The 215556-nt window shown below is 43.8% G+C and overlaps 1 protein-coding gene and 1 long non-coding RNA gene across 7 annotated transcripts; one reads left to right on the top strand and one right to left on the bottom strand.

Moving 5' to 3' along the window:
• Positions 1-11195: 11195 nt before the first annotated feature.
• On the bottom strand, positions 11196-141375 carry MAMDC2 (MAM domain containing 2). 6 transcript variants are annotated; one of them, XM_059724782.1, is made up of 17 exons: positions 141111-141375; positions 140483-140531; positions 136547-136621; positions 116961-117074; positions 73042-73168; positions 68757-69022; positions 63864-63948; positions 62398-62535; positions 54544-54800; positions 49976-50069; positions 43656-43802; positions 40790-41055; positions 30895-30988; positions 29188-29340; positions 15985-16244; positions 12530-12614; positions 11196-12196 (listed from the first exon to the last, which is right to left on the bottom strand). In XM_059724782.1, the coding sequence occupies exons 5-17, from the start codon at positions 73049-73051 to the stop codon at positions 12132-12134; spliced, it is 1920 nt and encodes a 639-aa protein (XP_059580765.1). In that variant the 5' UTR covers positions 73052-73168; positions 116961-117074; positions 136547-136621; positions 140483-140531; positions 141111-141375; the 3' UTR covers positions 11196-12131. The 6 variants fall into 6 exon arrangements, with proteins under 6 accessions (XP_059580765.1, XP_059580764.1, XP_019333613.1 ...); XM_059724781.1 differs by lacking the exons at positions 140483-140531; positions 141111-141375 and adding an exon at positions 140607-141035; XM_019478068.2 differs by lacking the exon at positions 141111-141375 and having other exon boundaries at positions 140483-140578.
• On the top strand, positions 37278-54548 carry LOC109280787 (uncharacterized). Its single transcript, XR_002087203.2, has 3 exons — positions 37278-37366; positions 41446-41657; positions 52178-54548. It is a non-coding gene; the product is annotated as an uncharacterized LOC109280787 (long non-coding RNA).
• Positions 141376-215556: the final 74181 nt, after the last annotated feature.

Raw genomic sequence — 215556 nt, 5'->3', positions numbered from 1 at the left:
ACTGTCTTGCTTGATTAATGTTGTTGCAGGATTAGGATATGCTACATGAGAAGGAAGTTCTTCTCAATGTGTTTTGAGTTTACCCTGTCACGTTTTAGTATGTTGTCATTTCATTTGTTCTCTTAAATGCAGAACATTTGAACTTCTTTAAAGAGTATCCTTAAAAGATTGCATCCTATTAGGTTCATTTTCTCCTTCATGTGTCTCCCATATAAGTTATAGAATCACAGAAAATTAAGGTTGGAAGGGATCTCAGATAATAAGTGCCACAGATATTATCAATAGATTTTGTTATTTATATGGATGTACCACCCAGATTAGGATCCAGGCCCCATTGAACTAAATGTTACACAGACACAGAGGCTAGCTGGATTTAGGAATTGATAGTCTAATTTACAACAAAAAGCATCAAGTGAGACTAGCAAACACCATGAAGGAAGCTGAGGATAAAGGTAGCAAACAGCCCCAAATCATAGGCTGATTACACCAAAATGTGTTTATTTAGACCTAGACTCCATAAATATACCTAGAAAAAGTTATGGATAATAGCTATAGCATGTCAGTATTACCAGAAGACACTGACAAAACTCAGACTGAAACACTGCATTCTGAGACCGGATAACAGATAATTTAATTAAAAGACTTATATCAGGCACTGGCCAGAATAGAAGAATTTGCAGTAGGGAAGGTCATCACACATTTTAAGTAGCAACAGCAGGAACACAGAAGATAGGCTTAGATGATTGTGTCAGACTAAGACATGCTTAATATTGTTTACTGAACTGATTTCAGACTGAAGATGGTCCTGTCCTTTCCACTAGATGGCAGCAGAATGTAACACTTCTTCCACAGGGAAATGATTTTACCACTGAGAAATTATTTCAAAGGTCTATGGGATATACAGTCATTAATGTAAACATATGCATCCTCTAAATATTTGCACTCCTTGGGGTAGGACAGAATATTGTCAGTGCTTGGACCAGACAAAGCCTTTCAAGTAAAGATGCTGGTTTCTGCAACCCCTAAAGTATCATTTTAAATCTCTGACTTGTCTTTACTTTGTAACAAAACAAAAAGAAAAGTACATTTTCTAGTTAGTTTTGTTGCAAAGGGAGCCTGTAGCATGGAAGCGAATACATAGGTGTCAGGGGTAGCACTTGCTTGGAACGCTATCCTCCTGCCCCCCGAGCCTTACACAGACTCCCTTGGAAGCCAGCCCAAGCATAGCTTCTAGAGTGGGAGCCCCTGACTCCTCAGACCCAGAGACCTGGCCCTTTGGTCCCTGACCTCTCTGATCATCTATGGCCTCCTTTTGGATGAGCTTCTGGAAAATTACTTTACCTCTTTGATGAGACAGAGCATGCCCAAGTCATATGCAACAAAGCAAACAGCTCTTCTTCCGAATACAAAACAACATTTTTTGGTCAATCTCAATATAAAAGGCAGCATTCTGGAGCCACAAAGCCTAAGTCATCGTTCCAGGCAGTCTCTGAGAGGAAAAATAGCCCTGAATGTTCTCGCTCCCCCAAAAATCTCAGGCACCCCTGTTTTTCAAGATGTTTTATGCTTTCATGTTCCCCCTTGGCACCAGAAGCAGCAGCGAGTCTTCTACAGGTGCTGAAGCTGAAATCTATCTGGTGCTACTCTGGGCCTTCATGAACAAATCAGCCCACTGATCTCTTGATGTCCCATTCCCTACTAATAGAGCTCTGCCTGCAGGTTTCCAGAAATATTACAGCACAACCATAGTCTGTCACAATGAGAGCTTCTGGGATTAGTGCTCCAACTCATTGCTCATTCAGCATCTCTTTGCTTTTTGTTAAGGGATCCTAGAAGAACAAATTCATGGTGGTGGAGTTTTCCAATCTAACATTCAGGGCTATTTTTCCTCTCAGAGACTGCCTGGAACGATGACTTAGGCTTTGTGGCTCCAGAATGTCACTAGCACATTCACAACTTCCTTTTGTTACGCTTGCGCTGACACCGCCACTGAGCTGCTAGTGTGGCTTCCAGCCAAAGGAAATAAGACAGCTACACTAAGCAGCCAGTTTAATATTAGGCTGCTAGTATATAGGGACAGAGAAAACAATCGTCTTTCTCCAAGTCTTGGAAGAGGCAGTTGCTGGAGTAGGGTAGAGAGGAAGAATAAGCTGAACTGAGAGAAGAGGAACCACTGTTGTGGATGAGAGATGAAAAAGAAATACGATACCCCAGAAAAGAGCAGGCATGAGAGAAGAATGAAGGATGAGGTAAAGATCTGAAAGCTAATATGGCAGAAATATGGAACATTCTAAAGATGGGGAAAGCAAGAGAGAAAGAGCAATGGCAATGGAGGTGTACATGGAAGAGAATGAGAATGGGAGAGAGAAAATTTCAAAGAAAGTTAAGAACAAAAAGGAGAGAATAGAAAAAGAGATAGGAAAAAGGAGAAAGGAAGGAAAGAAAAATGGAGCATGGAGATGGGTGTGGAGAAAGATAAGTATAAATGGGAGTGGTAAATGTTTCTACATTCAGTGAATGGAGATGTCTCTCTACCACTTTAATTATACTTCCCAGCATGAGGCCAACTTATGAAATCATATGAAATTACAATGTAAAAGTTGCTGTAAAGGAAGTTCTACAATTTAAAAAATGGTAAATATACCTCTAGGTTAAATGGTTACATTAATTACACACAAAAATGGAGATAATAGTAGGGTTTGTGTGAAGGAGCAAGGGGCAGATTTTTGTTTTTGCTTGGTAGGAATGTGAGGAGTAGGAGCTTCTGGTTTGTAGTAGGTGGTAACATAAGAGCAATTCATGCCTATTTCAGCGTTGCTCTTAAATTGTATAGCCTTTAAATTTACAAAAAGAGCACTTGCAGTTCTGGTGAGCCCATTCTTTTATGTGTATTCAAAATCAGACAGATAAAATTATTCACTAATAAAGCATCAAAACTACGTCTCTGGAAGATGTGTGTTCTGGGTGGTGTTCCAGGCTGTGACAAGTACTAAACTTTTGGGTGCTAATCATGAGATATTTGCATGGAATTACATGAAAGTAAAATTGGATTTACATGTTGTTGAATCAGCCCATAAAATTTATTTTGGTCTAAAATAACATAGGGGTCAGGATTTGATTTCACTTACATTGGTGTAAACCAGGAAATCTTTATTTATTCAGGAGTTGCACTGATGTAACTGAGAGTGGAATTTGGCACCATTTTAAGTAATAAAATTGAGCAATGAAGAGTTAATAAAAATACTGTATAGATAGCAAAATAAAGCTGATTTATTATACAGAAGGGAGACAATGAAAAAGGTTCTTTCAGAACAACTTTGGTTTTACTACAATACGAAGTTGTTTCTAGAGCAAACAATCCACTGAAAATCTGGGATCCTGTATTTGCTGCTGAAGGTTCTATTTTCATAGTTACAATGGCATTGTCCACAGAGCTGGGGACATACAGGGGTTTCTTTTTATACATTTGTCCCTCTAACTTCTGAAGAGATTTTTAGGTGGATGATTAACCTAACATAGTACAAGCATTGTCCCCAAATCTTTGTGGTCTCTTTAAGTTGCTCTAAAGATGTAAAGTGTACATAATGTTTAGGAATTATCCCCAACTCCTACTATAGATGGGATGGGTTTATACATATTGGGCATGTGTACACGTGCATTAATGCGCTTTTGCTACTGCACATTAAGTTTAGTACCTCTAATGTGAGGTACTACATAAAGGCATATTAGGCTACCCTAATGCACAGTAGTGAAAGTGAACAATTTTTTTAGTGACCCTTAATGCACAGTAGCCTACTGTACTGCACATTAGTGTATTGGCACATTTTTATGTGCCGCCTTAATGCTACTGCATATTAAAGTGCACGTGTAGATGCACCCACTGTAAAGCTGATGGAGCAGCTTTATTCCACTTCCTACCCTATCACAGGATAGATACTTGTCAGTGGATGAAGTCCTATGCAGTTTTCCTGCCTATTGCCACTAAAGAGTTAAAGAAAGCTCAAAGACTCTAGGCTTGTGTAAATACGGAACTATTCGATTCAGATTCGGCCAATTCAGAGGCCAGTGATTTGATTCAGAGATTCAGATGGCTGTTCCAAATTGATTTGGCCAAATCAGCTTCGGAAAATTCAGTGCCGATTCAGAGAGATTCGGAGATTCAGCCATAGAGTATAATGGGGAATCAATGAAATACCTATAACTTTATCATTTTTGTGGCTGATTTGGATGAAACTTGCAGGTATGGTAGCCCCTTCTGGGGGCACAAAGCTTGCCATGTTTCAAGGAGATAGGTGCGGGGGTTTCTGTGAAACTGTACCTCAAAGTATTGAAAGCAAAACTCGTGTCACATGTGCGTGTTAAGCCACAGCGGGGTGAAAACTGCAGGCATGCTAGCCCCTGCTGAGACCATGAAGCCTGCCAAGTTTCAAGGAGAGAGGTACAGGGGTTTCTGGGAACCTGCACCTCAAGCTGCTGACAAGCAAAACTCATGACATGGGTGACACTCTGTGTGTGTGTGTGTGTGTGTTAAGGCACCAGGAAGGTGAAAACTGCAGGGATGGTGGTCCCTGATGAGGCCACAAAGCCTGCCAGCTGTCAAGGAGATAGGTGTAGGGGCTTCTGGGTTCTGAGGCCCTGCACCTCAGGCTGCTGACAGGCAAAACTCGTGACATGGGTGCTTGTGTGACTGTCTGTGTTAGGGCACAAGGGGGCAAAAACTGTATGCCTGCTAGGCCTGCTGCAGCCATGAAGCCTGCCAGCTGTCAGGGAGATATTGGCAGTGGCTGGCGTGGAGGAGACTGGCTGGTGCTGGTGCTGGGACTGCTGGAACGGGAAAGTGGATCCCCCTCTTTCACATCCCCTCATCTCTGCCCTTCTGCCTCCCTGACTCTGTTGACCAGCACCTATGTCCAGTGATTGAGGGTTTTGGTGCTGCCAGTGCACTTGCTCCCATTCACACTTGGGTCGCACATGCCCACCAGCATGTGGACTGTACTGGACTGCAAAGGATCCAGCCATCTCCTGATGCCCTCCTTCAGCTGCCTCACCAGTGCCTGCATGGCTGATGACAGTGGCTTGCCCCAGCCAAGAAACTGAATTGATCCCCTGAAACTTCTCCATTTGGTTCTCCAGTTCCCTTACTATGGGGATCACCTGGCTGAGGAAGGCATCGCCAGCACTAAGGGTCTCGGTGGCCTTGAGGAAGGGCTTGAGGACCACCAAGATCTGGGAGATGGGACCCCACTCAGCTCTGTCAAGGGGGCTGCTGATTCCGATCTCCCCAAGCAAGGCCATCTCATGGATGGCCTTCTGTTGTTCCACCAACCTTTCCAGCACCAGGTATGTGGAGTTCCACCGAGTCTCCACATCCTGCATGATTTCGTGCTGCAGGATGCTCAGCTCTGCCTGTTTCTTCCACAGCATCTTGCCACTTTTGGTGCTGCAGTGGAAATAGCCCACCAACTTCCTGCATTTTGAAATGAGGTGGCTCATAGTGGTAGTGGTGGCGGTGCCATCACCAGCAGCCCTGTTTCCCTCCAAGGCATCCCTGACTATGAGATGCAGCCTGTGTGCCACATAGTGGATGCCAACAAAGTTGGTGATATGGGCCACCTTGACCATTATCGGTGACTATGAACCTGCAGGTGAGCTCACCCTGCCCAATGAGCCATCCCTGTACCATGCAGACTCATCCAGCACCTCAGCTTGGAGGAGAGCCCACCGATGGCCTGACTGATTGCACCAGTGCCCTGTGAGGGAGAGGTAGGCATGATCACCACCCCAGCTGCTCCAGACGTCCGAGGTGAAGTACAAGGCTACCTGCAGCCCTGCCTTGCACAGCTCCTCCCTCAAGTACTCCCTGCATGCCTCATACAGGGAGGGCACCACCGTCCTTTAAAGGTGGTGCGTGTGGGCACTTGGTAAGATGGGGCCACAAATGCCATAAGCCACCTGAACCCTGGCCGCTCTACTAAGGAGAAGGGCTGGCCATCCAGAGCAAGCAACTCCCCAGTGCTCTGGGTGATCTCCCTTACAATGGGAATGCACCCCCCTTTGTCTGTAGCTTTCTCCCACTGCTCCAGGGTGGCCTGCCTCTGCTTTGGGGGAACAGGGACTTTGGAGCAAGCAGGGGACTTCCCTTTGGGCTCACTCCCACTGTTGCCAGGCTGTGCAGGAAGAAGAGCAAGGGGGTGCTTTCTACTGAGATGCAGCAGCGTCGCCATGGTGGTAAAGTGTTTTGTCTCCTTGCCCCAGCTGATCTGCCTTTGGCAGTGCTGGCAGATAGCAAACCTGGGATCATCTGCCACCTCAAAATGATCCCACACTACACTGCTCCTCTGCATCTGGGTTGAGGGTAGGGATCCTTCCTTATCCCTCTCCTCAGCAGGTTGAGGCACAACAGCAGGAGGACCTGACTCAGCTAAGCCACTTGCCTGAGCCACTCAACCTCTTCCGAGGTGCTGCTTTCTGGAGGAGGAGACCTGGCTCTAGGGGAATTTTGAGGGGCGTGAAGCAAACTCAGATTCCTCCTCAGTCCCCAAAATTACTTTAGCTAGGGCACTTAGGTCCCTTGGTTCCAGTTCCAGCTCCTCCTCTGGCAGTGGAAGGCTCACGCTGGGAGATGAAATTGAGGTGGAGGAGACCGTCATTCTGCTGCTGGTGCTTATTTCTGGAGTTAGGGGAGGAGATGCAGGTGCAGGGACATCAGGTACTGCTCCCACCTCCTTGCTTCCACTGTCAGCAGAAGCCCCATAGCTGCTATGCAAGAGGTTGCATCTATGTTGGGGGGTGGGGGGGAGTGGAACTTGCAGCTCTAGCTCTCCCCCTACCCCCTCTAGCCCCTCTCCCTCCCCTGCCAGAAGACCTGGCACCTGCCTTTCCAGCACACTTCATATTAATCTTTCCTGTACTAAGAAATGTGTGCGTCTGACTTCTGTGTTGTGTTTTGTTTACTCTGTGTTGTGTGTAGTGGGCTCTACTATGATGATTATGATTTATTATTAATAACTATATATATGGTGTCTTCTTCTGTAATGTGCTATGAATCTGAATGTGTGACTTCTGTGTTGTGTTTCTTTACTGTACTGTTCTCTGAATTGAATCACGAACTGAAGCTTCGCACAGCCCTAAAAGACTGCTCTAACTTACATGGTGGGCCCTAGAGACATTCAGAATACAGGAGGCACAGGAGCAATTGAATGTTACCTTTCCGCTTTCTCCCCCTTCTAATTCAGATATAGAGAAGCAGATAATTGGAGGTGAAAGAAGTGAGGTTTCTTTCAGCAATCAAAACAGCTCCTCACTCTCTAGAGATAAATTCTGCTCTTTGTTGTTCTCACGGGATCCTAACATCAATGAGGTTTCCCAAAGCATAACAAGGGGTAGAATTTAGGCTGTATATCTGAGGCTGTTGATGCTTCTGATCTCAGTTACATCAGCATATTTCTGAGTAACTCAATGGAACTGAAAGATGATAATCAGACTTGCATCATAATAGAGAACAAAATCTGTTTCTTGTATATCTTTTTATGTGATTTTTGCAGAAATTTTGTATTCTGTTTATTGCATAAAATAGGAACATACAAAGTTCACTCCAAATTATCCATAGCAACAGAGACTGATGCTTTTAACCACCTCATTTTGAATGTGTTTTCCTGCTGCCTAATTTGAATTGTGTGCTGTAAATCGTGAGGGAGGTTGAGAGATGAGTCAGTCGTTTGGCTGACACACGTCGCTTTCTGTTTCTGAACAACTGAAAAACTGCATCAGCCCTTACCACATGTCATAATTTCCATTTGTTTTCATTTTCAGTGTGTAATAGAAACAATGATGTTAGTGTTGGGCATTTCTTGGGGATTGGCAACCTACTTGAATTAACAGTCCTCACCTCAGCTAGCCCTGAAGGCATCGGTTCCTTGGCCTTTAATTCCCAGAAAATGCCCATGATTCAGTCAGCATCAGCTCATTAACAAACCAAAATTTTGTCGTGTGTGTGTGTGTGTGTATTATATACACACATGCATACATACATACATATATACATACACACACACACACACATATATATGTACATTCACACATATATGTATATGTGTGTATGTATACACAATTATGTATGTGTGTGCGTATGTATATAATTTGTATATGTGTAACTATAATATATATGGACACACAAAGGATATATATTATATATAAATTATATATATGGATATACAAATTATATACATACATATACACACATACATATGTGTACACACACACACACATTATATATATATATATATACACACACACATATACATACACACACACACACACACACACACACACATACACACACACACACACATTATATATATATATATATATATATATATACACACACACACACACACACACACACATATACACACACACACACATATACAGGAGACCATCGCCATTCACGGGGGATACATTCTCGTATCCCTTACGAATGGCAAAATCCGTGAATAAAGTATGGCATTCATGAATCCAGTGCCCCCAGCAGCTGGGGCAGGAGGCATGGCTGCGCTGGCGACGGCAGGAGCACAGTGGTCCTGAGGAGCTCCTTTAAGTGTATTTAAAATGCGGGTTCGGCATTCACGAATATTTGAAACTGCGAAGGCCAAACCTGCAAATAGCGAGGGTTTCCTGTATAGAAATGCCCATACATATAAATAATTTGTACTTCCAGTATTTAAGAAAAGAACCGGCATTCTAGAGACATATGTCCAAGTAATGATCCATGCAACATGAGAAGGTAGGGAGGAGCTCTCTGCACTGGACTGTACTCCAGGTATAAATTAGAGTAGCCTGAAATTTGATCTAATATGCTGATGGACCCAAGTGGCCATTAAAAGCAGCTGGCATCTTTTGGTGTACACAAAAGTATTTCCTAAGCTACTCCCTTTTCTCAGGTCACATACCCTGTGCTGACAGCGAATGGCAGTTGGCACAGGAATTATTATGTTGGCTACATACAGAACACTCCAAATCTGTAGTTCAGAGGAAGCTATGGCATTCATTGACCTAATCAATAGGGCTGTGCGAAATTTCACCGGCCGTTTCATTCCAACACTGTTTCGACCAATTTCAAGATCAAAACAGTAAAATCAGAACAAAACAAAGGCCCTCAAAATAGCCTCGAAACAAAAATGAGGCTGGTCAAAACGTTTTGAAAGTCGAAACATTTCGACCGTAGGCTGGGGATAGGAAGTCAGTCCAGCTGGGCTAACTTCCCACCCCAGCACAAGATCCAGCAGGGGGCAGTGAGGCAGCCCAGCTGGGCTGCTTTCCCAACCCCTGTGCTACATCACACGATGTAGTGCAGGGGACCAGGAAGCAGCCCAGGTGGGCTGCCCCCGGCACAATGTAAAATGGGGGACAGGGAAGTAGCCCAGCTGGGCTGCCCCCAGCACAATGTAGCATGGGGGGGTGGGAAAGCAGCCCAGCTGGGCTGCCTCCTGCCCCTGGCACGCTGGGAATGCCCCTGGCAAGTTTCCCCAGCAAAACTTGAAACAGGGTCAAAACAGCCTTTCTGTTTTGACGGAGCAGAATGGAACAGCTGTTTCAACTCAAAATGAAATTCAAGACAAAACACTGTTCCGTCGAACCGTTGAAACTCAAGGCAAAATGGAACAGCGTCATTTCACACAGCCCTACTAACCAAGGCCTTCAACTCCATGAACTGGAAGCTGCTGGCTAGGTTTTGTTGTCCACTGAAGTTCATCAGTGTCCTCAGGCTACTCCATGATGGGATGACTGCCACAGTCCTTTGCTATGGATCAGTGATGGACCCATTTACCATCTATACTGGTGTCAAGCAGGTCTGCATTATCTCCCCAACCCTTTTTTCCATCTACCTTCCTGTGATCTTGATTCTTATCCATGACCACTTTCCTCCCAGAATTGGGGTTGAGTATCAAATGGATAATCAGCTTTTCAACCCGCCGGCACCTTCACAGTAAAACGAAACTTACCAAGGCTGACATCACTGACCTTCAGTACACTGACAACTGTGTTATCCTTGTGCATGCTGAAACTGATCTGCAGTCCACCCCTGACCTTTTCTCAGGTGCCTATCACAGCCTGGAACTCTCCTGTAACATTGGGAAGACCAAAGTGCTCCATCAGTCTACCCCAGCACAAGCTACCCCCCCACTCCCTACAAATTATCATTGGTGGAGAACCCCTGGAAAACATCAAGCATTTTCCTTGACAGTCTCCGCTCCCAGTCAGTCAGTCTTGATTTAGAAATAGAACATAGGATTCGCTGTGCCAGCATATCCTTCAAAAAGCTGCTTCACTGTGTCTTTGATGACCAAGATCTGCAGATGGAAACTAAGATCCTGGTTTACAATGCAGTGGTTATCCCCCTACACTGCTCAATGAGTGTGAGATGTAGGTGACATATCAAAGCCATCTTAAGTGCCTGGAATGGTTCCATCAGTGTTGCCTTAGGAAGCTCCTTTGCATTAGATGGGAAGTCCATTGCACCAATGCCAGCATCCTCTCTGCAGCTAGCATAACCAGCATTGAGGCAAAGATCATGAAACATCAACTCCACTGGGCTGGCCACTGTGTGCACATGGCTGACACTCATCTCCCAAAGCAAATTTTATTCTCTCAACTTAGTCATGGTAAGAGGACTCACAGAGGACAGAGGAAGCACTACAAAGACACCCTGAAAGCATACCTTAAGAAGGGCAGCATAAACCATACAAACTGGGAAGTGATGGCTGGTAACAGATCTCAGTGGCACTGCACTGTTCATTAAGCTACAGCCTACTTTAAAGAGAACTCAGGAAGGCGAGAAATGGCAGAGGAGGAAGGAATGTGCACAAATGTCCTGGCCAACACTTGTGCCCCTCCCCCTCCCATCCAAGGCACCACTTGTCATATCTGAGGAAAAACTTGCAGAGCATGGATCGGACTCCTCAGCCACCTTAAAACTCACCAGAAATCACCCCCTGGCAGACATTATCCTCATATTGAGAGATAGCCAATGATGAAATGAATGATGACTAACAGCAGAATAAACAGGCTGCAGGGATGTTTTGTGCTGCTGGTATGCCAAATGTACTGAAGGATCAAGCCCTTTAATTATCTGAAAATTCAAGGCTTGACTGTATTATTATAGCAATTATTAGAGAAAAGTGGAGCAATAAAATAAATTATTTAAAATTACTTTTATTAGATAGCTGGGTAATTTTATAACAGCAATCTTGAATACAAAAACACACATATCACGTCCTATGAGTTAACATGTTGTGTGAACTCAATTTCTTATTAACATAAATGAAAATTAGTTGTGGTTGGGTACAGCATATAAAAAGTATATTCTATGTGAATGTATAAACCAATTTATTTAAATAACTATGTTTACATTTTTTTAAAAGTGTGCTGTCTCCAAGACATGCAAGCCAACAGCATTGCATTTTAATAAAGCATTAACTTACACTGAATTGCACTGGAACATTAATGGAAGTCTATTTGTTATACACATGGATGACAAATAGATTAATTTCTGTAATTGCTCTGGCAAGAAATAACAAAAAAGCATTCATATGGAACATTTAAAGTATTACCAGTATGAGATTATCTTCTGAGAGATTTGTAATAATGAATAATTGCATTCAATCTGCAGTGTATTACTAACATCTAATACTATTTACTTCATTATTTCAAAATATGTATAAGCCTCAAAATAAAAAACAGCAGAACCCACTTTCTACCCAACCCAAAACATTCACTGAATGCAGATTTAAGATAGCACATCAGATTTTAATTCTCTTTACGTATATGCCAAAAAGATTTACAAAAAAGCTCTAAAGTATTTTTGAATGATCTGTGCAAAATGGAAAGCCCTTATGTAATAATTGATGTCACATGCAAAACACAACATAATACAATAGAAATATTTGAAAAGCCCTGAGTCAATAATTCTGTTGCAAATGCAAAGAGCAGAAGTGCTCCGAGTCTGCTGTACATATCAGTGACATATTCAAAACAGTACAGTATTTATCATTCTTTTAAAAAAACCCACAGAGTTGTGCAGTTCCTCACATATAAAACTTATGTAGTTCTTCAACTGTATCAGAAAAATGTATTCAGTATTCAATTTCATTGAGGTCTTCAGAATACCCTGATGAATGCAGAATCATGTCTTCCATTTCTAAAGCAGACAAGAGGGAAGAATATTTTAAGTATTTTCATATTTGGTCATCATTTTATATACTTTAATTAGTGCTGGGTTTTAAATAAAAAACTATGCCTAGAGCTATGTGTTTCCAAAGAGTGCCAGGGAAATTTGACTTACTGTCAAGACTTTGTTTTTACATCTAATCCAAAAAATGTCTCAACCAGCAGCCCAGCATCTCTTAACACCGTATTACTCTAAGATTAATTCAGTGATGACTCAGAGGGAGAAGTATCAATTATCACTAAACCTACTATCTGTGCAACTTAGATATTTCCCAATTGAATAAGCAAGTCCATTTTTTTTTACCTATACAGGGTCCTGCTTGGAAGACAATGTCATCTATAGCAATGTCACTTCTTATGGAGACTCCCCTAATTGCTTCAAATACGATCTGTAAAAACACAACACACAGTTTTCATAAGTATCATCTCTTGGAAGACATTCTTTTTTTCTAAATAGAAAACATTGCTGTAATGTAAGATGCAATGCATCATCTAAGGCTGCTCTAGGAAAATAATTTAATGTAATCGGTCACTAGGATATTTTAGAAAAATTTCATTCCAGTTGGTCAGAGAATTGAGGCATGTGACATTCTTAGCAAAAGCATGAGTTCTCAGAAATCTGCCACAAATGCTATATCCTACAGACCGCCAATATATATATATATAAGAGTTTATCTGGTTTTGACTCAAACGACACCATTCTAGAGTTCCTTCATAGAAGTCTTTTGGCTAAGGAATTTGGAATAAGTGACTCTAAAGATTAATTACCAGTAGCTGTATTCTAGATGACCAGTGGTCCAATAGAGAAAGTAGGCAATTATAATGTTATATTAAAACTATTAGAATGTACATTCTTAACTGCAGGACTGTAGCAGGCTACATGCTTCAGGTCTGCAGCCAGTAGGAAAATGACTGCCTGGCTTGCCTGGAAGATTGGGTCAGCTGTTAAGGATAGTTGACTGACCTGAATGAAGTTAACAGGCTCCCAGGAAAAGGACACAAGAGAACAGAGGAAGAGAGAGGGAAGACTGCATGGCTGGCAGCTGCACCACCAAGCCAGGGTCTGGGAAAAGACCAGAAGGGTTGAGATAACTGTGTATTGTGGAGCCAGAGGCTGTAGCATTGAGCCAGGGAACTCGCTTCAGAGAGAGAGAGAGAGAGAGAGAAGACTGTGGTGCTGAGAAAGCAGCACAGAGCCAGAGTTGCCCTCTCAGGATCTGGGAAAAGATCCTAGACTGTGAGTTAACCCTTCATTGGTGATGCCACTGCTATTTGCTGAGTTATGTTATTCCCTGTGGGTCAAGTTGGCCTGAGGGAAATAAAGACTGTATGATGTAAACTGATATCCCACTACAATGACATATCATGAGTGAGTTCATAATTAACTGAAGATAAAGTTAATTGATCTATAGTGACATAGACAGAGGAGTGTAAAGCCAGTTATAGAGAAGGAATACAAGCAAAAATATATAGAAGTATTAAGAAAAGGGCAGATAGACTTGCTTCCCTTTTAAAATGTGTATATTTATATCTGTACAATTAAAGTACTGGGTCAGTAGGTGTGTAAAACATTTTTTGTAAATCAACCTACACTTATATTTCGTTACCATTCATACTAAATGTTATGTTTATACAAAGGCATTCATAAATAAATAACTCGAGCCACAAGTGTGGGAAAGTGTTCTGCCAGACTGGCAAGCACAGAATATATTATAAACATAGAGTAAAACTATACATTCGTTGCCATTAGCAGTAACTTTAGATTCACACATACAGACTGAATACATTCACATATCTCACAGTAAATAATTCCCATTATCACTCAGGTGTTCCATTGACTTCAACCATGTCCTTTCCTATGCATTTCTAACCATTATAATATTTAGAGGTTCCTAACTATCGGATCTGGTTTGAAACTTTCCCAGTATTTAGTAGTGCTCAGATTTGGGGTTTGATTGCAGTATATTTCTAAGTAACAGGAACCATACTGTGAAATTATTTACACACTTCAGTGCCTCATTGCCACATAGTGCACGCACAAGCAACCAGCTAGACTTCCATAATGAATTAAACAAAACTGCACAGGAAATCACAGCAACTATGTCCTCAGATGGGAAAAGTCAACCTGCAAAACTAATCTGGAAGAGCTAGCTCTATGAAGAATTAACACAGTTAGGCCCTTGCCACATATTACATATCTAATGCAATAAATTTAGACTGGCCACACATGCAAAGTAATTATTATGCCATAAAAATGTCCATCCAGCTATAAAAAGCCAACCAGCTACAAAGTTAGTGCTTGAAAATGTGCAACAACTTCATAGCTGGTTTCTTTCCAGCTTCAATTTAAACACGTGGCATGGCCCCTAGGGTCCAGAGGAGTCCAGTGGAGTTACCCCATCTGTGGAAAAGATCCCATCGTGCAGGACTGGCCCCCTAACTGGCAGTTATTTCCTCAGGTTAGAACAAGACAACAGAGACACTATTACAAACTAAACTAAGGTATGAATTCAAAGTATAGCAGCTATTCCACACTAATACCTATGTGGACATTTATTCCACACTGACTGCCCTATTTTGTAGGGCCCATTTTTCATTTCTTAGAATGGACTACACTAACCTACAAAAAGGCACTCTTATGAAAAATGTACGTCCACTGGGGAGCTTGCAGGCATCAGTTATTCAGCGCTATTCCTCTGTGTAGACAAGCCCTTAGCCTTTGTGCCAAACTCGAAGAACCACAGCCTTGGAAAGACCTAAGAACTCTATCATAGTTTTAGAATTATATCAACTCCTTGCAAAACTGTTTTATAGCTAGAGAAAAGATGACATTTATAAAATATGAAAGAAATGAGATCTAGCAGATATAACCAGAACCATAGACAGAAAGGGTACAACAATACCACTGAAATAACTCTAATATAGAAAGACAAATGACCTCATCAATTATACAGGCAAAATAATTTTTATACTTGCTACCTATTTACTGCTCTATCTAATTCTCCCCATTGTAAATTCTCTAATCTTTCATCTTGTTCAGATGTAACGTCATATTCAACATTAGTCAAAAATCCTGAACAAGAAGTGTCTCTACCATTTCTCCAGTCATGGGCAAAATTGAACACAATGTCTAACAGCAATGTGAGGGGGCAGGCAGAAGTAACTTTTGAACATTTTAAGTGTAACAGGCTTGAAATATTTTTTAAAGGTTTAGTTTCTGCCATGGGACATGTGTTCAGCCCCTGTGGTGCCCGCTGGCTAGAACACTTCAAAATTCTTAAGCCTGGGAGAATTACAGGAAGCTTCACCGACCTGGCATCCCAAGTGCCAGAGTAGCCAGGACATAGGAGTGGGACCCAAATGCTAGGCAGTCTGACAGGCTGCCAGTCATACCTGTGAGTGCCCTGTTTTTCTGCAGACATAAAAAGAGGTGAAATACTTCAAAACAGAACCTTATTTCAAAAGGGGTAATATTTTGGAGCAGCTTCAGCTGCTTTTGGAACATTTCAAAGGTCACATGCTTTTATGAAGCTGACCCTTTGAAGCATTTCAAAGGTGTTTGACATGTTTAAATGCTACTTCTGTTTGCACCTGGAATGTTATTTCCTTCCTGCTTAGGTCCCATTCAAGTTCCATCAGATCCCCATATAAAAAGTTTGGGGATTTTTAATATATAGTTAAATAGAAGCCATTCTCCAAGCTAAAAATGAATTCCAGAAAAAATGTAGTTTAGTTTTCATGGTTCAGTTCTTTGCTTACTTGATGGTATGTATCACAGCCATATTCTATCAGGCCCCTTAGCCAGGTGATGCTCTGTTCACCTCTTCTTCTCCATAGCAGAGTCTCTTCACTATCACCTTCCTTTTTCATATAAACATTTAATATTCCAGTCCCAGCTCCAAACATATTATAGAAAAATGTTAAGCACTGTTTTCCAGAAATCCCTCTTAATGATCTTGAAGTCAAACGTGCTTTCTGTCCATAAATCATGTTGGATGCCTCAATATACATGTAGTAGCCTGGAAAGGAAAAAGACAAAAAGGACCAAATATTAGTAAAATAAAATGGTTCTTGCATTCAGTCTGCCCTCTAATAAGAATCTCATGCATGAAACATGTTTTAATTAATGTGTGTCCAAACTCATAATACAGTTACAAAGGGATAGCTCTTGCTGATATATAGTGGAACACCATAATGTGAATAATAATAAATTAATGAATCACAAAAAACCTGTTTTTGTGTAATTCATTCAAACCAAATGGAAAATGTATATGTATATTCAAATAATCTATCTTGGATGCTGATAATGGTATATCACAGGACAGCAATAAAAGCCTGAAGTTAGTCAATACATCTCAGAGACAGGTTGCATATTTTTAAATTATACACTGGTTTAAATATTTCTCTGTTCAGGGGAGTTGTACTGATAGAAATGAGTAGAGATTTTTTTTCCTTTTTAGTATACTTTACCATAAGGAATACCAATTTACATCAAAGACACAACCTCTAATAATTCAATAAAGCCATGAATTTAACATGCTAAAATATGGACCAAATTATTCCCTCAGATATATCAACAGGGCTTCAACTGATTTCAGGTGTTAAGTGAGGCAGTGTCACTAAGCTGAAGGTTTACTGGGTTTAGATTATGAATTTGTATGGAATGGTTTGGATAGGGATGATCCCGTCTCAGGGAGTGGGGGTTGGACTAATTGACCTCTGGAAGTCCCTCCCCGCTCTACTTCTCCATGATGCTATGATTCTGGAGCTGAGTGGTAGTTTCATGGATATACAAAAGGGCAAAACTAAGGGCTATGATTAGAACTGATGCTTTTAATACATCAAATGAATAAAAATAAGTCTTTGCCACAAAAGATATCAATCACGATTCAGCTTCCACGAATAAGACAAGATACAAGTCAAGAGAAGTGGTTGATCAGAACGCATGAAAGATTTATGCTCTGAATTGTGAGGAAAATGGTTATTAATTGGTAGAAGACAAATGATTCAAATTACTTTTCCTCTGAGGGTCATCACTCAGCTATTTCAAGCTGGAGCACTGATATATCAGTAGACTGGGAAACATCCCAATGTCCCATCTGTTATGCATGGCAACTGTTTGTATCTGGAGGCATGCACTCCATCAGTAACAAGTAACTTCAAATTTTGCAGCAACTGTTCCTATGCTCCCACTGTGCCCTCCTTGTCATGTTGGCAAGCAAGAGCTGCCCTTGCACCACTATAAGTAACAGAGTTTACATCACTCTTGGGAGAGACAGAGAATTCTTAAGGATCAGTGAGACAGAAGAAGAGTGAGGAATGGCAGGAACAGCTGGTCCATGCTAGGGATGCCTTTGATGATGTCCAGCACCCTATTATCTAAAATCATTCTGAAGAATTCCTCTGTGGCTAAAATTATTTCTTTGGTGAGGAGAAAGAACAGGAGGGAAATGGAGGGTGGGAGGAATGAGGTATATCTACAGCCACTGATCTTCAAACAAGGGTTCATTCCCTGTAATCTGTTAGAGGAAAGCCCCTAGGCTATTTATACAGAACTAAATGCATGCAGTAGCTGCAAAGATTTTAAACTGCCACTATGCTTAAAAGTTATTTTTGAAGTAAAAATCCAAACTGGTCATTACAGTAATGCAGTATAATAAAACAGAAGTCCTTGGTTTTAGTTTGAGAGCCGAATCAAGTTATAAATTAGTTGGAATGACTCAATTCAATCTAAGTTTCATTTACGTATAAATTCGGTAGCACATTTTCATGCACTGTATCTGTGAGATAAATTAATATAATTTCAGAAAATATTTTCTTGTCACAGTATCAAGACTAAGAGGCCCAAAATATTCCTCCTCTCAGTTGCTTTGAAAGTCAGAGCACCAGTCTCTTAGCTGCCTAAATGGTTACAATTACACAAAGTGGCACTAGATCCGAATTAAATGTCTGCTTCAAAGTTTGAGAGCACCCTAAAAACAGCACACACATTCCCTAAGGCAGAACATTTCTCCAATTGCTCCTTCAACAAGCAAAGGTGTTCCAGTTTTGAGAATATGGATTATATAGGCTATTTGAAAAAGTAAAACTTTAGATGATACCATGATGATGCCATGCTTTGAAAAGAAAAACAAACAGCAACAAATCTGTGCCTGACTTTCATTATGAAATACAACCTGGTTGTGAACCAAAACAATCCTGGAAATTTTAATTAGATGCAGTGTTGTCTTACTATGTGCAGAAAGGGAATAACATACCCCATAATAAAATCGACATATTCTGCAAACAGTGGCATTTAGAAAAAAGAGTCAGTCAGTTGGATTTTTTTAAAAACTCGCTAAAAAAAATATTCCTGCGTCCTAACTGGGTACTTGCAAATCCAACTGATGCCAAAGAAATGGGTGTTAGAGATGGCAAAGACCTATTTGTATTAAGTCATCTAGTGCATCCCTTGCCAGTGAGAGACTGTTCCTTGTATTGCATTTTCTGCTTCTTTTCACAAGGTTTAATGGCCAAGCAACACAGTTTCCATCATTTGCCTTTTCGAGGCCATTCCACATCTAAAAGATATCATCATTAGGAAATTTTTCCTGATATTCAGCCTAAAATTTCCCTTTGCTTAATTTAACAATAACAACTATATCTGGTCAAAATGTGTTCAATTTTATAATTGATTTGGCTATAGTTCTCATTTCCCATGTCATGGCAGGAATTCTTTAGAACATGAGAGCTTACTTATCCCTAAAGTTCATTAATATGTCTACCAGCAATCAACAGTCTATAATTGACTGCAGCAGAATATAATTGCTTTAAATAGTGAAAATTACATGTGAGGATGAAACATTTCTAAGTGCACTCTTAGTTCTGTACTCAGAGCTTTGACTATGTAGAATCCATTTACAGAAAGCTAAAGCACTGTAAAGTCAAGAATATTTCCCTCTTTTATTCACTTCTCATTCATTTCCTGCATTAACAAAATCCTTCCCAGAATGTAATTACTGGAGGAGCTGTATCAGGGAATAGAAAAGTATTGTTCTGCCAAGCATCTGCCCGTTTGTGTACATTAACAATTTAGACAAGCTGTGGTTAGGAAGAAGGCAAAGGCCTTTGGCATTTTGTTAAGAAGCAACAAAACTGTTTTTCAGGTTCCTTCCAACTCAGCTGAGTAAGACCTGCATACAAAAATGAAACAATCATGTCTAAAATGTTAGCGTGGTTTATATTCAGCTACAGCCAAATAATGTCTAATAAGCCATTTTGGAATGTTTAATAATACAAATTGTGTTATAATTAGGTTAAAGTAAACATCTGTTCACCATACTTATTCAAACCGTTATAACTAAGCTCAGCTTATTATAAGAAGCTATACTATGAGAGGTGAACTTTTTCCTTGTATAACAGGACCAATACAAAGCACTATATGGCTAGGTACAGTCATTCAAAAAACCTGAGGCAGAATCAATCTAAGCTGTGCGGTTTTCTGTAAGAGGCATAGTTTAGATCAGCAGCGAACACAACGCACATCTGACCTTTGGTGGGAGGTGGAGGAGGAAATCTTAGACTGTGTTCCATAATTTTTAAACCATTCTATGTGTGCCTCACTTCTGTTCTGTTATGGGTATAGGCCAGTTTTGTGTACCTAACTTCTATTCTGTTATAGGTATAGCCTGGTTTCTGATCACTCATACCAATAAAAGTGTAATGTCTGTACCTGGCCTGTACATTCTTTTAAGTTCACTTCAGCATTTTAAGAATGCAAGTGATATATAGGTCATAGGCTTTCTGGTATGGGCATATTTTATTAATGATGCTGAAATCGGTGTCTTTATTACTAAATTTCTTTCACTGATGTATCTGAACCTAGTAGGTGACCTATAATATTCAAGCAGCCAAGTTATAGAGCAAGCACATGGGAAGTTCTATTAATTAGGTTGCTTCCTTTGTGAATTGATGTCAGAAATGATCCAAAGTAGAATTGTCATCTTCTTTGGTATGAGCAAGCTTTAGCTTAGGCAGAAGGTAAACTGCTTCCTAATTTAGGTCTTTACATAAACATGAGAAAAACCCTTGTCAGTCTAATTTCCCTGATGACTTTAAACAGCAAAAGGATATCATACGTCCACTGTCTCCTATATAGAGTTACATCCTGCATAATTAACTGCCTAGCTAAATGTGAGAACTGTACTACCTACAGCTTTCTTTTCTTAAATATATAGCCATTCCATGTATTCTGTTAACATCTAAATGGCATCCTTCATCTCATATGCTGGTAATTTCTCTTTTATGCTCCAAATCTTTTGCATTGGAGGGGACAGAGATGTAGTATTTTGCATCTCATTTAACAAAGCAATATGCTTAATGTGGGTGAAGATACAATAAGATTTAGGTTGATACATTTGTCTCTTGTTTTAATCTTCTGAGATTAATCCTTCAGATTTTGGGAATATTATGAAGGAAGGAACAAAATGCCACATACAATGAAAACAGAATGGGCATGTCATGGATGAAGTGTTCTTCCAAAAACAATTGGGAGTTAAGGATAATTCCCTTGTATTTCTCAGACCCAAGCATCTATATCTCTTTTTGTTGCACTGGGGATGCATCTACATGTGCCCCTGACTGCACAGTACCCACAGGTCGTTTCCAACCCTACGTCACTGTTGCAACGAGCTACGTCACCTACATAGCTCATCGCTATGGTGACATAGCATGTCATGTAGATGAGCCTTGGGTATGTCTACACATGCATTTGATGTGGGAGCAGTTTACTCGTGAGTAAACTACTTGTGAGTAAACACTCCTGGGCAGGTGTCTACACGTGCAGGGAAGCAGGAGCAGATTTGCTGATAATGGCAGCAAACTTTTCTGCTTCCTGGGGCCCTGAAATGGGCCCCTTCTGCCACCAGGGGGAATGGTGATGGCCCAGGGGCTGGCAGGAAGCACTGGGCCAGGAGACAGCTGTCTTCTGCCTGTGGTTGGGCCACTGCACCATGCCCCAAGGGGCTGCCTGCTGCCATGGTGGAGACAATGTCCCCCTGCCTCAGCAGCAGGGAGCTCCTGGCCCCAGCTCCTTGACTGCAGGGCAGGGGACCTGGAAAGAGCTGCAAGGGAAGGGAAGATCCCAGAGGTGACGCACTGCTAGCTGCCTCACTCGACGATTGGGGCAAGGGGCTGGGACCTACATCACCACTGCAGCTCTTTCCAAGCCCAGTGACTTGATCCCCCAATTGGGGCATGGGGCTGGGACCTGTGATCACTGTGTTAGCAGTCTGTTCCCTGCTCAGCTTTGAGATCACCATTCCCTGTATCGCCACTCCCCTGCCTGTTCCTCACCCAGCATCCCGATCATTGAGCTGGGCAGGGAACAAGCTCCCCAGCAGCAGGGAGCTCCCAGTACTAGGTCCGTGACCATGAAGATAACTATCTCCCAGCCCCCTCCACCCCCCCGCCTCAGATTGCAATGGTGAAATGGAGGCTGGAAGATAAGGAACTTCCAGGCCCTGCTCCCTGATCATGATTTCAGAGTGGGGAGCTTGGAGCTCCCTGCTGCCAGAGGAAGGGAACATACTCCCCTCCTGGGCTTCTGTGGTGGAGCCCACCCTGGCAGCAGGCAGCTCCCGGAGACAGGGAGCAATCTTGCACCCACTGCTGGCTGGCTGACCTGCAACAGATTTACTCCTGATCAGGTATCTACACTAGCACTACTGTGCAGTAAGTAATCACAAGTAAATTTGCTACTTGCATTTGCAGGAAGCAAAGTTACTCACAATTATGAGGTTTACTGTGTAGTAAGCATGTGCATGTGTAGATGCACACACTTACTGTGTAGTAAATTACACTACTGCACAGTAAAGCATCTCATGTAGACCACCCACTGACCCCAGTCTCCTCTATCTGCTCTGTATTAAGGAGTCCATGAAAGTGGACTCAGTGTCCTCCCATTATTCTGCCTCTTTCTTCTCAGTGGAAAACTCACAGAGGCAACAACTGGTCTTTGCATGGGATAAATCCTATGGAGCTATGTCTTCAGGACCTGTAAGGCTACAGCTGAACAGCATATAGACAGAAAATGAACTTTTGTGATTCTCCCTGTCCACAAGTTAGGACCAAGACTTGACATTTAGGGTCAAACTACCCCTTTCCCTGCATGCATCTATCATTAAAATCTGTGTGATATTAGTATGCACATACAAGTTGTGAATTTGGCCTTTTGGTTTTATAGCTTGCAGTCACACAGTAGACCAGATTGTCACCTGGTAGTAAAGCAACTTAGCTCCACTGAGGTAACAACCATAGCAGTTTAGTAAAGTTATGCTCTTTTAAGCAGCCTTAAAATCCTTCCTTCTCCATTTATCTAAGGCCTGCTGGCAAAAGAAAAATAAGTTTAACAGTGTCAGGAAAAATGAAAATAAATACCTATTTTTTATGTTTTGAAAATGCCATTTTCTCTCTAGTAATTGCATTTCTAGATATGTGAGCATGCATTATGGTAACGAGACACTGTGCATGTATGTGTAATTTAACATACCAAAAAGTCCAGTTCTTTTTCCCTATAGAAAATGTCAAGCAGAGTGAGGGAGAGTATGCATTTCCACATATTGCTCTACTAAAATGTCCTAACAGCTTTTCTGAAGAACCACTTTTGAAAGTAGACAGGTCATTCAGACTCCCTTCCTATTCAGACACAGACCTGTCTCTATTATGAATGCTGGCCAACAAAGCTGTGAAATGTTTTGTCACTTGTGATTTGAACACGTCTGTCTTCTATGGCAACCAACTCTTTCACACAGTCCAAAGTCCAAATTATTAAAAGAAATATAATAGGAAACAGAGTCTTTCATTGGATTTTTTCAGTCTCATGAGTGATGTGATAAAGGAAACTGGCAGTAACCTTTATATTATAAAGTCTTATTTTGAGAAATGTAATAATTCAAATATAGTTATTCATTTGAAAATTAATCTTTTTATTCTGTGAAGTCTTCAGTCACACAGGGCTTCAAGCTGAGCAGAAAAGAGACAAATCAAAATGATAACCCCTCTATGTGCAGGCACAGCTACCATTAATGGAATTTATGGAAGCACAGCTAGAATGATAAACACACAGGTTTCAAACGTGAACAGAAAGACTATGTTTATCCCATGATTGTTAGCAGTGTCACAACCCAAAGTTATGGTTTTTGTTTGTGTGTGCTTCGGCACCGCTAAATTATTTTCCCGCCGGTTGTAGCTTTCTTTGCACGATAGAGTTCTCTGCTGCGGGAGAGAACTCTGGTGCAGCGGTGGATTTTCCGCCAAATTACAGCTTCTTTTCAGGGTGCATTTCTTTGCTGCATACTAGTGATGCACGTTGCAAAGGAGTTCCCGCCATTTGTATTTGGATTCGCGCCACATTATTGGCCAGTTCCAAATGTAGGCACACGTGGCGGCTAGCTATTGGCTTGCTAGCTGTACAAAAGGCTTGGGTAGCTTCCGCCCAAGTCGGAGGGAGGGAGAGAGAGATTCTGTGTGAAGATCTCCAAGCGCTGTGGACTCTCGCTGACCCAACGCGCCTCCCCTAAGCAGGCAATAGAGGCTTAATAACCGAACCTACGGAGCTTTCGCTTCTAGCCTCTCCCCGTCGCCGATCGCAATCCCAGACGTATCCCTTTCCTGTAAACTTAATCTTCGAACCCACGGAACCTAAACAACTCCGGGGAACCAAGAAACCGAACCGGACCCGCGGAGCCTAAACAACTCCGTGGGAGCAATCGAATTTGTCGTGGTCCTCTAGCGAGGATCTAAGCGGAGCTGAGCCTGGAAACCTGTCCAGCCTACACCACTACCATCTTTGGGTGTAAGTAAACAATCTTTTCAATCAACCACTACATGTTTGTGACTAATTCTAGCTCGCCGCCGGTTCTCTCCGACCCCGCGTGTCCGGGCAGCTGGCCACAGCCCGCATGCGCAAAAGACGGGCCACGGATCGCCCCTCCCAACTCGCGCGTGGCGGCGAGATCAGGGCCCGGCCCACACATGGCAACGAGGATGGGATCAGGAGAGAATACGCTAGAGCTAGAGTTGGTTCAGAACTGCCCTTGGCGCGATAACCAACGCCAAGTGAAAAGCTTCGAGGATCTGGAGGTGCATATCGCTTACCACCAGGCAGGCGGAACGGGTGAAAGATTTGTAAGCGGACGTCTGTCGCTAAAGGGAGAAGAGGGAATCTCCGAAGACGGAGCCCCAAGAGAGAGGGAAGTGTACTTGCTCCCTGCGGCGTTCGGGTGTATAATGAGAGATGAGCGGGACCTGTTTAGGCCCCTCGATACTGTGTCCCTCGCCGAACCCAACCCGGCAGGCGAAACTAACCCGACTTTCACCCGGGAGTGTGCCCGATGCCTACGATATGCTTGGGAGAGTGAGGGACCACAGCCGATCGGCCGGTTCTCCCCGTGTATGGTAATGTCTAGATTACGGGGTCGCGAGCTTCCATCCGAGCTCCGCAAAGATCTGGAGATGGAGGAACGCCCCGCGGATGAAAGAGTGGCCTTGCAGTACGAAGGGGGGAGAATGTGGTACAACTTTTCGTACTGTGATGGATTTAATGCAAAAAAACTTAAGTTTGAAAACCCAGCTGCAGGTGGCGATCTGATCGGTCAAAGAAGCAGCTGAGAAAAAGGAGCCTGAAACGCCAGTCCAAGATGGCGCCGAGCAAGAGGGAGACCGCGTGGAAGAACCGGAAAAGAAGGGTGGAGCTTCTAACGAACCCGTGAGAGTTCGGTCAGCGACTCCGCCCATAGACACAGCGTCGTCGCCGGCAACCCCGCCTAGCGATGCAGCGACGTCTCTGCCGACCTCGCCTTCCTGCCGATGAAAGAGAGAGTCAAGCGGAGGAGTGCATCCGCCCCTCCTGCCTGAAGCAACGACAGCAGCAGTAACCCCCGCGGCAGCAGTTCAGCCTATAACAGCAACGACTCCTGAAGGAGCAGCTTGTTCTACAACAACTAACCGAGTTGCTACTACCTATTATGCTCGCACCAGAGCTGAGTTGCAGGATTTGTGTAGAGCATCAAAAATTCAACCTGAAGAGACTCTAGCTGTATGGTTAGGACGTTTAGTCATAGAACTTGGATCCGACCTGCTGAACCAAGAAGAAGCAAGCTTCTTAGTGAGACAAGCTTCGTGGAGTAGAGGACATGTCACTGACATCGACATGATAACATGTAATACTCACTGGCCTATTCCACTGCCAGCGCTTGTTGCAGGACTGATTAGTCAAAAGGCCCACATGTGGCATGCAGGATGGCCAGAACGTACCGGCGCAGAGCATCTTATGCTGGCAATGATTGGTGTCTCGTATTGTGCTTGGAACCCGAGAGCATGTGCACTGGGACTGACATCACTCCAGCGAATAAGACCATGGCCTCACCGTCACTTGTGAGATCCTGGAACCGTTCCACTAACCTCTCACAACCTAGACAGTTGCCTCAAGATTTACAGACAAAAAAAATCGTCGTCCTTCAAATTCTGCTCAGTCCAATGGTAAATCAACCCGTGAGTAATCTTCTTTGTTAGTTGCCACGACTGTGTATCCTGATGGAGCCAAGATTGTCTTTTGATCGGGACTGTCAACACCCAACCAGGCCTCAAGGCACCAGACGATGTGGATCCGATCTCCCACCACTGCCACCGAGAACCCTAGAGGAGCGATACATGTTTGGATTTCTCCTACAGTGTTCTGGACTTAACAAGCGGCAGCTTCGGATTTTAGGGATCGCAGGCCAATGGCAGTTAGCTTATGAGTTAGGTTTCCGTTATTTGGAAGAACCAGATGATGAATCTTTGACGATTTCATCTAATTGAGCCATGAAAATTGTTTAAAAAGTTTGTTAAATAAGGTCATTAATCTGTTTTGAGAGTTTTCTGTTTACAGATCCGAAATTCAGAGTGCGTGGCAAAGAGGAGCCCTAAGGGGGACGACATCACCGAGAAAAGTGAGGGCCTGACGTATGACCTCGCCACGACGCCCACTGAAGCCCTGATTGTACAATTTTGTTATGAATCAGATTATGCGTTTATGTTGATTATTATTTCTTGATTGTTATGTAACTTAATCCCAGGACAGCGAATTTTATGTTAGTTTGTTTATTTGTTTGTTTGCTTATTTACTCGTTTGATGACTACGACAAAATTCTAGATTGCTAAAAAGTACGGCATAATTTAGCTATGCTCTCAGCAAGAGGGGATGTCACAACCCAAAGTTGTGGTTTTTGTTTGTGTGTGCTTCGGCACCGCTAAATTATTTTCCCGTTGGTTGTAGCTTTCTTTGCACGATAGAGTTCTCTGCTGCGGGAGAGAACTCTGGTGCAGCAGGGGATTTCCCGCCAAATTACAGCTTCTTTGCAGGGTGCATTTCTTTGCTGCATACTAGTGATGCACGTTGCAAAGGAGTTCCTGCCATTTGTATTTGGATTCGCGCCACATTATTGGCCAGTTCCAAATGTAGGCACACGTGGCGGCTAGCGATTGGCTTGCTGGCCGTATAAAAGGCTTGGGTAGCTTCCGCCCAAGTCGGAGGGAGGGAGAGAGAGACTCTGTGTGAAGATCTCCAAGTGCTGCGGACCCTCGCGGACCCAACACGCCTCCCTCCCCTAAGCAGGCAATAGAGGCTTAATAACCGAACCTATGGAGCTTTCGCTTCTGGCCTCTCCCCGTCGCCGATCGCAATCCCAGACGTATCCCTTTCCTGTAAACTTAATCTTCGAACCCACGGAACCTAAACAACTCCGGGGAACCAAGAAACCAAACGAGACCCGCGGAGCCTAAACAACTCCGTGGGAGCAATCGAATTTGTCGTGGTCCTCTAGCGAGGATCTAAGCGGAGCTGAGCCTGGAAACCTGTCCAGCCTACACCACTACCATCCTTGGGTGTAAGTAAACAATCTTTTCAATCAACCACTACGCGTTTGTGACTAATTCTAGCTCGCCGCCAGTTCTCTCCGACCCCGCGTGCCCGGGCAGCTGGCCACAGCCCGCGTGCGCAAAAGACGGGCCGCGGATCGCCCCCCCCGACTCGCGCGTGGTGGCGGGATCGGGGCCCAGCCCGCACAAGCAGCTCTATTGACTCATCTAAAAAGGAAAAATGACTGCTGTCCTAGACTTGGCTTTGTGTGCAAGAATGGGCAAAGGTGCTATTTAGCCCCTTAGCATTCAGAATAAAGGAGCAACCTAACAAGTGATGGCCCAGATCCCCAGACTGAAGAAAAGGTTGATACTGCTTTACACTGTAATAAATACCCAACCAAATGGCAGATCACATAAATTCATCTCTGGCATATCAGTGTTTTCTGTTCTCAATATACTATGAAAGGATTTCATTTTAATGTACTTAATGTTTTGAAATGTGATTAAACAGTAATTACCACATTTAACCAAATTCAATATAATCATGAATTTAAGGCAAACCTCCAATAATTAGATTCCATACATGGAGAATTATAAATTTGTTAGAATTTTCCATTATTAATTCTAATTATGGAAGGTTTGTCTTAAATCCATCCACCCCTGCACTGCTATGGCACGGGAAACAGCAGCAGAGGGGCAAGCAGCCTGACCCCTTCCTCCCCCACCCCTTGCCTCCCTGGTGCCTCCATCCCACTCTCAATGCTTACCACCCTCCCCTCCCCTGATGTCTGTCCCCTCAGGCATTTGCCCCACTTGTGCATTTGCCCCCACTTGCCACATGCCACCCACCCACTTACCCTATACAGCTGCTCTGGCAGCAACTCTGGATAAGGGCATGGAGCACAAAGTGGTTTCAGCCCCATCCAGGCAGCAGGAACAGTTCCAGGCTGGCCCAGGCCCTGGGCCCAAGTCAGGGCCAAAACTGGACTAGCAGCAGCTCCTCCACCGTTGCACAGTTTCCCCCACACTCCCCCCAGGCTGCACACAGTATCCTCCACACTCCCCCCCGCCATGCTCCTCCCATCTCATGCTCCCTTTCCCCACTGTGCAAGCTAGCTCGAGCCACCAGCAACAGCTGTAGCCCTGGGTCTGGGTTGGGACCAGGGCCAGAGCCGCAGCAGCAATAAGACATTTCCTTTATGGGAAACAATGGATTTGTTTGCAAGCAACTGTAATTATCCAGATGTACTCACTAATCTCCTTTTGTGTAAATTTTGTTTACCAGTTCAGAACCATGTCCAGGCAGATGATGCAAACATTAAACATCACATTCTAAAGCCTAGTTTATCTATAGGGTTAGGGACAGAAGTTACACATAAACCGATTTAAGTGACCAGAAACCGGTTCAAATCTGTAAGACAACAGAAGTTCAGTGCACTTAAACTGCTTTCAAAATAGCTGAAACTATAAGATAAACCAGGTTGGATGTAGTATCAGACTTAACTGATTTAGGTCAAACCAGTTTATGGAACTTCTGTCCCAGGCACCAGTGCCTTACAAGACTGTGCAGGGTTTTTGCTTGCTCATTTTCTCAGGTATCTATATTATTCAACAGTAATTCTGAATAAGCATAAGCAGGCTGCCTCACCTGCAAGCTTCTTCAGGCAGGCTTTGCTCTCCGAGAAGCTCCTCAGCTAGTTCACACAATAAAACAGGGTCTTTAAACAAACAAAACAAGCAAGGAAAACCCTGTTGTCCTGTAACAGACCCTGAGAAGGGACTCCTGTGGCTCTGCCCCCAGCACAGCAGTCTGGCCCCTCTGTACAGCTAGCTATTTAGGCCACAGCTTGCCTTTGACTCACAAGTATTCCTTCACGGTTTGCTCCCCTGCTGCTTTTTTCTCTAGGGTTTTTAAGCTCCCAGTGAGCCACACCTTTAACACCAGTCTCCCCACAGCTGCAGCTGCTCAATAGGGCTGGTTGCCACCCTGTTACAGTCAGTAAAACATTTTTCTTTGCTGTAAGACATCACAAAACTGTTGCTCTCTGCTCAAAAATTCAACGTGAAGTTTAATTCACTCACCTACCCCAGTAGTGTGGTCTCCTTTGGGTCCAGTGTAAGAAGTGGGAGTTTGACCCCTCCTCCTATGCCAACTGCTTCGGTTTCTCCTCTCCTGGGTGAATGCACATTCACCTTTTTCAAAAGTACATTCTCCAGGATAAGCTGGCAGTGTCTCTGCAATGAAAGAACAGAGTTACAAATCCATGTTCTTAGCTATGTGGATAGATAATTTACATACTTTATTTTGCTTATCCATCAATTTGATATATATCTATCTTGATATATTGTAGTTACATATGGTGTACACAATGTATACCAGATGGTTCCAGGTGTAAACAACAGATATAAACCCCACTCCTTTATAACGCTGGATCCTAGCGAGGATCTGAATTTCATATTTGGGGAGCTTTATTATTTAAAATATTCTCATTTAAAAGTAATATATGAATGTCCTTTTCGATAACCTAGCTGTTCAGCTAATAGGCAGTCTGCTTGCTGTAGACTTTATCCTGCATAGACCTCTGCTAGTATATGTCTATCTACCAGCATGGTGTCCCAAGCAGACATAATAGGTCATGATGTACACAGGGATCTGCATTAGCAGATCCTGCCTTCGGATCAGGGTCACTGCAGTTTGAAGTCAACTGGGAAAGATTAGGCCTGCCAAGACCTCTATTCAGGGTTCTGTCTTTTCTTTGCGTCAACTGGTAATATCACATACAGCCATAGTCAGAGCTCACACCCCTAAAATACTTTGAAACAACATTAATTGATACTGAAGGAACAGAGCGTGCAGAAGGATGTAGAGCATGCCAAAGGAACCCAGAACTGAGAATCTATCAGGTAAGTAAAAAAAGAAACGCCTTTCAAGCATTCTATATCAGTGATTTGTTCCTGAATATTTCACCTTGTACTATCCCACTAGATTCTCCACACTCTTTGGCCCTTAATATTGTCCACCTTTGTGCTGGAAACAGCTATGAGTCCCAATGCATGAGCTAAATGATCAACTGCTGTCACAGGTTTCCAAAAGGAAACTTTTACAAGATCTAATCCCAGCAGTCATGGATGGTGTCCAAGGATCAATAAATGGATGAATTGTGGAATTTTACTCAGGAGACATAATACCAGAGGTTGGCATGAGACCCCCAAGAATGGACAGTCCCCAATTGACATACAATATAAAAATATGTATATCTACAGAATAACATGTAGCTTGAATTTTAGCATTATCCTCCTCCAAGCTCCTTTTCCCCCCTTTTACTCACCTTGCAATAGAGAGAAGTAGAAGTAGGGCATGCCCTGCTTCTAGCCTATCTAAACTAATAACCACATTCTCCTCATTCCCAGTCAAAATAGCTTAGGAATAAGGAGAAATCATGCCAAATACCAGTAAAAAGCTTGATGCTGATTTTTATTGCAAAAGACATTTTAAGAATGTCTACTCAAGTTTTAGCTTTGGAATAAACTTCCACTGGAATCAAAAGAGTTAATCAGGATTCACTCCAGAGTCTTTGAGAATAAAATTTGTCCCTCGCTACAAAGCAGCAAAACCAGAAGTTTTGGGTTAGAAAACGTGAGAGTACTGCAGCTAGTTATGAAATGAAAAGTATCAGTTAGATTAAGCCAATGGCCATACAAGGAGGACTTTTGTATCACAGGATGAGATTGGACAGTAGCTGGAGCAGAACAAAATGTATTAGGAATGTCAAATGCACATCGTCTTACCAGCAGCTTGGCAGCTTCCCAGGCTCACTGATATATCATCCAGAGCCACATGCCCACAGTCCCAAAAGCTTTTGCACCAGCTCACAAACACAACCTATAGTATATGAAGACCACAACTCAGAATTGTTTTTTCAATAAAAGCTAGCACCATATGTAGTCCACAATTACAGTCTTTTCTTTGCACATTAGCAATTTAAAAATTTTAAGTATAAAAGAAGTTTTTATAATTTTGTCAAAGCTTCAGTGTCATTTAAAACTTCATATTCAATCATAGTAAATTACTATATTTTATTTTATAGCAAATAATTTATCTCTACATACAGTTACCATTTTATTAGGGTACACAATTTTACTAGCATAAGAGAAAGAAAATTATCAAGGGTTTGACTCTATATAATCCTTTTGCAATACAAAATAAACTGGCTCAAAAAAGAAGCATAATATGTCTCAACCTTGCTACCTCTCTCAGAATTTAGCCCTAACTGTACAATAGTGAAAACAAGCATGAGAGAATAATTCCCTGAAATGACCCAGGCATACTCTACCTTGGGGACTACAGAGATGAAATTGCTGAATACAGATTACATGAAGTCATAATACTGAATAATAGCACAAGGCTGGAGAAGCTAATCATAAGCCATATAGTGTCCATCTGGGTGCTGAGAAATGTAAAAACAGGGTCCAAAACATCTCATTTAGCCAAGAATGAATTCTGTCATAGGAGATAAGGTTTTCAACTATGAAATCTGCAACCAATACACAGGACACAGAATGTAGAAAAATCACTTAAACCGTGAGGGAGAGTTTACTGCCCTTGGTCCAAGGTTGGCGCAGTTTGAATTAACTGAAAAGGAGTAAGGTTTATTAACTAAAACTTGTTACTGGGAAGCGGTACAGTGAATAATATAAATTGTGTGTCCAACCTTAACAAAAGGAATTTGCTGCCATCATTTTTGGGAAGCTTTCCAAAGCTATTTCTTTCTGACAAGATATAAGGTACTGGCTGGAGCCAGGATAAATTTTGCTCATGGCTGACTCACACTCCAGTGCAGGCTGCAAATCCTTCATCTACATATTTGAGGTTCAATGGTGATTTATAACTTTTGGCTCTTAGTGAAATGTTGTTATTGTATAAAAACCATGTAGAATTTTTAAATAATTTTTCATTGTCTTTAACAGGATCCGTCACGCCTCCTTAAACAGGGTTATGCCATATTGCTTCACTATGTATTACTTATTTAATGAGAATGAATTATGAATAAATGGATAACTACATTTAAACCTTTAGAGACTATATGAATTATGCTACTTGCACTGGGCAATTTTCACTGTTCAAAAGTATTGTACATTGAAACCACCAGTCCCAATACTACAGACTATTTATTTTGTAAACTGTTACAAACATACTTGAGGAATGTAGATAACATCCCTGTATGGTTTCCAGTAGGCCTGTGTGAATAGGGAAGTATTTGATTCTTATTTGCCTGATTCAGAGGACAGTGATTCAATTCAGAAATTTGGATCACTGTCCCGAATCAATTTGGCTAAATCGGCTTGGGAAGATTTGGCAACATTCGGTGATTCAGCCATAGAGGAATCACTGAAATACCTATAACTTTGTCACGTTTTGGCAAATTTGGATGAAAACAACAGGGACGGTAGGCCCTTCTGAGCGCATGAGGCCTGCCAGGTTTCAAGGAGATAAGTACAGGGGTTTCTGAAAAACTGTACATCAAGGTGCTGACAAGCAAAACTCATGACATGTGTGACTGTGTGTGTGTTAAGGCACAGTGGGATGAAAACAGCAGGGATGGTAGCCTGTAACAAGGGGCCTTCCTGGTGCTCAAGCAGAAACAGCTCACAAAAGGGACAAAAAAGCTGCAAACAGAGGCTTATATGCTGTTTCTACGTCCCTCCCCAATGCTTAACCACTCTTTCTGTGAAAAAGTTATTTGTAATATTGACTCTAAGCTTCCCTTGATGCAATTCGAGGCTATTGTTCCTTACCTTAATATTGAGAATATTGTTACAGTCACAAAAATAGTCTATCCTTTCTGTACACTGGGCAGAAATGACAGCATTTGATATTGGCATTTTTTGACATTTGCATTCATTCATTCATTCATTTACTTACATTTACGTTAATTTAGAGTTAAAATATTTCCCAGGTTAATTTTTCCATAAGACATCCCTGCTGAGCTATCACACGTATTGAGTGAGGAATAGGGAAAAAAGAACAAGTTTGTGTTCAGCTTAGGCTTGCTTTATTTAACATGACAAATGAACAATATATTAATTGCTTCATACTAGATAAACAAACTTTCATGGGTTTGCATTATGTCCTGGAGGTGAAATTGGAAAACATTACTAGATGCAACCAGTCATTGCCAGAATTACTGAAGCTAAAAAAGTGCTTTCTTGCTTTGCCTCTTTTTTTTTTTCCAGCAATGGGAAATGCCCAGGGCATTTGTCTAGCATCTGTTTCCAAACTTTTGCATCAATATCTGGAAGCTTATTTGATTGATGTCCCAGTGTTTAACCAATTTCCTTGATCTACAGCATCAAAAAAGATCAATGTTAGATTCTTGTAATTCATCCTCCATGCTGTCAGTAACTGGTACAATAGAAGGCACCATATTCATATTAAACAGAAATTGCAAGAACTCAAGCAGTTTGTAATGCTGAACCCAAAGTAGCTAGCACAATAGTCGTGTTTTTCACTCTGTCATTATGCAGAATTAGATTTTAACTCAGAAGTTATATTGGATTAGGGAGAATTTGCTCCCGATCCTTTCCTCTATCTTTTCTGCATATATACCAGGAAAACTGAGGATGGATTTTTTGTGTATTGCAGTCTATCTTCTGGAGCAGCAAATGGTACCCTGCTCTGGGTCCCTCTACCAAGGAGGATAAGAGGAAAGATTTGATTAGAAATTTGCAAAATAAGGTGCAAGAGGACCTGGAGAAAGGAACCCCACATGAAGAGAAGCAAATCCCTAAAAAATGGGGAGAAGGTATGCCCAGACCTTAATTCAAGCCAAAGATCTGTTTTTTCTTTCCTGTTTACCCCAGAAGGGAAAGGTTTGTTTCAGTTTGATAACTAGACCCCCAGCCAGAAGGAAAAGGGAGGAACTAGCTGAATCTGATGAAAGGAAGGTAAGCTGTTTTCATGCAGCTAGTTTAGTTCATAACTTTTTCATAAAATAAAATTCTAGGCCTGATTCTTCACTTAGTTACTGGTTTATGCTAGCTTCATTACCATAAAATAAATACATGTCATTAGTAGAGCAAGTGGAGAATTACACTGGCTACCTCTGTGCTCAGCTAGACAAAAAAAAAAAAAAAATTAAACACAAAATTCTTTTAAATGTAGTGAAATTCAACTGATGCAAAAGACTGCTTAATTCCAGCTTAAATCAGGCTTGCTCTGACTGCTTAAATCAATAGAAACTGACTTCACTAAATTAACTGAAATATACTAAGCAAACTTCAATAAAATAAGTGACTCAAACCAAAATAAGAATGCCCATGCAGTCTCTGCATCATTTAACTATATTGATTTAAAATAGGAGTAGTAGGCAACCGTCATTCCTTTTGGATCATGGTGTATGCATGAGAGATCACCCAGACCTTCAACACATATGCCTAGGCAGGAGTATAAAGGAGTGGAGGCTGCCAAGACCTTCTGTTCCTCCTTTAGAATATAAAGACAGAATCCAAAAGCCCGACTGAGTCCAGGTGTTCGGTGCCTAAGGCCTGCAGGTCTGCACACCTCTGGGAATCATATACCACATGGCAGACAAGGTTTCTACCACTGAACCACAACAGCAAGTCAGCTGCAGATATATAGGTCAAGAGCAGAATTCTGCTCTGATTTAAAATAACCGCATATGTTAAACTGCTCGAGACATAGGTTAAACTGTACGATTTTCTCACATTACAGAATATTCAGCTAAATTGACTGTGCAAGTAGTGGAAGTTGTAGTGAGCAAAATAAAAGGATCTGAAAAGCTTCTGCATATTGAATTAGATAGGGCTAGTATCAGTTAATGATGTTGGAGAAGTATTTCTGAAATGTCCTCCTGTCCAAGGGCAAATAGATTGCAGAAATGAGGAATGAAAAGGAAACCGGAAACTCAGAGAACAAGCCAAAGCCAAGCCACAGGCTGTTACTGCCACATCTATATTCAGTGGATTGCACTGTCTAGCAGAGAATGCTGTCTGTACAGAAAAGTAAATAGGCCAGTGATACGTTTAACAGTCCCCCAGAGCCCTGCTAGATTTCTAGTGCCCTAATATTACAAGTCTATTCCCTCTTTAATGAAACTGTTTGGGTTTCTGATTTTTTTGGCAACGAGGAGAAGTTTTGCTATTGTAGATAAGAGTCTTTTCAGATGTCTGCCCACATCACTTACATGGTAATATCACAAGCCCTGGTCATACACAAACAAAGCATCTTGGAAAACTAAATGCAGAAACGAAAACAAAGCAAACAAGGAAAAGTCAGTTTAACAGGGAAGAACAACAAGAAAGGCACCATTAGGGTATAATATTCAATGCAACACATCTCACCTAGCTCCTATGACAACTGTATAGAATTTATGCTCTGTTTTCCAAGTTTTCTTAAATGATGATTTTCTTAACTGTTCTTTGCAACACAGTCTTTTCGTATTCATATACCAAAATGTCACAGACAATTGGGCATTACATTTTGAGATTTTCCTTGATATTTGAAAATTTAAGAAGAAATTATCAGAATGGTGATTTCAACAGCTATTCTTTTTGGGTTCTTTTCCTTTGTTTTGGGGAGTTCTTGTGTATAACAGAAAATAAACTGCATACCCTCAAGTTCCTATGACAGAGCCACTATCCTTCTAGCTCAGGGACACCATGAGCTTGGAACCTTATGACATGTGCCTTTACTAGACATAGGGTTGCTAGTTAGATGTTATTTCTTTTATTATGTGAAACTGCCTGGAGAGACATCCTTTATAGGATAGTGAATAGACCTTGGCTCCCAAGAGCCGCTCTAATTAAAGCACCCCCTTTCCCTGCCACCATCCTGGAGCATGTATAAGGACACCCCATGTGAGCATTGGCTTTCTGCTCTGTGTACACTGACTCAGTAGCTTTCCGGGCTATGTTCTAAGTATCAGTTTTAGTCTTCAAAATGTCTGTGGAACTGGCCCAAAGTACCTAAAAGGGCATTTCTTTCTCTCCATCTTAAAGCTCTCTGCTGAAGCGATGTTCCTATTCCACTAATGGAAATTAGAAAGACCAAAAAATTCAATGCCTTCACAAAGAAGTACAAGTCTCATTTCTTTGATTTCTCCCTCATAACGGCAATTAAAAGAGCTATGAAGGACAGAGAAGGGTATAGAACAAAAAGAGGCGAGGACAAGAAAGGAGAGAAACGGACAACAAAGAATAGAGTAGTAGGGTAAAGAGAGACAAGAACAAAATGAAAACTCAGAAAAAAAAAAAAAACCCAAAATTGCCTCAACTACCTTGAAAGTCACTTAGTTTTTGATTATTTGGTTTTACCTTTCGGGGAGATGCACAGACATTACAGAGAGGAGTATTGTTATGAAAACTTTCATAAATGAATAGATTACATTAAATAACAGCTTTTGGAAGCTATGCAGACATTTAGAATGATGAATCAGTCCTTGCAATAATATTTTATTGGGCAGAATTGACATGAGAAAGCCAATGTGGATTCAAAACCTTCAATTTAATTTAGGGATCTGGAGTTTAAGCTATGTGTGTATAAATAAAAGCTATTTTTCCATGGTAATACATACACACAGATGTTCCCTCTATTATACATGTAAATTTGAGATTTGTTGTGCATATGAGCTTGTGTTCCAAATAAATTATTCAATAATTAATAATAAGTAATTAAACGTGTTCCAAAAATCAATACAATCACATATTAGTGTTTATGCTACCATTAAAACTTGTGTTCAGCAAAACTGTAACAGATGAAGGGTCACATTTATAATAATAAATGCCAGGAAATACCCATTTAGCCTGATGTTAGTCCTTCAACATTAGAGTACAAACAGTGTTTTCTGGGTACAGGTCCCTATGTGCATATAACACCTTGAAGGTTGACTGAGCTAATGATAGAATAGGAAGTCATGACTTTGAATCTCCTGCCTTCTCCAACTCCAACCATTAACATTATATAACATATGTTTGGCATTTTATTTGCAGTACATATTTGAGAATTTATGACTTGCTTGGCTGAATCATGTCCACCTAACTTTTTCACATACTATTTTCAAAGTGCCTCATTAATGCCTGCTGGCCAGCTTCAAGTTTCCTGCTCACAGAACAGAAGCCAACAGTTTGCTCCAGACCCTCGTTAGCTCATTCAAAAAAGAACCTGTAAAAAATTATATAAGCCACAATTCTCAGAAGTCGGATCCTTTTATTGGTCTGGTATAAAATGTGTCGCTTTCAACAGGTAAGTACCATTTTGATCACAAAATCTCAAAATGTACCTTTAGAAATCTTGGGAGCAATGTTTGAAGTATACCTCCTTTTTATAATGAGGGGAAAGACAGGTAAATGTGTAAAGAAACATTTTGGAACTATCATTTTCTGGCTTAAGTAGCCATTTTCTGCCCTTCGGGACACACTGACCCGACAAAAACTACTCCAATTTTGCCACATCGTAAGCCAAAAAGAAAAAATGTACCTTGTAGAAAAACTTAGATTCTAACAGCTAACTTGCCAGGTGATTACATCAGTACTGGACCTGGCCCAGCCATACACTTACTGGGATTTTCTCAGAAAATACAGCACTGAGCAACTGCAAGGTTTAATGGGTCCAGCTGCTGCAAACTATAACCAGGGACATTCTTTCTCTCTGCTCTCTATGAACCCCCAGATCTGTTGGGCCCAGGCAATGTACAAAAGGAAGATGCTGGATTCAAAAAGAGAGGACAAGAGCCAGATCTACCCATAAGAGGGGAGAATTATGGAATCATAGAAGAGATGGGATAAGTAACCCTGGGTGTTGTGGAAACCGTAATGGAAGGCTTGCAGAGAAACTGTGTCTGGAGCCTAAGAACAGGCTAAAGCTAGCTTGGAAAAGAGAATGGGACTTCAAGTCAGAGATTAGGTTGGACTGGGCTTGACTAGGATGTGGAACAGCAAAGGGAAACAATGGAGAAGTCTGTGTCCACTAAAGGCTCTCCACAGTCTGAAGTGGGATCAAAGATAGATAAGCCTCACACAATGCCCTGCCGTCTGCAAATAGCTGTGAACCTTAGAGGCAAAATTTCTATTGCTGCAAACAGATGTTGTTCTTGCACCAGAAATTTTTTTATGGCAACACAAAACATGAGTGAACTAATATCCTTGCCCCTTGCTGTGCTCCAAATGCCTAAACGTTTGAGTGTGATTAATAGTTTGCATCCTAACTGCCACTACTTGCCATTGCCAGAGACCAGATCCTGGGCTAGGTGTGAAAACTTTCGTTTCACCCTGTATAGAAGTTCTTATGTTTTATGTAAACTTCTGGGTGCTAATTTTTTCAACCATAATTATGTACATATTTTTGTACGTACATATTTCTGTATGCACGTACGCTGCTGCCAAGGCACTGCAAATACCATTTGCAGCATACTACTTGGCTAATCAACAATTTGTATTTCTTTAATGTATACAATATATAGCCATAGAGAAAACAGTAAAGCAGTCAATCTCTTACATAATTAAGGTGAAGACATTCCATTTTTGTGGTAAGTTTATTATGGCAGCCATAGTTAAGATTGCAACTGAAGTTATAAACCCAACTTCACCTTTTGGCCATAAAAAAAAAAATATTTACATAAGTAAACTAAATGTAGGTTAGGCAGAACTTTTCCATGAAATTTGAAGTTAATTTGATATGAGGCACCCGAATTATGACAATCTGCAAGTAGGTGTTCCCCAGGGGTCATGACGTAGCTTTGTTACTTTGTGGTGGAAAAAAAGCAAGAGAAAAAACATTTAATTTTATTAGATGATCCTTGCTAAGACCTATGCCCAGCATCAAAGTCTAGTTTCTAAAGTTATTAACTTCTGAATAGTTTAATACTCAGTGCTGCTCTGGAACACATCTGCTGTAATGAGCTGAGTATAGAGCATCAAAGAACTCCTGGAGACCTAAGGTTTCATTTAAAAGTAAATATGCCTCTAGCCTTTTCCCTTGCAAAGAAAGATTCAGAATGTGAACCAATTACTAGAGACACATTTCAATGGAAAAGAAGTCCTTTTCCACCAAAAGATCTTCCACAAGGAGCAAGCAGACAGATTTATCTGCAAAAGCAACTTAACTTTAAAAAAAAAATGGGAGCAGCTATAATCTTGTTTTTCTGAGTAAATTATCATAACCTAAACTGACCAGGAATATAATTTCAGCAGTTGTCCTGGGAAGTTTTTTACAAGAGAGATTAATCTATCACTCAGTTGCTAGACCTAAACATCGTTTTAATTGTTTTACTGCATTACACATTTTCTTTGTTGCATCCCACTGCATTCAAAGTGCCATGAATCATAGAGCACACATAATCTCATTAGAATTCATTATGTAATTACAGCAGATCTTTGGTAGTACTGACTACTCAACAGCTGAGAGTGAGTCTTCAAATATAACTCCATCCCTTCTTTTTCACGTTAGTACATCTTTAAAAAGCTTCAGAGAGTGCTTGTTTTCAGTTCCAAGAAGAACAATTTTATACAGAAAGTTTAAGGAAACTGTTTTGTGCATTTTTAATTTTATGATGAAGGAAAAAAAACAGCTTTTCCTAATTCAAGAATGTTCAAGAGCACGCATTGTTGTTTGTACATACATTTAGATATTGCTGTGCATTAAAATGTGACAAGAGTGCATTTTTGTTGGGGTTTCATATATGCCAGTACTGTTATGTTTGCTATCAACTGCTAAAAATCTGAAGCAGAGAGTCTTTGGTCTTTTTCATACCTATGACATGACCATCAGCTACCTGTAAATGTATGACCTCAAAATGTGTCCTGGAACCATTGCATCGTGTGATGGTGCTCCACGATAGGAACTGGGATGCAATCAATGGCTTTTACGCTGGTTTTGTTACATAATGAATTTGGGGAGGGGGGAGTTGGAGAAAGGGAGTATTAGGAGCCTAATAACTTACTAGAGGAGGGATATGACGGGTAATGAATAGGCCTGTGTTAACTCCCCTGGTTTTGGTGAAAACTATAAAATCAGATTAGATTCCACAAAAAGTTTCATCCATATCTCTGAACTGGGCTGACTTCTGGTTCTGGCTGAAATCTGGTGGTCTTGACCAGGAAACTAGACAATTTGGCAATTTCTTAAAAAGTTAAGCTTTTGGATTGGTTAAAACTTAAAATTTAGGATGAAAACTGCAAACCCCAAGCAAACTTAAAAAACAGATGAACATGGAACCTGGGAGAAGCCAGTCCACCAGACTGGGTGCAGCTCTAATTGTAATCCACAAACTATGATCCATAGGCATAAAGTGAACACCAAGATTCCTCAGATTGTAAAATCCTTAGGGTGGGACTATTTTTAATTACAGGCATGCACTGTGTTTAGTCTGATGGGATCCTGATCCTTACCTGACTCCTTCAGGCACTACCTCATTTTAAATAATAAATGAAAATAGACTCAAACTGCTAAGGAAGACCCCTGTCTTCCAAAGACTCTGATGACCATCTGCATGCAAAATGATTGCCCTCATCTCCCTCACTGACTCCAATGGTCATTGAGAGCTGCCGTTACTGTGCAGGTTTGGGTCAAGGTTGCATCATAACTTCAAGTCCTCCCAAGAGGGAAAGGAATAAAATATCTTTATCTACAGCTCTGAACAAACACATATGCAATAAATGTTGGCATTACCTTGCAAGGCATGGGCTTTTGGAAGGGGATTTCAGCTTGAGTCCAGACTCCCCTTGGGGATTCCAAGACAGACCAGATTTTTTCTTGAACTACATGATTCTCCTCAAAGATATAAACAGCCAGAGTACCACTCATTTTGAAAAATCCATATAAGGAATAATAAAAACGCAGACAATACTGCAAGTTTCCTGGCAGAGAGGGGCCATACAGACGTCCAATGTACCCAGGCTGAGATGTAAATTTTGTGTTCGCCAGCAAGTAATAACCTGCAAAACAGTGCAATTATTGAGTATTTCAAATACACAATTTATAATGCCCATTCACTCATTAAAGGAGCTTTAGTCATTTCAGTTTTCAATGGCAGGTTTGTAGATTATATAAAAATTAGGGTGACCACCATAAATCCCAGTTTAGCCAGGACAGGCCTGGATTTTGGAGGCTGGTCCCAGTCAGCTGGTGAGAATTAAAATGAGCATCTCAGAAGCACAGGGGCACAAAGTGCAGTCCTGTGGGGAGGCAGAGTGGCACAGAGCCAATTATTACATTTTTAGGATTTCCCATTCTCTCATGGGGTTTCCCTATATAAAAACCTTGTTTGTAAGACTCTGCTTAAAAGAAAATAAGAAAAATTATAAAGCAGCTCTCTTCCATTACAGATTGAAGACTACATGGTCAGGTTCCAGCCTTTACTGGATGTTGCCATTTTTCAAATACATATTGAACAACTTTCTGTTATAGTACCTTGCTGACTGCATTGGCAACCTGACACAATTTCACAGCTCCAGCAGCCTGACCCAAAGGAATGATGCTAAGATACATGCCACATTACTCACTGCCATGTCCTCACTGACTAGTATGTACAGACAAGGTAAGGTTCTCTGGCATATATGGCTGAATGATGATGAATGCTACATGGAAGAATATATGTGAGCAGCATTACAACAGTGTTACAGATATTCCCAGTATTACAGTTGCAGACTGTTTATAAAGTCTAAGGCTTGCCCTTAAAAATACAAGACATCCTGAGGTGCTCCCTTGGCTGAGGTAATACCACTGTCACATGCATTTTATCACTAATGTGCCCAGAAAGAATGGATATGCACATGGCGAATGCCCCTCCTTATGAAAAGCAATACAAAAAAACCTGCTGATTATTAGAAATTCCTAAAGGAACTTCATCACAGGCTCTAAAACTATATGCTCAATCAGTATAAATCAGCGTTTTTCCACTGGTGTCTAAAGCCAAAATTCTTTACACCAGCTAATGATCTGGCCCTGTGTTTCCATATAAGGGTCCAGAACAACCTAGTCCTTTGTGAGGATGCACAACTGTGGAAGGCCACAGTGAACATTCCCCATTATGTGTCGAGGCCAGGTACAATCATTGTTCCAACACCCACTGGGATGGTACCATGTGACCAGGAGTTCCCAGAAGGGCAGCATATCTCTGCCTTGCCCACAGGTGGAGGGAGAAAAAATTATTTGGGGGTCTGAGCTTACCCCCCCCACCCCAAGCAGGTAAGTCTGTGGAGGAAGGAGCAGGGGGAGGGGAAAGAGCCATGGGGGAGAAGGGGGAAGATCAAGGCCCTAGCAGTGAGGGAGGGAGCAAGGCATAGGCAGAAGCAGGGGCTGGAGTGAGTGGGGCCCCAGCCAGGCCGGGTGGTGGGACAAGCAGAGGTCCAAGGGCCACATGCCCCCTGATCTGTGTCCGGGGTGAAGGCTGCTGTTGCTGCTGCTGCACACTGGCCCAAGCTGCCCCGCTGCCCTGAGCCATGCAATGCCATGTGCATCTCACTGCCAGCCAGGCAGGAAGTGAGGGACAGTTGCTTCAGGGACCAAAGCGCAGCAGCAGCCGCCTCTGCCTTGCACATAGATTGTGGGGGCAGTGGGCACATGCCCCACAGGCCTCTGCTTGTCCCATCACCCAGCCCGGCCAGGGCCCCACTCACCCCAGCCCCTGCCCCTGCCTGTGCCCTGCTCCCTCCCTCACCACTGGGGTCTCAATCTGCCACCCACCATGAGAGTGAGAAAGGGAGTGGGGATGGGGGTGGGGCTGGGCCAGGTCCTGCACATCCAGGGGAGAGCACGAGACAGAGCTGTGAGTGGCTCATCTAGGAGGCACCTGGCAAAGGGAGGGGGAGTGGCTCCCACCACTGCACGCACCCTGGGAGATCTGCATGTGGGGTGCGGTGGGGCAGGCTGCCGCTGGGAGCTAGAGCCAGGGCAGTGCCAGGCTCTTCCTGGCAGAGGGGTTGGGATGCGCTGTGCTCAGGGTGGAAGACAGTGGCACTGGGAGGGAGGGATGGGAGGCTTTGCTACAGCAAATTTTGGGGTGGCTGCTGCCCCCCCGTAGCCCCTTCCCAGTACGGCTGCTGCCACCTGCCCCGAGCTCAGCCCAGCCTAGCCTAGCCCCCTCCCTCCTGCCAGGAAGAGCCTGGCACAGCCCCGCAGCAACAGCCCGCCCTTGCCCCATGTAGATCCACCCCCCCCCCATACCTCCCAGGGTGAACAAACCAGCAGGAACTGCACCCCCCAGATGAGCCATTAACAGCTCTGTCCCACACCCCACCCTGGCTGTGCAGTGCCTGCCCCTGCCCAGCCCCACTGTCTCCCTCACCACTACATGCGCTCCCCTCCCCACCCCTGCTGCAGCCACTGGAATCCCATAGTTGGACTGCCTTGTGGCCCTACTGCTGCCCTGCATTTTGAAGGGCTAAGCCCCACTAGCCCCCCGCTTCCACCGCCTATGGCCTTGTCCCCAAAGCAGGTCTGTGAACCAGTTATATATAACCTGGCTCAGACTGAAGTGTAAATTTATCTTCTTATCTAGTTTGACTCTTTCTAATTGAAAGGACTTTTCATTTACCAAATCCTGTAGTGTGATCTCCTGTCCTATACACGTTAGGCTTTACTTTCACTCTGCTCCAACCAGGGCCATCCTTGCGATCCTGATAAAAATTGCACAGATCTTCCTCAAAATTGCAGCTTGCCTCTGCAGGATTGAAAGAAAGCCCTGAAAAAAGATAACCATGTGTTCTGTTAGGCAAAATACAGTGCAACTACTTAAGTATTTGAAGAACGAGAATTACAGAGTGTACTTGGTTTTATCTTTGTTTGTCCATGATGACCAATAGCACATTTGACAGAAAAAGACATACACAAGGACATTGTACACATATAGCATAAAGTGAGGCTGCCAGAATTATCATTCCTATTTGACAAATGGATCTTATTTTCTTATATTTTTGCCAGAGGGGGACTGAAAAGGTCTCTTTCATAGTCTCCATCAAAATAAATAAACTACAGATGTAAAAGTAAAAGAAAAGAAAAGAAAAGAAAAGAAAATTCCTCTTTTGGAATATAATGCATTAAGACATTTAGACATTTGTTTTTGTCCTCCTTCTTCATCTAAAAAGTATCCATACAAAAAGTGTGCACGGAATATATTTTCTTTTTAATTTCCAAGGGGATAGCCTTCTAAGATTTATTTTATGTATAAATAACATTCTTTTCCTTAAAGTCTTTATTTACCTCTGTGTGTGTGTGTATGTATGTACACACACAAACACACACACACACACACACAGATTGTTTAGCATTTTTTATGTGCACTGATCTCTGAAGCTTTGCAACGATCCATGTCAATATTGAACATTTCACTGCACATAGACAAACAACACTGTGATATAATTTATTACAGAACTAAACTAATCTCTTCAGCCACACTAATAGCTTTTTGATTATCTCCTTTGTAGCACTCATATGCCAGTTTATTTTGGTCTAAAGATAGCCCCATATGGTAAATAGTTTCTAAGTGACATGTTTCTATTTCTGGAAGAAGTTCACCAGCCATTTGAACAAGTTATTAGGAAAACTGTTTGAGATGTGGCAAGAGGCACACTGGGAACAAACAAAAAACATTCCCTGTGCTGCATATATGCAGCGTAGGCTCAACATTTGAAAGCTGGATATCCAGATATCAAAAAATAAACCGCAGAAAAAAAGCAGGGCAGGGCACAGTCCAGGACGGTGCCCTGTGAGGCAACCGGAGGTTTTGGTCCTCCAAAGAGATGCTCTGGTAGCTGGCCAGACCATCTCTATGCCTGCCCCTTGCCCCGATGCTGCCACATGCTACCTGCCTGTGCAGGGCAAGGAACAGTATAGGCTGCAGTAACCTGGACCCAGGCTCTGTTCCAGGTAAATAAGGGATGGGGGAGGCTGCGAGGGTATGGGGGACCATCGGGGAGGGCAGCTTGGGATGAGTGGGTCCTCTGACTGCCCCCTGCAGGGCACACATGTCCCCCCACATGGCTCCAGCCCCGCCCTCCTGCACAGCCCATGGATCACTGGCAGTAGCAGTGACCATCGGAGTGCTCAGGGCCTCTAAGCACAGCTCCCCCTGCCTGGCAGGGGGCAGTGCAGCTCAGCCCTGGCTGCCTGGCACCTGGTGCTGCCTGTGCCATATCACACTGGCCCGGCCCAGCTTGGTGCCATGTGCCTTTGGGCAGCTCTGGGCCGCTTGGGCTGTCACCTGCGGCCCCATGCCATCTGCGGGGACTGCCTGTTGCTCCAGGCCAAGTCCTGTGTGCACAGGCCCCATGCATTGGGCCGGTTCCGTGCACGCAGGTTCCATGCATGCAGTCCCTGTGAACTGGGCTGGGCCCTGGGTGACAGCCCAAGTGGCCCCAGTGCTGCCTGAAGCCACATGGTCCCATGCTGCGCGGTGCTGAGCCAGGCCGGTCCCGAGACAAGTGGCACAGGTGGCGCCAGCTTTGAGGCAATCAAGGCCATGCTGTGCTGCTGGGGACTCTGGCCACAGTGGGCCCTGAGCACCCTATGGTCACTGCTACTGCAGGGGTGAGCTGTGGCAGGGCTAGAGCCCTGCAGTGGGGCTGGGGCTTCATGGGGAGGGCATGTGGGCCATGCGGGGGGGCATGTGGCCTGTGGGGAGGAGCTGTAGCCCTGTAGGGTGGGCTGTGGCACTGTGGGGAGACGCTGTGGGCCCTGTTGGGGGGGCAGTCCATGTACTGTGCGGTGGGGGCTGTACCCTGTGGGAGGGCAGGGGACCCCCCCCCCGAGCAGCCCCCCCACACAGTCCCCCCACAATCCATCCACAACATCCACATCCCCAAGCCACCCCCACAAACTCCTCACCAACATACCCAGCCACAAATATCAAATCCCCGTGCAAGCCCCATGACCCCACAACTTCACACCCAAACCCTACACCTACCCACAAAGTCCCCCACCCCCCATCCAAATTGCTTTAAACTTGTAAATATTTCAGTAAAACATTGCCCAACTGATCTTCTCTATATATAGTGGCATTTCATTTTAATAGCGGACGAATACTATTTTGGGTATTTTAATGAGAGAATTTGGGTTTCTTACAAGGGTGCTTGCAATTCTTAAACAAGGAACACCAGGATTTCTGCTGGTGAGACAAGTGGCAAGACCTGTGCAGAGGAGCCTGTCCAGAGCCAGCACTGGGGACCCAGATAGAGGGCAAATGAGGTGGCTGACCTATTGGCCATTTAGGGCCAAGAGGACATGCTTTGACAGTTCAAAGCAGGCCACCACAAAGAGCACATCTTCTGGGCAATAGCTGCCCAGATGGCAGAGCGGGGGCACCCCATCCAGGTCTGGCAGGGGCACAGCCATTGGGCCGCAGGTCCAAGGGGGCGGATGCTTTCGCAGGTGGCAGCAGCCCCCACTGCCAGACTGCTGCAGTGGGTAGAGGGGGCAGGGCCACTCCAGGTTAGGGCTGCTTCAGCAGTCCAGCTGGCACAAGGTGTAGTATCCTCAGATACCAAGTGGCTGAGCCTCAGAAGCCCCTGAGAATAAAGTAGCCCTGAGCTGCTCGCCAGGGCAGGTTTTTATATTGCTGGGGACAGCAGAGGGCAAGTTTTTATACTGCTGGAGACAGCACAGGTGCTAGCCCCAGGCTCTAGCTCTCCCTGGCTACAGATCCAGGAGGAGCTGGGCAGAGTTATTTTGCCCCAAGTGGCACAATTTGCCCCATACCAAAGTGGGCACATGCGCTGAGACATAAATCCCTGGCTCTAATTTGTGCCGCTCCTATTTGAGCTGCTTCAAGCACACGTGCCTATACAGCTTGAAAAGTCGACTTTCCATAGCTAAGTAGAACTTTATGACATTATTAATTTCTGCAGAATCTAAAGGGCCTTGTCACAGGTTCACTTGCAACAAGTGAAAACTACTGGAATAAAGTAACCTATTAAAGTTAGCACATGTTAGGAGATAACCCTTGATTGAAAGGGAACAACTTAGGAATGCTATGAAGTCTCAGCACATGGTAAACAGATTGAATGCAAGTCTGTTTGCCTTTTAACTGTATTTAGTAAGCATTAAGCTCAGCATACGATACCACCTTAAGTTTAGGCTTAAAAATGCTCCTGGCTTTTGAGGCTGCAAAGATTAACTTTCTGAAGTGAACTAAATGTAAACTAGTACCTGCTGTTTTGAAACAGCTAGCTTCTATGCCTCTACTCCTGTTTTTCATTTTCCCAAGCTACTGAAGAGTAAAAGCAAGCCTGTCCCATCAGGTTCACACTGCTGTAATCAGCAGTGAAAGAAACTAGATTTATATCAGTTCCTTTCCGTTGGTCTTTGATTGTAAGTGGAAGAGGAAATATTTGGGAGGAGAATCTAAAATGAAGGTTGTGGATCAGAGTAGTGAGGCTCCCTCATGCACAAAACTGACAGAGGTTTGAGGAACTGATAGAGTAAAGGCCCCAAAACATTTTTATAGCAGCCGGAGGGATGAGAGCAGATGAATGTATTGGAGACCCTATCTCTTGCAGCAGCCATAAGGCTATGGGTAGGAAGGAAGAGCAGAAAGTGAATGTTTCTCCTCTCCTTCAGCAGGCCAATGGAGTTGTGGTGGCTTTCAATTTATTAGATGTACAATCAACTATGAAAGACAAAGATAGCAAATGGAGTCTCTGCTATCCCCTCTGCCATTCTTTTGAATCAACCTCTGGCTAGCCAATTTAGTTAGATAATGGCTGGCTGGTATAATTTTTAAGCCTTGAGTTAATACCTGTCCAGTTTTGTACCAAGATATGGAAAATGTTGGTAAATGTAATGGCTTTCAGTTTACAAAGGATTTCACTTGGAGTCTTCTGAACAGCCAGAGACATAACATTACTTGAGGCTGGACATTGGCTAAATGAACTAACCTCTGCAGCATGTGCTTCAACACAACATCACAAAAAATATTGTGTGAAATGAACTTAGCAGAAAATCTTAGTAAGCCTGTAAGTAGGTCCCTTATTCTGTTGCCTATCGCAAGCCAGTTAGCTCTGCTAATAGTCCTACCAGACAAACTTCAGTTTCTACTAATGCAAACGAAACAAACCAAAACCCTCCCTCCTCCCCAGACATTAGGAAATGAGCCACTTTCTGTTCTGGATTTTCCTTGCATAGCAACTTGGCATCTCCTCCTAACAAGCTGTTCCCTCACAGCCTGCCACCTTCTGCTCTTTCCTCTGGGTTTTAAACTCCCAGCAGGACACTTCTTCATTAGCAGAATGTCCCACAGCTGAACCTGCTTAACAGGACTGGCTGCCCCTTCTTAAGAGGTCAGACCACCACAGGGCCAAAATCAGGCCGAGTGTAAGTGTGTGCAATTCCACTGACATCCTTCAGTTCCATTTATTTTCAGAATGCTGAATGTTGGCCCCGATATCTAGAGTAAACTGTTTATTCTGTTTAAGTGCTATTGACTGTATATAGCCCCAAATACATACACATTCAGAAAGTTAAAATAGAAAAGGGAAATTTATCAGCATACACTAATAAACAGCTCAGAATTTTATAACAGACTGCAAATATAACTAAGAATCCAGAAAGCACAGGCTGTTAAACAAAACCAAGTAATTCCAGGAGAGAAGATCATGAAACAAAAACTGCAGTTAATAGATTTAAACCTGTGGATTAACAATGCATCTGAAGTCTGATTAATATCTTCCATAAAGTCCATCTTTGAACTGTGCAGATAAAAAAAGGGCGGGGGGGAGGGAAGGGAGAAAGGAAATTACTTCTTCATTACTGAGAAATGTATTTTTCTATTTTGAGAGACTTCAAAACTATGACCAAAATAGAACGAATGGGATTAATGGGGGGATCATTAGTCTATTTTGTTAGAGTATTACTTGGCAGTGAAAAGTAGCATTCGAAGGAGACAATAGCTAGCTAGTCTAGAGATAAAGGCTGTACTCACACGGGACTAACTCCTGGCCCTCACTTCTTCAACAGCAAGTATCATTTGCATCCAGCTGGCCACTACTGCCATGAAATCTAATCAGATCCTGAGGGACATTCTCTGGGGCACTTATGCTATCACCCAGGGAAGACAGGAGTATGGCCACATGGCAGCAACAAGTAAAGCAGAATAGAAATAGAAGTTGAGTCCAGGACATGTGGAAAGCTAGGTCATGTACCCTATATTGACCATGATGGGAAGGATATACCCTATCATTCTCCCTCCTACCACTAGGGTTTCTCATTCATTTAATTTTAGGGGCCTGATCCTTCCCTAGACTCCTACACAGGCAGGCTATACCAACTTCAGCCTATGTGAGGGAATGTGTTAAAACCTGCCCATGTCAGGAGTGAGATAATGGTAGCATTCCAACCAGATTTCAATCCCAAGGTCCTTCTTTGAGAGAAAGGGTAGCTAATTGCCCAAATGAATGACACTCTAGTACATACGTGGTAAAAACTTTAATTTAGCTGCTGTGAGCATTTAGATTAATAGATTTTAAGGTCAGAAGTAATGATAAAGTGATCTGACCTCCTGAATTACTCAGGTCACTGATTCTCATCATGCTATTATTTCTACACAAAGCCCATAACTTATGTTTGAGCTTCAGATCATTTCTAAAGATACCCTCTCTGGTTTTACTGGTTCCAAGTGGTGTTGAATCCACCAAAGGCATATATAAATTGTTCCAATTCTTAGTTACCCCCACTTTGAATCTGAGTATTATTTACTTCATAATATTGTTTCATTTCCTAACAGGAGCAGGAACCCAACAGCCCTATTGGGTAGCATCTGCATGTCACAATAGTCTATACCATGCACTGAAATCTGCACATTAAAGAAAGAGGGAGGGAGATAAAGTAAGGAAAGGAAGTACAGAAAAAAAAAAAGACTCATACCTGTCTGATTGCTGCAATAAACTGGGGAGAAAGAAAGGTCATCAAGAGCAACATAGCCCCCCTTAGGACTATTGAAGGCAACTTCGAAAATAACCTGGAACAAGAAACAGCAACTAATGAACTATATTACATATCAATACAATGCTAAACAAATGAATCAGATGGAATTCTGATAAGATGACCTAGAAAAACTGCAGAGCATCTTTAAAAGGACAGCACAGCTCAGGTGAGATCTATCCCAGAAATGGTGGCGCAACAGAGGTTCTGGAATGAGAACTTCTCCCAGGTCATGGAAGCAGCAACAGAGCTGCTGCACCGATGTGGCTAGTTTCAGGGCTGCAACAAACTCGATGACTGCTAATCCCACCCATGCAAAAGAGGGTTTGGCTAATGGATGTGCATAGTCATGGATCACTCTAATCTGCTCCCAGACCATATCCATCCCAGAGCAGAAGTCACTGCCATGGAAAAGAACAGAATCCTATGGCACACTGAGTAAGTGAATTCTCAGCACTGACTCCCTAGAACCAGCTCCCCTCATCTACCACTTCATAATGGCTGTCCTTTCTAGTGAGTATAGCAAGATATTGGGGTGTTTTACACTGCTTTTCTATTCTTACTCTTTTGTACTTTGCAGTCAGCTTAAAGTTAAAGAAACAAATATCATCCCTAAAAATCTTTCTTAATTTATACTTTCCTAACAAATCTCATCTTCCTTCCCATATTAAGCTTCAGCAGGATTCCACGAAAATAGGCAATGGTAGAATTTGCCCTGAAGTGTCTAACTGATTGTCTACTTATCTTGGGTCGTTATTTTCAATCTGTGGTCCGCAGACCCCTGGGGGTCTCCAGACTGTGTCTAAGTTTTCTGTGAAAGGTGATTATGATCAATCAAAAGTATGTGAATACCCACACTTACAATTTAAAGGCGTCTGCACCTCCATTCAAAAAATTTTAGGGGTCCACAAATGAAAAAAAGATTGAAAACCACTGTCTTGGGGCATTGCTGCTGAATGAATGCTTCCTATGCACAATCAATACTCAGTACAAAACTCCTCTTAGACTTAATGGAATCTTTAGCTCTTGTCCCTTTTCAGGATTGTCGCAGAGCACTTAGGTGCACTGCTCCTAAGTAGGAAAAAACTGCTAGGGAAAGAGCCCTAGCAGTGAGTGATGAGCCCAGCTGCTGGTTGCCAGGGAAACCAGAGGAGGTCAGCTGACCAGAAGCAGCAGGGCCTGGCTCCCTTATAAAGCCCAGGGGCTGAGGCCAGGCTAGCAGTTCCCTGCCAGCGGCCAAGGGGGAAGGAGCTCCCTCAGGGAAGAGAGGGGAAGCCTGACTGAAGGAGCAGCATCTGACATGGCTGAGGGATGGAGTATTCCCTGGTAGGCTGGAATGTTGTTATAGCCGGGCGGCTTCCATTTAAGTTACAGCTGAGGGACTTGTGTTTTGTTTGCTGTTTGTTACCGTTGGTTTGGGTGAGGCTAGTAGGGGTTAGAGGAGGCCTCATAGGGGACCCACAGCAGCGTGAGGACCCCAGCGCCAGTGAGGGTGCAGCAGTTGGGGTGTACTGACCCTAGCCCCAGGAGAGGGGGAGCAGCACTTTGAGAAGCCCCAGGAGAGGGGGGGCACACTTTAAGAAGCCCCAGGAGAGGGGGCAGAGCAAGACAGGGTCGCGCAGGGCCCAGAGAGGACAAGAGGGCCACATTACAACAAGGCTGTGACCGAACAACGTCAATTCGATCTGCGAGGCTTGGGGTGTGGTAAAGGGGTGGTTGGAGCCACGCATAGCCCATAAGGCTAGGGTGCCCCTGAAGCACCCATTGCAGAGCGGGTCCCACACGGGGTCCGGGACTCCACAGGGTCAGATATTACACCAAACCGTGTCCAAGAGGAGGTAAGGCAGCCTCCCAGATATTTATTCTCCATCAAAGATGTGGCAGACGAGAAGTGAGGGTGCCCTTTGGGCCAACTTGGCATGGGAAGGGGGCCTTGGAGAGATCACGGCCATCCCGCAGAACCCCACGCCGTGACAAGGATAAAGACTTTTCTTGGAGTAGGGTTATTTAGTCTGTGTTTGTCTGGTGGATCTGACTGATAGATCTGCTTTGTTATGAGCACTACAGGATGTGGAAAGGATATACAGCATGTAAAAAGGAACAGTTTTATTTTGAATTCAATACATTTGAATGTCTGTGTCACAGGGAGGAACAGAAGGGAGGACCCCAAAAGGCCAAGGTGAAACCCTGGGGTCATGAACCCTCAGAGGGAAATGAAAGAAAAAGGGAAATACTTGCCTGCAGCGGGACCCGCAGCGGACCTGGCGCCTGAGAAGGGACCCACGCGGCTCGTGTAGCTGTGCCTTTCTACAGTTGCGGCTGGCAGATGACATCAGCTGCATCACTGGCCGGCGGAAATAAAGCGGGCCACCGTCAAGGAGGAGGGAGACAGATCGACACCGGTGAGAGCGCCGGCAGGAGAGGTTTTCCCAGAGCTCCTGCGGCAGCAAAAGGAGCCAGAAGCTGCTTTCCCCAGCAGGGAAGAACGCTGCAGAGCACGCAGTGGGACAGACTCCGCTGGCTGCAGCAAAGGGAGCCGGAGGAGGCTCCTCAAGACCGGGAACCCAGACAAGAGATCAGAAGGGAGCAGGAAGATCCCAACACCAATAGCCACAGCAGAAGAGTGGGAGATACCAGCACATCTCAAGACGCCAGACCAGGTAGGACTGTTGAGGGCCCTGGGAGAGCCGGCGAGGCGCACCGGGGGGAGCCAGGAGACAAGAGCAGTGAGAGGGGCTTTGAAGCATGGCCCTCTGGGGCATCGAGCCATCCCAGTGGGTAGTGTGGGGAAAAACACCCACAGGAGGGTCACCATGGGTCCAGCGAAACCAAAGGCTGGGTGACGAGGGAGGAGGAGAGGGGAGTAGCCTGCAGGCTACCACGGCCGCAGATGGAGCCAAGCATAGACCACTAATATATGAAGGCAGGCATTGGTGATAGGGCCCGGGGAGCTGGGGAAAAGAGTCGGCTGGGCCCCTTAGAGTGTTTCAGCGATATATTTTTTTTTTTTTTTATATTTTATGTTTCCCACTGTTGGAGGGGTTGAAGGACAAGGCTCATGGACCCTGATTGTTGTCTAAGTCTCAAGGCAGTTGGTAGCCTTAGGGAAAGGAAGTTGGTCTCGGGGCATGGATAGGATATTGCGGGCTGGTAACACATGGGCTGAGAGGACCATCCTGGCAAATGTAGTCAGGGGCTCAACGGTCGGGGATCTGGCCAGGAGGACATCTGTGTCCCGTCAAGGCTGGGTGTAAGGGCGAGGTAGAGGGGAGGTGGAGCCTCGCAGAAGACCGCCAGACAGACTTCCCGCCATCAAGAGACTCCCCGGTGGTCAGACCCTCCACTGAAGCAAGATTCAAAGTTGTGGCAGGCGAGATTGGGGAAGACTACATAGGAGGTAAATATCTACTTGACGGAACACCAAGGACAGACGGACGAACACCACCGAACATCCGGGCCAGAGCAGCACGTGACTGGATGTTCAAGGCCAGACAGGCACAGTCTACAAACTCATTATGCATAGTGAAGCAATAAGTGTTTTATGCTAGGGTATCCCTATCTTTGGCAAGTGGAATTAAACCCACATTCAGCCTTGACAGCTGTACCAGTTACATTCTGCTTATACCAAAACCTCTAAGAAGCTTCAGTCCTGTTCATCAGGGAAAGAAAAAACCTCTAATCAATATTTTCTCTGAATATGCTAGCAATCATATTAATGCTAAGAAATAATAATAACTATTATTATTCATAGATTGTAAGGGGCTGGAAGGGACCTTGCAAGATCATCGGGTCCAGCCCCCCTGCACTAAGCAGGAAATAAATTATAATAAATTTTTGCTTTATCTTAGGGTCTTAGAGTTGTGTTAATAATGGGGAGGCGGCTAGAGGAGTAGAAAGCAAGCTCTGGTTGCAGAAGGCTAAAAAGAGAGAAGGAAAAATGCACCCCAGGCAGTAAACTCAGGGTACAGAAACTACCATAACTTTTAAAATTACATTAATTTTGCATTGTGTGAGCAGAATCTATTTGATTATGTGACGCATAACCCTGAGGCAAAGAATCAGAGGATCCCAGAAATATGCAACTGGAAGGGAGCCGAAGTGATTAAACCCCCTACACTGTGTAGGTTCAAGTACACCTAGACCAGCCTTAGCAAATGCTTGACTAAGCTGTTGTTAAAAAATTTCTGATGAAGGAGATTCCACCGCCTTCCTAGGTAGCCCGTTTTTGGTTCATATCCTTATAATTATAGCCTCCCCATCCTTATAGTTAGAATGTTTTTAATAATATCTAACTAAATCTGTGCTGCTATTTAAGTAGATTTATTTTTCTCCTTCCCCCAGCAGATATGCTAAACAACTGGTCACCAACCTCTTTTAACAACCTTATGGTTAACAGCCAGAAGTAAAGCTGTTCTCATGTCCCTCCATATTAGACTTATTATTACCATATTAAGCTATTATGCAAACAGTAGAAGACAGAGCTATTTCACACAGGTATTTGATTGTCTTACCTCTACTGGGTATGGTGAGTCAAAGTCAGCCTCTGCTAAACTCCACTCTTCATTCACTGTACCGTCTGTTTTCCAAATCTCTTCATAAAAGCCACTTGTATCTCGGATATAGAGGGTAAAAACAATGCCACTCTCCTGCTTCAGTTGGTAATAAAAGGATAAACAGCCAGACATGGGAATGCTTGTCCTAGGTGAGATTAGCTGAGCCACTTCCTGAAAATGCTTGACATAAACAGAATCCACATACATGTAGTGGCCTAAAAAACAGGAAACAGATTTGAATATGCATAGCAACAACATTTAAAATAGGTGGGCTGGGTAGTGGTTTTTCTTTATAAAATGCCTGTTGAGAACTACCATGGTAGGCTCCTTAGTGATGCCAATTGAAACTGGCATCACTAAGGCTAATAACAGGTGCCTCATCTGACAAGTTACAAGTGTCACCTCCCTTCCCATCTCACTTATTCCTGCCTACATTGATCTCCTAGGACAGTTTGGCATGGGCCTGTAGGTTTGTAGAAACAGGGCATCAGAAGTAAATAAGCCAATCGCAATCCCTTTTGCCTTTTTAACTCAAAAAATTTTAGTTTATTTTAGACTGAAGAAACTCATCTTTTCCCAAAATGTTTGTGGATGCTGATAAATGAAAAGATGCATATCATAGATGATTAACATGTTCCAATCATTTTAGATATTGCATTTCTGCTCACCCAACACTAAGAGCTAGATTCTTTGGTGGTGGAAAGTAGCATACATGACATCAGTGGAGTTACAATGATTTACATCAGCTGAGGATCTAAACCTATATATGCATATGTATTTATATGAAGTGTGTAGAAGTCTTTTTGTGTGTGTATGGGCATGGATATGCACACACGTGTATTTACACTCCCTGTCTTAGAAATGCATAGGGCTGCTGCTGCAATACTTTGACAAAAACTACTAGCATTGGTCAAAGATGAGGCTCATCACGAAAAATGTTAGGCAGCAAGTAGAGAATGTACTAGGCAATAGAATGAAATGGTGAAAATGCAGCCTATTTCAGAGCTAGCATTGTAAAGGCTTTGTTTTGGTTTGTATATACCTGTTGCCAGAGAGGCTCCTTACCACTGTAGCCCATTAGTTATTTGATATTTTTTTCAAACCTGGAAGCATTAGATGTTGGGTTTTTTTTAACATGACCTAGGAACAGTGCTCACTTGGCAGTTGCTGCTTCTTGTCCAAGTCTGGAAAAGTCCTGTTTCCCCACTGCCATATTAAGCCAATTTTCAATCCAACTGTCCAATGGTCAAGGGTATTTTTTTGTGCTTCTTTGTCCTTATGCAGTATTACCAGTTGTCACAACTTAATGTCAATTGTTTGCAGTAAGCTTATTCACCAATGATGGAAGATTTTCACCAAAACTCTCCCCCTTGAAAGAGACTGTCCTAGGAATCAGTTTTTTAAGGCCATCTTGGTCAATATGGGCTTGGCCCTGGAAGGAAGCAGGCTGACTGCCAAAGAAGAATCCCTCACAGTTGCTGGAATTTGTTCAATGCATACAAATCTAGTGAAGTTGTAGACTGCCTATTAAACTCAAGTCAAATTTGTTAGTAATGGTTACTTGCCTTGGAGCAAAGCAGGGTTGGACTGACACTCTGAACTCAACTCACACAATTGTGAAAGAAAGAAGGCAGGCACAGCGGTATGAGTTAAGGAAGGAGTGTCAGCCATCACTTTTGATTTCCTGGTTTCTTGTTTTGTCACAAGCTTCACATTATTAAAGACTGCAAATTGCAATTACAAATCTCTTGTGTTGCTTTCCTTTCAATGTCATCCTTTGAATGTCCTACAAACATTTATTTGAAAGATGGCAAACCTTTTAGTTCTTTGTTGCTAACTCTTTGCTATTATTATATAAAGAGGTTCTTCTTCTTGCAACAATATGATAGGGAAAAGGAGCCTACTGCACAAGGGCTGAGTACAGGGAGAGTTCTAAAGATTCCCCTAAACTTTGCTTTCTAAACCTCCAGGAACAAAACTTGTTCAATGAAAGGGACTAATGCATACAACTTCAAACTCCAGTTCAATGTCACATTAAGAAGCTGTGTTTCATCCCTTACACTTTCTTTCACTCAGTTCTTCTTTCCAGTATCAACAGTAAGCAAACACTTAGCATATGGATAAGTCAGCACTAGTAGTACGAGAAGACTTTTCAAGTTTATCACGTGCTGTTGTTGACTGTATCTTTTAAAATCTAGACAATGATTTAAAAGTTATTTTTCCATTTTAAACTTCTAAATTTCTGTATAGAGTTGAGGTTTTTTAAGCTACTACAAGAAATAATAACTACAGCATAGTGGTTTTAGCTTGAAGTTTAAGGAAAATTATCTATCTGGATACCCTATATATTTTCATCTCTTCTTTCACATCTGAAACAAACAACACCTCCAAACAATGACAATCACAACAGAGGTGCCCAGATAAGATTTGTAGTGTGAAACTCTCATAGATCTCATATGTGAATCACAATCACTGTTACAGATGCAGATCTAATACTGCTTTTGTTTTACTATCAAAAGCAATAAATCACATGAAAATCATTAAAGTTGGCTGAAACAGCAAAGCTGACATGCAAATAGCACTATGCCTGAACTTGACACCTACTGTATCTCTAGAGCAATGCATAGGTTTGACTAGGTGTGCACTTCTAACCATTCAAGCTATACAGGTACTTTTTATCTCTGGAATATATGGCAAGTGTTCTCAAAAGACTTTTCTAATTTTACGCTCTTCATTCTTGAATGTTCAATTCAAAACACTTCTTGGCTGATTTTCAGAAATGCTTAGCACTCACAAATGTTACAGGGTTCCATTATAAATCCATCCAGAAACTGAAACAGGTGCATCTGCAGCAATCTAATCTACTCCACTGCTATTGCATATAAAAAGAAATGCTAGAATAGACATCCTGGCCTTATTCTTTCTCAGGGAGTATTTACTTAGTGAGGGAAATGTAATATTGGGTCTTGGTGAAGAAGAATGTCTTACATTTGAAAGCTTGTCTAACTGAATCCCAACTAAATCGTTGGCCCAATAAAAGATATTGCCCTAACAAATCCTTGCCATAAATAAGACATTCACTCACTATCTGAACATGAGGCTAAATTCACAGGGGAAAAGCACATCAAGGCAGTTCATTAGAAATGTCCATTCAACCAGGTATAATTTCTAATACCTGCTATGTAGAGCATTTGGTAACACATACAGGTTTAAGAAAAAATAAAGCTTTTAATCTCTCTCAAGTTCCTTGTATGTTTGAAAAGGAAAACTAGGTGGCTCATATTTACAAAGCCGTACTCCATGTACAGTATTTTCATAGCTAGAAGCAGTTCTGACATCTACATTTTCATTTTGCAAATGTTGTAGTAATTTGCTGCTCTTGCAGCAAACCATGAATTCTTGTGTCTGTTCCAAAGAACAGGGCAAGGAGAATAACACAAACTGGAAAACATGAGTGTCACGGCGGGGTCCTCGCGGAGGGCTGTGATCTCCTTGAGGCCCTTTCACCACGCTGCTTCAGCCCGAGGGCACCCTCCATTCTCGCCCGCCACGTCTTGATGGAATATGTAATAGGGAGGCTGCCTTGTGTTTCCTCGGGCACGTAAGCTCCTGGACCCCTCGTGGGTCTCCCCGTACAATGGACGCTACCCAAGCACCCCAGCCTTATAGGCTATGCGTGGCTCCTACCTCCCCTGATACCACACCCCAAGCCTCGCAGATGTAATAGACGTTGTTGGGTCTGTCTCTCTCGTGCCCAGCCTCCCGCTGGGCCTCCCCTGATGGTACGGTCCCGCTCAGGGACTCCCTAGCGGGCCCCAGCCCTTCCCTGGCCAACCGCACGGATACCCTCTCTGACCCCGGCTCACCACGCTGCTACTCCCTGTCTTCTCGGGGCAACCGCAGTGCCCTGCCTTGGTCTGAGGGGTGTTACCGCACTAGCCTGCGGCCGGGCTCGCTATGCCCGTCTCGGGCTCCTCGATATGGCCCCGCTCTCTAGGGCTGCTCAGTATGGTGCTCCCCCTCTCTGGGGCTCGCCATGCCCACACTGGGCTACTCAATAACGTACAATGGCGCTCCCCCTCTTTGGGGCTTGCCGTGCCCACTCTGGGCTACTCAATAATACTGCCCCTTTCCTGGGGCCGGGGTCTATGTTCCCCCACACGCAATCCGGGGTCTAGGTCCCCGTCCACAACCTACGGGTTGCGCCCGCGACCCACTGGCCGCGCTCCTCGCCGCCAGTTGCTCACGCACTGGCGTGCAAGCTGCGCCTTCCCGGGCGCTATGAAAATAATGTGGCCTCTTGGCGCTAGGGCACCCCACACTCTCTGGGGTCCCTATAATTGAGGCCTCCTCCAACCCCTACAGCCTCGCCCAAGCCTCCGGGTGTAATAACAAAGTCAAACAAACTCACAAGCCCCTAGGCTGTAATACAAATACAAGCTCAGGCCGTCTGGCTATAACTCAAACCCGAAGCCCTATGGCCATAACAACATTGCTCCATATGACCATGGTACTTGCTGCTAGGCTCCTTTCCACATCCTCACTCCCAGAGCTCCTGCCTCCCAGGCTGCTGGCAGAGAACTGCCAGCCTGGCTTCGGCCCTGGGCTTTATAAGGGCCAGGCCCTGTCCCCTACAGGCAGCTGGCTCCCCTTAGTTGCTCCGGCAACCCACAGCTGTGCTCAATTAGCTCTGCCAGGGCTCTCTCCCTGGCAGTTTCTCCTCTCTAGGAGCAGGCACTAAGGTGCCCTGCGACAATGAGACTAAAGAAACACACAGTGGGCACATCTACATGTACAATTAATTCGACTGAATAAACTCCAGCACATTTCACACTTGAGTTTATTGCTCCTGGGCTCCACATTCATACGTGTGCCCAGGACAGCAGCATGTTAAGCCAGGTTGGAGCAGCTCCACCTAGCACAGAGCCCAGCAGGTCAGCCTGCCACCCTGGGGCTGCTCCAACCCGGCTCAACATGCTGTCAAGGGGCTGGCTGGGGCAGAAGGGTGCTTCAGTGTGAAGTTAGCTGGCAGGCAGCCCCCTGCACTGTAACACCATTGTGCCCCTGCCAGCCCCCATCAGCACCTACACACACATTGCAGCAGAGTAAATAACACCACCGCAGGATAGGACTTGTGTTGACATAGTTAACATCTTATGTTGACACAACTAGTAGGGACTAGAAAAAGCAGCTATGGCCATATCCACATGAGCATGGACATTTGGTTCTCCAGGAACAACTAGCAGCAGGACACCTAGTGCTGCTGCTAGTTGTCCCCAGGGAATGCCTGTGCCACATGCTCTCTGACACACAGCAGGTTACCCTGAGTGGGGTAGGAGAGGCTGGGGCTACAGCAATGGCTGGCTCAGCTCTGGTTTTGACCAGCATGCACTGCCCCCGTGTACATGATATGCTTTTTTTTTTTTTACCCATGAATATGCAGGGGTAAAAAAAAAAAACCACACTGCTCCCATGCAGCACAGAGAACAACTGAATGTGTGGTATGTGGCACCACAGATGTGTCCGCTGCACAACATACTGCATGGTTGCGCTTGTCTAGATGCAGCCTATGAAAGTAACATTTCAGGTCTGCTCCTATCAAAGCCTGTTTGTGCTTAACTTTATGTGCTGTGAACAGACTGCTCCCAGGCATAAAATTGAGCACGTGACGTGTCTTTACAGGATCAGGACCTAATCTGTGGAAGACACAACTGCTTAGTCTCCTTTAGTGCAATTATTACAGTTACACTCACAGATACCAGGTTTTGCATATAGAAACTACCTAATCAATGAATGAGAGAAAATGGAGAAGTCAAGAATTTATGTGAAAGCAGAAAATAGATAAAAACTATAAGAATTAAAAGTGTGAGAAATAGAAAACACCTAGTAAATTATCTAATGAATACTCCACCTGCCAATGCAGAATTGTTCCTTGTAGAATATTCTTCAGCACCTTGTCCACCCTGTTTTAGATTTTTTAAGCCCCAAGGCTTATACCTCCCCATGTGAGCAATTTAGAACAGTAAAGTGTTGGAATGAATAAGAAATAAAAGACTTGTGGCATGGGGGTTACCCTTCATCATATGCAATATTAAGAAGTGACAGAGGAGAAGAAAAGAAAACAGGTCTGGGAAAGAGAGAATGTGTTTCATGTGAGGTTCTGAAAGTGCCTAGGGAAAGGATGGGATAAGTGGTCTTCACACACTCTTTTTAGCCCCTCGGTCCTGGCTAAGAAGCAGCGTTGCCAGATAAGAAAAATGGTGGCACTGTCTGAAATGTCAATATTATTGTTTTTAATGAAACATACTGTACACACCAACAAATGGAAGTGTACAAATGTATTTTTTTCTTTCTTACTATATGACCCTGCTGCCATAAATGTCAAATATTGTGATCCTTTCACTTACTTCACATCTCAGTCAAGTTCCACTCTAGAATTGACAACCTCTGCTGCTACATACTCGCCTTTAAAAACAGTCATGGGTATGAACTGCCTCCAAGCAAGTCAGCAAGCATGAGAGACAACACAAAGCTAATTTAAGGTCATCTAAAGATAGAAATTGATCAAATATGAACATTTTATTTCAAATGCAATCATTCTTTGATGTTCTTGAATTCTCAGGCATTTTGATCCGTTTCATAGTTATCTACTGTACACTACGCTAGAGTCAAATTTATCAGATCAGTTCAGTAATTACAGTGGAACTGGCAACATTGCTCAGAAGTAAGTAACCTCAGAGAGAGAATGGTGCAGAAGGGAGTTACAAGGGACCAAGAACCTGCCTTTCTTTTATAGCCCAGTCATTCTTTCACAGCAATATAAATAGAGCAATATGATTCATCAAATGCTTATTTTTAATTAACATAAGAATAAAGTCTTAATATATCTTTTGACTGGATGATCTGGTTAAGTCTCATAGTTGCTACTGCATAACAGCTAAAAGTTATATGTCATTAGGATGATAGACCATTATTATATTCCCATATTACACATCCCTGAACAAGACACACACTTTGTTTTGGGAAGGCAGACAGGAGAAAAAAATGTGTTTAGAATCTTATCTGCTACAGCAAGGGCTCACCATGGCTGAACACTCGCCATATGGTACAGGAACCGAGTTCACTCATCAGCATCACCCACCCTTTTCCTGCAGCTCCATAGCTAGAACTGGCAGCAGCTTTTCTTTGCTCAGCCAAATGTGGCAACAGCAATGAGAGGGTTAAACCTCTACATGCGGAGCTGAAAGGTGAGTGACCTGATGAGTGGACTCCATCCCTGCTCTATCTGGCTGGGAGCTAGTTACAGCCCCCATCGGCCATTTCAGCATCTTTGAGCATCTTTATACATGCTCCAGGGGTGGGGGGGTGAGGTATTTAATTAGAGCGGCTCTTAGGAGCCACTCCAATTAAAGCACCTACAGTATCTTTTGTATTCAGCATCCTGTGCTTCACAAAGGTGGTGGGGGCATTCAACAAGCTTTAGTTAAAGCACCCCTACTGCCATTGTGAAGTGCAGGGATGCTGAATACATGAGATGCCGAGGCTGCTGGAGCGTGCTAATTAGCATGCTCCAGCAGACTCAATTAATTAAGTCAATTAAGTGCGTCTGCTCCAATGCACTGTAACTACAGTGCGCCGGAGCAGACATCCCACATGTCTACAGGCTCCCAGCCTCCATTCCACCCTAAAAATCAGTTTCCACACCTAAAATGCACACCCCTATTTTGGATTGGGTAATTTTCATTGAAAGGGTGCATGATGTACATGAGTAAAGATGGTATTGTTCTTTTAGATAATCTATTTGCTACTTACCAAATTCACTGTTAAGCGTATGGTCTCTAGGAAGGATAGATTGTGAATTCCGAATATTTCCTCCACCCACAAACCAGTTCACATTGGGGTTCCAGTGGTTCCTGAAGCCACACAGATGATTTTCTTCAAAGTCACAGTCTGCAATGCAGACAGCACCATAAGGGTCTAGTAAAATCTTAGTTCACATATGGTCATTACAGAAGCTGCAAGAAAGGCCATGGCTAAGAGTTCACCTTATTGGCTCAGTAGAGTCAATATACCAGAACCTCCAATCTAAAAATAAAAGTTACAGAGCTATCCATGCTGGTAACAAACAAAAGCAAGCACAGAATTTCACACTTCTAGAGTCACCAGTCTTTAATGTCTGCTATAAACTTATCGTTTCACATAGTGTTCAGTTGTACTAGTCTTTGTGCCATGTGTTAATAGATCTTACTGAATGCTGGAGCACATCACTAATTAGAAAAATTCAGAAGCCAAAATAATGACTCAACATAGTACAATATGAACCTGGTCTATCAAACCAGTACTGTCCCTGGTGATTTTCTGTGGGAGCCTGAGACAGGACTCTACACAATGGACTGTGTTGCAGTGAACTGCAATGAGGAGGCAGCTAAGAACCAGTGTCAGAAAACCAAGGCCTGGAGCTGGATAGCTGAGCTTTGCAGCTGGAATTGTTTTAACAGGCTTGGGCAACTGACATTTTACAATGGAAATAACTCAGACTGCTGTGTTCTGATTGCAAGGCCAAACATCTGTAATGATTACTGTTTAATTCCTTTGTGCTTAAAGACAGAAGATTAAAGTACACACAATTATTCAACTGTGCAAGTCTTGTGATGTCAGTTATAGAAATATAATAAAATCCTAGACTAAAAGATATTATTTCACATTAAGTATTAGTTATAGGCTCTGGAATGCAAAATATTGATCGTCCACTATCAGATTCACCTAAAGTCTTGATTACCACAATTCATTAACCTTGATAGAGATTTTTAGGACAAGCCATGGGCAATGAAGGGATTTAATCCCCTTTTTATATGTTAATACCAATCCAAATTTAACTGTGGAGCCAATGGGATACCTCCAGAAAGAAAAATGAATAGAGAGAGAGTAAAACAAGGGGCTTTATGTCTACTATTTACAGCAGTCTAACTTTGGGAGAGTACTGCAGTAGGTCCTGTTATAGGAACAAGTAGTCCAGAAATAAAAAGCATAAATAGAAATGAGGTTCTCTTCCTTATATAGCACACATACATAGTATAAAACACACAGCTGTTCATATAAAAATTCACATAAGCTCAGCTGGAAAATTATGAAATTTTCCCCTGAATGTAATAGACTATTTTCTCTTTAATAAAAGTTTTTTATTTCCCACACACAGACATGTACCAGTAGGTCTAATTTTTAATACAGAAATATTTGTTTTCATTAGTGTACATCACAGGGAGACAAGTACTACTTACCAATACAGTATCCAGGAGTTATTTTAATTTCAAAAATTGCTATACTGGCAAACTTATCTTGTCCCAATATACCTTCCAGTACAATCTGCACAATATAAATAAAAAACACATTTTGGGTGCTAATATTTCTGTTACTTACTTAAACATCTAAACTGTAAAATGGATACAGAGTAGCCAAAGGAATATAGGGGGTCTCATTTTGTGTATAAATCACCAGAGTTGTAGCTTTAAATTTTGGCACCCAGGGCAGCATGGGGGTAGTGCTCACCTCCTCAGGAAGACTGCTGCTGTCTCAGAACAAGCTCCTCCAACATGGGCTGTGGTAGTGGTGAAGACCCCCTGGGCACCGCCATTCTGGTGTTGCCTTCAAATTTGTACCCAGGGCTGGTTTCCTGGTCACCCCACTCCCTCCAATTACACTACTGATAAGCACCAGTATTTTGCTTTTTGGCAGTTTGGCAGAGAATCCAAGAACTAAATGGACATAGAGACTAAATTATTTTTCCCCTCCAACCCAGTGCTAAAACATATCTTCAGGAAGTGAGGAGCGGCCTGTTGTATTTTCCCTCCATTCTCTACCTGTTTGGTGGATAAAGGATTTCAGACCCCTCTGTTGTTGATTTGACACTTTGAAACAAATCCTTTTTCTCACAGCTTCAAACCATGTGCACAGGCATCCTACTCCCACTCCCAGCTGAGCACTCAAGCATAAGATGCAACTGTAATGCAGCAGCCAGTGATCCTAAGATGTGGATCTGAAAAAAGCCTTTTTGAGCAGGATGGGAACAAGTGTATGCTGGCAAAAAGAGCATTGTGGGTTGTGCATGCTATACCTGCTGTATCAGTGTTGCAAGTGCCCATAGGAACCATAGATTCATAGATGTTAGGGTCGGAAGGGACCTCAATAGATCATCAAGTCCGACCCCCTGCATAAGCAGGAAAGAGTGCTGGGTCTAGATGACCCCAGCTAGATACTCGTCTAACCTCCTCTTGAAGACCCCCAGGGTAGGGGAGAGCACCACCTCCCTTGGGAGCCCGTACCAGACCTTGGCCACTCGAACTGTGAAGAAGTTCTTCCTTATGTCCAGTCTAAATCTGCTCTCTACTAGCTTGTGACCATTGTTTCTTGTAACCCCCGGGGGCGCCTTGGTGAATAAATCCTCACCAATTCCCTTCTGTGCCCCCGTGATGAACTTATAGGCAGCTACAAGGTCGCCTCTCAACCTTCTCTTGCGGAGGCTGAAAAGGTCCAGTTTCTCTAGTCTCTCCTCGTAGGGCTTGGTCTGCAGGCCCTTGACCATACGAGTTGCCCTTCGCTGTACCCTCTCCAGGTTATCCGCATCCTTCTTGAAGTGTGGCGCCCAGAATTGCACGCAGTACTCCAACTGCGGTCTGACCAACGCCCTATAGAGGGGAAGTATCACCTCCCTGGACCTATTTGTCATGCATCTGCTGATGCACGATAAAGTGCCATTGGCTTTTCTGATGGCTTCGTCACACTGCCGGCTCATGTTCACCTTGGAGTCCACTAGGACTCCAAGATCCCTTTCCACCTCTGTGCCACCCAGCAGGTCATTCCCTAGGCTGTAGGTGTGCTGGACATTTTTCCTCCCTAGGTGCAGCACTTTGCATTTCTCCTTGTTGAACTGCATCCTGTTGTTTTCTGCCCACTTGTCCAGCCTATCCAGGTCTGCTTGCAGCTGTTCCCTGCCCTCCGGTGTGTCCACTTCTCCCCATAGCTTTGTGTCATCTGCAAACTTGGACAGAGTACATTTCACTCCCACGTCCAAGTCGCTGATGAAGACATTAAAGAGTATCGGTCCAAGGACCGAACCCTGCGGGACCCCACTGCCCACACCCTTCCAGGTCGAGACCGACCCATCTACCACGACTCTTTGGGTGCGACCCTCTAGCCAATTCGCCCCCACCGGACTGTGCAGTCATCCACATCACAGCCTCTTAACTTGTTCACCAGTATGGGGTGGGATACCGTATGGGTATCCATGTTTTTCACATTCCTCCCAAAGGCACTAGGACAAATTAATCCCTTATGTAACTTTGGTGACTTTAACAGCATTACACCAGAGATTAATTTAGCCTACCTTTTTATACAGGCACAAAATCTGCTCCCAGTGGTGACATGTAGGGGGTGCACAGGGGTGCATATGCACCCCCTGAGAGCACTGGTGAACCCCTGACAGGCCATGCTCCCTGCTTAGACGATGGGCGGGGGGGGAGGGGGCAGGTGGGACCACTGGTGCCCACCCTGCGAGCACCAGCCAGGGAATGGGAGCACCAGATGAAGTGCCGCAGCCACTTTTAGGTCAGCGCAATCGGCCATGAGGGGACACCCCGCCCCCCAGTCACTGACTGATCACTGCGGCAGGGGGCATGTGTGCCCCCTAACTAATGTGGCACCAGTTGCCCATGTCTGCTCCCATTTAAATCATTGGAAAAGGTTCTCAATTACTCTCATAGGGCACATCTATATGTGCACTTTAATGCACATTAGCCTATTTTAATGTGCAGTAAAGCATCACAAATAGTGCTCATTAGCTAATGCACATTAAAATAGGCTAATGCACATTTTTCTGTTAGAGAGCACCAATACATGAGCGCTAAGGCTGCTCCAATGTGCTGGAATTCCAGTGTGTCGGAGCAGACTCTATTAATTGAGTCTGCTGGAGCACGGTAATTGCCATGCTACAGCAGCATCCTGCATCTCATGTATCAGTTTCCCACAATTAAAAATGGTGGCAGGGCTGCTTGAACTAAAATTCATTGAACGAGCTGTAGTTTAAGCGCCCCTGCTGCCATTTTTAAGTGAAGGGATGCTGAAACAGGAGATGTGGCAGCAGTTTAATTAGAGCAGCTCTCGGAGCCAACCTAATTAAAGTGCCACCCCCCAACCCTCACCCTCAGAGCACATGTAAAAGTGCCCTCACAAAAGAGGTACTATATTTAGTGCACATTACATAAAGCACATTAACGAATGTGTAGACGCGCCCATAGGGGGTGGATTAGAAATAGCATTATGCAGGTACCATAGCAGCACACCGGCAAGGCACCTCCTACTCCTCTCAGCTCCTACATGTGTGGTGTGTGTTTGCCTGTATGCATGCAGCTTGGAGACTTTGAGGGAAATGGCCATCATTATCCTTCTATCCAGTGTGTTGCAGTATCCTTGAGTCATAAGACAAAGATAACACCCTAAGTAAACATGTATAGTAGTGACTGGCGCCATTCAAGACAATGATTCAGATATTCCTAAATTTTCTAAGCCCATTTCTCAGAATAGAACCAGAATCTAGCAATGGTTCTAACAGAGTCATTCAGTGAGGGGGTATGGTCACAGGTACCTGCTGAAAAAAGGGTCTGAGTTAAAGGCAGCTAGTTAGCAAATGCAGGAGGTAGTAATATGTTGGAAGCAATATTACCATGAGACCAAAAGGTAGAAAAACTAACTACCACAGACTGTATAAAAAAGAGCCTGGGTATAAAATACTACTCTGTCATCTTCCCTATTCTCAAAGGAGTAGAGGGGGAGAAGCACTCAGTGCAAAAACAGTGGGCACGATTCCAAAAGGAGAGGCTGTGTGTCCTGGTGGGCAGTGAAACCAATAAAAAACTTAATGTATCTGTAAAATAAGTTCTGTTGGGGTAAGTAGTTACAGATTTGGGAACACAGCCTATTCATCTGGCTTAGGTAATACTTGACTGAAACAGGGGCGACATTAATAATTTCATCTTAGGAAAAGATTTAATAGATTGATTTGGGCTGGTGACAATGGGATTCAGTTTTAAAATCCCTAGAAATTTTGGAACAAGCAGTTAACATTCCAGCTGGGATGGATTAATCCTTTCATCCTTAGGTAACTTAAATAGAGTAGCATGCATTCTATTGGGATCTTCTGAATGCTCTCTAAAAAAGCAGATGTTGTTTGCACCAAAGCACATTTTGTGGTAATGCAGAGACTGACTTATGTGTGAGCTATTTTGTGCCCAGATCCATATGTGCAATTAACATGATATCAAGCACAAATCTGATATTAGCATGTATCTTTGGCATCCCCTAGTTTGATTTTTGAGATTAGCTGAAGTACTGTTCCCAACAGTTTTTATGTGTTAGCAACTGTGCATTACCCTGCAATCCTTGGGTGCACCTAAATCTCATTTAAGTCAGTAAGGGTGCATCTACATGTGTGCTTTACTGCGGAGCTGTGGAGCTGACTAATTAGTTGTGGAGTAAAGTGTCACTGTCTACACATGTGCTAGGGCTCAGTAAATCAATTAACTCTACTGTAAAATAGTACTGTTCAAGACAAGTACTATCCTACAGCAGAGTAGTTATGTGTGCCAAAATGTATATGTACACAGAGACTAGGGCTGGCTGGGGCACAAGGGTGCTGTAGTGTGGGGGCTGCCTGCTGGCTAATCCTACACTATAGCACCCTCATGCCTCAGCCAGCCCCTCTGCAGCATGTTGGCCCAGGTCGGAATAGCCTCAGGCTGGCAAGCTGACCTCCCCCCAGGCCACCTGCCAGCTCAATGTGCTGTGGTCTCAGGCACACATGTAAACACTGCACCCAGGAGAAATAAACTCCAGTGTGAATGGCACCAGAGTTTATTGCCATGTGCTAACTGCACATGTAGATGCACCCTGAATGTTTTACATGTTGCAGAGGAAAGGGTTAAATCAGTCTGGGTTTCACTGGAAAAGCTTTCCTTGCAAATTCAGTTTTCTTTGTTCTCACTGCGGTTGGATTTTCCTAGTTAAAGCAACAATGAAAGCCAAAAATAATGCCCAGCAAGACAGAGTGTTTAAAAACAAACAGTAGTACATCACAGCATGTGCACAATAAATTCAGGACTATCTTCTAAAATTGTGCTTACTTTGTATTTCTTTGTACGGTTTGTTAAATCTAAACTGGCTATAAGCCAGCTATCTGAAGGTTCCTTGGCTGACCACAGCAAACGATCAAAGCTTTCTCCTTCTTGCCTGACATAAAGATTCAGCCTGGTAGGATCAGATAAAGACTCTAAACTTGTTGCAATCTGATAGATGAGTCTGATGCAGCTCCACTCTTCAGTCTGCAGTTCAGGACTGAGGAGTACTGCTCTCTCTCCTTGGGAGGAAGTATCCACAGAAATGTAATGACCTATGGACACAGAAAAAAATATACAAGATGACAAATGTCAGATACTTTAATGTTTGCATCCCTCATTAAAAACATTAATTTAGGGAAGAAATTCTGTATAGCACTTAGATCAGGATCGTGAAAGCCAACACATCTACATTATGTTTCCAGCTTTTCTGGCTTCCTTTTAGAATGTTTTCTTAAAATAAAAATGCATTTAAATGGCATGTTTTATAAAATATATGTACTTCTAGTTTGGCAAGAGAAAACTTATAAGAAATTATTTAATTTTCAAGAATGTTCTTGAAAACACTTACAAATATTTATGAATGCCCTGATTCAGCAAAGTGTCAAAGCATGTACTTAAATGTGTGAGTAGTCCCAATGGGACTATGTTCTGACTAAACTTAACCACCTATGAGGTGTTTTTAGAATTGGCTCTAAAACACTAAACTTTTTATAAAACAAACAAACAAAACATAACCAGGACAAAGATACACAGGTCTCCATGTGAAGACTTGAATGTTTCAAAACCATACAACAAAAGGAAAAGAGGATGAATCACATGCAGAAGAGGGAGAGACAGAGAGAAAGAAAATATACCACTATCCTACAGGTATTACTATAGCAAATCCCAGTCTGAAACCAAAAGTAGGAGCACAGAAGAATCAAGGATGGGAAAGGGAGAGAGACAGTAGTGAGTGAAACAGAAAAAAAGATTAAGTACACTTCAAGGAAAAGGCAAAGCTCTACACCCCATTTCTAACATATTACCTACACAGAATGAGTAGATATTATAAGACCTAGGACCCATTCCTGTGGCCAGCATGATCCTATTTTCCATTCTAGCAAATCACCTACATATCTTGTAAAATTTTGAAAAACTACTATTGAAGCACATAAGGGATAAATCCTGGTCACAGCAAGTAATACAAGGACTGGAAGCAAAGGGTGTGCCTTGCGCCATGGCTGGGAGGTACCAAAAGTCGTCTCAGTAATATAGGAAGTGGATCTTTAGCACAGCATCTCCTACCCTGTTACTCCCCACTAACAGGTGTTTAGTTAATGGTTTCACATGGAGTTCAGTGCTCAGTTGGTTCTACAAGGTATATAAAGATATGTTTAACTTTAAACACACAAGCAGATGCACTGAAGTTAAGCACATATTTTACTCACTGATCTGGGGCTTCGGTGACACCAGCCCCTCTCCTAATTGCTGACTGAGCAATACCAGGGAAATAACGCTGGGACCCTTAGATACCCAACTAAAGGGTTTAGTCCCCTTGTATACTTTTCATAGTCTTCTCACATTCATAATGTTTGTCCTCTGAGCAGTGATTAACCTTCTCTCTGGTTAGTTTGGTGCCACCCTGCCCTGCCTTCTGTATAACAAAATACAGAGCCAGAGTCATTATCCCTGTTCTTGTACTGCAGTGGGGATGGTACCTGATCTTTGCTGGAGATCTAAAAGCTGTTTCCCAAACTTTTTGTTGCTTGCTTGCCTCCGCATTGCTCCTCCAACACGTTCTTTTGCTCAGTTGTATGTATTCTGCTCATATTTCCGAAACAGAATCTATTAGAGCCTCTTTCCCTTTTTGGGAATGGAATCATTTTTATATCTTGCCATGACACCTCCTTTTAAGAAAGAACCCTACTGTATATGATTTTCTTCTCTAGGTCTCAGAGCATATCCCATATTAAATATTAATTATGACAAGTGTCTTGCTACTTAGAAATATATACAAGAAAAGCAGATTAAGGCCTGGTATTTAAAAATGCATGTCCAGTGTGCCAGCTGAATATGTGGGTGTGCATAAAATATACAGTACAATATGCAAGTCAGGTGGTTTGTGAGGTTTGGCATTCACAATATGTGTGTGACACATTCAATTCCTGTGTGTTCAGGTTCCAAATGTTAGTAAAACATTTGGAACCTGAACACACAGGAATTGAATGATACACATTCAATATATGTGATGTATATTCAATATACACATAGATAAACATTATGAGATGTATATCTACGTGGTCTTTAAAAGGAAGAGTCACTATTGTATTTCTATTTATAATTACCAATATAACCCTAAAAATATTGTCTTCCTAACTCTATTAGGTTTCTCCTTAATCTAAATCATCCCTTTAGAGATATTTTAGCTCCTAACATAAGTAATTAATTAGATCCATTTCTGTGTGTTAAATCTGAGTTATTTTAATCAGACTTTTTGATTCATATAAAATTAGTAGGGATGCAGCAACAGAGATTTTTTGGGCTGATACCGATGGCCAATTTTTAACAAGCCATATCAGCTGGTACCAATCTGATTGCTGATATGCAGCTGGGCAGCTTAGAGAGCAGCTTCCAGTTGGTAAGTCTGTTGTGGGGGAAGGAAGGAGTGGGGGAGAGAAGGGCATGGGGAGGCAGATCAAGGCCCCCACAGTGAAGGAGGGAGTGGGGCTAGGGTAGGGGCAGGCACTGCACAGGTGGGACAGGGTGCAGGATGGAGTCACAAGTGGCTCATCTGGGGTACCACCACCACCCACCCTGAGCACAACCCTGGCTCAGCCCCCCCAAATGGGAAGAGCCCAGTACCATCCCCAGCTCCAGCCCGCAGCGGCAGGCCACCCTTGCCCTGTGTGCAGATCTGTGGGCACATGCCCCTCATGCCCTCCCAGGGTGCATGCAGCAGCAGGAGCTACCACTCCTCCCCACACCCCTCCAGATGAGCTGCTCGTGGTTCTATCCTGCACCCCAACCTGGCTATGCAGTGCCTGCCCTGACCCAGCCCCACTCCCTCCCTCATCATGGGGGCCTCAATCTGACCCCCTGCACCCACATGCCCCTTTCCTCACAATAGACTTACCAGCCAGACCTGGCTTCTCTCTACACTGCTGGGCTCTGCTCCTGGCTACCTGGGTGCTGTGCTACAGCTGCATGCATGCACATGGCATTTATTGGCCACATTATCAGCCACATCAGCCAAAAAAAGCCAATTGCCGATACTACCAATTTTCCTTATATCGGTGCTGATCCGATATGGGACCAGTGTATCGATGCACCTCTAAAAATTAGTCACCAGTAAATGAAATTACAGGGAAAAAATAGTGCAGAGAAGTATTATTGCATTTTCACCTGGTTTGAAAATGACAAGAACATTTAATTCTATGTATCATGGCTTGCCTGGACAAAAAGCTGCTCTTACACAAGCAAAAAGAACTCTTTGATCTCAGATATCTATCAATGTAGCTCTACATATTTTAACTGAGTGGCTCCTAACGTAAACATATGAAATGGACACCAGCCAAACTCCATGTTTAGAAAACATGTGGTGTTTGAAAAATGCTAAACAGAGTCAAATGTAACATTTCTAGGGTTTGTTTTCTTTTTATCAATATCCATCTCAGACAGAGAATCTGGTTTTCAAGATGGTCCTACTTTTTCCACTTTTAAGACATGGATACAAAGCATATAATTCAGAGCCCATGCATAGCAATTGCAGTTTAGTTGCAGTTTAGTTTCAGTCCTATTTTTGTTTAAAATATATCTTTTAAAAAAAACATAGAAATACAACCCCCTTACAGTTACAAACCATAATGTTCATCATTTTTTGTTTTTTCAAAAATAGATTAGTATAAAAACAGAGAAAATTATATTTAAATAGAGACCTCAAATTACCAACTGCATGGCTCAAATGTTTTTCTAACATGAAGAATGAATCATAAGTAGACTAAAGCTCTTCTCCCAAAAAAGATTTTGTTTTTAATATCCTTTCTTATCTCCACTCTGGATGATTATGTCACCATTTTGATTCCACACCCTGAATATATTATTCATACATTCTCAATTGACCTAGTCTCCACTAAAATGAAAAAATATAATCTGATCAAAGCAAAAGTATAAAATCTATATCTTGAGTCAGGCCTTGCTGAGATTAATCTGACCAGTGTATTTTGTACACTAAAGCTTGCCGTGAGGCTACAAGGCTCAGCAAAAAATAGAGTGCTCTTGCCAGTATCAGCAAACGATTTCAGCAAAGCCTTACCTTCCAGCATCTAAGTGGTTCCACTGAATTAAATGGGGCCGCTGATGGGCTCTGAGTGAAGTGCTTTTTCAAAAAAAACAAGTTTTGCTGATTGGGGATCAGTGATCAGTATTTTGCAGGATCAAGTCTAGAAAAACACAATGTTAAATCTCTTACAAATGAATGCAAAACATTTAGCCAAAGGCACTGAGTTGTGACTGGTCCCAGAGCAATTATGAGGGGGAAGTTAAAGGGTTTTAACCAAGAAAGGTTTCCCAGAGCAGAGATGTGCAATGTTCCACACACACATGCATGAGTGGTGCCTCCTCCACCCAGCAAGAAAGAACAATTTTGCCTCCAGAAATTCAATACTGTTTGGGAATTCTTTAAGAGTAAAAAACATGTGATGTTTAATACCCTGCTGAGTGCTTCCTACGCTCATTCACACACACACGCACACACACACGAAGTATCGTAGCCTGAGCTGGGTAGATCTCTTATTAAGGGCTTAGGGACGAGATTCATGTGAATGGTGAATGGCAAATCTCAGTTTATTTTCCAGCATATTATGTATAAAAATATTCCTCATGTTTCCCTGCCCTTTAACAACACGGAGCATTTCATTTACTACTGATCAATCACACAGAATTATCAAAAAGAGCTACACTATAATGTACCAATTGGCACAGACAGAAGTGACAGTTTTAAAGTGATCTGGCCACTGAAAGCACTCTACAGCCTTGACTTAGCACACATGCATGGCTGCAGAGTGCTTTAAAAATGGCCAATCACATAATACCTGTAATACCTGGTTAGAACAGGTATTAAATTAAATTAAGGTGCTCAAAAGCAGAGCACCTTAGGGAACTTGTGTTCCCTCCAGGATTGGGATGCTGCTGGCTGCTTAATGGCAAGAGATGGGGGGAGCGAGGGGGAATGCAGCCCCCTCATGCCCCCTCCTAGCTGAGGTATTGGGGGAAGCTGGGTCAGGCCCCCAAGCTTGAGGGGGCTCCATTCCCGGCCCCTCCGCCGCAGCCCTGGCCATTCAGCTGCTGGGAGCAGCAGAAATGCCAGCTACTGAATGGCCAGAGCTGAGGGGGAGGGGCAGGGAATAGAGCCCCTTGCCTCAGGGGCTTGACCTGGCTCCCTCCAGTGCCCCAGCTGGGGTAGCTGGGGTGGGGGGACACAAGGCAAGGGGACCCCATTCCCTGACCATTCACCCTCAGCTCTGGCCATTCAACAGCTGGCAACTCCATGCAGGCTGCTCTCAGCTGCTGAATGGCCAAGGCTGAGAAAGAGGGGAAGGAATGGAGCCCCCTCACCTCAGGGGCCCAACACAGTTCCCCCAAATACCTCTGCTGGGGTAGCGGGCCCCATTTCCCACCCCCCACAGCTCTGGCCATTCAGCAGCTGGGAACTCCCTTGCTGACAGACCTAGAGCTGGAGGGGGTGGGGGAAGGCAGTTTGGCAGCCTCCTGCTGGCCTGGGCTGGTGTAGGCCATCTCCAGCACACCCTGCACAACCCAACTGCTGAACTTCTGTTGGTTTCACTCTAACACATGGCACTTTATGTAAAGCACCATGAGTTAAAGCAGGGCCCTAACATACATCTGTGCTGTATATGCCCCAAACAGCTGCATAACCTAGCACACATCAGAGAGCAGTGATTCAGACAGTAGCAATTTCTCCCCTCTTCATTCCTTACTCTGTGTAGTGAGTAAAGTACTGCACCCTTTTCATAAAGCTGCTTATTTCTCACTCTGGCCCTGGCTAGTTACTTTCTCTTGTGGCTGGACTACACTTTAAGCATGGAAATATGCTCATCTTCATCCTCTATGCATTCAACCAAGAAGGGTGGCAATCCATTTTTGAGGTTTTAAAACCCAATCCTGCAAACCCAACTGACCTAAATGGGACAACTAACATGACTACAAACACAAGATGAGACCATTGAGTTCTCCCAAGTGTGTAGGTCTCTAATCGTGCTACTCTACCAACCAGTTTCTTAAAGGAAGTCATTAGATTTAAACTGATTGGGCCATATCTCTGCCAGTTATTCACAAAAATGTTATGCTTGTAGATCACATTATTTTATTTTTATTTAGTCCATTTTATAGTGTTACAAAGCCAATCTATTAAAATCCAAAGGGAATCAATCTACTAGCAAGCAGTGATTATATCAGCACTCTTCTGACGCAGCTAATCATATTTGTTCCTCAAAGCAATAAGTAAATAATGCTGACTGCTCATCCTATAAGTAAAGGATGAAAGGCAGGATGACATATAGCAAGACTAATAAAGCAAACAAAATACCATTATTAAAAATTTATGGAAAGAGGAAGAACAAAATTACCAGCTAATTTCTCCTGATGTATTTAGTCTGCAAACATTTGGAACTGTAACCACAGACATGCCTCACCCTTCATAGGGTTTGTTTGGTGCAGCTGTTGCCTCAATCCAACAGCTGTACAGTTGAAGAAGCAAAAGGAAAAATACTTATATCAGCAAGTTCCAGAAGAAACATTAGTAAGAAAATATGAAGCGGAAAAAAATTGGGAATGAAAATTAGATTAGACACTGATTTATATCCCTAAATCCACAGATCCACAAGAAATGTTTTGAATTGGCAAAGAAAGGTTGTTAGTCATGTTAGACTGAAGTCTGTCAGGTAGATATGCACCTGACATAAATCACATGATTTTTACCTTCTACATAAAAATTCAGAAAAACATCAATGTTTCTATGATCTCCTGATACCACCTTTGGAATCTCAGTATTTAGTTTTAATGTCTTTATGCAATTTATTGTGCCATTCTATTGCTATGAGTAATAGAATACACCATTTTTCTCTGACACAGAACATATACTAAGCCTTACCCTCTCTGCAGCAACAGATTGTTGTTGGCGAGCAGATACTATTGCCAAAGCCATGTAGATATCATTTTGCCCAATGCAGCTTATGCTGGAAAGACAATATTTTGATCTGGATTAAATTTAGGTTAAAGATCAGGTTTAATCTGACAATGATAAAAGCTTGTCAGATGTTCTCATAAGAGTTTAGCTGAAGACAGTGGAAGTCTCAGGATACTATATCCGAGGGTGTAAATTCAAGACCGGACATTTGGTTTAGCCTTTTCTCAACAGAACACTGCTGAGCAAAAACTTTTGTGGAAACTGGCTGTTTTCCTCAAAAACTTTCAAACTTTTATCAAAACCCTGAGACCTCAAAAAAATAAAATCACTTGTCTGAAGATTAATTTGCTGTTCACTTTTTCAATGAAAGTTGAAATCTTCTAAATTATAAAAAATCCTGATTTTTCTAACCAGCTTCAGCTATTTTTAGATACTTTGCACTTGTTATTTTGAAAAAAGTGTATCAGCAGTCCTGCATGTACCTGTAGACTCCACTAGTTAAAACAACATATCCAAAAAGAACAAGAATATTAGTGCCCACACTATCAGGATGTAACTTGCTCTTCACATTGTACAAATCCATGAAGGAAAGAGACAGGAAAAGAATCACTAAGCATACCCAGAGGCAAACTTCAGTAAACTTTTTCACGTGGACACCAACTTGCATGCCAAGATTGAAGAATCAAATTTAAATCATGACTATAGTAAACCTCAAGGGCATATCTAAGGGACCGGGAAATCACACTGCCCACCAAAGGAGATCTTTTCCCTAGGGATCAAAATATCTGTTCTAAAATACTTTAATATTACTGGCTTAGGATAAGAGAGGAACTTTTGTGGTTGGCCCTCAACACAAGTTTCTCCTGTAGACAGAAATATGAGCTAAAGTATGACAGATAAAATTGAGGACTGGCCTGCACGGCCATGCTGAGGCATTAGGAGAAATTGCCAACTCACCCCTGCTGCAGGAAGACTGCATACTCCACAGGGATTCTAAACCTCCCCTGTATAAATGAGTGGTGAAAAGGTGGAAATGGATGAGAAACAAACAATGCTTTGACCCCCCTACCCCAAACTAGGCCATGGAGCAGAAATGGATGTAAGGGGAGCCATCATTAGCTTCTGCTCAGGGGTTGTTGTTCCCTGGAAGGGGAAAACAAGGAAAGAGTCTTTTACTCTACAGTTAGCAATTCCTTCCCTGGGCTGACACTAGCTTCTACCAGTCTCTACAGAGTTGTGTCTAAAGGCAAACTCTTGCCCTAAATTATGCAAGTAAAGGCTAAGTTCCATACAGTCTAAACATGAAAAAGTAAGATGACTACAGCAAAATGATTTGCAGTGTTTCTTATTCCTGTTAAATTGCAGCTAATAGTATTTGAGTTTATGTTGTTATATTTGTACCGTAAGAAGTAGTGTATTTACTCAAATCCAAGACAAGTTTTTTTCCCCCTCCAATCAGCATGGGGGAAAAGGCATGTCTTAGATTCAAGTACAGGCTTGGGGCAGGCAGTGGCTTAGCTCTGGCTTTGGCCCCAGAGCTCAGGACTGAAGCTAGAGTTTGGTGAGGGAGGGACAACACAGCTAGACGAAGTGAAGAGGAAACCAAGAGGTGTGGGGCAGAACTTGCAGCCTGCCCCCACCTCTTGCCCACTGTTCCTATGCCTGACCTCAACCTCCTGCTCCCCTCCCTGCAGCTGCTCCCTCCCCCTTACCTTCTGCTCAACTCCAGCACCTCTGGCCACAACCCAGGCAGGAACTGCCACCACTTCTCCCTGGCCAGGCTGGGCTAAGACCAAGCTGGGGCTGTGCTGCTGCTGACTGCCCAGTAGGAGCAGAGCTGCAGCAAAAAGTAAGGAGTGGGCAGGGAGTTGGGGAGGGACAGGAACAAGGTGGTCAAGGGGTAAGAATGCAGGCTACGGGGAGGCAAGGGGTGAGAGAGGCAGGGGGCAGGCAAAGGGGAGCAGGCACAGGTATGAAGGGGCACACGGCAGGGGGCATATGGCAGAAGGCAGGGAGTAGGGGTGGTAGGTAAGGAGGGGATAGGCACAGGCATGGAGGGACAAGGGGCAGAGGCTCAAGGGGCAGGAGTCTGGCCCCTCACCTTCCCCCCCCCTTCCCCGCCCCCATCACTGATTTCCCTGCCACAGAAGTGGAGGGGACAAACTTAAGAAGACCTTCCACTAATTAGATTCTATACACCAAAAATGATAACAAATTTATAATTTTCTATGTTTAGAGTCTAATTATTGGAGGGAGCCATCTTAAATTCAAAGTTATCTCGAATTAGGGTAAATATCGTACTTGACATGCAATACGGCCAAATTAGCTTTGTGGAAGGAACCTCAACCTTTTTTTGTCTTTCTTGTATCTTTGCTGTCTATCCTCAAAAGTGACATTTTGGGTGTGGCTTTGTGAAGATCCTTGTTTATTGACTTCACTGACTAAAAGCCAGTGCCCAGTATTTGGACAGAAGCTTATAGTTAGGGACCTATCTAAATTGCAGTTTTGTGGATTTTGCAACAACTGCAAAAAACATCATTGTCCATGATCACTGCAATTGCCAGGAAATCTAGCATTGGCTGACATTTCCTGCAAAATCAACCCCAAAACCCCCCAAAATGGTTGTGAGGTAGACTGAGTGAAGGCACCCTCTGCCAGTCAGAGGCAAGGGGTGGGGCTACTGCATGCCGTGAGTGGCCTGTGAAAACCCCGTTGTCTCACTGAAACTTAGGTGGGTCCCTACTTATAGTGTCTACCTCTCAGTCTGACATGCAAGTAGGTCATCCAAGTTCCTTCCCACACTGCTAAATCGTGGTCCCCTCTACAATGCAGTGGAACAGAGAGTGATAGTTTAAAGCCGCTCTCTGAGGTGATGTCTCTCTATTGCTACTAACAAAAAAATGAATTTACTTTTTGTGTATAGTCACAAGGCATTCTTGAAAGCACTGCTATCAGCATAGATCCTAAGTTACTGCACTTCTGATTCTCTTCAAAAGTGCCCCATGGAGGCCTGAGGCCTACAGCTGTCTCTTTTTCTCAGGGTCGAATTCCACAATTTTCTCTCCCCAGATTAGGGCACTAGGCTGCAGACTCATGTAATTCTCTGGGAAGCCTCAGCATAGCATTTAAAAGTCGTGTTTTCTCAGGGACAATGATGCAACCATTCAATGACCAGCCAGTTTTCATCAGGTAAACAAGGCTCATCTACACATGCAGTTAATTCAACTGAATAAACTCTGGCACAGTTCACACTAGGGTTTATTGCTCCCAGGTGCCTCATTTACACATGCACCTGGACCCATAACAAGTTGAGCTGGTTCAGAGCAGTCCCAGCTGGCAGGGGGGGCAAGGGGGTCAACCTGTCAGCCAGGGGCTGCTCCAGCCTAGCTGGCAGGCAGTTCCTGCTCTGAAGTGCCCTCCTGCCCCAGCCAGCCCTGTCAGTATCTACATGTGTGTTGCAGTGCAGTAAATAATGCAGCCACAGGATATTACTTGTGTTTATAAGTACTAAACTATGGCAGTGTTAATTAGTTCACTGCGGCCTAATAGGGCCACATGTGTAAATGCTGAGACTTTACTGCAGAGCTAATTAGGCAACTCCTCAGTAAATGTCTTGTGTAGGTATGCCCACAGTGTCTGTTTCAAATGGAGCATTTCAGTGAAAATACATCTTTCAACAATAAACAGCTTCCATGTATGCCTTGCATAGCTGCTAGTTATGCATCTTCCATATGAAGATCCTGACATATCTAAAGTAATTCAGATTCTCCTCCATAACCTCTTTTGTTAGTTGCAGGCTCAAGCCTGTCAGTTCTCTCTCCCCATACCAAAGGTATTGTTGTATACAGTTTCAAATACTTTGTTTGCTAAGGCCTTTGAATCAGCTCTGATCAGTCCATGGGGCTTCTCATTACAGAGGAATTCAAGGCTAGGGACAGAAGTTACACATAAACCAATTTAAGTGATCAGAGACTAGTTTAAACCTGTAACAGAACAGACGTTCAGTACACATAAACCAGTTCAGAAATGGCTGAAACTGGTTTAAGATAAACCTGTAGTATCAGACTTAACTGATTTAGGTCAAACCGGTTTATGAAACTTCTGTCCCAGCCCCCTTCCTGGTTCAAGTTAAATGCTTTACAGCCCTGAGCTGAGCTGTGCTGTCTCCCCCAGAGAGCAGGATTGGCTCCACAGGCAACTCATTGTGGGGCATGGGGGGGCACATGCCCCCCTGAGATTAGCCACCACTCCCCCCCCTCCCACCACCGGCGTCTGTGGGCAGTCCCCATTCACTGCTCACCACCCACCCTCCCCTTGCTGCCACCACTGGCATCTGTGGGAGGTCCCCATTCACCCCACACACACTCCCTTCCGCCAAGACTGCCACTGGCATCTGCAGGCAGTCCTTGGTCACCACTTGCTGCCGACACTGCCACCTACAAATGGTGCCCCCCCAATCTCAGGAGGCACCAGTAATTCATGATTGCCCCTGTCCCTCTGCTCCCGAGCCAGAGCATTGAGGGCTGGCTGACAAGGTGGTGGGGTTGGGAAACCCAGCTGGGGACTACAGTCAGGTCTGCTGGAGCGGGAGACAGCTCCTGCCAGACTTTTCCGGGCTGGAGCAGAGGGGGCAGGGGCATGGGCAGGCAGGCTCAGGTGAAGGGGACAGAGGGGGGTTTAAAACCCCTCTCCCACTGGCACGGGACCCCAGTCTGGTAGGGAGCTGGCTGGCCTTCATATCTCTGACAAAGACTGAAGCAAGCAGTTGATAAGGGGAAAGGGAGGGCTGTAATTCCCCTCAACTCTCCCAGTCCATGGGGGAGGGGGAAGAGGCTGGGGAACCAGGGCTGGAGGGACTGGTCCCCTACCACCTGTGAGCAAAGGACCAAGCCCTCCTGGACCAGACTGAGGTGGGAGGTGTTGGCAAAGCCTGGCACAATCATCACATGTATATGCTGGAGATGGAGCTAAGGGAACAGGAGAGGGACCCAGAATGCTTGGGCTGGTGTGAGCAAACAAAGCAAAGAACTATATTTGCATTATAAAGCAGAACCTGTAAAAGGTGGGAGACTGGAATACTGAAGCAGAGACAAAAGATACTGAATGCATGAGAGTCCTGCCAAAGGTACTATAGGTGACAAGCCTCCTAATGTCAAAGTTCTTTGGGTAAATGTGATATCTTTTATTAGACCAACTAAATAGTTGGAAAAATTATTCTTTTCAGGTACAAACACCCTTCTTCAGAGTGTTTGTGCAACCAACAACTACTATTGTCAAGGGGGTGAAGGCTGTAAAAGTGCACCTGTAAAAACCCAGGTAGAGATGAGGCCATGGGCAACTGGTGCCTCCTGATCCTGGAGGGACACCAGCAACTGATCACTGACCGGGGGGAAGGGGTGTCCACTTCCGGCGACAAACCAGAAGTGACGCTGGCACTTCTCTCGGTGCCCCCACATTCTCGGGGGGGGGCACTGGCTGTCGCCCCTCACTCCCCAGCCGGAAAGGGCCAGTATCGGGGGGGGACATGCCCCCCCTGTGCCCCATCTATGCATCAACTGTGGGTGAGGCCCATGGGATCTCCCAACACCTAAGACCACCTGCTGATTCCCCAAGGACTTTCTGAATAACTGGCTGTAGGAGACACTCTGCCCTCAGGAATATATAAGTCTTATGCAAGGTTTTCTCTTGTCTTTTTGGTTTATTACATTCCATTTTAAGTTAGACTAAGTTGTATGTAGTCTCACTATGTTTTACTGGGCTGTATCTTAGCTTAGGCAAAGATTTTCAGGTGTTCTTTGCTGTGTGCTTGAGGTTGCAAATTGCTGTGTTCAATATATGCTCACTTCAGAGAAAGGACTATTCTTGGTTCAAGCTTTTATGAATTTAATGCCACTACCTTTTCCCCCACCTATCCCCTTCTCAGCCTGGCAGAGGCTGCTCTCCCCCCCCCCCGCCTCCACTCCCACCCCCGCCAAGTGGGGAGCAGCAAGGGGGTGGGGGGCAAACCCAGGCTGGGGTCCTGTGTGGGCCAGAGGGGATTTAAACCTCCACCCTTCAGTGTGCTAGCCTCAGGCTGGGGCCTGGCCATGCCTCCTCTGTTCAAGCAGGGAAGGGGGAAAAGCCTTGGAGATTCAGTCCCTTCCCTTTGGCAATTGGTGGCAAGCTGGGAGGCATGCTTTATCACACACACACCCCCCCGCCCCCGGCTTCTGGCCTGGGCCATTGCAGGCATGTGGCTCCATTTCCAGAATCAAAGGTGAATGTCTGTTCACTTGCTTCTCAGTTTAATCTCTGCAGCTTAAACTAACCTGCAAAGATTGAATCAATTCAGCCTCAGGCTTTTTGACTGTCTGTACTTAGCCCAAAAGACTCAATACCTACATCAATACATCAATATTGAGGATTTGCATTAATCTTTAGATTGCCTATTGGAGGCATTCTTTAACCATTTGGGCAAGAATAAAACTACATCAAGCCAATAAAGATACATAATACTTTCTTAAATGAATATAATAATCTTGGAATAGTCCAAGATTCAATAGCATCTGTCACAGCTACTGCCAGTTGGGGCAGTGCCTTTTTGCCTTGATCCATCAGACTAACTGTAACAATCTGGCACAGGGTCAGCAGTTGCTGCTGTTTTCTGCTTCTGATTAGAACATTTGCCTCACTGCAACAGTCTCTTTGGGATGTTTAACCGTAGAGTTTTTGGCAACACTTGTGCCCTTTCCTTGCTCTCCCTCTGGAAATCCTAAGATTCTTACGTCATCTGTGCTTTATGCTTTAGACCAGCATTCATGATTGTTCCATGAGCAACCATGTGGGTTTGCTTTGCTTTGTTTTTTTCTTATAACAACCACAGATACTTTTATATCCTTCTCACATTTTCCTCTTTTTTTTTCCCAAATGCTTCACCAGTTTCACTGACTTGGTGTTCAAAGCTTTCAAACTGCCCTTTCAAGTTACTCATATGTATATACTGTTTGTTAAACTTTGCTATCCACTGAAGTAAAACCCTGCAAATGTCTGTGCATTTTCCCCATTTATCATATTTTCTCATTTCAGAATAAGATTCACACCTTGTTTTCAAAAGGCAGAATGAATTAAAAGAAAGAAAATCTTTTCTCTTAGTAAGTAGCCATGTAGCAGCACCTAGGGACCCTGCTCACTGTTCTGCTCACTGTGGATAGTGTGCAACTTTTATTTTTGTCTGGTAAGCAGCAGAAATTGCTCTTACTGTATTTCTTGCATATAATGTGCACTCCAATTTCTAGCAACCTTTTTTTTGGGGGGGGGGAAAAGGGTGCATGTTGTAAGAGAGACAATCTGATATTTCTTCCAATAGATCTTCCAGGAAGTGTGACCTCTTTGATTTTTACTAACTTGTACATTTGAACAGAAGGTGGGTGCGATCTGGGATTGTAAATTCTGTGGTACAAATTTCTGAACTGGAAGGAAGTCAATGCTTAAAGGATGATTTGATTGATTTCTTGGGATCTTAGAAATGGTTCTCTCTTGAATGCTTACATAATTTTTAAAGATAACAAAAAGCAGCCATGTACTCACTTTTTCATAGTGTTTTTCTCTTTGAATTCCAGCTCTATTCCTTTAGTGACTCATGCTTGTGACAAGACTCAACCTTCTGTGAGGTGTCCTAAGAGTTCCTACAAGGCAAGTGTTTGTTCTGGCACCTTATAGAATGGGATGACCTTAGCTTCAGAAAAAAAGTTATACTTCGTTTAAAGTGTTCTGTTTTCTAATGTACTAATTCCTTTGTTGATTGTTTCCTGAGGGTGTCTTTATGCAAATATACCCTGGCTAAGTACAGACAGTCAAAAAGCCCTAGGCAGAATTGATTTAATCTAGGCAGCTTCCTCTAAACTGCATAGCTTGAACTGATAACCAACTGAACTAACATTCAGTTTTCATTCAGGAAAGGCAGGGGGCATTCTGCACTGACCCAGGCTAGTAGGCTACAGCATGTCTCCCAGCCTGATGGCCATTGCCAGCCCAGCCAAGTATCCCCAACACTCTGCTGTCTCCCCACAGGGGGTTAAGGAGCCCCCTATCTGCATGCTAGCCCACCTTGGGGGAGCCTCCCCCTCCAGAGGTTTCCCCCAGCCTGGGTTCCTGGTGTGGAGGAGCAGGAGAATCTCTCTCCAATCCCTGAGGCTGCCTGAGACTTGCAGGGGCCCAGGCAAGCAGCTCTGGGGTTTGGGAGGGGAATAATTCCCCTCAGCTCCCTAGAGCTGCCCCAGTTGGGGGACCCTGGGCTGGAGTAGGAGGAAGCCCCACAAGTTGGGGACTTCCCAGTGCCCCCATGCTGGGCTGCATGGGCAGGCAATGGCTGGAAGGGCTTCTTCTCCCTCCCTCCTGTGGCAGCCCCTGAAGCAATCAGCAGCTGGGAAGGGGAGGAGGCAGGGGGGAGGGCTGCCAAAGGTTGAAAAGCCCCCACCACAGGGGCTTTTCCTCTCCCCATGTGCTATGTAGACCCTACCTAGGGAGTTCTGGGGGTCTGTTCCCCTGCCCCCCCTCCCATTCTTATGGGCTGACAGATGCAGGCAGGAAGTAGGATAAGGAGCAGAGGGGTGAGGCAGTCCCTGCTCAACTTGAGCAGACAGCATAGCCCAGGGGCAGGCAATTATTTCAGGCAGAGGGCCACTCACTGAGTTTTGGCAAGCCATCAAGGGCTGCATGACAGGCAGCCAGGGTCACATAAATATGAATTTTCTAAATTTTTTAGGGGCCCCGCGGGCCAGATAGAATGGCCTGGTGGGCTGTATCTGGCCCACAGGCCGCATTTTGCCCACCCCTAGCATATCCCAAGGCTGCAAAGCATCCTGGGATGCTGGGGGATTATGAGGTAACTTGAACCAGAAAGGAATCTAAACTTGGCCAAGGAAAGTCTACAAAACTGAGTATCAGACAGCAGTCCTGCCCAGGAAAAATGCAGGCCACAAAAGCTGCTATCTGGAGCCATGAATTTTGAATTCTCTCAACTGCTGGCTACTGCCCTGCCAAAGGGAACAATATTTTACTATGTAGGGGCCTATATTAATACTGAGAAGAGAAAGTTTGAGTGAGAATCCCATGACTTCTCAGTTGAAGCACATGACTCAGAAATGAATTCCATATTCCAAATTTGCAAAAGACCAGCATTCCTACAGTCAAGTTTTGGGACACACTGTAACATCCAGTACTTGTCCTCTGGATATTTTTAATAGATTGTATTCTAACTGATTTTATCAGAGAATTTAAAGCATGTTACACTCAGAAAAAGATTCTAGGACTGACTGTACAACATATCTATGCTCTATGCATCTTCCAAGTCACATGTGTTTTTCTGACCTATTTTGTTATATGAGAGTATTGTTGTTTCTGATCAACCAAACAGTATTTTTTTAACACTCATATACAACCATTCCCTTCAAGTTCAACTGTCTGGGGAATGATAGTTGTCCAGAAAAGTTTTCCTGGACTGCATGAATAAACCCTGTAAGGTAAATTGTCACTTAGGCCTACGTCCAACAATGTACTTACAGCATGTACTTAAATTAAGTATGTGAGCAGTGCCATTAGTTTTATGTGCTTAAAGTAAGGCACAACATGAGGCAAGTAGACCTGCATGTAAAACTAAACCTCAACATTGTGATTTTAGGAACAAAAGACTTTTCACGCTGACCAAGTTAAAGTCTAATCTTTCACCAATTTCTTGTCAAAAAATGCAGACAGAGTTACAGGCCTCTGTAAAAAAAAAAAAAAGTGTTGTCACTCCCTGGGAATAACCAAGTACTTTATGATAGGTGTATTCTTCTTGTTATCTTTGTATTTTTACATTGCTTTTTAGTTGGGATTTTTTAAGACCGTTGAGATAATGCTTGCAGAATAACTCTGCTCTCAAATGACACAAAATATGTATAGACCTGCTGACTAACTAACCTGATATTTTTGTACTCATGGATTTTCCACATTGAAACTACTAGAGATTCTTCATTTGTACATGAGTGGGGAAGAGGGGAGAGGGTCAAAATCTCCTTGGTCTTAGTGTTGGTAACAACTTGAAAGTGACATAATCCTTCTTATATCACCGATTTGGCCAGAACCTAAATACATCTATTGCTGCTGATTTGATAGTGCTTTGCTATTTTTGTGGGTAATATCAAAACAAATAATTATTATTGTTAACAATGTTTGACATGATTTAATTAACCTAATACTTAAATTAGATTGAAAGTAACCTGTTTGTTGTGTTTTAATTTAATGCATTAACATAAATGTTATGTTTTTCCCAAGTTACATATTTTAAGTAATACAATATATAAAGTTGAGAATTAGCATCTGTTGTATGTTTTCTTGCCAGGTTCCACACCTGAAGTCACAGAAATAAAGAATATTTAACTCTGTAACCTACCTTGTGATAATGGTCCCTGGCCCTGCCTCTATGGTACTCCCTTAACTGGAACACTCTTAGAGGGAAAGGTGCCATACATATTTCTCACTTATTTCAACAGACAACATGCATTCCAGTATCACTGAGAGACTAAAGACAGCTCCCCATAGTAAGTCTATATTCCTTAAATGTGTATAAGAACTTTCCTGGGTTGCAGCCACTGGATCCAACCCTTACCCAGGAAACCCACCCAAGGTAAATGACAGTAAAGTAATGATTCATATTTTCCCCAGCTATACTACCTCCTCCAACTTTTTTATTAAATTAGCACTATTCTATATCTCTGACATTCCTGATAGGCATATCCCATAGCAAATGGGCTATGCAGAGCCCTTGTCCTCTGCTACAATCTTTTGTAGGATGCAGCTTATAGCTTGCATAGACTAACATAATACTGTATCTTCTCTCCTATAAGGAGCCCCCAAAAGGAAATGGATGGTGCTGACTGTTCTCACCAGAATGGAATGACTGAATTTCTGTCTGGCTTTTACACAGACTGTGAATGGTTCCATACTGTGCTCCCACTTGGCAGGCAAACAGAATCTGGCCTCTGGTGTTTATTCAGGAGGACTTAACCATCCTACATTTGAATGCATGTGTTTAGAACATGGCCAATGCTTTATGTCAAGCCACGCTGCATGCTTAGTGTAGTTCAAATAAGCAGAAAAATATCTGAGGAAGTAAATATAAAAAGAATGACCCTTCCAGCTTCAACTCATGGACCTATTCCTTAAGGATACGTATATAAAACAGAAGGGTGTTAGATATCATGGTCCCCCCTGCCCAGAAATCAGTATATTTAATACTGAAATTTTCTTTTAAGAGAACTGGTCCCAATCCCCTTCCAATTCTCCCCAAAAATAAAATATGCCTCAAACACTTTGCAATTATGCTTTAGCTCAGTAGTAGATAACGTCCATCGGAAACCAAGCACCAGGATTCTGGTCTCAATCCCAGTCCTGTCAGTGATTTACAATTCTTTTCCAAGTAGCTGAGTAATGACTTCTGCTCGAGTACACTTAAGCAAAAAAATATTAAAACTGGGCAAAAAAAGCCAGACCCTGCAGGATTCCATGATTTGAGGCTTTTTGCAAACAGCAACACTGTTTCTGTCTTTCTCTTTCTTTTTTCCTTCCTTCCTTCGATCTTTAACCATTTTTTTAAGGTAACTCCCTTTTTTCTGAAAAGACAGTACTGAAATTTAGAAGGTGCAAATCATTAGGGGCGTGCGAAGCAGGCCATATTCGATTTGGATTCGGCCCAAATCAGGGACGGTGATTAGATTCGTTGATTCGAATCACTGTCCCCGATTCGATTCGGCCAAATCTGAATCCGAAGATTCAATGCTGATTCGAAGAATCAGCAATTCAGACATAGACACAGCTTTAAATGTTTTTTCTTCATACCTCAAGGTACCAGCACCCCTCGTGAACACTGCGATGCTGGGGTGCATGAAGCGTCTCACAGAACTGTGGTGGGGCCCTCCATGTGCTCGGCGGTGAACACAGAAGTGGACTAGAAGTACTTCCGGTCCACTTCTGGGTCTGCCAAGGAGAACGCAGGGGGGCCCCCACACGCCCTCCAGGCTCGGCAATTGGCCATGAAGGGACCCTGGGTGCCCCTCCCCAGACCCAGGAGGCACCAGTCACCAAGTTGGGGGGGTTGGGGGGGCCCCCACATGCTCCTCGGTGGACCCAGAAGTGGACCGGAAGTGCTTCCGGTTCACTTCTTGGTCTGCTGCAAAGCACATTGGGGATCCCCCTGCACTTCTGTGGGATGCTCCATGTGCCCCAGCATTGCAGTGTTCATGAGCCACCTGCTACCTGGAGATATGTAGAAAAAACATTTAAAACTTGTCTATGATCAAATTGCCAAATCTTTCTGAATCAATTCAGAGGGTTCTGATTTGATTCAGAGAGATTAAAGGGGCCTCTGATTCCATTCTGATTTGGAGATTCAGCCACTGAATCAGGCTGAATCTCCACCGAATCAAATAAGGGACCAAAGCTTCTCACAGCCCTACAAATCATTTCTTGGGCTGAGAGCTTCTGTCTATGATGCCTTTCTAGAAATTCACACACTTTCCATGATTCCTCCAGACATCTTTTCAGACTTCTTTAGGGATTCCAGACAAGTTTACAACTCTGAACAACAAGTTTACAACCCTGTAGTCTACAACTGGGAAGTAACCTTAAAACTTGGAAGCTCCATAGTGTTTGTAGGAGGCTAGGACCATTTAGAGAGGCTCAGTGACAATAGGCTTTTCTCTGATAGCTGCTGTTTCTCTGCTGTCCACAAAAGAGCTAGGCAAATTGTCCTTTGAGACTAAATAAAACTTAGTGAATTAGCTAATATCTGGATCCAGAAAATATTGCTAAGTGCATGAAAAAGCTTCACTACCTTTATCTATCCTGGTCACTCCTAACATGTCCTCAATGTCAAGTGCCATTTGTTTTCCCTCTGAGCAGCTTTTGCACATTTCATTTGTCCAGTGGCTTCCTACTGCAGATTCCTGGGCTATAACATTGTCCCCAAAGCTACCTTTGAGTTGTAATTTGGCAATAAAGTTGCAGATTTTTTATGACCAAATCTTGTCTAAGCTGATAAATACAGTTGCTGTCTTGCCAGTTCATGACACTATTTCCATCACTGACTTGCATGTTACTTGCTAAAGTACATCAATATCTTCTTGTATCTTTTGCCTTCTAAAGCAATGAGTGATATGAGAGCTACTGAAGTTTCCATTAGTTTTTTTAATATATATAATTATTAACCCTCCCCCCCCACAAAACTGAAGCAAGTTCAATCAAACTTAATTCTGAATGGGACTGACTACACAGAGTTTTAATGAACTTTAAGTAATACATTTTGTGGAAATTCAAATTAGTTCTTTCAAATTACCTTTCCTGTGTCCCCCAGGTACACAGGCTTTTACCATCACGGGCATGTGTAGACAAAATGGGGGCCCTAAATTGAAGCAGTGGGTTTTAAAAAACATGATCAGACCCCCGTGTCATGCACCCCCCCCCCCCCGCTGACTTACCTGCTTCTCCGGCAGGGAGGGGAGGGCAAGCTGCTGGCGGGTGAAGCAGTCCCTAGGCTACGGGGGAGGGGAGCTGGTCCTTCCCTCCATGGCAGCTGCGCCCCCTCACCACCCCACCCAGGCGGCACCCACCCACAGGCACCTGGCTCGGGCAGTCCCGGGGGGCATTGCAGTCATAAAGGAAAGCACCAGGCCCCTGCACAGCTCAGGTAGGCAGGCAGGCAGGCTCCAGGGAGGAGAGAAAAAAAAAAAGATCAGGCTTGACACTTTTCTTGGGTGGAGATCCTTTCCTGGGCTGCTGTCAGGCTGCCTGCAGGGCTCCATGGAGAGCCGTGGAGCTGCACGAAGCCCAGTGCTTCATTCCACAGCTATAGGGGCAGCAAACTAAAACTCCTCGAAGGAGTTTTAGTATGCTGCACCCCAAGTCATTTAAGGCACATTACACCGCCAAATTTCCTCTAGTGGCTGGAATTAATGCACAATACGCTGCCAAGGTGTGCAAATACCAACACCATTAAAGCAATGCAAAAGCACACTTTAAAGTGCGGTGCACACACACCTCTCATTTTGTCTACGTACGGCCCATGAGGAGAGCTGGTGGGGAGGAGCTAGTATACCAAAAATCCTTCACTGTCTAATGTTCAGTAAAGTCCTTTTGCTCTACATGCCAAGCTCTGTGTGGTCTTTCAATAAAAACAATTATTATGCTTTATTTGTGGGATTGCTCCTTAGTGTAAAAGTTATATTTGTCTATGACATCAGTGGTTTAATGAGTACTTCCAAGAGTTGTTCAGGATAAAATCAGTAGTGAAAAAGCTAAATTTAAAAGTCATATCAAGTTAGTAAATGTGCTGTAACTTACCACATACTGTATACATATTTGCAATTTCCACATGCACAATAGATTTTGTACTTGAAAAGCTTTGGCCTTTAAATGCACAAAATGGATGCATTAACCTTATGAGGGTACATGGGATATACCAGAATGTTGGCTTCAGGTTCTAATGTTCAAATACATTAGTCTCTGCACTTGACAACTCTGGCTAGAGTTTTGGCAAGTCTGACAGGTCACTGACAGTGACTCATTGATTAGTTTCTGGTGTCAAGAAAGAGATTTTGCGGGTCTAAACTGTGCTGGCAACTCATCCCAGCAGGGAAAGAAAGCTTGTTTACAAGCATCCCATCAGCCTTAGGAGACAGGAAATTTCTGCTGTGTTAAGAGGTACTTGCTTTTTATTCAAAGAAATGTCCAGGAGCATTTGCCTGGGGAATATTATCAGACATGTTAGAAATTATGAAAGTAATGAGCTGATTAGCAAACATCAATCTGTTTGCATTACTTTCATAACCTATACTGAGGATGCAGCTCTCACACATACATAGCTTCCCATGTAGGCCACCCATGAACAGTGCTGCAGAGCTACCCTGCAACTTCACCACAGTCTGTCGGATCCTACAATCTGAGATAATGTGAGCAACTCCTCCACACATTGGCTGGGAATTCAAGGCATAAGATCTACATGACAAACCTTTCATTGCCTTGCCCCCACCCCAAATTGCCCATAGTAGTCCCCTCTGCAGTGGCCTATTTGGAGCAGATACCACTTCTGCAGTACACAGCGAGTACAGAATTCCCTCTCTTTATTTCCTACTTCTACCTCTTCCAGAACTCTATGGGCTCCTATACATATCTAGGGAGCCTGCTCCAACATGCTGGAAATCCAGTGCATTGGAGCAGACAACTGCTGGAGCACAGAAATTAACACGCTCCAGCAGACTCTAATGTCACATTTATCCGCATCCCCATGCTGAAAAATAGCAGCGGGGTGCTTTGAACTAAAGCTCATTGAACAAACTTTAGTTCAAAGAGCCCCACTGCCATTTTTTCAGTATGGGGATGCTAAAACATGTGTTGATCAGGTGCTTTTAATTAGTGTGGCTCACCCCCCCTCATGCCTCCCAGAGCACGTGTAAAAATGCCCAAAGCGGTGAAGAAATCAGACCACAGATAAGATTCTTGATACATTTCAATTCTAATAGCCAAAATAATATATTTATAACTATTAACTTTAAAAAAAATGGTTTTCAGTGGGGGCATCTACATGTGCTCTTTGCTGCAGTTGACTAATTAGCTCCATAGTAAAGCATCACCACATGCGGTGCTATTAAGCTGGAGTAAACTAATCAACTCTGCTGTAGGATAGTACTGCCCAACACGAGTACTATCCTATGGCAGAGTTATTTAATCCACCACAACGCATGTGTAGACAGTGACTGGGCCTGGCTGGGGCACAAGGGTGCTACAGTACAGTGGCTGCCTGCTGGCTACCCCTGCACTGAAGCACCCTCATGCTCCAGCCAGCCCCTCTACAGCATGTTGAACCTTGATGGTATAGGACAAAGGGTGATGTGATTTCCCCACTTTACCGGCTCAGCCAGATCTGTCCCCTGCAATCACTGGGGAAAGGCCTGACTGAGTTGGGAAAGTGTGGCCTGTCACAACTGTGGTGAAGCGGATCTGGCTGAGTAGGGAAGGACTTTTCTCTCTCCAGCCAGACTTGGGGCACTGGTCTCATGAGCAGGGAAAGAGGGGATTTCCCCACCCATCCAGATCCAATTGTCTGTGACTGAAGCAACAAGTCTGGCTGAGCAGGAAACCCCAATTTCCACACTTATGAAGTCACCTCCAGCAGTGGACTGAGGAGGGGATGCAGTTGCAGAGCTGCACTCCCCTTTCAGATTGGGCTGCACTGCAGGAGCCTCTGGGGACTTTTAAAACATTTCTTTAAAAAACACCTTTCTTCCCCATTGGTGTGCCAAGGGCAATTCAATCAGAAGTAAGGATTCATCCCTTAGAGTCTTTATCTGCTTTGTTTTCACTGTGATAATTGTAGGTCCACATACACTTCTTATGAAAATAGGTCTGTATTTACTTCTTTGTGTCCCATTATTATTTGGATGTCAGTAATATATCAGGCACAGTGTTTATTTAATTCAGCGTCACAGACAACGGTTGGAGGATAAGGGCCTAAAAACAAGAAAGACTTTATATACATAAGTCCAGTGCTTATTTAATAAGCAACATATATATTTGCTTATTCCTACATGATGGAGTGCTGGATGAAAACTTTAAAGAGAGGTGACACTTGCCCTTGTATGAGGCTGTGATTGAAGGTTCTGAGTGTGTCTATGATAATTTCCATAGAAAATAGCCATTACAGCTACTAGCACAGAGCTCCTTAGACATGCACACACATGCACACACCAGCAAGGTGTGACAGAATTTGACATTGGCTATATTTAGGTGGCTGTCTTACTAACAAGATATATCTAGTGGAACCTGCATGCCCTGTGATGTGTGTTTTTTGGTATTCAGCTTTTTGTTACTTGGCATGGAGAGAGCATATCATATTGGTTGGAGTATGACTAAATCAGGTATCTGTCATTTCTGGATAGGAGAGAATTCCTTCACTGCAGGATTTGAGGCAGAGAGCCACATTACTACTAACTGGTCTTTTGTTATTATAGGCTATGTGGGGATTCATGATGGCCTTCTTTATCATGTACACGCCTATACTAATACTTGATGATACACATTTCTTCTGTTACACTACCCTTCTGCACAGCACAGCTGATTACATTGGTTGTGATGGGAGAGAGTTACACTGGATCTCCAGGGATCCAACTTCTTTGAATAAAACCTGTTTTAAGTGCTAAGCATTGGAAAGTGGCAGGGGGTGTAGTGTTAGTGCTGGCAGCCCCTCTAAATTGGACCCCAGGACAGGTGCCCCACACACCCCAACATAATTACACAAAGAAAGAAATTAAGCAACAAAGAAATTAAGGTTGGATATTAGAAAGATCTTTCTTTTTTCAAGGTGGTCAAGCATTGAAACAGGGTAGTCAGAGAGGCTGTGGAATCTCTATCCTTGGGCACCATCCCCAGCAATGCTGAGGGTGGGGGAAAGACAGGCTGGGTCCATGGGGCAGGGAGTGGGGTTCAGGGGTCTCCAGGAACAGATGGAGGTGGGACAGTCAGTCTGTGTTGGTGGGGTGGGGGATTCAGTAGGCTTCCTCTCACCCTCTCCCCCGCACTTTAAAGCCAGCACCTGTGACTGCGGGTAGGGAGGGGGGGTGCCTGGTGATCAATGGGGTGCTGGAGGGTGGCCTTGCCCCCACACCACTCCTCTTCATGGTTGGAGGAGTAAAAACTGCATATACTTGAGTCTGTAGAGAGGGTGGCAGTGGCACCCTAGGGTTGACAGGCATAATCACCGCGTGCCCCTGGAGGCTGGGGGGGCACAGTGACCAACCGCAGGCAGCAGCAGCAGTGTCAGCAGCAGAGGCATGGCGGTGGCAAGCGGGGAGCTCCCACAGGTGACCACAGTGGTGTTGGCAGTGGAGGGAAAGGGTGTGATGAGCACCAACCAGCAGTTGGTGACCACCTGCAGACACCACTGGCAGTGGCGGCCAGCAGTGGTCAGGGATTACCCGCAGACGCCGCCAGCGGTGTTGGCAGCAAGGGGGGTGGCAAGCAGCAACAGCCCACAGGTACCGCTGGCAGTGCTTTTTGCAAGGGGTGCACCGCCAAGATCAGGGCATGCATGTGCACCCGTGTGCACCCCCTATGCATCTGGACAGAGGGAAGGATTTGGTCTATTACTCAGTGGAAGCACTGGAATACAGCCAAGTCATAGAGTCTCTCTCCCTGGTGAGGGGCTTGGGGGAGTAGAGCAATGCCTGCTGGGATGCTGGAGGACAGCAGGGGAACATCTACTAGCAGAGAAACTGTGCAAGCATTTGTTAACCCTGTGTAAACCAAACCGATTTAGATTTTAAACCTTGTTCCACAAGATTTAACTTTCTATCACACATGCCATTTTTAGACCAGATTAGGCCTTGTGAACTCACGTATATACAGTGTATAATTCCTTGGATTTCACTGATGGATTCTACAATTGCAGAGCACCCTTCCAATTATATTAAAACTACCTTGAGATACACCAAATTGTGCGCATTTTGACAGCATCTATTTAAATACTGTATTTTTTTTCCTAAGGAAACCAAACTATTGGAGAATTTCATTATTACTTGAGGTCGAGTTTTTGAAGAATACGTTTATTTCTACAAATGCCCTTTCATAGAGATTTCAACAGAGCTGGAAGCTAGACTACAATGGCTGTCTACCAAGGCTGGATTTTTAATAAAAATTAACTCTGAGGGAGAAGTATTCTTTTTACTCCAGGGTACTTGAAAGCTTTCTTTCTAGTTTGCATATGATTATATTCTGTGTTACTATAAGCCTTGCCAGCCAGTTACAATGACCAGCAGTGGCACCTGGAAACCCAAGTGACAGACCATGCAAACAGACAATAATCTTAATAATGAAGAATGTAAACAAACAAAAAGCAATTTCCACTGCAACCAAATAGCATCTATCATTCCTGTTAGAAGATGCTTCTGAGACAGCTAAGAAAGCAAGCTATGTGCATATAAGTAGGATGGTGCACCTACTGCTTTACAGGCAAGCTTTGTTGTTAGTTCAGCATGTGCTTGCAATATAAGAAGATATAACATTAAGGCTTCCCAACAATCCTCTTGGCCATCATGGCCCAAATCTAGAAAATATTCTTAGGCAGAAAACAATTGTTCCAGAACACAACAAGCCACTATGTCTTTAGAGAAAGAAATGTATCTACGGACACAAATGCAAGTACCATCATGCAGAAAAAGGAAATCAGCCTCAGTAGGAGCAGAGGGCACTGACAGACACTGCTGTAACTCAAGGTGCTTCACAGGAAGTGCTATGAGTCACAGAGATTCCCCTGACTCAACAGGGGGGATTGCTGTTGGGTCTGAGGGGTTGATTTCCAGTTTGTGACAGCTGCATGTCTCTCTCTCCTAGTCCCCTCACCCCACCCTCTCAGCTCTAATTCTGACTTCAAGATAGGAGGAGGGAGACGGGAGGAGAGGGAGCTTGGGCGGGGGTTTGCCCAGCCTGTGCTGGAAAGTGGGATGGGTGGATTGGGGCAACAGGCAAGCAACAGACCCACCCCACCCTCCAGAGCAGGATGGGCAAACCCCAGACTGAGCACCCTCCCCCCTCATTCTGAAGACAGCAGTGGGGGTGGAGCTTGGCTGCATTAGCCCAGCTCTGCTCCTGGCAGGGACTGACATAAATTAATAAAGGTGCTCTGCTTTGGAGCACCTTCACTTGAATTCTCATGTAATGAGGGTTCAGGTTGTTGTACAATTGGGCACTTTTAAAATGCTCTGCAGCCATGTGCTTCTGTCACAGCATGGCTGTAGAGCGCTTCAGGGGGCTGATTGCACAAGAAAACATCACTTCTGTCAGTGCCCAAAGCTGCCAAAAGTGTAAGTCAGCTGGATCCCAGTATAAAGACTCAAGTCTTTCAAGACTTGAAGGAAAAGCTTCCCAGCAAAAACAAATCAGAGACAGGATCTGTTACTTTGTTGGTCTGAGAAGAAAATGAGATCTCCTGATAGACTCACAGAAACTTGCTAAAAGAGCTGCAGAAAAGGAGGGATAGGAAAGTGAGTGGTAAAGACACACCAGATTGAAGAGTTTGTAACCTCTCCTCTGGTGATGGCTGTTAATTGATTTGTGTTAATTGATTTTTTCAGTTGCTGTTGATGAAAAATGTAGTGATAGAAGTTATAACATAAAGAGGCTCCCTAACAGGAGACTGAGGGAATTGGAAATTGGGAGATGTTCCTTTAGCAATAAAGCAGCTAGCTAGTCAGTTAATGAGAGAGAGACCCAGGGTTAACAGAGGTTGCATACTGCTCCATAATTAAAGTTTGTACTTCTTCTCATTCTTGTGTGCCTGTATTTATTGAACCTTGAACACTACACCTGATTCCAGCTAGTCAGGATTTCATGCAACTAGCAGGGGCATTTAGGCATTGCTCATGCTTAGATACCCACAGTCCCAAGGCAAGCCATTATCTTTTTGTAGTAAACTTAGAATGAGATACTGAAAAAAAAACAGTGCCTTTTTTCTTGGCCTACAGAAGTGCTACCATAAAACAACCTACACAAAAGCTTGGAAAACTCCACCTATGCAGTTCCTGAGTAAACCATAAGTTACAAACAACTAAATTTTGAACTCCTGAATCAGTTCATAACCACAAAGCTACTTTGGATGCATAGCTTAAAACATTAGAGTCATGGCTTGCAAAGAGGGTTAGATAATAAAAACAGATAGAGCCAAACCCACATTATAACAGATTTCCCAGGGTCTTTGGAAAATTAGTCCTCTACTAATGCAAGAAAAGAATTTTACAGCAGATTTTGGGCTTGTACAGCTCCACAACTGCAAAGCTTATTTCTGGCCTATCAGCACTTTGTTTTTAGTAAGAAAAAACATTGACCCTGGCACTTGACTTCTAGCTGCCCCCTCTCTTATGGAGATGCAAGCTACGCATCCTGCTAACCTCATTGCCATATATGAGAACTTTACAGTGAAAAGTTCCCTCTTCTCTTTCAACAAATTGCTGTTACTGCTGTAGTAACTCTTTAGCTTGACACTTAGTTTAAAATAAGCACTAAAATGGCTATATTTAGAGAACAGTCTGGTATTGATATAAATCCTCTCTGTTTCCACTTCAATGTACTAATGTACTCTTCACCAGGAAAGAAATCTCTATAAAAGGCTTAGAACTAAAAACATCAGAACAAAGAGTTCAAATAATAGGATCCTAATGTATCCACATAGAAAAGGTAAAAAGTACATGTATTTAAAGTAACCCTGCTCATTCTTAAACTTCAGGTAACCTTAAACAAAACAACCTAAGTTGGCACACATGAATCTGTGGGCTTATACAACGGATGCTCTTACTAGTCATCCTAAATCCACACACAAACTGCTGATTTTCTTTAAAGAACGATTACTTCATTTTATGAAGCATTCATATGGGGTACAGTTATATGCACGTTTCCAAGACAACATTTGGATGATCACTTCCAAACTCTTATTAATATTAGTAATAACTGATTGAGCCATGCTAACATTATAATTGTGGATGTATTTCAAACGTGCATTGGCAGATGCACCCACCCTAATAGCCTACATACACTCAATATGAAAACACAAAACTTCAGTTGTCCCACTCAGGGAAAATACTGCAGACTATCCTTGCATATACTTCTCAGTGAATATATTTGAATCTGGTTGTAAATAAGCCTTATAAATAAGCCAACAGTCAGACTGAATTGAAGGCACTCAATCCTGTCTGATCTCAGAAGATAAACAGTCCCAGACCCAGTTAGTACTTGGATGGGAGATTGCCTGGGAATCCTGGGTGCCATAGGCAACCCATGAATTTATGTGCATTTTGATATGCTGGCATATAAATACACCTGCAACATTTGTGTACACAAGTCTTCCTTGTGTGAAGCCTGAATTTCTGTGCATCCATTTTCATTAGTATGTAAGTCCAGCATCACCTTGGAGAATCTAGGACTATAAAAGAAAATCTCAACTCCCCTTCCCCCAACACTTATTTTTAGACATTTAAGCATCTTGCTTGTAAAAAGATCCTTAAAATATGGTATGTTACCAATATAAATCACTAGGGTCAAAAACAGTTTATTCCTAAAGATCACAAGAGAACACAGTCCCCTCATAAACACCCTGAGCTGGCTTCCGGAGGGCAGGAAAACCACAACCATGGATCCATTAATTTTCTGAAACCCACCTGGTTCAGACCGATAGGAGTTGGTGCTGCCCAGACTACTAATGATGAGACTGGAGATGCTGCAAGCTCTTACAAGATCACTGCCTGTAGTGAGCTAGCTTTTGTACTGAATAGACAGCATAATGTCAGGCCACAAGGCTCAATATAATGAGATTTAGTGGTAATCTAATTCATTACAAAAGAGATCCCAGGTCTGATAACTCCCTCTGTAGTTTTGATCAAATGTTTTAGACCAACATTGTCCATCGCCCACAGTTCCCATAAGCAAATTTCACTGATATCAGGGGTTACAGTACTAGTGTAGTTGTGATGATCCAGAGAATATGTGAGAAGCAAGACTTTTTTTTTTTTTTTTTTTTTTGGTAATATCTTTTTTTGGACCACTTGTACAACCGGGACAGATATTAGACCAGCTTTCAGATACAAAGTACCCTTCCTCATGTCTCTGGGATGAAAGGGCAGTTTTGAATCTACCAGAGAAGGACTTTGTTATTCATGTCTTGCTAAATTAGTAGCTATACAACTTGGTAACTCCCCCTATCACACTGTAGACCGTATGCATTTCAAGACAGAGAATATATCTCTTTATATATTCCATACCACAGCTACCACATAAAGGGTTGCTATGAGTAAACAGCAGTAATAAACAAGAATAATAATTGCTTGTCAGTTTAGGGTTTGATGGCCTTAGTGAATTAAGAACAGATGCATCACAGGCAGCAGCAAGGCTACATCTATTCCATCAATGTGCCTCCGACTTATTTTGAAGAGCTGGGAGGGTAATTCAGAGCCCATACCCATTAATTCTTCAGCCTCCCTGCTGACTCTGCTAAACAAAGATGCCGATTACTGTCAAGTATAATTGTGAATTGTGTCATGTGGCCCAAGATGAACGCATCTCACTATGGCTAAACAGCTCTTAGACAGTGTTCTCGGTCAAAGAGACTAATTTGTGAAATAACTACCAAGGATGATTAAAAAGAACAGAAATATTTGTAGAAGCTTTCCTATCATAACTATAGTATGTAAAACACCACACGCACACACACACACAATCCTCGAATGGTATAATACTGGAACCTGTGAAGGCTGTAAGTCAGAATCCTTTGTGAAGTCCATCATGAAGAATCACAACACAGACTTACCTATTTACTCTATTCTAAAACAAGGTGTCCCTCCCACTACCATTTAACATGGCCATAACTTAAGCTATAACTAAAGGTGTCTTTACACGTGCTCCCTCAGTCGAGGGAGGGCGCTTTAATTAGAGCTGTTCTCAGGAGACACTCTAATTAAAGCACCTGCAGCATCTCATATATTTAGTGTCTCATGCTTCAAAATGGTGGCGGGGCACTTTAACTAAAGCTCATTAGATGCATTAAATGAGCGTTAGTTAAAGCACCCCTGCCACCATTTTGAAGTGCAGGGCTGCTGAATACAAAAGACACCAAGGCTGCTGGAGTGTGCTAAATAGCACATGGCAGCAGACCTGATTAATCGGATCTGTTCAAATGCACTGTAATTAAAGTGCATTGGAGCAGGCTTCCCGCAAGTCTACAGGCACCCTAAAAAGTCTCCACTTTACAGTTCCTCATATTTCAGTCTCCTGGGATGCCTCCAGTATATCAACTCTCCAATTCTCAGAGCCCTTCTACATGTGCAAGTAAAAGCAAGATGGGATCTAATGCTACACATGCATGGCAGGAGGTGTGATTGTGTGGATCACGCATTAGATCCCACTGGGCCTTATTGCCAGTGCAGAGGAAGCCCAATCCCAGGCTCCCACAAAATGAGCAAGTTCTCACAGCTCGGAGCCCCCTCAGTTGATGAGGCTCCCAGGTACAGGGGCACACCATACACTTCTGTGGCTGAAGTTCCATCAGCTGACATGGGCTCCCAGCCACAGGCTGCCCCAGGGGTCCCTCTGGCAGGGAGACCACAACTAACTCTCCCAGCCACAGGGGCACTTCCTGCAAAGCACCCCTGCAACTTGAAGCCCACATCAGCTGTGGTCTTCCAGCTGTGGGGTAGGGTAGGAGGCCTGTCAGCTGATGGGACTCCCAACTGCACAGGCTGGGAGCCAGCTTCAGCTGGGAGTTCCTATGCTCAGGGATGCACATGGGCCTCACCAGCTAGGAACTCTGATTTGCTGATAGGGCTTCCAGCCACAGGGGCCCCTGGCCACATGTTCAATTAATATCATGATAAGAAGAAGCTACAAAATTATTACACATATTTTGCAGAATAACTTGATAGCTTATTCCTCTTTTTATCACACCATTAATTTATCAAATGTGTGGCCAGGTGACCACTTAATGCAAGGGCCAGAAAAATATGGCCCACAGGCTGAATCCGGCACACCAGGACATTTTATCCAGCCTGTGGATGCCGACCAACAAACTGTACTCCACCCAGCCCTTCCACCCATCAGGCTGGGAGCAAGGTGTCCACCCATACACCCCTCCACCCCACCCAACAAACCCTATTGCGCTTCGCTCCCACCCTTGTGCACGAAAAGGGCCAGCCCAGCCAGCATGCAGCTTCTGAGTGGAGCTGCTGCTGCCACTGCTGCAGCCGCCAGGGGACCTGCTCAGATTCCCTGGCATCCCACTCACTCCAGGTACCAGGTAGGGAAGTGGCAGGAGTAGGGGGCAGGGTGGAGCTGCAGCTGGGTGGAGCACGGAGCATCAGACTGGGACTGGCGGCAGCATGTTGGTATATGCCAAGGGGCAGGAACATGAAGCTCAGGTGGGCAGGGTGTGGGTGTGAGGAAAGGTGAGGGGTGTGGGGAGTGCCCCCCCGCCCCGCATGGCACGCAGCTCCCGTCGGTAGCAGCAGCAGGTAGGGACGCTTGGGGTGCTCATGCCCAGTGCAGTCACTGTGCCACTGGTGAGCAGCTCCATCCAGTGCACATGACGGCAAGAAGCGCAGCCCTGCTAGCCCACCTCTATTGCATGGGAATCAGTGTGGTGCACGTGCAGCCTCTGCATTCATGCGGCACTAGGGGAAGCCCTGCACACTGGAGCTGGCTGCCTTCACTGACCCTTTTTGTGCAGGTCCCAGGACTCTACTGATGTGGAGGGAAGCCCTGGCCCTTGCTTCAAGATAATATTTTTCTTTCACATTTTGTTAGTAATAAATACAGCAGTGAAAAAAATTAATAATGTCTATTAAGTGAGAATGTTAATTCTAACAATGTTTAGCTAAGTTTCTCTCTAATTCTCTCTAGAATTGTTATCACAATGAAAATAAACTGAAAAAAAGCAAAGTAGATCACTTTTTTCATTTTCCTTTTGTCCATTCAGATTTGACACACAGAGCCCAAAACAGTTAATACTGTGCTTAAAAATACATAAATATTCCCAATGTTTTTTATAATTCTCCCACTGTTGTCTTATGTGACCTTGAGGAAACTAAGAGGTCCTAATTTCCTGGAACCTGTGAGACAGTGGGAACATCATAACCCGACAAGAAAACCCCAAGTGTGGCCAAAACCTAGTTGAGATGGTGCCTTATAAAATAACTGAAATAAACTGGTGCCACACACAATATCTACAAACACCCAAATAAGAAGTGTGATCCAGTGGAATGCAGTAGGAGTCAGCAAAAAGCCAACCTAGTATTTACATACCTAGGAAAGTCAATGTTACTCACTGCCAAAAAGTACCCCACAAACTGAATCATCCCCTTTCTGTGCAAAAACACATGGAAGGAGAAAACAGGCTAAACTCCAAAAGTTGTAGCTCTCAGAGGCTCAAACATTCTCTGCTCTGAGGTCAGTATTACTGTGGCCTCTTATCCAAATGTATCCATCAGATTTGCCACATCCATTTCCTTGAATCCTGAGCTATCTCTGTTGACTCCCTGCCTTTCCTTACCCTAGACATAACTCTCTTTCTACTTAGTGAAACACAGAAGCAGTGTCCCCTGATTCCATTGATTCTTTGGCACGCTACTCCACTGTGAAGGATGCAGCTACAGACTGTAAGTTAAAGCTAAAAGCACAATTAATTTCCATGGAAAAATCCACAGGTGCAAGAGAGGAAAATATACTATAAACAGTTTTTCTCCAGCTCATACCCTCCAACAAACAGCCGCTAAATTCTATGGAGTCCTAATTATTCAAGTTTTTTTGCAGGAAGGACATCAGTGGCTTTATAGAACATGAGCAAATTCCAGAGGCCTAATCCACTGTTTAATTATTTGTATAACGTTGGAGTCTAGAAACCTTTCTGAAAGAATCACAGCTCTTCAATATGCTGGACACTTGCAGATAAATAAATGGGAAGACAAACCCTGCCCCAAGATGGCCTTAAGGCAAGGGGTTAGATAGGATGCATTAGGGAGACAATCCAAATTCAGCACAGTTTAATTTCAACATGGCTACATGCCCACATTTTTCCTGCCCTCTGCACTAGGCAGGAGAGAGGAACACTAGACACACGTGCGCTATTTAGATGCCCAAAAGAATGTGGTTTTTTTTTTGTGACATAATTGGTTTAGAGTTAGCAAGCCAACCTATTGACTGGTCAAATATTGTCAATTGAACAGTCAGTTGACTGCATATTTTTGACTGGTCAAAGATTATAACAATTTTAGAAAAAAACTACATTCTTTTGTCGTTTTCTTGACAGAAATATGATTTTTTAAATTTGTTTTTGATGCATTTCTTAATGGAAATGTGTGCCTTTTCTCTGTATTATTTGGACCTATTGCCAATTTTTTTTACAATTTCTGACTGATATTTAACCAGTCCAAACTTTATCTGACCAGTCAAATACCCAACCCTGAATTGGTACAGAGGACCCCTTTATTCTTAGAGGGATCTAGTGATGCTTCTTTCTGCTCAAATTAGCTGGTACAACTGGGGATGTAAGTCAGAATTTAGATCCTACTTTCACTTGACCTGGTAACCTAGCCACATCACAATGAGGATGCAGACTGAAACATCCAAATGCTGTAAGTCTTCCAATATCTTTTCACATTTCCCATTGGGTGCCCAGAAGGACATAAAAGTTTACCTACAATTCACCATAAAGTATATCCACAGAAGTTCCATCAAAACTCATAGATTAACACAGCACCACTAATGACATGACTATATGGCCTCTGTCCCAACCTCAGGACTGCTTGAGAAAATAAGACTCAGCTACTCACTTCTTTCAGATATACCAGAGACCAGCAGTTAAGTAGAGTAGATGACTCAGGAGCAGCACCAAGCATCCCTGAATATATGATCCCCTAAGAGTCATGAGGGTGGCTATATAAACACCTAACTCAAGCAGAGCATTTCAATGAGGCTGTTCAGCCAAGCAAAGCTAACCTGGGTTCTCAGACCCAAGTTCCCATCTTCTGGACTCACTCTGCAATGAAGACATACTCACAGACTGTGAGTAATTGAATAGATGTTTGCCATCGACCAGTGGCCCCCTAAAAAGATTTTTCTAGGTATGCTCATCACTGGTGTTTAATTCTTAGATGGCATGCTCCATGCTAGAAGACTATGTGGTTCAGTGAATGGAAACAAGACTGCATTAGAACTGGCTGTACTCCAAGTTTTACCACTGACTCACTTTCGACACTGGGCAAATTGCTGAAACTGTCTGCATCTCAGCAATTTATTTGTGAAATGGAGATTAATAGCAATTATAAAGCTTTGTAAAGCACTTTGAGATCAATAGACAAAGAGTGTTTAGATGGTTATGGCCGACTTTGCTCCTTGTGCAAATTTATTATAATTCAGTCTTTAAACTTGTTTATCACAAATGATTTATTTACGCAGTATTCCTGACTCATTCAGTGACCAGATTAAGGCAGCTATGTGAAAGAGGCAACTAGGTAATAAATTCTACCTATTTACTCTCTCTCAACCTTAACTATTTTAATACTGGCAGTCCAGCTTCAAAAAGAAACAAGATAGTTGTCTGCTAAAAACCACCTTGTATCCATCCTGTGGTCAAAATGTATACTAAATGAAGCAGGTGCTCCATGCACAAAGTTCTATGTAATAACGTAATTGCAATGCCAAAAAAAGTGAAAGTTCAAGAAAATTGTTACAAAACAGTAAAAAGTTACTGAGAATGAAAAGACTTAAGTAACCGGAATAAAGCATTGGCCTAGTTACAATGTTGCAATCTGTACAACCCATTTTTTGTAAATTTGCACTCTTCAAACATACAACATGTAGTCGCTGGCTCAGCAGCTCTAAAGGAACTCAAAAAGGCATGATATAGTCCATCAAAAATGTTAATGGTTCAGTAATTGAAAACTGTAAAGTCCATGTTCTCTTAAAGACTTTTGATTCCCATCTGAAACATCAGGTCATCCCCATGATTCATAAGTACTTTAACAGTATAACTTGAAAGGCTTCCAATTCTTGATAAAGTGTTAGTAAAATGTTATTTACACTTTATCCAAAAAGACATCTATTTAAAACAGTGTTCAAAGTGGACCAAAACAATTCCATTATCTACTAAAGTAATCCATCTCTTTAGTCTCGAGCTAGGTTCGCCAAAAGAAACAAGCTGAGAACATGTCTACACTAGAAGAACTATGGTCAAAAAACAGTACTCATTGTTTTAGGATAGGTTTATACTACAGTCACTGCAGTTCCTGTAGACAGCTAGCTTTAAAATGGCTAGCTGTAGTTCAACTAGCCCTGTCACCACAGTAGTGAGGTCTACCACTCAACTTATTGCCAAATATTCACTCTGTTTCTTGGGTGGGCTTTGCTGAACTCCGTGCTGACATTGCTTTATTGCAGGCAGTACCACTGTTAGCCAATTTGAGTATGTCTACACAAGCTGCAGTCATAACCAAAACCTCTGGCTTGTCCTGTTTAAAAACTACTCTATAGTGCTGTGGCATTTTGCCTGTGAGTTTATTATACAATTTCTAATTAACACATTTTGCTGTCATATGACAATGACAAAAGTACAGATAAGAAGTTGCCTTGCTCTAATATTGAACAAGACATTTTACCAGCATAAGAAAAACTGATTTATCATGAGCTACTCGCTCTCCTTCTTTGTTTTACTGTAACACTTTGGCTTCTGGTAATTTTCTCTAACACCTTCCTGTCTCATTTCCTCATAAAGATTTAAAGAAGATTTCCAATATCTTGACATTGCAGTATTAATTACACTATAATTGTTCCAGTCAATTGAGTGCACCAAATCAATTTATAGAAACAAATTAACCCATTTTAGTTGCTTTCTGTATAAATAAAGTCAAGCATTTTGGCATATATTGTTCCTCTAGATTTATTAACCAAGAACTTTAATGCAGCTTTCACTCTTATCTTGTTGATTCCCTAAGTACTGAGTTGGTGACAGCTGTAAATGAAAACATGATCCTACAAACTTTATTATGTTGTGGAGAAAGAATGCTTTGAAACTTGTCTGAGATATAGTGATGCACTGCTAGCAAATTGGGATTTGTTTGTACTTCCAGAACAGATGGAAAACTAGCTATATCGGAGGTGTCACGCACTGACAGATGTTGATGCAGAGAGCCTCTTGTGAAGGCTAGCTGTACTTAGCTTTATTTCTGGGAACTGTACCTGAAGCTGAGCTAAGAGTAAGTTTAATAATTGTATTTCATTATCCAACTGAGAAAAGTCATATTGCATAGATGCATAGAACAAGAAGAAATAGCTAAGCAAGCACTGCATTTCCTGATTTCAAGGCCAGGTCAAAGGGAGAGGCTGGACACAGGCTGAGCAACCTCAAACTGCTTTTCTGAGGGGAGCATGCTTTCAGAGACTAAATGAGAGAATAACAAGAAAAATGAGATGCATTGTTACCAGCAGAAAAAGCTAGACCTGAGCTGAGCAAACAGCTGAGGTGTTAAAGCAAAGTGAGAAGGAAAGGAACAGCAGAGCAACTTTGCCCAGGTTGTCACTCAAAGGATAAGATGATGAATATGGGCCCAGCTGCTATCACCCCACAAACAACGCCTACTTTAGGAGAAGGGGTGGAATAAGGAAGGTATTGTTACAAGTTACAAGTTATGAGCTACACAACTCATCTAAGGACAAACCTCAATTTGAATGTGTTTTCTGATAGTGCTTGGTGATCTGTGGTGCCTAGGGAAGCCTCGCATCATTTCTGGGCTTTCCAGATATAGTACGGAAATCCAAAGGCAGTTTTTTCAATGAGAAGCAAACGAGTTTTTTTCCAGCCAAAATGGGATATACTATGTAGCAACTTAACTTGCAGCTAGCTTACAAGTCCTACAAACTTAGTGGTTTTCCTCTTGAATCAAACTTACAACTTCTGAGTTGCAAGGCAGGGGGCCGGGGGAGGGGTTGTTGTTTGTTTGTTTTTTACAGAGACAGTTGAAAAGTATAGGAAAGTATCCCAGAAATGTACACAGAAAACTAAGATTAGTACTATGTCAATGTATCTTCTGTCAGGTCTGTAACCAACCATGAGGCAGCTCATATCTGACCTAAACAATCTTTGTTAATGTTAGAATCAGTGTCTGGGACACCTACTGGTGACACACAAGGCAAATGAAGATATTGTGGGGACCAGGGCAGGAGGTCCCAAATCAAGCAGGTTAGCTTAATTTACAGTGCAGCTGTGACTATGGGTTACCAGATGATATACAGGTCATGTGTAGAGAAAAGATATTCCTCATCTGGTAGTTGTTATGCTCTACCTCATCTGCAGCTTTGTGCTTGTTCTTTTAGTTCTCAAAATTATTATTCTTATCTCAATAAGATTATTTTGAAAAACCTTTTCAATATTTTACTTTTTATATGCCAAATAACAAACATAATTTCTCCTCATCTTTGAGACTGAACTTCAATCCATTTTGAAGAGACCTGCCATATATGTGGATTTGTGAATCATTTGATTTTAAAAACTATCGTCTGATTTTCAGGCATTTGGAACTTATATTGGAAATTAAGTCTTGGACTGAGTTACCTCAAGTTTGAGGTAAACTTGAGGGGATTAAATGCAGGAAAAATTGAGATTTCTTAATTCATATTGTACTTAATCACCATTCTAGCTGATGTCTCTTACTTTTCAAAGTGACTTTTTGCAAAACCTCAAAAAAAACCCCATACAAAGTACTATTCTAAAATTCACAGAAAAAGAACAAAAAAGACCCTGGCCTTAATATCCACAAATTTTTCCTTGGGGGTGAAAAATGCAAAGATGTAAACTCTATATATCTATAAGGGTAAACATCTTCACAATAAAAGTTATACACTAAAAGCTGACATTGCAAGTGCCATACGCTCCTGGCTGAAGCCATCACTAGTCCCATGGTTCCTGTGGTTCTACTCCACTCATTTCATTATGGAAAGGCAGAGACTGAAAGTCCATTCCAGGATGTTATACAATGGGTAAAGAAGACACAGAAAACAGCTTACATCAGTTGTTAAAATTGCTGCCAAATACCAACAAGTCCACAACATGAACATTTAAACCACCAACCACATGCCTTTCAGAATACACTGTTGCTAGTAGAAACAATCAGTAGTGTCACTAGGGCTACGTACAGGTAGTCAGAAAGCCTGAGGCTTAATCAATTCAGTCTTCGCAGGTTAGTCTAAACTGCGTAGATTGAACCAATAAGCAAGTGAACAGACATTCACTTTTGATTCCAGAAATGTAGCTGCATACCTGTAGTGAGAAGCCAAGAGGTGTCAGCTGGAACAGACACCTTGGGTCAAGGCTAGCCCGCCCACTCTGCAAGGGGGGTTAGGGGCATTTGCAGGGGAGATGCAAAACATCCTGGGGTGCTGGGGGTGAGTTAACTTGACTCTGGAGGGGAACCGGGACAGAAGTTCAATAAACCAATTTAACCTAAATCAGTTAACTCTGATGCTGCATCCATCCATATTTATCTTAAACTGTTTTCAGCCATTTTGAAAGCAGCTTATGTACACTGAACTTCTGTTATATTACAGATTTGAACCATTTTCTGATCATTTATACCTATTTGCCTAGGGACAGACATTCAAAAAGCCTGAGCCTGAATTGATTCAATTTTTGCAGGTTAGTCTAACCTGGCTAGGCTAAATTGGTTTGTAACCACACAGACATCCCCTCCGGACTGAAGAAATGCAGGTACATGCCTGCAGTGGCTCAGGCTAGAAACTGGGGGGCATTAGAGCAGCCCTCCCTTCCCTTCTACAGTGCTGAGCTAAGAGGTGTGTGGCCAGGCCCTGGCAGGACATTCTGATTAGGGAGGGGTTCCCCGCCCCCCACCAGGAGGAAACTAGCATGGAGTTGATAACAGAACATTGAGTTACACAGCAGGGAGTAGCACAGGGAGTTGTTAGCATTTATTAGCCCATCAAACAAAACAAAGCCTCTCTCATTAGTTCAAGCTCTTCTTAGACAACTTTTTCCAAGAAAGGAATGGAGGAACATTACCAGCTACCTGTTGATTAGCTCCAAAAAGACCTAAGCCGACACTGTCCTGTCTGCCTTTGGCCTGTCTCCCACAGCACGAACCGTATCCAGCACGTGGTATGCTAGTTAATGCTGAGAGGTGTCTGCATAAGGCAGAGGGGAGGGGGGAATCCCTGCTTGAGCAGGGAGCAGGAGGGGAGCAGGAGAAAGCCAGGCAGATGCCGCTGTACCTGCAGTCTCTGCCAGAGCTGCAGCCAGGGAGCAGAGGGGCGGGGCCAGCCCTGCTGGGCTAGAGCAGACAGCAAAGCCCCACCCAGGGTTGCAAAGCATCTGGGATTCTGGGGGACTCTGGTTTAAGTTAAACAGGAAGGGGTCTGGGACAGACATTGCATAAACCGGTTTGACGGAAATCAGTTATGCCTGATATTACATTCAACCAGGTTTATCTCAAACTGGTTTCAGCCACTTTCAAACTGGTTTATGTGCACTGAATGTCTGTTCTATTACAGGTTTAAACCAGTTTCTGATCACTTAAACTGGTTTATGCAATGTCTGTCCCTAGCTCTGATGTGTAATTTCTGCCCCTAGCCCAGGGGTGAGTGCAAGAACAGCAACTATGCCCCTGCCAGCCAGGCCACTGCTGCTGCCCATACCACCCTTTTGGTCAGTTGAGAACAGCTTACTGGAGCTGAAAGGAATTTGCTGCATTTGGGCCACTGGCTCATATTTAGGTTAAATCTAAGAGTGTGTTTGGCTACACAAATTGATGACTTTTTGTTTTTTGATCAGGATCCTTGGTGGGGAAAAAAGCGCCATTTTTAAAAGCCACATTATGACTGGCTGTTGTGCAGGATGGAATGGCAAGGAAGGGAAAAGAGGTCAGAAATACTTCCACACTGCAGCACTTGTGCAGTGCAGTTACCACTTCATCTACAATTGCAGCTCTCATATGCTCCTGACTGCAGGTGATGTTTCCTATGTGTATCCTAGGTAGATACATGGCCCTGTCCCTGCCACTGTAGCCAAAATTGTTGCCTGGTAATGGACAGGAGCATAAACAGCATATTCTTATGGTTTAGAGCAATTCTGTACCAAACCTATTCAGGACCATTGAAGCTTGGCCAAAGTGGGATGTATGAATGACCAAGCGGACTAAGAAAACAGCTTTATCACAAAAACCATTACATTTCTGAAACATAGGTGTTTTCTTAAAGAAGTGTCTTTTCCTGCAAAAATGCTGAAGTTATTTGTAAAACCCTAGTACATTAATTCTAAAATTTAAATATAGCTAGCTGAGACCCTCACTTTTTATACAAGACATATAATGTAATTAGGAGGTTATGAATCTAAAAAGTAACGTTACAAAAGCTCCATCATATTAACAGAACCTTGACATGGAATTACAGCCTTGAATAAACCCAACCTTTAGGGGTCTCTAAAGTCCATATTCACAAGGTAGCTGTGTGGGCCGGGAGCGATCCGGGGCCCTTTTTCTGCGCCGCGGGCTGTGGCCAGCAGCCCGGATACGCTGGGTCGGAGAAAGCAGGCGACACACTAGAATTAGGCACAGATGCTTAGTGGTTGATTCAAGATTGTTTACTTACACCATAGATGGTCACGGTGTAGGCTGGAAAGTTCCCCAGGTAAAGCTCCGCTTAAATCCCCATTTGAGGACTTGGACAAAACTCTCACTCTCACGGAGTTGTCGAGGCTCCGTGGATCCTTGTTTGCGCGCAGGGAAGAGGGATACGTCGAGGATTGTGCTCGGCAACGGGGAGAGGCTAGAGGCTGATCAGACCCCTGTTGCCTTCTTGATATTCACGCTGGGTCCATGTGACAGAGGGCCTCCTCGGGCCAATCTCCATGGCCCGCCCCCTGTCTCTGGGCAACCGCCCGCCTATCTCGCCCGCCACGCCTTTGATGATAACTAGTTCAATTAAGTTGTTAATTAAGCGGGAGGCTGCCCTTCGTACTGCCCCGATGCCAAGGGGCGCTCTGCGGCTCCGACCTCCCCTAATACCGCAGCCCAAGCCTCGCAGATGGCATCATGGTGTTCTACCTCACTGGCCCCACACTGGGCCCCAGAATCTTCCATGCAAGACCCCACTATGATCTTCGCTACACAGGCAGCCACTCTGCCGTCAACTGGGCTACCTCACCCCCCCGAAGCTATCTTCCCCTCTCAGGTGTGGTTCCCCCGGAACCTTCGGCCTCTTGCCCTGGCCCACCTCAAGGCCAGTCGGGACCCCAGGCCCCCGGCTCTTGGGCGTCCCTCGCGGTGGGCCCCCGGCCCTTTTGACCCTCTCTGGTCCTGGGCCCAGCATGTGCCAGTTGAGGGTACTCTCCCCTTCGGGCTGGGTCTTTCTAGCCACTCACTCTATCTCCGGGCCTCACCGTGCCGCTACTCCCTTCCTCCTAGGAGCCACCGCAGCACCTCGCCCACATCATTGCCACTCTCGGGGTCCGCACTCTCTGGGCCCCTCACAACACTGGCCCTCTCGGCCCTCATAACACTGGCCCTCTCAGCCCCCATAACACTCAGGGGTCACCCACCCAGTGGTGGTGGGAGCTAGGGGTTAAGGCGCCCCGACTCGCCTTTCACCGGGGTGATAACTGGCCTGGCATTTCCTGGGGGCTCCCGCGCCACTGAGAGCCCCACCAGACCACCCACTCCTGGCAGGGTGCAGTTTCAGGTCATGCCCAGGACCAGGAGCCTCCTGCCATCCCCTTACAGCTCCCCCTTACCTCCAGGTTGATCACAGCAGCCCTACGGCCAGGTGATGTTGCTGCCTGACCTCCTGCAGCCAAACTGCCTGGTTTATATAAGCCTCAAAATGGCTGCCGCAATCAGGCACCTGGAGGCTGCCAGCTCCAGGCCCTTAAAGTGGCAGGAGCACCCTGTGCTCCGCCACAGTCCAACAGGCTCCACAGCGCTTAGAGATCTTCACGAGACGTGAAGTCTCCTCCTCCTGATGTTCGTGGAGTCCTCCAACTTGGGCAGAAACCACTCAAGCCTCTTATACGGCTAGCAAGCCAATCACTAGCCGCCACGTGGGAATAATTTAGAACTGACCAATAGTGGGGCAGAAATTTAAATACAAATGGCAGGAACTCCTTGCAACGTGCATTTCTGTGCTGCAAAGAAGAAATGCACCCTGCAAAGAGATCTTCAAACGGTGGGAAAATAATTCAGTGGTGCCAAAGCACACACACAAACAAAAATCACACCTTTGGGTTGTGACAGTAGCTAGACATAAATTTAGACTTGAACTTGACAAAAGATGCTGGTAATGGCAGATATTATTACAATAATGAATTCTGACTACTTGACTGAATTTAAGTATCACTTATGATGATACATTCAGGCTTGCCTTTTGGTTTTTTCATGAAGCAAGAAGTTACTACCAGGGAGATTGCTCTCTCTTGCAAAATCCTGAAACAGAGTTTATATATAAATTCCTTGTTCAGAGGCCACAGTCCATGCATGGATATTTTATTAGCATGATAGTTAGTATATCCTTTTTAACTAAGTAAATTTCTAAAGTTATAGAAGGTCACCAGTATATAACAGAATCATCATATTTAATGCTTACATAGCTCTTTATATCTTCAAAACACTGTACAGACATTAACTCATCCGTTGCTCATCAGATTTCAAATTAATGATTACATAACACAACCTCTTTCCTGTGCCACAAATTCATAATGTTTTATAGTGTACCTAGTAATGTGCAAATCCTTTTTATACAATACCTCGAGCACAAACTGGATTTCCTCATTAGTTATATAACTTTGTATTGAAAACTGAACTGGAACACCAGGAAACCTTCTGCTGGCAGTATGTCACTTTTATCCAGCTTAGACTCAGTCTGACAGGAGCAACACAGTACCAGGCCTTGCGTCTATCTCTCTTAGCACCAGGCAGGCACGTTTTGAAGGAGATTTGTAACATTCTAAGTCCATCTTAATTCTTATGTTATTTTCTATGCAGCAGTTTTTAGTAGAAAGCACCAGTAGCAGTCATATTTTGGAATGTAAACATTTAGTACAGTAGTAAATGAATGGTCCAGAACTGCTGTCAGACAGAATCTTACTATTTGCAATTTCAGGACCCAGTCCTGTATTCTGATCCATGCAAACAGAACATTAGGTTCACAGGGCTACCGGCAATTAAAGACACAATGGGATCTAATCCATGATCCCAACAATTGTGTCTCTGACCTGCCATGCTTAACATACAGGGCAGATGGGATGATTGTGGGACTAGGGCCCAGATCCCAATTGCACCCTATTGCTGTTGCAGGGGGATCCCGTACCCCCAAGTAGCAAGCGAGTGCCTGATGTGCCCAGCTCAGAGTGCCAGTCCGTTACTTATTAAGTGCTCCCAGCCTTAGGGGTGCACTAAGGCTGGGAGCACTGATCAGCCTGGCCACACATTCAATTTACATATGGCCAGGCCAGGCTGCACCATGTGAACCAGTCACAAAGTTATTACACAAAATGTGTGCAACAGCCATGGATTATTCTCTGTATATTGTATCATCAATTGCATGAATATGTGGCCAGGTTACTACTTAAGTAGTAAGACATTACTAAGTGTAACGTCTGCCAAGGACCCAGGGAGCCCTACTCAAGTCAAAGAGTATTCATAAGACACAAGATGACCTCCAGCAGATCCAATCCCAAGATGGATCCCAGTCTTGCATTTTTCTTTCAAACATAACATGTTGGTTTTAACGCTGAGTATTTCAGTTATTTGATTTGTCCAGTAAGACTTTTGTTAAAATGAGGACTGCAATAGCAGTCAAGCAAACGTGTCAAAAAATCAGATCATTCTTTAAAAAATGTATTTAAAGGATAAAAATGCATGGTACTCATACTCAATACTAGTTCCAACTTATGGTTCTCATCTATCTGAACAAAATTTCCCCATCTATTAAATCTATATAAAACCACTGTTTTAACTGGTAATGCACAGGTATAAAAAAAAGAAAGTAAAATTTAGCTTGTTTCCAATCTGTGCATGGCTATCAAGTAGGTATTGGCTTCCTTGGCAATTAGGCAAAAAACTTTCAAGTATGGAGTTGAAATTTCTCATCAGGGCTTAACTACATACATCTCAACAGTTAAACATGGTGCCACATTATTGAGAGTTTTATAGGGTGAAAGTTATGAACGATTTTAAACTACAAGTCAAATAGTCCCTAGAAGAGATTTTACTATTCGTATTCAAAATAGAAAATCCTACTTTGAAAAAATTAAAGATTCTAAAGCAACCTGAACTGGAACAAATCAACATTGAACTTCCACCCCCATCCTTAGCTTCCTCTATTGTGCCAATAAATTACAACATATGAACACACTGATCAGAGACACCTCCATGGGCCTCCAAGTATCAGTTAGCAATAAAACTATTTTTCTCTATTTCTGAGTAAAACAGTAATCTAAGGCAAACTGGGTTTGCACACCTGAAATCCAATGTTGAGTAAATCATTCTGAACTAGCTTCTTTCTGTTCCATGCTAAATACATTTTCTAAGAAACTAATACCTTGTATGCCAAATGTCAGCCTAAACTGATGCGATTTAGTTATAAAATGCAGGGGGAAAGGTTTACAATGGAAATACTGACAGAACCATACCTATTAAAAGTTCTAGTGTCCCAACCATGCTTCCAGAGTGAACTTTGCAAGTTATTCATCCTTAAAAACATGATTTATAATGACAAAAGCTTAGTTATAGCTTGGCTAGCAATGCTACTGTGTTCATTCAGATAGAGGAAAGAGCCAGAAAATTGTGTTTTTTGGCATTCTAAGTTGGATTCTATTTTTTGAATCTCCATAACATGGAATTACTGTACATCCCTTACTGTTGTCTCTGTAGAGTGCTGCTCTCAAGTTGTCACTGCCACTCTCAGCTGAAGCAGCACCACTTTGTTGGTTTCTTGTCCATCAAGAGGAGGAAGTGCCACTTTCAAAAGAGCCAGCATGATGAGGTATGATGTTAACAGACAAAGTAGGGAAGACAGAGGCAGAGCCTCTTACTAAGTTGCCATGGTGTTTCCACAAACAAATTAAATCCACTTAGCTGCATCACTTTTAAATATTTAGGCAGAGACAGGGAATAGAAAAATCTTCTGGCAGTGAGAATACTGCAACAGCCAGACAAGGGGAGGGATTTATCTACATCCATTTTTACTCACCATCTCGTCATTATTCTTGAACCTCATTTTGAAGTTTAAATATTTCCCAAATACATAGCATAAGTCTCCCTCCTATTACGTGAATCTATATTTTATGCATATGGTATTGTACCTAGTGAAACAGCCCAATACGCAGATTTTTAATGCTCAGTGGGCATCTCTACACAAGACTCTTAATTTTGCATAATTTACTGCAAAGTAAGCATATGCACCTTCACATGCACATGCTTATTTCCCAGTAAACCTCCCTAATCACAAGTAAATTTGGTACCTGCAAATGCAACTAGCAAATTTACTTGGGATAAGTAATGGTGCCATAGCGCTTGTGTAGGCGCCTGACCGGAAGCAAAATCTGCTCCCTGCCCCATGACAAAGCCCAGGCTGGGATATAAGGATCTCCCAGCCCGAACCTTGTGACCACAGAGCTCAGGCTGAGAGATAATGGTCTCCCAGAGGCGGCCCTGCAGTTGCGGAGCTAGCACCGGGAGCTCCCTGCTGGTAAGAGCTGGGAAGCTTGATCCCCAGCCCCTACCTGGTGTGCCCAGGTGGGGACAATGTCCTCCTGCCCCAGAAGCAGGGAGCTTCCAAACCCTGCTCCCCAACTGCAGAGTGGCGGCTTGGAGTGGGGGTTGGGAACAAACTACCCAGCCCCTACTCCGCGATCAAAATTGCAATCACAGAGCAGGGGCGGGAGCTCCCTGCATGGGAACAGTTACCTGACCAGACTGGAGCTGGCTGGGACCTGCCCCTGACCGGGACAGGTCCCAGCCAGCCCCAGGCTATGTGGGGAAGCACATGCAGCCTGGAGGTGGCTGGGGACTGTCCTGTTTCAGGCAGTCCCCAGCCAGCTCTGGGTTGCAGATGACTTCCCCACACAGCCTGTGGCTGGCTGGAAACTATCCCGGTCAGGGGCAGGTCCCAGCCCCATGCCGCAACGGGGTGATAGAGACATTGGGCTTGGAATGAGCTGCTGGGGTGGGGTAGGTCCCAGCCCCCTGCTGCAATCTGCCAGTGGGGCAGCTAGCCATGAGCTAGCTGCTAGCTGCCCCACCAGCATATTGGGACAGGGGACTGGGACCTGCCCTTCCCTTCCTCTGCAGCTCTTTCCAAGCCCCATGCCCCTGATCACAGAGCCAGTGCCAGGGCATGGGGGCATTGTCCCCACCCCAGCAGAAGGCAGCCCCCTGGGGCCAAGAGACAGCTGTCTCCTGGCCCGTCTGGAGCTCCTGGAGCAGCAGGGACCCACTGCAGGGCTGCAGAAAACTGGGTGCAAATCTGCTCCCTAATCTCTGCATGTGTCGATGCCTGCCCAAAAGGATTTACACCAGATTAGTTTACACCAATGTAAACTTAGTCTGGAGTAAATGCATATGTAGACACGCCCAGTTTTACTCACTTTGTATGTATTCTATAAAGGGTATCAAATTGCACAGTCTGTACTCTGGTAACACTGCCTGTATAATCAGCAGGAATTTGGACTAAGAAATGGACCATTAAGAATTACTCTTACATGGGAGCAATTATGTATTGACTAGATGTATTTTGGTTTTGACTGCTAATCAATTAGTCCACTATCAGCTCAGTAACAAGAATGGAGAGTTTTTCCTTTTAACCTGTTGGTACCACAAAATGGACCAAAAGGGATATGTAAAAACCAACAACACTTTGCATCCAGAAAAGACCTTGCACAACCACATTGTGAGGTGTGCCTCGTAATGATATTGTGTACAGAATTTTTCCATACCTGATATAAAACACAAAATCTGTTTAACTCAAACCGCAATGTTATACCAAAGTTTCATGCTTTGTGTTGGTAGGTAGAGAAAGAGAGCAAGCATGTGCACAATTATATTGTGAGGTTACTTAAAATAAAATTTGATTAAAACAAGCTTTTCCCAATAAAAAGTAAAGCTAATAGAAATGCCCATGAATTCTGTAAGAGTTCTGAGAAAACAGGTGTCTTAAAACACATGAGTACCCCCTGCAGTGTCTGCAAATCAATATTACAGGACTGAGCACCTCAAAATGCAACTGGAAATGGACGTGAACTGACTTGACTGGGGTCCACTTAGAATTTAATGAGAATAAAATCTGAAAAAAAAGTTTATTGGCTATTTAAGTTTCTTGCATTCTTGTACTTCCATAATTCCTTGTTACCTAGATACAGAAAGATGTTTGTTGATATTACTTGTTTTAAGTAGAGCATATCCCTTTAAATTCAAAAAAAAAAAAATCCTTACCTTCTTCATTTAAAGTCCATGGCAAAAATGTTTCATCTGATTCATAACCACAACTGCTGTCTTCAAAGGCACAAGACCCAGCAAAGAGCAAGGCAGCTCCAGTAAATGGCAAAACTGCAGGGACAAAGAGAGCTCAGTTCACACACACAGTATCGCTCTGCACTCAGAATGAAAAGACTAGTGAAGAATATAACACCAAGTCTGTGACTTGGACTGTCAGGCAGTGCAGTGTCAGGCTCATGCATTCATCAAAGCACAGGCAAGAGACACAGCGAGGAGGAGAAAAAACTTGTTGCATTCCACGCTCTTGTTTTTTTGCCTTGATGCCATAGTTCAAATTATAGCCCTGAGAGAAAGATGCTGCCTCAGACTTGCCAAAATCAGACTGCCTTCCCAGAATCTTGCTTCCCTTTGGAGCTCCCACAGCAAACAGCCCACAGAGACAAGGCAGGGAGCAGCAGCAACAAGGAGCAAGTTTGCTGGTCACCCCCCTGCCACTTCCTTTACCTATATCCAAGCCCCCTTACCTTGCAAAATGAGGATGCAGAGCAGGATCATCGTTGCCCTTCAGTCAGGGAAATAAAGCAGCTCTTTAGGGTAGAACTAATACAAGGGCAGAGAGGCTGAGGGGAAGTGTCCAGGCTTGGACAAACAAAGCTTCCAAGGCAGCTGACAAATGTGTGCAAAGATGTTTGCACCAAACCTCCTTGTGTGCTCAGGACAAGACACCAGAGTGGAAGCAGCAGCAGAGATGGGTTGAGCTTGCATAGACTGAGGGAAGCCTGCCAGCTAGACAGCTGGTCCCTGGCTCAAGTGGAAATAGGGAGGAGCTGCTCTACTCCTCTGTGCTCCTCTGCCTGCACTCCACACTATGGGAAAACCCACACAGCTTGCAACAGGCACCTTCCACTTAACCACTCACTGCTGAATAGTAAAGGAGAGAGTAAGAGCAAGGGTTTAAGTAACTCATGCATTATGAGGCTGAAGTTGGTTCCTTAATGCTTGTTCTTTATTCCCAGTTCCTTTTTCCAAGATAATCATTACACAATTAAAGGGTGTTAGTAATGAATTAGACAAGCTAAAGAGTTACTATGTCATTAAAAATGTATATTTGCTCATAAAAATGAAAAGTAATATCATGTATCAAGTACAGAGCCCTGAAAAAAGACCTTAGATTAGGCTGGGATTATGAGGCAAAATCCTTCTCACATCACCACAGAACATATGTCTGCACTACTGGGGGACTCACCCAAAAAAGTCTGGGTAGGCTCCTTCCTGACCCAAAACTCGTTTTATGAGTGCCAACCTGACAACTTGCAAGCCCCTGGGCCTAAATAAAGATCTAGGTTTGGGCCAGGATTATGGGTGGAAATCTGTTTTGGGTCATCCCAAAACACACATCTCTGGCATTGGAGATTCTCCCAAAGAAGCCTGGGCAGAGTCCTGCCTGACTCCAAGTTCAGTTTCTGCATGCGAAGCTGCCAACTCACAGGCCCCTGGGTCTTTGCACTTCACGCTTAGCCCTGAATAAGGATTTGGATTTGGGCTGGGATTACAGATGGAAATCTTTTTTGGATCACATACATCCCCATCATTGGGGATCTCTCCAAAAGAAGTCTGGGCAGAGTCCTGCCCAACCCAGTTTGGTTTCTGAATGCCAATCCACCAACTCACTGGCCCCCAGGGCTTTGCACTACATTTTTAGTCCTGAATAAAGAGTTGGATTTGGGCTGGGTTTATGAAGATAAATCCTCTTTGGATCACTCCAAAACACACATCCCTGGTATTGGAGATCTCTATTGAAGAAGTCTGGGCAGAGCCCTGCCCAGCCCAAAGTATGGTTTCTGAGTGCCAGTCTGCCAACTCACAGGCCCCTGGGCCTGTGTGTTCTGCACAGAAATAATGAGGCTGAAGTTGGTTCCTTATTTCCAGAAATCCTGACTCTTCAGCTTGTGTAATTCATTACTAACATACTTTAACTATGTAAGGATTAGCTTTGAAAAATGAACCAGGAATAAGGAACTGGGAATAAGGAACCAACTTCAGCCTCAGACAAAGACAAAACCCCACAGCTGAATTTTGGGATTCTCTGAGTCCTCCAGTAACTTTTGCCTGAAATAGCTAATGAACCAGAACATGCCATTTAGACTTTGGTTTGCTTTGTTTTGTTTTGTTTCCCCTTAACATTCACTATCTACATTTGTAACCTGAGAGAAAGCAATGCCAGAGCAACAAAGTTTGGTGTCTGGGGCAAAGCCCACAGCAGCAGCCCGCTCTCGCCCTGCACACAGATCTGGGGGGGCACACGACCCTCCATGCTTGAATGGGAGTGCAGAAGTGGCACAAATTTGGTGTGTCGGAGAGGGAAAAATCTGTGATATGAGAGAAAACTACAGAGGATATGGAGAGAATATGTAAAAGGCACTAGCAAAATAAATTTATCCCAAGCTTAAGTGATGACACTAGTCATGTAAAAAATTAGATTGGGGGAAAAGGTACCTGTCTAGCTTCATGTGGTGTGCATTTTTTAATGTGGGTACATTTCTAAATCTGATCCAGTAGGCACAATAATATGCCCACCCAAAGTGTTCAAAAATCATGAGTCAGGTTCCAGAAATCATGAGATGTGATTTTTTTAAAGCCAGCAATTAAAAAAAAAAAATCCACACTGCTTCCTCACAACAACTTTGGAGGTCTTCTTATTTATCTTCTGATATTTTACCTTGGAGAGTTCAGATTTTTATGTTTTTCTCTACCACCATCATGAAAACTATTGTTTTTTTAAGTGAAAGCTGAGGTTTTGAATTAATTATGTGCCTCCAAGACCTGGGGCTTTAATAAAATAACTGCATATAGCAAGTTTTATGATAAAAATGCAAGCATTGGCAACACTGTAAATTCTGCTTTAAAAGATGAACCTAGACAAATGCCTTTTTAAATGCCCTTAATGTATCTGTTACCACTTTAAGTATCACCATACAGGTGTCTTTAAATAATACTATCTAGTGCTATGAGCTACCTCTTAAAATAATGAGAAAGGCTGGGAATATTTTGCCCTTGCCACATTGCTAGCTGAGGCCACACCGAGAGACTCTGGCTGTGTCTACACATGCATGCTATTAATGCTACTTATGCTCTTTAAGCATACTGCACAGTAAAATAATGTGCAGTAAAGTTTCCCCAGAAGCATGTCTACATGTGCACCTGTCAGGAGCAAATTTGCTCTGATTAGCAGATTGGGGTGGGGGCTGGGAAACTGTCCCCTGCCCTGAGAAGCTGCCTGTCTTCCAGCCCTGCACCTCTGCCTATCAGGGAATGGAGTTAGGAGGTAGGCAGCTGCCCAGGGCACAGGACTGTTTCCCAGCCCCTGCTGGCATTGGGCTGAGAGGCAGCTGTCTGGGGGAGAGAACAATTCCCTCTCCCCCTGCTGCCTGGGCTGACCAGGAGCAATTTGCTCCCAGTCAGTTGTCTACATGTGCGCTACTGTACAGTTGCTACTGCATGGTAGATCAATTACCTGTATCTACAGGTACCAACCAACCATACAGTAAACTAATTTACTGTGCAGTAAATGCAGTACACATGTTGATAATACTTTAATGTGCAATAGATTAGTCTACTTTGCAGTAAAGCCTCTCAAGTAGGCTCAATCTCTGTGACATTTTTCCTATCATATTGAAATCTACACGATCTACTTTTCTACCATTCAACTTTGTTCCACTGCACTAGAGAGTTCTGGAGAATAAAGTCTTTTAAGTTTGTATTCAATTTGCAAATCATACACTACTATGTATGTACAGGGTTATGTTCCTCAGGATCATTTTGACAATAGCAAAAGCTAGTAGCATGAAAAGGGATATGACATTTTTTACTGCCATGGATAAAAACATGGATGAAGACCTCCTTTTCTATATCACCATATTAACAGATGGTTTGTATCTATATCTATATATACAATCATACACCTAAACAACTTGTTTTCAGCATGGGTCATACTGCTATAAGAGTGCTATACCAATACCTTCCTTGGAATTTTTTCCAGAAAATTTAAAATAAGGGAACCCCACTGTCAAATAAGTGCACAACTAAGTTTCTCAAACTCTGGCTCAGGATTTCTACTCGTGCTCATTGTTGCCGGTGTAGCACTGTCAGGTTACAGGTTGGAGATCTACATAAGGCAAAGATCAGAGCTGGCCTAAGGGAAAGTGGTGCTCTGGGCAAACTTTTATTTTGGCGCTCCCTCCCCAAGTCAGAAGCACTGCTGGAGGCAAAGGCAAGTGGGCAGGGGTGGGTGCTGGGTGCAGTCCAATGGGGAGACAGAGTGGCTTCATGGTCCAGGCAGGCAGGTGGGCAGGCAGGCACTGCTGCTGGTGGCAATCAGCTGGGGTAGGGCAGGGCAAGGTGGAGTGGGGTGGGACAGGGTGAAAGCAGGCTGCTCACGTGTGTGTGCATGAATGTTCATGTGACACCCCCTGACTACAGCACCTTGGACAGTTGCCCACATCGCCCACTCCTAAGGCTGAGTCTGGCAAAGATTTCCCTACATAGTTCATCATTGTAAGGAATCTTTGTATCTGTTTCTTGGAATAAACATGTTGGCAAGGCCCTAAATATTACTGAGGTCTACTTGGTCATCTTGCTGTGTTAAAAAGAACATACCAAGGGAAAAAAAGTTATTTCACAGAGTTTATATTTTGGGTTCTCTATAATGTCCACTGTATCAGAGCTTTATTCTTCCCCACATAAAGTCACGTAGTCATTCTAGACTGAATAACTTTCTTTGCTTGGCAAATTCTCAATAGCTTAATTCAAGGGTTAATTGTGGAACTTCTAGTAGTTAGTTTGAGTGCTTTCTCCCAGATCCAAATCACACTCTGGTCTCTTATGAGAGAACCAGTTGGTCCAGCAAAATTGCAATACTGGCTTTTTAACCTTACCTCAGTCACAAACTCTTTTCTGTTTTCATTTTCCCCCTGTTGTTTAAAAACATATAACATTCATATGTTTCATTTTTCATGAAGTACTGTGCTCCTCAAATCTTCATATTAAAGTTTCAAAGCACCTCTTCCCTGCCTAAATTAAGTGAAAAGTATTAAAAACCTCAAGTGCCTCTGCCTTCCTCTCTGGTGATAAGCATTGCTTGTAAATCAGAGAACAAAGCACTGTTTGGACCTTCTCCAGTTGTCCTCCATATTTCCCAAGTTTCAACTCTGATGAAACTTTCAACTGCTTCATTTTACCACTCCAGGAATTTTCTTGGTTCATTTTTTTCTCCTGGCATCATATGTTGTTGGGCACCATATCACTTGGAGGAAAGGATTGTAACATCCACTGTCTGAGTTCTAATGGATGAGCCAATATATAACACATATACTCATTCCAATGGGCTCATGCCAGAATCTCTCAAGAGTACAACTCCCCCACAGAGCCCAATCCAGGTCTGAGTGAACCCTTTTATTGATTTACCAGGTGCTGAATTGATCCATATGTCTTTTAGGGTGAAAGCTGCTCCTCCTGGTTAAAGCACTCCAGACACCCAAGTATTATTTTTGGCTCCAACGTTTATTTTGTTTATAACTCTGGCCAAATCTCTTACCCTCCCTATGCTCTAGATTCTCCATCTGAAAAAAACAGGAGACAGTAATTCTTCCCAATTCACAGAGGTAGGATGAGTGTTTATTCATTAAAGTTTGCAAGTGTCTTGAAATCCTCAGACAAAAGTGCTACAGAAGGGCAAAAAATTCCTTATGCTTATATGCTTCATGCTTTGGTCTTTCATGATCCAGATCCCTTTATTTGAAAGTGGAGGCAACATAAATGTGGGACTGAACCCAGCAAATCTTGCATCTGAGCTACCAACTCGTTCTCCCCAAGTGTATTGGCATGGGAAAGATACAGAATCTGGATCCAATTTTTGTAGCAGGGCCATTTCTCTGTAGTTTGGAGGGCCAAGACCCCATATGCAAAAATAAACAAAGAAGTAGTGACCAAGGAAGAGAGGAAATAGCTAAATAAGATTCAGCTTTGACTGGCCAGTTATTGAAGTTAGGGAAAGACATATCAGTCTTATTCAGAAGCAATTTGCTTTATCTACAGGAGCATATTAAACCAATTTGTTTGCTTAGATTATTCCAGGAAAATGCAAATCTGAAAATGAACTATCAAATAGAAAGTGCTCCTGTCTTGCCTAAAGTCCCATGAACATTAGTTTTTGCAGTTATTTAATTCTGTAGTCTATCTCCCAGATGTGTGGAAAGTCAGATTACATTGGAGCTGACCAAAGCAGATTCTGGTTTTTGGTTGAAAAGAAACTTCTCTCTTTCATTAAATTGCATTATAATGTGGTGATAAATTCAAAACAACTGTTCTGAGTAATAGAAGGAAACTCCAGAATTAAGCTACAGTCTCAGAAGTAAATGGTTTAGTTTGTCTGAAACGTTATTAACTCTTTTTCTCCAACAGTTTCTTTCACAAACAATTAATATTAAAAGGATCCTTGCAGTCTAAATCAAGGGCATTCTTTACTGTAGCCCAAGTCATGTACATTCTGAATACTGCTGAAAACGTAATTTACTTAGACTGTTACTTTTGACTATGGCATCCCTTTTTGCACCCTTCTGCTGATGCCTTTCAGTCTATTACATTAAACATAAGTTAATTAAATTCATTTTCAGAGCCTATCCCTACTCTACTTATCTACCACTATCAGGATGTCAGCACCACCCCTGTCAATTCATGACTCCAGAGAGCTTCACCCAATAGTTAAATTTTCAAAGCAGTTCCTTGGTGCTTTTTCTCCATGTTGTCCTTCACACTTGGGAGCAGATCCCATTAATATCCACAAAGCTATTTCATTGCCTGCCTTCAAATTCCACCTTAAATTCTCTTCTGCTGTGATACCATACAAACTTGACAACTGTTAGACTGCTGGTGTCCTGAGGCAACTACCAAACATGCTGACCAATTATAGCCTCATTGTGTCCTTGCCTTTCCCTGTCTCTCTCTCTCTAATCATTTGTTGGCTCTTTTCTTACATTTAGATTGTAAACTCTTCGGGGCAGGGACTGCCTGTTTGTTTGGTCTTCCCACAGTGTATAACATAATGGGGTCCCAGTCTCTGACTAGTGTTCCTAGAAGCTACAATAATATAGATATAAATAACAGCAGCAAAGAAATCAGGATTAAAATGATTTTATAATACAAGTGCTAGAATCTTATATCACCAGCCTGCCTTCTCTCAGGGGCCAGAAACAGAAATAACATATAATCTAGTATAAGTAATTGGAAACTGGTTCAAATCTGTAACACAGCAGGGCTAGGGACAAACATTCAAAAAGTCTGAGCCTGAATTGGTTCAATCTTTGCAGGTTAGTCTAACCTGGCTAGGTTTAACCATTTGCAACTGTACAGACATTCTCTCTGGACTGAGGAAATTCAGGCACATGCCTGCAGTGGCTCAGGTTAGAAGTTAAGGGGCACTACAGCAGCCTCCCTTCCCTCCCACAGTGCTGAGTTAAGGGGGGGCATGGCTAGGACCCAGCAAGATGCTCTGATTAGGGAGAGGGGTAACCCCACACCCTGCCTGCACCATCCCAAGCTATTCCCCACTCACTGCTCAAGAGACGGGAGTGTTGCCAGACTCCAGACCCCAGCTAGTATTCTGAGGCAAAGGGGAGGAGCGGGGTATGCATTTGTTGATGATACTGAGCTTTTCAATCTCTCTTTCCCTGCTTCTTCATACTGTCTGCAAACCTGACAGGTGAGGGAGCTAGCAGGGGGCTGATAAACACTGTGTTAATCAGCCTATCAACAAAACAAAAGCCTCTTTCATTTGTTCAAGCTCTTCTTAAATAGCTTTTTCCAAGGAAGGAAGAGGGACATTACCAGCTGACTTGTTGATTAGCTCCAAAAAGCCCTAAGCAGACACTGTTCTGTCTGCCTGTCCCAGTGAAATTGGAGAGACACATAAACAGATACCTCTCAGCATTAGCTAGCATACTACATGACTAGGGTCCGTGGGGCTGGGGTTTGTGCTGTGGGAGATGGGAGCCAGGGAGGTGGGGGATCTCTGCTTGAGCAGCTGCTGTCCTTGCCAGAGCTCTGGATAGGGAGCAGAGGGGCAGAACCAGCCCTGCTCTCTGGAGCAGCTCAGCCCAGGGCTGCAAAACATCTGGGATGCTGGGGGGACTCTAGTTTAACTTAGGAAGGGGTCTGGAACAGACATTGTATAAACTGGTTTGACCCAAATAAGTGTAAGTCTGATACTACATTCAACCAAGATTCAAGTTAACTCAGTCCCCCAACATCCCAGGATGCTTTGTGCCTCCCCTGTAAGACCCTCCTTGCAGCATGGGTGGCTAGCCTTTGCTCAAGCTATCTGCTTCAGCAGAGCAGGGAGGCATGCTCCAGCACCCCTAGGCTTCTGACCTGGGCCATTGCAGGCATGTGGCTGTATTTCTGGAATCAAAAGTGAATGTCTGTTCATCTGCTTATCAGGTCAATCTATATAGTTTAGACTTACCTGTGAAGATTGAATCAATTCATCCTTGGGCTTTTTGACTGTCTGTACTTAGTCAGGATGACTAAGCATATTATGCTAGTCAGATCTGACTTGTGACTTATTAAAGTTAATTTAGAACTTAGATTTAAATAATTTAGTATAATACAGCCTCTAGCAAAGGATTCTTTAATGCTAAACAGACTGAATTATCCTAGCTAAGCACACTTCTTTTTTAAGGCTTCCTAATGCTTGAAAACCAGATGCAGGGCTCTGAAGACTTTGGCTACAGTAGCATAACTAAGGGTAGGCGATTAGGGCACTAATTCCAGCAGTTGACCTAAAGGGGGCCCCCAGCCACCTATCATTCCCTTGAGCACAGAGGCATGATTAGTATGGTTTGCCCTGTGGTGCATCCCCTTTCTCTGTATTCCCTGAATTGCTGCTGTCCCAGCTCTTCCTGCCCTCTCTCATCTTTACTGCAGCCACTGTTTCTCTTGCTGCCAAATTCACCCCCTTATGCAATTGATGGTTACAAGAATCAGCAGCACATCCCTCTCCTCCCTGCATTCCTCTGCTTCTGAACTATAGCTGATCCAGGTATCCCTGCCCTTTCTCTCCACATTCTTTTGGAGCTGGTGCAGCTGCTGCAGTGGGGAGCATGAGACAACAGCCCTTGGCATGGAGCAGGAGGTACAGCAGCAAGCAGCTTGGGTGTTGCAGAGAAATAGTTTCAGGGAGAGAAATACAGAGTAGAGAAGGGGGACACTGGCGCAGAGCACAAACCTTACTAGTTACCCTCTGAAAAGAGATAGTCAATCAGATGTGGATCCATAGCAAGACATCTGGCTGGCTAACATTTATCTTACTAATCCTTGTAATAAATGAATTTGTTCTCCTTGTTCTGAAGAACAAAAAATACAGTAAGGGCAATCAGTTCATTAGGCATATAATTTATCTCCTAAGGCTGAGATTTCCCCAGCTGTCTTAGGGATCTAGATGCTCACCTACCGTTAATTAATTTTAATACTATGGGAACCGCTCATCCCATTCTCTTAGGCAGTTTTGAAAAATCTTGTCCTTTTAGTATATTTTTATGACATGCATATGCTAACAATCAAATGTAGTATATAATAAGCACTGGACTTGAAGAACTGAAAATGTAACTATATAACTAAGAGAAACAGAAAGGAATAGTTGAGGTGGGCAAGCAGGACACCAGGATTCTTAAATGAAGCGCAAGAATGGCAGCCACTGCTATTGCCATCCCAGCCGCTGGTCAGGGTTCAAAACTTTCTAGGAACACCTCTGGAAAGGAATGCATCAAAAAAGCAAAGCAAATGGGTTATAAGGTACAGAATGCATCTTATTCCACAATTTTTGTTTAGGGGGCTGCTTGTTTACTACTTGCTATGTTGTTCATTGTTTGAGGGGAGGTCGGTGGCTGAAAGGGCTTTGAAAAGAAATCATGTTTCCAACTGCCTCTTCTCACTGGTTGGCGGAGGACACCTTTATTCACTCTCTGTCACTATCCCTTTTTTTTTGTCCCACCCCTCACCGCTGATTGGCAGAGGGCGCCTTCACTCAGTCTATGTCACTACCATTTTTTTTTGGTTGATTTCATGGGAAATCACAGACTTCTTGGTGACTGAGGTAATTGCGGGCAACACTGTTTTTCATGGTTTTCATGAAATCCACAAAACCACAATTTAAGTAAGTTCCTAAACAGAAGTGATCTGTTCCCTAGCTGAGTTGAACTTTGGATGTATGGATTTGTTCTGCATTGCACACAACAGCTAGTTACTTATACAATGTGTTCAGTGATGCTTTCCCCTTAATCTTGCTATCAAGTAGCAAAATTATGTGCTTAATACTACTTTTGGAACCCAGAGTCACTTTCAGTAGAGCTGCAACTGGTATACATCAGTATAGAATCCAGCCCACAGTATTTTATCCTTTCTGGATCATTAGAACTAAAAAAATAACTGTCTCTTCTGATCTGACTCATACTTTGATGTCCAACCTAATAATGACTCCTGATAGTTTTGAAATAAAACTTCATTTTAAAATTTCAATTGTAAAATGTTCAGCAAGGTATGGCTTCAAGATGAAGGAAACAAAGGGAGTGTGGAGGGACTCGAGTCTATTTTTACTAGATACACCTTACTTATCAGACTGCAGGCACCTCTACACAAGATGCCTTAAAGCACAGTGGACTGTTCTACTGTGCATTAGCACATCATGGCAAAAACCGTGCTAATGCACTAATGCATAGTAGAATTAGTTTACTGCATATTAAGTGTCACAAAAAAAAGTTTGCTTTTTCTACTGAGCATTTGTGCAGCTACTGCCCCTTTATCTAGTACCTCATATTAGAGGTACTAAACTTAATGCACAGTAGCAAAGGCACATTAATGAATGTGTAGATGGGTCCTATGCATCTACACCAAACTCCTCACAGTTTAGGGCTTTATTCATCAATGCTTCTAATAATAGTGGGACTATATGTAAAGTCCTTAATCAGGCTTGCATTTTAATTGAAGTCAATGGAAGTTCCAAATGAGGAGTGACTTTAGGAACTGTATCTAGATGTTGCCTTAGTTCTTGTATCTTTCACAGAAGCTGTACATTCTGTTTGATTTTACAGTATTTTCCAGCAGATTTTTCATGGAACATGTCAAAATGTAGTAATTAGTTTGACTGACCACAAAGCCTGACTGGGGCTAAATTCCAAAGCACTTATGAAGAAGACAGGTGCAGAGTGGGCTGATAATACTCCTTGCCTAGAGGAAATAGTGTGGTCTAGAACACATGATCCTCTCAATCAGTGCTCATCCAACATGACATCTCTGTTAAGACTAAATACCTGGTGTACTGACTGGCTTTAAAAAGAAAATTATACTTTGTGGTTTAGTCAGGGAGCCAAAACCTGTTTAGAAATTGCACGAAAGTTACCAAATTAGGTTTTAGTGTTAATTTCCTCCTCTCCAAATTCATTGCATAATAATTCCATCTCTACATTAGCAGTCAAGGAGTTCAAACTTATCAGTCATATGCTTAGATTTGCAATTCTGAGCCCAATTTAAGGGCCAGATCCTTTAGGGCAATGCCTAAGTAACTAGGGTCTGTGCAACGAGCTGAGGGGAGAGGTAGCCTTCCTTGTCAAGTCATGGACTAGCAAAGGAGCCTCTTTGCAGCAGTTTCAGGACTTTGGAGGTTGTCCCTGCCAGTCCTGCACTTCTTTTCTTTGGGGAATAGTTGCCGATACATCAGTACCTTGCTGTACCTACCTTGTTGCTTCACTTATTCTCAAGCCCCACTGCACATGCAGGCACAGACTCCTCCTGAATGCTAGGGACAGACATTACACATAAACTGGTTTAAGTGATCAGAAACTGGTTTAAACCTGTAACAGAACAGATGTTCAGTGCACATAAACCAGTTTGAGAATGGCTGAAACCAGTTTGAGATAAACCTGTTTGGATGTAGCATGAGACTTAACTGATTTGGCTCAAACCAGTTTATGCAATGTCTGTCCCATACCCCTTGCTGGTTTAAGAAAAATCAGACTCCCCCCAGCATCCTAACACACTCTCTGGGCCAGGTGGGGCTCTCTGTTCCACAGCAGGGCTGGCCCCTCCCCTCTGCTCCCTGGCTGCAGCTCTGGCAGGGACTACAGGCTGCTCCCCCGCCTCCCCCTCACCACTCCCTGCTAAGCAGGAATTCCCCCCTCCCCTCTGCCTTGCAGAGAGGTGTCTTCACATTAGATAGCAGACCACATGCTGACTACAGTCCATGCTGAATCAACAGGTAGCTGGTAATGTCCCATTGTTGTTTTCTTAATGGGGTGATGAGCACTGAGTTAGGAGGTGATAAACATTGTTATCAATTCCCTCCTCAGCTAATCAGGGCATCTTGCTGGAGCCTGGCCACACCCCCCACAGCTCAGTACTTTGCAAGGGAAGGGAGGGCTGCTCTAGTGCCACCCAGCTTCTAGCCTGAGCAACTGCAGACATGTACCTGCATTTCTGGGGTATCTGTCTGGTTACATAACTGATTTAGCCTAGCCAGGTTAGATTAACCTGCAAAGATTGAATCAATTCAAGCTCAGATTTTTTGAATGCCTGTCCCTAGCCAAAGAGAGTGTGACACCATGTGCATACTTCTGAACTCCTATCCCTCACACCTTGCATAGAGAAACTGCAGCAGTTCTTCCAGGGCCTGTGGGTGAAACTTGGGTAAGGGTCCCCATCTCCCATTTGGAAACAGGAAAGAGAGTGATCCGAGTTTTGGGGGCCCCTGAGCTTGGGGCCGAGGACACTGTATTGCCATTTTCCCCCTCACGTAGACCCTGGGTCCTGTCATCTCAGGGGTCCTTTATGTACAAAAGAAGGTTTAGCCTTAAAGAATGGTATTAAATTCTCAAGTCCTTTATAACTGGGAGCTGACAAGCTACCTGACAAGCTGGGAGTTGACAAGGCCTCTAGCCAAAGCTCAGGTAGCTCATGATCTAGCCGTTTGCTAACTGTCTGGTTTTTTTAAAAAAAAAAACATAGAATCAGACATTATGGATGTTATAAAACATTAATTAGTAGTAAAACTAGATCAGGAACATTTTTATTTCCCTGGAGTCAGTCTGTCTCTCCCTCTAGCTTTTTCACTGGAAAAAAAAAAGTTTCTTATTTAATCCGCCAATATTAGTGCCAGTAGGTCTATGACAAACAAAGCAGCAATCAGATCATTGAGTTTCATTTCAATTCCTCTTCTGGGTGTCCTTGATTGTTTCCTCTACTCTGGTTAATGAAGTGACATGATCATGAAATGCAGCAATAGCCTGCTCCTTCCAGGCAGCAAGCAGTTGGCACCCCTTTTATTAAAGATTAAACACGGTCTGGAAAACTAATTAACTAAAGAAGGAGGCTGATGTTTGTAACGTAAGTGAGGAAATCTGGAACCTTTCTGTATGTCAGTCACTGAGAGGGAGCCAGCATTGTTGGCTTGTGATTTTTTTTTTCTTTGCCTGACTTTGCCATGCATAAGAGTCTCCCTTATGGTCTTTTTCACATTATAATCATAGACTACTTTGTGTATAACTTTTTTTTTTTAACTTAGAATATGGTTGCTTAGTTATGCTACAAACAACATATTTATCCAGGCTTACTGGAATCTTCTTAGATACTCACAATGTACAGAATAGATTTACCCCACTTTCACCATAGACGTTGCGATACTGTGTGACTAAATCCAATGCCAAGTTATCTCGTCATACTGAACCTTTCTTCTGTGTAGTTGACAGGATCATGTAATGGAAATAACAAGGGTTGCCATAGTGAAAAAAAACCCATCATGTACAAACAAATAGCCAGTGGTCAGTTTTTTCTTTAGATGATATTGCCTTGGAGACTTTGAAAGAAAACAAAGGAGAAAGGCAAAGAAGACTGGAGATGTGGTAAAGACAGAAGCAAAGAGAAAAAGAAAAATGGGGAAATAGGCAATTAAAAAAAAAGAGGGAGAGAAGGAGAAAGAGTTGGAGCAAGTTATAAGGAAAATAGAACTGAGATGAAACAAAAAGTGAAAACTGACAATTAAGAATGTAAGTTTAGAAAGCCAGGGTGAGATCCCCACTATAACCCCTAGTGCTAGGGACAGATATTACACATAAACCAGTTCAAGTGATCAGAAACAGGTTAAAGCTATAACAGAACAGATGCTTAATGCACATAAACCAGTTTGAAAATGGCTGAAACCAGTTTGAGATAAACCTGGTTGAATTTAGTATCAGACTTAACTGATTTGGCTCAAACCAGTTTATGCAATATCTGTCCCATACCCCTTGCTGATTTAAGATAAACCAGACTCCCCCAGCATCCTGGCATGCTCTGTGGGCTGGGCGGGGCTCTCTACTCCATAGCAGGGCTGGATCCTCCCCTCTGCTCCCTGGCTACAGGTCCTGCAGGGACTGCCAGCTGCTCACCCCCCTCCCAGGAATTCCCCCCTCCCCCCTGCCTTGTGGAGAAGCATTTGTATATTAGCTAGCAGACCACATGCTGGCTAAATCAGTCCATGCTGAATCAACACGCAAAATCAACAGATAACAGCTGGTAATGTCCCTCTGTTGTTTTCTTAATGGGGTGATAAACACTGAGTTAGAGGTGATAAACACTGTTATCAATTCCCTGCTGGACTAATCAGAGCATCCTGCTGGGGCCTGGCCATACCCTCCCTCTCCCACTCAGCTCAGTACTATGCAAGGGAAGGGAGCGCTGCTCTAGTGCCCCCCAGGCTTCTAGCCTGAGCCTGCATTTCTGGGATGTCTGTCCGGTTACAAAAGGGATTTAGCCTAGCCAGTTTGGACTAACCTGCAAAGATTGAATCGTTTATGCTCAGGCTTTTTAAATGTCTGCCCATAGCCTAGGGGAGAATGGGGGAAGCAGAAGCAGTAAAGTTTACATTGTTGCATGAAGTGGCCCTCAAAGCCCCATAACTGACTAAGAAGCCCGCTCTGATGTTGGCACTCCTGAGATAGCATTATATCTCCCCCTTGCAAATGCTTTTACAGGGGCTTGTTAGGGCCAGGACTGTAACCAAGAAAGTCCTATTGGGGCAAGGCTGTAGCCCATAAGGTAGTCTTGGGAAGTGCTATAATATTGAGAGGCCTCTAGGTCTAAGCTGTAAAATGTCTTTCTAGGGCCATGGCATACATACTACCTTTAGGTTCTGAATTCTGTGCTGCAGAATCTCATCACCCAGACCCTAGTCCATTTCTTATTCAGTTCTTTGTTCCTCCCTTTCTCCACTCTTTCTCTCCCAGCTTTCTCATTTTTCCTCTTGAAATTAATCTTCTTTCCCAAGAAGCAGAAAATGAGCACTATAAGAATAAGGGATTTTACAAAATAGAAGGAATACTTTACAGCAATAGCAGTTCTGTAAATTCGAGAGTATAGACCCCTAAAATAAGAAGTGTTGGCTATGGCTAACATAACAAATCTGCAGTTGAGAACATTGGCTCTGTTACACTCTTAATAATCAGTGTTTACATATGCCTTTGAGACCAGTACTGCTCTAAGCTATCTTTACTACTGAGCAGCTTCGCAAAAAAGTAACTGAGTAATGACACCTAAAATCTTAACATTGCTGAAATACATACAGCACTTTCACCCAAAGACAGAAACATAGCCCCATCCAAACTGAAACTCTACAAATACATTGCAAAAAAAAAAAAACAAAAATCCAACTCAAGCTATAAAGAAAATTAATAGAGAAGCAGATGATTGCTAACATCTCTATTCTTTCAAACACTAGGCAATTTAATTATCACATAGAATCAGAGCTTCGTTTTCACTACTCTTCCAAACTATGGAAGTTCCAGTAGCTATCTCCTAACCTAATACTGATGCATACAGCAGATGTGCAGAACTTTGAATACATGTATGCCAATAGAAGTTGTATAAACTAGTGTTGCCACAGGGTTATTATAGCCTGTTCATGTTACATGCAAGTATTTCAATAAGCTTTGTAAGATAAAGAAAGCCTCTTTAATGTAACACCTACTTTAATTACAGGCCTTGACTTGTTGACTGCCTAACATACCAAATAAATCCTGCACAACAGACCTGCAGTGTTGCTATGTATCCAATTCGCTCTTAACATTCCATTTATTTAATTGGAGTAACTCATTATGTTGTTGGCCTGACACTGCAAATATTTGTTTTCATCAATGAATATGCAGCCTGCATATATGTAAAAGTGTGAAGGGCCATCGGGGAAAGGTTATTTCAGGATTTAAATAAGGACAATGTAGCAGAAAGAACTGGAATGCACATGGTGACACTGTAGGAATATTCATGTTCAATTTTTTTGGATTCCTTAGTAAGGAAAAATACATTGTGTCAATAGTCATAGAAGCCTGTATATTTTGTTTAAACATTTTTAGGGCCTATTCCATTACCTTTATCTCAGTTTTACTCCACAGTAACACTTTTGACTTCACTGCAGCTATTATTATTTGCACTGAGTATATGTAAGGAGAAAGACTGCCCAAGTAGAAATCCTACATATCCAGGGGAAAGAGAACTTTAAAAAAAAAAAAAAAAAAAAAAATCAGATGAAAGACTTATGTGACTCCAAATTTAGAGGTAGAGGTATATTTCTACCTGCTGTTATCTTTGATTGTCAGGTTGAAATTTGGCTAGTAATAACCAGTACACTTTTCAAAAAATACTGTCTGGATAAAAGTTAGTGATGGCAGAAAGTTATTCGGGCAACTGAAAATGTTTATTCACCTAGACTTGCTCAAAGTCAATTGTAGCACATGAGAAACTGCAATAAGATTCTTCTATCTGTTTTCTCTGATGGCATGACTGATGCACACTGATCACCTCTTCACAGAAAGAAGCTGCAGAAGTCTGTGTTACTATTACATAAGCCAACAGCTAGAGTAGACAACTTCTTTTAACTATTTTTATTTAGAGAAAAAAAACAAACAGATTTCTTATGGTTGTGGTTTGCACTGTCAGCTAGTTTAACCCATGCCTGAAATTAGGGGCACTCTATGTTGAGTAAGTCAACAGCAAAAGTACCTAACATGTAAGCAGTGGTCATTGGAGCAGATATAAAATTCCTCTTTTTCCTTGTGAGGTAAATAAAACAAAAAAACAACCCTACAGTTGTACAAGGAAACCACAAAGAGGAAACCAGTGACTTATGATGACTGCAGATGACAAAGTATGAAAGAGGAAATGATTAATTACTAATGATACTGGATGTAGAAACTGCCACATCAAAAAATTCATTACTACATGAGTTTTTCTTGTAGGACTGACTCATGCAATTAGTTTGGAAGTCACAGACATTCCATTTGATATGTGTTTTTCTCCAATTATATTTTGAACAAGAGCTTACTGTGCCTATTAAAAGACATACCTTGAAGCCTAAAACATCCCAAATTCTTTACCAGTCCCACTGAGTTTACATACATGGTTCTGTTGCTGCTATGAGCATTGATGGGCAGCTGGAGAGTCCAGACTCCTTAACTGCTTACTTGCCCCACACATAGCAGAAAAACTCCCTTGGTAATTGGTGATAGAGATGCCTTCACCAGCTTTCTTGGTTGCTTCCCACCATAGCTAACCAGCATCACCCTCATCTTCTCCCAAGCAATCTGGCATTCCTCTGTGAACCCAATGCATCCTGATACTGGGGCTGTTGTTAGATCCAGTGAAACGGAGATATGGAGCTGAGCATCAGTCTATTGAAAGCACGGCAATGACCACTTCCTAAATCTCCCTCGGAATAACTTAATCTGCATTAATGTGAAACTGGCTCAGGTGGGCAGTAGTCAACTGCAGGAATACAGCGGTGGAAAAAAATCTCTTCCATAAAAACACCACTCAGTTCACCTAGAGTGCAATTCGAAGGAATGAAATGTGAGAAATTCCAGCTAAATGTCTGACTTCATCATTTCTAAAAACAAAATAGTTCAAGCCTGGTTTCAACAGATTCAAAGGTGCCATTTTAAAACTAAAGAGGAAGTAGAGAGGGTGCCCATCCTCATCAGTATCCAGAATGGTATAATACAAACCACATTATACAAGAAACCTACAGACCAACATACATACCTTCACAGAACCAGAAATCACCCTAAACACACCAAGAAAGCTGTAATATAGAGCCAAGCCCTCAGATACCACTGAATTTGCACTGAAGAGAACACCTGTGATTGTCACCTCACAAAGCTCAAAAAGGCTTGCACTCAACCAGGACACTCCTCCAAAGAAGAGAGATTGCGTGTTTGAAAGAGCCACCTGGATACCACATGAAGAATTGCTACAGTACAGAAGAAAACCCCCCACAAATTGCACACCACTGGTTAGGACATATCACTCCTCCCTTGAACCTATATGGAAAATCCTCAAACAATTGAAACCCATAGTAGAAGACGACCCAATTCTTAAAGAGATCTTCCTAGAACCACCCATCCTAGCCTCCAAACGAGCACCAAACCTCGCTAACCTCATCACCAGAAGCAAACTTCCTAGTGCCCAAAACACACCATGCCATGACAAGAAATGTAAAACCTGCCAACATATCTCTACCACCCCCACAATTACTACACCCCACAAGAGAGCCATCAGCATCCCTGGATCTTACAGCTGCACCTCCAGAAATGTAATAATCTCATCCATTGCACCACATGCCCTAATGGAATATACATAGGAGAAACCAAACAACAACTGCGCACCAGAATGAACGCACACTGGAAATCTATCAAAGACAGAAATACCCAATTACCTGTGGGGGCACATTTCTCACAAGAAAACTACTCTCTCCAATCTCTCAGTCCTGATCCTCAAAGGGAACTTACTTTTCACAGAGGAGCCTACGAATTTCACTTCATCAACCTACTGGATACAAAAAATCGTGGACTATACATAGACATTGGATTTATGACACATTATAATCTGCCTAACATCTGACTCCCCAGGTACCTCTCCTCTATTTACTAGCTACATTCATTCCCCTCCCCCTCTTCCCCCCAGCCTGTATCTCACCCACTGACTCCTCAATTTACATCTTCACTGACTGCCTGTCCTGCATGCAGACCAGCCTCTGGCTTCTTTGCTATTCATTCCATCCAGGAAGAGCACTCACCAACTGCAGACTTCCTCAGCCTGACAAAGGTATTTATACGCGAAAGCTTGCTAAGAAGAATTTTTCCACCTATTTGAGTTGGTCTAATAAAAGATATCAGATTTACCCAAAAAAACCTTGTCTGCCATCTCCTCAGAGCTCACTTAGCATATGCAAAACTCCTTTCTACCATGTCAGAGAAGGGATTTGAATCAAAAGGGAGCCACTACCTTCTCCCCACTCCTGTGACTCATGCCCTTTATTTCTAAAGGTATTTCTAAATTGTCTCTATCATGCCAAGACTACCACCATGAACTAGGCCCTGTTTGCATGCTCCTGCTCTGCACATACCAACTCCTTAAAACAAGGCTGTGTAGCCCTCTTAGAATGACCCTGAGTCCCCACTCAAGACTGTTCTTTGGTTTTTTGTTTCAGAGTTGTTTAAAAATGACTACATTACCTCATTTCCTCTGACCGCCACAGATCATCTAAGCACCAAAGAAGTTCAACGAGCCTGTCCCAATGAAACCAAGTCCTGCAAAGGAGTGAATGGAAGGAAAGCTTTATTAAAGATTTTGAGAATAGACTACTGCAAGTAAATGGAGAATAATGCAATTGTATCCAGCACTGCAGATGGCATGAATTCTGCACTTTTCAAACATAATACTTCTGTTTCCTGTGGCATGTTTCAATGTAAAAAAAAATCAAATGCTTGTGAGTCATAGATTGTTTCTACTAGTTATCGCAATTACCCTGTATATTGCCAGGGAATTAGGTCTTTAGCTTAAAACTAGCTAAATCTGGAAGAAAGTTTATTCTTTCTTTCATATCTATCATCAATCTCTAAAGTTACATGATGCAATCTAGAAACATGAGGGGGAACAGAAAGGGAGGAAAAAGTTTGCATTTTCAGTGATACAGCAAAAAAGCAACAGAATACCAAAACAGGAAACTAGGGATTTTAACATCTGATTTTTTTTTAATCGACATAAATACTTCCACATTTAGCACGAAATTACACAAGATTGAAAAGGATAAATATTTTTTTTTAATATGATGGTGCTGCTACATTTTGCACTCAGAAAGATTTAAAAAAACAAGAGAGAGAGAGAAAGGGAGATCAAAGAGGTGATAATTTGAAGTAGTTCAGAAGAAGCAGGTTTATTTCAGAAGAAGGTTTCTTTCCTCAATTAAAGTAACTAATTAAGTCTTTTTATAGCTATACTTAAAGATCCTTACAAATGGGCTGTGGTAATTTACATGCCAACAAGCATAAATTGTGGTAGATTATAAAACAGAGAACCAACTAATTGTTTCATAAACTTCTAGTCCTAGAAGCTGACTTTGCACAGCCCTGTTGTAGTCAGTGGGAAGTCAATGTGCAGAAGTCCTCCTATGCAGGTCAAAAAGTAATCCATCAAATGCCCTATGTTTTTCTAGGAAACCTTTTTCTGGGAAACTTTAAAGTTTTCAGTTAATCTTCTTAACACAGACAAAGGGTTAAGCATAAATACTTATAAAAACGTCTGCTTGGGCTACCTCCTAAATGTTATTATGTGAACTGGTAGTCACTATGTCCATGCTGTGTCTACACAGCAAACTTGTAGCAAACTATTTAGCAAACTTGCTAAATTTGGAGCTGCTCAGCCATGTCCACACAGAGGGGGAGCTATTGGAACCATCCCTCAGCCGTGCTAATTCACCTACCCAAACAGCTGCCCTGATGTGGCTATATTACAGTCAGTTCAGGAGGCAGCCCATATGGAACAACTCAGATTGCTTGAGGACCGTGCTGCCCAGCATAGTGAATTTACCATGTTGATTTAAATGGACTTGGAGGTTAGTATTTTTAAGGTGAGAGAAAAAACAAGGACTGGTTTTGAATTATGAAAAGAAAAAGTCCATCAGACATAAACCTGATCCTTCTGGTCTTGGTGGAAAGTCCTCTCTGAAGTAGAAAGGGGAGTTTATTGGAGCACTTGCTAAGAAGCACAGGTGTTGAAGGCAGAGCAGAGGACCAGTGGAGTCACCAGGGATATGCAGAGACAGTCAAAAAGCCCAGGGCAGAATCAATTCAATCTATGCTGCTTCCTCTAAACTGCATAGATTGAACTGATAACCACCTGAACCAATGTTCATTTTTCAATTGGGAAAGGCAGCAGGAGACCTGCACCGACCCAGGCCAGAAAGCAGGGAGCACTAGAGCATGTCTCCCAGTCTTCCCCTCAGGAGGTTGTCCCCAGCCCTGGGGAGCTGAGGGGAATTCCCCCTCGCCCCTTTCCCAGCTGCTGATTGCATGGAAATGGGAGGGAAAATCTACTGCTCCCCTGCAGCTATTTTTTCCTGAGACTCAGCAGCTGAGGCAAAAGCAGCTGTGGGGGACTGTGAGAATCCCCCTCTGCTCCCTGGGGCTGCCCTGGAGACTCTTAATGGCTAAGGCAAGCAGCTGTGGGGTTTGGGAGGAGGAGAATTCCTCTCCGCTCCCTAGGGCTGCCCTGGGCTGGGGTGGGAGGAAGCCCCTTGAGGCAGGGGCTCCCCGATGCACCCGTGCTGGGCTGCATGGACAGGCACCCAGCTGGGAGGACTTCTCCCTCCCTCCTGTGGCAGCAGCTGTAAAGGGCTGGGAGGCAATTCCCCTCAGCTCCCCAGAGCTGCCTAGCTAGGGGACCCCAGGCTGGTAGAGGAAGCCCTCTGAGATTGGGGGGGGGGGGTGCTGGTGCCTGAACCCCCAGGGCTTTGGGAACTTCTTCCACCTCCCCCCTGTAGCAGTGTCTAAGGCAGGCAGCTGTGCAGGGGAGGTGGGGAATGCCCCCAGCTCCTCAGGCTGCCCCTGGTGAGGGGAAGGCTGTAGAGAGGCAAAAAGCCTCCACAACAGAGGCTTTCCCTCCTCCTACATGCTATGAGTCTGCTCCCCTGCCCCTCCTCCTATTCCTATGGGCTGATGGATGCAAGCAGAAAGCAGGCTAGGGAGCAGAGGGGTAGGGTATTCCCTGCTCCACTGCAGTAAACAGCACAGCCCAGGGCTGCAAAGCATGCTGGGATCCTGGGAGACTCTGGGTTAACTTGAACCAGGAAGGGATCTGGGACAGACATTCCATAAACCAGTTTGACTGAAGTCCATTAAGTCCCATACTACATCCATCCAGCTTTATCTTAAGTTTCCATCATTTTGAAAGCAGTTTATTTGCACTGAACTTCTGTTCTGTTACAGGTTTAAACTGGTTTCCGATCACTTACACCCAAACCAGTTAGCCAAAGCCCTCCTGGGCTAGGGACAGAAGTTAAACTCATGAGGAACATACCATGAGGTAGAAGCATCACCACTGTTGGACTACCATTAATCTTAGCAGCCTATGGAGAAATGTAGGTGCTATCAGGAAGCAAGGCATACACTCCCCAAGCACTTTGCTACCTGACTGAAGAGGCGGAATTAAGTTTTGATATGTTAATCTGTTTATGTGCCATGTTGTGCTCCACAGCCCGAACTGATTAAATACATTCTATAACTTACTACTTTTCATTAAAGAATGGAGTAGAATTAGAGGCCATCATTCCAAAAATCACTTCCTAAGAGTAGCTTATATTGGCAGTAACATATTGTAGCTCTTGTATTTCCTAAATCTCCTTTAACCACATCATTACAATTCTTCAGACAGAAAAAAAGATGTGTGCATCTCTGCTGCTGTTGCTAGAATTATAAACATACCTTTGTTTAGAGCTGGTCAATTCAATTAGGATGTCACCTAGTAATGGAGAAATATCTTTTTTTGTTTTTTGTTTTTTTTTAAAGAGGTGTTCTGGAGCCAAATCCATAATTAGAATTTAAAACAGACTTGCCCACTTTAAAAAAAAAACAAAAAAAACCACACACCAAAACTGGCAGGCATTTTTCAGTGCAATTGTCCATTTCAGCAGAGATCTGAACTGTTAGAAAAATTACTACTTAAAAAAAAAAAAGCCACAGGACAATAAAAAAAGGTAGTAATCAGTTTGCATAGGAGCAGAGGAAGTAGATTCATGTGCAATGAATACTATGTTAGCTCAGCTTTCATGTCTCTAGATTGCATTCTGACTTTAGTGTCCTTCACCAGAACAGAGAGAAAATCTATTCTTTTACTCCCTAGGACCAACTCCCCCCATATTAAATGTTTGATAAGTTGTGTTTTCAGCAAAAATAGAGTTTTATGCCCTAGTGAAAAGGAAAAAAAAAATAATTTTTTATTTATCCTGGATTTCATCCTCCCAATTTTTAGAGCAGATATTAGTGTGTGATGGATAAGCAAATTGTTGTGGTTTTTTCTTCTAGCTGAAAAGAACTGGGCCCCCAAGGTGCTCTGTGTAGTAACAAGAAGCAGCAGGAATGAATAATTGAAGTGAACACTAGGATTGCTATTACCTTAGTTTAACCAGATATCTTCAATTGGGTGCATCATCAAATCTTGTTTCTACAGTTAGTTTAAAAACAAACAACATATGCATTATCCAAAGCATAAAAAAAATGGCTTATGCCTGGTTCTCACCCCTCCTTCGGTAGTCTGCACCTAGGCTAGGCACAACTGCACTTCCAGCTTTCAAATGAACACATGATTTAATTCCTAAATACTGCCTTTGGAGTTTATGGTAGCCCACAGGAGACATGGCATAGTGAGAAGCAGAGAGCTGGTAAAGCCACAGCTCTGCCCCATTATGTAATCTAAGAGTAAAGCAACCTCTCATCCTGAATTTTCTGGTATAGTCAATTATCCTGGTTCCTTTCCCTAGCAGGTTTAATGTGTCTGTGTGTCCCTCCTTCTGAATCTTTTCTTCTCTCTTCCTCTCCTGAGCATTTTACTCTTTCCAGTTCCTAGCTGTGTGCCCTTGGACACCTCTCCTAGCACCCTTCCTTTCAGGTTCCTGTGGCCAGCTAATTATCTGTCTCTGCTGGTCCAGTCCTCCTGGGCAAACTACAATCAGTGCCTACCAACTGCAGCTGGGCTGTAGCCCCTGCAAGCCTGTTATTTGCTACATAGAGCTATACTACTTACAGTTTGTGAGAAGCAGGTAGTTGTAACTGTTTCCTAACTTTTCTGCAGACATGGCATGACCATGCCAAGCACCCCAGGCATACTGCAACAGATTAGGGAGGCGGCTGCAGTCCCAAATAGTTGCCTTGACATGGTTCTGAATGCCACCTAATGAGCTGTGCCTAAAGGCAAAAGCTGTGCAGGGTCATTTGAAGTTGCTAAGCTAATTAGCCCTCCTGACAAACAGCATGAATCAGTCTGAGTACAGCACTACATGCACATGGCTATCCTGCTTCTGGTTCAGGAAATAGCTGGAGCCTCATTATTAGTTCCAATTAGTATGACTACCTTCAGGTAGTGCTGCACCAAGGTGGATGATTAAGTTTGCCTGCATCATCAGAAGAGGCCAAAAGTGGCTACATCAGAACAAGGAGTGGGGTAGTCTACCATTGGCTTAGAAGGTTTGTGGATCATCAAGGACTTACTAAATTTTGTTCCTCAAAAGTTGGTTGTTCTTGCTATACTCATTAGAGCTAGCCAGCTATGATGAGGAGTATACTATCTCCTTCTGTAGGGGCATAACACCATATGCACTTGTTCTTAGGAGCTCCCTTGGGTCCAAGATTGTTTGAATTCTATTATGACAGTATTTTAGTTGTGCATGGTTTGTTACAAGACCGTAAATTTTACAGGAGTAGGAGTTTTACCTTTTCTGAATTTGAAACCTTCGGTATCTAAAACACAGAGTCAGGTTTTAGCAGGGAAGTTGGAAAGGCTACTATAGCAATTTTTTTCATAGGATTTAAACATAAGGCACTTATTTTTTCCTCCTATATTGTAATATTTGCAACTAACAGACTGGTTTGGAACAAATAGGAACATTTCATTAAATGTTTCAGCCCTAATATGAAAACTACAAATCTCAATGGAGGAGCAGCAACAACATATGCAGAATCTGAAAATAATCATAGCGGGCAAGTTCTTGAGCCATCCCACACTAGTTAAATACTTCAGACAACTCTGCTGGGCACATTTATACTGACATGTTTTACATTTAGTGCCAACTGCCAAATTGTAGCACACCCATCAGAAAGAAGCTCTGCCTCCTCAGAGTGATGATCAGCTCTATAGCCGAGGTGGGGCACTTGCCCTTAATATGGCAGTGGATGTGGTAGAGCCAGCCAGCTAGGGAAGGATTAACGTAGTTATTTGTAAATGAAGTCTGAGACATCTAACACATCTCACAACAGCATCCTGTTCCTACACTTCCATGTGGCCAGGCTAGAAGCTGAGTTCCCCACCTCCCTCCTATCAAAGCTGGGGCTCAAGTGCCACACACAGCAGTTGCTAGTCCCACTTGTACCACAAGATGGCAACCCCTGTGCCAAATGATGCGTTTGTGTGCAACTTAGGTCCATCAGCGCTTTTGCAACCAAGTTCATTTCCTGATCTGACATTGGTTGTTATATTCCACTGCTTCTTTTCTATTACTCTTTGTAAATTTTTAAATTCAGTCTCCAGGGGTTTTTTGCAGAGCAATGTTTTAGGCATATTATGCAGCTGCTACTATTTTATACTTCAGATTGTCGAAATAAAATGAGAGGCACCCATGTGTAAGTTGCAAATTACAACATAAAGAAAATGCTAGTAATAAGATTCAACTATGCACTTGAAATTAATTAGATGCCACAAAACAAAATATATTTTAATAGCACTTATTCAAATAGCCTCTTTATGTGTTTCTGATTTTAATAATGCTTAAGAGATAATGGGAACCTTTCTCCTTTGTTGTGTGGAGATAAACAGCTCAAATAACTGGACCATACTTCAGAATTTCCCCATATTTAACATAAAAGTAATCTACAGGGTTCTGAGAGAAATCCATGTTCTTAAGAGTGATGAATACACCAGTAAGAAAGTTGTATACATACCTCCTTTCATTAAACAATGGAGGAAAGTTATAGATTTTCTCAGATAGTAGCATTACTACTATATAAAGACTATAAGGAGTATAGTCTTTATTACAAGTGATCAAAGAGAGCGAGTATAAGACGTGTGTAGCTGTAGTATTGCCTATGAATACAGGATTACAAAACCAACTTCAGCACTGTTATACTTGGCATTTTTACTTTTCAGGGATTCCTGTAAATATTTTCCTTGGCTTTGTTTATTAGGGATTCATAAATTTTTATTTGAGTTTCAGGTTTGAAGAAACTCAAAAGTTTAAGCATATTTCAGTCAAAACCCAGAAAGTTTCACTTAATTCTGTATCAAAACAGCAAAGCACTCATGGAAAATCCATGAATTTTGTATTATAGTGGGCAAAGGTAAATCAGCTGGTACTGGACTTCCCTGACTGTATCAGTTGTTCGAGTTTGTAACAAAACTCGTTACCAGATGGCTTGCATTTGATTTCAGGTTTGGCTGCAAATATGTATAACTCTATCAATAATGTAAGCACATTGAGAAGGCTCTTCTTTGACTCATGTTTTGATTCTCTTGTACTGGAAAAGTCTGTTTTGATAAAAATTATGCTGCTCCTTCACACTGACCACACTGGCGCAGCCTCAAATTCCACAGGTTTCTTTCCTTCTTCCACCAGAAGAGGAAGTGTCTCATAAGCACTTGAGAAAACTCTAGGTATCACAGCTTTTAAAAAAGCCTTTAAAAGCACCAAAAAAAAAAATACTGGAGGGGAGGGGACAGGGGAGATTTTGCCTTCACTACTTTGTCATCTTTACAGTGTAAAGCATTGTGACAAGAAGTAACCAATATGTAGAATTCTTATTCATTTGGGGTCATTTGCCATGCTAGTTTTGGCAAAGACCTTTCCAAAAAGCCAAAGCAACTAGAAATGCTTCCTGTTATGAGACTGTAATAGTCTCCATTTTCTCCATGTATACACATTTCCATACCACCCTTTTTTGTTCTTACTAAAGCTAACTACATTTCTTTTATTCACTCTTGTCACTTTGCTTTCTTCCATGCTGCGTCTGAGCACAGAAGGTCCTCTGGCTCTGGTGCATCCACCTGTTCTCCTTTTAAGTTCCCCCTAAAGATCCAGGTCTGGGGTCCAGAGAGAAAACATGTCACTAGGTCTCTTTCTCTGGGTCTTTCTGTGCATTGTCTTATTTATCTGTAAGCTCCTTGGGCAGTACCTACCTGTGTTTAAATCACAAAGCTCTGGGCAAGTTTTTGGCTTTGAACTGAGGATAATATACCAGGACTAGCATTCTTCATACTTATTTCATAATTCTTTCTATTTGGACATGTGTAGACTCCACAGCTGAGCCTAGACAAAGGGCGCTCAGCCCCTGGTACCGAGTCTTTCTGCCTGCAGAGCTCCCCATGGCACTGCAAACTAGATCAGGCACACAGGGTGGCACATGTCCCAGAGCTCTGTCCCAGCACATGGGGCTGGTTGGGGGAAATGTGGGGCCCCAAAGCCCAATCCTGTCATTTGGGGTTGGCTGAAGGTGGTGCAGGGCCCTAAGGCCCATTTCTGGCCTGTGGACTGGCCACTGAGGCCAAAATATTGAGTGCCACTGGCCTAGACCCTTGCTAAAATTCATTCCAGGCAACTGGGCCATTTCTTTGTGGGACTCCTGTAGTTGAAGGAGCTTAATGCTATCCACAGATTTCCCTCTGAAAGGGAGACCAAAACCAGATGCTCATTTTTTTCTGCCATGCTCTCCATTTCTCCACTGAAGAGCTGATTTTACTGAGGAGCGATGTATATGGGCTTCTTGTACACAGCTGCAACTCTGCTGTTATTTATCCCCTGCAAGGAAACATAGCCCACTACCTTACTGCTATATAGTCAGAACAGAAACATGGGTCCTTGTTTGAATAAGAAAGCATCCTTTCTAAAGTTGTTTCAAAGGCAGTAGCAGCAGAATTATAATTATGATTATGGATATAGCTGAAAAATATAGTACATTTATTGCTTTGTTAGTTAAGTACCCATCTACATTTTATTAATTTTCAAATTGCTTAGAGCATTAGGCCTCTCTTTGTATATTCTAATATTCATTATTTTATCTTTCTTGCCTGGTCTTCCTTGTTTCTGTCTCTAGATTAATAAGTGTTATTGATTATTAGAAATAATGCCATCATCCTTGGGATAGTCTTATTTGCTCTTTAACAACACCAAATTACTTAATTATGTGTATCCAAATAAGCTTTTTTTTTTTACTGAGTGTTACTCTTCTAAAAATAAACTGTAATGTCTGATTCAGGTCTTGGCTATAGTTTATTTGTAAAGTTCACATTTATGTGTAACAATGTTTTCCCCTGCATTGGTGAACACTACCTTCCAGATTTTGGAAGATTTAATTTTTCATGGAAACCAATTTATATGCAAATATACAATACTGCATGATTTGCTTTTTTATGTTTAATGATTATGTGTACGTTGGTAAATATCAAGGGCTGGGGTCCTGATCCCAAGAAGCACTTTGGTTCCTAAACCCAGACACTGATCCACAACCTTCTGCCTAAGTGCAGTTCCCTGGGTTCTAGTCCCTGCTGACAGGGTTATTAATGCATTAACAAATAAATGGAATACAGAATAAAGATTATCCTACAGCCTTGTGTTTAGGGCACTCTCCTGGCAGCTGGGAGATGCAAGTGGTCATGGTATCAAAGTCTCCCATTAAACTATTATATAAAGAATAAATGGATAAAATGCTTTAACAGGTTGGGTAACAGGGAGTAGAGTCCAGATGGCTAGAGGCATAACAGGACAGCACTGTGCCCTGGGTGGCAGCAGTGACTATTTTTGCATGCACACCTCTCCCCGCGACCTGAGTGCTACTGGCCTAGACCCTTGCAAAAATTCATTCCAGGCAACTGTGTTACCAAATTTGCCCATTACTTTGGGGTGTGCTCATTTATTAGGGATAGTTTCTAGGGTCTTGGTGTTTCTGTCAATGTGCTGCTTGTGTTACTATACGGAGCTGTATTTCTCCCTTCTGCAAGCCCTCACCCCCAGTGGAGCTATCTTGCAGGACTCAATCTCAATGGGACTGGGTTCCTCCAGTCACCAAATCAGTCATACACACAAACACACACAAATTAACGTGGCACGCCTGATCTGGCCGGGCTGATCAGCATGGACAGGCTGACACCCTCATATGCCAAGAATCAGTTCATAAGAGCAACAATAAAATGCAGTCAGACACAAGCACACAGGTGAACAGAATCCCTCTGAATCCGGCTGGGTGTCCAGCTGACACCCTCATGGGCCAGCATTCAGTTCATAAGGGCACGTCTGAGTCAAACTGGGTCAATCAGCCTGTACAAGCTGATCCCCTTATGTGTTTCAAACTCAGCACGTCCCAAACTTTGGCCTCTTGATGAGCAAACCCCACAATAATTTAGGCTTCACAGGGATCTTTAGCATAGGTAAAAGAAGCGTTGCTGCAGAGCACAGGAGGAAAAAGAAGCAGAGAAGGAAAAATATACCCAATTACTACCAGTTTGCCTATAAAAGTTATTTATTGCTAAGCATATGAAATATATAATAGTACTAGTAGTAATAGACATGCAAAAGAAAAACAAGCACAAACAATGACAATACTACCCTGGTTTCACTAAGTATTTGGGGAAACTTAGCTCAAGCTTAACTGATACAATTCAGGTTCAGAAGTTTATGCCTAGAAAGAAGAGAGAACGCTGGGAATCTCACCGAGTCCACGGTACCCAGGCTGCAAAGCTGACAGGCACAGTCCGTAGCACAATCCTTGAAGAGAGAGACGATCTGTTCTTCCAGCGTCCCAAGAACGACAGGGGATGGTGTCAGCACAGGAGTTTTCTTCTTCTTCTTTCTTTCTCCTTTTCTTTCTCCCTGCTTCTTCTTCTTCTTTCTTCTCTTTCTTCTTTTTTTTTCTCTTTCTTCTTTTTTTTTTTATGCACACACACTTACAGATTTTTATACCCTCAGTTCAGCTGCTTTGAAGCACCCTCAGTAGTGTAAATCATTGTCTTTTCTATTGACAAGGGGTTATCTGGTTTGGACCATCTCAGGAAACCGATTGATAATCAGGAAACACTTAAGATTAGGGAGTAACCCAAATACTTGGGAGCCAGCTTGAGATTCCTATGGATGGCAGATATCCTGATGGGATATCTCATGGTTTCTTCAGGAACAATAGATAGCTTGCAGTATCAGGATTTTGGATTTTTACTTGTTGTGCACAAGCCTCAGCTTAGCATGACTTTTCCAGATTTTACTATAGTCTTTTAACAGACTTAAAGCAATTATTGGGGTGCTCATAACCTTTTGTGGAGAGGACTCCCACCAGTCGTCTCGGGAAAGATATGACAACACCTGGGATTAGGGCTCCAGCAGGCTGGATGCTGTGATGAACCCTTAACCATTGTTCAAATGTTGCCCGTACCCCCTCAGACTCTGTCTCTTGCCTCAGCATTCCCTAACCCGGCAACTGAGTTTTAGTCAATCAAGTTTAAATAGGCCTCCCATACTGGGACCGGGGAATGTACGGCCCGAGATGCCTATTAAACTTAGAGCTGTGTGTGTGTGTGTGTGTGTGTGTGTGTGTGTGTGTGTGTGTGTGTGTGTGTGTCTGGGGGGGGGAAGTCCTTAGCAAATCCAGATTAGAACTGGTCTGATAAATGCTGAGCTGGGTGTGTGTGAACATGGGTTAATTAACATTGGAAGCACAGATTCCCCATCATGCAGCGCTCTCCTGCTTCTCTGGTCCCAGAATTCACTGCAGTCTCTGCTTCAGGCTTTCTGTTTTCCATCTCTCATGTAAATGAATGGTCATCTGGTTCCATCTCAGATGCAGATGAGACCGAGGGCAGTTGTTCACTCTTATCACCCTTATCTGGAGAGTTTTAGGTGCGTCTCTCACTGCATCTTAATCAGTTTCGTTTAGGTAGAGGAGGGGAGGGAGGTGGGGGGGAGTCCTTTGTGAGTCAGACAGACTGCATCCTGTGCCAGGGTTGCCCAAGAATACAGAGCTGAGGCGTAACAATTGGGCCATTTCTTTGTGGGACTCTTGTAGTTGAAAGAGCTTAGTGCTATTCAGTGCTATCACCCTGGTTGCCCCCCTTCCCACCTAGAGGCCCTCTCTGAGGTGAACAACCTGGGTGACAATGTCATGCTGCTTCCTACTTATTTTCTCTTTTATTTTCACAAAGCTTGAGTGAAAATACAAATACTGACTTTCATCAGGAGACAGTGATGAGTGTCCCCACCCAAGACACCTATAGCTTTGTGATCTGGGCACTTTCCTGGCACGTGGGAGATGTCGATGGGTATGGAATCCAGTTCTCTCACTATACCTCTGTGTGGGAAATGAGCACCTCTTCTTCTCTCCACCATGTCACCTGTAACTAAAGGAATGTCTTGGGAACTAATTTCAGGGTGGAGTTTAGAGCTTTGATTTGACTCTACTTAATTAGCAATCACCTTTTTCCTTATACTATAGGAGTGGCCAAAATATGGCCTGTGGGCAAGATCTAGCCTGCCAGTTGATTGTATCTGGCTTGTGGTTTCCCCCATGGTGCTCCACATGGGGCCGAGCGCCACCTGCTCCCACCTGCACCTGTCATGTGCCCACTGACAGCACTGCCCCAGCTCAAGCCAGCGTGCATAGCTTCCCAGCAGGGGCTGCTCACACAGCTGCCTGGTTACTGCTCAGCTTCCCCTGCCTCCAATGGCTCCTTCTCCTCCTACCCCTACTGCACCACTCAGGACATCAGGTAGCACAGGGAAGCCATGGAGATGTATGCTGGGCACTGGATACCCAGCCAGGTGTGGGGAAGCTGCAGCTGGGTGGCTCCTGCCCCAGCATGCAGAGCTCCAGCTCCCAGTCACCTTTCTTCCATTCAGCTACCAACAGGTGGGTGCTCATCTCACTGGGAAAGCATAGTGGGTGGCAGGTGGCTGGAGCCCCATGCACTGGGGCAGGAACCACCTGGCTGGGCATCTGGTGCCTTGTACACACCCCTATGGCTTCCCAGTGCTGCATGATGCCCAGACTAGAGCAGAAAGGGCAAGAGGAGGAGGGAGAGGAAGAGCTGGAGGCTGGGGGTACTGGGCAGTACCCAGGTGGCTGCTGCAGCAGCCACCTCACCAGGAAGCTGTGCGTGCTGGCCGGGCCTGGGGTCAGGAGCGCAGCACAGGCTTTCCCAAGCAAGAGTGTGCAGGGCTCAGCCCAATTCAAAATGTCACAGAGACAACCGTAGGCCAGGTGTGCAGGGAAGGCGGACTGCAGTTGCACCACACTGCCTAAGCAAGCTCTGCTGCAGGTGTCCCCTCCCACCCCTAGCTGGCTCCCAAGACCTAGCAAATGAATAGCCCCCCACATGCACATACCCAACAACCCTGCATACACATACCCCACACCTCCCCCCACACATACTCTCACACCCCCACACACACCCCTCACACACACAATATAAAAAAGTAAGACTTTATTTTAAGCTACTATGTAATCACCCTATATATTTTACTCAAAAAAACAAATGAGGACACAGTTTTTTAAATAAAATTAAAATATGTTATAGTAGATGTTTGATTTTTTGGTATGATTTGTTTTTTATCTATAATTTGTTAAAAAGATATTTTCTGAAAGATTGTGTGTGTGATTCCCAACTGTTCACCAAAACTCATTAAGTGGCCCTCCAGCCAAAATAATTGCCCACCCCTTGTCTAAAGGCTGAGGAGTGCGTTCTGCTCCCATCTGTTGGCAAATAAAGGGAAGAACAGCCACAGAATGGAGTTATTGGTGTCAGTGGTTTTGCTGAGGGTTTGAATTATACTCAGACTCTCGTGCGGGTCTGTGGCAATGGCAGCCGGAAGCCAGAGGGACCTGCCACCACCGCCACCTGAGCTGCTTAGAAAGGTGCTGGGTGAGCCAGGGGTTCTCATCTTTTATGGGGGGGGCTTGCATCTCTAATGAGGGGTCAGGCTCCCCCCCCCCGGCGCCTCCCTGTATTTTGAAGCCTGGTTTTGCCAGAACTGCCTAGTAACATGCTCCAGAGGGAAAGGACATTTCTACCCTCCCATCCCATACATACATATTGGGAGCAGGGCTGTGCCTGCTCTGGCAAAAAGCTTGGGTAGAGGGGGAAGACCACCATTCCTGTGAGGCAGCGAGGTCTGTGGGGAGTTGGACTGTGGGTAGGCCCTGAGGAGCAGGGTGGGCAGGGGCAGCAGTGGCTCAAGTGCTCGGCCCAGCCAGGTCTGGTTGATCAGATGCCCTGACAGCTCAGCTAACCCCACTTGTTCCCCGCCCCTTCAGGTACGTGGTTACAAGAAGTAACCAATATGTAGAATTCTTATTTATTTGGGTCATTTGCAGTGGCAATGTGGTGTGGCACTGCCCTCGTGGCCAGAAAGAGGCAGCGCAGGGTTTCCCCTACCACTACAAAGGCTCCCAGGGAAGGAGAGCACCATTCCAGCTCCACTGACCTCCCTGCCCTGCAAATACACTGACTGGTGCACACTGCCTTCCCCAGCTCCTATGGCTGGGTAGGGGCAGTGCTGAGCTTCCTGTGCTTGGCGTGGCAATGCTGACACCCCTTTATAGTCAGCACCTCAGGTGAGTGCCCCCCTTGCCCTGCCTTAGTTACACTATTGTACCCAGGCACCAAATAACGCTAAATCCCTATAGTTGGCCTCATTAGGACCAAGAAGCTGTTCCCAGGGACTTAAGAGAGGTCTGTTCACATGTACCTCAGGACTCTGTGATTACAATTCCTACAACAAACAGTGAATAGGGAAGGGGGAAAAGATGTGTTAATGGGATATTTGAGTACTGGATATTGATAGTGCCAAATGAAGAACCAAGTTAACTGACCTCTGCTAACATTATAAGGGGGCGTATTTTACTTATCGTTCATACAGATATCGTTGCTGTGTTTCCCCAAGTCATGAATGTGACCCTGTTCCCCCAGTAACATGTGTCTTTATTCACAGATGGATTCCATGCTTACCAATGTTGAAGTACTGCCTCTTAAGAGAACATAAGGAATACATTTAGTGATCTCAGAAATTCTGTTTTGGGGAACTCAGGATGGTGTTTCTTAGTTTTAAAAAGGATCCCTACTTAACTTGAACCTGGGCTTTGTTGCTCATGACAATCCCTGGCAAAAGTGTAAAATTAGTTTTTGATTTCTGCTCATTATTTGAGTTCTCAACTAAGTGAACAGCACTACATAAATATATTGGTGATTAACATATGCCCACAAATGGAGGAGAGAAACACAATGGTTTTGTTTTTAATTTATATCATTTTCATACTTGTGTAACTTTGGCTTCAGTACAATTACTCTTAAATCATACTTGGGTAAGCAGAGAGAGATATGATAGACTAGTATCAACATAAAGTCTTAACAGAGCAATCCGGCCAGGCCAGAGTTGGCTATTATCTCAGAGAACTGGGAAACCAAGGGTGTACAAGGGGGAGAAAAAGCCCAAAGGAACAGAATTAGCAGAGTTTCCTGTAATCATATACCCAAAGGAATAATTTAATCCAAAAATAAAATATTTTATTCTCCATTCATGCAAATGTAAAATCAGAAGTAGTTCCATGGAAATGAGTGGAGCTGTACTGGTGTAAAACCAATACAAGCTAGAGAAGAATCCAGCTCAATCTTCAGTAAAAAAAGTTGTTACTAAAGTTCAAATTCATGATCATCTCCCTTGTGAATAGTTTAAAAGCTGCATGCTCAAGTTAGCGGAATAACTGAATGCACTATAGCCATTACTGTGGGTACAGAAAAAGATTATCGTGTGGCCTTTTTGTTCACTAAGCTCTAAAACCAGAGGACAACAACTCTTCCCAGAAATCAGGGACCATTTTTGCTGAGAAAAAACCCATGTAATGATTATGTATTATGCTACATTATTAGATAACTGGTAAAAGAGAGAGGGAGAAAGAGACAGAATGATATGGGGAAATTGAGGCCCCCATAGTGAGGGAAGAAGAGAGTTGGGCAGGGCTGGGGCTACTGCCCAGCTGGGGCAGTGAATGGGGCTTGGGGCCAGAATGCGCAGCCGCAGGGCCTGGAACAAGATGGGGCCACAGGTGGCTCATCCAGAGGGTGGCAGGGGGGCTGGCTCCCCACCACTGTGCACACTCCCAGGGGAGGTAGGGTGCTGCTGACCTGGGTCCCTGGCCCTATAGCCCTGGCAGCTGAGGGTCCCCTCCAGCAGGGCTGGTGTGAGAGGGGAGCTGTGGGTGGGGAGTAAGGGGCACAAGCAGGGATGGGTGGGCAGTGGTTGTGGAGTGAGGGGTGCCAGCAGGGGTGGAAGGGCTGTGGGTGGTGAGTAAGAGGCACCAGCAGGGCCCAGGGGGCTGTAGTTAGGGAGTGAGGGGCACTAGCAGAGCTGGGGGTGGGCTGTGGGTTGGGAGTAAGGGGCAATGGCATGGGCAGGACACCAGCATATCAGGCTGTTCAGTGTCACAAATCAGTGGGGGGGACACATACACACAGCCACAGCTGGACTCAAGTTGTAGTAAGCAAAGGAGGCGGGGGGAGCTCTGATTTTTCATGATAAAGCCCCCAAAATCAAACGCCAAAAGTTATAGGTAGTTAGAATTTTGTTTATTGTAGTGATTGAAGGTAGGCTTCCAAATTGCTTTAAAATTGTAAATATATCAATAAAATATTGTGTTCAGCTGATACCTATACATATACGTGTGTGTGTGTGTGTGTGTGTGTGTGTGTGTGTGTGTGTGTGTCATTTCATTTTAATCACAGAAAAATGTGGATTTGGGGGATTTTAATCAGAGAATTTGCAGATTTTTTAACCAGCAAATTTGTGATTTTTTTTTAACAGAGAAAACCGGGATCACTGGTGATGATGAGTTCATAACTGCTACATCCATTCTGCTAAATAAAGTGAAACTATTCAGAAAGTTTGTGGGCAGGTTTCTGCCAAAACAGACCATGTCATTCTGAACAAGCCAATGGAACAGACATGGGCAGTTCACTGCTAGAAGCTATGCCATGACAAACAAAGTCTTCCTGCCCATAGACCAAATGTTTAATAGTGCCAAATTAAGGGCTTATTGACTACTGCCCTGTTGCAAACAGTTTCTATTTAGAAATATAATCCGCTACAAGACATGGAATAAAACAACCACATTCTTTTCTACTGCATCAGAAATGCATACAGTATCCGTCTGTACAAAATATAATCGGATTTTGCATACAGTCTAAAGAATAAAAATACTTTAATGAAATTATATGCCCAAGGAAGACACTTTTTCCATGTTCCATAAGAAGAAATTTTCCCCAAGTAATTGCCAAAAGCAAGAGAGTTCTTTGGAATAAAGCAGAGTGGTCCTGGAAGGAAGAACTTGAAGATGCTTTTACATTTTCACCCTATGCAGGACCTGATTCTCATCTCAGATGCCCTGGTGTAAACCAGGGGTAACTCCACTCCACTGGCATTACAGTGGTGCAAAGAAGAAGTCAGATCCAGTGAAGTTACACTGGAACAAAAGAACCTTGTAATGAGAATCAGACGTTGTGGAGTTTAAACTAGGGCTATCAATTAATCACAGTTAATGTGCACGATTAACACAAGAACCAATTAACGCATTATTTTTTTAATGCATTAATCACTCACGTGGCTTTGGAGCCTGTACCTGGGCTCTTCTCTACTGCTGTCACCACCACCTCTGGGCTGCCCAGCAGAAAAGTGGAGCACACAGACACATACACATACTAGAGGTGCTATATTGGGATGCCTCATGCAGGCGCACAACCGCAGCCCGTATGCGGCCAAGAATGCAGCCCAGCAGCACGTACAGTAGCACCCAGCAGATAAGTCTGTGGAGGGGAAGGGGAAAGGGTGGGAGGGGAGCAAATCAAGGCCCCCAAGGTGAGGGAGGGAGTGGGGCAGGGGCTGGAGTGAATGGGGCCCCAGGGCAAGGAGCTGCAGGTTTCTCCAGGGGCACAGGGGGTGCTGCTCCCAATTGCTGTGTGCACCCCCAGGAGAGGTACTGGGGGCATGTACACTCCAAATTTCTGCGTGAACTGGGGCTTTGTGCCCTGCTGCCTTTGCCCCAGAAGCTATGCAATGCTATGTTGTGCCTCCTGCCACCGGACAGGCAGGGGATGTGTAGCCCACCTCCACACCGCACACAAATCCAGGGGGCACATGCCCCCCATGCCTCTTCTGGGGGCGCACACAGTGGCAGGGAGACACGCCCCCCACGCCCCTGGATGAGCCACGGCTCCATTCCATGACCTGCCCCAGGCCCATGACATCATTCACCCCTGCCCCACTCCCTCCCTCACCATGGGGTCGATCTGACCCCCCCACTCCTTCCCCTCCCCAGACTTATCTGCTGGGTGCTGAGCTACATGCTGCTGCTGGGCTGCATTCCTGTAGGGTTACCATATTTTTCCAGTTTCAAAAAAGAGGACACCTGTTGGGTGGAGTAATATGATTGGGGTGGGGGGCAGTGATATACCTGTACCCTGCCCCTGTCCCTCCCTCCTAAGCCACAGCCTCCCAGCCCTGATGCTGCCCTCACTCCTGACCCACAGTACCCCACATCCTGCCAGGGTATGCAGGGGTCCCCCCTCCTCAGGCTCCAGACCCTCTGCAAGGACCTCCCCTCCCCAGGGTCCAAATGCTACACACATACCCACAGCCACCCATAGTTTCACAGATTCCCCCCACAAACACACCCACACCCCAACTGTACAAAGTACCTGCATAATTTTGAGTTTTTCTGCACATCATTTTGAGTTTTTAGCTCTGCAATTAAAATCATGATTAATTGTGACTAATTTTTTTAATTGCACAATTAATCATGATCAAGTTCTTTAATCATTTGACAGCCCTAATTTAAATTATAGCTTCACTGAGGCAGGAATCATTTCCTCCATTTTGACATGCTTTTGTCATTTGATAATTAATAATAACATTGCAACACACGATGGGACATAGGATAGAGAACATAACTGTGTTTCAATCAAAGCAGAAACTTACCTACTGATATACCCTAATTCAGAGCCATGGACAGTCAACAGGATTCAGTTAGAAACTGTGTAGAACATTTGCAACCCCAAGGGTTGTCTAAGCTGGCACTTATATTAAATGGGTGGATCATGAAGCCGCAAACAATGTGATACATTTAGCCAACCCCCTGGCACCTGAAGTGATATTATAAATATCTGCTATTACTGTAGATCAGAAAAAGGAGAGGAGGCATTAATAACTGATAAAGGTTAAAGACTGAATTATACAATTTCACAGAACTTCAAGAACTCTTGCTAAAAACGAATGAGCAAAATTCAACCAACTGCAGCAAATATACTTGTGGGAAGTGTATTTATTGGCACAAGGTAGAATTAAGTACCAAGCTTCTTTAGGTCTGGCTCATGATGATATTTCTCCTATTTTGTTTACAACTGACTCTAAATATTAAATAAGTCTTTCCACTGCTGGTTCCAGCATGCTGAAACAACAAATCCAAAGCTGTAAATCAAAAATGAAGCCAGTGAAAGGCCAGGGAATAATAGAGAATTAATCCTTCAGTTAATTTCTGCAACAAAAGCAGTCAAGGAAGAAGTGGAGAGGGGGAGGGTTGGAAAATGAAAACCAGACCAGACAACGGTTCCTTGCAGAAAATGTACTTAATGACCCAAGCTTGCTCCTACTGAAGTCAAGAACAGACGTTCCATTGACTTCCACAGAAGCAGCATAAAAGATTCCACCCCTTAGAAATGCTGCTTAGTATAATGAAGCATGTTCATGAACAATAAGGGTAAAGAGAAAAAAAAAATGCTATTTCATTATTCACCCCCACTCCTATCATTTGAAGCTCTAGCTATTGGAAGGTGTTGTTGTAACACCAGAACAGCCGAGCAAACAGTCAGAACATCAAATCACAATAACAACCAAATGTATCGCAATTTTTTACTCTGGTTTCCAAAAGGCATTTCAAAAGAAGTGGTAGCCCGGATCTGTGACTGGCTCAGTTAAGTTGCTAAGCGCAGTTCTGATGGAAAAGTTGATCAGGACACAGAAAGCAATAACTGAGAGGAAAAAAAAAATTACAAAATGTGCATACCCATTAAGAAATGGCATATCTATTTTAGATACACAAATCAGACTTTCCAGTACACCCACTAGACCAAATTCATCCTTTTTACAAACTCCATGACTTTATATTAGAAATTAATTCAAAATTTTGCCTGTTCAGTTATCTTAAGAACTATTCTGGGTCTGAGTGAGTGGAATTAATACATAGTCAGGAAGCTATTTATTCTGAAAACACTTGCCTCTGTATAATTGTGAGCGCATCTATACATGCACTTTAATATGCATTAACCTATTTTAATACACATTAAAGCGTCACTTTAAAAACTGTGCTATTTAGACAATGCACATTAAAATAGGCTAGTGCACATTAAGCATCACTAAAAAAACATGCTCTTTCGCTAATGTGTATTAACATAGACCAACACATTTTCCTAATACCTTAGGGTGCCTGTATACAAGTGCAGAGGCTGCTTCAACACACTGTAATTACAGTGTCAGAGCAGACTTGATTGAATTTGCTGGAGTGTGGTAATGACTGTGCTCCAGTGTCCTCCCATGTCTTATATATCAGCATCCCCATGCTTTAAAATGGTGGCAGGGACTCTTGAAAGCTTTAGTTCAAGTGCCCTCATTACCATTTTGAAGCATGGGGATGCTGTTACATGAAAGGCCACTCTAATTAATTAAAGCTCCCCTCCCCCACCCGGAGCACATGTAAAAATGCCCTTGCAATGGAGTTATTAGATTTAATGCACATTAACTAAACCACATTAATGCACATGCAAAGAAATATACGGGGTGCATCTACATATAATGAGCCAAATTTTACAGGCATAATTCCACTGACCTAGATTGCTCTCCCAGAGCTACAAGCATCCTGACACCCAGGGATTCTTCCTGGCTTGTGAGCAGGGTCAACTGGTGCTGCCTTAATCAGGGGGATCCCCCCACGGCCAATCGCAAGACGGCTGACTGCTGCAGCTGCTTCCGGAAGTCGCTGCGTCTGCTTCTGGGAGCACATTAGCACTCCCCTCCTCAGCCAGTGCTTGCAGAGGAGTCACTGACGCTCCCGCCTGCCCCCCACCTGCCCATTCCCTAAGCGGTGAGCACGGCCAGTCAGGGGGTGCACCAGCACTCTGAGGGAGTACACGTACACCCCAGTGCACCCCCCTATGCGTTGCCACTGCTTGGGAGGACCCAAAGTGGTCAGGAAAGATTAATTCAGAAATTAATAGCACAGTAGACCGATTTCATTTTTTAAAGGAAATTTTCCCAAATTGGAGAGGTTTAATATGTCTCACATTATTCACTGGCCTATTGTACCCAAGCCTCACCTTTAACATCAGTGTAAATCTGGAGTCACTGAAATTACTGATGTTATTTGGTGAAAAACTAGTGTGAGATCAGGATTAGGCTCATTGACCTCAATGGAATCATTGAGAGTTTACTCTAGTTCAAGTAAAGACACTCTGGACACATCTACATGGGATGCTTTACTGAACACTAGACTAATCTAATGTGCAGTAAAGCATCAGTGTCTACATGTGCATGAGACTTACGGCCCAGTAAATTAAGCTAATGCACCGTTTGCTAGTACCAACAAATACAGTTAGTAAATTAACAGTGCGTTAGTTACTGTGCAGTAGCACATGTGTAAAGGCTGACCAGGAGCAAATTGCTCCCAGTCAGCCTAGCCAGCAAGGGGGCACAGAATGTTGGGGCAGGGTAGGGGGAGCGGTCCACATCTCCAGCGCAGAGCTTGGGATTGCAGCCCAGCTTGGTAGCACTGGCTTGGGGTGATGCCTTGTGGCCAACCACCCTAAGCTCTCCCCTTACTTTGCTTGCTGAAGGGATGAGAGAGCTCTTTGTCCCTGATCCTAGCACTGCTCAGCTAAGCAGCACTGGAAAAGGAGAGCTCTCTGTCCCTGCAGGATTGGGCCAGGGACAAAGAGCTTCCCCATCCTCTCAGCCCTGCCACTGCCTGTGCAGAACACACTCTAGGTGGCTACTGCTCCCTGCCCATGCCTGGGGGTAGCCGAGAGCTGAGCAGCAGTGAGATTGAGGACGGGGGAAATTCAGGGGGGTAAGCAGCACCAGGACTGTGGGGAGACATGTCACCCCCCCTGGTCCCAGCACTGCTTACCCTGCCTGCTTCTCCCACCTGTACCCCAGTCCCGGGGCTGCTCAGCTCCTGGCTCCCCCCCAGGCATGGGTAGGGAGCAGGAGCTGACTGGAGCATGCACTGGGTGGGCAGCAGCACAGCTGAAGGGATAAGAAAATTCTCTGTCCCTGGGCCAGCACTGCAGGGACAGAAAGATCCCCTGTCCTGGCACTGCTCAGCTCCCAGCTCCTAGGGGAGAGCCGGGAGCTAAGCAGTGCTGAAGCTGGAGAGAAAGAGTTCCCCCATCCCCTCAGCAAGGAAAGTGAGGAGAGAGCTTAGGATGCTGCTGCCACTCACCCATGGGACATCACCCCAAGCCAATGCCACCAAGCTAGGCTACAATCCCAAGCTCCATATGGCTTGGAGCTGTCCCTCACTCTGGAAAAGCTTCCCACCCCACTCCCCAGAGCTCAGGCCTGATGCCTGTGCCCCCTACCAGCCTGGGTCTGGCACCAGGGGAGCCTGGAGCTCCCCCGGCTGCTACAGGGGAGGCAGAGCAGGACAGGGAGGCAGGAGCAGCCCTGGGCTCAACTGCTCCCATTAGGAGCAAATTTGATCCTGACGCAGGTGCACGTGTACATGTGTTCCCAGAAACAGTTGACTATTTTAATGCGCAGTAACCTTATGGCTCTTTGGGCTCCTATACATGTGCAGGGAGCCTGCTCCAAAGCATTGTAATTCCAGAGCATTGGAACAAACTCGATTAATTAAGTCTGCTGGAACATGTGAATTACCATGCTCCAGCAGCCTCCAGCATCATGTGGATCAGTGTCCTCACACTGAAAAATGGTTGTGGGGCACCTTTAAACTAATGCTCATTTGATAAGCTTTAGTTCAACATGCCCTGGTACCATTTTTCATCATGGGAACACTGATACACATGATGCTCCAGGTGCTAATTGAAGTGCCCTTCCTTCCCCCCCCCCCATGCCTCCCACAGCACATGTAAATGAGAGGTAAAGCGCTGCTTGACCTTTAGTCTAGTGTTCAGCCAATGAGAGGTAAAGCACTGCTTAACCTGATACTGGCAACCAGGGATGACCTAATGATCGACCGGAAGCTGGGTCACAGCAACCACGAGCTGATCACCTTCACCATCTGTCATAAAGCTAGCAAATCAATCAGCAGTACAGAAGTCCTTGACTTCAGGAAAGCTGACTTTGACAAGCTCAGGAGGCTTGTTGGTGAGGCCCTAAGGGACCATGACCCTGAGGGGAGGGGAGTTCAGGAAGAGTGGTTGCTCCTTAAGGGAGCAATCCTCGATGCACAAGCTAATGCCACTCCGTCTTGGAGGAAATGCAGCAAAAGGGCATAGCAGCCCCCTTGGCTCTCCAGGGAACTAGCGGACCTCCTGCAGCTAAAAAGAAAGGCCTACAAAGGATGGAGGACAGGATCCGCTTCCAAGGAGGAATATTCCGCACTGGTCTGGTCCTGCAGGGAGCGAACCAGGAAAACCAAGGCTGTGACAGAACTCCAACTAGCTACAAGTATCAAGGGCAATAAAAAGTACTTTTTTAGATATGTGGGGAGCCGGAGGAAAAGCAAGGGCAACATTGGACCCCTGCTAAACCAAAAGGGACAACTGATGACCAACGCCCAGGAAAAAGCCAACCTATTAAATGGGTACTTTGCATCAGTCTTTCATCAGTCCCACGGTACACCTCTGGCCATTACAGGACAGGGAGGCTTGGGTGAAGGAGATTCCCTGCCCTCCATCAATGTTGACCTCATGAAGGAACACCTTGAGAGGCTGGACACCTTCAAGTCAGCTGGCCCTAACACTCTACACCCCAGGGTACTCAAGGAGCTGGCTAGCATCATAGATCAGCCCCTGGCATGGATCTTTGAGAACTCCTGGCACTCTGGTGAAGTGCCTGAAGATTGGAAGAAGGCCAATGTGGTGCCTATCTTCAAGAAAGGGAGGAAAGTGGATCTGGCTAAGTACAGACTCATCAGCCTGACCTCTATCCCAGGGAAGGTCTTAGAAAAGATTATTAAAGAGGCCATTCTTAACAGACTGGCTGACAGCAACATCGTGAGGGATAGCCAGCACAGGTTTGTTGTGGGTAGGTCTTGCTTGATCAATCTTATTTCCTTTTACAACCAGGTGACCTATCACCTGGGCAAGGGAGAGGAGATTGATGTCATATATCTTAACTTCAGAGAAGCCTTCGACCTGGTATCCCATGATCACCTCTTGGCAAAACTGGCCAACTGCAGCCTCGGGTCCACCATGATCTGCTGGCTGGGGAATTGGCTCCGTGGTTGGACCCAGAGGGTGGTGGTTGACGGAAGTTAATCGTCATGGTGCCCTGTGACCAGTAGGGTCCCCCAAAGCTCTATCCTTGGACCTATATTGTTCAACATCTTAATTAATGATGTGGACATTGGAGTCAGAAGCAGACTGCCCAAGTTTGCTGATGATACCAAACTCTGGGGTAAAGCATCCACACCTGAGGACAGGAGGGCAATCCAGGCTAACCTTGACAGGCTCAGGAAATGGGTGGATGAGAACCTGATGGTGTTTAACACCAAAAAATGCATGGTTCTCCACCTTGGGAGGAAAATCCTGCAGCATCCTTATAGGCTTGGCAGTGCTACGCTGGTTACCACTACAGATGAAAGAGACTTGGGGGTCATGATTGACCACAAGATGAACATGAACCTTCAGTGTGATGCTACAGCTAGTAAAGCGAGCAAAATGCTGGCTTGCATCCATAGATGCTTCTTAAGCAAATCCCAGGACATCATTCTCCCCTTGTACTCGGCTTTGGTGAGACTGCAGCTGGAGTACTACGTCCAGTTTTGGGCTCCACAATTCAAAAAGGATGTGGAGAAGCTTGAAAGAGTCCAGAGAAGAGCCACATGCATGATCAGAGGTCATGAAAACAGACCTTACGACAACAGGCTGAGAGCTATGGGACTCTTCAGCCTGGAAAAGCGCAGGCCCAGGGGAGATCTGATGGCCACCTATAAGTTTATCAGGGGTGTTCACCAGGATCTGGGGGAATGATTGTTCACCAGAGCGCCCAAAGGGATGACAAGGTTGAACGGTTCTAAACTACTGCAAGACCATTTCAGGCTGGACATAAAGAAGAATTTCTTCGCTGTCCAAGCCCCCAAGGTCTCGAATAGCCTGCCACTGGAGGTGGTTCAAACACCTACATTGAACGCCTTCAACAGAAATTTGGATGCTTATCTTGCTGGGATCCTATGACCCCACCTGACTTCCTGCCCCTCAGGCAGGGGGCTGGACTCGATGATCTTCTGAGGTCCCTTACAGCCCTAATGTCTATGAAATCTATGTATAAATGCCCATTAATTGCATACATAGACACACCCACTATGCACATGTATAGTTGATATGAAAGCATTGGGGGCGGGGAGGGGGAAGGCTTGTCAAGGTGGCAATTCCTATTTAAGGAAACTTAACAGGGAACAGCCTGCAAAGGAACATGCTCCTGGACATGTGTTAGGAAGGAATCAGTAATGACTATTAAAAACATCATGCCTTACCACACTTCCACACCACAAAAATGGATAAATATTTCCTAGCATGATGGTGACCTACTGAGGCTTTACAGCTGAAACAAACCAAGACTTATTAGATTGTACTGTTGTATGAATAGGCAGGTTTTCATTACTTAAGGCTACAATTTTACAGGTTCAGACTTTGGATTCTCTAACGTACCTTGAAACCCCATAAAGCTAGAATGAAGCAGAGCGGGTGGGGTTTCTCCTTTATCACTGATGCATAAACCTGTGCAAGGTCAGAGAAGATGCAATGAGCTAATTCAGAATATCACCTCAGCTGCACATAAAGCAGATGCTACTTCGCCTGAATGGAATCTCAAATCTAGCATCCATGAATGAACATGCTGCATTGGCCTGTTTCTGTTTGTGATCTCTTGGCTTTCATCAGATACTATGGGCTAAATCCTGCTCTTAGCTACTTGGACATAAATTGACAGTAATTCTAATTAAATTAAAGTAAAGATAATAATCTGCTGCTGGAGCTGGCTTCTTTTGGCAGGTGCATCACTGTACACAAAAACTTGCAAATGTTTTCCTTTACTTTTCATTCAGTTTATCTACAACAGTTGTGGTTAACCTTAGCAATCATTTACAGTTTATGCAGCTGTTTATCATGAGCTGAATAGTTTTGAGCTGCAATGAACCAACCTCCTACTCCTCAGGCCCAAACCAATACTCATCACAAGCAGTGAGAGTCAGATCAGGTCCTTTAAGAATTCCTTCTTAAAAGTGTACCCTGTGCTAAAATACTTTGCAATGCATTCACAACGGAATTCAGCCAGTACAGAAACTAGCCATTTTGGGACAGTGACTTCAGTGTCTGTTTCAGGCATAGATTTAATGTTGAGGGTTTTATGGGCCTTTGAAACTAACTCCAGAACGACTGCCTGTGTTTATGGTAGTGATCTCTAACATGACACTGGGAATTGTTTCATAATCACAAAGAAAAGAAAAGGAACCACAAAAGTCAGAACTCTGCCAGAAAAATAAGTAGGTTAAATCGGGCAGATGGTAAATGTTATCCAGCAGGACATCCAGATTCATGATTTTCTTTTTCCTTAACAGTAAGAACAAACAAGTTTATCCTGAACAGGGAAAAAAAAAATACGTCTACTTAACTATTCAAGTGCCAGACCAGTTCACATGTATTAATGAACGTTTTCATCTGTCTGTCTGTCTCAAGGGACCAAAAGCGCCAACTTTTATTTTTGCCGCAGGGGCCTAAGATGAAGCCCCCTCCTCCCCTGGTGGCATGGCTGGAGAAGATCCAAGCAGAGCCCATGGCTGGGCAGAGGTAGATGCAATCTGCCTGCTGTGGGCTCAGGGCTCTCCACCCTGCTGCCTTCCCTGTAGGAGCTGTGTGCCAGCCGCAGATCCATGGCAAGGTGCCCCCTGGCCTCCTGGCAGCAGCAGAGGGCATAACTCCATACTGCTGCTGCTTCCAGGCAGGCAGGGGATGCCTTGCCATGGTGACATGGGGCTCCAGGGGGGAAGGCAGCAGGGTAGGGAGCCCTGAGCCTACAGCTGTCAGCCCACATTTTCCCCTGCCCCTGTACAAATTTGGGGGGCACATGCCCCCCCATACTCCCCTCCCCGGGAATGCACAAAATGGCAGGAAGCCACCCCCCCTACCAAATGAGTCACCCATGGCTCTGTCCCACTCCCTGTTGCTCTGCTGGCTGGGCAGCGGCCCAAGGCCAAACCTATGTCCCACTCCCTCCCTCTCCATGGAGGCCTCAATCTGCCTCCCCGCTCCAATTTACCTGCAGGCAGCAGGGGGAGCTGCTCTCCTCTGCTGCCTGGGGCTGTATTCATGGCCACATACATACGTGTATAAGCACACGTGCTCATGGTGCCCCCTGCGTCCTACTCCCCACAACCCCTTGCAGGCTGGAACTCTGCCATTTCCCATGTTTTTCTGCAGTGAACGGAAAACCCGGATCCCTGCATGGATCTGCAGATCCAGGATAAATGCTGTCCCAGAGTCAAGCAGCCTGGGACTGGGACTTGATGTTTCCATTTCAGAACTGTCCCACTCAATTAGAGATGAGTGCTCACCCTACCCTCTTCCCAGGGGGGCCCAAGGCCTTCAGGCCCCCAACACACTACCTATGTATGTAATAATAATATGTTGGGAATAATACACTTTCCATGATGTTTTATGGGCCTGGAAAATCCATATAGATACACCTTTCTTACCAAAGCACCTGCAAGATTTAGCACCCTCTAAAAAGCCTTTCTTCTTTTTTCATAACGTGAGGTACAACTATTCAGTGTATTTTCTTGATTCCCAAGCCTATATTTTAAAATATTAATCTAGTGTCAGAAAACGTACACAGAATCATTTATTCATTTTTTTATATTTAGTTGTGCTTCTTAAGAAACCAAATGGACCAACCACATCTAAAATTGTCATATTTTGTATAAAAATAGAAAGTGGCTGGGAAAATACCCAGATCAAAGGTTATAAGAAAAACCATCGACAAACGTGTTTAGTGCTCAGTTAGGGAGAAGGCTTATCTTCTACTAACATGAAAGAGGCTCTACCATGAGATTCAGGTTCTAGAATGAGGTTAGGAATGTAGTCCCCTAACATCCTGGGAGAATGAGGGAGAAAGCTCTTCTAAGGGAAGAGAAAATGGGGTGCCAATGTATCCCAGCCTACTCTAACCCAAGGGATTTTTTTGCACATGAAACCCCTGAACTCATCTGACCCACTTTTTGGGCCACATCTACACAAAAAGCTTACCATGCCCAGCAGCAGCACTCTCAAGCACCACTACACCCAGCCTGTCTCTGATATGGCAATGTGTGGTCAAGTTCATCAGGACAAAAACTGAATGTATCACCTTCAGGCAGGGAGTGCATCAAGGCTACCCAACTATCTGGCCACCTTTGTCACCTACCAGGACCTCTTCAAAACCTGAAAATTGGTCTCTTCCAGATCCTCAGATGTGGTCAACCAGGGTGTTTACCTACTTGCCAAGTCCCTGCTGGAAAATCTACAGCCAGTGGTGTTGGTGATGGAAGTGACCTGGGTGTGCTGGTTAATGGCCCTGACCAACATTACTCATGATAGCCTAGTGCCTGGAGTTGCACACACCACATGTTCCCTGCCACTTACTTCAGGAAGTCAAGACCACCCTGCTGTCCACATCTCTTGCGTATGTCCAATAGGTCCTGTGCAAAGTGGTTCTCACCCACCCATATTCTCCAGCCCTCTGGACCACTCCCCACTTTGGAAACCCACATTGGCACTCCTCACTACCATGCCTCAACAGGCTGGGGGACATTAAACTGGTCTGCAACTTCACCAGATCTACATGCTTATACTACATACTGTTCACCATCTTGCCTTTGCATTTCACCCAGACACCAAATGGCAGAACACTTTTCTGAAGACAAAATCTCTGGTGGACCAACCAATCTTCCACCTTAGTCCAACATTCCATTATATACCCAGGTTGGCAGCTCCCACAAAGAGCTATCAGCAGGGGTGTGTACTTAGTGCACTTTACAGACTCTCCCAACACCTGTCCTTGCTGCAACTAAAGGAAGACCCTGGTGCATGCTGACTTTGAGTGCACCTGGCTGCAGCCTCTCTACTGCATCCTCAAGAACCTCTTATTGGAATTCCAGTTATACCTCCCCCCACACCTTTTATTTTATGCACACCCCATCTGTAACGCCACAAAGTCTTGGGACCTTCTAGTCAACATCCTCCTGGCCCTGGGGAAATTGTCAGTCTACAAGGCCAGGAAGGTGATGCTGGCCAGAGGGAACCCAGTTGACTGTTGGCCTATATTCCTTTCCCCTGTCCATGCATGTCTTAAAGCAGAGTTTCATTAGGTAGTGTCCACAAGCTCCTTAGATACATTCAAGGGGTAGTGAGCACTAGCTGAAGTGGTCTGCTCACTGTCCTCCCTTGTTAACCTAGTTATTAACAGGAAGAGAAATATAGGATATAGGTTCTCTCAGGATTTGTCCAATGGAATCAGTCATTGTACAGTTAGTGGCCTTCCTGCCTGTCATTGAGGGGTCCTTGTAGTTTCTGGTGAGCCCAAGCCCATCAGTATGTAATAAATAGGTCTCCTTCTGCCAGCAGCAGTAATAGATGCTTTAGAGGGAAAGCATGTAAACAGAGCATATAGAATGGCCTACCTGGCATCCACCATCATTGGTTTAGGGATGTCAGAGGATACAACCCTGACTATTCTGTTTAATAGCTCCGGATGGACTTGTTACCCATGAATTTGTCCAATCCCTTTCTTAACCTGATTATATTATCTGCCTCCACAATCTCCTATGGCAAGCGGTTCCATAAGTTAACTATACAGTGCATGAAAAAATATTTTCTCTTGTATGTTTTAAACCTGTCACCTGTTAATTTCAGTGACTGCCACCTAGTTCTAGTATTCTAGGACTTACAGAGAAATCATAGAGAAATAGAGCAGGAAGGGACCTCCATGTATCATTTAGTCCAACCTCCTGCCTGAGGTAGAATCGTCCCTATCCAAACCATCCTATACAAATCCATAATTGAACCTCTTAGTAAAACTACCATCAACCCTGACACAACACAAGACTTAACACTCTTGCGTGCCACAGGTAAAGCAGGGGGACCACAGTAGCCAACATCCTACTTCTGTAAAAGCTGGTTAATATACACTCAAGAGATCCCAAGTTGAGGGCCATGCCCCTGCACCCCGCCATGTTACAGAGGAAGGCAAAACCCCCCAGAGTCCATATAAATTTGACCATGGGGTAAAATTTCTTCTTAACCCAATATGGTGATTGGTTTGACCCCGAACAGAGGGGTAAGACCCTCTAGTCTAGAAACTCCAACTTCAAGTCCCAGCAGGAGGACTAACACACCCCAGTCAAAATCCCCAGCCTTGGCTGCAACCAACACCCAATGCCTCTGAGAAGGACTTAAAAAACAAAAACAAAAAAACCTTGACACATGTACCAGAAAGGGTTGGGAGGGGAGAGTGGGGGAGGGATTCCCTCCCAGGCCCAAACAGCAACCAGAATGGGAAACACCCATAGTAGAACACAGGACTTTGCTACACCTATATCATCCCTGACCAATGACTGTCCAACCTCTTCTTGAACACCTCCAAGGACAGAGTCCACAACTTCCCTAGGCAATCTATTCTACTGCCTCACTATTCTAATGAGGAAGTTTTTTCCTGATACCCAAAGTAAACCTACTTTGCTGAAACTTCAAGACATTGGTCTGCATCCTACTCTCAGCAGCAAGAGGGAAAGGGTGTTCCTCATCTTCTTTACAGCAGCCCTTCAGATATTGGAAGACTTCTATCATGTTCCCTCCTAAGTGCCTTATTTGCAAGCTGAACACACTTAGCTGCTTCTGTCACTCCTCACATGACTTGCTTTCCAAGCCCTTTATCATCTTTGTTGCCCACCTCTGGACCCTTTTTAACTTCTCCACATCCTTTTTTAAAATATGGAGGCCAAAACTGAATGCTATACTCTAGATGAGGCCTAACCAGTGCTAAATAGAAAGGTACTTTCAGCTCCCATACCTTGTACCTAATGCTTCTATGGATGCATCCTAAAACTGCATTTGCCTTCTGTGCAGCTGCATCACACTGCAGACTCATATTGAATCTGTGGTCTACTAAGATTCCTGAAGTGTTGCCATCTAGCCAGGTCTTACCCATTTGGCATTTGTATTTTTTATTATTCTTCCTGAGGTGTAGGACCTTGAATCTGTCCTGACTGAACTTCACCCTGTTGGCTGCAGCCCGGCTTTCCAATCTGTTGAGATCCCTCTGAAATGCACTCACATACTCCAATATAGGAAAGGCAGCAAGAGGGCACAGCAGCCCCCCTGGCTCTCCAGGGACCTAGCAGACCTCCTGAGGCTTAAAAGAATGGTCTACAAAGGATGGAGGATGGGAGTCACCTCCAAGGAGGATTATTCTGCACTGGTCTGGTCCTGTAGGGAGCTGACCAGGAAAGCCAAGGCTGCAACTGAACTCCAGCTAGCTTTGAGCATCAAGGACAATAAAAAGTCCTTTTTCAGATATGTGGGGAGCCGGAGGAAAAGCAGGGGCAACGTTGGACCCCTGCTGAACCAGATGGGGCAACTGACAACTGACGCCCAGGAAAAAGCCAACCTATTAAATAGGTACTTTGCGTCGGTCTTTCATCAGCCCCATGGGACGCCCATGCCTGCTACAGGGCCGGGAAGTCTGGGTGAGGGTGATCCTCTGCCCTCCATTGATGCTGACTTCATGAAGGAACATCTTGAGAAGCTGGATACCTTCAAGTCAGCCGGCCCTGACAATCTTCACCCCAGGGTACTCAAGGAGCTGGCGAGCATCATAGCCCAGCCTCTAGCGCGGATCTTTGAAAACTCTTGGTGCTCTGGTGTAGTGCCCGAAGACTGGAAGAAGGCCAATGTGGTGCCTATCTTCAAGAAAGGGAGGAAAGTGGATCCGGCTAACTATAGGCCCATCAGCCTGACTTCTATCCCGGGGAAGATCTTAGAAAAGTTTATTAAGGAGGCCATCCTTAATGGACTGGCCAACGCCAACATCTTAAGGGATAGTCAGCACGGGTTTGTTGTGGGTAGGTCTTGCTTGACCAATCTCATTTCCTTCTACGACCAGGTGACCTATCACCTGGACAAGGGAGATGAGATTGATGTCATATATCTTGACTTCAAAAAAGCCTTCGATCTGGTGTCCCATGATCGTCTCTTGGAGAAACTGGCCAATTGTCGCCTTGGGTCCTCCACGATCCACTGGCTGGAAAATTGGCTCCGGGGTCAGACCCAGAGGGTAGTAATTGATGGAAGTCACTCATCGTGGTGTCCTGTGACCAGTGGGGTCCCCCAGGGCTCTGTCCTTGGACCCATACTGTTCAACATCTTCATTAATGATGTGGACACTGGAGTCAGAAGCGGACTGGCCAAGTTCGCCGATGACACCAAACTTTGGGGCAAAGCATCCACACCAGAAGACAGGCGGGTGATCCAGGCTGACCTGGACAGGCTCAGCAAGTGGGCGGATGAGAATCTGATGGTGTTCAACGCCAATAAATGCAAGGTTCTCCACCTTGGGAAAAAAAACCCGCAGCATCCTTATAGGCTCGGCACTGCTATGTTGGCTAGCACTATGCAAGAAAGAGACTTGGGGGTCATCATTGACCACAAGATGAACATGAGCCTGCAATGCGATTCTGTGGCTAGTAAAGCGACCAAAACGCTGGCTTGCATCCATAGATGCTTCTTAAGCAAATTCCGGGACATCATTCTCCCCCTGTACTCGGCCTTAGTGAGGCCGCAGCTGGAGTACTGCGTCCAGTTTTGGGCTCCACAATTCAAAAAGGATGTGGAGAAGCTTGAGAGAGTCCAGAGAAGAGCCACACGCATGATCAGAGGTCAGGGAAGCAGACCCTACAATGAGAGGCTGAGAGCCCTGGGGCTCTTTAGCCTGGAAAAGCGCAGGCTCAGGGGTGATCTGATGGCCACCTACAAATTTATCAGGGGTGACCACCAGTATCTGGGGGAACGTTTGTTCACCAGAGCGCCCCAAGGGTCACAAACTACTACAAGATTGTTACAGGCTGGACATAAGGAAGAATTTCTTTACTGTCCGAGCCCCCAAGGTCTGGAACAGCCTGCCACCGGAGGTTGTTCAAGCGCCTTCATTGAACACCTTCAAGATGAAACTGGATGCTTATCTTGCTGGGATCCTATGACCCCAGCTGACTTCCTGCCCTTTGGGCGGGGGGCTGGACTCGATGATCTTGCGAGGTCCCTTCCAGCCCTAATGTCTATGAAATATGTTTGCAGTCCTTCCCAGTTTCATGTCATCTGCAAATCTGCTGAAAAAACTTCCTATTCCTGCAACCAAATCATTAATAAATAGATTGAACCACACTGGGCCCAGGACAGACCCCTGTGGGTCTGTCGTGGGCTGACTAAAACTTCCAGCATGAAGCTGTCCTAGGCAGATATAAAACTTCCTGCCATTTTGACATGGAGCTTTTAAAAATTACCTTTTGCTTGTGGCTATTGAGCCAGTTGTCTATCCACCTTATAGTTCTGTCCAGCCAACATTTCTCCAAATTGTTTCTGAGACGGTCATGTGAGACCTTGTAAAAGCCTTGCTGAAGTCCAGATACACTATTATCCACAGCATTCCCTTCGTTCACCCAAGTAGTTACTCTGTGAAAGAAAGAGATCAAGTTTGTTTGAGATAATTTGTTCTTGGTAACTACATGCTGGCCGCTTGTGATCAGCAGGGACCTGGGTTTCCCGTTTCCCATAGAAAAACAGAAAAAAAAACATGGATTTTCGCTTTTAACAGAGAAAAAAGTGGATTTTTCATTTTAACGGAGATTCCTGTGGATTTTCCACTTTTGCAAAGAGCTCTCTATAGGCTGGCAAAAGCTTCTTGCAAAAAGGGCAGCAAACCCTAAGCCCTGTCCCAAGGGAAAGGGCTGAGGCATGAGACTCGGTCAGCCAGGACTTGGCTCAGGCTCACTTTCCCTCCTGGAGCCTTTGCAGTAAGTGGGGCTTGCAGGGGGCTGGAGGCCAGCTGGGGGCCCCTCCTGCAGGGCTGGGGAGGCTGCAGGTCAGGGATGGAGGGCACCAGCAGGGCTGAAGGGGACCCTGTGGGGCACATGTGGGTGCAGGTGTAGGTGACTGCCAGGGCTGGCGTGTGGATTGGGGGTTGTGGGAAAAGCCAACAGGGTGACTAGGGGGCAGGGCAGGGGTGTGTGGGTGGGGGCTGAGGGAGTGGGGAGATGTCCACAGGGAGTCCCATGTGAAGGGCCAGCCTGGCTTGATGGTGTGTGGACTGGGACCTGTGTGCCATCAGGCCAGGCAGGAAGCCACACATGGAGGCACAGAATCATACGCCATTGGTTTGAGTGGGTTTCTGCTTGCCTCCACATATAGCTTCGTGCTGGAAGCCCCATGTGGAGGCACAGAGCCCACCCAGCTTGATGGCACATGGCTCCCAGTCCATGCACAGTCGTGCTGGGCTGGCCAGCTCCATGCCTCCACATGGGGACTTTTAGCACTCCAGCAGGAAGCCACACATGAAGGCACAGAGGCCGCCCAGTCTGATGGTTTGGGGTTCTACCATGATCTACATGTGCTGGCATGGAACAAGCCGATCTGTTCCAAAGGCATACGTCAGCAGGCTGGGCCAGCTCCGTGTCAGCACATGCAGGCCCTGGGACTCAGCCAGAGGCATGCACTGCCAGGGGCTCTGCCTGCCACCGCCATGAGCACCCTGAGGGCTTGTTACCTGCTGCTGCTGAGCTGCCGGCAACAGGGCATGTGCACCACAAACCCAACACCTGCCCACAAACCCCATACATGTACCCAGATCCCTCTATACCCCTTCACAACTCTCCCACAAACCCCCCACATATTCCCGTACCCAAACCCCCCACAAACCCCACAGCCCCCATACCCACCTACAAACCCCACACCCCTTTACAGCCCCCACAAATCCCACACCTGCCCACAAACCCTATACACACACCCACACTCCAACACCTTCACAAATCCCCTCCACACACACATACACACACACACCCCAACCATAAAAAATACCCAAACTCAAATGCCAAAATAAATAGGGACTTAGAATATATTTTATTATAGTGATTGAGGCACTGGTAGGCTTCCATATTGCTTTAAAACTAAATATATCAATAAAACATTGCATTCATCTGATACCAATATATATATGAGTGGCCTTTCATTTTAATCACAGATTTGGGGTTTTAATCAGAGAATTTGCGATTTTTTTTTATTATTATTATTTAATCAGAGAAAAACAGGATCCCTGGTGATCAGCCTTTCCTCCTCCAGATGTTTGCATGTGGCCTTCCTTAAAATATGCTCCAGTAACATCCAGGGTACTGAGGTGAGGCTAAGCAGTCTGTAGTTCTCCAGGTCCTCCTTTTTGCCTTCTTTAAGGTTAATAACAGTTCCCTAGCCACTTTTTAGAAGGAAGAGAAAAGGCAGAATCTGTGACCTTCAGGGTACTGCACAGCTCAGAATCCTGGGGCTATTTTCTTCTTGGACTGTGTTCTATGGTTTGCATGGTATTAGCAAAACAACTCTGGATGTCTTTCTTATAAAGAACAGATGCTTTCCATGATTTATTTTGGTCTCTTGGTTCAGAAAACCAGAAAATTCAGATGTCTGCATCCCAGACACGAATCTAATTCTCACAAAAGAAACTGGGGAAGGTTTCAGCAGACAGGATTGTTTGGAAACAATGCCATCATGTGCGTAACCATCATTAGGAAGTCACACAGGGTCAAAGGCAACATACTGTGAATCTTGGGATAATTTACTTTAAATTCTTTTTTAAATATGTTAGTAATATTTTTAAAACTTAGTACATTTATACACATACTTTTTTTCCCTCCGCAATGTGCTGGAGATCCGCCACTTCAGGGTCGACTCTCTGCACACAAGCCAAGGCGAACTGCACTGCGCTGCATGCAGTTGTATAAGCAGTAAAATGCACATCAGCGCAAAGAAAATGGAGGTGGTGCACTTTTGAACTAAAGCACCTCTGAGGTGTTTTAGTTCAAAAGGACGCCACCTCCATTTTCTTAGCCCTAACATTCATTTTGCTGCTTATACAACTGCAAGCATTGCAATGCCAGGCACTTTTGAAAGTGCCCGGCGCTGCAGCACTTACATGTATAAATATTCCCTACAAGACAAAATAATAAATATATACACTAGGTAAATACAATAATAGCTGAATCCTATATTCCCCAAATTTGTTCCCTAAATTTTTTAAGTGCAGGGCATGGAGATTCAGACCCTTAGGCCATGCCCACACAAGTGTGCATGTGCATTTTGCAATACATCAAAGGCTTTTGATGTGCTGTGTAACACAGCCTGTGCATGTGATTTAGTTATCTGCACTTCATATTTGCAGCATGGAGCCAAATTTAGATACTGGGAAATTCTGGTATCAAAAAAAGCGCGTGGAAAATAAGCAGGGCAGTGCACATGGCAGCAGCATGTGCTGTCCGAAATCTGAGCTTGGCAAGCCAGAGCCACGCTCTGTTTGCTGGCCAGGCTCTGTATGCCCAGATCACCACTGCTGGAGCCCAGGTAAGGTTGCTGGGGCCAGCCCAGGTGCTGACCCCAGCCTCCCCTACCCCACCCAGAGCATTTTTCCCCATGCTAACCCCACATGCAGGGGTATGCACTGGGGCAAAAAGCAGCAGCATGAATTTGTGCCACTATTTTTTCCGCGTGTCAACCGCACACCCCTGCTCATAGGGACGCAGCCTTAGAGTCTAAACAAATGAAATATTCCAAAAATTACAGCCTCACATCACCTGGTATTAGACTTGTTCATTTTACTTTGCAAAATTGCATCATTTTCTGCTGAGGAACTGCATAAGGTCTACTATTCTAGTCCCTAGTTTGCAGTTGCAGCTGAAGGGGGGTGCCATAGCCCCATCATGGGTCTGGGGATAAGCACAGATCCTAAATTCCCAAATCCAGGCATGTTTCACTCAGAAAATCTGAATTAGTAGGATTTATGCGGAGACCAGGAGTCAACAACCTATAGCTTAAGGATCAGATCTGGCCCAGGGAGCCACAGGATCCAGCCCATGGAACTGGTGAAGGGGTGTTGTGGCATTCCAGAGGCATGAGGCTTTGCCCACTAGCTGGGTAATGGATGGCTTTGCCCATACAGTGCCACAGTTGGGTGATGGGAGGCTTCAGTAACAACAGGCTTCACTTGCTTTGCATCACAGCCAGGCTGGAGAGAGAGAAGCAGTGGTGGTTGTGGTGACAGAGGCAGCAACCTAGTCCTCGTACTGGCCCACCTTGGACCCAAGCCAGCAATTCTGGTCCATTATTACAAAAAAGTTGCCAACTGCTGGCATAGAGGACTGATCTCAGGCCCTTTTCTACAAATGGTCCTGTCATGGATACACAGTCAGAAAGTCCCTGGTGGATTGTCAGGCTCCTTGGAAGGTAAGTCAGGGGAGGCTGTGTGGAAAGTTATGGGGGCAGTAACTGCGAGGGGGTGGCTGGAGAGAGGGGGCTCCCTGTGAAGAAGGGAGGGAAGGAAGGGGTTGAAGGAGCTAGCTTTAACTGAAGGGAAGTTGACCCCTGGAGATTTTCACAAGAATGTTCTGAGGGTTAGGTGGTAGTCTGAGCATCGCATGTGGATTTTGTCAGTTTTGTTTTACCATACTCAGTTATCAAATGCTTTGACAACATACTCTTTTTTATACCAGTTGTTCTTCCTTGCAATAAACCCGTTTGTTTTCCCTGTGGTAAATCATCCCCAGATGAGGTCCTTGGGCCTGCATTGTTCAACTTCTTCATCAGCGACTTGGACGAGGGGGTGGAAAGCACCTTGTTCAAGTTTGCGGATGATGCTAAGATGTGGGGAGAAGTGGGCATGTTAGAAGGCAGGGACAGGCTACAACTAGATCTGGACAGTTTACAGGGGTGGGCAGATGAGAATAGGATGGGTTTCAACACTGACAAGTGCAAGGTACTGTACCCGGGGAGGAAGAACCAGCAGCAGACCTACAGGCTGGGGAACTCCTTTCTCAACAGCACATAGACAGAAAAGGATCTTGGACTCATTATAGGCTCCAAGATGAACATGGGCTGCCAATGTGAGGATGCAGTCAGGAAGGCTAACCATACCTTGTCATGCAACCACAGATGTATCATGCGCAGGTCAAAGGAGGTGATCCTCCCCCTCTATCTGACATTGGTCAGGCTGCAGGTGGAGTACTGCGTCCAGTTCTGGGCGCCGCACTTCAGGAAGGATGTGGATATCATTGAGAGGGTCCAGAGGAGGGCCACTCACATGATCAGGGGGCAGCAGGGCAGGCCCTATGAGGGAAGGCTACGGGACCTGAATCTGTTCAGCCTCCACAAGAGAAGGCTGAGAGGGGATCTGATCGCTGTCTATAAACTTACCAAGGGGGATCAGTGGGGAATGGGAAAGACCCTGTTCCCCTGAGCACTGCCGGGAGTAACTAGGAATAACGGCCATAAGTTGACGGAGAGTAGGTTCAGGCTGGACATCAGGAAGCACTACTTCACAGTCAGGGTGGCTAGGATCTGGAACCAACTTCCAAGGGAAGTGGTGCTTGCTCTTACCCAGGGGTCTTCAAAAGCAGGCTAGATAGTCACCTTGCCGGGGTCGTTTGACCCCAGCATTCTTTCCTGCCCATGGCAGGGGGTTGGACTTGATCCCTTCTGACCCTACCAACTATGAAACTATAAATCATTGCCTGTGGTAAATCATGATTTCTGAGCAAATTAATAACCTGGGTATACCCATTCAGCAGAGTCAGAGACCAATAGAAGCCCAGGGTTTCTCTCTGGAAACAGCCTGACACCCAAGGGTTTTATCATAGATTCATAGATGTTAGGGACTGGAAGGGACCTCTCAAGATCATCAGGTCCAGCTGCCCTGCACTTGGGCAGGAAAGCCTGCTGGGGTCAGATGACCCAGCATGGTGAGCCTCCAGATGTTCTTGAAAGATATCCAGAGTAGGTGATTGTACCACCTTTGAGTGGTACCTATCACAGTCCCTCACCCACTTGAACAAAGTAAACTAGTTAAGCTATGATTAGTTAGACTGACAAAGTTTACCCTTCCTTTTCTTATTCAGTTCTAGATGCCACACAGCTAGAATTCACTGTATTCATTTTGTGTTCCATACTACAGTTCATTAAAATGGGTGCAGCTCTTACTCCCCCTGTGCTATGCCTGCTGGCCCCATATTCTGGTATGCTCCAGTTCAGGACCAATTCCTAGGCAATAGACTATGATGGAATTACTTCAATGTGTGGCATGGGAGTTGGTTGTGTGGTCTCTTCTCACAGTACCACAGGAGAGAGGCAAGGAGCATTAGGAGCAGAATAGACATGACAGCTGTGAGAGGTTGTATCCTATCACTGCTGTGCTAATTGATGCAGCCTTTAGAAATACTAGATATTCACATGTTGAAATCACCATTCTTCATTAATATTTGTAAATGTCAAAGTAAATATTAGCCAAGATACAAGTGCCTGAGGAGACATTTATAGTGCAAAAATTCTCTAGGAAGGTTATACTGACACCATAAAATGTGTTAGTTTACATTCTTCTAGTTTATGACTTCAGCTAAGCTCCATTAGCAGATAACTCAAATTTAGCAACTATTGGGTGGTGTTGCTCTCCAAAATATATAGAAGAAAAATACCAACCTGACCCAAGGAGACCCCAGAACAACAGTGATCCATGCATACAGAGTTTAAAAACAAAGAAAATGTATAACATGAAAAAATGTAGCTACCACTTTCAAGCTGCCTATTTAAAATAATTGTTCTATAGGGATTAAATTTTCCTCTAACAATAGAGCGTTCTATGCAGTTTGTCTTATATTTAGATAAATTGTTTCACTTTTCTAAGTGAAAGAAACCCACACTTCTTGAGGAAACTTACTATAATGAAGTAACACAAGGATAAAAAGGAGGAAATAAAATCATTAACCATGTCAGTGTTTCCTAGTTTGCCAAATACACAATGCAACACAAGTGCTACCCAGTGATTCATAACCTGCCACCACTGGTTCTTAAGGCACAGACAGAAGTGCAGCTTATGGTGTACCCTCACCTATGCGCTGAGACTCAGGTGCTGACTCTTTGGGCCCTTCTACACCAGTTGCCTCACACCAACCATAGACTTGTCTCTGCCTGATGTTTCACCTGCCACAACTTGATGGAATATTCTGACAATGACAGTCTCCCCAGCAGAACAGGCTCAAGGGTATTTGGCCCTTGTCTGGACGGGGACCCGCACTGACTGCCCCTGTCCACTGTTACTCTAGCTGTGCCTTGTAGCGCTGAGCCCACTATTCAGGGCTACAGGCTTCAGGTGCAGTGTAGTCTGTCCCAGGCTTACAACTCCTAAGCCAGGCAGGGTTACTATTTACCCAGCTCAGCCGGCACTTCCTGGCTGAGCTGTCCAATTCAGGACTCTGTGTGTGTGTGTGTGTGTGTGTGTGTGTGTGTGTGTGTGTGTGTGTGTGTGTGTTCATAGGGCGAGTCCTACATGCACACCCCACCATACACATGAACCCACACCCCCCCTCGCACTGCCATACACACAGACCCCCACAACCACACCCCCACACACCAGCCACACTCGCCCCACACACTTTCCCCCACAAACCCCATACTCACCCACACCTCACAATATACATGAGTAAGACGTCATTTTAAGCTATTATATACAATCACCTCTATGTACACTACATAAAAGGACAACAATATTTTTTTAAATCAAATTAATTAATGTTGTAGCAACTATGAAACTATGTTCGATTTTTAGAATATAATTTGGTACGCTTCTGGTTCCGAGATGGCAAAACCCCTTGCTGAAAGGAGTACTTCCAGGGGAGGAACTTCTAATGGCAAAGGTCAGGGGTTAGGGGGCAGGACTTCCAGTCACCAGATGGCAACCAGCGGGTGCGACGCCTATCAAGGGGTGGGGCTACCCATGCGGCCCTCAACAGCTTGCCAAAACTTGGCAAGCGGCCCTCCCCTGCTTTACCATATGAAAAAGAAAGAAACCAAACTCAACAGTGACATTTTTTCTAAGCCTATGCAAGAAACACAACATTGCTCATAGGGGACTAAACATCTATAATCCTCTGACTACTACACACAACTCCAAATGTGCTTCACAACTATGCAGGAGAACTTCAGGAATCACAGCTATGGAGGACAACTATGCAGGACAATCATTTTCTTCACCTAACTTGCTCTAAAAGAAATCAACACATGCTGCAGCAACATAAAAGAGAAAAATCCAGACATCTTCTCAACCATTATACAATGTATACAAAGAGACTACCAAAGATTTTCTACAAGAACCATCCAACATAAAAAGAAGAAATGGAACTGTTGAGGGAGCTGCCAGGGGTCATCGCGGAGCCCTTGGCCCGACTGTATGAGCATTCATGGTCATCTGGCCAGGTGCCAAGGGATTGGAAACTGGCTAATGTGGTCCCAATTTTCAAGAAAGGGAGGAAGGAGGACCCAAGGAACTATAGGCCTCTAAGCTTCACCTTGGTGCTCGGGAAGATCTTGGAAAAGATCATCAAGGAGCACATCTGTGGGGGGCCTGCAGGGGAGATCATGCTCAGGGGCAATCAGCATGGGTTCATCAAAGGCAAGTCCTGCCTGACCAACCTGATTGCTTTTTATGACCAAGTAACTAAATCCTTGGATGATGGTGTCACCATGGACGTAGTCTTTCTAGACTTTAAGGAGGCCTTTGACACTGTCTCTCATCCCATTCTCATCAATAAATTAAGCGACTGCAGCATTGATGCCTACACAGTTGGATTGGTAAAAAATTGGCTGATTGGGCGTACTCAGAGAGTAGTGGTGGATGGGTTGTATTCAACCTGGTGAGATGTGAGCAGTGGGGTTCCCCAGGGCTTGGTCCTCGGGCCTGCACTGTTTAACATCTTCATCAGTGACTTGGACGAGGGGGTGGAAAGCACGCTGTCCAAGTTTGCTGATGACACTATGATGTAGGGCGAGGTGGACACACTTGAAGGGAGAGAGAGGCTGCAACTAGATTTAGACAGACTACAAAAGTGGGCAGATGAGAATAGGATGGGGTTCAACGTAGACAAATGCAGGGTGCTGCACCTTGGGAGAAGGAATCCACAGCATACATACAGGCTGGGGAGTTCCCTTCTTGAAAGCACAGAGGCGGAAAGGGATCTTGGAGTCATTATTGACTCCAAGATGAACATTAGCCGCCAATGCCAGACTGCAGCCAGCAAGACCAGCCATACCTTGTCATGCATCCAAAGATGCATCTTAAGCCGGTCCAGAGAGGTGATATCCCCCTCTATGCGACTTTGGTCAGGCCACAGTTGGAGTACTGCATCCAGTACTGGGTGCCACACTTCAAAAGGGATGTGGCCAGCCTGGAGAGGGTTCAGAGGAGAGCCACCCACTAGGTGAGAGGGCAGCAGGACAGGCCCTATGAGGAGAGACTGAGGGACCTGAACCTGTTCAGCCTCAGCAAGAGGAGGCTGAGGGCGGACCTGGTGGCTGCCTACAAACTCAACAGGGGGGATCAACAGCAAATAGGCAGAGCCCTTTTCTCCCCAGCACCACCTGGGGTGACGAGGAACAATGGTAATAAGCTGACAGAGAATAGGTTTAGGTTAGAGATCAGAAGGCAATATTTTACAGTTAGGGTGGCCAAAATCTGGAACCAACTTCCCAGGGAAGTGGTCCTCGCCCCTACCTTGGGCAAATTCAAGAGGAGGTTGGATGATCACCTGTCCGGGGTCTTGTGAACCCAGCATTCATTCCTGCCTGTGGCATGGGGTCAGGCTAGATGATCTGTTCAAGTCCCTCCTGACCCTAGCTACTATGAAACTATGAAACCAATTTCTCCAGGAACAACTTTCCCAACCACAAAACAACCATCAGAAAAACATCACCAACACTGTACAACATTCCAACCTCAAACTCGATGAAACTGAAAATAAAAACTCCACATCAGGGAAGGCTAGCATAGGTGTTGTGGCCCCAAACTGACCTAAGGGAGAATGTAATCCATAGAATATAGCTTTACTCCACTCCAGCTGGCTGGTTCTGCACTGGAAGTGGGGAGGGGGGAGACCATAATTTTGTCACCAAAGCCAGCAAGCAAGATTCTGATTATTACATGTACGCTCAGATTCTGAAGCCACTAGTCACATATTACCTTTTTTCCTGGAACTGAGTATTATTAAAGTATTACTCAGAGTGATAGCGGGTTGCTGAAGTGAACCTACAGAGACAAAATGGGTTGAGGGAGAATTCATTTGAAAAGAATGCTAAGCAAACCATGTTGTCCTAGGGATTCAGTGCAGAGTTAAGGAAACCAATTCAGTTTTAAGTTTTCAGGGAATTGCAAAGAGTGTTAAGGAAAAAAATATATTTTTTAAATTATGGAAAATGTTTGTGTCCGGTGAACTGCATTTTGATTAGTTGAGCTGTCAACATTGCACTCCCCACCTTACAGGAATCATTTCAGCTTTTCATTTTCTCCTAAAGTGCTCATCTGTCATAAAAGAAGCAAAGTATATGCAAAACCAGATTACAGATGCCTGCTCCTACAGTTTAAATAAATAATTTGGCATTTCTTCAGCATGTATTTTAAGCGCCAGTGCTATAGATAGAAGAAATATTTACTTATAACATTTTTCCACTCTCTTACTAAAGTAAATAAATAAACAACACCAAAAAAATGTAACTGATGGAGCTGAAATCAAAACTTGGCCCAGCATCTTTCATCATATTTAATATTCTTTTTTCAACATATTTGTGCAATGAAATATTCAAACAAGTCTGAATAAGATTCTACTCCCTAGAAAAGATTAAGATTTTGTCATCTTTACTTGAAAGGAGCAAGAGAGACCGAGTCAAATTCTTGTTTAAAAGAACCAGTATTTGTTTACCTTGCCAAAACCAACATTTTCCCAACAAAAGTAAAGTTTGTGGAGGAACATGTCAATTTAAATGTTTACAGCCTAATAGCTTTTTAGTGGAAATACTTTAAGAGAATTACAACTAAAATTGTTTCTTCATTTCACTCTGAAGTGATGACAAAAACATTGGCAAACATCCAAAGTGAAAACAACAACAACAAAAACCAAATAAAACTAACAAAAAGGAGCTCTTTTTCACACAGCGTGTAATTAAAGTGTGGAACTCGTTGCCACCAGATGCGGTGGAAGCTGACAGTTTAGGCATTGGACAAAAGGCATTGGACAAATTCTTGGAGGAAAGGGACATCAGTAGCTATTAGGGGGGTGTGAAGTGGACCCTGTTCAATTCAGATTCAGCCTGAATCAGGGACAGTGATTTGATGATTCAGATCACTGTCCCTGATTCGATTCAGCTGGATTCAAATCTAAAGATTCAATGCTGGTTCGGAGAATCAGCAATTTGGACATAGACACAGCATTAAATGTTTTTTCTACATACCTTGAGGTAGCAGACACGGCTTGTGAACTTTCGGTCCACTTCTGGGTCTGTCAGGGAACACGCTGGGCTCCCTCCCCTCCCCGTGCCTCCCTGGCTCAGCGATTGGCCACAGGGGGGCACTAGGTGCCCCCCCAGATCCAGGAGGTACCAGTTGCTGAGCCAGGGGGCCCCGCAGCATGCTCCCTGGCAGACCCAGAAGTGAACCAGAAGTGCTTCTGGTCCACTTCCAGGTCTGCTGCCGAACACGCTGGGGATCCCCCTGCTCCTGTGGGAAACTCCATGCGCCCCAGCATCAGAGCACTCACGAGTCCCTGCTACCTAGAGGTATGTAGAAAAAAACAATTTAAAAGCTGTGTCTATGTCAGAATCTCCGAATATTTCTGAATCTCTCTGAATCGATTCAGAGGGTTCCGATTCAATTCAGAGAGATTAAAGGGTCCTCTGATTTGATTTGGATTTGGAGATTCAGCCACTGAATTGGTCTGAATCGAATCAGGGACCAAAGCTTCGCACAGCCCTAGTAGCTATTGAGCATAGGAGTTCGGAATACAGCCTCTGAATCAGAACTTCCTAGACCTTAAATGCTGGAGGCTGCATGTGAGAGAGGAACAATGAGAAGAAAAGCCCTGGTCATACACAGTGCACTCTCCCTTTCAGCATTTACTCTGTGCCCCTATATGACACAGGAAACAGGGCTAGATGGACCTATGGTCTAATCCAGCAAATGGCAGTTCTTATGTTCTTACATTATGTTCAAATGAGAACAGCTCCTCTACTTTCTCATTTTTTTTTTTTGGTTTTTTTTTTGTTTTTCACCATCTTTTTCCAGTGGAAAAAAAATCCTGGAGGATTTATACTATGTTTTTTTTTTACAACAGCTATGCTTCAGGAGTTGCTGAACTAGGTTTCTGGGTCTGCAATTAGTAGAGGGGTTGGAGACAATGCTGTACATAACCTAGTAAAGCAGGCAGTGCAAAATGTATTGACCTGAACACCCATCAGAAATGATGACACATAAGGTGCAACACAAGTGCTGCCCAGTGTTTCATAACCTGCCACCACTGGAACAGAAGTAGCTCCTTCTCTTTGGATTTCCAATGCTAGAAAATAGAGCATGTGTTCCTGGAGAAGCAGTGTCTGATAGGTGAAAATGCCATGTAGCCAGAATTCATAGTTGTTAAAGGCTGGAAGGGACCTTCCAGATCATCAGGTTCATCCCCCCCAGCACGTGGGCAGAAAAGACTGCTGGGATCAGATGACCCCTGCAAGATGGGCTAAAGACGGTTTTTAAAGCTCGCCAGGGTGGATGACTGTACCACCTCTGGGGGGAGCCTGTTCCAAACCTTCAGCACATGACTTGTAAAGAAGTTTTTCCTTATGCCTAGCCTAAAGCAATTTTCAATCAGTTTGTGCCCATTATTTCTTGTCCACCCCTGGGGGGGTCTTAGTGAATAGATGCTCCCCCAAGCCCTAATGTACACCCCTGATATACTTATAGGCTGCCACCAAGTCCCCTCTGAGTCTTCTCTTCTCCAGGCCAAACAGTTCAAAATCTTCCAGCCTTTCCTTGTATGACCTGGTCTCCAGGTTTCTAATCATGCGTGTGGCTCTGCCAGCTCCAGGGAACTGCTCTGCTCCCCATACCTGACGCCATGTGCCTCCTCACTCCCCGAAGCAATGCAGAGGCACAGAGCAGTCCCCCAGAGCCAGCAGAGCCCCTGGAGCAGTTCCCCAGAGCCGGTGGAGCCTGCACCAGCCCCTACCTCACCTCACCTTGGGAAGAGCTCCTGCCTGCCCCGCATGGGGAGTGAGGAGCTTACCTTCAGTAAGTGTCCCGCACTGGCCCTGGTGCTTCCACCACACTCCACGCCCAGCTCCTCTCTGGGAAGCCACAGCCCAGCTCCTCTCCGGGTGGGTGTGTGGCACTAAAAAGTTACTGCGCAGTAAGATTTTTAATTGTGCATGACCGCGCATGCGTGCAGCTTAGAGGAAACCTTGCTTAGTAGATGCATGACAGTGTCTGATTAGCTCTGCCAGCTATGGCATCGTATTGGTAGTTCAAGTTCATTTTGTTGTCAATCATGACACCCAGTCTCATTCAGCTGAGGTGCTGGCAAGCATAGCACTGCCAACCCTGTGTGTTATGGGTTATTTCTCCCCGGATGGAGCACTTTACATTTCTCTGTATTAAATGACATCAGGTTGAGGTCTGCCCACCTCACAAGCCTATCCAGATCAACCTGTATTGCCAACCTGCCTTGGAGCGTGACCACACTCCCCCATAGTTTGGTGTCATCAGAAAACTTTGCTAGTTAGCTTGTAATACCTGAATCCAAATCATTGATGAACGTGTTGAAGAGCACTGGTCCAAGTACAGAACCCTTAGGGACACTATTGGTCATCTTGCACCATGATGACTCACTTCCATCAATCAATACCCTTTGGGTCCTGCCACGGAGCTAGTTACCTAGTCACCAGACTGTAAAGTAGTCGATGCCGCATTTTCCCAATTTAACCATGACACCATGGTAGACCAGGTCAAAGGCCTTTCTGAAGTCCAAGTATATGACATCAACCTCATTTCCCCTATCCAGGTGGTGAGTTACCTGATCATAGAAGGAAATGAGGTTGGTTTGGTACAACCTGCCCATAATGAAGCCATGTTGGCTATCCTTCAGAATACTGCCTTCAGTTAGCCTGTGTATGATGGATTCTTTGATCATTTTCCCCAGGATTTTACCAGGGATTGAGGTCAAACTGACTGGCCTGTGATTTCCTGGGTCCTCCCTTCTCTCTTTCTTAAAGATAAGTAATGGCAGTGAGATCTATGAAAGGTCAGTGTTCCAGGGGATTCTTCCCCTGGATGCCAAAATCCAGTCTCTTGTTTGCCATTTCCCATCCTGGAATTGCTCTGCTGCTACTACCACATCCAAGAGGGAATGATTCCCAAAGCAATGTTAGCAGTGGATTTTTCTTTTCTTCCTGCGACTTCTAAATTGCAAAGGACAGGATGTGTTGGTACGTGACCACACTACAGCAAGATGCAGTCTCTGAAAGCCAAGACTGTTCAAAAAAATATCAGAGCATAAGAGACAGTGGGCTCATCTACATGTGTGCTTTAACACACAGTAACCTATTTTACTGTGCATTAAAGTGTTATGTAAAAAATGTGCTATTATGCTAATGCACAGTAAAATAGGCTACTGTGCATTAAGTATAATTTAAAATCATGCATATTCGTTATTGTGCATTCAGGCAGCCTAATGCACATTTATTTAGTACCTCACATTGGAGGTACTAAATTTAACACACCCACTGATGAGTAAAGAGTCTGAAACAAACATTTGTTAATAGCTTTGATTTACACTCTTAAGAAAGTACAGTTATCACAGAAACAAGAAACACTACTTAGGGAAAAACACTAAAAAATGTGGGTGAAAGCAGAATTCAAGCACTGATCTTTCCTGGAGAACACTTAATCCATACAAGGTTAAAAGGTATGAGCAGGGATTTTCTGATGCTGGAAGTCAGCCCCAAAGGATTGAGACTTGAAAGCTGTTAAACAAGTCATAATGGAAGAACCATCCATCCATCAATACTAATCTCCAGTCAAACATAAGAGTTACTAATTGGCCTGGCAGTGGGGGGAGGATCTGATAATTTATACATGAACAACCAAGATGTCACATTTGGTTTTCCAACAAGATAACAGGTTGTCTCAAGCTTTGGCCTATGGTTTCTATCACAAGTGAAATTAAAATGAAATAGTTTTGCTATAATCTAAAGGCATTTTCTAGTTGGGGCTCTCTGTGCTAGAGTTTGACATTTTCATTCTCTTTCTAATGCATTTGACTCTATTTTAAGCTAGGACAGGACTAAATAGAAGGCTAAGTTAGATAAAATTATACTATTACTATCTATGTGAGAGAGAAACAGAATTTATGAAATTCCAGTCAAGAAAGAATCCTAAAACTTGTATTGGTGCTAGCATTTCATTGGAGTTGATGGCACTGCATCATCATTTTGGAGCCATTCATGGATGCAGGGATGTGTTCTCTTCCTCTTCTTGCATTACTTGTCTTAGTAAAATTCTCTAACACAATTATCTTGAGCAGATTGTCTTTTTGTACATTGCTATAATAGGGCAATCCTTTTTTATCACTATGCCAATAAATGTAGTCAAAGCACTGAAATTGTATTAAATGGGGTTGCTGCAGCCTGCTAAAGCTGGTATTTCTATATTCAAATGGACAGAAATATATTTGTTGCTTTGCCTCTAAAGATCTTTAAATATATATTTAAAGTTATATGTTTTCAGACATGGAGGCAAGGATTGGCTTTTCATTGACGTCTGTTCTACATATGCATTTTTTATTTTATGCAAATATGTGATTAGCTCCAAGAAAATGTGAGATTTCATTCATTAGGGTGACTAAATAAGAAATAAAAGTCCATAACATGATTTGCATTGATCTCCTTTAAGAATACCCCTAATTTAGACTACCCAATTCTGATTCAAGTTTCTTCAGTGTGTTTCAAATAGATGATGGACAGATTATACATTTGCTCAACGCAGCATGTGGATTGGTCTGATTAGAAACCAATAAACATAGCAAGTCCTTTTTAAATAGTTTACAGCTGCTATGACATCTTTAGCAAAAGCTTGATGTGGCCATTGTCTTTGGGGTTTTAAAAAGTAAAACTTGAGATTGGCCTTCAAAATAATAGCCAGCTCTTTACAATAAAGCAAAGATCACAATAATCTCTGAGACCCTGAACAGTAATCTGAGAAATGGGGTTGATGAATGAATGAACAGCAACAGCACTGGAAGAATCTAGCTAAACTTGGCTTCCACTGCTTTCATTGTTTCTTTCTCCATATCTAGGCCTTCCTGTTTTGATACAGTTTTTCTGCCTTCAATCCCATAGCCCCTCAAGCTGTTTTTGTGCACTGTGTCCTGAACTGTCCTGAATTCCAAGTATTTTATGCCAATAAGTGGAGAAGGTTTCCTGTCCTGCACAAATCTGATTCACCTTAGCATTTGCTCATATTCAGACCCAAGTGATCCATCAACAACCACAATATTTAATCTAGCTTTCTGGTACTTTAAAATAATCCTCAGCCCTGTCCTCTCAATAGCAAAGCACAGTCAGCACTTTTGCCATGATCCCAATTCCTTGACTAGGTGGCAGCAAGAAACTCAGCACTTTTTGAGCTCCTGCACAGAATATTGATAGAGACTATACTAGATGACTAACAGTGTCTCCCAAAAGCTCTAACAAACCACCTTTTCTCCCACTAAAAGAGATGTTTCACTCTTTTTTTTTAAAATTTAAAGCATCAGTTAGCAAAGGCCCGGGCTAAACTAACTATTTACACCGGTGTAATATCCATCCAACCATCCATCCATCCAAACTCCTCAACTGAGAGTTGTCCAATCATGTGAAGAATGACCCCTGAAAGACTGAGGGAGTTAAAAATATATACTGGTGTAAATTATGCCTGTTTAGAATTCATCTGTCTGATCCACTCTAGAGTAGCAGTTTGCTAAATGAAAAAACCCTGATTCTGCTCCCATTCAAGTCAAAGGCACATTTCACATTGGCAAAATAAATAAAAAATTGGATCTCTTGGTAAGATTTTCATGAGCTGCTAGTATTGGTAGAACTTTTCACTGTTATGTTGAATAAGATCTTTACCATAAGATCAGCAATAAGTGTTCTGTTAAACCTCCCTTTACAGTAAATGCCTACTGCAACAATTCACAGCTATGGAAACTCAGCCAGTTATTTTTTTGGTAAAGTGACATATCTACAGAGAACAGCATATTAAAGGTAATTACTGCTGTTTTAATAGCATTCACCAGTTTATAGCAATGGCAGGCAAAGTTTCTTTCTCAGCTGCTTTCCTAATCTTTCTATGCTAGAAGCTTGGCAACCATATTCCAGCTAAATATCAGTGTCAGAAAAAACTGTCACTCTAATGTCAACTTTTGCCAGTTACCATTTGCATTAGAGATGAACAAGGTTGTTAACAGTACAAGTTATATATGTCATAAATGAGAAGGTGGTAGATATAAAAATAAGGGAAGAATGGAGAGGAAAGGCTGATTGTATGTTACAATAAAGTTAAATCAATAATATTATTTAAATAAGCTCATCCTCACTGGCCCAACTTTTCTCAAATAGTTCACATTTTATTCTCAGACAGTAAATTTGGTCTTTGAAGGCTTTTATTCAGACCAACCACATGACTGTAAATGGCTTTTTATTTTTGTGGCCATAGCAATAAATTATATTTTTTGGCTGTAATCACAAATATGGATTCTCGTCATAGCTTGTCTACATCAGCTCTTTCCCTCCTGTATTGACTTCAGCTGCTGTTCTTACTGGATTTAAACCTATCCCACTAAAGTCTTTACCAATTTGCTGACAAATACCTCAGTATAATTAAGACCAGGTCTTACATGTGTATTTGTGACCAGGGATTGTGATGTACAATATAAATAAATTGTAAACTCATTACATACCCTGCTTCTTTGAAAATATTCAGAAATTTGAGTGCAACTAAACTAGACATTTTATGAAAACACTCCGGAAAGCAAGCTAAGATGTTGAAAGTATAATCACATAATTATAGGGCTGGAATATATCTAAAGGTTGTCTATTACAACCCTTTGTACAAAATTAGAATTCACTATTCCTAAACTCTCTCAGAAAGATACCCATGCAGCCCCTTGAAAACTTCTAAGCAAGAAAATTCCAACACTTCTAAGGAGAAGTTTTTTCAGTGTCCTATTATTCCAAGAAATAGCAAATTGTTGTTTTTTTTCATGAGATTAGATCTAAGCCTCCTTTGCTGCAGTCCCCATTGCCACACATGCCTTGCTTAGCAAGGAACAACAGTGTTTGCCTATTTGTTTCTGGAAGCCTTTCAAATATGTGAAAATTTGATCGGCATATTTTCTATTTCTACATACAACTTACTAACAAACATGTTAAACAGTGCTGGGCATAGAACAGTTGCCTGTAAAAGCCCATTTGAGACCACTTGTCATCCTGATATTGGTTCATTTATGAGTTACTCTTTACTAGCAGTTACTCAATCAATTACCTATCTGCCTAATAATAAGTCTATCTAGCCTACTTAAGAGAATGGCATAGTGGACCATGTCAAACATCTTAAAACTCAGGTAACAGTAGATCTACTGCATCAAACAGGTTACCCTGTCAGAGAACAAGGAAAGGCAGAAGGCAGGTTAGAGTCGCACCTTATGCACTGAATTATTTCAGATGCATAAGCTTTCACAAGCAAAAGCTCTCTTTGTCAGAGCTGTTTTCCATCAGAAAAAGGAAAATAAAATTGTTCGACATGATTTATTCTCAATAAATCCATATTGGCTGCTAGTGATCATCTCAGCCTCCAGATAGTCACAAACAGACTTTTTAATACTTTTTTTCCAGCAACTTCCCAGATATTGAAGTCAGAGTGAACTGTTTATAATTCTCAGAGCCCTCCTTTTTCTGTTTTAAGATGAGTGCCCTGTTGGCCCTGTATTAGTACAATCTCAAGCAGAATGTGAAATAAATGCAAGTGTAACCCAACTATATATTTTATTAATATAATGGGGATTATTATTTAGAGAAAGCCCAAAATGGGGGTCAAAAAGTCCCAAACTCTGAAAAAAAATTGGTTCTGGATACAGTTTTTGGGAAGTTTTCTCAATTGTTTTATTTCTAAAGGGAAACACCCCCGACTCCCCAAGAACAAACAGCAGCCTGTAAGTAGGAGCTTATTTTTCAGTACACCCCATTGCAAATCTGTTTCAGTTATGACGTTTTGTTTTTCTGAGATTGTAATTTCAAACCCAAAGCATAAAATAGTAAAGCTGTTCATTCCCTTATCAACTTTTCAAGGTTCCCCTCTGAACACCTACATTTCTGAGTTCTTTTTATCCCTTAGTTTAGATTTGGATTAATGCCAAACCCTAAGGCCTCAGAAAGGTAATCACTACAAGGTTGTTTACATTTTATATTCTGGTGTTCTGCATATCTATTTAATATAACAGACCATTCAAACACTATTATTTTTTGCCCCTGCATAAACTGTGAAAGGCATCAAAGTAAGTAAAACTGAGTGAAAATGTTTTACCTGCATGATCTTTTATGCTTATTTTTTCCTTTCAGTAACAATTTATTTTAATGATAACTCTACTGTTTTGAATTCACAGTACGCTACCCATGGAATAACCCAAGTCATTCACCAAATGAGTTCACTGGGATTAGTGCTACTCTAAGAAATCCTAAATTAATTAATGAGGAGAGGATTCAAATGAAATGTTACTCTGTTTTTGCTAGGTTCATAAACAATCAAAAGGAAATTCCTCATACACAATGCATATGTGGTGGGAATTGGATGGACAATATACAACAAGGCAAATAATTATAAATCTTCTACTCAAAATACTGAGCTGATTTTGCAGAAAGCCTGGGAAAACATTATCTTAACTGAAGTTCAACATTATTTCCTTGCCATTCATAGTAAGGGATGGTGACAGTGATGGCAACTTTGGAAAAATGGAAAGCTGCCGATCAAATCTCATTTGAGTAAAAGCTAAATGTTTAAAAGCTCTGGTAATGAGGCGGCATGTCTACACAAGTCGCTTACTGCACAGTAACCTAACATGGAGCAGTAGCACATCAGGCAAAACATGTGCTAATATGGTACTGTGCAGTAGTCTTAAGCTACTGCACAGTAAGCATCACTAAAAAACCATGCGGCAATGCTACTGCGCAGTAACTCAAGTTACTGCACACTGAGTTAGTACCGGGCCATCCAAGTACTAAACTTAATGCGCAATAACTACAGCGCATTAATGAACGTGTAAATGTGCCCAGAGATAATCAAATGTATTACTCTGCAGATGTTAGAGGTATATTGCTCCATGTAGGCTTGAATACAAAAATATCATAATATATACACACACATATATACATACACACACACACACACACACACACACACATATACACATGCACACACATTTTATATATATATATATATCTATATTGTAACATAATAACCTCCAAAATAGTTTTGCATGCCCAGATAGATTAAATATTCAAAAACTGGTCTATTTTATCAATGGCAAGATTATTATTTTTCTCTTCTTTTACAAATGAAGAAAAAACCCAACTAATCAAGAGAAATGGTAAGGTGCTTGGGTGAGAATCGCTAATAAAAATAATGGGGGAAATTGTTACATTTATTCTATTTGCTTATAGATTTGAATCTGATAGGTCTGAATTTTTAAATATGCCTTCTTGAGCAGTCCTGAACAGTTGAGAAGTGGGAGTAAAAGGATGGTATAAGCGGGTTGTTTATCCTTCTTGCTTCTGCAATAGAATTTGCTCCCTTACAAGCTCCTTAGCCAGTTCTCCAAAGTGAAGTTCAGTAAAAAAAAAAAATACTTTGTCCTCTCCCTGGCACTAGGAGAAAAACTCTTTTCTCCTTCAGCCCAACACATCAGTCTGGTTTGTCCTTACAGCAAGCTGTTCCCTTCACAACTTGTTTCTTCCTTTTCCTTGGTTTTTCTCCTGAGAGCTTTGAAAGCTTCATGGGACATACTGTCCTTAGCCAGATGCCCCACAGCTGAGATTTATGAATAGGGCTGACTGTTCCCTTCCTTAAAGGGGCAACTCACCTTGATACAGGTGGCTTTATTGTTATATTATATTCAACTCATTTTCATTTTATCCTCTCTTTGTTTCAGAGGTTACACAGACTAATAAAAGAGAAAAGGATTCCATTAGTCTTAGGTAAAGACAACTTTTGGATGTTATAGTGATATCTCACATAATTTAGTGAAACCCCACATACTTTTAAAAATAAATACTGTTTCCACATTTTAGACACTTTCCTAAGAGTCTAAAATACCTAAGATTGGCATCTGTCTGAAAATTAGAAAGCTAACAAACAGGTTTCTTGACAGTTTGATCAAAAAGAACAATACCATGCATTGACCAGGCCTATAGCTACCTGGGTGAGCAGGTAACAGTAGTGTATCACTGATGAGTTTTGTAAAATTGTGGACAAGCACTGTTAACTTTGACAAGAATGAAAAGATAGTCTTAGTAAGAAATCAAGTCCCAGGTGACAGCAAACAATTCAAGCCAAATCTGTATCTGTAAAGTTCCACTAACTCTAGCAAAGTTATGCCAGTTCTTACCTGTTGAAAATCTGACCAATGGTTGTATGGCATACCCTCCTAGATTCACACCTCGTACACTGCCATTTCATTTACATTCCCTTAAATATTTAACCACTGAATTAATCCCACTGAGGTTACAGGAATTTTAGATGCCTTAGATATTTATATCAAGGGCCACATTTCTCTCTTATCTGAAAGAGAGAGAGCTTTATAACGGTAAGGTGAAAACATAATTTGATTTCTCCAATATGGAAAGGAGGAATGTAGGAGTATAACACAAAAAAGCAAGTAAAAAGGAGAGCATGAGAATATGCAGGTTAAGTCTTGCACCCAATTTTTGACTACATGTCTTGAGACTTCTCCTGGATCCTTAGTATAAATTATGTGCCACCTTAATCTCAGGCTATTTTACATTCACTTACCAAGGCCTAATGTACATCGTGGCTAGGGACAGAAGTTGCACATAAGTTGCACAGTTTAAGTAACCAGGTACCAGTTTAAACCTGTAACAGAACAGACATTCAGTGCACTTAAATCACTTTCAAAATGGCCAAATTGGTTTAAGTTAAACCAGGATGGATATAGTATCAGACTTCACTGATTTAGGTCAAGCCAGTTTATGGAACTTCTGTACCAGACCCCCTCCCAGTTCAACTCAACTCACAGTCCTCCAGAATCCCAGGATGCTGTGCAGCCCTGGGCTGTGCTCTCGGCTCCAACAGAGCAGGGCTGACCCCGCCCCCAGCCGTCAGCAGGGACTTCTCCATCCCAGCAGCCAGGAGCTGGGCAGATTCCCCTGGCCCTATCCCTTCCTCAGCTAGGGAAAATTGACACCCCATTAGGGGCCTGCCTCCTCCTCCTCCTCTTTCTCAGTGCCAGGAAGACCCCAGCTGGGGATCTGGTGCAAGGGGTTTCCCCCCCACACCTCCTCAGCTGACTGGAGGCTAAAGAGGAGCCATGGCTGGGGAAAATCACCCATCTCCCTCTCTGCTGTAGCTGGCAGGCTGGGAGACATATTCTAGTGCCCCCTGGTGCCTGGTACAGGCCACTGCAGGGGTCTGGCCATTTTTCAGGTTTGAAAAGCTAACATCAGTTCACTTTCTTATCAGTTCAATCTAAGCAGTTTACAGAAACCTACAAAGATTGAATTGATTCAGCCTCAGGCTTTCTGACTGTCTGTATTTAGCCTGTCTGATATATTTTTTCTTAAGTTGGCTGTAGCAATTTAGATCAGATGGTACACAGGTGTGGGTGGGCACTGTTCTAAACTTTCCATCTGTCCGCTCAACCTTTTGCCTAAACGGCTGTGAATGTGAGAAAGTGGGGTACATTTATATTTAAGAAAAACTTTATTTCCTTAGGTGGTATTTGTTAACTTTCTTGTCATTATGAGTAGTTGTGATGAGTACTAGGGAACCATTCAGTTGCATAACTTGTTAAAGCCACTTGGACATAAAATCACCCTCCATATAAGCTAAATGAGGGGACATTTATTCAAATAGTTATACTCATATAATATAATATATAATATTATTATAGAATACTCATATCTCTCATCAATTTATTTTCCTATATGACAAGTAACCCAGAGGGATCACGTATTGGCTAACCACTCAGTCTAAAGGTGCAGGTTAAAGAGAGAACTCATTTTAAAAACCTCCTGCAGAATAAAACAGCCTATACCATTAGATAAACAGCACAATTGAAAACACTCATTTTTTTAAAAGATGAACTATTCCTTGTTGATTTGTGTTGGTTGCATGGCTGAATCACACCTTTTAATAAAAAAAAATATTTTGTGCATCTAGAAATTCACATACAGGGTGGAATTCTGAAGAAGTGGAGACACATGGAGATGTGTAAGCATATTGCTGAGAGTTAGAAACAACATGGTAGTAATCCCTGCTTATTTATGTTGGCTCTAGAAATGCAGAGGAAGGTGAGGGATAGGACAACATCCTGAGGGACAGTTTGCCAGGATTCTATACAGTAGGTTATTTAGGAACAAATGTTTATCCAATGTAGGAATAGGGGGGAATGTAAATTGAAAAGGAAATGATCCTCCAATACTAAGAAGCAGTTCATTTTAAAGAATAATACTTAAATGCCTAATTCTCTGGCCATATTTAATGTAGAAACTCAAATGATTTCAAGAGTTTCATTCTAGGTAAAGAAAACACATCGTGATGTTTTGGTCCCTCATGCTAGCATTTCCAGTAGCATGATTATAATGACTTTAATGGCACTCATTCATGATTTATGCATTGTATTTATTTAAATTTAGGATCACGGCCAAGAGTATTGTCCAAATTATATGCTCATACAGGCACACTCAGAAGCCAGTACATATTAACCTCCTGCTCCATAGGAATTTGGTTTCCTCCAATAAGCAAAACAATCTATGGAAAGCAAATGATCTATGACTCACGACTGTGAGCTTGGAGGTTCCTAAAATGGATCAGGATTTGAAAACTTTATCTCTGTTATTCATTTCCTTTCTTCCTATCTGGCCGCACTCCCAGGCTTTAATAGTAACATCCAAAGTCATGAAGAAAACAACCACACCCCAAACCAAACTTTATTTGCAGAACTCCATTGTAGCCAATTCCTGCACAGGTGGACAAGTGGTAGGAGGGTGCAAGGAGCTTCCAACTCAAGTAACCCCTATGAAGTGGCCAGCCATTGTCAAACCTCTTTCATTTTAGTGAGTACAGTGCCTCACCAGTGACCCAAAAAGGGCAGAGACAGGTAAGGCTGTCTGCTCTTTCCTACATCACCCTCTGGAATGGAATGGACTACACAGAAGTTGCATATTCAGAGTGATGGAGAAAACAACTCCACCCAAAACCAAATGTTATATCCTTGCATCTCTAGGAAAAGAGAAATCTAAGTTAACAATACAAACACTATTGGAAAATATGAAATCACACCAGCCTATACTATTGCAGATTTCTAAATGGAACCTTTAGTCTAACAGACTGCTTTAAACTAGTGAAATAGGTGGGCAGACCGTCATCATATGCAGACTCAGTAATAAAATTGAAGACTGAAACTGGGAAGCAAAAAGCACTAACTTAAGGTAAAACCCTGGTACCAAGGGAAAATTCATATGAACTTCTACAAGGCCATCAACTTTACTGCTAGAGAAGCATGAATTATGTCAGAATAAAAAAAAAAAAAAAATCAAGAAACATTTTCTACTTCATTGTTCTTGACATTTAAGAGTGATACTTTTGCAGACTATCAGAAATTATAAGACCTCATCAAAAGCTGAGGAAACAAGACAAGCCTTGGGAAAAGGAAAGAAGTGTCAGAAAAATCTTCATGTTACGCAGCAAACTGTTATCATATTAGCATCTAAGCCAGTTCCACTGAAGAAAATTGGAAGACTTCAATGGATCAGGCCATTAGAATGGAACCAACACTGAGAAACCATGAACAACACTGATGCTTGAAGCAGGGGTAGGTCTAACAGGCTCTGATAGAAAAGCTGGTTGAATCATGTGTTAATTTTGTGATACTTGTCCACATAACTTAACTGAAATACCCCATTATTTACAGAAATAAGCGAATACTTTGAAAAACTCCCTATCAAATATATTACAAAGTTTAAAGATGATTCATTTGGTTTTCTCTCTTTCATATTGACACATAACAAATTATATGTTGTTACTAGTTGAGTACACAGGAAATACTGGTAGTTTATTTTGTCCTTAATCCTGACAATTCAAACAGGAATACATGTAGTGAGTTGAGATTGTTCCATCCAAATGGTGAGACATCCATTGAACATACCCAATAAACATTTGCCAACAGTTGGCAATCCAGTTGCAAATCAAATATACCTCAAGTGAATTGACTCGTGAAGAAAATCTGGTTCATACATTAATTAATGGTTTACATTTATCCAGATATACAGGGTTTTCCTTGTAATCTGCGATAATTGCATGGGTCTACAAAACTCGAGGTGGCTGCCAGCCAATTTTGTAAGCAGAATGCAAGGCTGGCAGCCATTTTCATGGGCCAAACACAGCAGCCTCCCCGCCCCCCCCGCCCGGGTCTCTTCCCAAGAGGCCCTGGTAGTCCTGCCCCTCGCTGCTGATTGGCTGCAAGGGCTGTCTCTCATGTGGCCCAGCCCCCCCAGCACAAATTGGTGAAGAGGGGCAGGGCCATATGACAGACAGCTCTCACAGCCAATCAGTGGTGGGGGCAGGGGCAGGCTGTGCAGCCAGGCCACAGCAACCACAAGGACAGCTATCTCCCCAGAGGGAGCCAGCATTTTATTTTTGGTAAGTTTTTTTCTTCAGGGAACTTGCCTGTCCTTTTTCAAGGAGCCCATGCTTTTTCACGGATCCTGCCCAAAATAGCGGTTTCTGCAAAAATCATGAAAATCGCAATTTTGGTAGGTCCCTACATATGGGCAATCAGCCTCATTTATTAATTCATGCATAATCAAAGGAAACTAGTTTTTAAAGATAAAATTATTTTACTTCAAAAGACCTCTGACTTCAATTGGTGATACCAGCAAAGAATTTGGTCCGTTTTAATTAACTATTTAACGCTATATGCCAGATGGAACAGACCCCAAATACCAAAAAATACTTAAACAGAATGAAAGGGGATTCAAATATGAGGTTGCATGTGGTGCAATCTCAGTCAAAGGACACCCCACACAATACCTTTCTGATTGAAACATGTCATTATCAGCTGTGACATGCCTGTCACTTTACTGGTTTGCTTGCTGCCACTGCTCAGAATGCAGACTGCTCCAAATAGCTAACAGAGGCAAACCACAAATCACATTACTACTTCTCACCGTCAAACCAAGTCAAGAAGACATAAAAGCGACGTGCCAGAATGAAATGCAAGCATTCCAATGAGAAGCTGATATTCAAGAGTCTGTGACTGTTAACTTTGCCAATGTCAGTGATTGATACTATAACTGATAACTAGCTGTGTGTCTTGAGAATGCACAAGTTGAAAATATTGAGAAGGAAGCAATTAAGGACATTTTTCAAGAATGACTACTATTCTTTTATCCAGGTTGCTTTACAAAGGGTCATCACTGGACATCCACAAGGAATGGTCATGTGGAACTTAGCTTTCTGCTGAATTTTGGAAGGGGGCTTGGGAATGTAAGCTGCCATTATTATTAGTGGGTCAAGATGTCCAGAAAAGTACTCAGAATGCTAGAACATTCTCCTCCTTTATCATTTTAACTGAAAAACAACACTGAATTCTGGAGGACTGTATGATGGCATCAATAAGGTCAGTATATTTCCTATACATATATAGTACTCTACATAAATGTGTGTCCTGCCCAGAGAAACAACCTGACAAGATAATGATATATAGAGAATTGAAAGAATTCCTCTGCAGAATTCACCCAAAAAATACTTCCACAACCATGGCAGAAGATTCTCTGAGCACCTTCCTACCACAACAGCTAAGGTGAACAACAAAGCAACCTCTAACTGGAGATCTCCCAACAGACAGAACCACATGCTGGCCTACAACATCAACTGTTTTAGGAAGAAAACTAATGGCGAAACTCTCAACAAAAGCCAAGACCACCACAACTTCTGTCCTTCTGAAAAAAAGCCATACAGTCCCTAAGATACAACAACAACATAGTAATCAAAGTAGAAGACAAAACAGGAGCTATAGTTATCCTTAACTGTCAAAACTATATCAATGAGGCTAACAGAGACATGCAGGGAGTGGTTCACGACTCTGCCCCAGACCCTAGCCCCATGCTATCACCACTCCACAATCCTGGGCCCGGCCCTGCCCACCCATCCCACTCCTGGATGTCACTCCCTGACTGTCCGCATCCCCATCTCATCCAACTGGCCAAGCATGCCCTGCCCACGCGGGTCATGGGCCAGTCTCCATGAAGACCCTACCTCCCCGTCTGGTCCTTCTAGTACCCCCAGCAGAAGTTGCAAGGCAGAAAGACCCAGGGCCAAATAGGATCAATTGGCACCTCCCTGCCTCCCAAGGCCTCCCTGGCTCCCTCCCCAGGCTTCCCGGATCCCCACCAACTCCCTACCCTGGGCTCCCCCGGCTCCCCCAGCTCCCCTCCGCAGTCTCCCCTCAGTCCTCCACCCTGCTGGGTGATGTAAATAGCCATGACAGGGAGACCAAAGCCAGGTTAGCACCCCCACGCCCCAGCCTTCCACAGCTCACCAAAACTGCTTAAGTGGCCCTCCAGCCCAAATAATTGCCCGCCCCTATTTTAGATGCTCCTGAAGATTCACAAAAAAGACAACCTTGGCAGATTCATCATATCCAACTGTGGCATCCTCAGTGAGAGCTATCAAGTTTCATAGAAACCATCCTGAAACCACTTGTCACTCAAAAAAAAAAAAGACACGAGATTTTTTCAACAAGATCCAGAACATCAACCACCTCAGCCACAACTTCCCTTTCAACAACTGACATTTATTCCAAACCATGGGCACAACTATGGGCCCAGAGGTGACTCCCCAATATGCCAACCTCTTCATAAGCCATATAGGGGAGGAATTTTTAGAGAACTGCATCACCAAAACTAAACTATACCTGCACTACATAGACAATATTTTCATCATCTGTACTGAACACCTTGCTTATTGACTTATACTGCAGGTTCAACAACTACCACCCTTCAAACAATTTCTCCCTGGAATACTACAGTAACCTTGTAGACACTACATTCTACATCAGGGATGTCACCCTACAAACCACTATATAGAAAAAGCCCATGGATTGTTATGCTTACACTAGCCAACTGGCCGTCAAGAATGACAGGGGGAGGGGGGAAGGGGGCTGAGATGGAGTGCTGCAACTTAACGCCCCATGCTGCTGCTGTTCTGCCTCTTGCAGGGAGTGGGGAGCTGACCCCTCACCCCTGTCTGGTCCTCGGTGCCACTTGCAGGGAGTGGGGTGGTGGAGCTGAGGCCAGCACTGCTCCTCCACCCTCTGTCCCCTTCTCAGCACAGCTTCGGAATCATGGCAGCCCTCTCCCATGCTTGGAGCATTCTGATTGGCTGTTTCCATCAGCCAATCAGAGTGCAAATAAAGCATTACAGACAGACAGACAGACAGACTTAGGGTTTTATAATATTAGAATCCACAAAACCAGCAACCTTTCCAAACATGCCAGAAAAGCTGTAATCTACGGTCACGCTCTCAGATACCACCGCCTCTGCTCTGAGAAGAATACTCATGACACTCACCTCGACAAACTGACAATGACATTTACCAAGCAAAAACACTCCAGCAGAGAAATAGACTGTATATTTGAAAGAGCCACTCAAATACCCTGCAGCAACCTACTACAATACAAGAAAATCCCCACTGACTGCATACCCTTGGCTGTCACTTACCATCCCATGCTTGACCAGATAAGAAGGATCATTAAACAATTATAGCCTATACTGGAAAAAGACCAGACCTTGAGAGAAATATTCCTGGCCCCTCCCCACTCTTCAAAAACACTTCTAACTGCACTCAACCCATCATCAGACATCAGAAGGAAACTCCCCACTAATCAACAGGCACCAAATGGGACCCAACCCTGCCTTAACGATTAGTAACAGTAGTTATTTGTTATTTTTAACAATAAAAATAAATACTGCTACAACAATTGCAACCCCACAATGAAATCAACAGAAGTCATAGATCCTACACATCCAGCCCCGAATGCAGTATACCTCATCTGTATCTATTAGTGGCCTGCTAATATCTCTTATATCATATCTTTATTTACATATGGAGTTTTGCACAAGCCTTTGTTCTATCTGCTTTTTTTTCAGAAACCTGAGGAAAGGTACAGTGATACCCAAAAGCTCATCCAGTTCCCTCCCAACTATTCAGTTAGCCCAATAAGAGACATCACCCACAAAAATCCAGTGCTCAGGCACAGATTCCAACAATACATGGACCCTAAGAAAGCGGCTAGTTCTCAGCCTTTTTAGACTCAAGGCACCCCTCATTAGATTCAGGGAGACTCAGGAGACTTGAGGCATGCCTCAGCAAATGCTGGCTCTTAGTTTTCACTAGTTTTTTTTACTACAAAAAAATAATAAAGCAGTTTTTCTGTTGCAAAGAATTCAGAAAGACCACAGATTAAAATGTTTTAATACTATGGATTTCTATTCGAAATCTCCGCATTTATCTTGTGAATTATGTTTGCACACCTAACAGTGTTAGTCTCGTGTGACATCCCAAGGCACCCTTGAAAGCATCTCAAGGCATCCCGTCGCTGCCTTAGTGTCTTGGTCACACTATTCTGTTCATTCTTGTGATTACACTTTTTGATATTTCTCTTCCATGTTCCTTGGTGTGGGGAGGAGGGGTGAAATCTATTCTGCACTCATACTCTCACCCACATCTTCTTTTTATTCAATATATTCTTAACTCTTTCTTTCATCTGTTTCTTTAACACCATCCCATCAGTTCATGTAAAGATGCATATAATTTATTCAATGACCAGTATCCTATAAATATTCAGTGAAATCATAAAAGCCATATTTTGGTTTTTTTAATGGTTTATGAACACTGTATAAAGCTTGAACAGGCTTCCAGCAATGTATCTGAAGAAGACCTCCTAAAAGGGAAACCTTTTCTGTAGCAAGTTGTCAGGTAGCACACCAGAGTCTTTATTTTCTCTGGGGCAAACATGTCCCCACAGGAGGCAACATAAAGCACAAAACGAGCAAACACATATACAAAAAATGACAAAACCAAACTCTGGTCTTTCCCAGATCCTGAGATAGCACCCTGACACGCTGTAGCCCCTAGCCTCACAGCCCTGCCTCCCTCTCCCTCCCTTTCCTGGGAGCCTTTAACTTCCTTTGGGCCAGCCAATTATTCTCATCAGCTGACCATCCTCCTAGGCTGTGCAGCAACCCCTGAAATATGTAGCCTGCAACATGCTCCCCACAAAGGGTAGCACACTTTTCCATTTCTTTATCTGCCCCCAACTTTCTCAGCAGAAGACATCCATTTTCATATTTGCTGAACCTAGGTAGTGGCATCAAAAGGTTGCAATTTAAAGATAGGTACCACCTCATCAGCCAGGGATTAGCCTCCCTCATGGCACTGAACCATGTTAACAGGGCATGGTGGCGGTGGCATACCGATGGGGGAGGGGACAGGGGGGACAACATGCTGGCCTGTGGGGTGAGGCGCTGGCCGGGGTCCTAATTCTTTTATCAAGTCCGGACTGCACAGTCATCTTTTTACAGTCTTAAACGCCATCTCACATTTGAGAGACCACTGGACTTTGCAGTGACAACAGACACTTTTGAAAACAAGCCATGATGTCTGCATACCATGGAATGAACCACTGATAATAATTTGCTAAGCCTAAAAAGGACTTCACTTGCTTTTTTGTCATTGGCACTGGTGACTCTACCTTGTTGACCAGAGGCCTGATTTTGCCCATGCCCAGTATATACCTTAGGTATTCAGTTTCCACGTACCTCAGGTGACATTGCCCCAGATTTGCCATGAACCCAGCCATGCGTATTGACACCAACACCTTCCTCAGGCACTGGAGGTGGTCCACCCATGTGTTTGCTAATATTACAACAATGTCTAAGTAGGCAGTCACCAGGGATCCTGATTTTCTCTGATAAAAAATAAAATCCCCAATTTTGGGGTTAAAAAAAGTAACCCAAACTTCACATTTTCCATGATTATATAGATTAGTGGTGTTTCATTTTGATCATGGAAAAATGCAGATTTTGGGTTACTCTTTTTAACTCAAAAATTGAGGATTTTTTTTTTTTTTAATCAGAGAAAAAACAGGATCCTTGGTGGTCACATAGGCCCAGTGGAGGTGGAGCATTTGTCCATTAATCATTGGAAGGTTGTCAGGGCTCTGTGCAACCTAAACAGTAAAGTTCAGAAGTAGTAAAGTCCCCAGGACATTGCAAAAGCCATAATTTTGTGGGATGCTGGGTCCAATGGTATCTGCTAGTACCCTTTGGTTAAGTTGAGGATGGTTATATATTTAGCACTGCCTATACCCTCCATCATTTCATTTATCCTTGGCATAGGGTATGCATCACACTTTGAAACAGCATTTCCTAGCAGAAGTTGATACAGAACCTTATGTTGTCATCAGGTTTCTGCACCAACATAATTAGGCTACTCCACTCACTGGTTGAGTCCTCTATGACCCTGAGATCCACAATTTCTTAATGTCCTGCTTTACCATTTCCCTCATCTGGGCTGGGATGCTTGAATATTCCTTCTGAATTGTATAGATCATCCTCAAGCCAGGATGAAGTTTGACCAAGATAGTTCTTCCTGGGTTCACTGTGACCACATCCTTAAATTCCTCCAGTAGGCTCTTATTTTCATTCATTGAGATGGAGTCAAAGTTTCCCCTAGCTAGAGGTCAGCTACCAGATCCAGGAGATCCTGAATCCCTAGGTCAGCTTCCAGCAAAAATGTGGAGGCCATGCACGTCTCTCAGACCCTCCAAGGTTTTAACAGATTAGCATGATACATTTATGAGCCCTGCCACTTCCTCCCTAGGTGGGCTTTGTAACCTACCTTGTCTACCCTCCATAGGACCTTAAAAGGGCCTTGCCATTTGGACAACTTGCTGTCAGAGGAGAGAAGCAATAGCAAAACTTGATCTCTAGGCCTGGCATTTTTGTTATATTGATTTTGTTGTGCCTCTTGGCCCTCTTGGAAGCAAGGGACCCCAAGACATGTAGTCTTTCCTGTAGTTTCAGGTTGTACTAGACTATGTTCTGAGTCACAGTTCCTTGGGACTTCCAGGATTCTCGTAGAAGGTCCAGCACACCCCAGGGCTGCCTTCCGTATAATAATTCAAAGAGTGAAAAGTCCACACTGGACTATGGGACCTCTTGAATAGCAAATAACAAGTAGGGCAACACCTGGTCCCAGTTTTGCAACTCCCCTGCAACAAATGTACGTAGCATTCCTTTCAGAGTTTGGTTAAATCTTTTGACCAGGTCATCTGTTTGGGGATGGTACACTGAAGTCCTGACCATTCATATTGTCAATAGGGCCCAGATTTCTTGTAAAAGCTGGGATACGAAGGTCATGCCCTAATCAGTTAAGACTTCTCTTGGAATGCCTACCCATGAAAATATCTGCAGCAGCTCAGATGCCACCATCTGCACTGATGTCAAGCAGATTACAACTGCCTCAGGATCACAGATGGCATAGTCAAGGAGGACCAGGATAAACCTGGATCTTCTTGAGCTGTGTTCTAGAGGTCCTTCAAAGTCAATTGTGATTTGTTCAAAGGGTATACCCACCAGCAGGATGAGCACCAGTGAGACCTTGGACACGGGCTGGGGTGCAACTAGCTGGCACTTGGTACAGGAAGCACAGTACTTTTTAATCCCTTGATATATCCCAGGCAGACGAACCTTGCCAACATACTCCCCTGCATTTTCTCTGTCACCAGGTGGCCTCCCCAGCAGATGTCATGTTCAAGCTTCAGAACCTGTCTGCGGTACCATCTCTTGATCAGTAGTTGTGACCGCCAGGCCCCTGTGGTTTTGTCCTCAGTCACCCTCATTAAGAGGTCCCCCTGCAGCTCAAAATGGGGGGTCCTGGATACATCAAGTTAGTCCCTCTTTTGAGAACCTGCATAGGCCTTTGTTAGCCCTCTGCACCCTTTGAATATTTGGCCCTAAAAATCAGTGGTGTAATGAGCTGTTTTATCTTTTCTAGCTAGTATTTCATACAATTTCTTTCATCGATTCATAGACTTTAATGCCATAGGGGGACTGTTATGATCATCTTATCTCCTGTATAAAACAAGCCATTATCTTTTATACATTCATTCCTGCATCTAGCCTATAACTTCTGTTTGAACTAGAGGATATATTTTAGAAATTTTAATCTAAAAAACTTTAAGAGATGGCGAATCTACCATATCCCTCAGTAAGTTGTTCCAATGCTTCTCAGCATTAAAGAATTTGAACCACTAATCTAAGTTTGGATAAATTATTTTATTGTGCTTTTGCTAAAGCAGAGCCTACTGGTCTTAGGAATCTTTCTACAAAGATACTCTTAGGCAATAATCAAGTCATCCCTTAATTGTCTTGGATAAACTAAATATGATGATTTTCTTTCTTCCTATAACTCAAATATAGTAGCATTCACCCAAATTCAAGACAAGGTGCCCCCTCCCTACCATTCAACCAGGTAGGGGCAGAGGAAACAGGTGGCTGCTGCAGCTCTGAATCTGACTGAGAGTCTGAGACAAGGCCAGAGTCAGAACTGCAGCATCTGCCTGGCTCCACCTCTGCCTGCCCCCCCCCCGCCTGCAGCCTCTGCCCCCTCCCCCCACTTACTGTCAGTCATGGCTCCATTCCTTCCCAGCGCAGAGCACTGGAAGCTCCAGCCCTTGTCTGGCCACACAGCAGTGTTCTAAGGCCAGAGCTGCTGCCAGGGCTCCATGGCTGGGCAGAGACTGCCCCAGGAAGGGAATGGAGCTGCATCTGACAGTAAGCAGAGGGGGGTGGGGGGAGGCAGAGGCTGTGGGAAGCAGACCAGGGATGCAAGCAGCAAGAGTGCAGGCTCCATTGGGGGGCAGGCATGGAGGGGGCAGAGGGTGCAGATGCCACAAGGGGGATCAGGCTGCAGGGGAACAAGTGGTATGGGAGGGTAAGAGGGCCCCCTGCACCCTCCTGTCCCCCCTGCCACTGCTTTCTCTGCTGTAGCAATGGGGGTCGGGAGTGTGAATTTAAGACAACCCTCCAATAATTAAATTATATACATGGAAAATTATAATACATTTATAATTTTTCCATATATAGTATCTAATTATTGGCAGTCATCTTAAATTCAAAATAGTCTTGGAGTCAGACAAATATGGTATTTTTCTAAAGTAAAAGTGAGCCAAGATGGAATATAAAGTGTATTTGCATTCTGATAATCGTATTGTGAGCCTTTGAAAGAACTGCCTTTGTGCCATACTTGAGGAAAACACCTAAAGCAGGGATAACCAACTACTTAGTTGCCAGGGGCCACACACATTGTGAGGGATGCACTAGTGGGAGCCATGGCACCCCCTCGCCTCCCCAGGAATATATCCCACCCCCTCGCCTCCCCAGCTGCAGGTTACACCAGTGTTCTATGGATAGGTGGCAGCTAGTTCTAGTCACAGTTACTTTCTCCCAACCTCCCAGCATATATTTGATGAATTTGCAGTCATATACATCCACCTTTAGAATTCTCTGTCTGAACTTTCCTTCTAATATTACTGGAAAAATGAATGAGATTTTTCTTCAAAAGGAAGATGTTTCAAGAAAAAAAAACATTTCTCAAGTGGAATTTTTTTTAAATCTTCAGAGATAATCCTGCTCCTTGTTGGATCCACGGTTATAGCACAAACAAAAATGACCTGGTGGATGTAATCTCACAGCTGTATGCACAAAGTCTGGAGGTTGAAATAAATTATACCTTATACATTGGCTGGGGAACTGGCTCCAGGGCCAGACCCAAAGACTATTAGTTGATGGGAGCAAATCAACATGGCACAAGGCAAACAGTGGTGTCCCTCAGGGCTTAGTACTCGGGCCAGTACTCTTCAGCATCTTCATTAATGATCTGGATTCGGGTGTCAGGTACAGATTGGCAAAGTTCATGGACGACACTAAACTATGGGGCAAGACGGTAACACTGGAGGACAGGCTCGCAAAGTGGGCGGACCAAAACCTGATGGCATTCAGCATAGAGAAGTGAAGGTTGCTCCACCTTGGGAGGAAAAACCAGCATCATATTTGCAGGCTTGGCAGTGCTATGCTTGCTAGCACCATGACTGAAAGAGATTTGGGGGTCTTGATTGACCACAAGATGAACATGAGCCACCAATGCGAGGCTCTAGTCAGCAAAGCCAACCAAACTCTGGCATGCACCCACCAATGCATCTCAAGCAAAACGAGGGATGTCATCCTCCCACTTTACTCGACCTTCGTGAGGCCGCAGCTGGACTACTGTGTCCAGTTTTGGGCCCCCCACTTCAGGAGAGACATGGATAAGCTTGAGAGAGTCCAAAGGAGAGCCACGCACATGATCAAAGGCCAAGAGAGCAAGTCTTACAAAGAGAGGCTGACGAACATGGGACTCTTCAGCCTGGAGAAGACGACTCATAGGGAAATTGGTGGCAGCCTATAAGTATATAAGGGGTGTGCACCAGAATCTGGGAGAACAGTTGTTCATCAGGGCTCCTCAAGGGATAACAGATCTAACAGCCTCAAACTCCCGGAAGGCTGATTTAGACTTTGGACATAAGGAAAAACTTCTTTACAGTCTGAGTGTCCAGGGTCTGGAACAGACTCCCCCCAGGGGTGGTGCAACCAACTACTCTGGAGTCATTCAAAAGGCATCTGGATGCTTATCTTGCTGGGATCATTTGACCCCAGCAGACTTTCCGTCTGTGGCAGGGGGCTGGACTCAATGATCTCACAAGGTCCCTTCCAGCCCCTAATGTCTATGAAATCTATGAAATTATACTTTATGACAGTTCATTCTGTCATGTACTGTCATGAACAAGCAACATACAATTTGAGCCCTGAACAGGATTCCTGCTTAAGTATTCCTTTATTGACTCTGAACTCAGCCCAGTCCTTTAATTCTTATGACTCCCTTGTAAAGTCCTCAGTTTCCTAATCACTATGCATTATCTACAACTATGCAACACCCTTTTCTTCAAAATAGCAGTTTCATCACCCAATGACATTTGGAGTTTCTGTCTTCTTCTGTAATCCCTCACAGTCAAGAATGATTACCTTCCATGATTGTTTTTTCTGTGGGTCTGATGATGGTTGATAAGGCCAATCCAGGATTGACAAACTCTGCTGCAACTCTGCATGTGTTTTCATGCAGGGTGAGTGGCTCCAGATTCTTAATTTGGTCCTTGACACACTGTTTCTGCTGCTCCCACTTTTGTCTCCTGTTGTTGTCATAAAGTTTTTAAGTACTGAGATCCTTGCAGCAGACTTTTCCTCCATTTGGGGTGGTCCTGGGCAACAGTCTCTCATGAGTTGATGCTGCATTTTTTCAAATTGGCCTTGAGGACATTCTTTGAAGCACTTTCTCTGCCCTCCTCTTGAGTGTATGCCTTGACTGAGCTGGGAGTTAAAACTTGCTTCAAGAGTCAGAATGATGTGGCCAATCCAGCAAAGTTGATGTTGAATGATCCTCACTTTGATGCTCATGGTGTTTGCTTGCAAAAGGATGCCAATATTGCTTTATGCTATCTTCCCACTGGATTCAAAGGATCTTCTGCAGGTAGCATTTATGGTACTTCTCCAATGACTTGATGTGTATCCTGTACGTTGGCCACATCTCAGCTCCATACAGTATGGTGGAGATCACAACAGTTTGATAAGCCATGAGCTTGGTTTCAGATCTGATGTCATGATCTTTGAACATCTGTTTCCTAGGGGGGGCCAAAGGCTGCACCTGCACATTTGAGGTGATGTTGTATTTCTTTGTCAATGTCAATGTCAGTGAGAGATGGCTTTTGAAGTACAGGCAATACTCAGTGTTCTCCAGAGTCTCACCGTGAATCAACATTATTGAATCTGGGGGCTGCTCATTAAGAGCTTGTTGATGGATGAACTTAGCCTTCTGAATGTTAACCATCAGTCCAATTTTCTTGTATGCCTCAATAAAGATGTTGATGATTGCCTGAAGGTCTGCTTCCAAGTGAGCACAGACTACAGCATCATCAGTGTACTGGAGCTTGCTGATTGAGGTAGGAGTGGCCTTGATTTTGACTTGGAGTTGGCTGAGATTAAACAGCTTACCATCCATTTAGTAATTTAGCTGCACTCCAGCTGGAAGCTTGTTGGTAGTCAGATATAACATCACGGTAAGGAATATCAAGAAGAGTACTGGGCAATGACACAGCCTTGCTTAACTCCCTTCTTAACCTCAACAGGATCTGTGATAGATCCATTATTGAGAACCACCACTTGCATGCTGTCATGGAACAGGCAGAGGATAGTGGTGAATTTTAGTGGACATCCATGCTACAGAAGGATCCTCCACAGTGCTTCTCGGTCAAAGGCTGTCATAAGGTCAAAGGTGACCATGTAGACAGGTTTATGTTATCCCAGCATTTTTCCTGCAGCTAGTGAGCTGTGAAGATCATGTCAGTTGTGCCTCTTGATGTGCTAAACCCACATTAAAATTCGAGGAGGAGCTCCTCAGCAAGTGGAAGGTGATGGCTCAGGAGAGCTCTCACGATAATCTTTTCTGTGGTGGACAGCAAGGATATCCCCCTCTAATTTTCACAGTCGGGCCTGTCTCCTTTTTTGAAGAATGTCACAATCATAGCCTCCCTGTGATCACCTGGAGTTTTGTCATCATTCCAAATCCTGAAGATGAGGGCATAGAGCTATGATGTGAGCTCCTCTCCCCTGTGCTTGAAGATTTTGGTGGGGATTCTATCAGCTTCAGATGCTGTGTTGTTTGTCATCTGCTTGATGGCTTTCCTCACCTTGTCAAGGGTTAGGGGGATTCCGAGATCATCTCTGACTGGTTGTCATGGGGTAGAGCTGAGCACAGTCTCGTCAACAGCAATCTCAACTGAGAAAGTCTTCAAAATGCTCCTTCCAATTGGCATTGATGGCACCCCTTTCCTTGATCAGGTCTCCCCAATCCTTAGGTCTCAAACAGGCTGGTCCCTGAGAGCTCAGACCATAAACAGCTGTGGTAGCATTGAAAAACTGTGCACATCATAGATGTCAGCAAGATGTTGAATCTCCTTCACCTTGTCTTCCCACCATCTGTTCATCATATTGTAGGTCCTCCTTTGGATCTCTGCTGTGCCTTGTTAGAGATTAAATTTGTTTTGCTTGGAATTGATGTCATTCCCCTAAGCACGAAAGGCCTTGCACTTGCAGTCAGTTAACTCTTGGATCTCCCGGTCATTCTCATCAAACCAGGCTTTATGTTTCCTGGTAGATATTAGCAAATAAAACACCTAGGATTCCGGACTAGCCTAGGGATTGACACGACACCTCATTCGGTGAGTAACAGAAAGGCTTTATTTACTACGAGTATTCAAAGTCAAATGAGCCCAAACCAAAGCAAAGTCCAGTAATTAGCTATAAGGTGATGATTTCCCACCAAACAGGTGACAAGAGAGGTCTGTTTCTTCCAGCTTCTCGAGATAGCTGGGGCACAGCAGCAGTTGGTGTCAGAGAGATTTCTCACTCTTGACATGTGTGCTGTTAGCTGTTTTCTCTCCTTTCTTATACCCTTAGTCCAGCATCTTCAAAGCATTCTTTTAGTTGTATAAATCAAGAAAGGAGTCCAAGCAGTAATTGACAGTAAATTCCTGTTAATCAAACTACTTGTTATTGGTTATCAGAAAGTTCCAATTTGAATTAATTACCTTCCTCAGTGACAAGACGTTAGCCATTTCTACTAAATTTGGAACATATCAAGAAAGTGATTAACAACCAGGTTTTTGGGAGTGTCTCTGGAAAATCAAGGGAACCTCTAGCCAAAACAGAAGTAAATCAGGAGGAGACATCTATCACATATGGAGAATGACTCTTCCTGTATATAATGTGGGTTAATTGCAAGAGAAATATCTACCATACTAACTAATCAAGGATGTACCTTTCACATGGTTACATAACAGACAACGAGGGCATTTGTATCTGCCATGAGATTTCCTGTTTACATTGCCACAACTGCGTTTGTGTTTGCACGAGCAGGATTTCCTGCTGCTTTAAAAGTCTTTTCAGCACGTTAAACTAAAGCTGCTCAGACATGTTTTATTTTGCGTCGCCACAGATTACATCACCGTATCTATGATTCATGGTGTGTAAACACTTAGATTTGTAAGTACTTACTTTTGCCACCAGGTGGCACTGTGCTATTTCTGTAGTTCGGGCCTTTGGCCAATAGATGCCACTGTTATTTTATTTTTTTTTAGCTCTTAGTCATCCCACCCCCTGCTCCCACAGCTGACTGCCTGTAGCCAGGGCACGGTGCAGGAAGCATCTCTACTAAACTTATCCTAGGTAGCAGAGAATATTTTATATAGAGAGAAACAAAGAAGTGGAGGACCAACCATTGCCAAGTACTGTTTTTTACTACCCTCAGCTAGTTGTCATGTCCATACCACCAGCAGCAGTCCTGTATATGCTGCCCCTGCCTGCTGTGCCCACCATGTTGTTCACCACAGTGTTCCGAGCTGCTGATGAGCACAGTGGCATCACTGCTGCCAGCGACATGGTAAATGTGCAACTTGGACTTTGGAGAGTGGCACCTCTTCTTAACACTTAAATATTTGTTATAATTGACATTGCTATTCATTCCAGAAACGCTAGGAATAGCGCAGGTGGATGTTGCATGCCAGACCCACCCCCTAAGATATGCAGCATCCCAGGTGATATATATCAGAAATGTCCCATCGACCTTGTGTGGGGCAGGGGCAGAGAAGAAAGGGTTGGGGAGTAAGAGAACAGCATTTGGACTGTGTTCCAAAATCCTGTCCTCTTCTTCTTTCTTCCCCTCCCTGCAGAAGACTTTTGAGATCAGAAATTGCACAGGATCAATAAGGAAAAAGAATCAAGAATCCACCCACCATTAAAGTTATTTAGTAATAGTGTCATTGTTAATGGTAAGATTGTTTATTAAAACACTATGCTGTCTAGGTGCTGGGGAGGAAAATCCCGCCTTTTTTTCCCCTATTATTTGTCTATTTTCCTATCTTTTTTAATTTTCTTTATTTATTATTTCAATCCTTTTTTAATTATGCCTTCCTTTTCTTATTTAAAAAATCATGTAAGTGCACCATATTTTTTAAATAAAGATTTTAAATTGTGTCTCTGTGTGGCATGTTTTCTTTCACAGGAAGATTTGCATGCATGGCAGTCTGTGTGGTTTCGGAGTGGGTGGGTTGGGAGACATGATGACTATTGCCCACCCACCTCAGCGTGGGGATCCTTTGCTTGGGGGCATTTATGAAGTGATGGATGGCATTACTGGAAATATATGCAGGGTGGTGGACCATTATGGGAGGTCCAATGCTGTTTGCAAGAAAGACTCCCCCTCAGAACCCAACAAACAAGAAAAAGCAGCAAGCGGCAATACTGGGCCAGGAATGGGAGAGCATTCCTTAACATTTGAATGAGTACAATTAGCAACTCTTCCATGTAATGCTTGGCTTTTGTTTTCTGCATTACCTCCAAAACACCCTCCCCCCCCACATGGAGTATAGGTGCAGCAGTGTCCTCTGTGTCCCCATCTGGTGGGATCCCCATTACCCAAGGAATATTAATATTGATCTACCTGTACACTACAAAGGCAACACCCACCTGCCCAATGCAGCTGCTTGCTCTGCTTCTTGGTGCTGCTTTGTAAACAGCTCCTCAGTTGGTGCTCAGGCTTTGCAAATAGTTTCACAAAAGACAGAAGTCAGATTCTCTTTTACATAACAATCCTTTTAATGTTTTATTTACCTTTTTGGCTGCCTTAGCAAAATGCTTGTGTGCAAGCCAGACTTGTGAGGGGTGACATAGCCAGCCCCCTGTGCATGAGATTCCCTGCCCCTCCCCCTGTACCTCATGCAGCAAGCTCCCAGGAGAGGGGTTTTCAACTTTTTTTAATCAGTCTACCCCCAGCAAGTGGGGGGGGGGGAGGAAGCATTCCCCTGGCAGCCGGACAGTGGGTGGGGTGAGGGGGGGGGGGTAGCGGTGGGGGCACAGGGAGCAGCTGCCATGGTGGGGTTATACAGAGCAGCAGCTGCCGTGTGTAAGCTTCTGGCCAGCCAGGCCCTAGCCCTGCCCCAACAACCCACCATTTCTACAACATTTCACAACACCCATCCAAGAGCTATATGCAGCATTAACCAAACAGTAAAGGCAGCAGGTATTCATGGTGGAACATGGTCAGGGAAGGGCAGCGGGGGAAGCAGCTCCATTGATGCGTCCCCATGAAAACTGTTCCAAGCCCCGGCAGCTTGGGAATGCTGGGAAATGTAGTCTTAAAAAGCCAGAAAACTAAGCCACCACCCCCTTCACCCCCACACACTCTATACTATACTATTAGTATACTCACATTAATTTTCACTAAGCGTTCATATGGCACACATCTGCTTCAGCAACACAACATGAAACACCCACACACCAGTCCATCTCGCCACCACTATCAGCCGCAGTCACCAACCACCTGGGGAAACACCACCCACCCACTGATCTCAGCCCCATGCATTTCTGATATCATATCAGTTATATAGTAAAAATAAATTTAAAAAAAAAAAAAAATATATATATATATATATATATATATATATATATATATATAAATTCTCATTGTTCTGTAACATGGGGGAAGGGAAAGGGAAGGGAGGGGATGATTCACATAGCTTATCATCAGGATCACCATAGGCTCACCTACCGGGAGACTGGCCTGAGCCTAGGTGGGTGCAACTGGCTGGCAGGGTTTTGGGGTGACCATGGCCTGGAGCGGGGTGGGGGGGACTTAGCATGAAACTACCGGCGGGGAGTAGGGAGTGGGGACTGGGCAAGAAGGTCAGTTTACCAGTGAATAGGCACCTCCTGCTGTAACTTATTAGAAAAGACATTACTGAGGGTAGATTGGTATTTGGCTTCCCCTGGTGAAATCTGCAGGAATTACACATAGGACTTAAGTCATTCAAAAGCCCGTGGCATGCAAACACAAACATGATGCACCAAAATAACCCAGATTGAATTTACCACGCCTTAAAATTTTCATAGTTTCACAGTTGGTAGGGTTGGAAGGGACCCGAGCAGATCATCAAGTCCAACCCCCTGCCATGGGAGGAAAAAGTACTGGGGACAAACGACCCCAGCGAAGTGTTCGTCTAGCCTCCTCTTAAAGACCCCCAGGGTAGGAGCCAGCACCACTTTGCCTGGAAGTTGGTTCCAGATCCTAGCTGCCCTGACTGTGAAGTAGCGCCTCCTGATGTCTAGTCTGAATCTACCATCTGCTGGCTTGTGACCGTTATTTCTAGTCACTCCTGGTAGTGCTCGGGGGAACAGGGACTCCCCCAATACCTGCTGGTCCCCTCTGACTAGTTTGAAACAGGCCACCAGATCCCCCCTCAGCCTTCTCTTGTGGAGGCTGAACACGTTCAGGTCCCTTAGCCTCTCCTCGTAGGGCCTGCCCTGCTGACCCCTGATCATGCAGGTGGCCCTCCTCTGAACCCTCTCAATGCTGTCCACATCTCTCCTGAAGTGTGGCGCCCAGAACTGGATGCAGTACTCCAACTGCAGCCTGACCAGTGCCGTGTAGAGGGGGAGGATCACTTCCTTGGACCTGCTCAAGATGCATCTGTGGATGCATGACAAGGCGTGGTTGGCCTTCCTGACCGCGTCCCCACACTGTCAGCCCATGTTCATTTTGGCATCAATAATGATTCCAAGATCCTTTTCTGCCTCTGCACTGACAAGAAGGGAGCCCCCCAGCCTGTAGGTCTGCTGCTGGTTCCTCCTCCCCAGGTGCAGCACCTTGCACTTGTCAGTTTCATAGACATTAGGGCTGGAAGGGACCTCGGAAGATCATCAAGTCCAGCCCCCTGCCCAAAGGGCAGGAAGTCAGCCAGGTTCATAGGATCCCAGCAAGATGAGCATCCAGTTTGCTCTTGAAGGTGTTCAATGTGGGTGCTTGAACCACCTCCAGTGGCAGGCTGTTCCAGACCTTGGGGGCTCGGACAGTAAAGAAATTCTTCCTTATGTCCAGCCTGAAACAGTCTTGTAGTAGTTTATGACCATTTGACCTAGTCGTCATCCCTTGAGGCGCTCTGGTGAACAAACGTTCCCCCAGATACTGGTGGTCACCCCTGATAAACTTATAGGTGGCCATCAGATCACCCCTGAGCCTGCGCTTTTCCAGGCTAAAGAGCCCCAGGGCTCTCAGCCTGTCATCGTAGGGTCTGCTTCCCTGACCTCTGATCGTGCACGTGGCTCTTCTCTGGACTCTCTCAAGCTTCTCCGCATCCTTTTTGAATTGTGGAGCCCAAAACTGGACGCAGTACTCCAGCTGCGGCCTCACTAAGGCCGAGTCAGTGTTGAAACCCATCCTGTTCTCATCTGCCCACCCCTGTAACCTGTCTAGGTCCAATTGCAGTCTATTCCTCCCTTCTAGCATGCCCACATCCTCCCACATCTTAGTGTCATCAGCAAATTTGAATAGGGTACTTTTTACCCCCTCATCCAAGTCACTGATGAAAATGTTGAACAGCGCAGGTCCGAGGACCAAGCCCTGGGGGACCCCACTGCCCACATCCCTCCAGGTCGAAAATGACCCATCCACCACCACCCTCTGGGTGTAGCCCTCCAGCCAGTTAGCAACCCATTTGACTGTGTAGGTGTCGATGCCACAGTCCCCTAGTTTTTTAATGAGAATGGGGTGAGAGACAGTGTTGAAGGCCTTCCTGAAGTCCAGAAAGACTACGTCCACTGCTACCCCTGCGTTTAAGGATTTTGTGTCCTGGTCATAGAAGGCCACCAGGTTGGTCTGACAGGAATTGCCTCTAATGAACCCATGTTGGTTGCCCCTAAGCATAGCCTCCCCTGCTGGCCCCTTGTGGATATGTGCCAGGATAATTCTCTCAAAAGAATTAACAAGGATCAAATGCCGTGGTGTGTACAAATCTCCTTAGGACCCTGCTTGAAATCACCATGAATATAGTAAGAAAAACTGGAAGGGATACCTCATTATTTCTTCTCAGATGGCTTAGCCATGAATTCGCATCCTCTTGCACTATGCAGTTAGCATCAGTATTTTGTATTTTAACTTTTGTGAGTAGGCTCCAGCTTAGCATGAGTTTCAGTCATCATAGGGAATCCAACTTTCACTTCACAGGTGCTGATAATGGTAGACTTGCAGGCACCCCAGCACTGCTGACATTCTCCCAGTGTTGTTGATTGGAATTTGCTAGTTTTTCACTGAGGCAGTAGTAGAAGAGGTCTTGCTTGATTGGGTCCTTCACTGTTGATCTTCCAACAGCATTGCTTCTGCTGTAGCCCTCGTTTTGGAGCAAGTTTGAGTGCATAACCAAGCAGATGAATTGGTGATTGGTCCAGAAATCCTTAGTTCCTCCTTGGTTTCATTGACAGCATCAAGAGTCAGGGCATACACACTGATGACAGTGGTGTATTGGCTCCAAACCAGTATAAGACAGAGATTCAGGCGGCACTCAATAATTCCAATAGGGAACAAATTGAGTTGTTTTTTTAGTTCATTCTTGATGGCAAACCCAACTCCATGAAGTTGGCATTTTCCTTCCTGTTTACCCTTCCAGGAGAAAGTATAGCCACCTCCATGGTCTTTGAGCAGCCCATCTCCCACTTGCTGGGTCTCACTCGGTGCATCAAAATTGATGTTGTATCGCCTCAGTTCTTGAGCCACAATTTTGGTGTGGCACTCCAGGCATTCATTATTAGGATTCACAGTAGAGCTATACTGTTACTTAGAGCATCCACAGGTGGTGGATAGAAGGATGACCTTCAGGGAAGGTTAGCTGTGAAACAGGTAGAGGTAACTCTGATAAATAAGTAGTGGTGGACCAAGCAGCGGCAGCACCACCATGAAGTGTTGGGGACAGCACATGGCAACATTTTCCCTCCTGGAAAGTCATATATATATCCTTTGCCATGACATGGCAAGTACAGGTCACCACTATTATAAGCCTGCCCAACCCCTAGCCTTATGTCTATAAGTCCTCAACAGTGGAACAGGCAGAAAAAGATATTAAAATCTCAATGGTTTTGAAGGCAGATTAAGGATGCAGAGGAATGAGACCTCCAATTATTTTAGCCTCCTTGCCATTGGATTAAGGTCTCATTCTGTCAAGAACCATCTGGAAGCTGATGTGCAGTAGTTTCTCTGCGATGAAAGAAATTACACGCAGCAGTCTTCCACGAAAATGGTTTTTCCAGCACATTTTTTTTAAGGCCTTTGTCAACTGCCTAGTGATGACAGGAGTAGGATTATGAAGCTCCTAGTCATGAACTGGCACAAAAGCAGCAGTTACAAGATCATTTAGCACTTGGATGAGGCAGGAGTACAATTTGGCAGCTGTAACTGTTACTGAGCAGCCCTCTTCAGGATCCACTCTGCTCACCCCAAATGAAAAGCAGGCAGAAAAGGTGCCCTGAACATAGCCTGTCTACCTTCTTCCTGACTGGATAACCATATCCAATGGGATCACCTTTACTGTGTTTGAAATCAACAAAGACACACAATCAATTTTGGGACCTGGAACATCAAGAGCTTCATGGAGTTTCTATAACATTGATGGAAATGTCATTAGAACAGTGAGAAGTGAACATTTCCACACATTATAAAATCACATTAAAATATAATATGTTACTAACCTTGTTCTGAAGTGGGGAGAATGAAGTGGTCATTCTATATCGATGCTTATATGTGAAGGGATGTAAAAAAACAGATTAATAAAAATAGCT

This window comes from Alligator mississippiensis, chromosome 3, assembly GCF_030867095.1.
Source record: "Alligator mississippiensis isolate rAllMis1 chromosome 3, rAllMis1, whole genome shotgun sequence".
NCBI classification, from domain to species: domain Eukaryota; kingdom Metazoa; phylum Chordata; order Crocodylia; family Alligatoridae; genus Alligator; species Alligator mississippiensis.
Note: the sequence above shows the minus strand (reverse complement) of the source record. Positions and strands in the feature narration are given on the sequence as shown.

What these genes read in the sequence shown, in the direction of transcription:
- MAMDC2 (XM_014608620.3), bottom strand. Translation starts at nt 117,518, where the DNA reads ATGATCCTGCTCTGCATCCTCATTTTGCAAG. An exon ending in TACGCTTAACAGTGAATTTG is followed by an intron (nt 54,801 to 62,397) that starts GTAAGTAGCAAA and finishes CCTGTTTTTTAG; the next exon opens with GCCACTACATGTATGTGGAT. An exon ending in AAAAGCCCATGCCTTGCAAG is followed by an intron (nt 30,989 to 40,789) that starts GTAATGCCAACA and finishes CATATACTATAG; the next exon opens with GTTGTGTTTGTGAGCTGGTG.